Genomic DNA, 288358 nt, shown 5'->3' with positions numbered 1-288358 from the left:
TAAATAAATACAGAGGCTTTTTATTTCAGAGTTCTTAATCATGGATGACAACCACTTTCTAGAAAACCAAGGAACTTCTGGATGCTTCCTACATTCAAAAGCTGCTGTACTTCTGTGTGCAATTCTGCCTACCAAAGATAAAACATGCCTTTTAACTTACTTATCTCCATCCTGGACTCTGTTCTGTGGTCACAGACTGTGATGGTACCCTCTTTTAACGTAAATCTCCATGAGACATGTTTTCAGCAAAATATACATTAGAAAGAAGGAAGGAAGGAAGGAAGGAAGGAAGGAAGGAAGGAAGGAAAAAAGAGGACCCCAATCTCTCAATCATCTGGAGAGCAGGCAGGACTTCCTCAAATGTGAAATATCTATCTATCACAACCCTGGGTTTGGGGCCCCACACCCAAGAAAGACAGTTCAGGGAAGAGAGACAGTTCACGGGATGAAACAGGGTGGGAGGACCATACAACCCAGACCCTGAGTGATCCCATGTTGCTGGAACTCCCCAAAGCAAAAAACACCAGGGGAACCAGAGCCAGTACCCCCACTATGACCCAAAGACATGGTCCTACCTTCATCCATTGATTCAGAAGAGTTTCTCAAGGACCTGCCAGCTCAGATAGAGGCCCCCCAGGGCCACTAGAGCCAGCACTTAGAAAAATCAGATGAAATCCCTTTAAAAAACTAAGACTTCCCCAGCAAGAGCCAGGGCCAATCCACTCTATCTGGGCAGCAACCAATAAAAACAGGCAGTAAGCTCCAAGCAGCCAGCCACTGGTGTATCATCCATCTCATGCCTGTTGTACCCAGCTCCCTTGATTGCCTAATCGGAGCTATCCGTGGTCCTGAACCTCCTTTAACTTGGAGCTGTCCAAGGTCTGTGACTACCCCACATCCCTGTCTCAATGGAGGCTCCAGCTCTGGATCAACCTGAAAGAGGATACAGGCAAATCATCGCAGACCCAGAACCCGCGGTCTTGCGTATCCACGGTCATGCAATTGCCACCCGACTCTGGTATATGCACAAAAAACTGGCAACGAAGGGGTTAAGACTTGTGTATCTGCAGGTTGCGGATGGGCAGAAATGACCTCTGAGGTCATTTCCGCCCACCATTTTAAGTAAGGGAGCCATTTTCATCTCATTTTTGTTTTTTTTTAAACCCCAAAACCCTGATTTTGGTTGCTTTAAAAAATGAAGATTTTCCAGCATTTGGAGAGCATTGCTAGACAGCTGGGGACACACAGAGCAGGGTAGGTCACCCCACCATTTCCCCCACTTTCTCCCCCGGGATACATAGACGATGGTAGGCGAACACGCGCGCCCCATTTCCCTAATTTCTGCCCTTTTTCTTCTCTTTGCACTAGCTAGGGAACCTAACCCCCCCAATTCCCATTGCCCAAATGCCCCGCTATCCACGATTTTGCTATCCACCCACCCCAACGGAACTCCTGTGGATAACAGGGTTCTCCTGTACTGTCACAGGAAGGCTAGTGGGGTCATGGCTCAGATGAGATTGGAACTGGACTTCTGGTCGACTCAGCTACTTTGTTGGTGTGCTCAGGAGTGGGCAAACCTCACAATAAATTGTGGCTGGGAATGATGGAAGTTGTAGTTCAACAACAGCTGGAGGGCTAGATTTGCCCACCTCTGATGTAGCTGCTTTACAAAGTATTTCCCTGTGATCAACACTCACATGGGGGATGCAAGGCAAATGTCTCCCAAGGCTGATTACTTCACAGCAGCCCTGCCCCTTGTCAAGGTTCGCTGCTTAATCAATCTCTGCGAGATCCATCAAACCAACCTGCTCTACATTAGGAGGACACTCGTCACCCAATTGCAAAGCTGTAATTCAGCTGAACTGTCATATCTTAACAGAGACAATAAAATGTAATTGGCTGTTATCAGTGCAAAGGCACCTGTTACTCAAAGCCTGACAGCTGCAGTGAAGATAAGGCTGGTTGCACACTGGGAATTTCTTCCCCAATAGAATATTTAATTGAGCCGCACAGTATGTCCTCCTGTAGAAAAGGAAACTTGCTAACTTGCCTTAGTTGCCTCTCGCTAGAGAACAGCCTATCGCAGCTGCTCACCCATGATGGTTCCCCCAGTTTTGCCCAAGATAGCAAATCCTACACCATGGCCCTCCCAGCACAAACTGGTGTGTTCTGAAAGAGGCAGAAGTGGGGCTTCCGAAAAGGGAGCCTCCATATAGTGAGGCAGACCACTGGTCCATCGAGCTCAGGAGTGGGCAAATTCGAACAACTATTCCCTTCATCTCCAGCCACAATTTATTGTGGCAGGGGATGATGGGAGTTGTAGTTCAACAACAGCTGGAGGGTCAAGTGTGCCCACTACTGATCCAGCTCAATATCATTGTCAGTGACTGGAAGCTCTCCTGGGTTTCAGGCGGGGTCTGAATGCATAATTAACCTTTGAAATTCTCTGCCACAGGATGGACATGGCTTGGGATTATGGGAGTTGTAGTCCAGCAACATCTGGGGGCCCAAGGTTAAGAAACCATGGCTTAGACAAATTCAGGTCAGGTCTATCAATGGCTACACTAACCCCTGCTAACTGAGCAAAGAGGCATCTTTTAAAGTGGTGATTCTCTTAGATTTAGCAGGGGGAGAGCAACTGGCCCTATCCAACCCCAGCACAGCATCCCTCCCATGGCTGTTGCTAGTGTTTGCTTTATATTTCTTTTTAGATTGTGAGCCCTTTGGGAACAGGGGACTATCTTGCTTATGTACTTATTTTTCTATGTAAACTGCTTTGAGAATTTTGTTGAAAAGCGGTATATAAATATTCGTAGTAGTAGTCTGAGGGCTATAAGCCACCTCCAGCGCCAGAGGCAAAATGACTCTAAACACCAAGTGCAGGGGAGCAACAGCAGGAGAGAGGGCATGCCTTCATCTCTTGCCTGTGGGCTTCTCAGAGGCATCTGATGGGACACTGTGTGAAACAGGATGCTGGACTAGAAGGGCCTCCTTGGGCCTGATCCAGCAGGGCTGTTCTTATATCTTTCCCCAGCCCTACCTGGAGATGTCAAGACTTGTACCTGTGACCTTCTGCATGCAAAGCAAGTGCTCTACCAATGAGATACGAACTTCCACCATGTTGGACACATCAACCACTTCAGGTCCATTGGAAAGAGAAGGTGACACTGATTCTCCCTCTCTTTGCCAGTATATGGGAAGTGGCATTATTGCAAGAGAGGGAGTAAGGATCCAGAGATTCTTTGATGAAGCCTGTGCAATGGGTGACAGAGAGCAAAAGCAGGAGTTTATCCAGGCTCCAGTGGGTTGTCATACATGCCTGGTGGCATGCATTCGGTATGGTGGGTGGCCTTATTGAAAGAAATTGATTGGCAGTTGTTTCAGGATAGGCAAAGGAAAGTACTGCATGTGGAACTCACTGCCACAAGATGTGGGGATGATCACTAGCTTCAATGGTTTAAAAGGGGGACCAGACAAATTCAGGGAGAAGGAGGAGAAGCCAACCAATGGCTATTAGTTGTCTGTGCGGAATCCCCATGTACTGAGGCAGTATAGCACTGAAAACCAGTTTTGGGTGGATGGATGAGGGGAACAAAAGCAGGAAAGTGCTGTTGCCTTTAAGTCCTGCCTCCTAGAGGCATCTGGCTATGAAGCAGGACACTGGACTCAATCATATTTGGTCTGACCCAGCAGAGCTCTTTTTATTACATTCCATCTGTACTGATTCATTTCTGGGCCGGGTTCAAAGTCCCGGTTATACCCTTTTAAAGCCTGCCATGATCTGGACTCAGAACATCTCAAAGGACCACCTTATCTCCCACACAAAGCAGTCTGCATGTTGAGACCCTCTGCCAGAGGCCTGCTTCGGGTCCCACCACTTTCTGAGTGCAGCTGGTGCTGACCTGGGACAGGGCATTCTTTGTGGTGGCCTCCCACTAACAGAGCTTCCTTCTTTGGAAATTTGGCTAATGCCTGCACTCTTTATATTTCATCATGGTCCCAAGCAAGCATTTGCCCTCTCTTTAGGGGTCAAATTTTAGCGGTTTCGCTGCCATGCTTTGCTTTGATATTATGATTTTTACGTGTTATTCTTTGATATTGTTTTATTGTTCTAAGTACATAACAGAAGAGCAGCCCATATATCCAGTAAAATACAAAAGCATTTTTAAAATATAGTAAGTATGATATTTTCTACAGGGCTGACATCATGGGAAATGCTCCCAGCAACCACCATAGCATGTTAAAATGTGATTATTCAGGCACTACATCCTCAAGAAAATAATCTGCACTTGTGAAACACTTATCACAGATCAAACACCACAGTCAGCACGGTTGCCAAATGACCAAGGGAGAACCCTGGCCTGTTCTTGCTTCTTTAACAGCAGTCTGATGTGCAGAAGTCCTCTGGAGAAGCATGTCACAGCATGCAGAACATTGTCACCTGCTAGTGTGTGCACATTAAGTGCCTGTTAAAGGCACAGCTACAGCAGCCAGTTGAGAAGTTGGCAACCTGAATGCCCAGATATCACTGTTGCAAACCGGAATCTGTCTGATGCATATTGCTTTTACGGGCAGCTCCTTCTCATCCTGAACAAACAGAAATGCTGCCTTCCTTTTATCATCCTCATGGGGCTCTCAAGACCGCTTGGCTTGAGGGATGTCCATAATGAGCAACAGTAAAAGTTAATTATACTTCCTTGTGCTTACCCTTTAGCTTCCACTAAAGCCCCCGTAAATCAAGCAGAGGCAATCTGCATCTAATAAACTTCATAGGTGTAAAAACAACAGCCATGTAGAGTCAGGCATGTTTCAATACCATCCAAAGCAACGTATAAGAGAAGCAGGATGGGTCCTGAGCAAGAGACGTTTCTTTGGGGGGTCTTTCTGACCACAGGGTAGCAGTATCTCAATTATGGCAGGGGAAAGTAGATACCACTGGTCTTGCGCGAGGATATCAATCCTATCACTGCAGAAGATTTGACAGCCTACCCATAAATATTAGTGCTTATGTTCTTGGCATACCACAAGTGCCTTAAGAACTAGAGGATGAGGTCATTCACACAGTCAAAAATGGGGTTCTACTTGGGTTTGGGAGCTGTGTGTGCTCCCAATTTTCGGTTGTGTGGAAGCAAGATAAGAGGAAAACCTGGGTAGCTTTTCCTCCTACTTGGCTTCCAAACAGTCACTTCTACCCAGGTTTTCCTCTTACCTTGCTTCCACACCACCAAAAATTGGAAGCACACACAGCTCCCAAACCCAAGTCGAACAAAGTTTTTGATTGTGTGAATGACCTCGATGAACAGCTATTGAATATCCACCGTAGGGATACATGGCTCATGATCGTGCTGAACCTGTACCATTGTCTTTGGGTACCAAGAACAACAGTTCATCGGAACATAGGAAGCTGCCCTATACCTAGTCAGAACATTGGTCCATACTGACTGGCAACAAGTCTCCAAAATTTCAGGCAGGAGTCTGCCTGGAGATGCCAGGAGTGAACCTGGGACTTTCATGCAGATGCTCTTCCATTGAGCTATGGCTCCATCCCCGAAGGCAGGGTTTCTTAACCTTGGGTCCCCATATGTGGTTGGACTACAACTCCCATCATCTCCAGCCACAAAGGCCATGGCTGAGGATGATGCAGGGGAGTTGCAGCAGGAGAGAGGGCATACCCTCAACTCCTGCCTGTGGCTTCCAGCAGCATCTGGTGGACCACTGTGTGAAACAGGATGCTGGACTGGATGGGCCTTGGGCCTAATCCAGCAGGGCTGTTCTTATGCTCACGTGCAGTCACCCACCCAAATGCAAACCAAGGCAGATCTTGCTTAGCAAAGGGAACAGTTCCTACTTGCTACCACAAGACCAGCTCTCCTCCCCAAATGTAAGACATCATCTTATTACACTGTATTTTGAATGCAGGAAGGCACCAGTTCAGCATAACCATATTAATTAGGTTTTTCTTGGCAGACCCCCTTACATACTCCTGACTTCAGCTAAAGAAAATGAAGTTAGGAATGCCCTTCCTCCCTTTAAAAAAACACAATTCCAAGCAGAACATAATTACAGCTCACAGCATTGCTCTTTTTATGCACTGAAGTGTAATTACTTTTTCGTCATCCCCGATTCACTGTCAATTCAAGCTCAGCCCACGTAGAACAGCTACGTTTCCTAATTACCCACTGCGATGGCAAAAGTCTCCAATTTGCTCCTGAGAAATCAAGGTCATTAACCCAACTCATTATCTGACGCAAAACTGATATGGATGGAAATTCCACCAGTATGCCCAGGATTTGATGGGCAACAGATGGAAGGAAAAGGTTACTGTAGCCCAGACTGAAAGTATGAATAGAGTGGGTTACATTTTATTCTGCTAATTAAAGACGAAAATCTTGTCAGTGCTTATTCAAGGAAGCACTCGTGCTGAAAGTGGCTGCTGAGGATTTCATGAGTTTGGTTTTAGTTAATAAGAGGAAACGGAGTCTTAACGAGATGCTAATATTACGGGTCCACTCCGCAGGCCAAAGTCAAAGAGTTTTGGGCTCAGAACAGCCATCATATATGTGGAAGGAAAAGGCAGGTCCTGATGGTCTTGGGAGAGGAGAGTTGGTCTTGTGGTAGCAAGCATGACTTGTGCCCATAGCTAAGCAGGGTCTGCCCTGGTTGCATATGAATGGGAGACTTGATGTGTGAGCACTGCAAGATATTCCCCTCAGGGGATGAAGCCGCTGTGGGAAGAGCAGAAGGTTTCAAGTTCCCTCCCTGGCATTATCTCCAAGATAGGACAAGATTTATTTATTTTTTTATAGGACAAGATTTTTTTATTGAACCAACAAACTACCAAAGCATACAGTACGTTGCCAAAGCACAGTTATATACCAAGTGGTTGTTTGTACATGATCTGTCTACAAAGATTTACACACAAGGATTTGGAAAACCATAAGGTTCTGAAGTATATGCAGGTAGTACTGTAACTCGGGGGTGGGGGATTTCAAGGCACATCATCGGGGGTGTTATGTCCGACGTCCATTTCCACAATTTGTCCCATTGCTGTTTAGAAGAGATACTCTTGTATTTTTGCACATAACCATACAAACTTTTCCAGAAGAGATTTACTGTCTCATCTGCGTGAACCTCTTGGTCACGTCTTCCCTCCCTATTCCTATGCAGGAGCATTGCATAAATGACATACAGGTTTACTAACTTGATTACGAGAAGGGGAACGTTCCAATTCCCTAGTATGAGGGCACCCGTTCCGTCCAAGATAGGGCTGAGAGAGATTCCTGCCTGCAACCCTGGAGAAGCCGCTGCTAGTCTGTGAAAACAATGCCGAGCTAGATAGACCAATGGTCTGACTCAGTATATGGCAGTTGCCTATGTTCCTATGATGGGATACTTTGCATTCACCCAGATGACTCCTGTCCCAGCAAACACTGAGCAGGGTCACAGCCACAGGGAAGGAACATAGTGGAGAAGAGACTCCCTAAACTGGCCCTTGCTAACTGGGTAAAGAGGCACCAGTCCAAGTGGTGGCTCTCTCATATTAAGCAGAGGGAGAACAATGGCCCACGTTCACCCCAGCCGCAGATGATGAGCAATCTTCCCCAGAACCTCTGGTAGTCCCAGAAATGAACCAAGTTATTTCTCCCCATTTTTTTAAAGCCTTCAGGTCCTCATCTGTGTCAATCTGAGGCTCAGCAAAGCAGCCTCCTAACAAATCAAGGGAGAAAGGGAAGGAGCTCCGTTGAGCCCCGTTGCAAACCCTTCTCCACAGGTGGAGCTGCAATCATTCAAGGAAGCCACCTAGCCCTATGGAGCTGAATACTGCTCTTGGCAAGATCAACAACAGCAAGAGGCTCAAGACCCACCGAGGAAGTTGCCTTCTACCAGGTCAGAGCATTGGGCCATCGAGCTCAACGTTGTCATGCTCTACCACGACGGTCTACACTGCTAGATATTCAGAGCAATAAGAGGGGCTGACATGATACACAGTTTTCTGGCCAGTCATACAGCACTCCTACTATTGGAAGCAAAGGAAAGAAGCAAAGCAAGGATGCCCAGAAGTGGTTTAAAATCATTCTGCCGCAGCCCCATTGCTACTCCATTGGAGCTGCCTCTGAAGTAGCACATCAGCCCAGTAGGTCTTTACAGTCATAAGAACATAAGAACAACCCTGCTGGATCAGTCCAGCATTAGATATCTAGTCTTATCTAGTCCAGCATCTCTCCTGTTGTTACTCCCTGCAACTGGTATTTAGAAGCATCTTGCCTCTGAGGCTGGAGGTGGTCTATAGCCATCAGACTAGTAGCCATCGATAGATCTGTCTTCCATGAATTGGCCTAAGCCCCTTTTAAAGCCTCCAAGCTAGTGGCCATTACTCTACAGTCAATGGAGACCGTGCAATATGTGCATCAAGTTAGCCACTATAATATAATATAAATTAAATTAATAAATTAATTTATTATTAATTATTAATTATTATTATTATTTCTTGTTTACACAGTCAGACAGGTGTTATTGACTGGTTTGTTTTATCCAGACATCGAGTCCTTCCCAAGGACCTGGGATGGCTGAATTTTATTGTCAATTGTTATAGATATCGTCGCAGAATATAGGCTGTTCCCAGTAAAGTTGCTTTTTGTAATTGGCTGATGGTGATTTCTGTGGCCCCTATGGTGTTGAGGTGCTCTTCAAGGTCTTTTGGAACTGCACCCAGGGCGCCAATTACCACTGGGATTATTATTTGGGTCTTTTTCTGCCACAGCCTTTCAATTTCAATTTGTAGATCTTTGTATTTGGTGATTTTTTCTATTTCTTTTTCTTCTATTCTGCTATCCCCTGGTATTGCTATGTCGATTATTTTCACTTGTTTTTCTTTCTTCTCGACTACAGTTATATCTGGTGTATTGTGTGGCAGATGTTTGTCTGTTTGTAGTCGGAAGTCCCATAATATTTATTATTATTATTATTATTATTACTACTACTACTACAACAAAAAGCAACTTTACTGGGAACAGCCTATATTCTGCAATGATATCTATAATAATAACAGCAACAATATTGATAATAAAATTCAGCCCTCCCAGGTGCTTGGGAAGGACTCGATGTCTGGATAAAACAAACCAGTCAATAAAACCTGACTGTGTAAACAATAAAATAAATAAAATAATAAATAAAATAATAACTTGTATGTAAAGAAAAAAGGCTTTAACAAACTCATCTGCAAGAGGAGAGTCCAATTTCCTGGGCTTCTTGCTACAATCTTACTTATGACCATCATTTGTAGGGTTGTGTAAAATGTTTTGACATAGAAACGTTTCGACTCAAAATGGGTTGTGTTTCAAGTGTTTTGAGCTTCAAATAAAGGGCCTGTTTTGAGCTTGAAACAAAACAACCCATTTCAATTTGAAATGTTTTGATGTTTCGAGCACCATTTTGGAGGCCTGTTTTTCCCTTGCTGATTGGTTTATGGCACTGGCTTCAAATTGGCTTGTGATCTTCTTGCTTCTTGGTTGGCCTTTTATACAAATCAAGTGTCATGGGCAACTGTGCCCCATTGGCTGGGGGGGGAGGGGGAACACAAAAGGAGGGCAGTTCAAAATGCATTCAAAGGGACTGGGAGGCAGAGAAAGCCACTATACTGTGCCGCTCTTGAAACAGGCGGAGCCACCATTAAGCAAAGAGGTTCCAAGAATCCGGGCCATCGCCAATCAGGGGTCACACCTCATGCCCCAGCCATGCCTCTTGTATCTGATGTCAGATGCAGGGGACATAGCTTTGCTTGCAAACGGAGCTGTGCAGCTCCATTCGCAAGCAAAATCCCCAGCCAGCACCACGTTCAAAGTGTGGCTCTCTATGCCTAAAAGGCAGGGCGAGTTGCTCCCGGCCACGCTGCGAATACAGCACTGGCTGGGGGTTTTACTCGCAAACAGGGCTGTGTTTCTGGCGTGGAGAGTGTCCAGCCACACTGCAAACATGGCATTGGCTGAGGGATTTTGCTTTTAAATGGGGCCACACAGCCATGTTTGCAAGCAAGCCCCACCCCCTGCATCTGATGTCAGATGCAGAGGCAGGGCTTGGCATCTGACCCCAGACACATGGGGCAGGGCTAGGAGGCCACAGCAGTGGGCTGGACCTGGGCCGCTGCTGGCCTCTCTCCACCCATCTCTTAAAGAGAGAGGGAGAGAAAAGGAGGAAGGAATCAAGGAAGGTTTGGTTTTGTGGTTTTCTTTTCTCAGCACTGAGTACAATATGCTGTGTATAACTATCTGCTTTTGCTAGATCTCAGATTGAAAAAGGCAGAACTTGGGTGCCTGCCTTCCTTGAGTTGTGGTTTGTTTTGTTTGTGAGATTGTGCTGTGTCAAGAAATGGACAGTGGCAGCTCTCTCACTCTTGCTCTTGCTCTCTGTAATATTTTATGTTGATTGCTGTGATGACGTTTGTGCCTGGCCTTGAAACTAACTTGTGCTTCACTCACTGCTGTGGTCTGCTCTGCAATCTTCATTGCAGGGTGTACTGAGAGAAAATGTAGCTGAAATTGCTCTAGTTGAGCTTATGGCTATGCTTGCTGCTAAGGGTGCTGCTGTGCCAGCTGTTGCATTGCTAGGAACTGAAGTAACATAAGGAGTGATAATTGTGTGTGGAGAGAAACTTGCCAATGATGTTACTGAAGCTCAGGCACTGTGGCTGGCAGTGGATTCTGGGTCAGATATTCTTTTTTGGCCATTTTTTGGACTGTGTTTGAAATGTGTGTTCTGTGTTGGGAGGGACAGATTCCCTTATACTTGTGCTTCTGAAGTGTTTTTCAAGGCAGGGTTGTAAAATGCATTGCAAACTGCAGTATAATATAGTCAGGTTAAACAGTCTCACCAGAAATACAGAGCGAGAAGCCCAAATTCCAAAGTCACAATCTCTCCGACAAAAGCTCCAAGCTGATTTGACGTGTTGTTTCCAGCAGTTTGTTCAAGGCACAGGTTGCCCGATTTATAGTCAGCAGCCACGTGCACTTAGTCAACACTGCACCCCCGCCAGCTGCCATAGATTCAATTCGGCTCCTGCTGTCTTCTTGCCAGTCGACGACTCCTCCGTAATTCCCTCACCTGCTGCTGACGTTTTTCCCATCTGTGTCCTCGAGGAGATAGTGGCCGTTCAAACTCTGGCTCAGATCCTGACCCTTCTCTCCAATGATCACCCAGCCCCGCTGGCCCCTCCTGCGCCAAACACTCACCTTGGCCTGTCTCAATTACCTCCCCAGTCACATCACCAGCCTACTCCTCCTCAGGTGCCTCCCCACCACTCTTCTCCAATGTCCTTGAGTAGGGGCATGACAATGTGTAACCTTTCCCCAAAACCTCCACTGGATTTATAACAGATTTTTCTTTCCCCAAACCCCACACAGGATCCTATGGGGGGTTGGGGAAAAGGCTAAAATTTGTTTAAAATTGCCTGCTTGTCCATTTCTTTTCTAGGTTGGTTGGGTGGTACATAGCACCCATCATGCCCTACTATCCAACCCACTTTGATGTCCGTAGAAGCTATCCATGGGGGACAATGGAGTGTTTCGAGTTTCCCCATTGTTCCCTACAGCCAAAGCACTAGAAACGTTTTGAATTTGTTCCATCATGGTTCAGTCACTATTTTGACAAAACATTTTGGCTACCTGTGTTTTGTTTCAAGCTCAAAACAAAATGCAAAATCCGTTTTTTACACATCCCTAATCATTTGCAACATCACTCTTCTCTTTCCACAGGTTCTCTTCCTACAACAAGCTTTGTACTGGTTTCCTTTCTTTGCTTTACTTCCTTAAAATGCCTTAAATGCTCTGGCTCCTCACTGTTTTCAGCGGGTCATAATGAGCCACAAGGCAATCATTACCCATCCATTCCTTGTTACTTCCTCTCACACCGGCTTTCCAGGACCATATACTAAGCCTCCTCAATGTAACAATAAAAAGCAGAGCGGGGGTGGGGGGGTCATGTTTGATTGCTCTCTGCTACCAGATTAGAACTGACACTGACAATCAACAGATGTGCGCCCCAATCGACAGAGTCTATCTTCAGTTCAAAATGGATGAGATTGAGATAGGTGTTCAGGAAACCCATATTAACCCATTAGGAAGCATCTACCATATATACTAATCATGAACTCTGGTGGTGGAGTGCTTATCAGACTGGAAGCAAAATGGGACCACCCAAAGATAAGGAGCTGGTTTCCTTGACCAGCAAGGAATAAATGGTCCTGGTCTAATAGCAATAAAACTGTATTTGAGTTGATTTAAAGACCTATATTCTTTCTTATCCTTGCTCAAAGCCTAGCAAGGCACCAACAGTCACATGAAAGATCAATGCTTTCCCAGTCATGCCAAAAACATCTGCTGGTGTTCTTTTTTATTTAAGATTTGTATCAGTGCTGCCATGACTGAACGCCAAAGGCACTGTTATTCCACTCTATAAATTCCACATTCCATTAACTAATTTGCAACCACAAGATGTGATGGCGGCCGCTAGGAAAGGGATAAGGCCAATTCATTTCTACCAGTGGTATAAGAATATATCTTTGCCATTATATGCATTTATGTATTGACTTGTGGATGACAGGCAGCGGTTATGTTCCAGACAAAAAACACCATGGGCACTCAATTTCTCCAATTTACCAATCTCCAATTACCCTAAACCTAACCCTCTGATGTAGTCTATTCATCACAAAAATACAGGGAGGAGAACTGGTCTTGTTGAAGAGAGCATGAATGGTACTCTTTGCTAAACAGGGTCCAACCTGGTTTGCATTTGGATGGGTAACTACATGCAAGCATTGTCTGTTTGTAAGATAGTCCCTTTAAGAGATGGGGCTGAAGCTCAGTAGCAGAGCATCTACTTTGCACTAGGAATGTGCACAAAATACGGTTCGGATGCCGAATCACCGCACATCCCTTTAGCACAGAGGGATTACACATCCCCTTTTAACACGGAGGAGAGAAAGTCCATACTGGCTCCTCCACCACTTGCTAGTCATTTGCATGGTCAGCAACCATGCATATGGCTGCGCGCATGTGTGGAAGCCATGTTCATGCCAGCATCACACAGGGGCAGCTGTGGGAGAGTGCTGCCTGCATGTGATGATAGCTGGGGGTAGGGCTGCTGCGATTAAGGAAGTAGTGAGCAGCAGAGGAGCAGGTATGGACCTGCTCTCCTCCATGTTAAAGGGGATGTGTAATCCCTCTGTGTTAAAAGGGATGTGCTGTGGTTCGGTGTCTGAATCACATTTCTTGCACATCCCTACTTTGCACACAGAAGGTACCAGATTCAATCCATGGCATCTCCAGGTAGGGCTGAAAGAGACTCCTGCCTGAAACTCTGGAGAGCCACTGCCAGTCAGTATAGATAGTACTGTGCTAGATGGGCTAATGATCACTCTGACTTGGTATAAGGCAGCTTCCTTTATTCTTAAGAACGGAGAAGCTAAACGGCATTAGCTTCAGATAAGCCAATGCAGTGGCCCTTGCTGTCTACTAAAGTAAAGGTAAAGTGTGCCATTGAGTCAGTGTCGACTCCTGACGACCACAGATACGAAGAATATTTATATACCACTCTTCAACCAAAGTTCACAAAGTGGTTTATATAGAAAAATATATGATACATAAATAAGATGGCCCCCTGTCCCCAAAGGGCTCACAATCTATACCTCCTACTTCCACAGCCAGGTGTCTCACCTCTCCTGCTGCTGCAGCCAGGTGGAACGGCAAATTGGAGCTAAATGGAAATATCATGCTGAGAGGCAGAGTGCCTCTGAATACCACTTTTATGTCGTGTCTGTGAGCATCCCAAGAGCATCAGGCAGCCTACAGTTCGAAACAGAAGGCTGGACTAGATGGAACTTTTGGTCTACCCCAACAAGGGTGTTCTTACGTTTTTCTGTTATTCACGCACACTGGCTTTACTCTGGCTATTTCCTGAGATCAGAGGGCTGCAAAATGGCTGTGACAGAGCCCAGACTTTAATTCTGATCTCCGGAGAGATCCACTCGGATGCCTCCACCACCAGACATCCATCTCTCCTCTCTGCAAGGACAATGTGTGTGTGGGGGGGGCAGGAATGAGGCTGTTTACTCAATGGCAAAGCAATTACTTGTGTACAGAAGAGGTTGAAACAAAGGAAAGAAAATTGCACTCAGGTTCATTTTGAAACACACACACACACCCCCGAGGACTCCTCTCTGACAAACCTGCTAAACGGTCTTCTGCTGTTTTCTTTGTCCACAGCAATGAGAAAGAAACAGGGGGGAAATGAGTGTGAAGGGGGAAAGAACAGGAATTAGACACACATCAAAGACCGTCACAGCAGTCATACAGACAAAATGAGATTTGGGGAGGGGCAATGAAACGGAATGATTTGGGGCAAAGGACACTATTCGGAGCTGGCACCCTACCCCCAAACCTGAGTTTGTTCCATCTCAGACTCTGCAAAGGGTCCGATTCTGAAAAATGCTGAGCCCACCAGACCACACTGATCATGTTTCTATTATCTGCCAGAATGTTTGTCTTCCATTTTCAGCTGTGATTGTTGCACCGTACACGGAGCAGCTGCTGTATGTGAAATGCTACTGTGATTAAAGAGTGAGTAGGAGAGCTAATTGCCTATTTTTGTTGGGTCACAGGAGGAGGAAGGTGGTGTTGATATTTGGAAAGGGCAAAGATGGAGCAGGACTGAGGAGGCGACCACAGAAACACTGGAAAGGCATTCTAGTTCATGATCCAGTGACGATAGTTGGTACCACCTGGGGAGAATGAACGCTCACTGTGATTTGGGACAGGGTTTACACCCCTAGGGATGGAAAATAGGTGATTCTATTGAAATACTTTCAACTTTCAGTGTGTTATCATGCTTTTGTTGTTGTGACCATCAGGACTCCATCAGCCTAATCTGCAATGTTGTTTTAAAAGCTTTAAAAAGTTTTAAAAACACAAAAGCTGCTATATAATTTATCAGTGTTGGCAGAGGAATGGCAATGAAAACAGGCAGGAATGTCCTCCAAAGATTACTCCATGAAGAGGGTACGGCAATTTGTTCATTGTTACCCACAACCCTAATACTTTCCTCTGTGCAAAAATGACTGCAGTTTTAGCCCAACCATTTGGGGGTGGAGATAAAGAAGAGGTGATAACACAGAGAAAGATGTAAGTGCAACAAGGCTATCATCTATTTTCCATCTCTAGTGGAAACAGAAATGAGCATTCAGCCCCTGAGATGGTGCAGATGCCTAAAATGTGTGGGCCTGGCCCACAGCCTATTCCACGGAGAAACTGGAATTCTAACCTTAGTGCCACCCCTACAAGTGAACACAATATACATCTAAAAGAGCAATTATCTCTCCTCCCTCCGTGCCAGTATTTTTGCTAGATCTGATGCTATTATAGAACAACCAGGCCCGCCTACTGCCCTTTTGTCTTCACAGGCCTTACACACATAGCGCTGGGATGCACAGTCAAGCCCGTAGGTGGTCGGATTGCCTTAGGAGGCAGAGCTACCATATTGTTTTGCTAGACCCATCAAGGAACACTTGCACCTGCCTGCTCTTAATTTAGCCCAGTCTCCGTGAAAGGAAATGAGCCTCTTGAAATAGACATGAATTAACATGGAAATCGGTGCTAATTGCCATTAACTACGGTGCCTCGCCACCAAAAATGAATAGTAAATCTATGCAAGGGTTGCTAGATGCTTTTGACTAGAAAGATGGGAAATATTTCTCACCCTGCAGCAAGATATAGGAGCCACCTAATGGCACAGCAGGGAAGTGACTTGATTAGCAAGCCAGAGGTTGCCATTTTGAAACCCCGCTGGTATGTTTCCCAAACTATGGGAAACACCTATATCAGGCAGCAGCGATATAGAAAGATGCTGAAAGGCATCGAAGCTCTTCCCATGATCAGTGAGAAGAGCTTCTGGAGGGTCTGCAGGCAGACTGGGCTCAGCCTGCCTTCCCCGCAGACAAGCAGCCCCCAAGCCCTGGGTGGCTGGATTGGCTGCCCACATGACTGCTGGCTCCATCACAGAGGTGGTGGAGGCTATGAGGATAGAGGGGCACACAGCCCCCAGAAGTTCCAGGATGCCCCGCACGGGTGCACAGGGCATCCCGGAGAGACCCTCGGGACCAGGAGACTTGTTTCAGCATCCCAGCAGGGATCTCCTCGTGTGTTGCCACGGCACAGCAGCACACAGCCAGAAAACCCGGGTTAGTGGAGCAAGTGCTCCGCTAATCTCGGTTAAGGGCAGGGCTTCTTTGGCAGGCTAGCTGTCAGAGAACCACGGGGCTTGCCCACAAGCCCCGTGGTTCTCACGATGGGGGGAAACCGGGATGGGCTCCCCTGTTTTCCCCCATTGTGAGAATAGCCTCAACATCTCATACTGCATGGGAGGAGACAATGGAAAACCCCTCCTGTATTCTACCAAAGACAACCACAGGGCTCTGTGGTCGCCAAGAGTCGACACTGACTCAACGGCACACTTTACCTTTAGCGAGATATAAATCTAGCAGGGCCCTCTGATTTTGCCTCTAATTTTGTTTTAGTTGAAACTGAATGACAACTCCAACTGGAGAAGCTATATGGCACAATCGAGTTGGATTTTCTCCCTCTCTCACCATGCTAGAACCAGGGGTCATCCCAAGAACCTGATTGTCATGAAATTTAGGAAAGACAAAAGGAAGTCCTTTTTCACACAGCATATCATTAATCTACGGAATACTCTGCCATGGGATGTGGTGGTGGCCACTGGTTTGTATGGCTTTAAAAGGCGCTTAGAAAAATTCATGGAGGGCAGGTCTATTAATGGCTACTAGTCTTGATGGCTATCCAGGCGCAGAGGCAGAATGCTTCTGAGTATCAGTTACAGGGGAGCAACAGCAGGAGAGAGGGCATACCTTCATCTTCTGCTTCTGGGATCCCGGAGGCACTGCTGTAAGCAAACAGGATGATGGGCCAGAGGTCTTGGACCTGATCCAGCAAAACTCTTCTTGTTCTGCCACATTTGTCCAGTAGGAAAATGACACATTCCAGAGAGGTAGCCATGCTGAATGTGTTGTAACCAAGAGCCTTGTTTAACTTACAGATAAACCACATTTATTCTGTGGAATAAGCTTTAATGGGCCAGAATCCACTTCATAATAAGCAAAGTCAGGAAATATTTGCAGAATAGCTGAATATTCAGAAAAGAACATGGAGTGGGGAACAAATTTGTTGATCTGTATATCCATGCAGTTATTCACACACATACAAAGTAAATTTCCTTTCTGTACCATGCATTCAAGAGGGTCCGCACCCAGGTTTAACCTTACCATGAATGTGTGTACCATCATTCACACAATAACATGTACATATGTACCAACACCTGAACGCACATACAACATAATATCTAGATAGGACTTCTGACGTGAATATTCTAGAGTCAGTGTGGGAAAATGGCTAGCATTTTGGTCAAGGGCCAGGCAGACCTGGGTGCACAGGCAGTCATTTGTGTCACTCATTGACTTTGTGCCAGATAATGAGGCTACTCACACGCACAGAGGAAACCAGGCTAAGGGAGCCCAGCCTGTTTCCCCCCATGTTTGTGAACCACCGGGAGCCGCCCAGTTCCCGGCAGTTAGCCCGCTTAATTGCCCCCCACCCCACGAGGTTAGTGGAGCGGGCGCTCCACTATCCCCGCATAATTGATTGTGAGACCAATGGTCTGACTCAGTATATGGCAGCTACCTATGTTCCCCCTCCCTGGAGCCAGTTGGTGTGGCAAAATATAATTTTGGTGACCTTTCCAGGGTTGCACAATAAAGTGGCCCCAAAAGCACAGAAGTTGGTTGTGCATGTTCTACGATGAAAACCACAAACACTTCAAGCAAACTCCATGGGGAAAACCAAAACCAGCATGGGTTTGCAGACATCATGAGATGAACAGGACATCTTACAGGTCTTATCACACTTCAGAGACAAAAAATGAGTACCACCCTATACGGGACATGCTGCTGGATCTGTGATCGGATCCTCTGGTGTTTCTGTTCTTAGTTAAAAGCAGCCATGGGGAGTCCCAATTTTAATTGGAATAATGGCATGAGAGGAAGAAGGATCTAACCTTCTTTCATGCAGTTTCCCCAGATGAATTCACCCCTTGCTGAAGCTACTTCCCTGCACCCAAGAAAATCAAGGTGCATGCATGTTTTCTACAGTGAGGCAAAAAGGAGCTTTGGGAGTAATACAGATCAGGGAAATAGCACAGGGGAGGGTTAAATCCCCCAAAGGCTACTGCTCAATCAAAATCAATGTCCCCTATGATAGCTTGTAACTAGAGACAGGGAAGTCAGGAGATCCAGAGATGATCTTTAATGCCTCTTGTGTTTTGGCCCTAGACAAACTAAAAATGAAAGGATGCATAGTATATAGAAAAAATTAAAAGAACTCAGCTCTTTCAACTGTCAGCCCAGTTTAAGCCACAAGTCTCTATCACCTCACAGTCTCTTTCCCCACACCCGTTTCCTTCTTTTAGCTCTTCTACTGAAGCAGAATCTCTTTGTTCTGGTCTACGAAGGCCTAACCCAACAGCTAAAGTACGTCTTGCATTAATATTTGATCAGCAGACAGCACTTCCATAATAAGAATGTTTTCCTTTGGACCTCTCCTCTGATGAAACCCATCTATAAAATTCTTGCTGCCGCTGGCAAATATCGCTGCAGCATTTATCACCCCACAAGGCGGTTCACATGAATAAAACCTTCCATTACGGCTCATGCCCGGCTGCAGAGATAAGAAGCCGTCCGTCTCCCCTCCTTTCTCCCCATTTTTTATAAAGGATACACTGAGCACACATCGTGTGTCTTTGCTCAACAGTGAGTTCTATTAACAAGGAGGAAGGAGAATTACATCAAGTCCATAAAGGGCTGCAGCGGGCATATAATTACGGCTCTTTCAGAAAGCGTTTCAGATCTGCATTTTCTTCTGCAGGTTTAAAATACCAAGAGACGTGGATGTGACAGCAACTACATCTTTGGCTTTGATAATGCTATTACACACACAAACACCTTTCCTGTTCTGTAAACTGTTAAATTCAAGGTTTGTGATGGGGATGACACAAATCTTTTACACCTGCACTGTTTTCAAGGATCTTCTAACATGCTGCTCCGATTAATGCAGATAGTGACACCTATTCTACGCATCTGTTTGCCTTTAAAGTTCTTTATAAAGTTGTCAGCTAGTCTTAACTCATCCGGGCTGGAAGTCTGGAGGCAAGCCAAGAAGCAGGCAAGCAAGGAGGGATGATCTGAGAGTGAAGTCAAAGCCTGAGCACCAAGTTACCTAGGATGAGGAGCCCAATTGGCTCCCTTTGTCACCTGATACCTGCTCAACTAGTAGCTGCAGTACTACCCTCTGGCCACTCCCAGTGGTGGCACTGAAGGACAGCAGATAACAACTAGCTGCTCCCTCTTTTGGCAAGTTGCTATGGTGGTAGAGAGAATGAGCTTGGAATGGGGCCCTAGCTCAGTGATAGAGCATCTGTGTTGCATGCAGAAGGTCCCAGGTTCAATCCCTGGCGTTTCCAGGTAGGTCTTGGAAAGACTCTTGTGTGCAACCCTGGAGAGCCACTGCCAATCAGTGTAGAGAATGGCCTTGTTCACACAATCATTCGAATCTAGGCTTAATGTGGATTACCAACATTTGTGTAAACCCATGCCAAGGCTGGAATCTTGGACTATAAGCCACCTTGGCATGGGTTTACACAATCACGGCAGTGTTGGTAACCCACATTAAACTTAGATCTGAACAACTGTGTAAACCAGGCCACTACTAAGCTAGCTGGACCAATGGTCCGACTCAGTACAAGGCAACTTCCTACATTCCTATGAGATGCCGGAGTCCCACAGTGATAGTTCTCCCATCTGAGGCCTCTGGCATCTTCCAAGGATGTCATGGCAAGGAGTGCCTTACACACTTCAAAATCCCAGCTCTCAAAATAGAACCGGGGTGTACAACTCAAATGCCCTGGTGGGCTGGAACCAAGCATGACTTGATGTACATGGGCTGAGGTCAAATTTCAGCACATTAATTATTACATTGAAATTAATTATTTAAAATATTAATGAAAGTGAGGAACAGAGGGTTGGAGTCTGAGGAAAGGTGAGGGGAAAGAGGGGTGGGGACAGTGGGCTCCATCCCAGAGGCAGGTGACATCTGGTCTCAAGCAGCCAACTACATTATTATGCTGCTGCTGCTGCTGCTGCTGCTGCTGCTGCTGCTGCTGCTGCTGCTGCTGCTGCTGCTGCTGCTGAACAGCAAGACAAGAGCTCTTAATGGTGTCTGCTATTGCGGCAAAATACTCCTACCTGTAAAGGTAAAGTTGTGCCATCAAGTCGGTGTGGACTCCTGGCAACCACAGAGGCCTGTGGTTGTGTTTGGTAGAATACAGGAGGGGTTTACCATTGCCATCTCCCACGCAGTATGAGATGATGCCTTTCAGCATCTTCCTCTATCACTGCTGATCGATATAGGTGGGGAACACACCATTGGGGATTCGAACCAGCAACCTCTTGCTCCCTAGGCAAGTTACTTCCCTCCTGCACCATTAGGTGGCTGCTACTCCTACCTGAGGGCCAGCAAAAAAGTTTCTGTGGGCCACATCTGGCCCCTGGGCCTTATGTTGCACAGGCCTGAAATAGACCCACAAGAATTTATGAGGTGAATGGGAAAAGCTACAATTGAACACGGTCAGAGATGCTCAAGTCTACTGAAATCAGTGGCTGACACCCTAAATTTACTTGAGGAAGACCCACTGAAATTAAAAGGACAAGTTAGGCATGCCTTACTTGTCCTCTTAATTTCAATGGGACTTTCTCAATTTAGTCAGGCTGTCAGCCAATAAGTTTAGCTATGCCTACACTGCGTTGGAGTATGCTCAGTTTGGTTCCAAGAAGACTCCAAATAATGATGAAGGAATTAAAAGCAGCTTGGATTTCATTTGTGGAGGCATGAGGGAGGCATGTGTTTCATAATAATTAAAAGGACACAACAGTGTTTTTATGTTTCCTTTTCCTAGAGATAGTGGTAAGAAATTTTAAGATGTACATAGTTGTATAGACATCCCTACTCTACTCTTTGGCTGTTTAAAAATAAGATAAAGGAAATGTATCATGTTGAAACAAAGTGAAGTCTGTGACTCCCAGTTCACATTACTCTACTGATGAACAGGTAAGTCCTAGACCAAACAGTCTCCCAGGCAAGGAATATTTTTAGTGCCCTTCTCTAATTTTTGAATTCCTTATGTTTATTGCATCTGAAGCTAGCAGGGATGTGCACACAATTTTCTCAAATCGATTCAGTTTTGGGTGAATTAAAATCGATTCGAGTGAATTTTGTGCACATCCAGAGAAGCTAGTTTTATAACTTTGATACACAATCTGCATGCACGGTTTATCCTTGTCATAGATGATAAATATATGTGTGGAATTGCAAACACATATTCACTCATTCATTCCTGCCATGTACAGACTGCATTCTCACAATCATGGCAAACCTGGTTAAAGAGTTAACCAGGGTTGCTCAGACCAGAGGAACTGGTGAGAATGCTGATCATCAGAATGCTGAGAATGCAATTTCCTGGGCAATGCTGATCATACCATTGTGGTTAAGCCACATTTAACCAAGATAGAGAACCAGGATCAGTGGTTAAAGCATTAGCTTATGACCAGGAAGACAAGAGTGCAAATCCTCATTCAGCAACGAAACTCACGGGGTGACTCTGGGCCAGTCACTTATCTTTCAGTTTAACCTACCTCACAGAGTTGTTATGAGGATAAACATAATTATGTATACTGCTCTGGGCTCCTCTGAGGAAGACTGGGATATAAACACACACATACAAATAAAAGCATGAAAATTTCTTATTTTTGAAGGTGCTTTGCATCCCCCTCAAAGCCCAACATCCCAGGTGGTCCCATGGGTCTCCTACCCCTCAATTTGGCCATAGGAACATAGGAAGCTGCCTTATTCTGAGTTGGACAAGTTGGCCCATCTAACTCAATACTGTCTCTACACTGACTGGCAGCAGCTCCCTAAGGATTCAAGCAGGATTCTTTTCCAGCCCTACTTGGAAATGCCAGGGATAGAACCTGGGACCTTCTACATGCAAAGCAGATGCTCTCCCACTGAGCTACGGACCCATCCCCGCTAAACTATATATTTATTTCACAAAGACGGTCCATGCGTGGATGAAGGGGGATGCGTTGTGGAATTCTTGTGAGAGCCGCGGAACTCTCACAAGGAACTGTCGCAGAGAGGCAGGGGGAAAAGCAAACTGGCCCAGAAGGTTGTGGTGCGGGTGGCGAGGGGGTTAGGGTTAGGAGGAAGTGGATGGCTGATAGGCGAAGCGGCCGCCAGGCTGAGGAGGAGGAGGTGGCAGGCCCTGGCCTGGCCTCTGGAAGGAGGGGGAAGAAAGTGCGGGGGGGGGGAGAAGCGCTGCCGGTGACTGGGGACAGAAAGGAGAGGAGGCGGGTGGCAGAACCACGCCACGCCCGGCAGGGAAGGAAAGCGCTGCTGGGCTGGCAGGCGGGGAGGGAAAGGCGAGAACAGGCAGGGAGCCACGCCGTGCCTGGCAGGGAAGGAAAGGGCTGCCAGAGGGCGGGGAATGAAAGGTGAGAGGAGGCAAGTGGCAGCAGGGGAAGGAAAGCGTGGCGACAAACTAGCAGTGCAGATGCTATGCACAGAGTCTGCTAGTGCATATAAAACCACCCAGACATGGAAGTTTTGGGCAGTATGCAAATTTGAAATAAAATAAATAAAGATAAATTTCTCCAGTGTGAGTAGCCCAAATGAATGCCTGAACCAAATAAAGGAATCACCACTCTCTAGAGTTTATTTATTTTTTAATAGAAAATCTGGTTTAAAAGCAATTTAGTGCAGCTTTCTGTGACTTCTAGTAAGTCATAAAAACGAGCCAGTTTATTTATGACCCTTGATTTCCGCTAGTCCTCACTGCTTTATATGTGTTCTTCGGTAAAGTGTGACTATTAGGGAATGAAGCTAAGTAGTGTATAAACTATGTTCAAAAAAACCCTACTTTATCTTCTGGGCATTCTTCATCCATTACCGAAGTAATTTCACATCAAAATATGGTGAATAATGGGTTCTCCCAAGATGACATTTTTAAATGAAATTTGTCACATAACTGGGAGGGAGAAGTAATTGTTTACACTCCATCCAAGAAATACATCAAAAGAGCAGAGAGTTGCAAAAGAGGAAGTGGCCTCTACAACAGGTAACATTTGTCAAGCAGTAAATGCATCAGCTGGCAACACATCTGTCCTGTTCTACCAGGGCTGAAAAGCTCCGGGGTGCTGCTAAGCGGGGCTTGAATGGGGCCAAGCTTAAATGGGAGGTGTTCTACAGGAGAGCAAGTCACGATTCCAGGTAACGGGGCAAGATCAAGCTTTGCTGCACCCAGCTCCTAGGTACGTTGCTTCAACAGCAGAAAAAACTTGTCAGAACTGTGCCATAGGCCAAGGGTTCCCAGGAGCATTTCAAGCAACTTTCTTTGTTGTGGAAGTGCAGCATTAGTCTGGATGTCAGCCACAGTGTATAGCAATGCTGTAGCAACATTGGCGGTGGCCCATATTCAAATATGAGGGGAGGGTTACAACCACTGCCCACAATTGTCACTACCACAGATGAATTGCTGCTAGCTAAGGTGAGAGGCTGCATGACTATTAAAGAGCGTGTCTTTGATGTAGTCATGCCAGGTGATGGCATTATACTGCACAGCAGCCGGCTTGCTTCCCTTTGTCAGCCATGGTAGCTGCAGTGGTTAGTGGGGCCACAGCAGCCAGTGGCAGGAAGGAAGGAGGGAATGGGGGCAGCACCAGAGGTGGCAAATCTCAAGGTGGGAAGAGGAGCCACACCCAGGGGTGCAGTGGAGGGGGGATGAGCAGGGACAGAGCACCAGTACTTCTCACCTCAGCTTCTCTGGTTGTTGGGGTGGGCATGGACATGGCGGCCATGGGGGCTGTCATGGAGACAGCATGTCCTTTTTGAATTTGCAACTACATCACTGGCCACAGCCCGTGCTTCTCGCAAATGGCTGTACAATGATAGATCTGCTGCTGGTGTTTGGGATTATACTCTTAAGTGGCACGGTGGGGAAATGATGGTTTCTAACATCAACTAACAAGCAGAAGGTTGCCGGTTTGAATCCCATCTGCTATTATATTAGGCAGCAGCGATATAGGAAGATGCTGAAAGGCAGCATCTCATACTGCACGGGAGGAGGCAATGGTAAACCTCTCCTGAATTCTACCAAAGAAAACCACAGGGCTCTGTGGGCGCCAGGAGTTGAAATCAACTTGACAGCACACTTTACTTTTATATTAATTGTAATCATGTTGTCATGTCGTTCTTCCAAAATCATGAGGACCAGCGAGCAGTCCTAAAATTAAAATTATAAAACAGCCAGTCCAATAATCACACAAGACATAGAAAGCACATGGTGGATCCCTGCCCATGAAACAATTCTTTCCCCAAAAAAAATTTGAGATCTTTTTGCTGCACTGACTGAAGCTCCTTGAACAGCTTTTAAAAACATTTGCATGGCTTTGCTTCCATTCACATCATATCACAGAGCTCATCTGTGGGTAAACAAAAGCCTTCCAGTCACACATGATAGGTCTTTTTTGGACTCTCTTTTACACTAAAACCCTTAATTGCTTGTTAAAAGAACACGTAACTATTTTACAAGGCATCCACAGCCATGTAATTTCCCGGTAATGACTGCACAACAATGGAAGAACCATGCAACCTGTACATCACAGGACTATTATCTAGCACTCGGAGTTTAATATGATGGTCTGCTGTGCATACTTCAAATTGATTGGCTCATGAGGTAATTCAGGCACTTTTCACCACACATTAATAGTAATCATTCCTAAAGCACTCTTTGCATACTTGACAATCATCACTGCACTCATTTTCAAAAATGAAATTTCGATTCAAGGTGCTGGCTTTGACCTACAGAGCCATAAACACTCTGCAACAGAAGCAGGCTGGAGTCAGTCTTATGTGGCTTATGTTGTTTGCACTTTAGGAGAATCCCTGGTGTCCACTGGCAGCAACCACTCAAAGCCTTTGTGTGCCTAAAGCAGGGTACCAAATGCAACCCACTTTTTCCTCTCCTCCTCCCACTTTAAAAAAAGCTGGGGGAAGAAAAATATATTGCCACCTCATTTGAGCCCCAATAATCTGCCACCTGAAGTGACTGCCTCACTTTCCCTCATGGAAGGGCTGCCCCTCTCTAGGGATGTGCGAACAGGTTCAATGTTCAAGAAGTTCAACGTCGAACCTGTTGGTTCAAAGGTTTGGGGTCAAACCGAACCATCCCTTGTTCTGTCCGACCCCAGACCGAACACCCCCTGACTGTTAGGGAGGGGGATCCTGAAGGGTTTTTTTTTTTAATTACCTTATTCCCCCCCAGGGGTGTCCCTGGAGGAGGCGGGGGTGCAGAGGTTCCCCCTCCCCCCCCGGCTCTCTTTATGGCCCCCTCCAACCGATTCAGTCAGCTCTTTGGCCGGTTTCCAGCCTTCTCCCCTCGGCACGGCGGCCATTTTGGAGGCCGCGAGGCTGCGCAGACTGAGTTGGGGGGGGTTTCAAGGGGGTGCCGGACTGAACTGGCCCCGTCAGGTTCGAGTCCGATCTGGACTCGAACATCCCTACCCCTCTCCACTGGTGTGTTTTAAACATACTGCGCATACTCAGGATCACATAGCAGTTAATGTATAACTGCTGATAAGACCAGGGGTTCTCAACCTTGGGTACCCAGGTGTTGTTGGACTTCAACTCCCATAATCCCCAACCAAAGGCCTTTGGGGCTGGTGATTATGGGAGTTGAAGTCCTTTAGCATCTGGGGACCCAACATTGAGAATTCTGGGATTAGGCTACAGCAGAGCCGCAAAAACCTCAGCTATTGTTTCACTACAAATTCCTGATTATTGGCCACTGTGGCTTGGGATTATGGGAGCTGTAGTCCAATAACAACTGGAGGGTCAAAGTTTTGCAGCCCTAGCCTACTGCAATGTGCTCTATATGGGGATGCCCTTGAAAAGTGTCTGGAGTAAAAGGAGTGTGGAGAAGCCATCTAAGAAAATTGTCAGTTTCTTCTTGGGAGGAGCCTTGAAATTCCCCTTTGAATTTCAGTTTCTTCTTGGAAAAATGGTGAAATTATCTTTCAGATTTCACTTTGGAGAAATTTCAGTTCCAACCTCATGAAACCCCAGCAGGGGCAAAATGATGCAGCCTGGTTGCTTTGGCTTACATTCTGCCCAGAGCTCCACCAATTCAATAGCAAGGCACATGTGTGCTGATTCCTTGTAGTCCAACAGCCCATCCTTAAAGCTAGCAAAGATGAAGAGACTCCATGGCTACTAAAGATTGTATCTTCACTGTACCAATGTCTCTCCCATCATGTATGATCAGAGGAAAGACAAGGGAGAGGGGAAAGGAAGGGGGAGGATATGGGTGTCTGAGGAAGAAAAGGGGCAGCTGAATCATATTTCAGAGCCTTGGATTGCTTCAGAAAGTATTCAGAACTTCTCAGTTTTTGAGGTAGAATTTATTATTGATGTAGTAACTTGCCTAGGGAGTAAGAGGTTGCTGTTTCACATCCCCACTGGTATGTTTTCCAGACTATGGGAAACACCTATATCGGGCAGCAGCAATATAGGAAGATGAAAGGCATCATCTCATACTGCACGACAGATGGCAAGGGTAAACCTCTCTATATTCTACCAAAGAAAACCACATGGAGTTGACACCGACTTGACAGCACAACTTTATATTTCCATCCCACTCTTCCTCCAAGGAGCTCAGAGTGGCATACATGGTTTATCCTCACAACTAGCCTGCAAGGTAGGTTTGGCCAAGAGAGAAGTGACTGGCCCAGAGAGACCCTGTGAGTTTCATAGATGAATTGGGATTTGAACCGGGGTCTTCCTGGTCAGTCACCTTAAGTGGCGCAGTGTGGAAATGCTTGACTAACAAGCAGAAGGTTGCTGGTTCGAATCCCCACTGGTACTATATCGGGCAGCAGTGATACAGGAAGATGCTGAAAGACATCATCTCATACAGTGTGGGGAAGGCAATGGTAAACCCCTCCTGTATTCTACCAAAGACAACAACAGGGCTCTGTGGGCACCAGGAGTCGAAATCGACTTGACGGCACACTTTACCTTCACCTCCCTGGTCCCTAGCCCAACACTCTAACCACTTCCCCCACAATGAACTCCAAATACTTCCAAGTTAATCCAAAGTAAACAGAGGAGCCTGCCCATCTCCAATGATTGCTCACAGTTCCTCTGCATACTGTCTACCCATATGTTTCTGGGGAAAATACAAAGTGCTGGTTATTATCTTTAAAACCCTGAATGGCTTGGATATGGACTACCTTAGAGAGTGCCTTCTTCTGTATGAGCCCCATCACATCTTGAGGTCATCTGGAGAGGTCTGTCTCCAGTTACCTGGAGTACGTCTGATGACGACTTGGAACCGGGCCTTCTCTGTAGCTGCTCCTGGCCTATGGAATGCACTCCTGGCAGATATCCGCAGTTTAGGCTCGCTGTTGGCCTTTAAGAGAGCCCTAAAGACTTACTTATTTGGCCTGGCCTTCCAGGATTTTAGATTTTTTTTTTAAGTGTTAAAAATTTTGTTTGCTGTATGTTTGACATGGCTAAAAGAATGGATAACATTGAGAAATCCTAGAGTTCTTGATCTGGAGGGATTTGACAGAAGGTTTGGATGGCATGCTTACCTATGGTATGAAAAAAGTAAAGTACATAAAGATTTTTTGAACCAATATGTAAGGAGGAGTTTAATGAGGGTATGGTTAAAATATAAAAATTGGTTAGAACCAAAAACTCCGTTATGGATATCTCCGATTGAAGCTTTATCACGTAAAGAAGTAAATATGCAGGTGTCTGGGGGTATTTATAGAGATCTGTTGCATTTTCATGGAAAGGATTGTAAGTTAAAAACTTTAAATGAAATACAAAATGTGGTAAGAGATTGGTTTCAGTACTATCAGTTAAATGAGATTTATAAGAAAGACCTTAAAGTTGGATTTGAGGATCAGATTTCGAATTTTGAGAAGGAACTATGTCAAGATGATGAAAAAATAATTTCTAAAATGTATAAATTGTTATTTTTAGAGGAGACAAGAGAGGAATTGGTTAAAACAACTATGATAAAGTGGGCTCAAGATGTTGGACATAATATAGAAATGGCAGCCTGGGAAAAGTTATGGAAGAATGATTTAAAATTCACTGCTTGTTATACTTTGAAGGAAAATTATTATAAAATGACGTACAGATGGTATTTGACACCAAAAAAAACTGGCATTAATGTATAAAAATGTTTCAAACAAATGTTGGAAGTGTGGGGATTCTGAAGGTACTTTTTTCACATGTGGTGAACTTGTGGGAAGGCTAAGGCCTATTGGGACATGATATATAATGAATTAAAGAAAATATTTAAAGTGACATTTCCTAAGAAGCCAGAATCCTTCCTGCTAGGAATAACACAAGGAGAAATTTCTGCAAATAACTTAACTTTTTTCCTGTATGCTTCTACAGCAGCTAGAATAACATATGCAGAGAAATGGAAGACTAATGAATTTCCTTCAAAAGAAGATTGGCTGATAAAAACTTTGGAATATGCAGAGATGGCAAAACTTACAACACTGATAAAAGATCAAAGCTTAGAACGTTTCAGGGAAGATTGGAAACCTTTTTTGTTGTACTTAAAGAATTATTTTCCTAATATGGATCTTACAGCTGGATTTGAAGTTTGAAATGCAGGTTGGGTAGACTAATGGTTTTTTCTTTTTTCTTTAAGCTTTAAATTTGTGTTTTTTAATTAATATTATAATAAGGTAAACTTTATAGTTTTTATTTCATGAAAAGAGGTGCGTGGGAAGTCCAGTTATGTTTATTATGGATGTTATGATTATTGTTAAAAATTAATAAAAATTAAATTTCAAAAAAAAAGTGTTAAAAATTGTGTTTAAAATTGTGTTAAGTAATATGTTTTAAATGATGTTTGTTTTTATGTTTTTTAAACTAGTTGTGCACTGCTCAGAGCCTCTGGATGGGGTGGCTTATAAATGGAAGGAAGGAAGGAAGGAAGGAATAAGATTGGTCAAGGGATTCTGTAGTGGCCATCCCTCCCTCCAAGGTAGGGGCCACTATATCAGACCCATGCGTCCTAGTTAATCAGTCCTGATAGCTCTACATCTGGGCCATGCTATACAATTTCAGAAAGAAACATGATGGCACAGTAGAGCCCCAGAAAATATAAGATTCATGCTTCCATTTCTCTTCCTTTTCAAAATCTATATGAATTAAGTAATGCATGATCATGATTCCGGGGAATGTTAGGCCAGGCAACTAATTTACTGAACTACCCAAGCAATGAAGGATTATTTTATCTAATTAAGATGAAGCACAAGTATTTAAGTCAGAACATTTGCATTAAGCGGGCAATTCTGAATTCTAAATACTGTTGTGTCTGAAGTTATGCATGTTAATCTTCTCCCTGTACGACAATACTCTACTGACACACATTATAAATCACTTCCTTCTGCACAAAGCATGCTGCGCTTTTCCCTAAAACGCTCAATTCTAACAGTGCATTAATAGAATGGGTGCAATCCTCCCCACTGCACATGGCTCTCCAAGCATGCAAGGGATCCCCAACAGCATGCAGCCAAGGGCATAACTATAATTAAAGATGGTGGGCCCTGAGGGTAGGGGCCCCACTGGCTGGGCAAAAGCTCACTCTCCTCTCTACCCCTTCTGCCCCTCTGAAGAAGGCAGAGAAATGTGGGAGAGGCCCATCTTCACTTTTTGTCCCAGGGGCCACTCCAAGCTTACTACACACCAGGGTTGGACTGGTCACACTGAGAGGGTGGTGGAGTGTATGTGGGGAGGGGCCAGGTTTTGAGCAGAATGGGGTAATTAAGGGTGGGAGTTGGGGCACAGGGGTGGGGCGCACCAGGTGGGGCACACCAGGAATATGCCCTGTTGCCCTAAGGGCAGTCTGAGCCTACTTCTCACGACCAATCAGAAGGAGAGGAGGTGGGGCTCTCCGGACAGGGAGAGGAGCCAGGCAGCTGGCATGGGGAGAGCCCAGCGAGCGTAGCAGGGCGCACCAGGCGAGGGTGCACCGGGAAAATGCCCTGCTGCTCGGTGAGCCAGTCCCAGCCTGTTACACACGTGCATGAAGCTAAGTTCATCCAAACTGCTGACCCGCAAATGAATGTGCTGGCCCTGGGCCAGAAGAGCTACAATTAATCCAGGCAATCCAAAGTACCCAGAGAGCTGCCACAACCTTCTTGATAGTCATCTAATGCAGAGGTTTCCAATTTCAGATCCCAGGATGTAACTCCCAGCAACCCCAACCACAATGGATTTTGGCCATCCTGGGGCCGTCACTCCAAGGTCGTGGAGTTCCAGCAAACAGCAAAGGGGAGTTCCCAGTGGCTCCAACTTGTTGGAAGCTGCCTGCTGTCATGGTGGAACTCCCTCCGACAACGCCCGACAGGGAGTACATCAGTCCGACGTGTCTGTCAGACCGACACAACTGCACAGCCCTAGTGCTTGCAGTATGACCAAACTTCTGTCCATGAGATTCAAAGAACAGTGATTTATTCACATATGCAAGTTGCCACTTCACACGCAGTCATCAGGGGAGGAACAGGCACCCGTGAATCAGTCCCCAGGAGTAGAATTTAGCCAAAACTGTTAATAGGTGGAAGAAGAAATCGGGGAAATCGGCACTGAAGCAAAAAACAATGAGGGTGTATCATTGAGTAAGAACTGAATTTGCATACAAACTGCTTTTCACAAAGTATATTTCTATCCACCGATATCCATTTATTCTCAGCCCTTGAGAATATTCAACACTGTCTTTTCTAGGAATCACCCACATGGCCTGTTAAACCTACTCCGATTCCTACTGCTTCAGTACAAGTCGAATTTGATTGTTTGATAGCTACCATACTTAGGCCACGAAACAGCCCTGTCTAAGGTATATTTAACGGTATAAAAATATACCATTAAATACACCTACTTCCCTTTTTGCAATTTTGTAAGAATGGAAATGGCAATATCCAAAGCAAGGCCATTTGTCTTGCAGTGATATTACCAATACTCACCAGTAATATGACAGATTACATCCCAGCACGATCTGCAAAGGCACCAGAGCTGCTGTTGATCATGGGCTTAAGGCTCAGCAGGGACCTTGATGTAAAATCACTTCACTTTAATGATAATACTGGAAAGTCTATTTTATGGGCCATCAACTTGTCCTGGTGTAGGGGAGAACTAATTTGTCTACCAGAAAGGTTTGGGGTGGGGGGCATATGATTAATGGAAATAATATGGGTAATCCACTCAATATCTGATGAAAATACCTATACAAATCCATTGTGAAAGCCTTTTCAGAGACAGGCAGGTGGGAAAGAAATCAAAAGCTCTTCAGGGAGGCTTCCATTTCCATCCTTTGAAGACTGGGTGCAATAATTTAAAAGAATTACAAGCGAAAACAAGTGGCCAACAGAGCTGAAACCCATGGAGCTAATTCCTGATAGTAGCTGTGAGATGGTAATTGAGGAGACAAAGAGAGAAGTGGCTCCAAATTTATAGTGGAGGACAGAATCTATTTCCATTTTCAACTCTGCACAGTGTGGTGCATACGTAAATAATTCCTGTGCAGCAGAGGACAAGGTGAGGGTGGCTGTCTAGGTGCTGAGACCAGCAAGTCAACCTGTTCTGGATGCTTGCATATGTCAGGGAGGATCAGTACGTGACCTGTTGTCACCTACTGGTTCAAAGAGGCATCTTTCTTTGTAACAATATGGCTGCAGGTCTTTCTCGAACTGGCTGGTATACCATATACAGGCTGCTTCACCCCTCAGCTCACTAGTTCAAGACCCACTACGGGACAGAATCTTGATAGCACCATGTATATGTGAAGTTGGGTTGTTGTTTCTCCAATATGCATCACTTTACACTTTATATATGCATACTGTATAAGCACCTATACACTGAATCTCTTACCTGGCGTGTGCTATCTGTCTTATGGCCATATGAACTCTTTGACCAGCTAGCATATCTAATCAATCAATCAATCAATCAATCAAATAAATATATATCCCTTTCAGTACCAGAGGTGAACCCTGAGATGTGTGAAGTAATTATCACCCAGAATTTCCTTCTAGACTCAGCATGTAGACCTTACCAGTGTTCCCTCTAACAGGGATTCCCAGAGGTTGTTGACTACAACTCCCAGAATCCTTAACTGCAATGGCTTTTGCTTGGGGATTCTGGGAGTTGTAGTCAACAACCTCTGGGAATCCTTGCTAGAGCGAACAGTTACTTCTACTTCTGGTACAGTAACCAGAGGAAGCAGCAAAAGTCAAAGAGGAGTGGCCACCTAAGAACAAGGAATGGCAAGAAAGAGCAGTGGCACAACTGTTACTCTAGCAATGGGCCACACTAACTGGGAAGTGCACATGAAGAGGTGAAAGAAGGGTGGAGGCAAGCAACCCCCTAACCATCAAGGCCTAAATCTCATCCACCCCTGAAATGTCTCCTATTTCATTTCTTCCCCTCACCCTCTCCCACTCAAACTTTCAAATTATGCCAGCCTACTAGGAGAATTTTCAGCCCAGCTCTACTAGACTGTAAAGGATTCCCAGGGACTGGATTGATTCCGCCTCTGCAGGCTGGTCATTGGGTTACCACAACAGGAAGGGCTATAAAAACTTCCTGTTGAGGACAAGCCGATGCCCCAACAATGATACTTTTCATTGGTCTTGTCTCCCAGCTTGTTCTCTAATTCTGGATGTCACTACTAACTCCTTGAGGCTATGCACACGGGCAGCCCTACCCAGGTTAGGAAGCCCTCCCTGGGTAGGGCTGTTCATGTGCAGCGATGGGATCGAGGCCGATCCCAGTGCTGCCTCCCCCACAAGCCTGGGTTCTAGGGTTAGGTGGCCCCGATCCACTTTTACTGGCACTCCACTCATCACAGGCAACAACTACCAGATAGGAGAGCTGGTCTTGTGGTAGCAAGCACGACTTGTCCCCTTACTTAGCTAAGCAGGGTACACCCTGGTTGCATATGAATGGGAGACTAGAAGTGTGAGCACTGTAAGATATCCCCCTCAGAGGATGGAGCCACTCTGGGAAGAGCAGCAGGTTTCAAGTTACCTCCCTGGCTTCTCCAAGATAGGGCTGAGAGAGATTCCTACCTGCAACCTTGGAGAAGCCGCTGCCAGTCTGTGAAGACAATCCTGAGCTAGATGGACCTACGGTCTGACTCAGTATATGGCAGCTTCCTATGTTCCTATGTAACAGTTCCAGATAGGGATGTTTACCTACAATTTAAAAAGTTCATCCAGCCATCACCCCTAGATGGGTACTATGATGCAAATCTACATGCATACTCAGATGTGCATCTCCATCTCCTTCAGCTGGTGTGCACAAACCTGAAAATCTACAATAATCCAATTTAGCTGTTGTCCCTCTATCTGTTAATACATTCTCTTTAAGATACATGATCACAGGATTGCATTGGAGGGGAAGCGGACGATACCACAGTAAAGCTTCATTAACAGGAAGCCATGCATTTGGCTTCATTTCAAAGACCAAGTCAATTCCCAGCACAAGAGATTAGCCTCTCTCCTTGCTTTCAGTATTAATTCAGCATTTCTGGGTTTTGTCTTCATTTCACTTCCAATGTCATACTGGGAAATAACACTAGCATTTTGTTTCAAGTGTATCCTTACTAACTCAATAACCCTAATAAACAGAGTTTGTGGGAAAGGTCAGTTTTCAAAGGGTTTTGTTGTTATTTGGTACACAAACATTGAGTGGTGTGTGTATGTATTAAACTTCTATCTATTTTGAGCCTGTCTAGTCAAGCATTTCCTGGCAGATAACTATATTTTATTTCATTATTAGAAGATTTGTGTCCTTCTGTTTCCCCACCCCAATAGAAATGCAAGGTGGCTAGCAACAATATACCCATGAAATTCAGTAAAAAGACAAAAGCAGCCACTAAAATCCTCACAGCAGAATACAGAGATGCATCAGACAGATGATGATACCTGCCAACATCTTCACAATGCAGGGATGCTGCATGAAAAGTACCAACTTGCTGGTATGACAAGCTTCAGACTAAGCTCAGCATCAGTGCTGGTGCAAGAGCATATTTTGAGAGCTTCCCCTTCTCAAAGCCGTCTGCATGTGACCCTCAGGGACATATTTTCAGCTGGCACAGAGGAAGCCATCAAAATTTGCACCTCCCATGTAACTTAGAGAGCTATCTTAGAGAGCGCCTTCTTCTGCATGCTCCCCACAGCACAGTAAGGTCATCTGAGGAGGTTCGTCTCCAGTTACCACCGGTTCGTCTGGTGGCGACTCAAGAGGCAGGCCTTTTCTGTAGCTGCTCCTGGGCTGTGGAATGCACTCCCGGCAGAAATCCGCAATTTGAATTCTTTACTGGCCTTAGGAGAGCCCTCAAAACCTATCTGTTTGGCCTGGCCTTCCAGGGTTTTTAAATAGTTGTAATTGGTTTTAATGTTGTAACCTGGTTTTCAGGGTTTTTTAAATTGTTCTGATTGTTTAATTGCTGTTTTATGATGCTATAATTGTTAACTTTTTTATAATTTTTGTTTTAATTGTTAACTGATTTTAATGATTTTGTTTTAGTTGTAAACCACCCTGAGCCATTTTAGAAGGGCGGTATAAAAATTGAACGAATAAATAAATAAATAACTGCCAGCGCTGTGTTAGCCTTTAAATCCTTAGCAAGCACTGATTAGTCATGTGCACGGACCGGTTCGGAGGCCATTCTAAAGGCCTCCAGACCGGTCCGGACACGGGGAGGTTTTGGTTCAGATAGATTTTGTGGGGGGTTCCAATAAAGACAAGGGGGGCTTTACTTACTGTAAAGTTTACTTACTTAATGGCTTCTTCTTTTGCACACAAAAGGCTTCCTAGAAGCCATTTGCAGCCCAGCTGGCAAAGGGGAAGGGGATGGCAGGGAGTTCTCCTGCCGTCCTCTTGCAATGGGGAGACATTTAGCAAGAAGGGGGCGGCAGGGGTCTTCTTGGGGGCTGCAGGGGGCTTGAAGGGGGCGGCCGCCAGCTGAGTGGGGCTTAGTTTGAAGGGGGCGGCAGGGACTGGGAGCTATCCTGCCGCCCGATTATGTATACAAAAGGAGGAGCCACGCCGCGCCGAGCGGGGATTGAAGCGGGCGGCAGGGAGATATCCTGCCGCCCGATTGCTCAAAAAATACGGTGCCTTTGTAGGGAGGGGTAAGTAAAGCCCCCCTGTCTTTATTGGAACCCTCCACTCCAGTGCAGCTCCGCGGTTCCGTGCACACCCCTAGCACTGGTACTTCTCATCTCGGCATAGTTAGTCAAAATGTCAGCAGATGTTCTCTGTCTGACACATCTCTGTATTTTGCTTTCTTTCAGAGTCCTACGTGGCGATGCCAGGGATTGAACCTGGGACCTTCTGCATGCAAAGCAGATACTCTACCACTCAGCTCTGGAGAGTAGTCAGCACACCCGTATCTTACACTGGTTCAATGTTTTGCAGAGAATAGTACTCTGGATTCCCTGAGCAGGGATGAAATAGTGAGAGGCTGGCTCTCCTATACCAGATCCCCAGGATCTGACCCTGTCGCCTACACAATTTGTACAGAAAATCTTGAACGCACTGGCTGATATCCAAACTAACTCCACTGCAGCCACCTCGCATTCCATACTAAAACTCTGCTGGTGCAAGTGCAGGGAAATCATTTCCCTTTACTTCTGCAGCCGCCTGTGCCACCCAAAAATATGTCCCTGAGCTTCCAGAGCATATTTCTCAATGGCACAGGTGGCTGCAGCAGGAAGGGGAGATCATTTCCCTCCATTTGCACCAGCACAGCTGGAGAGCCCTTTCTCATGATTGTGGGAGAAGGCTTGAGGGTGGGGAAGGCAGCAGAAACGCACCTTCCCCACAGACGATCCAGCTGCCGGGTCTGGGTGGGTCGGGGCACACGGATCATATGCCCAGGCGGTCCACTGGTGCCCCAGGCAGCATGGAGGTGCGGGTGTGGAGACACGTAGTCCCAGCCCCTGGAAACCCCACAATGCACCACATGAGTGTGCAGTGCACTGTGGGAATCCCACCAGTAATGTAAATTTTTTTTTATTTTAATGTGTTTTTATCAATTATGATTTTTATCTTTTTATGAATTTCAAATGTTTATATTTTGTATTATATTTTAATTGTGTACACAATTATGTTATTTTGTATTATTTTTTTTAACTGGGTATTGCCTTGAGATTTTATCTTAGGCAGTACATAAATTCAATCAAGCAATGTCCGAGAGCCCGCTCCTGCACCAGAGTCAACTGGGAGCACATGAGCAGTTAGCCCAAGTTAAGGGCACCCTTGCACCCTTAGCCTCAGCTAACCGGTGGGCTCCGTAGGCGGGTTTGCTGCTGCAGTGCTGGCGGGAGCCACTCAGACCCCACTGGGTCTTACGGGCAGCCAAGCCACAGTCTTGGCTTCTCGTGAGAACAGCCTGGTAGTATCACTGGCCGCTGGCGAGACCTGCTGCAGGAGGGTCAGTGAGGGTGGCGGAATATAACTTCAAATCAAAGCAAACTCACCCACTGCCAGCACCCAGCATCCTACGAGAACCAGTGGCATCCGACCCAGCTTCCAGCAGGGAGGCTGCCCCGCCCCCCACTGGGGTCAGCATGGCAAAACTTGCTGTAACAATCCCTCAAATGGTCCCTTCATGCATGCACAGAGGCCAGCAAAACAGCAGGGTGGGCGGGGGAGGTCTCCCACAGGATGCATCACTGGGAGCTGCTGGTTCCCGTAGAATGCCGGGTACCCGAGGCAGAAGGGTTTGATTTAAAGTTATATTACACCACCACCCCTGTGGTAGGCCTCGCTGGTTGCTACTGCTTAGTATGGAACACCACACTGCTGTACTGGAACTTTGTTAGTCAGGATGTTAACCACTATTTTGAAGCCGGTCTCCTCCCGCCAGGAAATGCCAGGCCACAAAGAGAGCTGTAAACACTAAACTTTAGCATCGGTAGCCAACTCTTTACTGCACAAACCGTGCAACCCTGCTAACTGGGCAAAGAGGCACCTTTTACCGTGGTGATTCTCTTTATTTAGCAGGGGGAGAGTAACTGGCCTTATCCACCCCCAGCACAGTACCTCCAGTGACTGCTACTGGTGTCTATCTTGTTTTTAGAATGTGAGTCCTTTGGGGACAGGGAGCCATCTTATTTCTTTATTATTTCTCTGTGTTAACTGCCCTGAGCCATTTTTGGAAGGGCAGTATAGAAATCGAATAATAAATTAATAATAATAATAATAATAAACCATGCCCATCTGCAGTGGAGAATGGCATGGTGCAGATCAGCACCGCACAGAAAGACTGCCCAGCTCGGGTGTGCAAAGTGTGTTCAGACCTGCAGCTTTGCCCCAAAGCAGGCATACATCCTGATCAGCAGCTCTGGTTCAATGAGCTGCCCCGTAATACTTGGCCTATCACTCTGTGAACAGAATGCTTGAACTGTCAATGAACCACTCCTAGAGGAGCTCAAGCCCTTTGGAAACAAAGCCACTGTTCACAGATGCCCATGTGACAGCTCTGGGAAGCAGGCAGCACGCCTGATGTTTTATCCACACCAGCCAGACACAGCTTAGAGAGTAGCATCTGCCCTGTTACTGCTGAAATGGCAAATGCACACCCACACACTTGCTGCCGTGGCTGGGACTCTTCTGTGCCATACAGCTGTTTCCATAATAAGATTACCTTCCAGGCAGCTTTTCATCTGCACACGGTTATATTGACACTTTCTGTGTTAACACTGAGCACTATGCAACAAGGTCTAAATGGTGCAGAATAAGCCAACTGTTGCACATGGAAATAATTATGACTTGATTTTTCCATTGCAAATGCAGAATCCAATGCCTTTCATGCTCAGGAACATGAGATTCAGCTGGGCCAAGGTTCCCCTTGTCTTTCATTGCAGTCTTTCAATGGATGATTTACTCCAGGCGTTCTCAAACCTGGGTCCTCAAATGTTGTTGGATGACAACTCCCATAATCCCCAGCCATAATGGCAGCCATTGTGGCTGGGGATTATCCAAGTTGTAGTCCAACAACAATTGAAATTTGAGAACCCCTGGTTTACTCAGTTTACCTTTATTCATTTCACACCAAAGGGACTTTGGGGGGGGGTCAAACAGGACTGTGGCAAGGGGGTTAAAGCCCACCTCCCCTCACATTACAGTCCTAATTTGTGGAGGATTGATCCGGCTGCTTTTTACCAAATAAAAACAGGCATGCTAGCCTCCAAAAAAGTAACATCTAGGTTGTTCCTTAGTGTCATCCCACTATACTGGAGATCCCACACTACTGGAGAATTACTGGCTGATCTCAAACATTTCATTTTGAGGCCAGGTACTCAAGAGAGTGGAGGCCATTCAAGTTTTCTTGGATTACACAGATTATCTGGACCCATTTCAATCTAGTGTCAGGTCTGGCTTGGGGGTCACAAACAATGTTTTGGTTGCATTAGTGGAGGTCCTATCTTTCTATGTAAATTGCTTTGGAGACTGTTACATAAGTAGTCATACCACTAGAAGAAAGACCTACACCACCAGGTGGAAAGGAGGAGTGCATGCTTGTTGGTCACATTGGACCTGTTAGAAGTTTTCAATATCATTGGCCATGGTATCTTCTGGGACGCGGCTAGGGGGCATTCTGGTTCCGGTCCTTCCTATAGGGGTGGTTTCAGAAGGTGCCATTGGGAGATTCCTGCTCAGTGCTCTGACTGTTGATGTCAGTCTGAAGTCCCATAGCTATCTACTTTGATCCCCATGCTTTTCAACATCTACACAAAACCACTGGAGAGATTGTCTGAAGATTTGGATGCCATCAACGTGCAGACGACACCCAACTCTGTCTTTATTTTCCACTGTGTACCAAGGAAGTTATTGAGCCAATGTCTGGGAACAGTAATGGACCAGTGGAAGGCAAGCAAACTGAAGCTTAATCCAGACAAGAGAGAGCTGCTCCTGTTCCTTGTCAGAAAAACTGCCCATTAGGGAATAGGGTTTCAGCCAGTGCTGAGACCAGGAAAGCTTGTGGTAGCAAGCATGACCTGTCCCCTTAGCTAAGCAGGGTCCACCCTGGTTGCATATGAATGGGAGACTTGATGTGTGAGCACTGTAAGATATCCTCCTTAGGGGATGGAGCCGCTCTGGGAAGAGCAGAAGGTTCCAAGTTCCCTCCCTGGCTTCTCCAAGATAGGGCTGAGAGAGTTTCCTGCCTGAAACCTTGGTGAAGCTGCTGCTAGTCTGTGTCAACAATACTGAGCTAGATGGACCAATGGTCTGACTCCATATAAGGTAGCTTCCTATGTTCCTAGATGGGGTAGCACTCCTCTTGAAAGATCAGGCCTGTGCTTTGGACCTGGATGCCCAGATCTTAACTGTGGCCAAAAGCACATACCAACTTCAGTTAGTATGTCAACAATCCATGTCCCTGGACAGGCTGGATCTGAGACAGTGAGATTCTAGGGTTTTGCATATACATCTACTACTGAATGTCAGATAGGAGGAAACATAGGTTACAACATATTGTGCATGTATAAGAGAGAGATGCTATTTGTATATTACTTTATGTACTCACATGTTTTGCCTACTTCATGTACATTTCTACAAGAAATAAAGCTACAAGCAGGTGGCCGTAGCTGCAACAAGTGCACACATGTATAAGCTGTGCTTCTCTGAAAGAGGACAGTGATTATTTTGTACAAAAATGCATCCCTCCCTTCCGACACAGAATGTGTGCTTTGCAATGAAATATCTGTAGCCCAGTACAGCAGGTCATAGAAGAAACTCTAGCTGAATTCTAATGGAGGGGAAGTTTATATGGAAGGTGGTGCTGATCCAACCATCTTCACATGCAGCAGCTGGAGCCATGTATGCCTAACCCTGTAGAATAAGCTGCTCAGCTGTTTGGAAGGGGCAGGGCACCAAGTTGGCTAAATCCAGCTCTTTGCACCCTCTTGAACAGATGACTGCAATTCTACAGGGAGGCTATGCTACTGCCCCAGCTGCTGCACCCATCTGGGGAATTCTTCACTTAGCACTTGTTTATGTATATATCCCCCTATCCAATTAATGATACATGCAAGGGAAAATTAGTGCCTGCTTAGTCATAGCAGCCCTATTGGCAAACCTTATTCAGAGCAGCCAGACCTGAGTTCTGCTAGTCACAAGGAAGGCAAGAGGTAGGGATGGTGCCAAAATGTCCGGTACTTCTCCTCCTGGTCTATCAAGTCCTACCTAGCCCACTGCAGGCACTGGAGACAGGCTCTTCGACCCTTGCTAACTGGGTAAAGAGGCACCTTTTAACGTGGTGATTCTCTTTATTTAGCAGGGGGAGAGTAACTGGCCCTATCCACCCCCAGCACAGTACCTCCAGTGACTGTTGCTGGTGTCTATCTTATGTTTCTTTTTAGATTGCATGCCCTTTGGGGACAGGGAGCCATCTTATTTGTTTATTATTTCTCCATGTAAACTACTTTGGAACCTTTTGTTGAAAAGTGGTATATAAATATTTGTTGTCGTTGTCTTAGAGAAGGTGTAGGCAACCTGGACTCTTTGGCTGTTGTTTAACTCCCATCACCATCCCTGGCCAAAATAAATTGTGATTGGGGATGATGGGAGGAGTTGTTCCAACAACAGCTAGAAAGCCAAAGGTTACCTAGAGGAGATCTTAGAAGATCTAGAGCTCTTAGAGGGACTTGAGGGTCTTATTTTGGGGAACCCCCATTCTGGGATTTCTCCAGGCTCTGGGCTGGTCCTGCCTCCTCGAGAACAGATCTGGAGGGACTACTCAGAGCATGGGTCACAACACTACCCTTTTCAAGTATCTCTACTGCTGCTCTAGAACTCAGATCCTATAATCTCTCTCTTGGAATATAAGACACCATTTCTATGGGACTCATCCAATGAATGAGACTTACTCACTTGAGAAGTGACCACTGTGGTTCTCTCTGGGGCAGAGATGGACAACTGTGCTGCAGTAGCAGGGGTTGGCCTTTTTTCTGCTTTTTGCATATGTGCCAATGACTAATTTGAGCACAAGGCTAATCACAGTCAGTGGCACAGAGCCTGGGTGGCTGGCAGCTCTCTCTTTAACCAAGTTTCACGAAGCGTATGAAATGCACTCAGGAGAAGAAACAGGAAAAGGACCAAGAGTAAAATGTCATGTGGAACCAAGCTTGCAGCGCTAAGTGGAGCTCGGATAAATGAATCCGTCAAGAAAATACTCCTGACCCTATAATGCACAGCGCTGGAGTAATTGAAAGGCACCGGCAAGAATGGCAGGAGGTAGAGAGGACATTGGCTCTTTACTTTGAGAGAGCATCAGAGATTGGAAATAAACTGAGCACAGGGGGCACAACGCATAAGGGCTCAGGACCTTTGCCTGGAGGATTTTTAGGGCAGGTTCCCAGAGACAATAGAACTGGCTAATCAATAATCACCACACTTCACACATTTCAACAGTTCAAAGCACTTCAGATATATTGGCTTAGTAATCCATACAGAAGCCTGGAGAGGACAGACAGGATTATCCTCACATTGCAAGCCTGGAGCTGAGATAATGACAGGCTAGTTTAAAAAATGGAGGAGTAGGAGAGACTGCAAGTGGAGACGCCACAATCCACTGCTGATCTGCTAAGGGCCAATCTGGCACCCTCAGGCAAAAGGAACATAGGAAGCTGCCATATACTGAGTCAGACCATCGGTCTATCTAGCTCAGTATTGTCTTCACAGACTGGCAGCAGTTCTCCAGGGTTGCAGGTGGAGACAGTCTCAGCCCTGCCTGGAGATGCCAGGGATTGAACCCGGGACTTTCAGCATGTAAAATATGTGCTCTATTGCCAAACTACAGCCTACCCCGAATAAAAGCTAGTGAAGAAGTGCTGGAAACAAGTATCTTAAGAACTATCCAAGACATTATTGGATATCATATTCCCTGTGGATCCTACCATTGTTCTTTTGGGACATTTGTGAAGAGAAAACACCAAGTAATGGTGAGCTATATGTGAATAGCTGCTCAAAAATTACTTGCAAAAGGATAGAGAACTGCAAAACTAGCATCGATAGAGGCGTGGAAATAGAAGACTCAGGTACTCCAATAATGAAGCAATTCGCTTGTTACAAAACACCTTTGAGAAGAAAGAATCCAGACAATAGATGCTTTCTCAAAGAACCAAAATCTGTTTACCAGATAATGGAATCCGACTATGCTTAGAGGGAATATGGTACAGAAGGTATTAGCCTTGGTTTGATTCTCTAAAAGCTCAACAGAATATTCAGTTTCAAGGATGATTTTTGTCCTTTATCTGCAAATGCTATTCTGTACATCGTTTTAATTAAATTCCTTGATGAAAAAAATGTCAGGAAATTGCTCACGTCTTCTGTTTTTCTTATTCATTGAAATACAGCCATGAGATGTGTCTGAATTTAACCAAAGCCATAGTGGAGGGAAGAGATGTTTAACTGTTTCCATCCAGGTTTGTTTTTCCACTCAGCAGACCCCAGATGCTTTTCTCCCTTCAGGGAAATGGTACAGGGACCCTATCTTTTCCTGCAAACATGAAAAAACAGCTGGGGAGGGCAATTCTGGTTGGAAATAACAGCCCACCAGGAAAGGGCTTAGCATCTTCTCCCTCAGCCAGTGTTCCCTCTAACAGGGATCCCCAGATGTTGTTGACTACAACTCCCAGACTCCCCAGCTGCAATAGCTTTTGCTTGGGGATTATGGGAGTTGTAGTCAACAACGTCTGGGGATCCCTGTTAGAGGGAACACAGACCTCAACCCTTGTTCCAAGCAAGTCTGCAACCCCTCTAGAGGCATTTCAATACAGATATATGTTGGGGGACTACTCATGCATCACCTGTGCCTTATCTTGTGTGGCTCTACCTAGACTATGCCAGCTGCCAATCAAACTCATATAGATTTCACTCATAGTGTACACACAGGCCCCAATCCAGCTGTGGATCTAAGCAATAGCTGTGGCTAGACACATGCAATTTGGACTATTTTCAGATACTCAGCAATTGCAAGATGGAAGGGGGGAAAATGGGGAGTCTTTTGAAATCCGCTCCTGATCAGCATTCTCACCCTTGGAAGAAATGCAGGATACAAACATTTTAAAAAAATGTGGGCATTTCAGTCACAATCCTGATCTCCATAAGAACAGCTCTGCTGGAACAGGCCCTGGGCCTATCTAGCCCAGCATCCTGTTTCACACAGTGACCCACCAGATGCCTCAGAGAAGGCAAATGCTGAGGGTATGCCCTCTCTCCTACTCTTGCTCCCCTGCAACTGGTACTCAGAGGCATCTTGCCTCTGAGCCTGGAGGTGGCCCATAGCCCCCAGACTAGCAGTCATTGATAGAGCTGTCCAATCCCCTTTTCCAGTGTCCAATCCAAGCTAGTACAATAGTGTGTTGTAGGTTCTGTTGAGCTCTATAGTACTTAATGCACATATTCACAATTGTGGCAATCGGTTCTGAAACAGTCATTTCCCCCAGCATGTTTCATTTGAAAATCTGTGCTTCTTTTATATAAAAGAAGCAGCAATAGGGTAAGGGGAGGGGGAGGAAGCATTACAAACAAGCCTCATTGCTGTGTGTTGTAGTGGTTAGAGTGCTGGATTAGGGTGCGGAGACTCCAGTTCAAAATTCCATTCAGCCATGAAGCTCGCTGGGTGACTCTGGGCTTGCTTACCTCTCAGCCTAGCCTATCTCACTGGACTGTTGCAAGAACAAACATAAGCATGTACACCACTCTGGGCTCATTGGAAGAAGAGGAAGATCTAGATGTAAATAAATAAGAAGTTCTCATAGCAGCACCACTAACTTGAAAATGGCAATTTCCCTTACACTTAAAAAGAATACACATTGCAACTTCTGGGTGCCACACATCTGGATTTCTGTAACGCATCATGTCAACCTGCCTCCCAAAAGCTATCATTTTCAGAATTGTATAAGTTACAGCTGGGAACAGTTATGTATACAACGGTGGCCACTGCTCCTGGTATTAGTATGATCATGCCCAACATCCATAAAGCACTTTCAAGTGTTCAGAGCACTCCATGCATACGATCTTGTTCTAATTCTTACAACGACCCTACAAGGCGAGTGTTATTCCAAGATTGCAGCTGGGATGCCGAGATTGAGTGGCTTGCTTAAGACCAGCTAATAAGCTAATGACAAAGATGAGGTTCAAGCCAAGGACTTCCTGATCTATAACTCCACTACTATGCAACATCAGCTCTCTCTCACACAATATACTGATACATAGCCTCTCACTGATGTGCTATTAGTGTATTGGGGCTCATCAGCACAATCTCCATGCCACTGATTACCATGGCTTCACAGGTTTTGCAGACGTGCAGGGTAAGATCCTGAGATCTCAGGACAGCATGCACACAAATTAATTAAATCATGTCTATATGTCTTCATTTGTCTGAATGGATATAGATTGTGAGCCCTTTCGGGGACAGGGATCCATCTTATTTATTTATTATTTCTCTGTGTAAACTGCCCTGAGCCATTTTTGGAAGGGCGGTATAGAAATCAAATAAATAAATAAATAAATAAATAAATAAATAAGGTTTGGTGGAGAGGAAAGCAGAGTGCTAATGTATAAAGATCAAGAATATATTAACAACCATGTCAGAATCTGTAACCATATACTGAACAAGCAACAGCTTTTACAGAACAATTTCTCAACTACCCAAAGCACCATTCGAGACTTCCCACGGAATGAGCAAAACCAATATTCACAATACAACCTTTTTAAAAAAGCAATTAAAAAAGGACACAAGTGGCAGCATCAAGCAGGAGTTCTCGAACTTGGGTCCACATATGTTGTTGGACTACAACTCCCATCATCCTAAGCCACAATGGCAGAAGTATCAGGGGACCATAGGAGTTGTAGTCTGGCAACATCTGAGGGCCCAGGTTTGGGAAACCCTGGCATAAAGAATAGATCAAATAAGGCAAACAATGTGATAGCTAAGCAGGCCTGGCTATTGGCCACTGTGGCTGGGGATTATGGGAGTTGTAGTCCAAAAACAGCTAGGGGGCCCAAGTTAAGCAGGCCTGCCATATACCATAGATCTCATTACACAGCAGGGACCTTCCAGTTGACCAGAAGGGATGTGAGGGGTAGGGGAGACTCAGATGGGACCAGGCAACCCCCAAGGTGAAACAGATCCACATCTTATAGAGTCTTAACCAGCATGTTGAACTGAGCCTTGAAACTTATGAACATCTTGTTGTGCATAAGTTGCCACTACATGAAGGATTTAAAGCAGTCTTCACATGGTGGCTGTTGCCTGCGCATTGGGTCTCAGTAGATGCAAGCAAGCCAAGTAGTGAAAGCAAGGAAACAAACATTGGGTCACCCAAGTATTGTTTCGATCAACAGATTGACACAGGTTTGTGGCTGTATTAAATGCAAAGCTGGTACATACAATGAGAATAATTTTCTCTACCATCTGAACAAGTGGCTAGGAATACAATATATTTTAATACTGTAAGTTGTGAGTCATACACCACATGATCAGCCAATCACCTGTTACCAATATGTTGGAGAGTGGTGACAAAACTGTATTGACACTGGCTACAAGCCAGAGGAGTTCCTTGGGGCTTGCCCTGCAGGGTTTAGATTCCTCCCAATAAGACTGGGATTTTCAACAATATCACACAATTGTGGTGTGTTTTTTTTAAATTACTCCAGGTTTCAAAAGTGGCTTATCAAGTGGCATAGCAACCACTGCTACAACCACTGCTTCCTCTAAGGTGTGCACATGCTCACAAGTTGTTGTTTTTAAATGTCCACTCAGTTAATGTTAGGTCCCGCTCAGGTTGAATCAGGAAGGCCCCACTCTGAATGCAGGTGCGCACACACTGCCTAGATACTGCTGCCCAGAACAAAATCCATTCTGCACAGAGGTGAAAACAATGAGAGGGAACACTGCTGCTAAGTCAGGCAAGTCTCTTGACTGTGGCCAGTGTGGTCCTCAGAGGCCATGTTTGGAGCATTTCAACAGATGAAGCTGCCTAATACTGAGTCACACCATCTAACTGGCCCACCTAGCTCAGTATCACCTGCACTGATGGAGCAGTGGCCTCCAGGGGTCTTTCCCAAACCTAAAGTATCAAAGACTGAACCTGGGGCCTTCTAATGCAAAGAATGTGCTCTACCAAGTGTCCCACCCCCTTTCAACAAATATTGTAATTGTTACAATCAGATGTACTTAAAATTCTATTTAAACCAACTTGCAATTCATATAGCAGCTGTTTTAATTACAATGCACTAGAACTTCCTTTGATCATTGGAAGTATATGTGATGGACTGGATGCCTTTACAACTTTCTCCCTTTCTCTCCTTCTAGCAGCCTGATCCCAAGCATATTATATAGAACTAGCTGATCTGGCACAAAGCATCTCTTCATTTCATCTCCCCACCCCCACCCCCACTTCAGCCCCAATCCGTTCTCCCCCCTTCCAGTCCACTTTCTTTTACCGCCCTCCAGCGGCACTCTCCCTCCTCGCCTGCTGGCCTGGCTGCCTCTTTCCCTCCCCACCCGCCGGCCAGCCTGGCCACTGTCCGCCTGCCCATCCCCACTGCTATCTGGCAGCTGCTTGCGAACTCTCACGAGAGCTGCCACACATGGGATTAGCGAAAGGTACATACGTGTGTGTGTGCGTATGTGTGTGGATAGAGAGAAAGAGAGAGAGCACACGTGCAACGGGTACGTATGCCACTGAAAATGGTTCAACTTATTTTCAAAGAATGCATTTATTTAAACTTGATCATGCAGGTCCATTTGTTATGGCAAACTTCTTAGCAGCTCCATATATTGGTATGATAAAATGGGACTGAGCCTGAGGTGCTGAATGGATAGCTCCCTTTCACTTGAGACGACTAGTCACGCTTCACTTTTTAAAAGATTCAGAAGCCAGAAAACCCAGACGCTTGTTAAACGGGTCTTCATTAAGAAGCAATTGCCTTTCTACCATTTTAGTCTAATTTAGTATATTGACACCTATTGGAGCATGTTTGCCAATATAAGAGAAATAAAGAGGCAACTTTGGATCTCACCAATGTATAATCACCCAAAGGGAAGGGAAGAATGGAGAATGCAAGAATTAGTGCCATCAGACTCAGGGTTTCTTTGGGTAGTAGGGGTGAAAATTCTGTACAAGGCAATTTACATAAATCACTGCGTTCAAACTGGATCCAAGCAATGTGGTGCTCAGAAGTGAGGCTATAGCTCAATGGTAAGATACATGCTTAACATGGACAAGGTCCCAGGTTTGATTCCTGGTAACTCCAGGTAGGGCTGGGAAAGAGCCGTCCAAAATCCTGCAGGGCTGTTGCAGAGACTTCTGAGCCACATGGGCTTAAAGTCTCCAACTCATGATAAGGCAGTTTCAAATGAAAGGATTAGAGTGTTTAGTTGACTTCCCTCTCCAAGAGCAGTGACTGTCATTCAGTTTTACACACAGAAGGTCCCAGGTTCAATCTCTGGCATCTCCTGGTAGGGCTAAGAAGGAACACCACTGGAAACCCTGAAGAGCCACAGTGAGTCAGTATAAGCAACTCCAAATCAGATGGGTCAGTGACAATACTATATAGAAAGCAGTTTCATTAAGACTGCTTTTTCCTAGCAGAGAATCTGGCTTTAAAATAAAATAAAAAGATTTGACTTCTTGATTCTTGGGCTGGATCGGGATTAGGTAATGATGGAAAAGGCCCACCAAGAGTGGAAAGCTCACCAAGAATCACTTCTGTCAAGGTGCATCTTTCCTCTTACCAACAGAAGGGAATTTCCACCGAGTCCTGTGGCCGAGAAGCCACTTCCCTCACTCACAGGTGGAGATCCCGCCTGCTTGCAGTAGTTATTGAGTGACGAGACAAAGGAAGAGGTTCTTAACGCACCCCGGGGTTGAGCTAAGAGATTTACTTATATCCCACCTTTCTTTCCTCATACAACTCAAGGCAGTGGACATGGGATTCCCAGTCTCCCATCCAGACACCGACCAGACCTAACCCTGCTTAACTCCAGCAAGGTGGCTGCATCGTTTGCCTTCAGGCCATACCCCGAGACGAGGATTCCCTTCCTGCCACTTCCAATTCACCCGTTCCAGAGTGATCTTTCTCCACCCACCCACCTCGCTCCAGACAAGGGCTACTTGCAACAGACCAAAAAAAAGCCAGCTACTTGGCAACATCGAGTAGCCGCCTCCCAAAGCCGCGCTGCCTCGGTCTGCCTACCCCAGCGCACCCGCTTCCTTTCCTCCCGCGGAGAAGCCAAGCCAGGCAGCAGGCTGACCCTTCACTCGCCTGCCAGCCCGGAGTGACACACAAGCCGCGGGGAATGTTCGCGGTGAAAGTGACCTCATTTCGCCTTGGGAAGCGGATCCCAATCAACCGACCTTTGATGCCAGCTCCGGTTAGCCACGCGTCAAGGCTCCCGCGGGCGGGGGGGGGAATGGGAGGGGGCACGCGCGCGAGGAAGAGGAGGCAGGGTGGGGAGGAAAGGCGGCGGGTCTCCTCGAGCCTTCCTCAGTCCGCCGGCAGCGCAGGGAGGAAGCGGCGAGAAGAGGGTGGGGTGCGGGGGGGGCATCCATCTGTCTCCGGCTCACACGCCTCGCGGGCGTCTCTCCTTGCCCCAAGGAGATGCGGAGCGCCCTGGATCTGCACTGAGCGGCGAGGCAGCCGAGCAGGAGGGCGGCTGGGAGGCACGCGGGGGCTTACCTTGAGGAGGAAAACAAAGAGCCAGAGGCGGCAGCAGCAGCGGCTCATCGGGGCGCTGCTCCTTCCTCCCCGGGCGAAGTCCCTGGTCATTGGCGGAGAGGGGACCGGCCGGGAGCAGAGCCGCGACGCCGCCCTGATCGCCAGCAGCGCCCGGAGGGGAGCCTCGCTCGCTCGCTCGCTCTGCCTGCAGAGGGATCCGGAAGGTGGGCTTTCAGCGCCGGGCGTCCCAAAACTGCTGCTAACAATGGCGAGCCGGCTTGTCTCGCTGCTGCAGCAGCAGCAGCCGCCTCAGAGGCGCAGCGGCGCAGCCTGCCCGTCTCGCCGGAGACCCATCTTTCCCCTCGCACTCCTCCGGGACGATAGAAGGCGCCGGGCTTCTCCCGTCCTACTCTCCCCTCCTCACCACCCCCTCGATCGCAGCTCCGGTGGATGGTGGCAAGGGCTGGCGGGGGGATCGGCGCTGGCAAGGCGCTTGCCTACTCGCCGCCGCCTTTCCCTCCCGGAGGAGTGGCCGCGTGGTCCTAGTCAGCAAGGCGCCGCCGTCCGCCCTGCCCTGCTGCCGCTCGCGGAATGAATGGGGAGCTTTCATTCCAGACGCGCCAGAGGAAACTGACCAGGAACCGCCTTCCGCCGCCTTGCTCGCTTTCTGCTTGGCGGGCCCCGCCCTTTTATCCCCGCCCACTTTTCGCTCCACCCTCCCCAGACCCTGCTCGCCCGCCACTATCCCCCGCCCCACACACACAGCAGCTTTCGAATGCTCTCGCTAAGCTCCGTGATCTTCACTATTTTTCAATCCGGGGGCCACTTTGGCTAACAACTTTCCACCTGCGGCCATTTCCCAGTCTGCTGACCTCTGCACACATTGCACTTTCCCCAGTGGGAGGAAAAACAGGGCCCTGTCAAGCCTCAGCTTCATCTTGGAAGGTGTGCCTTGACTTCTGGGAAGTGTAGTCCTTCCAGATTTCCAGATGCACCTTCCAAGTTGGCACTGGGGCTTGACAGGGCTCCGTTTCCATAAAAGGAGTCTTACCAGTGCTGGGGAGATCTCACTGTGGGTATGGTCGCCACTGCATTGTGCCAGGGAAGCTGTGTGGAGTTTGGGGCTTCAGCCTAAACTTTGCACAAGCCTAATAAACAATAAGTCAGGGAGACCCACTTAGGGTTGACCGGGCTTTGCAAGGCTCCTGGGCTTTGCAATGAAGAATACTCCCCTAGCTTTTTTGCCAAGTTATTATTCCCAAGATAGAAGAAGCAAGACAGAACAAGCATTGACGCTTTTGAACTTTGGTGCTGGAGAAGACTTTTGAGGATACCATGGACAGCCAGGAAAACAAAGCAATGGATCATAGAAGAAATCAATCCAGAATTTTCACTCCAGGCACAAACTATCATACTTTGGACACATTATGTGAAAACCCAGCTCCCTTGAGAATTCCATAATGCTTGGAAAAGTTGAAGGGAAGAGGAGAATAGGGTGACCAGCAGCAAGATGGATGGACTCATTTACAACAGCAGTGAATGCACCACTGGGAGACCTTCAAGGCCAAGTTGAAGACAGATCATCCTGGAGAGAATCTATCTATGTGGTCACCAAGAGTCAACATCAACTTGACGGCACATAACCAATCAATCAATTATTCCCACCCCGTCCCAATGCAACACCCTTCATTGCAAGGCCCAGGAGCCTTGCAAAGTCTTTATGTCTTCACCCACACAGCTCAAATCCACAAAAGCTTCTGCTACTATATATTCTGCTACTATCTTCTAGGTGCTACAAGACACCTTTGTTGTTTGTGTTGCCACAGCCTCTGGAAATGATCACATCAATCCTTTTACTACTACTACTACTATTTTAAAGATAGCAATAATATATGTGAGTATAATTGAAAAAGCGAAAAGAAGAAAAGAAAGATCCTCTAAACATAACATTAACATTATAAGATACAACCTACCTAGGAAAAAAGAAAGCCGCCAGGGGAGGGGGGAACCAGTTGAAATGGTAACAAGGAATACATGTCAGTTACCCAAAGACGCAGTTCAGAAGTAAATTTGTCTTTCCAGCGCTGTATTATAATCCCTTTGATGACTACCCCCACCAAGTATAAAGAATCAATCATTCTTGATGCAATGCTAGATTCCATATGCTGGGGATGTACCCCAACAAAGCATGAATGTCCTTGACAGTCAATGATAACACCTTATGGATTTCAAGCCAAAATGGTGCAATAATGGACAGGACCAAACCATATGTGTAAGTGTATCCTCATAAGGATTACACCTCTGACATCTAGAAGTCTGCAACCATCCCTTGTTAAACATTCTCTGAGGTGTCCAGTAAGAGTGGAATAAAGCTTTCTACTGTATTAGTCTCATTTTGAGATCCAAAGAAGTATGTTTCGCTGCCTTCTAAGCAACCTGCCATTGATTTAATAAGATCAAGTATTCAAGATCATTGTTCCAAAGATCTCGGATATAATAAATATCAATCATCAATATCAATCATCAATAACTTTAAGCTTCTGATAGAGCAAAGTTATAGGCTTAGGGGCATCCAATAGATGTTCCAGGTCTAATAATAGAAATGGAGTTTCAGAATAATAGAAATGGAGTTTCTGAAATGGAGTTTCAGATGGAGTTTTGGTCCTGATGCAATTGCATCAAGACCAAAGAGCAGTGATAGTAAATGTTTTAGCTGAATAAAATGCCAGCTAGCATTTAAAGATAAATCAAACTCAGCTCTCAATGTGTCAAAAGATCTAAAAGCAGCTTCAGACAAGATCAATTGATCTAGTGTAATGACCTTGTGCAAGGCCCAGTTAGCCCAATAAAAAGATTTACAGGCAATCTTCAAATGGATTCTCCCACAATGTAAGCTTTTCATGCTGGAAAGGATTGAAACCATATCTAGAACCCAAAAATCTCTCTAAGGATATTTCAGATGGGCAGTGGCATCTTAAAGCTTCTGTTACCCAATGCAGGGTGCTCAATTCTACTCCCCCTTTGTGCATGTTCTCCTCCCCCTCCCTCCCCCTTTTTAAAAAGCAGAAGTAGGAGGGAATCCTGCCACCTTGCTGGTACCCCCAATAGTCTGCTGCCTGAAGTGACTGACTCACCTTGCCTCATGAAAGGGCCGCCCCTGCAGATGGGGAGGAGGACCAAGGTGTTGAGCCATATATCTTCACATGAAAGATGTTGTGATGGGATGGGGGTTACTCTATGCTTTCCTGGGATTTACCCTCTGTAGAGAGATTGCTCTGAGTTTAGGAGCACACCACTCCTTCAAGGGAGGCTGCCAGCAGTTGAAGACTGATCTATAGCCACTGACCAGGCTTAGGTGCGGCTTCAACAACCTAGAACTGTTTGGCTCGGGACTTACAGGCACTGTATAGCCGGAGTCCACACAACCCACCTCTAGACAATAATATATTAATATAAAAACAACTCATCAGTAGTGCATGACCTTACAAGGCACACCGGGCACCCTCCAGAACCTTTTAAATCAGATTGAAGCCACTTCTTAAGTATATGAAATTGATTAAGAAATAAGGGTTGCACACACAATAAGGAATTTGGGGAAATAGGGGCAATTGGCAGACAGGAATTCAAAAGAAAATATAAAAACATTAACTAACTAGCACTCTGTTTTACCTTAGTCTAGCAGTAGGCAGATCCTTGGCTGAGAGAGTATTAATCTCTGCAGCTTCTCCCTCTCTGGACATTAGTAGCAGCTAAGGTGACATGGTGCCTGGTTATTGTAGTGCCTGGTTACCCATGACTGTAAAGGTAAAGTGTCCCATCCAGTCAGTTTTGACTCCTGGTGACCACAGAGCCCTGTGGTTTTCTTTTGGTAGAATACAGGAGGGGTTTACCATTGCCATCTCCCATGCAGTACGAGAGGATGCCTTTCAGCATCTTCCTATATCACTGCTGCCCAATATAGGTGTTTCCCATAGTCTGGGACACATACCAGTGGGGATTCAAACTGGCAACTTCATGCTTGCTAGGCTGGTGACCAAATGATGGGCTTCTTGGCACCTAGTTTATAGTGATTAAAGAGAGGCAAGGCTTAACCATTCTTCCAGAGATAGACAGTTCTGGGATCCAGTGAAAAGAGCCAGAGCATCTCTGAGGTAATGCTGGCCTTAGACCAATCCAGGGTAGAGGATTTCCTTCCAAACTGGAGGTTCCTCCTCCTTAATGGGTCTGAACTTACATGTCTCAAGGCAGATCTGGTTTGAACTAATCACCTATTGTGGAAAAGGGTTCAAGACTCTAGCTTAATGGCTCTGTCCCTTCAATGAGGAAAGCCAGGATTGATTCAGTAACAAAAGGGAGGAATGTTCCCCATTCAGAGCACTCAGGGTGGAGTGAAGTATCAGGCACACTTGAGCTAAGATCAGAGGTGCCCTTAGGTAATTTTGGAGCATGGACCTAAAAGCCTTTGGAGGCCCACCCCCACCACCTGCTGCAAGTTAAGCATCATCCCAGCCAGTGTGGTGTAGTAGTTAGAGTGCTGGACTAGGACCAGGGAGACCCGAGTTCAAATCCCCATTCAGCCATGAGACTTGCTGGGTGACTCTGGGCCAGTCCCTTCTCTCTCAGCCTAACCTACTTCACAGGGTTGTTGTGAGGAGAAACTCAAGTATGCAGTACACTGCTCTGGGCTCCTTGGAGGAAGAGCAGGATATAAATGTAAATATAATAATAATAATTAATAATAATAATTAATAACCCCCCCTCTCACACACACACACCCCATGACACACACAGCATTGTTAACACATGGGTTCTTGGGGGCACGAACAGCAAGTGGATTCACAGGAATGTAAGACTATAAAACAGGTCTATTTGTGCCAATATGCATTAGTAGACACATTTCAACATGCAACTTTACATATTCCCATCCCACAAATTTCTTTCCCCACTGCCCCCTCTGTTTCTAAAGCAGAGGCCATGCTCAGCTGCCCAGCGCAGATCACAGCCATGTTCAGCTGCCCGGTGCAGTGCGGGCCAGCGGCACAGCACAGTGTGGCAACCTTCCCTCCCAGGACAAACGATAGAGGATTTGGAGGGCCCCAGGAGGTGTGGAGGCCCTGGACTTCAGCCCCAAAGTCCAGCAGCAAGAGCGCCTCTCTGGCTAAGAAGGAGATCTCTGTTTCATCACAGATATGCTTGAAGCTGCTCTTCGAAGGAAAGCAGAAAAGGGTGAATCGCCTAGGTCTGCTGGGAGGGAATTCTATATTATTTATTTATTATTTACATGTATATCCCGCTCTTCTTCTGAAGTGCTCAGAGTGGTGTACATGGTTATTTTTATCCTCACAACTCTGTGAGGAAGGTTAGGCCGAGAGATACAGGACTGGCCCAGAGTCACCCAGTGAGTTTCATGGTTGAATGGGGATTTGAACTCGGGTCTTCCTGGTCCTAGTCCAACACTCTAACCACTATGCTATGTGTAGAATATATGCTGCCAATATGTTTCTGGGGGAAGTACAAAGTGCTGGTTATTACCTTTAAAGCCCTGAATGGCTAAGGTTCTGCTCACCTGAGAGACAGGGGTATAGCAAGGTTGGAGTGGGCCCAAAGACAAGATTTTAAAATGGGCCCCCCCGACTGAAGCTCAGCTCATGAAGTAAAGAAATCTTAAATGAGGCTGAATAGTGGTAACAAAAAGCGCGCGCACACACACACACACACACCCTATGTGCCACAATAGAACATCATCCTAACTTATTTTTTAAAATGTTTTGTAAATTGTGGATGATGCAAGTCATTTAATGCTACTAGAGAAAGACATGCAGTTCTGGTAGCTCCAGGTCTTAACACTCACATCAATTCCAGAGGATGAATACAACTGAAGGAAGCCCGGGCGGGTGTGATGGTGGGGAAGTAAGTCATGTGACTTGCCTCGGGGGGGGGGGCAAGGCAGTAGGCCCCCAGACAACTGTCTCCCCTTACCCTATTATAGTTACGCCCCTGCTGAGAGAGTTCCTTTTTCTACATGATCCCCACTTCTTATTAAAACCATCAGGAGGGGTCCATCTTCGGGTGCCACCAGTTCATCTGGTGACGACCTAGGATCAAGCCTTCTCAGTTGTCACCCCTAGGTTGTGGAACATGCTCCCCATGGATATAAGAGGATTATCTTTCTTGGAAGTGTTCAATCAGGAGAGCTTTAAAGACTCATCTTTTTAGCCTGGCTTTAAATGATATCTAGTTTTAATTTCAATGAGTTTTAAACTGGTTTAAATGTTGTTGTTGTTTTTAATTTTAATTGTTTTATTATGTATTTTAAATTTTATTTTAATGTCAACTGCCCTGAGCCACTTTAGGAAGGGTGGTATACACACTGAATGAATGAATGAATGAATGGTAAAGAGCAGCAAGGGAAAATGCATGGAATCATTTCCAGGAGCTGGAGACCGTCACTTAGCTAAGGGTGGTAGAACAGAAGAAGCACAGATCACTGGTAGGTATATATAAGGTCATGAAGGTAGAGTGGTGAAGAGTGGTGGTTGTGTGGACAGGACTGTGGATAGGAAGCCAGTGGAAATGTCAGAGCTGAACCACAGAAAGCCATCAAGCCCGAATCAAGAAAGACTGTCAACCACACCCTGATCAAACATTTTCAAGACAGGATAACAAAGTGAAACAGGACGTTTTTATTTTGCTTACTGGTGAGGAAGTCCAGTGGCCAGGCTAGGTGGGAAGAGTCACTCCAGTACCCGGTACCCTTTCATTGGTCAGGGAAAGGCCCAACTTTGGACCAAGACCAGTGGCAGCTCAAGAACACCTCGAGGCTGAGGCAAGGTGCCAATTGCTGCCCCTCCTTTTATCCCCAGTGGTGGCAGCAGCAATAGCTGCCACTTGATTCCATGTGCACAGTTGTGCATGGACACACACCCCACAACCACCTCCTCTTTTGCAGAAGCAATCGCCAACTACTGCATGATACACAGCACTTGCTTTATACAGCATCTCCAGTGCCCTTTTCTCATTTCCTGTTTTGCACTTCCTCTCCCCTTCTCATTACCAGGCCAGCAGCAAATGAGGCATGAGGCAGCAGCAGGGAGGAAGAGGAGGAGGGCTGATTGTGGGGATGGTAGAAGGTGATGCAGTGCTGGCATCTTGTCATCCTGCTAGCATAACATAAGAACAGCCCTGCTGGATCAGGCCCAAGGCCTATCTAGTCCAACATCCTGTTTCCCACAGTGGCCCACCAGATGCCTCTGAGAAGCCTACAGCAAGAGGTGAGGGCATGCCCTCTATCCTGCTGTTGCTCCCCTGCAACTGGTATTTGGAGGTAACTTGCCTCTGAGACCTGAGAAACCCATAGCCACCAACTAGTAGCCATTGATAGACCTGTCCTCCATGAATCTGTCTAAGCCCCTTTTAAAGCCATCCAAGCTAATGGCCATCAGCACATCCAGTGGCAGAGAATTGCCTAGATTAATTATGCACTGTGTGAAAAAGTACTTCTTTTTGTAGTTCCTAAATTTCCTGGCCATCGGTTTCATGAGATGTCCCCTGGTTCTAGTGTTGTGAGAGAGAGAGAATTTATTTCCCTCAACAATTTGCCACCTGAGATGACTGCCTCGCCTCACCTTATGAAATGAACCCTCACCTCACCCAAGACAGCTGTCGGGTTCCTGGTTCTAAAAGCCCTGATAGCTCCTGATTATAGGGATTTAGGGGTGGGGGGGACCACATGGGATGAGTGGTAAGAAGGATGGTTGATTTTGGCAATTTTTAACTAGAGAAGGGTTCTGAAGTGTGATAACAGAAGGCCAGAGGGGATAAGGCTGCAGTAGTCAAGATGGGAGATGATCCAAGTGCAAGCTACAAGGGAATTGGTTCACCTCACTGACTTCACCTGTATGACAAAGTACCGAGGTGGAGGAAATGTGGATCCAGTAACCAAAAATGGTTTCCTTCATGTTTGTTTTTGTTATCCTTGTAACAGTAGCAGATAAAAGCCTTTTGAGACAGATGCATGATTTTAAGGCGGGTAATGTTCCCTTTAATCTGATTATGCCTCTTAAAGTCTGATCATATCTCTGCATGAAGGAAATTTCACTTGCACAGAATTACAGTGGCTGCAGGTTGGCTTCCTTATCGTAGTCTGCAGGTGTGCATTTGTGGTGGATTTGCCCTGTGGAGAGAGCAGGTTTGCTGCAACAACCCAAAGCCTCTTCTGAAAAACTAAACAAAAAGAGGGATGATGCTACAGTCTCAGCTATGATTGCATCCCTGTTTGCCCTTCCAGTATATATTTATTATTTATTTATTTATTCAATTTCTATACCGCCCTTCTAAAAATGGCTCAGGGCAGTTTACACAGAGAAATAATAAAGAAATAAGAAGGCTCCCTGTCCCCGAAAGGGCTCACAATCTAAAAAGAAACATAAGATAAACACCAGCAACCGTCACTGGAGGTACTGTGCTGGGGGTGGATAGGGCCAGTTACTTTCCCCCTGCTCAATAAAGAGAATCACCACGTTAAAAGGTGCCTCTTTGCCAAGTTAGCAGGGGTATATATTCTAGCCTCTCTGAAAAGCCTGCATTTCCTGTTTTAAATAGTGTCTGAATCAGGAAATCTGAGGGCTCAGATTCCAGATCTTGAGCCTACTCTCAGAAAGAGCATTGAAGCTAGGGCTGCCAGCATTTCATTGCCAAAATGTGTGTGTGTGCGTGAGAGAGAGAGAGAGAGAGAGAGAGAGAGAGAGAGAGAGAGAGAGAGAGAAGCTGCTCACTGCTGTGTAGCTAGCACAGAGGACCAAGCTGCTAATCCGGTCTCCAGTACCAAAATATGGGAGAAATGCTGTCCCTATAGGGACCAACATTTCATCCCTGAAATGAAGGACGGACGTCCCACATAAAGCAGGACAGTTGGCAACCCTAACTGAAGCTGCCTTCTGCCCTTCACCTTCCATAATATTCCGTCTCAATATTGATTTGTGTGGCTTCTGCTGACACAATTGTCCTGTCTGTAACAAAAAAAAACACAAGGCAAGGTGCTGCTGTCCCTTGGTTCTGTACATGTGGATTAAAAAAAATTATTAGCCATATTTATATACTGCTTTTCAACCAAAAAATGTTCTCAGTGCGGTTTACTTTCCTTAATAGTCCCAGCACAGCACCCCTCCAGTGGCTGTTGCTGGTATCTTCATGGTGTTTCTTTTTAGATGGTGACCCCTTTTGGGACAGGGAACCTTCTTATGGATATCGATCCAAGGAACAAGAATCGAACCTTACAGATTCAAGGAACAAGAAGGTTCCCTGTCCCCAAAGGGTTCACCATCTAAAAAGAAACACCGTGTAGACACTAGCAACAGCCACTGGAGGGATACTGGGCTGGGGCTATATAGGGACGGCTACAGTGTTTTCCTCCTGCCAAATACAAGAAAGCTACCAAGTCTCTTTGCCCAGTTAGCAAGGGATGCACATTTACATGCTTTACCAACCCCAAGATGGCAGCAACATATCCCGAACCCATGGAAAGAACTACCATAGGTAATGAAGGCAGTTATTGGCAGCAGTGGAAGGAAGCAAAGAACAAATTAGGAGGAGACGGGTCTTGTGGGAGCAGCATGAATTGTCCCCTTTGCTAAGCAGGGTCTACCCTGGTTTGCATATGAATGGGAGAGTGTGAGTACTGTATGATATTCCCCTTTGGTGATGGGGCCACCAGGGGCGGATTAAGCTCTTTGCCGCCCGTAGGCAACCGAAGATTGCTGCCCCAGGGGCAAGGGGGGAGTTTAATTAAATTAATATTTAAATTAAAACTGACGCTGCGCAGGAGCGTGGCGGCGCAAGCTCCTCATGAACCTGCCCACCTCCCAAATTCTGATGGTGGCGGGCGGGTGCATGCCATGTGGGACGCAAAGAGGCAATGGGCAGCAGAGAGAGCAGGCAGGCAGTGTGGCAGCCATAGACAATCAAGTAGAGAGGGTGGTGATAGGTCCTACCCCAAGCCCACCCACCTCCCAAATGAGAGTGATCGCCCTATTTCGGGCCTTTCTGTGCATGCCCTATTGCTGCCTTGCTGCCTGCCTGCCTGCTCTCTCCGCTGCCCATTTTATTTTATTTATTTATTTTAATTTTATTTTTACATTTTATATCCCACTCTTCCTCCAAGGAGCCCAGAGCGGCGTACGACATACTTGAGTTTCTCCTCACAACAACCCTGTGAAGTAGGTTAGGCAGAGAGAGAAATGACTGGCCCAGAGTCACCCAGCAAGTCTCATGGCTGAATGGGACTGGAACTTGGAGTCTCCCCGGTCCTAGTCCAGCACTCTAACCACTACACCATGCTGGCTCTTCCCCTTTGCATCCCACATGGCAGGCACCCACCGCGGCCATGCTGTGCTGTCAAGTGAAAAAAAGGAAACACACACACATAAAATGTATATATAATATTTCCTTTTAAAAATGCTGCCAGCGGGGTGGGTATTTGCTGCGGTAGGCAGCCACCTCCACTGCCTCTCCCATAATCCGCCATTGAGGGCCACTCTAAGAAGAGCATCTGCCTCCTTGCATGCAGAAGGTTCCAAGTTCCCTCCCTGGCATCTCCAAGATAGAGTTGGGAGAGACTCCTGCCTGCAGCCTTGGAGAAGCCACTGCCACCAGTCTGTGTAGACAATCCTGAGCTAGATGGACCAAGGGTCTCACTCGGTAGGAGGCAGCTTTCTATGTTCCTAACAGCGATGCACATGTGACATTCCTCAATTGTGTCAAAGAAAATGAAATCAGCCTGCTTTTGCTGAGTTCCATGTGTTCATCAGAGCTCTACAGAACGGCCAGTCTTATTTTATCTAGAATGCATTAAGAAGATAGACTACTTTTTATACTTCCTATCATTCACCAAGTAATACAGTTATGGGAGACATAAGGGAAATGGTGTTGGGACAGCATATTAATCAACAGAATGGATTAAACCTTGAAGCATGGGCCACTAAAGATTGTCAGTGGAACCCCAATGTGCCACAATCACATTCCAATGACAAGTCACCTTGAAATCTGCATCCCCACCCTCACCCCCGCCGTGATTAGGAAGTGAAGTGAAATTTAGCGGTCCTTGCAGTTGCTTTGGGATCTCAGGGCAGTCGTTCTGCAGTCCTTACTCTACTAAAATTCTATATCGTTTGAGACAATTCAAGGTGAGCTTATCTATTAGTTTGATTGCATCCTTCCCCATCTTTGATTGTATCCTTCCCCATGCTATTTTCTTAAGGACAGATAATGGCAAGGAATTGGAGTTTATCTCTCGAATGCACCCTTGTGACTCAGTTGATCCAGCATGTGACACATTTATATCTGTTCAGAGACCCTAAAGCACAGTGATGGACTGCATGTCCGTTGGTAGGAACATAGGAAGCTGCCATATACTGAGTCAGACCATTGGTCCATCTAGCTCAGTATTGTCGACACAGACTGGCAGCAGCTTCTCCAAGGTTGCAGGCAGACATCTCTCTCAGCCCTATCTTGGAGATGCCAGGGAGGGAACTTGGAACCTTCTGCTCTTCCCAGAGCGGCTTCATCCCCTGAGGAGAATATCTTGCAGTGCTCACACATCAAGTCTCCCATTCACATGCAACCAAGGTGGAAACTGCTTAGCTAAGGGGACAAGTCATGTTTGTTACCACAAGGTCAGCTCTCCACATGCAAGGCACATGCAAGGATCACCCCTGCCCCACACCTGAGCAGGTGATCAATCATCACTATTGACAGTGCTGATTTCTTACTTACAGGTGGATGCAGAATAAGGTTCCTGCCTTCAGTTTGTTGTTTTTTTAACATTTTATATCCTGCTCTTCCTCCAAGGATCCCAGAGCAGTGTACTGCATACTTAGGCTTTCCTCACAACAACCCTGTGAAGTAGGTTAGGCTGAGAGAGAAATGACTGGCCCAGAGTCACCCAGAAAGTCTCATGGCTGAATGGGGATTTGAACTCGGGTCTCCCCGGTCCTAGTCCAGCACTCTAACCACTACACCACGCTGGCTCTCATTTCTCCAAACAGATAAATATCATCACTATAAGAACATGAATGGCTACCAAATTCTAGGAAATCATTTTAGCAACAGATTTTGGGGTCTGGCCAGGTGGAACTCACAGGGTTTCTTAACCTTGGGACCCCGATGTTGTTAGACTACAAATCCCGTCATCCTCAGCCACAAAGGCCATGTCTGGAGATGATAGGAGTTGTGGTCCAACAACATCTGAGGGCCCAAGGTTAAGAAACCCTGCTGTAGTGGATTCCACCTTGATCCAGGATGAGTCCCACCCCCACCTGATGTCCAAAAGCCTCCAGCCCTTGCTAATGATGTCACTGAAGCACTTTGAGTCTGAGACGCCTCTGTGTTGGAGGCGGAGTTCCAGTGCATCGACCTTTTGCACCAACTATTCTAATGACCACCAGGGGCACTGGGAGTAGAGATAGTGAGTAAGGGTCTCCCTAGCTGTTCTATTTGTCTCTACCCTATGACTCCTGTCCTGATTGGACTCCTCAGGTATTGGACTCCTTTCCTCTTAAAGAGCAGATGGAAACATCTCTCTCCTCCTACCTATTCATTATGTAGTTCTTTAGATTAGGGATTAGGTCTTTCCGATCCAAAGTGTACTTCACCAATAAATCTACTTAGTATTTAGTTCTACAAGAATCTCCATGTGTCTTCTCTAAGTAGCTGCAACAGCTAAACGCTGCATTCTACTCTGTAACTCGAGTGGGTAGCTTCTCTAGTGCTCTGCTAATTAATCTGGGGGTAAAAATTACAACCCCCAATGCTCTGAACTGGCTGCAGTTAGCTCAGCATGACCAGATGTGGCTTTGCTCCACCTGCAAAGTCATCCAGGAGCAGTTCAGGCTTGTTTTGGACAATAATGTGGTCCTGTGCATATGTGGGAGCATCCAGGATTGCACTGCTGCTCAGGAGGACTATAGCCTCCATGGCCCCATGTAACTTTAGATCCACAGCAGACTGCCAGTTCTTAGAGCTGGTGCATAGGCAGGGTGAATTGCCCTGTCCCTTCTTTAGGAAAGGCTCTGTTACTTAAAGGTCCTGATTTCTCAAGCGCTGGCTACAGAGACACTGTGAAGGGCAGGGAAGGCTCCACTACAATCAACAGGTCCTCAGGGGACTCCTCCGAGTCAGAGGATGAAGGCAGGGCTGTGTCCTATGGTCAAGGTAGGGGTGTTGGCTTGGGTTCCCATAGTTCTGTTGAGGCAATCCCAGTGGCCTAGGCTCATCCAAGATCTAAATCTTAGGTTGTTCCCACCTTGTTTCAGACTGTGGACTTTCTACTTCAGGGTTTCTTTAACCTTGGGCCCCCAGATGTTGTTGGACTACAACTCCCATCATCCCCAGACATGGCCTCTGTGGCTGGGGATTCTGGGAGTTGTAGTCCAACATCTGGGGGCCCAAGGTTAAGAAATTCTGTTCTACTTCATTCTAAATTGGGGAAGGTGTCCTGGATCTGGTGTCATTACACTTATGGGGCAATTGCCAGGGCAGTTCTTCAGTGGGGTCTAGTTACCTGTTCAGGTGGGCAGGGTTACTGGCTCTGGCATTTAGTTCTGGTGCTTTCACATCCACCACAGACTGTTCCTCTCTGAACTTTGCTGCTGGCTCAGGTGGGCTATGTGGTTCCTCTGTCTTCTGCCTCATCCAGCATCCAGACTAGTGAGTTGTGACTAAGCACCGTTGACCTCAGTGAAATAGGTTAATCACGACAAGTCCCATTAATGTCAATGGGTGTCCTCTGAATCCATGAACATTCCACTCCATTGTTATGAGTTACATTGGGGTAGTTTTTGCCCCCTTGTTCATCTTCAGATCTTTATGAAACCATGTATCTACAAGTTGCCCCAAGTCTGCTGGGACCTGCCTCTCACCTGTAGGTGCTCCAGTTACACATCCATAAGGTTCATAAGATTTCCAGCTCTTTCAGAAATAATATCGATGGCACTAGCTTGAGTGTTTGTTTTAACATTTACATAGTTTCAGATAGGTTTGTGTAATGAGTAGAGGAATGCTCAGAGCTCATAATGCAGACGTATCATGCCCTTAATTTATGTAAGAATAAAGATCTTATTATTTAATTTTAATTTAATTACATGTAACACAGGAAATACAAAAGAATGATTGTACTGCTGAAAGTACTGCTGAATGAATTATACTGCTAGCTTAACTTAGTAAGTATAGAAAGATCTATTTTAGAGTTCTTTTTGTTGTTGTTGTTGTTATAACAAGAGGCTGATTTTTCCAGAGATCGGTTGTTTATATCCTGTAACAGGCATGTTGACAGCTCTTTAGATTTTGTATCTTTCATAAGAAGAATGAATGGCAGCTCTTGAGTAGACAACCTACTGAGCTCAAGATACTCATATTATTCTTATCATGCTTGGAAAAACACTGAGAGACCTATCAGGGTCTCTTGACTTTTTCAAGAATTCAGAAAGTTGACTTTTCAGCTTTCTTCTGACCTTTACAAATACATTTTCCTGATGTAAGAATTGTTTTCTTGTATACTCCCATACACTGCTGCTGCTGCTGCTGAATTTTATCGCCTGGTAAGAGTGTAATCCTGATCCACTGAAATAAATTGGAGTTTTGTTATTTATTTCAGTAGCTTGCACTCTTAAGGACCAGTCCACTGGGATGTTCGATGGTTGTGCTTTGCATTGCTCCCCAATCATTCCAGTGGAGCTTGTGCAGGAGAACTCCTCAGCAGAAAGTACCTTAATGTGCACAGTGTTTCGTACTAGCTGTCCACATGACAATCCCATGTAGTCGTCATTATTTTTTCCATTTTAGTGATGAGGATCTGCTGAGAAATTAAGAAATCTACATGCCAAACTATGGTGTGGTTGAGACAGGACTTAAACTTAAGGTCTTTTTCTATAACCCCTGCTAACTTGGCAAAGAGGCACCTTTCAACGTGGTGATTCTCTTTATTTAGCGGGGGAGAGTAACTGGCCCTATCCACCACCACCACCCAGCACAGTACCTCCAGTGACTGCTGCTGGTGTCTGTTTTATGTTTCTTTTTAGATTGTGAGCCCTTTGGGGACAGAGATCTGTCTTATTTATTTATTATTTCTCTGTGTAAACTGCCTTGAGCCATTTTTGGAAGGGCGGTATAGAAATCAAATAAATAAATATATGATTAGAGGGTCCCTTGCCAGTGTTTCCTTCCTCTAACAGGGATTCCCAGATGTTGTGGACTACAACTCCCATAATCCCCTAGCAAAAGCTATTGTAGCTAGGGATTCTGGGAGTTGTAGTCAACAACATTGGGGAATCCCTGTTAGAGGGAACACTGGCCCCTTCCTTCTGTCCGTCCTTCTCCTTCTCCATATCAAAGCTACAGCAAGGCAGTAAGGTACACCACACCCTCAACTCTTTTTACAAGCACAAGTCTCTCAGGGAAATAGTTACTGTAAACAAGCAAGCAAGGGATGGAACATCCACTTCAGCTCTGAGAAAACTTTAAACAATGGAACCAATCTAGTCTGCTCTTCCCAAACTCAATAGGAAATTGCTGCATCCAGAAACTAGATTCTGCAATCCATTCTTTCTGCTGCAGACTCCAAAGACTTGGGTGCATTGAGAAGATGGTGACACATCTCCTTGCTCAGAGCTCTGGAAGCCTTCTAGACTAGCTCTGCCTGGGGGACCTCCCTTCCTGCTCTGAAGCCTTAAGGCAGGACTGCAAAACTTTGACCCTCCTGCAGAGGTTGGATTACAGCTCCCATCATCTTTGACGACTGGCCACTGTGTCTGAGGATGATGGGAACAATAGTCCAATAACAGCTGGAGGGCTGAAATTGTACAGCCCGGCCTTGAAGCAGAGTGCTAGAATGAATTGTGGCTCTGTCAGGAGGGGATGCCATTTCTGAATGCTCACTCCCACATAGGAAAAGAAAAAAAACTCCCCACAAATAGAAAACTAAGCCATCAGGGAGACCGTTCTAGGCCAGCTATGCTGGCTTTCTTGTTGCATGCAGTGCTTTTTAAAAGAGTGAGCATGGGGGTGGGTGGGGGCGGAATGTGATTTCCTCACCACCATCACCTCCATCAGCAGCCTGAAATGATGCAATCCATCCTAGCATCTTGGCACACTACTACCTCATTTAGAGCATCTGCTGCTTGCATGCAGAAGGTTCCAAGTTCCCTCCCTGGCATCTCCAGATAGGGCTGAGAGAAACTTCTGCCTGTGACCTTAGAGAAGCCACTGCCAGTCTGTGTAGACAGTACTGAGCTAGATGGACCAATGGTCTGACTCAGTATAAGGCAGCTTCCAGTAAGGATGTGCAAATTGGCTTGAGGTCGAGCTGGTTCACCATTGAACTGGGCTGGCTTGAGGGTTCACCCCCGAGCCAGACCAGGCCCGGTTCGGCTTGACTTTGAGCCAATCCCCCTGGGCCAGCTCAGAGCCAGTTCGGGGTTTGAAAAGTTTTTTTTTTATTTATTAAACTTGCCGCCAGGCGTGGGGTAATTTTACCACCTCCCAGGAGTGCTCCTGCAGCCATGGGTGCATGTGTGTATCCTCACATGGACGATTTGCGTGCCCACCTGGGGCCCGGCAGTGAGTTTTTAAACAAATATTTTTGAAAAACCTTTTGAACCCCGGACTGGCTCAAACCCGAGCCAAACTGGGAGGGGGTTTGGGTGTGCACAAAACTGAACATGGCTGGTCCGGTTCGAGTCCAGTCTGGACTCAAACCGAACCGGGCAAGCCGGTTTTGTGCACACCCCTAGCTTCCAGTGCTGTACATGTAGAGCAGGCTATAGAAAGACCCTTAAACAGAGAGCTAGCCTCAGGCCTGGTAAAAGTAAAAAAAAAAAAAAAAGTGAAAATCCCAACACGTCCCATGGAGCTTAATTAGCAAGAAGAAGCAGAGGAGTAAAGAAGATGGTTTTTAATTCTTGTGAGGCGCTGACCCTTTGCTCAACCCTTCAGGATTACCTCGTACTTGCTCTTTATCTCCCATAGCGTCCCATTTGTATTGCTCAAGCGTGCCTGTGTGAGGTCTTTCGCCCCACCCTCAGTCACTGATGATATATCACACAGTCAAATACTACTGTTGCAGTTGTGCAGCATGGGAACTCCCTGCCAGGGTACTACTGGCGTGGCATTTTGAACTCAGGTTCCAATCCGCAAGTACAAAATAACACTTGAGCCAAGAAGGTGGCCTCCAGGAGGCCATGAACTCAGTAGGCAGCAGTGTCCCTTCTAAAAGGGATTCCCAGATGTTGTTGACTGCAACTCCCATAATCCCCAGCCAAAGACCATTGCAGTTGGGGATGCTGGGAGTTGTCGTGAACAACATCTGGAAATCCCTCTCAGAGGGAACAGGGATAGGCAGCTTTAAATGGGCTACTGTCTCTCAGCTTCGGCCATCAGAGGAGGAGAGCTGGTCTTGCAGTCGCAAGCATGAATTACCCTTTTTGCTAAGCAGGGCCCACCCTGATTTGCATTTGAATGGGAGTACATATGTGAGCACTGAAAGATATTCCCCTTAGGGGCTGCTCTGGGAAGAGCATATACGTGCTTGCATGCAAAAGGTTCCAAGTTCCCTCCCTGGCATCTCCAAGATAGGGCTGAGAGAGACTCCTGCCTGAAACCTTGGAGAAGCCGCTGCCAGTCTGTGTAGACAATGCTGAGCTAGATGGACCAATGGTCTGACTTGGTATAAGGCAGTTTTCTATGTTTACCTATATTGGGCAGCAGCAATATTGGAAGATGCTGAAAGGCATCATCTCATACTGTGTGGGAGACAACAATGGTAAACCCCTCCTGTATCCTACCAAAGAAAACCACAGGGCTCCATGGTCGCCAGGAGTCGACAGCAACTTGATGGCGTAACTTTATCTACCTTTATCTTCGTCCCAACCACTGTATAAAGATAGAATTGACCTACCTTACAGGGCTGTTAAAAGATTACTGTGATCGTACACGTGAGATGGTCTCTGAACTCCTAAAGTACTTTGTGAACACAAGGCAGTAATTGCAGGAAGATGAAGACCCTATTCAGATGCACGGGGAAATAAGAAGTAAGGCTGTGCAAAAGATACTCCAGTGCTGATTAACTGGTCTCACCATCACACCACGCCATACCACCCCCAGTACTGTGAAGAAACAGCAGCTTCCCGTGCGGCCATCTCCACACAGTTTGTCAATTTCCTGGTGCAGTGGGAGCCTCTTCTAATGGAATCGGAGGCGGCATGAAATGGAAGGTGCGTGAGGCTGACAGGAAGGCATGCGGGCATATTTGAGAAGGGTACTTTCTCCTAGCCACCTAATGGCACAGTGGAGAACTGACTTGACTAGCAAGCCAGAGGTTGCCAGTTTGAATCCCCGCTGGTATGTTTCCTAGACTATGGAAAATACCTATATCAGGCAGCAGCGATACAGGAAGATGCAGAGAGGCATCATCTCATACTGCGCGGGAAGAGGCAATGGTAAACCACACCTGTTTTCTACGAAAGAAAACCACAGTGCTCTGTGATCACCAGGAGCCGACACTGACTCCACGGCACACTTTCCTTTACTTGCTCCCAGAGAGGAGAGCTGGTCTTGTGGTAGCAAACATGACTTGTCCCCTTAGTTAAGCAGGGTCTGCCTTGGTTGCATATGAATGGGAGACTTGATGTGTGAGCACTGCAAGATATTCCCCTCAGGGGATGAAGCCACTCTGGGAAGAGCAGAAGGTTTCAAGTTCCTTCCCTGGCTTCTCCAAGATAGGGCTGAGAGAGACTCCTGCCTGCAACCTTGGAGAAGCCGCTGCCAATCTGTGAAGACAATACTGAGCTAGATAGACCAATGGTCTGACTCAGTATATGGCAGATTCCTATGTTCCAGTTGTGCCTTATACAACTGGTCTGTCACAGAAATTGTTTGTTAAAAAAAAAGAAAAAGAAACCATGATGCTATATAACTATTAGACACATCCTTCCTCCAATGAGCTCAAGGTGGCATACATGCGCGTACGCATGCACACGCACACACACACATATGCATGCATGCGCACCCCTTTTAGCCTCACAGTCAGCTTGTGACCTAGGTCACAAGGTTAGATGACCTAGGTTAGATGGAAGGAGAGTGATCTGACTAGGATAGTACATCTCTGTCCACCACACAGTACAGCCCTGCCCACCACACCATGAGGAGTGTGACTGAACACATCCCAACATGATTTCCCTACCAACCAATGCAAAGCGCCATCCTATGTGGAGTAGTGGCTGGTCATTGGCAGTATTAAAATTTCATTCATTCATTATGTGGCAGGGCGGTTCTTTTGTACCTTATGTAGAATCCAGAGGAAAGAGCTGTGGCATGCAAGGACAAGGCAGTGGAGTGGAATCAGGGATATTAATGGTTTAATTAAATAGATACTGTATTATTTACAGAGAGGCCAGTGCAGACTGCTTTTCAGTGCTCTTCTTGCTGCTGTTTGTTTGCCCCACCTCTCCTCCAGGACTGGGATACAAGTAATTAAAGCCCCATTCAAAAGCTGGTCTGGATCAAGGAATGGATTAACCAAATACACCACACCTCTCACACAACTGAGACATTTCATTCAAGTACTACTGGAATTGTGCAAGAGGGACAGATCAGACGAACTGCCTTCTCACACCAATACGAAGCTGAAGCACATGAACACCAACATCCCTCGTTGCACGGTACATGGGGCTGATCAACATTTGGTCCAAATCGGCCCACATTCACCCAAGAAGCTTTGCCGCTCAGCCGGGATGTGAACCAAGGCCTCTGTGGTCTAAGGCCAACACTGTAAACCAGGAAACTCAGACTGGGGCCCTCCAGCTGTTTTTGGACTACAGCTCGGGGATCACTCACAGTGGCCAGTAGCCAGGGATGCTGGGAGTGGTCAGCCATTATCTGCAGGATGGCCACAGTTTGGAGACGGAGACTCGTGCTTGAAACAGTGCACCATACTGGCGACCATTTCAGATCCTGGGTTCACTTTTACTCCAGGTTCGGCCCATAGCATAAAGAGCTCCGACAGCAGAACTGGGAAAGATCTTCGTCTCTGGCCACATTCGCACATAACACGAAACCGGAGGTGAAGGGGCCTCTGGTTTCAATTTCTGTATGTCCAAATGCAGGCAACTGCAGTTTCGCCCTAAAACGAACCTGCAGTTTCCCTCCCTGGACTCCAATTTGTACCTTCAGTTTGTAGTGAGTTTTGCCATCTGTCCCTCCGGTTCTGCGGCTCCAGAATTAGATTCAAGCATAGCAAGGAAACTCCTCCCTCACTCCAGCTGCTCTTGACTGACGGCGCTTTCCTTCAATCAAGAAGGAAGCTGGGCAGCCAGTTCCCCCTCCTCTCTGCAGTCTTGCTCTCTGTGTCGTCCAAATTTGGATGGGAGAGTGGGGGTAGGGGAGGAGTGGAATGGGGAGGGGCGTGTTATGTGCAAATGCAGCCTCTGTCTGAGACCATGGACAGCAGCCATCAGTCACAACAGTTAGTACTAGATTGGAGATGGACCGATGATCTGACTCAGTACCAGGTAACTTCATGTGTGCTGCTTATATGTAGCTCAGTGGTTTGGGCAGCTTCATACATCATGTCAAATCTGAGATTGGGCAGAGCAGTCGGATCCCCGAAAGCACATCTGTGCCCGACTTCCAGTGTCAGGAAGGACGTGCCGATATTGGCAGATTCGTAGAACACACCCAGTCTTGGCATCTACTTGCAGTATGGAACCTGACATTTGCCGCTCACTTCAGATGTTAATTAGAGATGTCGGGACCTTAGTTACATCTAGGGACCCAAGCTTGAGAATGCCTGCAATAACTGGGCAGATGCACCAAGCTGGCAGATGGACCATCAAGCGCCATTGAGGGAGCTTAGGAATATAGGAAGCTGCCTTCTACTGAGTCAGACCATTGGTCCATCTAACTCAGTATTGTCTACCCAGACTGGCAACAGTTTCTCCAAGGCAGCAAGAAGGAGTCTCTCTCAGCACTCTCTCGGAGATGCCAGGGAGGGAACTTGGAACCTTCTGCATGCAAGCAGGCAGGCACTCTTCCCAGAGCGGCCCCATCTCCTAAGGGGAATATCTTCCAGTGCTCACACATGTAGTCTCCCATTCAAAAGCAAACCAGTGTGGACCCTGCTTAGCAAAGGGGACAATTCATGCTTGCTACCACAAGACCAGCTCTCTCCATCTTGATAAGAAGGTCTCTACTTAATAAAAGTTAGCAAATTACTGCAAACACGTGGCTGACTTCCTTATGTTTCCTTTCTGGTCTGTGTTTCAAAAGGTATTAAATACATTATGCAGTTGTGAAATTAATCTCTCATCTGAAATGGGCCTTTAAAAAAAAACAACCACCCCCCCAAACCATTCTTTGTGGCATTTCTGGGATAATTAAAAATATTCAAAAAGCTTTACAAAGCATGAAATTGCCTTCAATTTCTCTTTGCATACCATGGCACCATGTAGTTGGCTAAGGATAAGTCTGAGTAAGAACAGGCTGCTAGTTACCGCCATTCAAGCAGATGCCTACAGAACCACTCAAGTGTGTACTCCAAAACACCAGCTGAAATCTGAAGGTGTTCAGCAATTGTCAGAGGGATATGATGCTTTTGAATTAGACAGCTTTGACATGTTTCTGTCAGCTCATAATTGTGCTAGGCAGGAAGGAGATCAATACTGCAGCATGTATCAAAATGACGTTACGGGAGCCTCAGAAGAAACACACACATACGCGCGCGCGCACGCACACACACACACACACGCAGAGAGCAAAAATTAAACACAAAGCTTTTCGTGAACTACATATGGAAACAGCACTTGTCAAAGTAAACGACTGGCTGAAATCTTCCCAGGATCAGGAAATTTGCAGTTCTTTAGTAGATGTGGGCTACAAAAAATTAAAGAGAAAAGCCCAGTTCACATGTATTTTCAACACTGTATATCAGTATGTAGACAGTGGCTGACACACAGAGCATGGAAGTGTTGGTGCAGTGAAGGGAGCAGATAAGCAACACTTGCAGAATAATTTCACCAGTGCACCAGAGAAGGGATAATTTTTGACAACTTCCCTTTCCCCAGGAAGTGGCTGTGCAGCCCTTAGGGACATATTTTGGGGTGGCACAGAGGGTCCCTGGGGAAGGAGAGGTTGTCAAAAACCATCCCTTCACCAGTGCACTGGTGCAATTAGTCTGCAATGTTGTTGGTCTGCAACTCTCACTGCTTTAATGCTTCCTGCTCTGTGTGTCAGCCATTGTACGCAAGGGCAGAACTGCGTGCACATACAGTTACTCTGATAATGCATGTACAGTAGTACATTTTCTGTCTGTACCCTGCACTTAAGAGGGGCTGGTACACTTTTAAAATGAATGCGTGTGTCATTTAAAAACATGTACATGTGCACTCAAAAGGGATTCAATGAATTATGCAGCTATGAAATTAATCTCTCATCTGAAATGACCCTCAGCAACAACCACAAACAATTTTGTGGCATTTCAAGGCACCTTAAAGAGGCAACTTTCTCTAATATTTAGCAGGGGAAGACCAACTGTACCTATCCAAAACCAACACAGTGTTTTTGAGTGGCTGTTGCTGATATCTGCCTTGTGAGCGGATGTGTATTGTTGCCAGGGGGTGGGGTGAGGGTTAGAGTGTGAGCCCTTTAAAGGGTGCCATCAAGTCGATTTCAACTCCTGGCGCCCACAGAGCCCTGTGGTTGTCTTTGGTAGAGTACAGGAGGGGTTTACCATTGCTTCCTCCCGCGCAGTTTGAGATGATGCCTTTCAGCATCTTTCTATATCACTGCTGCCTGATATAGTACCAGCAGGGATCTGAACCGGCAACCTTCTGCTTGTTAGTCAAGCATTTTCCCTCTGCAGCGCTTAAGGTGTGTGAGCCCTTTAGGGACAGGGTATCATCTTATTTATTTTTCCATGTAAACCACTTTGTGAACTTTGAAAAGCAGTATATAAATATTGGTAATAATAATACTAATAATAATTCTGAGATAATTAAAAATATTCAACAGGCTTTACAAGGCATGAAATTTCCTCCCATTCCCTTCCCCTTTGTATACAATGGAAACATGTTGTTGACATTTACAAATGTACAACTGTCATAGCTCCTACCAGAGCCAGAGGGTGGGGGGCAGAGTTCACTGGGGTGAATCCTTGACTGCAAGGGATTCACAGTAGGCTGCCACCACCATCCACTTTATTTTAATGTGGGACAAACCACTCCTTCCACATAAGATTCCTGCGGGAGGTTAAAGTGGCAAAAGCTTCCCCAGAAGGGCTGAGCCGTCCTAGGCCTCCCAAGGCGTATGACTAAGGCAGACCCAAAATGAAGAGTAGCACACTTCAGCAACAAGGATTTATTATAGCAATAACAATAGCACTTACATTTATATACTGCTCTATAGCTGGAAGCTCTCTAAGCGGTTTACAATGATTTAGCATATTGCCCCCCAACATTCTGGGTACTCATTTTACCGACCTCGGAAGGATGGAAGGCTGAGTCAACCTTGAGCCCCTGGTCAGGATCGATCTTGTAACCTTCTGGTTACAGGGCGGCAGTTTTACCACTGCGCCACCAGGGGCGCAGTGGTAAAACCTTTCTTTTATTAAATTAAAAGGAAACTTTCCTTTTATTAAATTAAAAGGAAAAGGTATGCAATAAGAACAATTATCTTTTCATAAAGCAGATTGTAAGAGAGTTTTCATTAACCTGGCAACTCAAATTCAGCAATACAATGAAAGAAAATAACTTCCCTCACATGTCTAACTGAACTCACTCCTGTGACAGAACAAAGGAAAGAAAAAGCTTTCTCTTCTCCTATTGGTGGTTGTGAGTGTGGTTTCCACCCAGTCCTCTGGACTGGTCCTTTTGTTTTGATTTTCCAAGGCTTTCCCCCTTATTAGGAAAGGTCCACCACCCTCCCAGCAGTTGCTCTAAATGCGGGCTAGTCCTTCCTCAAAGCCTTCCCTCACTACAACAATGGTATGTCTGAGTAGGGCTAAAAAATTTCTTACAATAGGCATTTTAGGCTGCCTGGGCTAGGTTCTCACCAAAGTGGCATGGACACTATTTCCATGTGTCTGTTCTCCTTTTCCAGTAACATGTGCAATGGGGAAACCTATAGGAGGGGTGGCTGACAAGGCTATTCTTGGGCAGGGCAGGGCAGGGCCAGGCCTGCCAGTACCTGTACTGAGAATGCAGACCTGATGGATGATGCAGCCTCTAGTTCAGGGTCCCCTTTAGTCTAGCCCTCTCCCTCCCATGCCAGTTTTGTATGGGGGGGGGTGTTGTTTATTTATTATTATTTATTTATTTAAAATAGTTATACCCCACCCCTCCAGTGCACTACTGCTCGGGGAGGCTCACTACAAAAAGATAGACACAGATACAATAAAAGTAATAAAATTAACTAATTTTTTAAAGTCAGATTAAAAACCACAATTATTAAGTTCAAATTAAAATGGAAAATTATAAAAAGCTAAAGAAGCTAAAGAACCTACCAGATATAACAAAACAATAATGGAGTATTTAAAAGCCCCCTTAAAAAGGTGTGTTTTGAGATTTAAAAAAAAAACACTGAGGGAGGGAGCATGGCGAAGGTCTTCAGGAAGGGCATTCCAAAGCCAAGGGGCCACAACCGAAAAGGCCCCGTCTCTAGTCCCTGCCAACCGGATCTCTGTGAGTGGTGGGGTCATGAGCAGGGCCTGTTTGTATGAAGAAACACTCAGACATGTGAACCTCTACCTGGAGTCTGGAATGTTATAGGCCACACACAGATTTACCACCTGAGAGTTAGAAATCAAAGAATATGGGTTTCCCCACAGTGTCATATCCATGTGGGCATAGGGATCAAAGTTTAGTTGTCCTGCCAGTTCCTTCCAGGCATGATGGGCTGCTTGGAAGGTTATTACGCAAATTTACATAGTGATGGATTCATCTCTTGCACTGAAGGATCTGCATGTGGTGTTGGGGTATATCACAACCGACTGGGGACTAAAATCCAGTTCTAAACAATGGCTATGGAGGAGCTTACTGTACTGGCAGCTACAAGATTAATATTGTATTTTACAAACATCTTCGTAAAATACAAAATGTCAAAAAAACCACCCATTAAATTAAAAAAGAGAGAAAGAAATCAAAGAATATATTTGGGGGTTAAAGCTTGCAAACACTGCCACCTCTTGTTAGGTTAATAGAATAACTCTTGCTCAGTGGGGGTGAGACCCTCCCCATTTAAGAATTGGCTTGCTGGATCAGATCAAAATCTGTGTGGCTTAGCATTCTGCTGCCAGCAGTGGCTAGACAGATGCTTCTAAGAAGCTGCAAATGGTATGTGAAGGCAATGCCATTCACAATTGCTTTTGTTCAGGATCTGGTATTTGGAGGCAGTGTCTCCCAGAGCTCACTTTTAGCCATTTTCTATTAGATGGACTCTCATTCTTCTTCCAGTATAGCAAAGGTTCTAGCACATGTTAAGAGGGCTGTTCTCATGACCCTAAACAGAATTTGAGGAGTGCCCAGCCAGAGTAGGGGAGCCATGTGCTCTCCTGATCTGTGGAACATAGGAAGCTGCCTTATACTGAGTCAGGCCATTGGTCTATCTAGCTCAGTATTGTCTACACAGACTGTCAGCAGCTTCTCCAAGGTTGCAGGCAGGAGTCTGTCTCAGCCCTATCTGGAGATGCCAGGGAGGGAACTTGGAACCTTCTGCATGCAAGCATGCAGGTGTTCTTCCCAGAGCGGACCCATCCCCTAAGGGGAATGTCTTCCAGTGCTCACAAATGGAGTCTCCCATTCAAATGCAAACCAAGGTAGACCTTGCTTAGCAAAGAGGGCAATTCAAGCTTGCTACCACATGAACAGCTCCTGTGTTTGCAATTAACAAGGTAGGAGGAGGAGAGAGTGAACATGTGGGAGCTAGGTAGGACAGGCGCACGGCCAACCCAAGTTCTGTGTCCAGCATTTTGTACTCCACCCAGAGCCTTTGGATGGATAGGGTGGTATAGAAATGTAACAAATAAATAAATACAATTTTATCAAGGCTGAGCAAAAGGCCATCCTACCTCCCACATGATCACTCTCCCAGCTTTGGATAGTAAAGGGGAGAGTACTTGGTTCTCCTGAAATCATTACCAATCTTGCTGAATGACCTGTACAGTTTTGATGTCTACTGGTCACTGTTGCAAGGGTTCTCCTTCTTGGGTCCCCAGATGTTGGGTCTGTACTCCCACAGAATAACTCCAGACAGACACAGAGCTCTCAACAAAGCACTGAGCAACAGACACACTTGTAGAGATAGCAGATACCACACAACAGCTTGGCAGATTCAACGTACTCCAGCAGAGGGAAACCTATCTGCAGATTCACACAGTTCAAACATATCTCCCAGTGTCCTCAGTGGCCAAAAGCCATTGTGGCTGGGGAAGATGGGAGTTGTAGTCCAACAACAGCTGGGGACCCAAGTTTGAGAACCCCTCTGCTAATGGGAAAGCAAGCTGTATGATAATTCCCAGGCCTCCTATTAGTAGAGTAAATTAAAATAAAAACAAATACCTTTTTCATGAGAGTCACATTGCAGTGGGAACCTCAATCAGCTTAAGGAAAGCCCCTCAGAAAGAGGATATCTGGTTGCATTCAATCAGTCATAGAGAGTGGAAACCTGACTAGGATTCCCTCTGGAGGCTTTACAGCTTAAAAGGTAACTTGGTGCTAAATGCATACATGGCAATTGTTTCCAGTGACAGGAAGGAAAGGAAAGGAAAGATGGTGCTGTCAAGTCAGTCTTGACTCCTAACAATCATATTCCATGTGATTTTCTTGGTAGAATACAGGAGTGGTTTACCGGTGCCTCCTCCTGCACAGTCTGAGATGGTCCTTTCAGCACCTCCCTATATCACTGCTGCCCAATATAGGAGGACAGGAGGATAGCCTGTAATGACCTGCCTTGAACAACTGCCCAACAGCTGCAAAAACCACTTCTTTCAGAGGGGAAGGGAGAGCCAACAGACAGGAAAGGAGAGCAGTCACAAAAATTGCCAGAAGTCAACACTGGGAATTCCACAGGATCAGGGGTGAACATGAATCATGGTCAGTCACAACAAACAGGTCCAGATTTCCAGGTCAAGGTTGCTCATGATAAAGGATAGTCACCACAGATGTTGTTTCCAGCACAGACCCAGCTTTCAGGCTGCTCTAAATAGGCAGTGTGCTGAGAGTCCCGCCCATCACTGCAGCTGAGCCTTGTCAGGCAGATGCAGCCAGGTCAGAGCTGGAACACCTGTTCCTTCTGGCCAGCCTCTCCGACCTACGGCGTTCCTCCCTCTGAGCCTGAACTCTGGCCAAACATCGCTGTCAGGGAACTGGAGCAGGCACCTCGACTTCAGCGGCCTTATCAGGAGGAGGGAGGGAAGCAGGCAGAGGGGCCTGAAGGCCTGTCAGCTCTGGCTCTACTGAGTCAACCAGAGTTTCAACCTGCTCACCCTGCTCTGGGTCTTCAGCTCCACGATCCCCATGGGAGTCATCACACAACCTGGCCATTTATTTATTTTTAAGCCTGAGGGGTATTTTACAAAATCTCACTCAAATGATTAGTACCTGATGAGATTTTTTGTAACAAGGGGAATCATTTCATATTTTAGTTGGGAGGGATCAAAGAGTTTTAGTTGGATGGGGAGCAAGGTTCACAAGGCCTGCTCTTGGATTTTTTTCAGGATTCAGGCTTTCTTCAGATGTTAGTATTTTGTGGAGGGCCAATATGTGCAGGGGGGAGTGCAAACGAGAGAATGCTGGCTAGCCACACCCCTCTGCTTCTGTGCTCTCTGCTCACATCCCCTGAATATCCCCATACTCAGCACTTGTCTGCTAACCTGGATAGCAATAGTTTCCCTTCAGGATCAGAGGGGGCATGCCCCTGAACACCTGGTGCAAGGGAACACCAACAGGTGGGGGTGGTTACCTCTTTTCCCTTCTTGCGAGCTTCCCTGATGTACCTGGTTGGCCATTGTGTGAAGTTGGCCATCTGAGGCTCTTTACCTTGGAAAAGAGGCGACTAAGGGGAGACGTGATAGCGGTGTATAAAATTATGCACGGAGTGGAGAGGTTGGAAAGATAAATTTTTCTCCCGCTCTCACAACACTAGAACCAGGGGTCACCCCATGAAACTGAAGGTTGGGAAATTTAGGACCTGCAAGAGGAATTACTTTTTCACACGGTATATAATTAATCTATGGAATTCTTTGCCATGGGATGTGGTGATGGCCACCAGCTTGGATGGCTTTCAAAGGGGCTTAGACAGATTTATGATGGACAGGTCTATCAATGACTACTAGTCTGGTGGCTGTGGGCCACCTCCATCCTCAGAGGCATGATGCCTCTCAATACCAGTTGCAGGGGAGCAACAGCAGGAGAGAGGGCATGCACATACCTGATCCAGCAGGTCTGTTCTTATGTTCTTAGGATGTAGGATGCTAGACTGGGTGGGCCTTGGCTTAATCCAGCAGGGCTTTTCTTTTGTTCTTAAGGCAGGTACTGAACACTGCTGGTGCTCCAAATTCATCAGTAATAATTAGAAATCTTCCAGATTCATTGGTAATTATTCAAAATCTTTTGTATTTCATGGATGATCCCTGCAATGTCCAGAATATGAGCAAGGAGCTGCCATCAAATTTCGCCCAAAGAGAAAACTGACATGAATTTGAAGGACCTCAATAAAGCCTCTGCTAAGGAAGCAGGGGTGTGCACGGAACCAATTCTGGTAGTTCAGTTCGAATTTGAACTGAATTTGAATCAGACTGCTGGAACGCAAGCCAGTTGAAGTCAAACCGGGCTGGTTCTATTCAAACCAGGTTTGACTAGAACTAGTTCCACACACCCCATAAGGAAGTTTTAAAAAGAGAATACAAAAAAGAAGAGTGAAATTTCCCAGTAGGCATTTCACACATGTATGGTAGTCCATTTGGCGAATGATGTTTCCGGTGCTGAAACTCCATGAATGCAATGGACTTCTCTGAAGCATCAAGAAATCCTAGAAAGCTTCATAAATCCATTTTTAATTGGACTGCCTGATGCAAACAATATGCTTCGCCAAGACGGGCCGCTTCTTACTACAGAGAATGTGTGTTAAAAGTAATCCTCTTTAAAAGATTTCTCCATGAAACAGATGCCATGAGCAAAGCAGAGTAGAAACATTAAGATGCACTCTGGATGCTCTTCTTGTCCCTCAGAAACTGCAATCAGTCTGTCTAGACACAGCATTTACAGTATGATGATGAAACTTGCAGGGGTAGGACCCACAAAACAGCTGCTGCAGGGTCAAAACTACACATTGCTTTAAAATTACACCTCACTTTAAGCACGCACTTGAGCCTTCTGTGCGTCTTTAGGCCAATGGGAACTTCTTCATGTGCAGGGACCTAATCTGGATTGAGACTGTGGTGGGGGCAAAGAGTTAAAGCCCGCCCGCCGCATGTTGTGGACCTGATCCAGAGTAAGGGGCTGTGTGAGCTATTTTCATTTTTTTAAATCAATTTTTTATTGAAACACTTCAACCGATATTCATTCCAGTTCGTGCAAATCAACAGTTCAATACAAATCAGTATAACATAGATATAATATGATCCAACAAAACCATATAGATATTAGGAGACCACTAATAGAAGTTAAACTGCTTTTTTAAACATATCAAAATGCTCATAGCTTCCATGCTTCATGAACAAAGTCAGAATTGCCTCGGTTACACTCTAAATAAACAATATATATTTTTCCAGATATGATAGAATTGTGATTATTTTCTCTGGTTTTTCATTATCTTTAGCTTATCTGAATGTTTTTCTAAAATTGCCCATGACCATACTTTATTGCACCATCTCTCCACATTTAGGTTATCTAGTAGTTTCCATTGCTGTGCCACAATTGCTTTGGCAGCCAGGATTAGGAAAAGAACTAATTCTTTATCTTCAACTTTGGTATTATTAGCTATTTTCATTTTTAAAACCAGCATGGAGAGCTCAATCTATGCACTGAAAGTTGTGAAATGAGAAATGCTCCTTGCCAGATTGTGGTGACAGACACCAGCCTGGATGGCCTTAAAAGAGGCTTAGACAAATTCACAGAGGACAGGTTTATCAGTGGCCACAGATGCACCTACGTAATTTTGGAACGTGGATTCCAGGGGCGGAGCCACCATTGGGCAAAAGGGTTCAAAGAACCCAAGCCACCAATTTGCGAAAAGCTGCCGAGAGAGCCCCGCCCTGTGTGGCTCAAGCTCCATAGGAGCCCACAGCGAACTCCCCCCTCCCACGCCCGGGCCACCGAGAGCCCGGGCAAACTTTCTGCCAAGTATTTCAGGCAGCTGCGACTGCCTAATAGAACATTTTCCCCTTCCTCTCCCTCTCTGGAGGGAGAGAAAGGGGAAAACGTCCTATTAGGCAGCTGATCCTGCCTGAAATGACACGCCAAGAGCTCATTCGGGCTCTCGGCAGCCCAGGCCACGCCCCCTCGCACATGACAAAGTCACATGACAAGGGGGCCTGGCCTGGGCTGCCGAGAGCCTGAATGAGCTCTTGGCATGTCAGGCAGGGTTGGCTGCAGGGGCGTAACTACCATTAGGCAAGGGGAGGCAGTCGTCTTGGGGCCCCACTGCCTCGAGGGGCCCCCCAGAGGCACATCATATGACTCCCCACCCATCCATGTTGCACCCCCTATGAATTATGTTGAGTCTCTTGGAGATCGGCAGGAGCAGAGAGTAAAAAAACTAGATTGTGAAGTGTGTTTGTGTGTGTATATCAGCGAGGGGCCCATTTTAAAATCTTGTCTCTGGGCCCCCTCCAACCTTGCTACGCCCCTGGTTGGCTGCCTAATAGGACGTTTCCCCCTCTCTCTCCCTCCAGAGAGGGAGAGGAAGGGGAAAACGTTCTATTAGGCAGTCGGCACTGCCTGAAATCCTTAGCAGAGAGTTGGCCCGGGCTTGGCAGCCCGGGCGTGGGTGCGGGGAGTTTGCTCTGGGCTCCTATGGCGCCCAAGCCACGCCTCGTGCGCATGACGCATATCGGAAGGGGCTGCCGAGCGGGGCTGGACACAGGCTACTGCTCGGCTGGCTTCGCGCCTGGTGGATTCCTTGAGGGCACAAACAGCAACTGAACTCACATGAATGTAAGAATATAAAACAGGCATATTTGTGGAAATATGCATTAGCAGAAACACTCAACACACAACTTCACAAATTCCCATCCCCCTTATTTCTTTCCCCACTGCCCCTTCTTGTCTCTAAAGCAGAGGTCACACTTGGCCGCCCAACACAGGCCACAGTCATGCTCGGCCGCCTGGCACAGTGCAGGCTGGCAGCACGGTGACCACACCACCCAGGACAGACTAAAGAGGATTGGGCGGGGGGGGGCAAGGAGTGTGGAGGCCCTGGGCTTCTGTTATATTTTGACCAAATTACAAGAGGCTAGAGCACAGTAATCAGCTACTGCCAAAGGCTCTTGATTTTATGTATGGGACAACATTTTAGTTTTTGTTTCAGTTTTTCTCTTTTTACTGAGTAGATTCTGTTTCTATTGCTGTTTGATCTAAGATCATAAATAAACAACTAACTAACTAACTAACTCTGAGGGCTATAGGCCAGCTCCAGCCTCAGAGGCAAGATGCCTCTAAATACCACTTACATAGGGAGCAACAGCAGGCGAGAGGGCATGCCTGCATTTCTTCCCTGTGGGTTTCTCAGAGGCATCTGGTGGGCCACTGTGAGAAACAGGATGCTGGACTAGATGAGCCTTGGGCCTGATCCAGCAGGGCTCTTCTTATGTTCTTATGGGCCAGACCATTGGCCCATCTAGCTCGGTACTGTCCACACTGACTGGTAGCAGCTTTCTAAAGCTTCAGGCAGAGATCGTTCCCAGCCCTACCTGGAGATACATGCCTAGGACTGAACCTCGGACCTAATGCATGCAAAGCAGATGGCCTACCACTGGGCATGTTCCAAGATGTCAGTGGAACATGCTGCCCCAAGCATGCCCTCTGCCTTCACCCTCTAGGGCAGGGGTAGGCAACCTTGTCTGTCCAGCTGCTATTCAACAGTAGTTGGACAGCCTAGATTGCCTGCTTCTGCTCTAGGAGGTGCTATTTCTTTTACTACTAGTGCTGCTGTTTTGTGAACTGTCTTTTATGGTTGTATTGTTGTGTGTGTTCTTATGTTATTATTGTTTTAAGATTTCTATTGAATTTTATTGTTTTAGGGTTTTTTAAATTGGAAACTGCCTTGAGATATTTTATGAAAAGTGGTATATGACTGTAACCATAAATGAATGCAATAAAATAAAAATATGTCAGGGATCCTGCCCGCTGAACTACAAATCCCATCATTCCCAGCTACAATTTATTTTGGCTGGGGATGATATGAGTTGTAGTTCAACCTCACCTGGAGTACCACAGGTTGGGAACCCCAGTCCTAGCACAGGGGTTCCCAACCAAGTCCCCAGCTATTGCTGGAATACAACTTACTTTAGCTATTGTAGCTGGGGCTAATGGGAGTTGTAGTCCAACAACATCTGGGTACCCAAGACAGGGCGGACCCTTGGGCTGGCAGGATAGGGACTACGAGTTTGTTCCTGTGACCAAATGGGGTGAGGGGAGCTGGAAGGAAGGCAGTGTTGGAATGTTATTTGCAATTTGCTTTAGCAGCCAAAAAGCAAGATTAGCTTGAATAGTACTTAGCTAACTAGCCTACATGCCCTATAAAATGGCGTTTGCTGTTGTTAGTAGATCCCCCCACGCTCTGAAGGTATTTGATGACGGCAATGGCCAAAAGAATGTCCCAAAGGGGAGGGGGAGAGAAACCAAGGCCACAAGCCAGATGTAAATGGAAAAATACAACGCTTGGAAGCAAATCAGGACCTTTAGAGTTAAAGTAACATGTTGACTTGTATACAATGCACAGGTGTGAGAGCTATTTACTGCTGACTATATAAAGATGGATAGGCTGCCAGAGCAGGCGGGTAGCCGCACCCAGAGCTTTTGCTAGCAATAAATAAAGTGTTGTTGGAAACTCTGATTCCGGTGTCCGGTGGGGAAAATACCTAACCGAGAGACTAACGTGAAGGAGAATCTCTCCCTTCTAAAAGCAGGATCCTACCTTCCTGCTCCGAGATGACCAAAGCCTGTTCATAGCTCTGACACAGCATGAGCCATCTCCATAGCTGAGAAAGTGGGGGAAGCCAAGGTGGGTCCTCCAAGATCCTGCAGTGCACCTCATGAGCAGTGGAGAGGCAGCCCTCAGTGCAGAAACTGTGCTCCTCTCCCTGGGCTCACAAGCCTCAAAGCTTTATGGTAAACATGGCCGCCCAAGAACAGTTTAAAACAGGTGGTGGCACAAATGACCAGAACATGATGAATATGATGAATATTTATTTACCACTTTTCAACAAGGGTTCCCAAAGTGGTTTACATAGATATATATAAATATTTAAAATGGCTCCCTGTCCCCAAAGGGCTCACAATCTAAAAAAAGAAACATAAGATAGACACCAGCAATAGTCACTGGAGGCTCTGTTTCCCTCCTACCCAGGCTCAGAGCTACTGGGTTGGGAGGACGCCCAAGGCCCCAGATGACCAGAAAGGAGATTCTCACGATCAGCCAAAAGTGGGCTAGGGGAGCCTAGCCCGGTTTTGGGTGAGCATGAGAACCCTTGGGCTCACAGGCAAGCCCGGTTTCCTAAAAGTGGGTAACTCGCTTAGGTAGCCCTCCCCTTAGATGAGGTTAGCGGAGCGAGCGCTCCGCTAACCCTGTCTATTTGATCGTGTATTGCCGCAGCACGACTCCATGCCATGGCAACACACGAGGAGACCCCTGCTGGGAGGCTGAAACAATCCTCCTGGCCATGGGGGTCTCTCCAGGATGCGCCATGCACTCATGCGGGGCATCCTGGAACTTCCGGGGGCTGTGTGGCTCCTGATCCCCGCAGCCCCTGCCGACTCCGTGACGGAGCCGGCAGTCATGTGGGTGGCCGATTTGGCCGCCCAGGGCTGCCGGCGCTCTCGTCTGCGGGGAGAGCGGGCTAAGCCCTCTCTCCCCGCAAACCCCATTCAGGCGAGTCTCACTGATTGTGAAACTCGCCTCAGTGAGTCCTGGGTTAACCCTCTCCTACCCAGGAATCTCTGAACAACTTTCATATCTAGCTGAACTGCTCATAAAGATGCAGCAAAACAGTGATTGCCACTTTTAAGTGCTTTTTGCAAAGTGATCTGGGTGGCTGATTCCAACCCCTATAATACAGAGTAGTCCCCTGGAACAAGGAACACAAGAGGGTCATCCATTTCATTTACTGATATCTGGATTGTACGGCAGCCAACATTCCCAAAATCAATCATGGTGCCAGAGAAAACTTCTTGGAAGCATGCCTGAGTCAACTGTGTGACTCTTGCTTTTTTAAAAAAATCATACTACCTGGCAACTGGCTGATTTACCCAAATGGCCTGAATTCCATTAGGGCTGATTCATACAAGCATAATCACTCTGTATCCCATCATTCATCACGGATGGGAATGTTCCAGGAAAAAGCTGTCTTTGGACAGGGTGCTGGCAATTACCAATTTTCTTCAAATATTTACCAGAAAGATATGAGAAGCAAAAAAGGATGAGCCTGGTGCTATAACAGAATCTTCAGGTACGGTGATGATCTCTACAGGCTCAGGAGAGGCTTGTTTCTTCCCCCCTCCCCTCATTCTCAGGGTGTATGCAGGTAGCTCAGCAAGGCATTATGGGAGATATCTAGGCATTCGTCCTTCCTGGATCTTGGCCTGTGTGAGGAGAGGTCCCATCCCGGAGTGATAGTTGGTGCTGTTGTTACACTCCCAAAGGGAGTCTCTTCCTTGAGATCACAAAAGACCCCTAAAGACAGCAGACAGCAGTTTTAATACAGTGACTGACATCCAGGCTAAATAAAAACATTTCTGATATGCAACATAGGAAGGCAAACCTTTCTTTCTGCAGTTCACTGTGCATCATAAAAATAAGTCCCTGAGGATTGTGGGACCCTCAGGGACATTTTTTTTTTTTAGGCCCAGAGGGCTGCAGAAGGAAAGAAGGATTGGCAAATATTGACTGTTGAGTGTGTGGAACATTTTTGGTGCACTAAGTGTTAGGATGTCAGCCACTATCTGTCTTTTTCTGTCCCAATAACATCAATTTTACTGTATTATATAACTTACAGTATAACTTGTATAGCTGCTTTGGCGATCTTTCAGACTGAAAGAAAGGATAGAAATCCTCTAAGTACTTAAATATATTTCAGCGTGTGATGCAACACAGATCTCCATCTTAGCTCAAGCATGGGGGCATTCCTCCCTTTCGTTACTGAATGAGGACAATCCTTGCTTTTGTCATTGAAAGGACAGAGCCATTAAGCTAGAGTTTTGAACCTTTTTTCACAATAAGTGACCCGCTCAAACTAGACCTGCCTTGCGACATATAAGTTCAGACTCATTAAGGAGGAGGAACCTCCAGTTTGGAGGCAAAACCTCTACCCTGGATTGGCCTAAGACCAGCGTTACCTCAGAGATGTGTTCGCTCTTTCCATTGGATCCCAGAGCTGTCTGTCTCTGGAAGACAGGTAAGGCCTTCCCGCTCTTTAATCACTATAAAATAGGGGCCAAGAACTGCACCATTTGGTCACCAGTACAGTCATGAGTAACCAGACACCACAGTAATTAGGCACCATGTTACTAGCTGATACTAGTGTCCAAAAAGGGAGAAGCTGTTCAGATCAATGCTTTCTCAGACAAGAACCTGCTGCTAGACTAAGGTAAAAACACAGTGCTAGTTAGTTAGTTAATGTTTTTGTTTTGTTGTTGTTGTTGTTGTTTTAATTCCTGTGTGCCGTTCTTTATTCCCAATTGCCCCTATTTTCCCCAGTTCCTTATTCTGCATGCAACCCTTATTCCTTAATCAATTTCATATATGTAGAAGTCGCTTCAGTCTGGTTTAGAAAGTTCTGGAGGGTAAGTAGCTTCCCCATCTGCCTCATTAGGCCATGCATTACTGATGAGCTGTTTTTAGATGAATATATTGTTGCCTAGAGCCAGGTTTTGTGGACTGTACAATGCCTCTTAAGTCCCAAGCCAGACAGTTCTAGATTGTTGAAGGCAGGCCTAATGCTTGCCAGTGGCTTTAGATCAGTCTTCAATTGGTGTAGCCTCCCTAGAAGGAGCAGCTGTGGGGAGGCGTTCCACGGTTGAACTGCTCAATGAAACAAACTACAGAAAATGGTCCTTCAGAGTGAAGATGTTGCTGAATACTGTTGGACCATCTTGTGTTCCGGAGGAACAAAGGCCAACAGAGAATGAAGAGAAGGCAGTGGGTACATCAGGAGGGAGATATAGGACCTTACTGAGCCTTCTGGGGAACACTTTCCCTGCAAACATTGTGTCATGCTAGTAACAATTGGCCTCTGATTGATTAACACATAAATACAAATTTCAAAAAATATATATTAAAAATATTATGGGGTGGAGAGCCATCTTGTGGCAGTGAGCATGAAATGTCCCCTTTGTTAAGCAGGGTCCACCCTGGTTTGCATTTGGATGAGTGACTACATGTGAGCCCTGTAAGATATTCCCTCTAGGAAACGGGGCCGTAACTTACTGGTAGAGCATTTGCTTGCCTGCAGAAGGTCCCAGGTTCAATCCAGGTAGGGCTAGGAAATACCTACCTGAAACCTTGGAGAGTCACTGCCAGTCCGTGTAAATACTGAACTGAATAGGCCGATGGTCTGACTCTGTATACAGCAGTTTCCTATGTTGCTGTGTTTCTATTGTTTGATTGGGTAATGGCTTTGAAGCAAATATGGTCTGCTGGTTTTAAATGAAACAAAACAAAACAAGAGCTTCTTTTGAACTAGAGCAACACACAATTTAATGTATGGATTTCACAGCCACAAGATGTAGTGATGGACAGCAGCGTAGATCCATCCATCCATCCATCCATCCATCCATCCATTTGACTTGAAAGGGGATTAGACACTGGGACAGTGGTGGCCAGTGAGGACAGCACTGGTGGCGGGGCAGTGAGAGGTATCTTAAAAAAACGTTGCTGTCTCTACTAGCTGCACCTGGAAGCCACCAGGAGCAGCAGTGCCCTGCCCGGCATCCCACATGTGCCTGCCCCGCCTACTGCACTCACCTGACCCCTAAGCATGCGTGGCAGGCATTTGCATGTGTTGCTGACTATGCAAATGGCCACGATGCATGTGCAGGGGCCAGATGAGTGCAGTAGGCAGGGCAGCCATGGCAGGATGCTGAGTGGGCACCTCTGCTCCCGGCAGCTTCCAGGTGCCGCTGGTATAGAAGGTAATGCTTTTTGAGCAGGCTGCCATTGCACTGGAATATTAGTAACATGGAAACTCGGGGTTCAGAAATTCATGAGGGGGAGCAGTAGGGGAAGGCTGCCTTCACCCCTGGCTTGTTGGCTTCCTGGAGGCATCTAACTGGCCATTGTGGAACTGACATAAAGTGAAATTTGAAAGAGATTTCCAGGGTTGCTCACATGGATAAATATTGGAGACTATCCCCATAGATCCCAGGATGCTGGGTCAGATGGTTTCCCCATATCCCAGGATGCTGGGCCAGAGGAATCTTTTGCCTGATCCAGCAAGGCTCTTTGTGAATCATGCATGATTAAAAAGCAAGGACGGAGGCCCCAGCAGAGACTAACTGTTAAATGGCAGCTGAGTCAGAGGCAGGGGTGTAGCTATAATTGAGCGGATGGGTTCAAAGAACCCAGGTCCCCCAGCTCCTGAGGGCCCCCCCAGCTCCACCCATGCCTATTTCCTTCATTATCTCCCTCACTCCAAGGGGCCGCTGGGGAGGAACTGAACACGGGCCCCCTCTCCCCTAGCTATGTCCCTGGTTGGAGGGCTCCCCCCCCCAACAACTCATTCAAGAGCTGGCTACACTTGCCTTACCCAGTGAAGCACCATGTGAACAGCCTTTGTATATTCTAATGAGAAGGTTCTCAAACATGGGTCTCCAGATGTTGTTGGACTGTAACACACAGCTTGAGGTGGTTTTGATGAAAGGCGGTATAGAAACTTAATCAATCAATCCTTCCTCAGCCACAATTGGCTATTGTGGCCAGGGATGGTGTGAGTTGCAGTCCAACATCTGGGACCCAAATTTGTGCTGAAGCTGGACTCGAGCAGCATCAGCTCTCAGCTGCAATACCTCCTAATGGACTCTTGGGGCTTTAGAAGCACAGATAGAGAGCACAGGACTCCCCACCCCCTTGTTCTCCCAGAGTTAGTCTCTCAGTAGTCTTTCCCAGAGATAGTGGTTTGCTAGTCTCGGGCCACATTCACACGTAACTGCTGTTGAATAGGCCTGCAGTTCCACGGACATTATGTCCAAATGCAGGTAACCTGGGTTACGTGCAGCAACGAAACCGAGGGTTCCGATTCGGGACTCTATGTGGAACCCTCAGGTTGCAATGAGTTTCATCACTGCCATCCGAGGTTCCAGGCAGCCTGTGGTATGTCCAAATTCAGAACTTCAGGCTGCTTCCTCTGGAACTGGAGTTGAGGAAGGAAGCTCCTCCCTCAACTCCGGAATGATTGGCTGGTAGGACTGTCCTTCAATAAAGAAGGAAGTCTGCACAGTCACTCCCCCTCCTCACAGAGAGACTATTCTCCAGAACATCCAAATTCGGATGGAAGAGCGGATGGTGGAACTGCGGGTCAATTGGACCCCGCGGTTCCACGTTACATGCAAATATGGCCTCTCTCTCTCTCTTCATCCATAAACTCAGCTAGAATAGGCTGCAGGCTTTTCTATTTTATTTGTTGCTTCTAATAAATCCTTGTTTCTTCAAACGTCAACAACTGTCTCCAGATCTCCTGCTTGACTTAGTTCTCACTATACTGGTTTTACTCTGCGAATGGGGGTTGAATTGCCATCCTCCCCTACAGTTCAGGAACCCCTGTTCTAGCTGTATGCTATTGACTTGGGTTCTCAAACAGAAACAAACTGAATGCCCGAGAACTGAAGGAGCAAACTTCGTTGGTTTCCAAATGGAGTTTTATGATGGCTCCTTTCTGAGCTTTTCTCAACAAAAGTGGCCTGTAGGTGGCGCTGTCAAACTACATTCACAGCAAGCAGCTGGCATCAAAGATATTTCAGCGGAAGCGCATGAACACAATTTGTCTTTTCAAAGCGCACCTTTGCAACTCTCGCATTTCACTTGAGTGAGTTTATTTTTGGGGTGAATGTCACATTGGATATTCAGCAGCATTGGCAGTTTGGGTAAGAGGCATTCTTTCTGAAGGATACAGAAGAGAGAGCCGTCTGTCGGGAAATGGTAATGTCTTGTTTTCTTTCAGAAGTTGGACCTCAAGGCATGCTTCTTTTGATGGTTTCTGTTACATACCCATAGTGGCAGCAGTCAAGTCAGGCATGACAAATTCATTTCTCATGCAAAGATGCACCATGGCCCAAATAATTCCTGGAGTCTGGAAACATTAAAGAGATGGCTGAAATATTTATAAAGGTTGTCAGTCAATTAAAGATATTTAGGTGGCAGTTCTCACCTGGATGTAACCTCCACAGAATACAATGGGACTCATTTTTGAGTAAACATGCATGGGATTGCACTGTTAATCAGTAATTATAGAAAAATCCCAATTAACCAAACCTTGATGCAGGTGTTGTTATGAGGAGAGTTCAGGAAGCATGAGATAACTTAGAATTTAACAAACAAAAGCAACCAGCCATTGTCTCAAACAAAGGCCATCCATATTTATGGCTGGGTTGAGTGTTTATGATGAATAGGATCATTTGTTTTTTGGGAAATGGTAGTGCCCTACTTTTCTTTCGGCAATTGGGCATCAAGGCATACCAGAATGGACTGACCAAAAATGTTGCCCTATAGGGATCATGGAATAGGTTATATCTATTGCTGAATGTTGTGAGTTTATTGTATGACTATATGTGTGCATGAGCACATACAGTGATTAGCCAATTAACATATTCAGTGCATAAATTCCAGCCCGATTCTGGAGTGTTCCAGGAACATCCACACAAATACAGTAATTTTATATGGGGGTTAAGATACCAAAAGCTTAAATGCAAACCCCTCCCCGCTCACACACAAAAGTGTGAAATGGCTGGTGAGAAAACAGGAGTATTAGACATCTTTCCTTCTCAGAAGAACAAGGGGTTATGTAACTGTCTTGAAGGAGTATTCTTCAAGCTGAGAACTTTCCTGCTTTTTAAAAAGCCCTAATTCCACCTTTCTCCAATGCTTTTTAACCTTCTTCCTTGCCACTAAGTTCTGCCTCAATTCTGAGCTCACTGATCTGACTCTGCAAACATTCCACTCGAGTTACAATAGGACAATTTGAGGAGGAGGGTTCAACAACAATGACCCTGAAGACCTTGAAACCTAGGCAAGGCTTGTTTCAGACAGGACATTTCCTGAACCCTTCCTGTTGCAGAGAGAACCAAGTTTAAAAAGCTGGTGGCAAAACAGCATGCCGCCAAAGGAGGCAACAGTATGTAGAGGTCCAAATTCAAGTAGATCCTGACAGTAGGGTTGCCATATTCTGATCCTCCAAATCTGGGCACCCTATTTTGCAGATTATGTAACTTGGCCTGGAAATAATTTGCATATTATTTGCATACCCCTGCTAACTTGGCAAAGAGGCACCTTTTAACATGGTGATTCTCTTTATTTAGCAGGGGGAGAGTAACTGGCCCTATCCACCCCCAGCACAGTTCTTTCAGTGACTGTTGCTGGTGTCTATCTTATGTTTCTTTTTAGATTGTGAGCCCTTTGGGGACAGGGAGCCATTTTATTTATCTTGTTTATTTGTTATTTCTCTGTGTAAACCGCCCTGAGCCATTTTTGGAAGGGCGGTATAGAAATAGAATAAATAAATAAATAAATATTATGCAAATTAGCAGCTGCACTTTCTAGTTGACTTGTATTTGCTCTAGATATCTACCACTGATAGTTGGGGAATATATGTTTGCCTGACCATTTTCCTTGACATATTAACAGCAGCAATAACAACAAACAAACAAACAAACAGCACAGCTTTTCAGTTAAGGCTGCAATTTTGTACACAGTTATTTGAGAGAAGATCTGATTGAAACCAATGGTGCTTACTTCTAAGTAGGCATGCATAGAATGTAAAGCCAAAGTCCTTAAACATTACAATACACAGCCTGGTAGGCAGGCAGTGATTTACATAAAAAGTTATCCTCTCAACCAGTGTTCCCTGTAAGAGGGATTCCCAGATGTTGTTGACTACAACTTCTAGAATCCCTAGCCAAAGGCCATTGTAGCTGGGAATGCTGAGAGTTGTAGTCTGGGAATCTCTCTTACAGGGAACACTGCTCTCAACTGCCCAGTAAAGATCCCAATAAAGATCCCCTGCTGATTTAAAAAACAAAACCAAAACCAAAGGCAACATTCCTCAGGGGATTGCTGTACTTGTGAACCTCTTCCAGCTAGCCTCCTGTACTTTACCTGCCTTAATCCAAGTCCAGCATTTGAGCAGAGGTCATGCCAGGCCTCTCAGAGGCCAATTGCGCAGGTGCGGTGGCCTCCAAAATGGCCACCACGCCTAGGAGGAAGGCCCAAACAAGCCAACAAGCCTGCCAAATGGGCCAGTTCGGGCTGCATTGAGGCCGGCGGGGGGAGGTTGAACTTCCGTGGACCATCCCACCCACCGCCACTTCCAACAACTCCCCTGGAGGGGGTAAGCAATATAATTTTTTTTAAAGGTCCACGAACCCCCAAACAGTCGGGGTAGTTCGGTTCGACCCCTGGACCGTCGAACCGAACCTGTTCGACGTCGAGCTGGTTTGCACATCCCTAGTTTGCTGTGAGGAAAGGCCTTTCTGACCCCCCACCCTGAAACCACCTGACTGCTGAATAGCACTACAGTTGAAGTAATGTATTCTCCTAAGACCTTCTACCACTGTCCCCTGCTAACTTGGCAAAGAGGCACCTTTTGATGTGGTGATTCTCTTTATTTAGCAGAGGGAGAGTAACTGGCCCTATTCACACACCCCCAGCACAGTACCTCCAGTGACTGCTGCTGGTGTCTGTTTTATGTTTCTTTTTAGATTGTGAGCCCTTTGGGGATAGGGATGCATCTTATTTATTTATTATTTCTCTGTGTAAACTGCCCTGAGCCATTTTTGGAAGGACGGTTTAGAAATTGAATAAATAAAAATAATAAATAATAAATAACATGGGCTCTACTTGTTTCAAATAAGCCAAGATGTATAACTGACTTCAAACCTTGCCTCTGAGTACCAGTTGCAGGGGAGTAACAGCAGGAGGGAGGGCACGCCCTCAACTCCTGCCTGTGGCTTCCAGCAGCATCTGGTGGGCCACTGTGTGAAACAGGGTGCTGGACTAGATGGGCCTTGAGCCTGATCCAGCAGGGCTGTTCTTCTGTTCTTGGTTTCAGATCTCAGCATATTTGAAGGAAGTAGGTGAGAACAAACTGAGATTGGGTGGCTCAGACATCAAGGCTAAGCTTGGTTTAATTTAAACTAGATAGGAAGTAGATCATGTGGGATAGGTGGAGGGAGGGCTCCTGAGGCTCAGTGACATTGCACAGAACCACCTTTTACTGAGGTTCCACGTGTCATCTGAACTGGCTCACATTAAAATAAGCAACAGATTGAACATGGGCACAAACTTTTAAGGTCTGGGGGGGACGACACCTAGAAATGTTTCTGCATGGGGGTGGGGGTCAAGAAGAATTTATGACATACAGTTGCAGCAAGAGCTGGTGTTGTGTGGCGGACAGCATTGTGGGATTAGATTGGAGTCCAACTCCATTTAACCGGGAACACTATTTAAGGGAGGAGAGCTGGTCTTGTGGTAGCAAGCATGAATTTGCTAAGCAGGGTCTGCCCTGGTTTGCATTTGGATGGGAGACTGCATGTGTGAGCACTGTAAGATATTCCCCTTTGGGGATGGGGCTGCTCTGGGAAGAGCATTTGCATGCAGAAGGTTCCAAGTATTCTCTCTGACATCTCCAAGACAGGGCTGAGAGAGATTCCTGCCTGCAACCCTGGAGAAGCCACTGCCAGTCTGTGTAGATAATACTGAGCTAGATGGACCAAGGGTCTGACTTGGTAGCAGGTGGTTTCCTGTGTTCCTATGGCACCTGTATTCTTGAACCAAGGACTCCAGTAATGAGAGAGAGGACCCTTACTTGCTATACCACTATGGTAACTTGCCAGAGGAGAAAGTTGCTGGCCTGTTCTCTACTATACCTCAGCACTACCACCGTGGATGACCAAAGAGCAATATTACAGCTACTGTCCCTCAAGCAGTCAGGTGATACTTGCTTGTCCCATTTTCTGGTGATTCAGCTTGACTGGTTTCCAACTCAGCAGCCTCCTTGGTTGGCACCATTTTGCCTCTTGTCCCCCTTCCAGCCATATACTGGGTGACCATAGACCATTCATCGTCACAGAGCTATTACGAGAATAGAATGGGACAAAAACCAAGGGAACATAAAAGAAAGACCCACTGAGCACCTGCAGCTCCAGGATATTCCTTTCCTTACCTTAAAGAGCCATATACCAGGGTTGCTTAGGGAATCCACGCACTCGGTTCTGAGTCGTCATGTGTCGAATAATCAAGGAACGAGACACCAAAGTACCTGTGATTGTGTGTACAGCCCTCATTCTGTCTATTCTTTACTTTTGAATACTGCGTCATAGTTTGAAATTGCTGAATGCCTATTAAAGTGAAGTATCATCTGAAGCAATTTGTGAGCAATTATGTGTCAAAACTGTCTGTGTTTTTAATTCACTACAGAATACTTTCTTTTTTTAAAAAAAAACACCACCACCAACCTTTTAAACGACCCTGTTCAGTATTTTAAAATAGACATTGCTTTGGACAAAACATATTTCCAACTCACTGCTATTGCTCAGAGTTTATTTTTAATTTAGGGTCTTTCTTGGGGCAGAGGGCAGCCTGTGGAGATGTTGGGTTAGTTGCTCATGGAGTCCACATGCGGCTTGCTTCAATGTAGACCTGAAAAGTAGGGGTGAGTCAAAGATGAATAGGACTCAGATTTGTGTTATGATCTGGTCACTTTCCATGCAGGTGAAGGCTGTAGACCAAAACTGAAACAAACAGAAATCCAGCAGGTACAGAGGACAAAAACGTCATAATTAGAGCAAGGTCATCTAAAGGTGTCTTGATCAATTAGCTTTTCATCAGGGAACTGTCTTTAAAGAAGACATAGGAGATTATAGGTTTACATAGGAACATAGGAAGCTGCCATATACTGAGTCAGACCATTGGTCTATCTAGCTCAGTATTGTAATGTCTTCACAGACTGGCAGCGGCTTCTCCAAGGTTGCAGGCAGGAATCTCTCTCAGCCCTGTCTTGGAGATGTTGTCAGGGACGGAACTTGAAACCTTCTGCTCTTCCCAGAGCGGCTCCATCCCCTGAGGGGAATATCTTGCAGTGCTCACATGTGGTCTCCCATTCATATGCAACCAGGGTGGATCCTGCTTAGCTAAGGGGATAAGTCATGTTTGCTACCACAAGACCAGCTCTCCTCTTTACACAACTGTTATCTGGGTAGGACAAGCTTTCTACCCAGCCTTGGGAACTGTGTGCACCCCCAGTTTTTCATTGGGGCGGAGCTGGAATAGAGCAGATGAGTTCAAAGAGCCCACCGTGCACTGCATTGGGAGCCATGGAGTGTCTGGAGGAGTCCCCCAAACTCCCTTGGCCGGGGCTCCTGCCACTGCTGCCTCCCTCGGTGGCTAGCCCGGCTCTGCACCTCCTCTTTCCAACAACCGGGAGCCCTGCTTGGTGAAACAGAAAGAGGCGCTCCCAGCCAGGCTGGGAACCTAGGATTGGCTGAAAGGCCCTGCTAATCGGGCTGAAGGATTCCATTTCCAAGTCTGGCCATGCCCCTTGCATCAAGGTCAGACGCAGGGGGCATGGTTAGGGTGCCTGTGTGCCTACTTAAAACAAAGGAGGGGCCACTGCAGGGTTTTTGTTGGAAGTGAAGGACTTTGCGCTGTCTCTTGTCTCAAAAAGACAGTGGGGGACAGACTAGTGAGTCAGAGGGCTAGAGGGTCAAGACATTGGTCATCCCTTCTCTACTGCTCTGACACTATTCCTTTGGAATGTAGATTGCTAATCTCATGGTGACTTCCTTCCTCTCTCTCTTCCCTTCCTGTCCTTCTACCTTGCAACATGGCAAGCCTCTCTGCCTGCACCATGTGTGCAGAGAAGATGCAGAATCCATCCGCATCCAGCTAGATAGATAGATTAGAGATCCTAACTCCTCACTTTCCTATCTAGAATGGAGTTATATTGATTTGAAACTATGAATTGGCTCCAAGTTACTTTACTCTCAGCATACACGCATGCCTAAGTAAATTCCGCTGTGTTGTGCCTCTGTGCACTCTGCTATAATGAAAAAGGGATTCTCTTACCACAGAGAATTCCCAACAGTTTGCACCCTGGCCGCTGGCAGCTTCCTACACCCTTGGTAGCACAGGAGAGTGTGGGGCAGGCAACTGACAGTCCCAGGAAACCCACGATCCACCCCGGGCATTTGCACCCACACCTTCAGTCATAGCTAGCTGGCTGGCTAGCTGGCTATTGATTGACTGATCGTTCAGTTTTTATACCGCCTTTCGTAATGCATCTCAAGCCGGTTTACAAAAGTTAATACAAAATAAAACTCCATAAAAGTTACATTTAAAACCTTAAAATCAGTGAAACGGTAAGAACCATAAAACATTTTTTTTAAAAATCACCACTAAAAAGACAAACAGAAACAGGATTGCTGAGAGTCCTGGCAGCCCCTAAGGGGTAAGTTTTAGGCGGTATAAAAATAGGATAGATAGATAGATAGATAGATAGATAGATAGATAGATAGATAGATAGATGCCTGAACAAATAAAAGGGTCTTTAAAAACATAACACAAATAGCATAAAGGATCTGAAATAAGGAATACAAAACACAATCTAGCAGATCCAATAAACATAACAAAACAAGGAATAAATATAAATATAAACTATATTGGAACTAATGAACTCATTTGAACATGATAATATAAATGTCCCAGCGGCCCCTGGGGATCCTGCCCCTTTGTCGTGAGGCCTCAGAGTTTAGGAGGGGAGGGGGTTGGCTCTCACCCGGTTCCTCCTCCTCCTCCTGGCTCAGGGGTCACCATGGTCTGGTCTCTGGCCCTTCCAGAGCTCTCCACTCTCCCAACACACACCTCCTCATCACAGGCAACTCGCTCCCTAAATAGCCCTTGGCAGGTGAGGCAGCCGCCACCTTGCTTTATTAGCCTTGTCTCCCACTGGGTATGTACAGCTGGGTCTCCCTTCCCCAATCTCCCTTCTCCCTCCTGGCCCCGCCCCTCACTCCCTGTCTCACCTCTGACATCATTGAGAGGCGACTCCCTTTCTCTCGATGCCGGTGGAGGTCCAGTGGAGGTCCGTCTGGAGCCGGCTGTCCTCCCAGCTCCCTGGTCGGTCGTCCCGCTGAGCGTACCCGGCCCCAAATATCGTGTCTCAGCGTGGTGTCCTCCTTTGCGTCTGTGCCTTGGCTGGAGCCAGTAAGTCTGGCAGCACTTCCCGCAGGGACATGAGCCGGACAATAAATAAATAATATAGGGAAGAATACTAACAAAACATAAAATGAACAGAACAACAATGAACCAAATGGGAGAACTCTATAGTCTGTAATAAATGTGAAATGTACTAACAGAACTGGATGTAAAGACAACAGCACCCTGGTGCAGATGCTGTTTCGAGATCCTTCCTCAAGTATTTTTAACAGTTAATATGTTCTCCTATATATGTCCATAAGATCTTCATTGGAATTTCAGAACTTCAATGTTGTACAGTCTTCTTCATAGGGGGCTATAGGTCTCCTCCTATGATGCAACACACATTCTGAAAACTATACATACATTCACTCATATATATATCAAATCAGTAACATCATCACGATCTTCTCACATTAGATCAGATGGATTTCTCATGCTTCTTAAGACACGAATGCTCATACTGATAAACCTCAAAAGTATTATTGAATGTCCCTGAATGGCTAATGCTGAGTAATATGATTCACCTGTCTACAATTTATAGTTTTAAATTTTTTAATACTGGGTTTTAAATGTTTTTAATGTTCTAAATGATTTTAATTCTTAATTGATTTGATGTTTTAAATTATTTTAATAGTAAACTGCCCAGAGATGCATGTTTTGGGCAGTATAGAAATATTTTAAACAAACAGACAGACAAATACAAACCAGCAATTATAAAACATCTTGTAACAAAGTGGCAACTCCAATCAAATATCCATAAGATAAAATACTCTTACAAAATAGCTGAATCTAAGAAAGGTTCTTCCCCCTAAAGATAACTGAGCAACGCCCCCTACGAAGTGAGCAAAGAGGCACCTTTTAAAAGTGGTGATTCTCTTTCTTTAGCAGGGGGAGAGCAACTGGCCCTATCCATCCCCAGCACAACATCCTTCCAGTGGCTGTTAGTGGCTGTCTTATGTTTCTTTTTTCAATTGTGAGCCCTTTGGGGACAGGGAGCTGTTTTATATATTTATATCTATGTAAACTGCTTTTGGAACTTTTGTTGAAAAGTTGTATATAAATATTCTTTGTTTTCATATTCCCTTGGATATTTTGGAGAACTGAATATAGGGTTGTTCATTGCACAAGTGAAAATCTTCCACTGAGTTTCTTTTCACTGCCAGTTGGCCCACAGCTGGAGGCACAACCACTGAATCCATTCTTGAAGAAACTTAATGAAGTTCATTTACGGTCAATGCTGACAGCACAAACAGCAAATGCATAAAGAATTCATGGTACATCTGGAGGAATCATTTGTGTCCCAGCTGATAAAGGTCGCACTAGGATTTTCCAGCTACACTTTATTGCCTTTCACAATGGATTTATTTACACAAGTTATATTGCATAGTAAAAGCTCATGCTCAATACATGGAAAAAGAAAATGACATTATCAACATCACCTAGGGATCACAACCCATATGGCTCTGTTTGATAGCTGATATGAGATGGTATTGGATCGTACCTAACATGATAAGTGTCAGCTCAGTTGTCAGACACAGTGCCCTGGTTCACATCATCATACAAATCTAGGTTTAATGTGGTTACTGACATTAACATGACTGTGAGCCCTACCTGACGAAATGAAGAGCCATGGAAGCTTCTAACCAAGCTCCCAAAAACAAGCAGAGAAATTCTCTCCACAGATTACTCTCCTTTGGTCCCTACTTCTGCCATTCGCCTAACCCGCATCTGTTTCTCAGTGGCTCTGTGCTGAATCTCTTGCAACAAGCTGAGAATAAAGCCTGGGAGCCGGTTCAAATGCAATGCAATGGCATATTCAGCCAACTACGCACCTTGGTTCCAAAGCTTAGTTTGTTTGGCCAAACTGAACCTCGGGTTAATTTGAGAGGTACACTCAGATGGAAGAGCACAGAGGGGATTCTCACATTTAACCAAGGATTCACGTTGTGTCTGAAACAGCCCTTTGTGGACTCACACCAAGGTGGGAATCTCAGGTTCATCTTTGGTCACAAACCACCTTGGTTTGCGTTCACACAATCATGCCAGTAACCAACATTAAACCTAGATTTGAATGATTGTGTAAACCAGGCCAGAATCTGATTTCAATGACAACAGGCCAGCACACACAATGAGGCTGTTCTCACGAGCAGCCAAGAGCAGGCTAGGGTAGCTGAGCCCAGGCTTGGCTGCCCGTGGGAACCACCAGAAGCTGACCAGATCCCGGTGGCACCTCGGCAGCAAACCCACCTAGGGAGCCTACCTCTTAAACAAGGTGAAGGGAGTGAACACTCCCTTCACCAGGTTTACCTGGCTGTGTGTCAATGGCACTGAAACATCAGTGCTCCCCTCATTGCTGCAGGGATTCTCACAATGCACTGGTAGAGCATCTGGGCACACGATCCGCGTGCCAGCACCAACAGGATGACCGTCTGTGGGTGAGGCAAGCTTTCCAAGGCTCCCTCCCCAGCCACTCTCATGTTTGATCGTGATCAAGGCCCCAGTCATTTGGATTTAGGTTTAATGTGGGTTAGCAACATTAGCATGATTGTGTGAACCCATGCGACGGTGGGAATCTCAGGCCATAAACCACCTTGGCATGGGTTCACATAATCATGGCAGTGTTTTAAACCCACATTATCCCTAGATTCAAACCCCTGTGTGAACCAGTCTGTTACCCAAGACTTAGCAAACCAGTATTAAATTGATAGTTGACATATGATGGTATTTTAACAGTAAATGATAGATGTCATGAAACAGAATTTGATATCCAACGTTACTTGACAAGTTGACAGCCAATAAGATTTCATTCAGATGTTTTGATTCAAAATCAGAACATTCCAGAGACACCAAAGTCCTGTTCAAGCATTATGAAAGTGCTGACACTGTACACACCACCCCTGTGCCGACATGTCCTTTAAGCCTCCCTCACTTTCCCCAATGGCAGCATTGTTTGAAGAGACAAGCACTGTACTCACGGAGAGATTCTCCCTGCGATTAGAAAGATGGGACATCAGTGTTCTTGGCCAGATCCCATAATCATGAAGAGTGGGAGGCAAGAATATCAGTGCAGGGACGTGGTTTGGACATTGTTTTCTTGGTGGTGCTGTACTTGGGTACAATGTCCACAAACAGAAGAATACCCAAACAGAGCTCAGATCATTCTGTTTTAAACATGAACATACAATTTCCCATTTGAACTTTGGATTCAAATTCCAAATGGTGGGTTTTTGTGTTGGTAAAGGCTAAGGAAAAGTCAACCCTGCTAACTTGGCAAAGAGGCACCTTTTAACGTGGTGATTCTCTTTATTTAGCAGGGGGAGAGTAACTGGCCCTCTCCACCCCCAGCACAGTATCTCCAGTGACTGTTGCTGGTGTTTGTCTTGTGTTTCTTTTTAGATTATGAGCCCTTTGGGGACAGGGATCGATCTTATTTATTTGTTATTTCTCTGTGTAAACTGCCCTGAGCCATTTTTGGAAGGGCGGTATAGAAATCGAATAAATAAATAAATAAATAAATAAATAATAAGGCAGTGCATAGGCCGAATAAATGGCCCGATCCGATAATGATCCAGGCCGTTCTTTCATTGTGCACTTGCTGCAAGGAATTATTTGGATCACATTGGGCAGATAATTGGTAAATTATCACGGCAGCCCAGAAGGAAGTCAATTATGTCATTCACACGACCATGAGGGGCGGGGCTGGGGGAGGGGAGGCAGGAACCTACCTGCCTTCCCCCAGATGACCAGTTACGCATCAGGGCTCTGCCGCCCATGCACCCATAAGAGTAAGGACATGCAGAGGTCCATTGTGCAGGCGCAGCAGCCTCCAAAATGGCCACCCTGCCGGGGGGAAAGGCCCAAACAGGCTGAAGAACGGGCCGGTTTACGATGGAAGGGTGGTTGGGGTGGAATCTCTGCGGAACACACATCCACACACCTGCTGCCACCTTGGAGACACCCCCGCCCCCGCTGGAGGGAGTAAGTTAAAAAAAATCGAAACATTAAAACGAAAACAAAAAACCTCACGATCCCCCCGCCCCAAACGGTCCGGGAGGGGGGTTCAGTCCAAGGTCAGACCGAACAGGGGAAGGTTTGGTTTGATCCTGAACTGTCGAACCTGTTTGCACATCCCTAGTCAGGGCTACCCAAGGGAGAAGCAGCAGGATCAGGAACAAGCCTGGAGCCCCAGATGACCAGCCCTGCCTTGGCTAGCCCTGGGCTCATTTTCTTCAGAGAAGCCACCTCTTCATTAAAAGGTAAGTCCCCCTATACCAGGACTGCACAACTCAAATGCCCTAGTGGGCCGGAACCATGCACAGCTTGGCTTGCAGGGGCCAAGGTCAATTTCTAGCACATTATTACATTCAAATTAAAACTATTATTGATTACTTGTGGATTTATTCCCCCTGTCAATGGACTCATAGTTTTAACCAAGGATTTTGATTAAGTGCCGTCAAGTCAGTGTCGACCCTTAGCAATCCCAAAGATAGATTCTCTTCAGGATGATAACCAAGGATAGTGGCCAGAAAATGGGTCCTGTCCCTGCTCAGTGGGGCGCCTGGAGTGCATGTCAGCCCCAAACAAATGCCAAGTCCTCTCCTCTCCCTAAATTGTTGTTGCTTTCAGGCTGCAATCCTAGGCATGCTTACATGGGAGTAAGCCTCACTGGGTATACCATGGAACATATTTCTAAGAAAACATGCATAGAATGGTACTAGAAGGCAGTTTCCACCTCTAGTGTTGCTGCAGGATACCTGGGGGCCAATAAAATAGTCCTTGAGGGCCAAATCCAGCCCCCGGGCCTTATGTTGTGCAGGCCTGCCCTATACTATCTGATACAATGTTGATGCAATTCAGTATTGTATCTAATCATCTATCTCTGACAACTTTTAAAAGGTCTTTAAAGATGCATCTGTTCACCCAGGTCTTTAATTAACTATTGTTTTATTGTTTTAACATTTGTTTTAAATATTGTTTTAAAACGTTAAATTGTTGTAATGTGTTCACTTTTTCTGTTGTCATTTATTTTGTTTCAACTAATGTTTTAACCTTTTCTGTTGTCATTTATTCTGCTTTGTTGTAAACTGCCCAGAGACTTAAGTTTTGGGCAGTATAAAAATATGTCAAATAAATAAAACAAATACATGAAATCTACCAATACTAGAGACATATTTATTGGAATAGTTTCCAATGAAAAATGCCCCAGTAGGGCTTGTATCACTGCAGACCCAATTATCAGTCTGATGTACTGCACAGCCTTAGTAATGACATCCCAGTAAAGACACCATTAAACTCCTTGGGACCTGTTTTAGAGTCTATATGGGCTGTCGAAACACATGGGAATGCAGCAAAAATGAGTCTTCATCAAGGAATTCAATATAAGAGGAAGGTAGTGCAATGTTCTGGCAGCCTAATGGCAGAGTGGGGAAATAACTTGAAGAGTGAGCAAGAGGTTGCCAGTTCAAATCCCCGCTGGTATGTTCCCCAGACTATGGGAGTAACACCTATATTGGGCAGCAGCGATATAGAATATAAGAACATAAGAACCTCCCTGCTGGATCAGGCCCAAGGCCCATCTAGTCCAGCATCCTGTTTCACACACTGGCCCACCAGATGCCTCTGGGGAACCCACAGGGAGGAGCTGAGGGCATGCCCTCTCTCCTGCTCTTGCTCCCCTGCAACTGGTACTCAGAGGCATCCTGCCTTGGAGGCTGGTGGTGGCCTTTAGCCCTCCAACTAGTAGCTGATGATAGGCCTCTCCTCCAGGAAGTTATCCAAACCCCTCTTAAAGCCATCCAGGTTGTTGGCTGTCACCACATCTTGTGGCAGAGAATTCCACAAGCTGATTATGCGTTATGTGAGAAAATACTTTCGTTTGCTGGTCCTAGATTTCCTGGCAATCAATTTCATGGGATGACCCCTGGTTCTAGTGTTATGTGAGAGGGAGAAGAATTTCTCTCGATCCACTTTCTCCACACCATGCATGATTTTATAGACCTATATCATGTCTCCCCGCAGTCATCTTTTTTTCTAAACTAAATAGCCCCAGGTGTTGTAGTCTTGCCTCATAAGGAAGATGGTCTAGGCCCCTGATCATCTTGGTTGCCCTCTTCTGCACCTTTTCCAGTTCAACAATGTCCTTTTTTAGATGTGGTGACCATAATTGTACACAGTACTCTAGGTGTGGCCTCACCATTGTACTGCATGGGAGATGGCAATGGTAAACTCCTCCTGTATTCTACCAAAGACATCCACAGGGCTCTGTGGTTTCCGGGAGTTGGCACTGACTCAATGGCGGAACTTTACCTTTAGTGCATACTGGGAAATTTAAAAAAACAAATTCATATAGCAAAAGTATTTTTACTTGAATGGGCACAGAAGACAACTTTCTAGAGCTATTTCACATTTTCTGTCCAATTCAGAACAAAGGAATGTTACAATGACAGATGAAACAGCTTGGTTATAGGTTGTACTCCACAGATCAGGGAAGAAGCAACTCCTGGAGATGAATAGGAGCATTATCAGGCTGGTGTTGTCAATGGGAATGTTCCCATTCCTCAGCTGATAACAAAATAAGTAGGCTTTGTGGGGGAAAGTTATTATTTAAAATAAATGTGCTGCTTAACCACGGGCAGTAGCTTTAATGCTGCAAGTGCTGGCAGAACTGATGGGAACTCTTGCAGCTTGCTTCCAGTCTTTTATCCCCATATGCGGAGCTAGGCTTTATCATGTGATCACCGGGCCCACCAGCATCTCACAGAAGAAAATATGGACCATCTTGTGTTCTTGTAAGATTTCTGTTCCCACACCAAAGTTCTCTGCATGAGCAAGCATCCCCATGACCCATTGCTCAAAGCCTTCCTCAGCTTATTGTGGGTGGGCCACCAGCCCACTGATTATGGAAATGGGTGTGATCACTATTAGGGCATTGCCTTTGCCTTAGGCCATTGCCCTAAGCATGAAGAAAGGGGGTGAGAGGGTGATTGATACACCAGGAGGATGGTGACTCAATCTGAAAAGATGTGTGACTCACCTGCAGCTAATGCCCCACACACTGTCTCTCTAAGTACAACTGAAACTGCCTCTAGCCCAGGGTTTCTTAACCTTGGGTCCCCAGATGTTGTCGGACTACAATGCCCATCATCCCCAGACATGGCTTTTGTGGCTGAGGATGATGGGAGTTGTAGTCCAACAACATCTGGGGGCCCAAGGTTAAGAAACCCTGCCCTAGCCAGCCAGAAAAACTCTAGAAAAGACTGCCCCACATACCAGGCAGTATACAGGCGGACTTTGTCACACACAATCCCGACATTCACGGTTTCGCATATCCGTGGCTGGACAATGGAGACCTGACATCGGTATACATGAGTGCAAAAAGTGTTAAAATTCACATAATTCCTAGATGACTGGAAATGTCTGAGGTCATTTCTGGCCACCATTTTGTTCAAAGAAGCCATTTGGAGGCTCCTGGTTTAAAAATATATATATATACCCTTGATTTTTTGTGGAAAATCGGTGGAATTCAGAGTTTGAGGGGGCATTGTTGAACTCCTGGAGAGCATAACACAGCACTTGATTTCACTTATTTCTGCCTTTTCTTGAATTTTTTGTCCTTTTTCTGCCTTCCAGGAAGCTACACCTCCCCACCGCATTGCCATCGACTAAAGGTCTTATCCGCAGTTTTGTTATCCATGAAAATTGGCGGGAACTGAACCCCCGCTGATAACGAGGTCCACCTGTATAAATATGACTGATAAATAAGTGAGGTAGCTTAAATCAGGGGACAGACCCATTATTAACAAAGGTTGCCCCTCTGGCCCCGGAGGGCCTGCCACTCGCCTTCCACCCCCTGACTTTCTGTTATTGATTGATCAACTGATGGATTGATTAAGTGCCATCAAGTCAGTGTTGACTCTTAGCAACCATATAGATAGATTATCTCCAGGATTATCTGTCTTCAACTTGGCCTTTAAAGTCTTTCAGTGGTGTATTCACTGCTGTCGTAAACGAGTCCATCCACCTTGCGGCTGGTCGTCCTCTTCTTCTCTTGCCTTCAACTTTCCCCAGCATTATGGACTTCTCAAAGGAGCTGGGTCTTCACATAATGTGTCCAAAGTATGATAGTTTGAGCCTGGTCATTTGTGCCTGGAGTGAAAATTCTGGATTGATTTCTTCTATGTTCCATTTGTTTGTTTTCCTGGCTGTCCTTTGTACCCTCAAAAGTCTTCTCCAGCACCAAAGTTCAAAAGCATCAATACTTTTTCTATCTTGCTACTTCAAAGTCCAGCTTTCGCGGCCATAGAGTGTCATGGGAAAAACCATTGTCTGAACTATTCTAATCTTTGTAGGTATAGATACATCACGGCGTCTAAATATCCTTTCCAAGGCCTTCATTGCAACCCTATCAAGTGCTAGCCTGTGGCGTATTTCTTGACTGCTTCATCCTTTACTGTTGACGGTCTATCCTAAAAGGCATAAGCTATCCACCACTTCAATGTCTTTATTATCAGTTCTGAGGCAGGTTGCTGTACCCGTTGTCATTAGTTTAGTCTTCTTTACATTTAGTCGTAGTCCCATATTTTCACTGTGCTCCTTGACTTTCATTACTAGAGCTTGCAGATCATCTGCATTCAGAGTGGTGTCATCAGCATAGCCCAGGTTAATGATGTTTCTTACTCCAACTTTAAAACCACGCTCATCTTCTTCCAATCCAGCTTCTCTCAGTATATGTTCAGCATATAAATTGAATAAATAAGGAATAGAATAAACTTTATTATGACCATAGACCAGACAATATTGCAAAAAAAACATTACATAAGACGAGTGTGTAATACAAACAATATAGCAAAACGTGGCCACATTGAAAGTGATCTCTTTGCAAAAGTTATATAACAAAAACTCTAAATAAAATTCATCAGTGTGACCTGGAAATTTCCCCAAAAGAAGAGAAATTAGTTTTGAACAAGCATCGCTATAAAATTTACAGTAGAAAATAACATGAGGGGTAGTTTCTATGGCACCCATTCCACAGGGGCAAAACCTTAAGTTAAACGGAATTCCTTTATATCTACCATCCCTGACAGCCGTCAGAAGGGTGTTTAGGCGGACATGAGTAAATGGACGCCTACATTTAGGGATATGAATATTATTTAAATATGCTGCCAGTTTGGAATTAAAAAATTGTTTCTCCAAATAGATACCCCTCCTTGGACAAGCTGTATCCACTTGTAATTCTGTATCGGCAATACGCTGCTTAATAACCTGCCAGGCCTGATCATGTCCTAATCTAAGAATTTCCTCATGGGAGAACCCAAATTGAAGAAGTTTATTTTAAACCAAGGTCTTCCACTTATGATTAAAACCCTCAGTCATAACCAAGGAAGCCAGGCCTACGTTGGCAAAAACCAGTTTTAACCAAAACTTTATAATACAGGTCCAGTAGAAAGTAGACAGCCTTGTCTTACTCCTTTGCCGATCTGGAACCCGCCTGTTTCACCACGTTCTGTCTGGACTGCGGCTTCCTGTCCCCTGTATAGGTTTCTCGAGAGAACAATGAGATGTTCTGGGACACCCGTTTTCCTAAGGATGTTCCACAACTTGACATGGATGGTCGACGCAATCGAAGGCTTTTCTGTAGTCAATGAAGCACTTTCTATAGGTGCCATCAAATGATGCCACCCCCCTGTGTCTGAAACCTGCGCCCTGCAGGTGGCGCCATAGAGCTTCCCTTGAAGGCTACGCGCTCGCCCGCCCGGCTGTTATCAACAAGGGAAGCCGCGTTGAGCTTGTTTTGGAGCTCTCTCGGCACAAGCTCCGATTCCCCGCTGTATTCTGCAGCAGCAGCAGCAGCCTTTTCTCTTTGCCGCTAGTTTCTCTACGTGGGGGGAGAGGAAGGAGGACCGAGGACGTAACTCCAGGCAGCCTCCGATCATGGCTTCGTTTCGCTCGCATCTCTGATCCAGGAGCAAGGCGGTGATCGCCCTCGCGGACCTCCAGATTTGGGGAGCACAGTCCAATTCCTGCGCTCAGCCGGCCGAGAGGTGAGGTGAGAGAGCGGGCTTGCTCGCAGAAACCCTCTGGATGCGGACCGGGCTTGCTTGTTTGGGAGCGCGCCTTTGCGAGGTCAGGGCGATCGCAGCTGCGGCAGAGAGTCCAGCCACGAGCTTTGCAGATGCCTTGATGTGGGGGGCGGCGGCCTGGGGCGGGGGGAGCGGTGGATCCGGCATGCGGCATGGGTGTCTTCCCCCCACCTTGCCTCGATTGCAAAGAAGAGAGCAGAAAAGAGGAGCCCTCTTGGATCCCCTTGGTGGGAAGAAGAATCCAGAGACTAGAGCCGCTTTCCGGGCTTCCCTGTGCCTACAAAAAGCGGGGGGGGGGAGAGAGAAAAGCGGGAAAGGTGCGTTTGTGAGTATGTGTGTTGAATAGTTACACTCCAGGGTGGAACAGGCTTAGGAAACAGGCCCGAGAAGTCTTTATGTGTATATTGCAGGGGTGCTCAAACTTGGGTCCTCACATGTTGTTGGACTACAAGGCCCATCATCCACAGCCTCCATGGTCCTGTGGCTGTGGTTTATGGGACTTGTAGTCTGACAGCATCTGGGGAACCCAAGTTTGAGAACCCCTGTGCTGCGGCAAAGAGTCTTGGGGCACCTTAACAACTATCAAGTTGATCATGGCGTGAACTTTATTTGATGCCACAAAAAGTCTGTTAGTCTTCTCTTAATTTCCAGGCGGAGGAAGGGATCAGGCCCACCTGTTGCTTGCAATATTTAATGTCGAGCCTGCTTAAAGCAGAGGCACCTGGGTTCTTTAGGACACCTGCCACCATAAGCTTGGAAACCGGTTCCCCAGTCACACACGTGTAAGAGCTGTGTCTAACAAGCAGGCACTTTGCATATGCTCAGACGTGCTTGCCTTCATTCAGAGGTTTCACTTTGTTTTCACAGCTGAAGCCCCCGCATTATAATTTAATTATAAATTAAATTATATATTTATAAGTATAAATTATAATTAGGTTGTGGGTGGTAGCTTAAGTTATTCTTATTTAACATATTTTATATATTGCTTTTCAATTAAAAAAATCTCAGTGGAGGACTCAGTCTAAAAGAAAACGTGTGCGTACACAAACATGCACACACACACAGCAACAGCCACTAGATCTTCACTATCTTTCAAGCGGGGGCCACTTCTCCCCCCCCCCAATCTCTGTGCTTTCCCAAATGCTGGCAGGGCCCTATAAGTCAGAACCCTCTCTGAAGAATTGCCCATTTAGCCTGCTAACTTTGTTTTTTATCTAGAGAGATGTGTTTGGATCTAAGACTGCTTCTGGCTGTATCACCAGATTAATGAAAACTTCGAGTCAGTTAATCATGCAGAACTCCAAGCCCTTTTAGAACCATTTTATCATACTTTTAGCTGTCTAAACTTCTTTGGGAACCCTTTTTGCTGAAAAGTGGTATATAAACATTTTAATAGTGATCATGAGGAAAGATGAGTTTTCATTGATTTGATCCTATGGGTGTGGAAAGGGGCTATCTCTCTTAAGGAGCTGCATTTCACCTTCAGTTTTTATAAGTTGTGCCTTTGGGTTGGTGTTGACTCTTGGCAAACACAGAGCCCTGTGGTTGTCTTTGGCAGAATACAGGAGGGGTTTACCATTGCCAGTATGAGATGATGCCTTTCAGCATCTTCCTGTATTGCTGCTACCTAATATAAGTGTTTCACATAGTCTGGGAAACATATCAGCGGGGGTTCGAACCGGCAACCTCTTTCTCTCCAGGCAAGTTACTTCCCTGCTGCGCCATTAGTTAAAAAAAAGATTTTGCATGATTAATTGGGTCACCTTTGTCAGTGATCAAAAGTTTTAAAACTGATTAAACAAATCTATGAATTGATTAAACATTACAACCCTGTGTAGAAGTCATAGTGTCTCATTGGAAAGTTCTCCACTATCAAATGTAGGTGGTTTGAGGATCAGCTGTGGTGACCTCAGTGGTGCAGTAAAGGCACTCTGCACGTGTTTGGGGAGCACCATCCTCCCTTATCTTTATGTCACATGCTCCAGGTTGAGCCTTGCTACCCTTTGCTAAGCAGGGCCCCCTGTGGTTTGCATTTGAATGAGAGCCTACATGTGTGAACAATGTAAGTTATTCCTCTTAGGGGATGAGGCCGCTCTGGGAAGAGAACCTGCATGCTTGCCTCCCCAGCATCTTCCCTCCCCAGCATCTCCAAGTTCCCTCCCTGGCATCTCCAAGATAAGTCTGAGAGAGAGACTCCTGCCTGCAACCTTAGAGAAGCCACTGACAGTCTGTGTAGACTGTACTGAGCTAGATGGACCAATGGTCTGACTCAGCAGAACGCAGCTTCCAATGTTCCTATTGAAAATGAAGGTCCATTAGGCAGAATTCTGGCTCAAAGAGAATTCTCAAAGTACAAATTAAAAGTGAAACTTAAAAAAAAAAAGAAATAAAGTGCTCTCTGTGCAGCACCAGATTAAGACATGGTTGCTGAGGCCCTAAGCCATGCCAAGCTTAGGAGGCCCCATAGCATTACAAAGTGGGCTGGAAGCCCCACCCAGGTGCGTGACTCACCCACCCCCTCCTCACGGCATCATTGACGGTTATAGCAGCATTCATCTGGAGAGGCAGACGCTGCCTGTAACCGTGATGGTGGACCTTCATCTCTAGACTGAGCTCCGGTCTAACAAAACTTTGATATATTTTACAGATATTTCTGCCCAGATTTATAAACTCAATATGATAGACAATAGTGTAGCCTTTTAGTCATATTTTTGTCTTGTCAGAATGATAGGGAGGCTATTCTCACGATCGGCCAAAATCGGGCTAAGGGAGTCTAGCCCAATTTTGGCAGAATGTGAGAACAGGCCTTCTCCATTGCTGCCCCGAGGCTTTGGAACACACTTCCTTCTGAAATAAGAGCCTCCCCATCTCTTACAACTTTTAAAAGGGCAGTCAAGATGCATCTGTTCACCCAGGCTTTTAATTAGATACTGTTTTGTGTTTTAATTGTGTCTTAATAGGTCTAACTTTTAAATTTTAATTGTTAAAAATGTTTTAATCTTTTATTGGCTGTTTTTATTGTTTTGTAAACCACCCAAAGAACTTGCAGTTGGGGCGGTATAGAAATAAATAAATAATTTGCTGATCAATGGACTGAATAAAGACGATTGATTGATTAACTGGATAAATAAATAAATAACCACCGGGCTCGCCTGCGAGCCCGGTTTCTCCAAAGCGGGTAACCTGCTAACTTACCCCTCCCCTTAGATGAAGTTAGCAGAGCAAGCACTCGGCTAACCCCATCTTTTTGATCGTATATTGCCGCGGCAACACATGGGGAGACCCCCACCGTGAGGCTGAAACAAGCCTCCCGGCCCTGGGGGTCTTTCCAGGATGCCCCGTGCACTTCCGGCCCCCGATCCCCGCAGCCCCCGCCGGCTCCATGGCGGACCCGGCAGTTGTGTGGGCGGCCAATCTGGCCACCCAGGGCTGCAGCCTGGATTGTCTGCATGGAGACCAGGCCAAGCCCGCTTTCCCCATTGACCTCATTTTGGTGAGTCTCACTGATCGTGAGACTCGCCTCAATGTATGTTAGAGCAGGGATTCTCAACGTTGGGTCCCCAGATGTTATTGGACTTCAACTCCCATAATCCCCAACCAAAGGCCACAGGGGCTGGGGATTATGGGAGTTGAAGTCCCGTAGCATCTGGGGACCCAACGTTGAGAATCCCTGTGTTAGAGTCTTCCCCCCACCCTCCTTTATTTTTTAATCAGTTACTGTATGTAAACCTTGGAATTTAGTCCTTTTTTTTGTATTCAGAGGCCCCTCATGATGCAAGGCCCTAAGCTGTCGCCTGCTTTGCTTGTGCCTAAATCCAGCCCTGGTGGAGGGTCAGGCACTAGCTCCTCCCCGATCCTGTTTTTTCCTCCCTCCTGTGCTCAGCTTAATACAAGACTTCCTGGTTTGTTCAGCCATTAACTGAATGGGGCTGGACTTGGACACCTCAAAGATCCCTTCCAACGTTTTGATTCTTTCCTGGTTTGCAGCCCTGGTTTGTAGGGAGCAGGCAAACCACAGCATGGCACCTTCTATTTAAAATCACCATGTACAGCACTCTGAGCTCCTCAGAGGAAGAGCAGGATATAAGTATAAAAACAAACAAACAAACAAACAAACAAATAAAAATCTCACATGATCTGAAAATTAGGCTGCCCGCAAGCTCTTAGGGGGAGAGCTGATCTTGAGGTCACAAGCATGAATTGTCCCCTTTGCTAAGCAGGGTCCACCCCAGTTTGCATTTGAATGGGAGACCATGTGTGAGCCACTGTGAGATATTCCCCTTAGGGGATGGGACCACTCTGGGAAGAGCATCAGCAAGCTTGCATGCCAAAGTTCCCAAGTTCCCTCCCTGGCATCTTCAAGATAGGTCTGAGAGAGACTCCTGCCTGCAACCTTGCAGAAGCCGCTGCCAATCTGTGTAGACTATACTGAGCTAGATGGACCACAGGTCTGACTCGGTAAAGAGTGCTTCCTGTGTTCCTGTGTATTTTACTGCTTTTAAACCACAAGGAATATCTCAAGCCTTGGTTAGCAGCTAGCTTGCCAGAGATACACTCTCTGAGAAGGGAGTGAGTGGCAGGCCAAATCTCCCCCCGCCCAAAACACACCAATAGTTTGCTACCAAATTCCATTACTAAAGATATTTCTATGTACCTATGTTTGCTTTTGTAGAGCTACCTAATGGCGCAGTGGGGAAGTAACCTGCCTAGAGAGCAGGAGGCTGTTGGTTTGAATCCTCACTGTTGTGTTTCCCAGAATATGGGAAACTCCTATATCAGGCAGCAGCGATAGGGAAGGTGCTGAAAGGCATCTTCTCACACTGCATGGGAGATGGCAACTGTAAATTCTCCTGTATTCCACTAAAGACAATTGTAGGGCTCTGTGGTCACCAGGAGTCGACACCGACTCAATGGCACAACATTTCCTTTTTATGTTTGTTTTACTATAGTTCTATTCTGCTTTTCAGCCATCATGATGCTCAAAGCAGTTTGCGCTAGTAAAATCAGATGCAGAAGAGGATAATACTGCCCCAACAATGACTGAGCTGGGATGAACTAGAAGGTGTGGTTGATGGTATCATACAGTGGTATCTTGGAGCTCCTGTCTCTGCTAGTCTGAAAAGCAGTGGTGGCAAGGGAACATTTGGAAAGCAGATGGCCTTCAAGGTCCTTTCCCCAAACCACCAGATGTTCCTCTGCCACTGCTGCTCTGAGTAGGTTCTATCAAAGGCTCCAGGTCCTTAGAGAACTCTCCAAAGCAATTAGAAGCACTGGGGAAACAGCAGGGCTCTCTAGCTTTTACGGGGTTCCCCATTTCAAATGAATAGTGTTCCAGCCCTGCTAGAACTCAAAGAGTCAGTTTTAGGAACGTAGGAAGCTGCTTTTTATCAAGCTAGACCATTGGGCTCTCTACTTCAGTATTGTCTGCACTGACTCCAAGGTTGCAGGCAGAAGTTTCTCCCAGCCCTACCTAGAGATGCCAGGGAGTAAATCTGATACCTCCTGCATGCAAGCAGATGCTCTGGCCCCATCCCTTAAGGGGGGATATCTTACAGCAGACAGTGCTCATATGTCGTCACCCATCCAGATGCAAACCAGGGCTGACCCTGCTTAGCAAAGAGGATAAGTCATGCTTGAGACCAGTTGTCCTCCCCGAACCCAGCCCTCTTCCCTATCTCTGTTGCTGTGCTCCTCTGTGGGGGGCCCTGTGGGTGGGTGGGTTCCTGGGTGCTTCTCCCTTATCCTCCTTTCCAGACACCCCTGGGGAATAGTGATGATAAAGTCCTCTGCTTCTCCTGTGGGTGCTGTGGCCCCACCAGGTCCACAGCAGGGGCTACAAGGAACTCGGGCTCCCTCCTGAAAAACGCTTCCAGGCTTATGCTCAGGAGCCAGATGTTTTCCATCTCTGTCAGGGAGGGCCTTTTCCCTTGGACTGCTGTGAAGCTGTTTTGGCCCCTGACTCTGCTCCTCTGTTGCTCATCTACACCCTTCCTTTGCCTTTGAAGTTGGCCCTTGGAAGGACAGGATTATCTCAGCGGCTTGCCAACCTGCTGCCTGGGATGGGATGGGTTGGGGGTGAAAACAAACAAAACACAGAATCGACTTCTTCATTATCCTGGAGATCTCTGGTATCCTAGCTGCATAAAAAAACCAACAGAGTAAGCTGCATTACACCGAGTCAGACCATGGCTTCATCTAGCACAATATTATCTACTCTGACTGGCAGCAGCTTTCCAAAGTTTCAAGCAGAAGCCTTTCCCAGCCCTACCTTGAGATGCTGCCAGGGATTGAACCTTCGGCATGCAAAGCCAATGCTCTGCCACTGAGCTTCAGCCCCGTCAAATAGGCACAGAAGCCAGGAGAGGAAATAGATGTGTACGTGTGTTTGTTTATGTTGGGCTTTTAAACACAGCTTTGCAGGGATGGATGGAAGTTCATGTTTCATTTATTTAAACATAGAAACGCTGGGCTCCATGGAATAGGATATTCATCTCTAAATACATCACACAGTGGGGTAATATCTCTTACGAGATCAACTCTAGGTCATGCGAAGAGCTGCAAGTTTTTGAGTTTCACACAAGTAGTTAGAGATGTCTCCTGCTTTGTGAGGATTGGGGTCCTCTGCTTCCTTGGTAAGCCTAAGATTGCCGGCATCTTTTCTGCTCTCTCCTTGCAAAGATATCGGAAGCATTCTGATTCCCCTGGCTTTTGGCCAGGAATATAAAAGGGATTAAAGGCCCACAAATTGCAACTGTCGGAGAGAGCATCTTCTGAGCATTCTTGATGGCTGCTCTCCAGCTATGGAAATCTGGGGTCCTGCAGAGTTGGAGCTTTATCGGGGGGGGGCGTGTTGGCGGGGGTGGTGGTGGTACAGGATGTTTCAAATGAGGTTGTTCTTTGGTGACTCGTGATAAGCAGGGTGTTATTTTTATTTTCACATTTATAACCTGCCTTTCAGCCTGCCAGGGCTTATGTTTACCGGTCTCATAAACAGCCTTGAGCTAATAGGATAGAGTAGGTAATCGCTTTGTAATTAAAAAGAGATCCAGCGGCTCTGTGGATCTCTTTAATAACTGTCACAAGCCAACACAGTATTAACTTTGCTTAATGGATATCAGTGGGCTTAATTCTGTGATGGATCATGGCTATAACTTGTTTATTTATTTAAGAAATTTGTGCAGTTCACATGTCCAGCCTTAACTGCGACCTGTTTTTGCTGGAGTGTGCCACACTTTTATTTATTTATTATTTGGTAGTTGCCATCACATAACCTCAATCCCCAGATGCTGAAATGCTAAAAACTAAGCAGTGATCTCTCTCTCTCTCCCTCCCTCTCTCTCTCAATTTCTCTCTTTGCGGGGAGGGAGGGGGGTGACAATTCATTGCTTACAAGTACTTATGGTTTTTTAAAAATATATTGTATTGTATTAAATATATTTTTAAATATTTATTGTATATTGTACTGATGAACTTTAAGTTGTTGTACAAAAACCTCACTGAAAATGTGTTTTAAATGTTTATACAAATGTCTTTATTCTGTGCTTAAAAAACATTCATTTAAATAAATTGTCTGATTCAGTTCCCACTATGCCAGATGGTACAGTGCAGCTCCCAAATGTTTCTGTCCACCTAGAACATAAGAAGAGCCCTGCTGGATCAGGCCCAAGGAGGCCCATCTAGTCCAGCATTGTGTTTCCCACGGTGGCCCACCAGACGCCTCGGGGGAGCCCACAGGCCAGAGGGATGTGCATGCCCTCTCTCCTGCTGCTGTGGCTCCTCTGCAACTGGGATTGAGAGGCATCCTGCCTCTGAGGCTGGAGGTGGCCCACAGCCACCAGACATAAGAACTTCACTGGCCATGCTGGAAAGTCCCTGCATTGTAGAGACCAGCAGGGGCTAACCCAGTGTTGACTCTGGACCATCTGGCTGGTGTGAGGCATGTGGGGATCTGGGGCTGCTTCTCCACCACCACTACTACCACGAAATGTGTGGCTTCGCACTCTGATCAATAAACGGTGTTATGGTCCACTGAAACACAAGGGGGAGATTTTGAAATGTGTGCCTGTTGACTGGCAAAGTCACTTGCTCAACGGGGAAGACTCTGTTGCTGCCTCCCCAACGCCCTTGCTTTGAGGAAAGGACAACTAGTCTGGCCCTGCTGTCGATTATTCTAGCCATAAGTGTGCTGGTGGAAGGCGCTCAGCACTGCTAGAACTGCAAGCAAGCATTGCGTGGGTGAGAAGACGTAATCTGGGCCAGGACCCAGCTCAGCCTCTGTTAGGAACATAGGAAGCTGCCATAGACCGAGTCAGACCATAGGTCCAGCTAGCTCAGTATTGTCTACACAGACTGGCAGCGGCTTCTCCAAGGTGGTGGTTGTTATTATTATTAATTTATTTGATTTCTATACCGCTTTTCCAAAAATGGCTCAGGGCGGTTTACACAAAGAAACAATAAATAAATAAGATGATTTCCTGTCCCCAAAGGGCTCTCAATCTAAAATAAATGTAAGATAGATACCAGCAACAGTCACTGGAGGGATGCTGTGCTGGGGGTGGAGAGGGCCAGTTACTCTCCCCCGCCAAATAAAGAGAATCACCACATTAAAAAGTGCCTCTCTGCCAAGTTATCAGGGGTTGCAGGCAGGAGTCTCTCTCCGATCTGGCCACTCAGGGCTTCCGGCGTGATCGTCTGCGTGAGACTGATCATGAGACTCGCCTCAGTGTGTTCTACCCAGGTATGGGAGCTGTGTGTACTCCCAATTTTTGGTTGTGTGAAAGCAAGGAAGGAGGAAAACCTGGGAAGAAGTGGTTGTGTGCAAGCAAAGTAGGAGGAAATGCTACCCAGGTTTTCTTCCTACCTTGCTTCCACACAACCAAAAATTAGGAACAAACACAAATCTCAAACCTAAGCAGAACACAGTTTTTGATTGTGTGAATGACCTCTGCATTTAAGCATGCCTTGCAAAGCTGGGACCTCCAAAATTGACACAAGTCCTCAGTTTTAACACAAGGCCCTCATTTTGTCAGCTACCCGTTACCACAATCTAGATATCCCCAAGAGCTCTGATGACTCTGATGAACACCCACTCATTTCCATGGTATAAATATAACTAAAGTTGCACACACAGAGGAATGCTGTGTGAAGATTTCAGCAGACACTGAACTCCGGACTAGGCTGTGTGCCTGTTTATAGTTATATTTATAATTTGCCTTTCACAAAAGCATGCCGCAAGACAGTGTACACGAAAAACAGAAACATTAAAAAGCCATAAAACAATTGTTAAAACAAAAGCAAACAATAGTAACAACAATTAAATGCAATCAGGCAGAGAGAGCAGCACAATCTCCTAGGAGCCAAAAGCACAACCTCCTATGAACCAAAAGCACAACTTCCTAGGAGCCAAAAGCTCGGTCAAACAAAATGGTATAAACACAGCATGACTTGCTTCCTAAAAGCACAACTTCCTAGGAGAATACAGCACAACTTCCTAGGGACCAAAAGCTTGGGAAAACAAAATAGTGTTTATCTAATTCCTGAAGGCAATAAGAGAGGATAATGAATACACAACTCCAGGAAAGGTGTTCCAGAGTCTGGGGGCAACAACTGAGAAGGCCTTGTCCTGTGCACGTGCCAGCCAAGCCTCTTTAAACATTGACACATAGACCAGGCTCTGCCCCCACCCCATGAGTTTGTTAGGCAGCAAGCATGACTTTGTCCCCTTAGCTAAGCAGGGTCTGCCCTGGTTACATATGAATGGGAGACCAAAAGTGTGAGCACAGCAAGATATTCCCCTCAGGGGATGGGGCCATTCTGGGAAGAGCATCTAGGTCCCAAGTTCCCTCCCTGGCAGCATCTTCAAGATCTTCATATGACTGCCGGTTCCGTCACAGAGCTGGCAGGGGCTGCGAGGATTGGGGGCTGCGCGGCCCCCAGAACTTCCAGGATGATGATGAGGAGGAGGGATGATGATGATTATTATATTTATATCCTGCTCTTCCTCCAAGGATCCCAGAGTGGTGTACTACATACTTGAGTTTCTCTTTCACAACAACCCTGTGAAGTAGGTTAGGCTGAGAGAGAAGTGACTGGCCCAGAGTCACCCAGCAAATCTCATGGCTGAATGGGGATTTGAACTCGGGTCTCCCCGGTCCTAGTCCAGCACTCTAACCACTACACCATGCTGGCTGGGATGATGCTTAACTTGCAGCAGGTAGTGGGGGTGGGCACAAGCACATGGAGCATCCTGGAGAGACCCCCAGGGCCGGGAGGCAGGGGTCTCCTTATGTGTTGCTGCGATGTGGAGCTGTGGCGTGGCAATGCATGATCAAATAGACGGGGTTAGCGGAGCGCCCACGCTGCTAACCTTGTCTAAGGGGAGGGCTACCTAAGCAGGTTACCCGTTTTGAGGGAACCAGGCTCACAGGGTGGTTCTCACGCTTGCCCAAAAGCAGGCTGGGCTCCCTTAGCCCGCTTCTGGCCAATGGTTAGAATCTCCTCAGTTTTTGATTGTGTTGAATGGCCTCAGTGTGTGTGTGTGTGTGTGTGTGTGTGTGTGTGAGAGAGAGAGAGAGAGAGAGAGAGAGAGAGAGAGAGAGAGAGTTATTGTTACTTCCTTCTGAAGGTTGGAAGGAAAGAAATGTCAGGTAATTGTTGCTTTGCTTTTCCTCATGGTTCTCAGAAGCAAATATTGAATGCTTTTCTGAGGCCTGTTTGTGAGGAGGGAGAGTGAAGAGCTTAGCAACCATTCACTTGATCTCTGAGCATTTCTGGATAAATAAAAACTCTTCCACCAAGAAGAAGCGCAGAAGCGGGCGAAATAACCTTTTGTATCTTAAGACATACGATTTTATGTGAAGTGTTATCAGATTCCTACTGCATTCTATTTCTAGTTGGGATGCAGGTTTCATAAAGGGCTTCCGGATGCAGAATTTTGCTTAAAGAAAATGTCAAGAGAGGTGTGTTTCAAATTAGTGTGACTTTTAAAGTAATTCCTGCTGAGTAATAAAGGGGGTGGGTGTAAACAGCAGGGAGCCAGGTCTCTGCAAAGGCGTTAATGGGCTTTTGTGAATTTTTCTTGCATTCAGAAACCTATAAAAACGTATCCGGAGTTAGTACTCAAGGCCAATGAGGAGTAACAATAGTGGAAGCCATTCTGATGAGGTTTAAAAAAATGTAATAATGGGACAATTATGTAAACAGTATTATGAGATGAATACTGATTCTTAATGTTGAAGGTTGTTGATTCTAGTTTTTAGCAAAATCTTCAGGGCGGCAGCGTTCCTGCGTGCTGCCCCTGCCCCCTTGTTGTTGGCAAAATGCGGAAGTAACTCCCGTGCATGTGCCCGCCGACGTGTAAGCCACCAACGTGTGCACGCCGCGCATGTCACAGTGATGTGCATGACATGCGCGGCGGCGGGCGCATGCGCAGGAGTTACTTCCTCATTTGGCAAACAACAAGGGACAGGGGCAGCAGGGAGGACCACTGCCACCCTGAAGATTTTGCTAAACACTGGAGCGCCAGAGGGGGGAAAGCAGCAGGAGGGGTAAGTACAACCCACCCACCCTTAAAGCAACACACACACCCAGCATCGGATCATGCCTCCGCAGTCCGTGCACATCTCTAAGGCCCAGGGGCCCCCCATTAACCCTAAGTGCAGCTCCCTGACTCATTGACAGTGAGAAACGGCAATAGGGTTTGCGGGGAGGAAGCCCTGAAGAGCTTACCTTCGGGCGCATATGAATGTACTGCCCTCAGCCCTTTTGGAAAAAAAGATTTGATAAGGGATTGCCAGATTCTGGCTTATGCCCTTATGGTGCCGGCCTCCCTGAAACGGTTTCGCATGTGTTGTTATATTGCTCTCTTTACTGTGATACCAGGAAAGAATTTATATTCCCTTTGTTAGTGCAATTTCCAGGAAGAGCCGACCCCTTCTGTTTTAACTTCTGCCTTGAGGACCAGAATAATGAGGCCACTAAAGTGGTGGCGAAATTCTTTTATGTTGCTATCAGATTAAGATCTTGTTTAAGGTCTAATTCATAGGAGCTTACTGTCTTATTCTGCTTTATTATGTTTACTATGTATAATAACTTGTTTTAATGCTTTTTTATGTCTTTTGCATGGCCTGTGGCTGTAATAGAATTGATTGATTGAAGAGCTTACCTCCGCACAGGCTATCATTCCGCTCTCCCTGGGCAGGCAGATCGCCCGCCCAGACTAGCACCGGCTGCTGCCAGCAGCTCCAAGGGTCGGGGTGCCGGGGTGCTTCACCCCATGTCACCCACCCCCCGGAGTTCCAATAATCCACAGTGCGAGCGTGGGGTTTATTATGGGGATCCTCCCTCCCCTCCCCGAATCTGCCAGCCATGGCTGCTTGCAGTTACAGCTGACACACAATCGGAAAAACAGGGTTAGGAGAGTGCTCACTCTCCTAACCTTGTTTAGAAGGGAGGCTTCATAGGCGGGGTTGCCGCTGTGGGCCCGATCCTGGCGGTTCACATGTGTGTGCAAAACCAGGCTGGGCTCCCTTAGCCGGGTTTGCACGTGCGTGTGAATAGCCTAATTGTTTGTTGAGCTTGTGTGAAGCTTCAGCCAAAGCTAAGTACTCTTCATCATCTCCCTCGCACCATACGAAGACTCCCATCCTCACTGTATAGTTCCGTGCTTTGCCCAGCACTGGGGTTCTCCTTCAAGGGGAATGGAGCCCTCTTGAGCCCCTGCTCCATCTTGGAAGGCATGCATGGAATGCTGGGAAACAGGAGAGTAACTACTATTGAATAAGGGAAGACAAGTATCCCTGGGCCGCTGAGGGAGGGAGGCCCGCTGGACAGCCTGCTCTTTGCTTTCCCCTTCATGCCTGTCTGAAGGGCACATCTTCACTTTTTGTTCCAGGGTCTACTCTGAGCTTGCTACACCCCTGCTGGAATTAGTGTAGCTTTCAAAGTGCTTTCCCACAGACCTCTGAAAAGAGGGTTCTGTGACTTCCGTCTCTTACATGGCCCTCCCAGCACTGAGAAAGAGCAATATTGTGTAGAGGTCAGTACAGTAGGAAATGGCTCTTTCTTTGAAAGGATTTTTTGGTGTGGTGGTGTGTGTGTGTGTGTGTGTGTGTGTGTGTGTGTGTGTGTGTGTGTGTTTGGCCACAGTGGCCCCTACTTTGAAAATAATGATGATCGCTGGATTAGATTCTTAACCCATGACAGCCATATTAGCTCTGCTCAACTCTAAAATAAGTGGAAACACCGGCGAAGAGTTTTTTTTAAAACTCTGTCTTTCCCAATGGATACAGCTATGGAGCCTTTGACACCTCCCCTTATTATGCGCCCACCTCACATTAGTTCTGATCAGACTTTATGTTGTAACTGTGTTCAGATGTCTGTACACACATACATGTTTTTGTGTAAATGATTGCACCTGTACTCATTTTAAAATTCAACTTGCAGGTTATGGATAAGAAGTGTACTACTGTAGATGCATTGGATGTAAGCTGTGAATAACTATAGCCCTATTCAGACATTGCATTATACCTGTGCACTGATGTCTGTCTGTACACTCATGTGTTTAGAATCCAAGGGAAAGAGTTGTGGTAGGCAAGGACAAGGCAGTGGAATGGAATTAGGAATATTAATAGTTTAATGAAATAGATATTCAGGTCATTCACACAATCAAAAACTGTTTTCTACCCAGGTTTGGGAGTTGTGTATGTTCCCAATTTTCAGTTGTGTGGAAGCAAGGAAGGAGGAGAACCTGCGCAGAAGTGATTGTGTGGAAGCAAGGTGGAGGAAAACCTGGGTAGCTTTTCCTCCTACCTTGCTTCCGCACAATCACTTCTACCCAGGTTTTCCTCTTACCTTGCTTCCACACAACCAAAAATTGGGAGCACACACAGTTCCAAAACCTGGGTAGAACACAGTCTTTGATTGTGTGAATTACCTCATTATGTACAAAGAGGCAAATATAGACTGCTTTTCTGTGCTTTTGCTGCTGGCTGTTTGTTAGCCCTGCCTCTGCTCCAGGACTGGAATACAAGTAACTAAAGCCCCATTCAAAAACTGGCCTGGATCAAGGAACGGATTAACCCAAAACACCACGATGTGTTTGTATGGATAACTGGCCTAATCTTGGGGATTAGGAAGGATTCTTGCCTAGACTTCCCCTTGATATACAGATCTTCTGGGTGCAGGGAGCCTTGGACACGAGGGATGCAACCATTATGTACTTCTCCCACCTGCATTCTGAAGAAAGAGGGTGCTGTAACACATGATTCTCTTGAACATATAAATATTTCTAGTAGCAGTAAAAGCTATATTTTTCTTATATTTCTTTTAACAAAAGGTTTCAAAGGAGTTTACATAGAACAGGGGTTTCCAACCTGTGGTACTCCAGTTGTTACTGAACTACAATTCCCATAATCCCCAGCAGCAGTTTATTGTGGCTGGGGATTGTGGGAGTTGTGGTTCATCAACATCTGGAGTACCACACAGGTTGGGAACCCCTGACATAGAATAGTAAAATAAACACGATAGTTTCCTGTCCCCAAAGGGCTCACAATCTGAAAACCACCACCACCACCACCACACACACAAGGTAGACACCATCAACAACAACCACTGGAGGGATGCTATGCTGGGTCTGGTCCTGCTCTCCTCCCCCTTGTCCAAATGGAGTGACCTATCCCTGTATCTTTGGAAATTAGACTGGTTCTATGTTGCTAGACTCATAACTGACAGCAGTGTCTTACATAAAGAGGCTATTCCCACGATTGCCCAAAAGCGGGCTAAGGGATCCCAGCCCACTTTTGGGTGATCTTGTGCTGCAGTGGGAGCCATGCGGTTCTCGAAAGCTAGCCACGATAAATCCCCCTCCACTTAAATGAGGCTAATGGAGTGATCACTCCGTTAACCTTGTTTTTGTGCTCGTGTGTCGCCGCAGCGCCACACAAGTAGACCCCCAAACAGGAGGTTGCAAGCAGCCTCCCAGGCTTGGGGGTTTCTCCAGGTCTCTCCAGGATGCCCTGATCCCCAGAGCCCCCGCCAGCTCCATGATGGAGCCGGCAGCCATGTGGGCAGCCAATCCGGCCACCCAGCTACGAGCAGCTGCTCATCTGCGGGGAGAGTGGGCTAAGCCCACTCTCCCCGCAGTTCCCCGTCAGGTGCTTCGCACGTGTCATGTGAAGCACCTCAATGTATTTTTATGTATCCTAGGCTGGCCTGGGACCAGGTTACCTGGGACAGCACTTTCTCCAGCATGATCCCCACCGCACATTAAAGTCATCGAGTTAGGTCTGTCTCTGGCTGCCGCCAGCTCTCCTGGTGATGACGTGGGAAATGGCCTTTTCTGTAGCTGCTCCTGAGCTCTGGAATGCACTCTCTATAGATCGTTTAAACCGATTGTGTAAACACATCTTTTTAGCCTGACCTTTAGTTATTTTAAAATAGTTTTAAACTGTTTTAATTTTGTTTTTAATGTGTTATTTATTTTGTTTTTATCGGTTTTTATTTATGTGAACTGCCTAGAGCCATCTGGGTGAGGCCGTATACAAATTTAATAAATAAATGAATTCTATGGTAGGATGAATAAGAATGTTATACCCCTGATCTGTCTCTCTAAAGCTTTCCAGCGACTGAGATCTCCTCTGTACCATCTCCAGCAATCCATCCATCTATTTATCCATCCATCCTTTATTATGGTCAGTGACCAGAAAACAAAATAAACAAAAACCAAGATGAAGCAATATGACACCGACAATAAACTAGAACATTAACTAAAGCAATTTGACCAACTCTTGACAAATTTTACAGCTTATAAAACAAAATTTAGCGACACTTAAAGAAATTAAACCATTCTGGTCGGATAGTAAATATTGAAGGTAAAAGTAATCTGGATAACCTGGAAAATTAACTTAAAAAGGAATAATAAAACTAATTCAAATATGCTTATAGAAAGGACAGTATAAATTATTATTATTATTATTATTATTATGCATTTATATCCCGCTCTTCCTCCAAGGAGCCCAGAGTGGTGTACTACATACTTAGGTTTCTCCTCACAACAACCCTGTGAAGTAGGTTAGGCTGAGAGAGAAGTGACTGGCCCAGAGTCACCCAGCTAGTATCATGGCTGAATGGGATATGAAAAGGATATATATGAAAAGGATATGAGCTGTTGATTCAATGGCACCCGCTCCGCAAGGGCAGAGCTGAGTTTCATACGGTATTTTCTTATACTTTCCTGCTAATATTGCTGTAGGAAGCATTAAGCTAAAGCTCTTCTAAATTTTGACACCAGTATCTGAATTAAATATCTTTCTGGCCTTAAAATGTAAGATTGTTTGCTCAAAAATACGTCTCTTGGAAGGAGATATTGAGCTAATCAACCTTCTGTATCCATCACCTGTAGTCTGAGTGTTCTCTTACTCTGCTCGAAGAACAGAGTAAGAGCTTCCTGGGAGAATTCGTAATAATATAATTTCTGTTGGTCAGATCTTTTCCACTTCGGAACAAAATTACCAGCTAACGTCAATGGGGCTAATCCTACTGGGTGGAAAGGCAACCTTAGCCAGTAAGCGGAAATACACAGCCATAGTTCTTTCTCCACCTTAATTACCCTGGCTTCTTGGCGGACAGCCACATTAAGTACACACTATGCAACTTGAAAAATATGTATTAAAATTTCAGATTATATGACCTCCAGTGGGGCAACATTTTCGTAGGGCCCAAGTTAGTTAGTTAGTTAGGTTTTTAAAATCATTTTTTAATACTACCTGATATGTAAATCTCTACCTGATATGTAAATCTCCTGATATGTAAATCTCTGATATTAACAAATCCCTACATTAAAATCACAGGTAAAAATACATAAAACACGATAAAAACAATATAAAACAAATTATTAAAATTATTATTAACATTCTAATTAAAAGCTTGTGAGAAGAGGAAAGTCTTGAGGGTCTTGTTGAAAACAAACAGAGAAGGAGATGCTCTTCTTTCAGCAGGGAGCATATTCCAAAGCCCTGGGGCAGCCACAGAGAAAGCCTGGTCCTGAGTCGCCACCAGATGAGCTGGTGGCAACCATAACCGGACCTCTCCATATAAAAGTTGAGCTCCATATAAAAGCTGTGCACAAGCTTTGGCTAAAAATAGCTTTAGAGCCGCTGGAATAAATAATGCACCTGTAGAGTAATAAAAAGATTGTTTGGTTGAGGCCAATTTCTGAGTGTTCTGTGAAACATAATCCAAGTGGGTACTCTGCCTACCAGAGGCTTGGAAGACGAAGACTTTAGTCTTTGTATAATTAATCTCTAAAGCTTCCTCGTTGCAATATGAGGAAAGAGAGCATAATGCGTGTTTTAAGCCAATCAATGTCTAAGACAACAAGATTGCATCATCTGCATAAAATAATATTGTGATATGTTTATTTACTCACTCATCCTCTTTGGTGGGATTTTTATCATAGACCCTGCTTGGAAATCGCAATGACGTGGTGAAGCCGAAGAAAGGACCTAGAAATCCATCTTTTACTCCACTTTGGGCAAACCAGTGAAATTTCCACCAGACTCATTTTTCCTCACCATGGCTAAGAGTGCAGAAGTGAAGCTGGCCATCTTTGGTCGAGCTGGAGTAGGGAAATCGGGTATGTCTGTTTTCTCCATTCTGTTTCATTGTTCCTTGCTTTTGCTTACTGTGTTATTGTTTTAAAAAGTGTTTTGCAGGCAAAGAATGATCCTATGTATGCTAGTAGCTAAATCCACAAGTGAAGGAAACCTGCAAAACTTTCAAGGCTTTTATGTCTTTATGCATTTCCTAGCAGGGGGTCACAATTTCACTGGTGGCCTACAGCTAGGATTAGCACTGACATTTGCAGAAATGAAAATAGAAGCAAATGTCCACGTTCCTCCCAAAGTGAAACCTCTGAGAATGTTTGAGGGAAGCCAAACGAGTTTTTATAAGAAGTGGAATTTTCCAGGAGGTTTCTACACACCCCTAAAACTGGTCCTGGAAGGGTGTAATCTGCAAACCATTTAGACTTATTCACAGTAGTCAGTTTCTTTTAAAAATGTGTTAGAACTCAAGCTGCCTTCTGATCCAGAAATCTCATCCTACATCCTAAATTGTGTGCTGTGTACTAGTTAGGATTGCTTGAACTGAGCCATAATACAAGAACAGTTCTTTCTGGACTACACCACTTCTGACTGCAGGTGTGGGAGTGCACTCTGAATGTTCCACCTTATGTAAAACAAGCAAACAAAAAATCCCTCCAGAATTGCTCTCCTAACATGCATGTTTTCTGTGTGCAGGGATTTGGTTTTATACAGTGAATCATTCGAACATATGATTTCCCACCTGCAGTTTGAAGTGGTACGCTCCACCCAGAGCTATACCATTCTTGATTCTATAGCTTCACTCTGTGTTCCAGTGACATGTGTTGAAACTCCAAGTGTTAAGTTAGCTGAAGGGCAAGGACATAAATCTAGGAGCAGGTCAAGCAAGCTAGGGGCACCTGAAGACCACCTGGAATTTCCTGCTTGCATACAGTTAGTCATGTGCATGCACATCATGTGTAAGATCAAGGTGTCCACATGCACTTGCAAATGTTTGACACTTACTAAAACATTTTTTTCCTGTCAGTGTAATGATGATCACATTAATCACAGCTCAAATGTACAAAATGTCCTTGGACCTTTTGCTTCATAAAGACAAGACACTTCATGGAGGAAGGGGAAGTAAGATGGAAGGAAGAATCTGTTTGGCTAAGCCAGGGGAACACGTGTTGCTTTAAGGAGGCACTTGAATGCAAAAGGATGTCAGTTGGAAGGACTTTCCAAGAAGTTCCAGTGGAAAAGTAGGTAGGGAATAGGGAGGTCAACTTTAGACTGAATCAGAAGCCTGGTACCCAGATTCATGTGGCCATTTTGGCTGGGGGTGATGGGGGTTGTAGTTCAACAACATCTGGGGACCCAAGCTTGGGAGTGCTCCTCCAAATGGTGTATGGCTATGGCCATGTGGGTTTGAATCATCATACATAGAATACCCACAAGCACAAGCTTTTTGAATGATGTTGCTTGCAAAATCTGTGGAAACACTGCAATTTACAATGCCCAAGGATCCAAAGCTGGCTCCTTTGCAGATCTGGGAACCAGATAAGCTGTTGTATGGACATAAGGTTTTGCTCTTTTTAAAAATCAGCTAAAATGGTACTGTTTTGGAAGAGGTCACTTTCACCTTCTTACAGAGAAAAGGTTAGTAAAACTTGGGGAACTCTTATAATGGCCAAATTCACTTCTCAGATTTGTTCAAAGAGAAATCCTGAGAGCTCTGGTAACTTTTTCTGCCTAGTTTCTTTTTTCTTCTCTGGAAACACTTGAAATGAAGAGGAAGAAAATTATGTCTTTTCAAAATGAATGTGTTTCATTGCACTAAATTTTGGTAAAGGTTTCTGATTCTTTTTCTCTGTTTCACTTTTGTTTTGATGAGTATCTGTATGCCATTAAATGTAATGTGTGTTTTTTCTCTGAATAATAATTTTTTTAAAAACCCAGGCTATGCCAGAACAAGGCAGACTAGTATCAAGCTGCTCTGTCGAGTGGTTTTGTGTTATCTTAGAATTCTAGCAGTATTCTAAATAAATAAAATGACACATCTGATGATGGGGTCAGCATGACTTTTGGGAATGACCTAGCTTTGCGGCAATTTCTTTCACTCACAGCATTATTGTTTTGGACCTGGGGCGTTAGAGAAAAGAACTGCCAGCATCTTGCAAACCGATGATCTCCCTTATGGGCTTCATTAAAAAAACACCCATACATCTTGACATTTAGTAATTTGCCTGTTTAGGCCTGGATCTGTAACAATAAGTATTGTACAAATCCAAAAACATCGAAGAGGAGGGACAGTGGGCAAAGCAATCATTGTTAAGGAATATCATAGAAGGTAAATAACTGAATCTGAATTAGCACATTCTGAATTAGTAGCATACTCCAAGAACTGTATTAGAGTTCTGCATAAATTATCTCAGTACAACAGCCCTATAAGGCAGGCCAGCATGCCCCCTTATTGCAAATGAAGTGGCTGATAAATTAATGGCTTGCTTAAGGCAACCTAGTGAGTTGCTGTTCTGTTATATTTAATCCCATCTTTTATTTAAGAAGCTCGGGGCACTGCATAGAGGGGCAGCCCTTCCATGAGGCAAAGTGAGGCGGTTGCTTCAGGCATTAGTTTATTGGGGCACTAGCATGACAAGATGCCCTCCTGCCCACCCCACAATAAAATGGGGGAAATAGGGGAGGAGGGGTGCTTACAAGGTGGGAAGCATGTGGTCATGAGTTGCCACTGCCTATATAGCTCCTCCTTCTTTTTACAATCACAGCAACCCTTGGAGGTAGGTTAGGCTGAGAGAGAGCAACTGGCCCAAGGTTGCCCAGTAAGCTTTTCCGTATTAAATTTGAAGCTGCTTTCTGCATTGGTCCATCATGATCAGTATTTTCTACACTGATGGTCAACAGCTCTTCAGGGTTTCAGACAAGGGGTCTTTTCCAGCTGAACCTGGAGCTGCCAGGGGTTGAATCTGGGACCTTCAGGGTGCAATGTAGGGAATGTGGCCTCTTCCCTTGTTCTAGACTGCTGGAGCCAGTTTCCAGTGCAAAGTTGGAAAATGCTATAACACGTGTCTGATCATTGGTTCCAGCCTCAGACCTAGCTGCCTCCTAGAGCAGGGGTTCCCAGCCTGTGGTACTCCAGATGTTGCTGAACTACAACTCCCTTTATCTCAAGCTACAGTTTATTCTGATGATGTTAGTTCAGCAACATCTGGTATAGCAGGGAACCCTTGTCCTAGAGCATGTGATAGTTCAAATAACACATGTGTATGCAAGGAACATTTGGGGTGATATCCTCCTGACAGAGTTCTTTTTGATACAAGTAACACCTCCAGACATGTCAATGAATTGTAAATCATTAATATACAGGCAAACCCCGTTACTCACGGGGGTTCCGTTCCTCGCCTACTACCATGAGCAATGAAACCACGAGTGACAAGGCATTATGCCTTTGGGGAAAGGGGGATTATGTTCCATAATGGACCCAAAAGATGGGGAAAATTCCAAAAAGCCAAAGGGAAAAACATGAACATAATTAAAACTGTTTACTGTACTGTGCTCAGGAATGCCCCCACCATCTGTGAAATGCCCTCAAAATGCCCCCAAACCCACAAAAATAGTGGGGAAGTGGGGGTTTTGGGGAGCCACAAAATGGCTCCTCCAGACAAAATGGTGGCCGGAAGTGACCTCCGGGGTCACTTCCGACCCTCTAGGAACCGCGGATATGTGGGTTTGAATCCTTTCGTATCCACGGATAATGAAACTGAGTGTTAATTAGACACCTGCGAATACACAAACCCACAGATATAGTCTGCGAGAAATGAGGTTTGCCTGTATTGTGAATCATTTAATGTGATGGATATTTGTGTATGGTCACAACTGAGAGGTTGACATCCAGACTAATGCAGTGCTTGAACCTCAGAGTAGGGATGACTTTCTCTGATCTTCCCTTCCCTAGGAAGCCCACTGTGCCTCCCAAAAATAGTCCAAGTGCCTAGTCAGCACAGGATGTGGCTGCAGCATCCCTGCTAGATGCCTGTCTGAAGCCATTGTCTGAAGCCATTGTCTGAAGACCTCTAGAGATGTTTTAAATGATTTTAATTGTAAACCACCCAGAGACTCAAGTTTTGGGCAGTATAGAAATATTTTAAATAAAATAAAATAATAAAATAAAAATAGATCCCTAAGGGTTGCATGACCCTCAAGGACCTATTTTCTGGAAACACTGGGGGCTTCAGGGGAAAGGGGAGATCTGAGAAGAACACCCCTCCCCTGCAGTTCCAGGGATGTGTTTGCCTGGATGTCAGCCAGTGCCGTTCATTTACAAACCCGGCTTTGTTGTTCCATTTCATTTGTATTTATTTATTCCATATATACATCATGATAGAAACATTGGGGAGATTCTCATGACCTAGCCCTTCTCACGGAGATCCTAGCCCGATTTTTGTTGGTCGTAGGAACCAGCGGGCTCACAGCCAAGCCCGATGGTTCTTGAGCGGGTAACCCGCTCAAGAACCCCTGGTAAAAAGCAGGTTTGCGGAGCGAGCGCTCCAGCAAACCTGCTTTTTAGGCTCGTGAGTAGCTGCGTTGCAGCTTCGTGCCACTCCTACTCATGAGTTGACCCCCGGCCGGGAGGCGAAAAACCGCCTCCCGGCTCCGGGGGTCTCCCCAATATGCCCTGCACGCTCACACGGGGCATACTGGGGCTTGCGGGGGCCGTGCGGCCCCTTCTCCCCCCACCAGCTCCGTCTCGGAGCTGACCATTGTGTGGGCGGCCGATCCGGCCACCCAGGGCTCCCTGCCCGCTCGTCTGCGGGGAGAGCGGGCTTAGCACCAGTAAAAACCGGGTGTCACTGATCGTGAGACCTGGTCCAATGTCTCTTTTCCCGCTCACAATTCGGTGTTTTTGTGTTTGCCTGTGAAGTCCTTTCTGGTTTTGCAATGGTTGATGTACTGCCTGCAAACTTCCTTTCTAATACTGGCCAGACAGCTGGAAGCCCATGCCAAACACTGGAAGCTGAAATATTAGCCAAGAGCCTGGAGTAGGCTTGATGCACAATAGAAAGAAGACCAATGTGGTTGCAGCAGTAAATGAGGCAATTGTGATTGCCAGATGTCCATGCTAGAGCTGAATCACTCACTGGCTTTGCTCTTCTTTGTTTCATCCTCCCTTTTTCTGACCCCCCAGCCAGACAATAGGCTGAAACCTTCATGGACACAAGAACCCATGAAGCTCTCACAGGAGAGCTGGTCTTGTGGTGGGAAGCATGAATTGTCCCCTTTGCTAAGCAAGGTCTGCCCTGGTTGCTTTTGAATGGGAGACTGCATGTGTGAGTGCAGGAAGAGATTCCCCTGAGGGGATGGGGCCGCTCTGGGAAGAGCACCTGCATGCTTAGGGCAGGGCAGACCCTGCTTAGCAAAGGGGACAATTCATGCTTGCTATCACAGAACCAGCTCTCCTGGTCAGGAGAGAGTTGTGGCCGTGGAGGTGGCACCCATGTTTGCAGGGCTCTGGCCCTTGCCACCCGCTGTACCCCTCCCCAAACATGCACCTGAGGTGACCACCTCACCCTGCCTCCTGCGTCCCTGGCTACAGCATCACAGCACAGGATCCTAAAACAATTTCCTTCCATGATTCCTCTTCCAGTGCTTGGACAAAACTGTTTTGAAGGATGTAGCTAGGTTTGCTATTTCTGAGGCAGGGGGGACTTATGTAAGATGGAGCAAGACATCATTTCTGACACTTTGCCCCAGCAACGTGGATGCCATTGGAAAAGGTAAGTTCATGGACATCAGGGTCAGGGCTATAGTGAGATCTAAGCAGATATTCCCTTGGAGGGTGTGTTCAGTAAGGTTTCCTTTCTATTTCCAGCATCATGATTAAAGGCTAAAGCTAAAAACAGACTGCATGAACCAGTCTTGTGACGCCTCAAAGAAAAAACAGAGAGAAGCAGATCTGCTGCGTGGCCATGCTGAATGTCCTTAGGCAGCTTTGTTTAGATTTGCCTAAAGGATTACAATGGCAGGTACTGGCCAGCATTGTTCCCTCTAACAGATATTCCCAGATGTTGTTGACTACAACTCCCACGATCCCCAAGCAAAAGCCACTGCAGCTGGGGATCCTGGGAGTTGTAGTCAACAACATTTGGGAATCCCTGTTAGAGGGAACACTGCTGGCCAGTGCTTCTCTTGCTAGAGGATTATATTGAGAAAGGAATAAGAGCTGGTCTGTAACCCTTCTTTGTTTCTAAGGCCGACCCTAGGGTTTTTGGTGCCCCAGGCAAAGTATGACTTTGAGTCCAGTCAAGAAATGTGGCGGCCTGCACATGCCTGTTGCCCAGGAGGGCTGCATGTGCACAAGGGTAAGCTCCTCCTCCTCCTCCTCTGCAGCCCTCAAGCCCTGAGCCACCCCGTAACTTGCTCCCTCAGCCCCTTGCACTCCCACCTACCATACCTTTGGACACTCAAGACGCCGACACGGGAAACTTCAAGGGCCCTGGCACACCTCTTGAGACCTGTGGAAAGGAGGTGAACACCAGGAGGCTGGGCTGAGGCTCTGCTGGGCACATGGCTCACTTGTGCCTGAATGCTGAGGGAGCAGCCGAGGGTGGACAGACGGTGTGCATGGGGCTGCCTTCAACAGGCTGCAGACTCACCGTGGCCCAGTCTGGGCCCCACCAGGCACCACTGCCATCTTCATCTCCTCCTGCTCCTGCTCCTCCTCTTCCTGCTGCTCCTCCTCCCTAGTCTCCTCTGCCGCCTCCTCCTCCACTGGTTCCACCAGCTCATCAGTGAAGGGGCTTGACAGGGGTGGCTTCTGCAACAGGTGCCCCCGTGGGATGGGGTCTCTCCTCGATGGCTTCCCAAGTCCAGGCCACGGTGCTTCTGTACTGGTTCTCTCAGTGAGGCCAGGCATGGTCTTCATACATCTCCCGCTCACAATCCACCCTGGCCTCTCTCGTGTGCTGTCCTGGGGCAGCTGATGTGTCAGTGCAGCAGTGCCAGCACCCTTTAAACCTTGGTGCTCTAGGCCTGCTTTTCCACACAAGTGCCCCTCTTTCACAGCCCCCTTTTGCTCCTGCATTAGAAACTGGGGGAAAGGTATATATTGGCCAAGGGCATCCAGTTACTTATCTTGAATGCAGCATCTGATTGTTGATGTAGTGGGGAAACTCATGAATTGCAAATTGGCCTAAAAGGACCTGTAAATGAACTGGGCTTCCATAACACAGGACTTCAGGAGCCGAGGGGCAAAGGTGATTGGTGATGGGAGGAGTGAGAAGGCTGTGTGAGTTGAGTTTATGCAGTGAGATAATTGAGTTCATTAATTAATTAAAACACACGTATTACAGTGCTTGGGAGGAAATTGGGTGCACACGGCATTAGTCACTCACTAGTGACATCATGTGGGTGCAGTGTTGCTGTTTGTTCCTTGCTTTGCAAGCAAGCACAGCCCATCTCTTAAATAATCTCTTAATTAATGAGGTTTTCCTTTTGGTGGAAGGTAATGGTCAACAGAGGGTGTTAGGCTGTGTTCTGGTAATTGCTGTATTGAAAGAGAGCTGGTCTTGTGGTAGCAAGCCTGAATTGTCCCCTTTGCTAAGCAGGGTCCACCCTGGTTTGCATTTGAATGGGAGACTGCATGTGAGCACTGTAAGATATTCCCCTTAGGGAATAGCGCTGCTCTGGGAAAAGCATCTGCATCTGGAGATGCCAGAGAGGGAACTTGGAACCTTCTGCACATGCATCCCTCTCTGGTATCTCCAGAGATGGCTGGGAGAAACTCCTGCCTGCAACCTTGGAGAAGCTGCTTCCCGTCTGGGTTGACAATCCTGAGCTAGATGGACCAATGGTCTGACTTGGTATATGGCAGCTTCCTTTGGCTCTCTTTGGGTACTGAGTAATATTTTCACCCTCCTTCAACTCCCTTAATTCACTTGGCTGTATCTTAATGCAGTTCTTGGCGACCTCTTTTCATAGCATTGTATATCCACTGTATGGCAGCAGAATAGCTTTCTTTGATTTACTCACTGGACCATTTCCTAAGGTTCAAAAACAAATTTATGGCTGATAAATTCTGTTGAAAGTGGATTTTGACTTGAAACAAGCTTGTTAAGGGCTGTTAGATGTTGCTGGGCCCAGAACTAGAAACTACAGCTGCCTGATATGGTAAGCCACCCAGACGACAAGTTAGAGAATCTCATAGGGCATGGATTCTCAGCTTTGGGTCTCCAGATGTTGTTAGACTACAACTCCAATCATCCACAGCCACAGTGGCCTTTGCAGCTAGGTTAATGGGAGTTGTAGTCCAACAACCTCTGGGGACCCAAGCTGGAGTAGCCCTGTCACAGGCAATAAAGAATTCCTGAGTGACTCCACTCATTTGAGTTGACCATTCTATCTCCTCAGTCGGAAGAGCTATCAAGGCTTCAGAATGTAGGAAGCTGCCTTATACTGAATCAGACCATTGGTTCATCTAGGTCAGTATTTTCTACGCTGACTGGCCGTAGCTTTCCAAGATTGCAGGCAGGAGTCTTTCCTGGAGATGCCAGGGGTTGAATCGGAGACCTTCAGCATGCAAAGCAGATGTTCTACCACTGAGCTACGGCCCCATCCATCTTCAGCTTCCTCTTCAGGCTGGGTTTTTGCTTGATAGTCTTTCATTGTTTGTTTGTTTATCATAATTCTATACCGCCTGATATTTAAATCTCTAGGCGGTCTACAAACCCCACATTAAAATCACAGGTTAATATACATAAAACACAATAAAAGCAATATAACACAAATTATTAAAATTCTCTTGCAAGAACAGGAAAGTCTTGAGGGTCTTCCTGAAAACAAATAGAGAAAGATATGCTCTCATTTCAGCAGGGAGCATATTCCAAAGCCCTGGAGCAGCCACAGAGAAAGCCCAGTCCTAAGTCACCACCAGACAAGGTCCATAACTGGACCTCTCCAGAGGCGTTGACCCTTGACTTGGCTTTGACCCTTGACTTGACTTTGACTCCCTGTTGCTCAGCTCCAATGATAACCACTTGCCTGATTGCCTGTGTCACAAAGGGGTTGCCTCCAGCTGACCAATCAGGGAAGCAGGGCAGGGTGCAGATCACCTACTAAGCATTTAAGAAGTCCCCTCTCAAAGTTCTTTTCTGACTCCCAGAGTATATTTCTCTTTCTTCCCAAACATCTTTCCTCTCCTTGCCAAAAACCTAAGTGAGGCGTTGCTCCTCAAGCTCTCCCTCTGCCTGCACCCTGGCAGGGAAGCTTTACAGGTCCTTTCTTTCTTTTTGACCACAAATGATCTTACGCTAGCAAATGGGCTAGTTAAATGACTTCTGTTTAAGGCTGGACTCTGAGAGAGCAGTTCCAGGAAGCCAAAACAATCTTCTGAAACTACTGACAGACTTTAATAGAATCTGTCAAATTTGGACCAGATCTGGAGGCAGGAGCAGTCATTTCACTTTGGTCCAATATGCATTGTGTGAACAGGCCTACCACCAAACAGCACGGGCTTAACACAGCCTGGTTGCCACATGAGGAAGTTCTTAACACTTCCTGAACAGTGGATGCCCGCAAATTGGCTGTCTAGAATGTGAGAGGTTTAAAATCATGAGTCACTTTTGCAAACCTAGACTGGAACTTCTTTCTTCCTTTGCTAAAAAAGAACTGTTTGTTCAGCTGCTGGATTCCCACTAAATGCCATCTTCAGGACTCTAATCTGCTCTGAGTATAACGGATGGCAGCACTTAAAAATTGCAATCTTATTCTGCTTTGCCTCCTTTCTGTCTAGAATTTGCTAAACATTTACTTCATCCTTGGCCATTAGGGGAGTTGTAGTCCAAAAACCGCAGGGCGGCCAAAGTTGAGCAGGCTTGGTCTACATGCAGGGAGCTTCTTCTTTTCTCATGGAAGAGCATTCAAACATGCAATTCCCGCACTTTCAGTGTGATGTGATATAGTCCCAACAAGGTCATGATCACAGGATTATTCTGAATAAGTGACTGACATCCTGCTCGCTCGTGCACACAGTAGCTCAAGAGGGCTCTTGCGCAGACACAAGAATTGAGCAAACCCAGTTATTATTATTATTATTATTATTATTTATTAATCATAATCATCATCGCAGTTGTGTGATGGACAGCATCCATTATTTCCAGTGGTTGTCCATTGTGCAATTGTGTTTGCACAATGCTTGCGTTTATGCTAGAGCACTCTTGTGCAGTGGTGTATGTTTCATTAAAAGACATGTTTCATTAAAAGGTTAATAGAGCCCTTTTTCATGATCCATGAGAAAGGGCTTGAAGTCTCAGGGGAGGAAGCCTAAAAAAGCTTACCTTCCCTGCAGACTATCCTCGCTATTGGTCTGGGCGTGGAGATCGCACGCCCAGACATGCAGCTGCCTCCTTGGGCAGTGTAGAGGTTCGTGGGTTGGGATGCGTTGCCCTTGCCCCCGGAACTCCCATAATGCACCACGTAAATACATGGTGCATTATGGGGATTTCCCTGATGCTGGCCGGGAAACCCGCAGTCTCCCAGTCCCGGCTGCAAGCAGCCAGAGCTGGCAGATGATCCAAAAAATGTGGTTCTCATGCGCAGTCAAGACTGGGCTTGGTTTTACTTGCTTCATGGGAACAGCCTCAGAATGTTGTGTAGTATGTCAACCAGCGTGTGTGTGTGTGAACTTATACTTCCAATGGTTGAAATAATGGACTGCCATTTTGGCATGCATTGATGTTGAGCTGCCTGAGAGATGCAAGCACAGATTTGGAATTGGTTGCCACTGTATTTGGCTTGCCAGCTAAATGAGATGATATGTGTCCATATAGCCTAATCCGGAGGCAGCTTTGCAAGCCTGGTTTGAAAGGGCAGCAGCCTGTCCACTTACATGGCTCTCATCTCTGTGTTTGCAAAGGGGATACATTAATAGGGAAAGGTTTGAATAAATAGGCCTTTGCAAAATGCAACCCAGAAGCTTTGTTGAGAATTTATAGGCTTGCTCTTCAGCAGGAGAGAGTTTATGGGACATGCTGCTTCATTTTCACATCATTGTGGTATGTGTGGATTCATATGGTTTGTGGCCTCATTAGGAACATAGGAAGCTGCCTTCCACTGAGTCAGACCGTTGCTCTATCTAGCTCAGTATTGTCTACACAGGCTGGCAGCAGCTTTTCCAAGGTTGCAGCTCTCCTTCTCATTGTTAGATGCAACCATAATTGTCGGGGCAAAAGGGACATCTAGAGTGGGACCCCAAGGCAGAGACAAGGCTGCATGACGTCCACCCTCCTGCTGTTTTTGGAATGCATTTTTCATCATCCCCATCCACAGTGATCAATAGTCAAGGATTATGGGAGCTGTAGTCCTGTATCTGCAGGAGGACCATAGTTTTGCAGTCCTGAGCTGCTGCCACCAGTTGCCCTGTATGATCCAGACACAGCGGCTGACATCCTGACTAATGAAGCATTTGTGCAACACAGTTGTGCTAGCGCAAGAAGATTGTGTAGCTGCACGAAAAAGGAGAGATTGCAGAACTCCCCCCACCTGCATAAATGGGGGGAGAGCATTGATTTATGGACAATACATACATTGCTCATATTATCCTATATTCCAGATGAAAAGCTAAAATTAATCTGCAGGATGAGAAAGGGCTTTCATGACCATTGGGCATTAAGAATCTGACTTCCAAGTCCACATTTAATCATGTAATTTAAATAATTACTTTAGTTATTTAATTAAAGTAATTAAAATGATGTGACTAAATACCCATGACTATACTGGAGCTCAGTAATGCCTTTGATGTGCTACTCATTTTGCTCCAGTGATGCAGTGAGTGGATAAAACTTCCAGTCCATAATTTGCTAGGTTGAAAGGTGACCTCTCTGTTCTTGGTAGCAGTCCATGTCAATATCATCCTGCATAAAGAGTATTCTTCCTTTCCCACTCTTTTGGATGTGCTTTTAGCCTGTTTGAATAAGACGGTTTATAGTAAATTATCATTCTTGAATTCATTTAAATATCTCTATATACTTTTAAAAAACAATCTCAACTAGATACCATATTTCCCACAGTTGCTGTGGTTTTCTTCCTAAATGCGTTCCCCCCGTAGGTGTGGTCTGTAATGTAAATTTACACTTAAGTGCCTGAAAATTTACAATACAATTTACAATAAATTTACAATTTACAATGCATTGTAAATTCACAATACAACTCAATTATTGTATGGATTTCAGTTTATTTTATTACATGTATGTCCTGCCTTTCTTTCATGGTGGAATTCAAAGTGGCATATATGGGGATTCCCAGGTGGTCTCTCATCTGGGCACTGACCAAACCCTGGCCTGCTTAGCTTCTGCAAGGTGGCTGTATCATGTTTGGCAGGTGACAATGTATTGAAAACAGAACACATCAACAAACATAAAACCGGGATGGTCAACAGGGGCATTGGGGAGGGAAGCATACACACTCCCAGATTTAAGGCCAGATTAATGTGGAGCAGCAGGCGAGTTTATATGTATATATTCCGCCCCACCCCTGGAAAAATCCCTGACCACCAAAATTTTAGTTGCGTAATCATTAAAAAGTAATAAACCAATGTTATCTTGGAGAAGCCGCTGCCAGTTTGTGTAGACAATACTGAGCTAGATGGGGCAGTGGTACTCACAGCAGTTCTCATGAGTAGCCAAGCGTGGACTTGGCTGCCTTTGTCCGGTCTTGGCTGCTCGTGAGAATAGCATCATACCCTACACGGTAGGGGCCCTCCATACCTCCAAGACCACCTGGTTCGATATGTCCCTTGCCGGGTGCTGAGATCAGCCACAAGGAATGCCTTGGTGATCCCGGGCCCTAGGGATATTAAACTGCAATCAGTGAGAGCCAGAGCCTTCTCAGTGGTGGCCCCGACTCTATGGAACAGTCTCCCGGATAATATCAGAGTTCTTCCTGATCTGTTGGCCTTTCCTAAGGCGTGTAAGTCTGAAATGTTCTGCTGGGTGTTCGGTCGCTGAGATAGCTGGTCGTAGGGTGCTCTTGTAATCCATGGTTATTATGTCATGTGGAATGAGTATTGTATGGGGTTGTGTTTTATGAGTCTATGTAAGATAGATTTGTATGAAGTTGTGGTGTTGTGTATATTATTGCTTGTAAGCCACCCTATGGGAGTAGGGCGACATATAAATCTAAATAAATAAATAAATAAATATTTTGATGTTCACTATAAGTACTCACTATAAGGCAGCTTCCTATGTTCCTATGCAGGAGCAAAAAGTGAGGTGAGGCTTGCACAAAGCTTCCTTTCAACTTCGAAGAACTGCATATTTCTGCACGAACGTATATTTCTGCCACAAGCTTCTGCTGTTTCATATCCACCACTTCCTTTATTACTCCAGCATGGGAAGGGAATCAGTGACCTATGAGAGCACTGGGAGATTTCGTTCTCTTTCAAAACCAGGCCTGATGTTTTCAACACATTTTTGCTTTTCTGTCCTCCGACTACTGTGGAACATTTCTGGAAATCCACAGGGCTGCTGAGCTCACTCTCCGTACGCTAACAATTCACTCTTCAAGCTGCACACATGTTTTACTGGATCTCTCCCCGTCCTCTGGGCTTCATATTTCTTATGTTAATAGCGGTTTGAACTGCGTGTCTAGAATACAGAATAGTGACACTAACTTTTTACTATCAACTTGCCAGACTTGCTGCTCCAGGAAAAATATGATGCTGTTCTCACGAGTGGCCCAGGCTTGGCTACCCTTGAGAACTGCCGGAAGGCATGTGGCTCCCAGCAGCACCTTGGTGGCAAACCCGGCTAAAGGGGCAAGTGCTCCCTTAATCCCATCTACCTGACTGTGTGTCAGCGCTGGCTGCTTTCAGCCAGCGCTGCAACACTGGTGGTCACCTACCCCATTGCTGGGGGGATCCGCACAATGCACTTATGTGGTGCATTGTGGGATTTCCAGGGGCCAGGACAATGAATTCTGGCCTCAGAGTGATCTGCCCTGCTCCACGCTGCATGGAGCAAGGCGGATCATGTGGGAGCACATAGTGTGCTCCCACCAGGAAAACAACAGTCATCTGGGGGGTGGGGAGGCAAGGCTTGAGAAACCTTCCACCTACCCACCCAACCATGGTGCGCAGTGACACATGAGTAGACCCCAGACCGCGAGGCTGCAAGCAGCCTCCTGGGCTTAGGGGTCTCCCCAGGATGCCCCGCGCACTCACGCGGGGCATCCTAGAACTTCTGGGGGCCATGTGGCCTCCGATCCCCACAGCCCCCGCCAGCTCCGTGATGGAGCTGGCAGTCGTGTGGGCAGCCGATCTGGCCACCCAGGGCTGCCTTGTGATCGTCTGTGGAGAGAATGGGCTAAGCCCGCTCTCCCTGCAAACCCCCTTACGGCTCTTCACACTAGTCGTGTGAAGAGCCTCCTCATCTAGTCCAACATGGCTTTACAACAGTGACCATTCTGGTATCTCTTGGCAGATCGTGGAGACATCCAGGTACACATGCTGCTTTCTCTGAGGGACAAGTAGCAGCCTTTGGGGAGGGAATTTGCCTTGGAAAATAGCACAAGGGCAGAGATTATGCCATCCTCCCTTCCCATCATGTGTGAACACGGCAGGGGCATGAATAAAGGACTCAGGGCTGGCCCATCACATCTATGTTGGCTCTTACTCCTGTAACTCCAAAAACCTTGGTTTGCATCACCTGAGTAGCTGGCTTAACACTATTCTCCAGCATTCTCCATTTACAAGGGACAGCCCCTGTTTTCTAGTACCTCTCCCGGGGCGCTTTCCAGATTCCACACTAAAATGCGGTAAAATGCTTTGGTTTGGCAGGATCGTTTTGAAAACATAAATAGCTTGCACAACCCTCCTATGACAGGAAAATACACCTACTTATTTGTGACATACATGCAACATTGTAGGGCTAAAACGCAAGGATAAAATCTGAAAGGAGGCAGTGGAAATGTGAATGGCACCTTGCTGACAGAGCAGGGATGACAATGTCAAAACACAGTCAGTACAGAAGCACACTTAATGGGCAGTAGTGACACTGTTGTTTTGTGTAATCTAGAAAGTGCCCTGGTAAAATCACTGTCCCAATTTTGTCCCCTTTTTTGCATTTTGGGGAATGCCTTGTTAAAGTGTGGCTCTTGTGGGTCTCACATAGATTTAAATGCATGCACATGAACACTAAGGCGCAAAGCCATGAATAGCCTGATGTTTCACACACTGCTGGAGTTGTGTGGTTCATTCATTCATTCATTCATTCATTCATCACACTTTTATACCCCCCTGAACTTGCATCTCTGGGCGATTCACAATGATATAAAACAGTTAAAAACACATATAAAACACATAAAAACAAATAAAAACTAACAATTTAGAAATTTGTCACAAAATTAAAACCTATAAATTATCCAGAAGCTGAAAAAGCCTGAGTAAAAAGATGGGATTTTAAAATATATTGGTAACATACTTTTCTATCTTTACCAAATGAACCAATGCCCTCTCAACGTTCAAGTCATCTCAGGACAGGACAGGCTGCTACAGAGTCAGTGAATGCATCCTATAGGAGTTAGTGAAGAACCTTTCACAATGGACAGCATCCTGTCTAGTAGTTCCAAGAATGGAAGATTATCTGCTTGCGCAAGGGGCAACTTTCACCAGTCCCACTCTGCAGCTTTCTGAAAATGTGTCCCTGAAGTTTAGAGAAACCTCAAGACACTAGAATATTTTTAAAATTTATTTAATGTATTTTAATACCAGCCAAAACCTGCGTCTCTGGGCGGTTTACAATAAAACAACACAAATGACAACAGAAAAAGTTGAAATGTTGCACCAATTTAAAATTTTAAAACAATGTCGAAAACTATTAAAAGAGTATTTAATTAAAAGCCTGGGTGAACAGATGTGATTATAAGGACTTCTAAAAAGTTGCCAGAGATGGGGAGGCTCTTATTTCAGCAGGGGATTTATTCCAAAGCTTTGGGGTGGCAGCAGAGAAAGTCCGTCCCAGAGTAGCCACTAGACGAGCTGGTGGCAACTGCAGACAAACCTCTCCAGATGATCTCACTGAGCGGTGGGGTTCATGGCAAAGAACGTTGATGTTGGCAGCAGCCCATGTGTAATGTTTTCAACAGGCTGCTGCCACCACCCGCCCCCTTCTCACTGCTGCTGCCCACCTGCCACGGGCCTCCACTGTGGCAAGCCACTGCCACCTGCTCACCTCCGCCATCACCTCCCATTATCCCAGGGTGATGCACCATAATGAGAGGCCAGTAGGGGGCAGTGACAGCAGAGAGTGGAGGGACTGCCGTGGAGGCCAGCAGCAGGTGAGCACGGCACCCCCTCACCCAGCCTGGTGGCCTGTGTGCAGAGCACCCAGGCGCTCAATTATAGATCCACCCCTGGCTCAAGAACAGATTGGAGGGGAGGTTCCAAAGAGCAGCAGCGGGAAAGGAGGATTGGCTAGAATTATCCCTCCCCCCTTGCATGAGCTGAACATCATCCACTTATGGAACTGCTGGTTCATGGTGCTGCCCAGTGTGTAAGAATGGAGGGGGTGTGGCTCATACAAACAAGAGATGCCGCAAGCATGCCTCTGTTTCCGTCGCTGAAATGTCGGAGGGTTTGCTTAACATAAAGCGGTAGAGCGAAGGCCTTGAACTGGAGTTAGTGTTTTGCTTTGACCTCTGTAGTAGGTTCCCTCAGGACCTTGTGGCTTGCAGGGGTGGGGGGAATGCAGGACTTCATCTTTGTTCCACACGGTGATAAATGTATCCCTCAAAGCCCATGGATCTACTGCCCTTGAAATGCTTATTGTACTAAGTGTAACTGCAGATGTGGTTTGTACTCATATATAATCCTTCTGTGTTTCTTTTTCTTTTTCTTTTTTAAAAAAAACCCTCATAAGCACATACTGTTTTTAAAAATAGCTAAAGCTGGAGTCCAGCACGCATCAGTTTAGAGAGATCTATAATCTTGAAAATAGCCTTGCTGACTGCAGAGCACAGCTGGGGAAATGGAAATGGGCAGGAACTGTCAAGATCCTGGTTATGCAGCATGCCGGGTTTAAACGCTTGGTGCCTGGATTTTCTTAAGCACTCGTGCATAAAATGGATGAAATTGTGGTTGGAGGACTGTGGAGAACTCAAGGCTAAGGAAAGCGTGTTACACACACACAGTGGGATGTGAATTAAGCAGATAATGAAACCTTGTCCTCTGGAAATGATATTATGAGTTTTTCCTTCCTCCAGTTACCATCGGTTGGTGTATGTGATGCTTCCTGTTAGGGTTGGCAATCTCAGACCCCTGGTTTGACCTGTTTCTGTCCTGCCTTCCTCTTCGCGAGGCCTCAGCAGGGAACAGGGAGGAGAGCTGGTCTTATGGTAGCAAGCATGAATTGTCCTCTTTGCTAGCAAGGTCTGCCCTGTTTGCGTTTGAGTGAATGGAGGACTACACGTGAGCACAGTAAGACATTCCCCTTATAGGGAATGGGGCTACTCTGAGAAGAGCATCTGCATCTGCTTGCTTGCATGCAGAAGGTTCCAAGTTCCCTCCCTGGCATCTCCAAGATAGGGCTGAGAGAGACTCCAGCCTGCAGCCTTGGAGAAGTCGCTGCCAGTTTGTGTAGACAATACTGAGCTATGTGGACCAATGGTCTGACTCCTATGTTCCTGTGACAGAGGATGCAGGGGAGCAGGGAGGTTCTCTTCATCTAGTCCCCCGTCTCCCCTAACCTGCAGTTTGCTTGGCTCCTTCCCTTCCCTCTGTGATGTCTGGCGAGCCTTCCAGGACTCCAGTGTTCACCACACCATCCATTGCCATCTTATCATTGTCTGGCCTGGCTTTTCACAAGAGTCTAAAATCCCATCTTGTGAGATTTTGAGCTCTCACAAGACCCCAGCTGGTCCTCTCACTCCCTGGCCTCCCTTGACTTGCCAAGCAGCCACTTGGGCCAGCCCCAACTCTCCCAACCTTCTGGCTCCTGGCTAGCTCCCTCAGGTGCTCTCACTCCCCTCTGCCCTGCCTGTGCTCGCCCCGGGACCAGTGTAACCATCACAGGACTCTGACAGTGTACAGGGCTGCACAATTATCCAACCCCTCCAGTTGTTGTTGGACTACAACTCCCATCTTCCATGACTGTTGGCCACTGTGGCTGGGAATGATGGAAGCTGTAGTCCAACAACAGCTGGAAGGCCAACGTAGTGCAGCCCTGGTGTAGACACAACTTCTTCCATTTCCTCATTTCATATATTGGTTGAGCCAGGAGATGGTGACTGCAGGGTTTATTCTGACATGCAGGCTGGACACATTTAGTACTGCACACACACACAAAATGGGGGCAGTGGAAACAAAGGCTGGCATCTGACTTCGAAGTGCTTGTGGAAGTGCTTGTGTCATGACAGCCCCATGACGAGGCTTTTCTCATGGAGTTATTACCTATAATTCCCCCGACAGCTTGGCCTCAGGGTACTTAAGAGAGCACCTGCTCTGTCATGAACCCTCCTGCCTATTAAGATCATCTTGGGTGGTCCGGTTATGGCTACCGCCAGCTTGTTTGGTGGCTACTCGGGACCGGGCCTTTTCTATGGCTTTCCTGGAATGTACTCTCTGTTAAAATAAGAGCATCTCCTGTTAGAGATGAACTTCCAGTGCATCGACCTTTTGCACCAACTGTCCTAATGACCACTAGGGGCATTGGGAGTAGAGACAGTGAGTCAGGGTCTCCCTATCTGTCCCTACTCTATGACCCCTGAACTGACTCTGCAGCACTTCCTGTGCTGAGTCACAATCCTCCCTTTCCTCCTAGAGAGCAGATGGAAACATCTCTCTCTCTCCACTACGTAGTCCTTTAGATTAGATATAGGTCTTTCCTGTCTAAGTGTATTTAACCAATACATGTTTCGTGTTTAGTCACACAAGGATCTCCATGTGTTTTCTCTAAATAGCTGCAATATCCAAACCATCCTCTGCTACCTACTCTATAACTGGAGTGTGTGCTCATTGTGTACTCATTCCTTAGTGCTCTGCTGTTTTACCTGTTGTGGGTAAAAATCAACAACCTCTAACATTTCCATCTCTGGTTGCTTTTAGAAGGACCCTCAAGACACACCTGTTTTCTCTGGCTTTTAACTGAAACTAATTTTAAACTGTTTAATTATTTTTATCCCATGAACTTGTTTTAACTTTTTTTTAGGTGAAATTGTTTTTTAATGGTTTTTACTCTGATTTATATTGGTTGTGTTTTAAATTGTGTATACCGCCTAGCGATACACATGTCAGGCAGTATCTAAATATGATAAACTAACAAACAAATGAATAAGAAGTGGCGAGGAGTGTGATTTATCCAAACCTCTCCATGCATACAATTCAAGTATCTTTAAATTGTGTAGATCAAAAGGTATCATCATTTTTTGAGCTGTATAATTGTGTTATATAAAAAGCCATAAAAGTGTGAGCACTGTAAGATATTCCCCTTAGGGGATGGACCTGCTCTGGGAAGAGCATCTAGGCTCCAAGTTCCTTCCCTGACATCTCCAAGATAGGGCTGAGAGAGATTCCTGCCTGCAACCTTGGAGAAGCCGCTGCCACTCTGTGTAGACAATCCTGAGCTAGATGGACCTATGGTCTGACTCAGTATATGGCAGCTTCCTATGTTCCTATGTAAGAAGACCTTGCTGCTCAGGCAAAACCAAAATCTCACCCCAAACGGGAAGCTCTGACTCAGTATATGGCAGCTTCCTATGTTCCGTATACAGCATATCACATTTAGATGGTGAGTGAGGGGAGATTCAGATGATCATGCACCTCCTGATGTGATCATGAGGCTGCAGAACAGCATGTGAAGAAGAAGAGCAGGACATACCGGCTCACGGCCTCATCATGTAGTGGGAGGGACCAGTCAGAGCTGTCATCTGAATTCTCAGGTGGCTTACTCATGGCTTATTGACTCTCAGTCTAACCTGCCTTCCAGGATCACTGTGAGGCTAAAACACCATTCTCAGTTCATTACAGGATCTTGCATTACAGCAAGATGCAAGTATAACATTTTTTTAAAAAAGTACAGATAGAAGCTAGCACAGGCTTATAAATTAACATTTATTAGTCATGCATTTTAAAAAAACCTGTCTGTGAGATATTTTGGTACCCATTGAACCACTAAGGCCCAGTTTAGGCGTAATGATCTAGATCTATTCCCCTCCCTAGCACAGATTCTCCCCTCACTTCCATTTTCAGCTAACCCTGGTGCACGATTACATCTGCACCATGGTTAACTCTAAACTATGCCTTGCAACCATGGTTGGAAATGGGTTTGCAAACGTGTTTGCACTAACTGTGAATTGCAAAAAAAATCAGTGCAGATGGAATGCTGCATCATGGTTAGCTTAGCTCTAAAAATGGAAGAGGGGATGAACTGGAATACAAAAGGGAAGGAAGGGGGAGGGGGAAAGGGGTGCAAGTGTCCACAGGGTATTCCTGCTTTCCTAAATGTAGTTAGGAGGTCAGGCACTTAATGTCTGTATTGAGCCTAAGAATGAGCAACTCTTTTTGCATATAAAAGACTGTTCCAAATGTTACCTCCTCTTTGTGTTTGGGGGTGACAGCTGGTAATGAGAAAAGTTGGTTCCTGCTTTTGTTAAGAAGTTACAGACCCCAAGAGCATGAAGTGTTTGAGAATCATTTCTCTGTACTTCTGGCAAGGAGTCGTGAGATTGCTCAGTTTTTGTAATGATCTGTTAACACAGAAGGTACTTTTCAGCAACATCTATAAATAAATGTGTGTTGCAGCTTTGCAGGGTGACATTATAATCCATTAGCACAGACCTTTTAAGACATTTATTGTAGTATGCTTGAGTCACTTGCAGTGTTTTGCTTGGGGTTGGGGGGTTGGGTGCTGTCCTTTAGCCTCACGCTGTGGTCCTGAAATGTGAAAAAGACCTCCTTTCATGTGAGACAAAAGGCATGTGTGACTTTCATGGCTGTTTCAGAGTCAACTGTTTGACATTTCAGATGACATATTGAGACACTGAACAAAGGAGCTTTTGGTATAGGTGGTTTTCTGACACCTTGGATGACCCAATCGGTTTCCTTTCAGGCATCTTGCTTCGGATGGAAGCATTTGTCAACATTTTGTGCCGATAGTTAAAGCATTCTGAACTAGCATTGCTTTGTGTTTTCGTCGTTCTTTCAGACAGGCTGATGGAGTCACCCATTGCCTGCTGCTGCCTTTACTCAAATCTTTGTCTTGTAGGGTGAGAGGCCAGGATTGATCAGGAGGAGGTTTTTTAAAAATAGTATTCAGTGTCGGCCAGCTGATGTCATGCATAGCAAGAGCTGAGATAGTAATGCAGAATCTACTCTGCTGCCAACATTAGATAGAGGAAAACACAGAGTTGTTTGGTTTAAAAACCAAATCTATGCTAGAGTAGATATGCAGCTCTTCCCTCATCCCTCGGGGTGGTTTTGCCCTTAGTCTACTGAGTTCGAAAGACGGTAGAAGCACAGCACAGCCCAGGCAAGCAGGGAGGTCCATATAGGTCTCTGTGTTATAGCCAAGCTTCTTGCTCTAGTCCAGGAGTCCCCAGTAGGATTTGTTGGACTACAATTCCCATCATCCCTGGTCTTTGACCACAATGGTTGGGGATGATCAGAGTTGTAGTTAAGAACATGTGGAAACCCAAGGTTGGGAACTTCTGTTCTCGTCTATTAAACTCTTATTATATATTCCTGTTGTGCTTTGCTTTACACCGGAGTCAGACCTCTGGTCTAACTAACTCAGGAGCTCTTCTCACAATTGGTGAGAAGGGCTCCGGGGAGGTCTATGGTGAGAGCGGGTTTCACTTACCATCCCCACAGACAATTGGCCTCCCTTCCCTGAGCGGGCAGTTCACCCACCAGAGATGACCGGCAGCTCATCTGGCAACTCCAGGGGTTAGAGTTCTGGGACATGCCGCCACACATCGCTCCGCCCCCTGGAACACCGATAATGCACCGCTCCCCGGAGCTCTGATACTGCACCACACAAGTGGTGTATGAATGAATACACCACACAAGTGTATGTGAATGAATACACCACAAGTGTATGTGAATACAAGTGTATGTGAATACAAGTGTATGTGAATGAATACACCACAATGAATGAATGAATGAATGAATGAATGCACCACACAAGTGTGCAGTGCATTATAGGAATTCCCCCCTCCCCTCCCCGGTTTCCCCACAGTGTGGCAGTCATGGCTACAAGCAGCTGTGGCTGCCACATGAGCAAAAAAAAAAAGCCTAACAGAGTGCTCGCTCCCTCAACCTCATTTAAGACGGTGGCTAAAGAGGCTGTGTAGCCATCAAGTTTGGTTTACACACACATGCAAAACCTGGCTGGGCTCCCTTAGCCCGGTTTTGCATGGGTGTGTGAATAGCCTTTCAGTATAGTCCACACTGACTGACGGCGACTTCTTGAAGATTTCAGGCAAACGTCTCTCCCAACCCAACCTGGAGATGTCAGGGAGTAAGCTTTGGACTTTCTGCATGCAGATGCTCTTCCACTGAGCTCTGACCCTATCCCCTAAGGCAGGTGGGGAACCTTGGCCCTCCAGCTGTTTTTGAACTGCAACTCCCAGCATCCCCAGCCATTGTGGCTGGGGATGCTGGGAGTTGTAGTTCAAAAACAGCTGGAGGGCCAAGGTTCCCCACCCCTGCCCTAAGGGGAAGATCTTACAGCGGATAGTTCTCACATGTAGCTGCCCATCCAAATGCAAACCAAGGCACATACCCTGCTAGCAAAGGAGACAATACATACTTGCTACCACAAGACCAGGTGGCCACCATGATATCCATGCTGCAGCAGGCTGGCCAATCATGGAGGAATGTGAGACTCTGAAGCAGAAGAATCCTGTTTAGATTAAGAGACTATAAATGTCAGTATTTAAATATGATTCAAGACTAGAGTCTGGTTCTTACATATATTATGAATAAGTGTTCAGTGTCTAGTTGAAATCTGCATTTTTTGAGTTGGTGGTGAAGGTGGCTCATTGAATCTCTTTCTTTCTGGATTTTTCTCATTGCAGGTTGGTGTATGTGTGGTATAACATTTGACGTGTATCATGTAAAAGTCAATGGTTTTGTATTTCAATCAATCAATCAATCAATCAATCAATCAATCAATGATGTCGAGAAAAGGTGATTCCTGAAAGAGACTTGCTGCTTTAGTGGAGAGAGTTTATTGGGTTGAAAATTTGAGTAAATTTTTTGTAAAGCCAGAGCAAACCACACTATTCTCTTTGTGGCCTTAAGCCTCCAGTTATTTTATTTATTTGTTTAATGTGCATATTTGTGTACTTGCCCAACATCTATATCTCTGGGCAGTTTACAAAATATACCAAAATTTAAAACAGAAATGACAATTAAAACATTAAAATAACTAAAACCATTTAAAAAAATTCTCTAAGGTTATAAACTTCAAAACTATTTAACCAAAGACTTGATTAAACAGGTATGTCTGTAATTACTATTCTTAAGATGGAAATATTCCTCACAATGAAGATGCACACACATTACTGAGTATAATGTGGGGCCGTTAACTTGTATGATGCCGGGAAAATTAGATTATTTTTTTCCATGCATTCTTGTGTACTGAATGAGAGCTATTTGCAGGGAAAGCTGTCATGACAAAGTAAAGGTCCCAACTTAAGCTAAACCCTGCTTCCCCGCAGACCCACCCAGTGTTATTGGACCCAGAACAATATTATTGTTCACCACCTAGAGTCTTTGGAGGAGGCGGTATACAATAGATTTTTATAAATGAATGAATGAATGAATTATACACAGGCAACTGCCCATCACACCCATATTTTCCTGCCTTTTTCATGTTTCCTCCAAAGTTACCATGCAACTCAGTACGCTTTAGTGGCATTCAGTTAACTCTAGCATAATAAGCTTCAGTGACTCTCAGGCAGAAGACATGAGAGGAGGCAAAACAGGGCCCAATTTGCTCAACATTCCTCACATGTTTCTGTGTAGCCTTCATGCACAGGGAAGCACTGGAGTTTGAAAAGATCCGGAGCCCTTTGTGGGCTTCAGGAACTGCCTGGGCTGGAGCAGAGAGCCTTGGGTACCACAACTATCAAAGAAATAAAAGGTTCTCAAACTCTAGACTGGCCCTGCCCACCCAGTTGGCAATTGGATCCCTGTGAGCAACAGGAAGGACTATAAAGAGCTTCCTGTTTGGGGTGAGATTTTGGTTTTGCCCGAGCAGCAAGGTCTTCTTACATAGGAACATAGGAAGCTGCCATATACTGAGTCAGACCATAGGTCCATCTAGCTCAGGATTGTCTACACAGAGTGGCAGCGGCTTCTCCAAGGTTGCAGGCAGGAATCTCTCTCAGCCCTATCTTGGACGTGCTGCCAGGGAGGGAACTTGGAATCTAGATGCTCTTCCCAGAGCAGGTCCATCCCCTAAGGGGAATATCTTACAGTGTTCACACTTCTAGTCTCCCATTCATATGCAACCAGGGCAGACCCTGCTTAGCTAAGGGGACAAGTCATGCTTGCTACCACAAGACCGGCTCTCCTGACTCTGGTGTGTCCCTGTTTGTTGTTTCTGGCTTGACTCATCAGTTCCTGCTTTGATCCTTACTCCTGGCTTGCATCTCAATACTTACTCCTGGCTTGGCGCCTTCATTCTGACCTCTGTCTCCTGTCCTCACTCCTAACTTGCAAATTGGCTGTTGGCTCAATTCCTCGGTTCTGACTCCAGACCTCACTCCTGACTCCTAGCTTGCTTCTTGCTTCTGACTTTTGGCTTGACTCTGTGGTCCTAGCTTTTAGCGTGTCTCCTGGCCCTGATTTCTGACTCTCCTATGGTTGCTGTCCATGACCCAGGTCAGACAGCGTGCTTGTTTTTGTCAAGATAAAAAGCTAAAAACAAATCAGAATCCTTGAACACGTCTTATCGCCAGTGGCAGCCAAAGTAATACCTTTCTCATTCAAGACATATGGAAAACCTTTTGTGATCTTACAGTCAAAATCTTCTCAGGGAGGGAGCAAATAATTATTTTTGGCTTGCTCTCTGCATTGCAAAGTTTAAATGTTTCCAGCAATATTTCCACACAACGTTGAAACTGACAGATAACTGGAAAGCAGAGCCCATGTACATTAAATTCATGGGGTCCAGGACCATCCCATCCATGTGGGAGGTCCATAGAAGAACATTTTGAGGGGAAAGGAAATGAGTAACGTACCCAGCAGGCTTTTGGGAGGGGGGGGGAATAGCTCAAATAACAGAATTCCAGCTTTGCATCTGAGCTACATTAAGGTTAAAAATGCCAACATGTCTAATAAAACCATATCTAATAAAACCATGTTTAGAGCTGTGTCATGTATACACTGCATAAAACCAAAAATAAGGAATTAATGGGGCGTAGGGGAAGGCTTTTATTGGTTGAAGCAAGTGCTAGACAGGAGGCATTAGGGCAACAAGCCAGTTCCACAACACTGTGCATTTTATCAGCCGCTGAAGTCTGGTCAGCCACTGATAAGATGCGCAGACTTCAGTGGTTGACATGTGCAGTGTTACAAAACCATAGTCCTGCGCCCCCAGGCTGCAGACTCCTAAAGTGATCCTGACCCTCTTAAGAATGGGCAGCAGCACAACTGGCACTACTGCAGTTTTCCCCATTGTTGTTGTGTTGCTGTCCATTCTTAGCAGTGGGCCTGCCATTGGAGTCAGCAGCAGCCTCGGGGCGTAGCATTATGGCTCTGTAATGCTGCACAACATGTCAGCCAGTGTGCTCAAACCCACTGAAGTATCTCTGTGCTAGACTGTGTCCTGATCTACTTGTCTTTTATACTTTTGCTCTTAATAAGGCAAAGAGAAGAGATTAGCCTCATTCGCACGTAACGGGAAACCGGAGTTTAAGGGGCCAGAGGTTGCCTGTATGTCCAAATGCGTGAAACTCCAGTCCTGCACAGAGAGTGACCAGAGGTTTTGCTCTCCAAACTCCAGTTTGAATCCTCAGGTTGTAGTGAGTTTCGGTGCTCCTATCCAAGGTTAACAGCCTCCTGCAGTACGTCTGAATGTGGAACTGCAGGCTGGGATGCCTGAAGCCAGAGTTGAAGGAGGAAGCTCCTCCCTCTCTGCAGCTGAGATTGACTGTGTGGGCTGGGGAGTGGAACTGCAAGTCCATTGTTGCGAATGTAGCCATTTTCTCTTGCTCTTCTCTGCATCCTTGGCTGGGCCATGCTGATGTTGCTGGAATCATAACGACGTTCCTTTATCAGAGTGTCACTTCATTTGGATTTTCCCCCAATCGGACAAGATTGCACAAGGGTCTCATGTGAAGCATGAAGATATCCAGTTGACGTCTGCTGGGGCAGACCAACCTTAGCCAGTTTCACAGTGCTACAAATAGGCCTGCAGTGGAACTGCCGTGCTAGAAATGCCATGTAGATGTGGGTCAGTTGCTCTTGGTCACTAAATTGCATGCCATGTGGTGTTGAGGCACTCTAAGATTTTCTTCAGTATTCCTTAGTCATAATGTCTCTAGGAAAGAATCTCTTAGAGTTGTGCTAGAAAACAGTCAGTTCATTAGAAGCATATCTCCAAAACGTTTTCCCCCCTTGGTGAAATTAGTTGGATTTAATTGCATGCAGAAAACTATTTACTGTCGGAGAAAGTTTCTAAAATCACAACACATAGGTTGTCATTATATTTTTGTCACATCTCATTATATTTTTGGGCATATTCCTGTTCTGTGACCCTGTCTTGTAAAAAATACAATCCTCTTTCAGAAGAAGGAAGATATCAAAGCTAAATTCTGCTTACAGGAGAGCAGTAAACATGCATCACAGTTAATGATTACTGCTTTTCTGGCATTTTTATGTAGAATATTGACAATTAAAAGCGGTAGGGGGCCTTATGCAATCCTTTTGCAAGATGCTAGTTCTGAATGAGCCACCTAATGGTGCAGCGGTGAAGTAACTTGCCAAGGGAGCAAGAGGTTGCTGGTTCGAATCCCCACTGGTATGTGTCCCAGACTATGGGAAACACCTATATTGGGCAGCAGCGATATAGGAAGATACTGAAAGGCATCATCCCACACTGCATGGGAGGAGGCAATGGTAAACCCCTCCTGTATTCTACCAAAGACAACCACATGACTCTGTGGTTGCCAGGAGTCGACACCAACTTGACGGCACAACTTCCTGTAGTTCTGAATGATCAGGCCAAGGGTACTTTGCAGAGAGATGTGTTCCATTCATTTAATAACTTGGATATATTGGTTATCTCAGGACAGGACACCAAGGAAATCTTTTCCAGTATGAAAATCTATAGCTGCAATGATTCAAGGGTGCATTGTTGTTTGCCCTTTGGATAAAGAGAGCTCCATGCCTCCTGTCTTTTTCATGTTATAGAATGGATGGGGAAATGCCACTTTTGTCAGAATAAACCCCAGTGTTCAGTATTATTTAGACATACTCAGATCTATGAAAGCCAGAAGAGCTCAGAAGAACATTATCAGAGGCCTCTAAAACGTAGCTCGCCAAGGTTCAGTAAGCCTGGAGCAGGGGGACAGGAACATAGAGTTCCTGCCAGAAAATTCGGAACTTTGGTTTTAAACTGGGATGAAAACAGGATGGAATTGCACTCGCGCTAAAAGATCAGGTTCACAGGTTTGGGATGGTATTAGATCTTACTCTTACTTAATTGAATATTATTCAAGTAATTGAAGTAATACTCTTTCTTGCTTGAGTCTAAGTAATACTTATACTTAATACTTATACTTAAACCAAGCCGGCCACTTGGTAAAGGAGGGAGGAGCCTGCTTGGGACCTTACCAGGGAGGGTGAGCAGTGGCGAGCAGTGGTGCCAGCAGCCACGCCAGCTGGGTAAGCAGCTTTTTACCTCTCTCACCACCCCCGCCCAGCTGCCCCTTACCATGCTGAATCAGTTTGCCTGACCTGGGCCTGGTTCAATTCGTTCACAGACCGAAATGCCCCCGGTTTGGTCTGTGATCAAACCTCCGAACTAGCTCCGGTTCAAGGCAAATCAGTTCAGCACGAACCATTCATGCATACTCCTAATGTGGGGCATATTTGTACCTGCAACTCACACACCAGCATTGTGAAATGGTAGATCCTAGTATCTAGGACATACAGATCATATGATAAGATCATGTGATATACAGATAAGTTCCAAGTTTTGTGCTCTGCTAACACAGATTGATATTAGGCCTGTTCACACAACCATTACACATCAGTGTAGGGGCTGTGTTACCCTGTTTTGCATTATCGTGAGAACCCACACACATACCATGAACCCAAGTTGCTCGAAGCAGGGTAACCCTTCTTTTGTGCCCTGCTATTAACCAAGGTAGGAGGAGAGGAGAGCTCTCCTCCCTTGCCTTTCTGGGCATGTGATCAACTTATCATTTCTGTCCAGTCATTGGGACCCAGGAAACATGGAAACAGTAGATAGCTGTGGCTATGGGGGCTGCCATCCATGGATGTGCCACTCTGCAAAACACCCTTTATGATCCTGTAGCTGGAGCAGTTTCAGCAGGACTGGGCCTGAACTGGGCCTGGTTCAGTGCCTCCTGCTCCTTCACGGCTAATCAGAGGGCGGCTGCTGATGTCATGAGGCTCTCCAATCCGCTGGCAGCACAAAGTATGCTGGGAAAGCTTGCTAGGCCTTCAGAGGACTTTCTGTGCTTGCAGCTCCCGATTTCACCTCACCTGGATTTCATTTCACCGGGCTTAATTGAGTGTCCTGAGTTTGCCGACCCAAACAGAGGCCCTGATTGTGTGCTGCTACTGGGGTAGGGGCTCTCTAACCCTCCAACCCATTCCCAAATGGTTGTGTGAACAGGCCTAACATTTTACTACACAGATTTAGGATGCACACATTTTCTGTGATCCCTGTTCATTTCCTCTGATCCCTGTAGGGGGATGCACAGGCTGGAAGCCAGATGGGTGATATGTGAAGGCTGCATTTCTCGACATGTTGCCATTATGCGGGAACAAGAGGAACAGGGAATATATGCACAACCTTTCTTTACAACAAAATACTCTCCAGAGCTGCTCCTCATTAAGTAAATAAAAGCTACATTGTTATTGATTTCCTTCTCTATTTTGCTTGCTTCAAGGACATCTCTTCAGCCAATGGCAGAGAACTTGAACTAGGGACTCCAGTAGCAGAGTTCAGAAGCATTTTTTTCTGCACCAGGGTTTCCCTTCCTTGGGTCCCAGATGGTATTGGACTACAACTCCTATGATCTCCTGCTACAGTGGCCAAATGATGATGGGAGTTGTAGCCCAACGGCATTTGGGAACCCTTACTCTTCACCATTAAAACAGTGTACAGAGGGAAGGGTTGGCTCACCTCAGCCTTTCTGCACCACAGTACCCCTCTGACAGCCACAGAAAGGGAAAATGCAGCCATGCAGCCCAGGAAGAATCAGGTGACCGGGGGGCGGGGCAATAGATTCCTGATGGCCCTATATGTCTAGGCTTGGCTCTCACTTTAAGCATCTCATCTATATTAACACCACCACCACTAGGTAAAGGTAAAGTGTGCCGTTGAGTCCGTGTGAATACAGGAGGGGTTTACCGTTGCCTTCTGTGCAGTATGATGCCTTTCAGCACCTTCCTATATCGCTGCTGCCTGATTTAGGTGTTTCCCATAGTCTGGGAAACATACCAGCGGGGATTTAAATCGGCAACTTCATGCTTGCTAGGCAAGTCATTTCCCCACTATGCCGCCACCACTACCCCTAATACAAATATTAATACCACACTTTCAGCAAAAGTCTCAAAGTGGGTTACAGGGAAAGTAAACAATATGGTTCCTTGTCCCCAAACGGCTCACAATCTAAAAAGGAACATGATGTAGACACCAGAAACAACAACAGGAGGGATGCTGGTCTGGACTTGGTTTGGGACATCTGCTCTCTTCCTGCTAAACAGAAGAGAGTCGCCACATTAAAAGGTGCCTTTTTGCCCAGTTAGCAGGCGTGAGAGAAGGTTCTAATAGACTCTTCTTGAGAAGGAGTGATCCTTCAACTAGATCCCCCCCTTCCCTGTCCACCTTCAATCATGTCATGTGCATTTGGCCCTTTGGAGGAGCATCTGCCTGCTCTGAAACATGACCATTGGCCTGTTTTGACCACACAGGGGTGGCTGTCCGACCGCCCCAGGCCCCGCTCTTTTAACCCCTTATTAAAATTAACTGGAAGGGGCCTCACACTGGCTGATTTGCCCCAGGCCCTCACCCTGCCAAAGCTCTTTAAGGACAGCCCTGCACCAATATCCATGCAATTGTTGGAACATTCGCAGAACAGCATGTTTGCTCAAGAGCTCAGCTTTGGGGTTTTGCACAGCTATGTGGCCTCCTTGCGGGTGCACAGTTGTGTTGCACGTGTGCAACATTAGTCTGGATGTTAGCTACTGTTTACCTTAGTCCAGAGCTGCACAGTTTTGGCCCTCCTGCAGATATTGACCTACAACTCCCATAATCCCTAATTACTGGCCACCATGGCTGGGGATTATGGGAGTTGTGTTCAAACACACACACCAGGAGGGCTGAAGTTGTGCAGCCCTGTCTTAGACGCTGCTGGGCTCTGACAGTATGGCTTGTGGCAATTCATCTGTATCTTTAAAAAACTGCAGGAGAAGTGTCCCGAACTGGGTAAAGGGAAGAATGTCTGAGACCTCAGTCTACAAACACTGGAAGAAATCAATCAGTCATCAGTCAGAGAAAGAATTAATTGTAATCCCACACTGAAATGTTTCAATATATTTAACAATAACAGCAGGTCCCCCCCCAAAAAAAAGACTGATGGAGAGTGCTCTCAGTTTGATTTGTCAAACAATGTGCTTAAAAGGAAAATTGCTGAGCAAAAGCTACATTATTATTGTTTTCCTTCTCTATTTTGCTTGCTTCAAGGACATTGCATGAAGAAACAGACTAAACAGCTGCAAGCACACAATAGGAACACGATCTTTCTGCCTCCTTTGCTTGAGCAGCACTCCAGTAGTTTAAGGCACCTCTAGCTCTCATTTGACCAGGTTTGCTTACTTCTGTAGCATACATCCACCATATTTTTAAGGATGGGTTAGCTTCCCCCAGCTCAAATGGCACTGGCTCAAAATAAACTGAGCTATTACCCCCCAAAATTAAGGAACATAGCTTGGCTTATTGCTGAGCAAGTTTGGGCCCATTTTCAAGCCAATCCCTACCTCCATCCATGAAGAATCCAAAGAAATTACAATGAAAGGATATTGCGGATTAAAATCCAAGAATCTGCAGGTTATAATGCTCATTTTGTATTTGAGGCGAGCATTATGAAGTCTTCAAGGTTAATATTTGTGAGCCAGAGAAACTAGGGTCTCAGCAGCATCCATGCATATGTTGCTTGTTCTGAGAACATCTGAGATTCACAGGAAGGGCACATCCAACTTTGTGGACTCTTGGTCTGACAATATGGGAACTGGTGTGTAAAATGGGTTGGAGGATTGTGTGTTGCAGTTGCTTAGCTGCTTACTCTCAGGATTAGTGCTGTTTATGTTCACGGCAAAATGATTTGAGAATCACCAGCCAAATAAATATTCACTGTTCATTATATATGTAATATATATTTCACAGGTGTCCTGGTTAAAAAGTTAATTAGAATTAGTGAGCCCAGCAAAGCTGATTGTGTGAACCCGGAATTTCGGGGCAATTCTGGTCAAACCACTGCAGTTAACCAATATTTAACCAGGACAGATAACTAGTAGACTGTTCTCACAGGCAGCCTAACCCAGGCTAGGGCGGCCTAGCATGGGTTAGGCTTTCCGAGCCCACCCACCTAACCCCGCTTTGGAGCTTGGCCTTTAGCCTTAGCCTTCACTCTTAACCTCGGTGCCAGGATCATGTGTGTGTGTGTGCTCAGGTTGCAAAACGATCCGGCCGCCCAGGGCTCCTTAGCCCGCTCTCCCCGCTTAGCTGCACAAACCGGATCGCACTGATGGTGAGACCCGGCTCATTGTGTGGTGTATTGTGGGATCCTGGCGCTGCCTCCCCGCAAGCCTGGGTTTTGTACCCAGGCTTTTACCTGGGTTAAATGGTGCAAGTGTGCCCTTTACCCCAAGAATGGGGTTGAGAGTATGCTCAGGCTTCATGTACAGAGATGGGCACCTTGAACGCCTGTCTCATGTGGGTATCTCCCAGTGCACTGCGCTTGTCACATGGTGCATTGTGGGATATCTAGACAGAGGCCAGGATGCATCGGCCCAGCCTCCGGAGGTCTGTGCTGCTCGGAGAAGCGAGGATCATCTGGGAGCACACGCTGCACTCCCAGCAGCATTTTCATGCTGCTCTGGAGGGAAGGCGAGATGGACCCTGCCTTCGCCTAGCCATGTCAATAGCCTTGTGTGTTACTCTGTGTGATGACAACCCACAAGTCTCACTTTGAAGGTGCTATAATGTTTGCCAACCATGTTTTAAGTCCTGCCATCCTGGTGGACCAGAAATGACTTGGGATAGATTTTGACTGCCCCCCCCCCCCCCCGCACTTAATATAAACGAGTTCATAGAGGCCAACTTGATTTTCACATGGCAACGAAGCCACACAAAAGAGGTTGGGAACAGAGTTAACAGTTCCTACTGGCTCAATTCAGACATCACAGTATGTTTCAGTTAAAGGTTAACTTATATTAAGAGAGTTGGTGTAGCATAGTGGCTAAGAGGCTGAGCTGTAAATCGATTTTCCTGGTTTGAATCTTGCCTCTGCTGTGGTTTCACTCGGTGGCCTTTGGCAAGCTATTCCCTCTTAGCCTTAACTTTTCAGATCTGCAGTATGGAAATAGTAATACTTACCCTACAGCAGAGATCCTCAAACCTGAGTCACCAGATGCTGTTGGACTACAACTCCTATCATCCCCAGCCACAATGGCCTGTAGTCCAACAAGATCTGGGATCCAAATTTGGGAGCCCCAACCTTCCAGGGCTCTCGTATGGATTATGCCAAGATAGCAACACTTTTTGCATACTCAAAAAGTGCTATACAAATGATAAGTATTGCTTATTTTATTTATTTTATTTTATTATTTATTTTTACATTTATAACCCGCTTTTCCTCCGAGGAGCTCAGAGCAGTGTACATGGTTATGTTTATCCTCACAACAGCCCTATGAAGTAGGTTAGGCTGAGAGATACATGACTTGCCTAGACTCACCCATTGAGTTTCATGGTTGAATGGAGATTCAAACTCAGGTCTTCCCAGTCCTAGTCCAGTACTCTAAACACTATGCTATGCTTACCTTATAGGGTTGCTGTAAGGGTTAAGACAAAAGAATTAATTAAAAGAATGTGTGCTCATCCCTCCCATCTACGTACACATGCCTACTTCATTTGTATGCAGAGGCTAGATGCAACATCTGAACCCACCAATCTCAGCATATCCTAACCTACTTGCTTCAGGAAATCATTTCAGATCTCAGGTTCCCTGAAGCAAGTAAGTTTGGATATGCTGAGATTGGTGGTTTTGGATGTTGCAACCAGTCTCCGCATAGCCTAAACCAGGGATTCTCAACATTGGGTCCCCAGATGTTATTGGACGTCAACTCCCATAATCCCCAACCAAAGGCCACTGGGGCTGGGGATTATGGGAGTTGAAGTCCAATAACATCTGGGGACCCAACCTACAAAGGAAGTAGGCATGTGCAGACGGAGCGTGGGTGCACTCCTGGCATTGAGGAAGCTTACATGAATCGTTGGTTCTGTGTTAATTGTGAACCCATCGTTAGTGTGATGCCTGAAATGACAAACCATATAATAGGGCTATTCACATGATCATCAAAATGAAGATAGGAGGCAGCAAATCCAGCTATTAATGCTTATGAGAACCCACGCAAACCCTTCCAACCCAGCTCGTTCAAATGTGGGTAGCACAGATGTTGTACCTCATTCTTCACTGAGGTAGGAGGGAACCAAGAGCTGTCCTGCCTTGTTGTGTTGGTCATGTGGGTGCCTTTGCCATTTCTAGGAGTCCCCGGGAGTGAGTGGCCATGTTTGTAATAGACAGCTGTGACTAGAGGGGCTGCCATCTGTATATGTCCACTTCTACACAGCATACTCTATGGTCCTTTGCTTGCAGTGCCTTCAGAAGGTCTGGGCCCAACTCCAGCCCCTTCATGGCCTAACAGAGGATAGCTGATGGGTGATGAGGTTTTCTAGTCTCCAGGCAGTGCAGTGCATGCATTCAGTGAAGCTTCTCTCAATCCTTGGAGGACCTAGTATGCTTCCAGCTTGCGGCTGCCATAGTTGTCTGAGTGCTGAGTTTGCAGACTCCAACAAAGGTTCTGCTCATCTGTGGGAAACAGGGTAGGAGCTCTTCCCCTCTGCAAATGATCATGTGAAAGGCCTTCATGGCTTCTGATTGTCTGCCTCACCAGATCAGAAAGTGGGTCTGCAAACAGTGGCTTGTGCTTTGATGTCTTGCTGAACTGACAAGCCGCAGCCACAGCTGTTAGTCCACCTCTGGTGGCCCCTCAGCTAAAGATAAAGAGGTCATTCATACAATCAAAAACTGAGGCTGTTCTCACAACCAGCCTAACCTAGCCTGGGGCAGCCCAGGCAGGGATAGGCTGGTCGTGAGAAGCGGTGGGATGCTCACAGATCCCTCCGCTCCTTGCCCACCTAACCCTCTTAATTAACTGGTCTGTTAGCCGATGTTAAGGGTGCATTCACACCCTTAACCTGGCTAACAGGTATTGTCTATCCCTTCTGGCTGAATTCGCTCAAGGAGACACAGAGACGGGTGTATACAGCACCCGTCTGACATGGAAAGCCCCAATGCAACGTGTGCGTTGTGCACATTGTGGGATGCCCGGAGGCCAGAACAACAAATTCCAGCCCCAGATCCCTCCACCCTACTCCGTGCAGCTGAGGAGGGCTGCCTGTATGGGCACTCGGGAGTCACACCGAAGACGACCTGCTTGGTCATCTGGGGGAAGGTGAGTTGAAAGCAGCCTTCCCCCCACGCCCTCCCCACCTGTGGTGATCATGAGAATTGCCCCAAGGTGTTCTACGCAGGTTTGGGAGCTGTGTATGCTCCCAATTTTTGGTTGTGTGGAAGCAAGGTTAGAGGATAACATGGGCGGAAGTGACTGTGTGGAAGCAAGGTAGGAGTAGCTTTTCCTCCTACCTTGCTTCCACACAATCACTTCTACCCAGGTTTTCTTCTTACCTTTCTTCCACAAAACTGAAAATTGGGAGCACACACAGCTCCCAAACCCAGGTTGAACACAGTTTATGAGGCGAGTCTCATGATCAGCGAGACTCGCCAGGAAGAGGTTTGCGGGGAGAACGGGCTTAGCCCGCTCTCCCCACAGACGAGCAGGCGGGAAGCCCTGGGCGGTCGAATCGGCCGCCCACACGACTGCCAGCTCCGTTATGGAGCCGGCAGGGGCTGTGGGGATCGGGGGCCATGTGGCCCTCAGAAGTTCCAGGATGCCCCGTGCAAGTACGTGGGACATCCTGGAGAGACCCCTGAGCCTAGGAGGCTGCTTGGGTCTCCTCATGTGTTGCCGCAGCACGGAGCCACGCCGTGGCAACACACAATCAAAAGACCTGGGTTAGCGGAGCGCTCGCCGTGTGGGCTAGGCTCCCTAAGACCGCTTTTGGGTGGTCGTGAGAATTGCCTCTTTGTTGAGTGAATGACGTCCATGCATTTAGAGGCTCAAACCGTTTTTTCACTTCTAAACTGTGGCTTGTCCGAACTATGTTTTGGCATGATGCTGAACTAAGAGTCCCAACCTGCAGGAAACGATGTTATAAATAGAATACTACTGTAATCTGAAAAATAATTCTAAAGCAAACGTGTGGACTACAATAACAAAGCTACCAGTTTCAGCTCTGCTGGTGGCCCTTCACTCTCTCAACTCCTGACGTCAGGAAGGTTGGAGCAAATTATACGGTAGCTTAGATTAATCTTCACAGCAATCAAGTCCAATTTGTAGCTCCTGGTCTTCTGTTAAGAACAGCAAAGGTTATTCTTGGTGGCGAGGTCATGCTTTAGTTATGAAAACCAGACCAGCAGGGTTCTGCATTTAGTGTTCCCTCTCCAAGGCCCAAATACTTCTTGTTAGCAAATGATCGCCATGATGCAGGACTGAAGGCAATGAGAGAAAGGGAGGGTCCTCCCACCTCACATAAGATCCTGGTTTCTCCCACCCTCTTCCTCCGGGATCCTGACAAGCTCAGGTTAGGTGAGTTTATAGCAGAATGAGGTGGGAGAACACGGGGATGGTATAACGGACTGTCCCACTTCAGGCTGCCGGTGGACCATACCAAACTTGACTGCTTTCCCATATAAAAGCCCCCTGGAAATAGAAACTTAGCAGATCAGGGATAAAGGTCCAAGCCCAGTCCTTTGTCAACCATGTTGGTGTTCTTACAGGGATTTGTTAATGCAGGGGAGCTTTCAGAACTGTGATCCGCCCCCCCCCCCCCCGCAGCCTGGCATGGCACAGTCCATTCTGCCAGCTCAGCATTCTTCTACTCCATTGTGCCACACATATATATTTACAATTTTTTTAACAAAAATCAAGCAGCTTGTGGGATAAACTCTTGCAGGTGACTCCCTTCTTGCCATTGCTTGTCTTGTGCATGCATGTCAGTCAAGCACCTATGCATGACATCACACACAGTGGGTGTGGCCACTATAGGCAAGGCAGGCCCCTCTGCCACTCCCATTTAGCACCTTCATTCAGGTGCTGTTTGGGTGCGTTCTTTCTTTACCCGAGTGAGGCAGAGAAAGAAGTACCCAGTAAGTGTTTGAACAAAGCCTCGAGTGGGAGCAGCAGAGGAGTAACGTGGCCACTACTTCTCCTGCTAGTGGCCGTGAGTGGAGGGGAGAGCGGATGGATGAGTCCAGCAGCCCCTGGAGGGAGTGAGCGGGGGTGTGTGTGAGAGAGCCTTTGACAACCCCTGGAGATAATGGGGGGTGAGCCTCTGGAAGTCCTCAGAAGTGCTCAGAGAGGCAGCAGCCTTAGCATGCCCTTCCCCCATTCTCTATAGTAGCCACACCCCTGGAACCAGGGTACATAGGAACATCGGAAACTGCCGTATACTGAGTCAGACCATGGGTCCATCTCAGTATTGTCTACACAGTCTGGCAGCGGGAATCTGGGACTTTCTGCATGCAAGCACGCAGATGCTCTTCCCAGAGCAGCCTTCTGCTCTCCCCAGAGCGGCTTCATCCCCTGAGGGGAATATCTTACAGTGCTCACATGTGGTCTCCCTTTCAAATGCAACCAGGGTGGATCCTGCTTACCTGGGGGACAAGACATGCTTGCTACCACAAGACCAGCTCTCCTCTCTAAACTAAAACTAAAGGGCCACCTTTCCCCATATAAACTTGCCCACCTAATAAAAGATTCCATGGAGGTCTTTCAGTGGGGTCCCCCAACTTCAGTGGTGAGGTGGTGGGTGACTCATGAAAGAGTCTTCTCAGCCATGGGACCTTCTGAAATGTTCTCCCCAGAGAAGCTCATTTAGTATTGCATTTGAGATCTTTTTTAAGTGCCAGGTGAAGACGTTTTTGTTCATCCGTGGATTTGTTTTAAGATTTTACATCCTACCTTTCCTGAGATTTTTGTTGGTTGACTTATTTTGAAATAAAACCAAGGTGGTAAACTAAAATACAAAATAACAGTTTTCTAGATTAATAATAACTGCCTCAAGAGAGGGCTGGTAAGTGCCAGCACCTGGCGAAATAGAACCAAGTACCCTTACATCCTGAAGCTGCTACATCTCAGCTTTTCTCCAAGACCCTGGAGGTGCCCCTGCCTTCTAATGCACACTGTCACATTTCAGTGCTCCTGCAGGCTCTGATTGGCTTTTAGCCAGGCCTTCTCATTGGCCGGAAGACCTATATAAATTTCTGGAATCTGGCCACACCTCAGCCCTGGCTGTGACCTCGTATCCATTCACAAGATAACTTCACAGTGTGGTTTCTGCTGAGGAGGCAAATAGCTTGAGTGTTGAAAACCCACATGCTTTAGGCCAACATCAGGGTAACATAACTTTTGAGTTGAAATGAATGAGAACATGGGGAAACAAGGGGGTTATTTAGATGCTCAGTTCTCATTCACTGTGTATCCCTTAGAAACAGAATAACATTTTAACTGGCAAATACTCAAAGTCCAAATCCCATAAAAAATAAACAAGAATATTAATGCACTAAGAACTGAGCCTTCTCTATGGAACATTTTCTACTTAGCAAGATTACTCAGTAGGTTTCCAACTAACTGCCAATGCTTATTAGTATCAACAACATGTGTTCAGAGACCCTTGCTATCGAGAAGCGAATCAACATATCAAAAGACGTTTTCTCCTCTAGTGGAGAATGCCCTCAAGTATGCCAGGGGAAGAAATATTTTGCCCTAATTTGCTTCCCTAATATCAGGGATGTGGAGAAACTGAGTGAATTCTCTGACATTTCTCCTTGGGAAGAACCCTGGAATTTTCCTTCAGATTTCACTTTGGATAAATTTTGGGTTCAACCCTGCCAAAGGTATGAAAAAGGAAATTAGGGGTGTGCACAAAACCAGAAAACCTGGTTCAGTTCGAATAGAATCGGACTTGAACTGAACCAGGTCTAGTTCTGTGCACACTAGAACTGGGCCTGGTCTGGCGCAAGTCCAAACCGGTTAGGGCCCGGTTCAGGGTGGGCTTACCACCATTGTGGGGCATTTTTTCCATACACACACACACACACACAAATACACACACACACATATATATATATATATACCGAACCGGCCTGCACCAAACATGGCATATTTTTGTGGTGGAGTTGGACACGCTCCCTGTGGGTGGAGTTAATCCAAGCAGCCTCCCCACATTTTCTCTGCCTTGCTTGCAGATAGCAAAAATGGTGGGGAGAGGCTGTTCAGCATTTTGATAGGTTGCTTTCCACTTTTGGTAAGAGCAGTGCTTATTGCCGCTGCCTCATTCTCCCCCTCCTCCTTCCACTTCTCCTTCTCCTCTTTCCTCCTCCTCCTCCTCCATCTCCATTAAAAAACACTTCACACTGTGCCTCTGCAGGTGACAGCAGCAGTGCTGGAAGTGCTGGAAATCTTCTGGTAGCTGGCTCAGTCCAACCACCTTCATATCCCCTGGAATGCCTCAAGAAAAAGACAGTAGGCTCATTCACACGATGATTACTAGAGTTGGAGAAGCTTCTTCCTGCCGGTACCTCTGACCTTCTTTTTCACTCGCAAACCTCCTACCCTTGTTTGGGAGCTGCATGCACTCCTGTTTTCTGCCTGTGTGTGAGTTAAAAACAAGGTGGGAGGTGCTGGCAGTGATCATGTGCTAAGCCGTTGGGTTGCAGGGCTCTCTCCTGCCCAGCAGCTGTACCCAGGTCTTTAACGAGGTAGGAGGGAAAGCCCTCCAGCCCAGCTGCTGCTTGGCACATGATCACTGTCGGCACCTCCCACCTTGATTAACTCACAGACAACCAGAAAATGGGAGCATGTGCAGCTCCCAAACGAGGGCAAGAGGCTTCTCCTACCCTAATACTAACCGTGTGACCAAGCCTACTACATCATGATGTCATCCCACATCACACACCCACCCCACATGATATACCAAGGCTGGTCGCACAAGCAGCCCTACCAGGACTTGTGCAGCCCTCCCAGGGTTCAGCTGCTTGTGTGAAGCACCAGGATCAGGGCCAGTCTTGGCACTGCACCAACGGCTAGCCTGGGTTTTTGCCCCGGGCTATTACCGAGGTAAAAGGGTGCGAGCATGCCCTTCCTACCTGGGATCCCAGTTGAGTGTATGTTCAGGCTGCCTGCAACCCAAGCAGACACAGAGCTGGGTGCCTGGAGCACCTGGCTTGCAGGGAAATCCCCCCCCAAGGCACCGTGCAAGGAGTGTGATACATTGAGGCTATTCACACGAGTGTGCATAACTGGGCGAACCACTGGGATTGCTCCCAGTACCAGAGGCTACATGGTGGCAAACCCGCCCAGGTAGCCTCCTTCTAAAATGAGGTTAAGGGAGTGAGTGCGCCTTTAACTTCATTTTGTTGATCGTGTGTCAGCTGTGGCTGCTTGCAGCTAGAGCTGGTACACTCGGAGTGTGGGGATTCCAGTAATTTATTTATTTATTTTTATTTTTTACATTTTATATTCCGCTCTTCCTCCAAGGAGCCCAGAGCGGTGTACTACCTCCTTAGGTTTCTCCTCACAACAACCCTGTGAAGTAGGTTAGGCCGAGAGAGAAGTGACTGGCCCAGAGTCACCCAGCTAGTATTGTGGCTGAATGGGGATTTGAACTCGGGTCTCCCCGGTCCTAGTCCAGCACTCTAACCACTACACCACGCTGGCTCACTACACTGCACACTTGCGTGGTGCATTATTGGGACTCCTGGGGGCGCGGTGACATGTGGAGAGGAGAGCTGGTCTTGTGGTAGCAAGCATGACTTGTCCCCATAGCTAAGCAGGGTCTGCCCTGGTTGTATCTGAATGGGAGACTTGATGTGTGAGCACTGCAAGATATTCCCCTCAGGGGATGAAGCCACTCTGGGAAGAGCAGAAGGTTCCAAGTCCCTCCCTGGCTTCTCCAAGAGAGGGCTGAGAGAGATTCCTGCCTGCAGCCTTGGAGAAGCTGCTGCCAGTCTGTGAAGACAATACTGAGCTAGACAGACCAATGGTCTGACTCGGTATATGGCAGCTTCCTAGGTTCCTATGTGGAGGCATGCCCCAGAGCTGTCGGGCGAGCCCAGGGACTGCCAGCCAATCGTCTGCGGGGAAGGTGAGCTTAACCCTCTTTCCCCACAGACAGCCCACAAGATCTTCTCACTGATTGTGAGAAGAGCTCCATTGGGTGATTTCCCCACAAACGAGAGAAGACCTGAGCCGTTTCAGAAGGGCGGTATAAAAATCGAATGAATGAATGAATAAGACCTGGAGGCTGCTTTGGGTTTCCTCGGCCTTCACATGGCTGCGCGGCTCCCAGCAGCACCCATTGTGTGGGCATGCGAGCCTCATGGCCCAGAACAGCTCCAGGAAGGTAAGAATGCTCCTGCCGTCCCCCAGCTCTCCCCAGTCCAAGCATTATGGTTGTGCAAATGACCTTTCTATCTTTTGAAAGGGCTTTTTAGCGGGAAAATAGTTACTAGAAGGACCCGGCCACCAGGAAGATTTCCAGTGCTTCCAGCGCTGCTGCAGCCATCCCCGCATAAAAGTTTTTGTTTGTTTTTGAACATTGTTATTGGACTGCTCATCATTGCTTGCTCAACCACTTCTGGGATCATACACTCTGGGATTCCACACCATTCAATTTCTCATTTTTCGGGTAGCTTCTCTCCATTTTCTCATTTAGTTTTAATGCACTGATAGAGGAGAAGGAGGACATTCCCTTGCAAGTGCTCATTCACAGGCCTGACCAACTGGGTTTTTTTTTGTGGTGGGGAGAGATACTGTGCTTGCTATGGAAGAGTTTTGGAGGTCCCTGATCTACCGAACTGCTAACAAAAGAAGGTTTTTAGAGTTTATTCTTATATCAAAAGTGGAAGGAACAAGGTCAGACTCATACATCGCCTTTTCTCTTTGGGTTATGACAAGGTTTGATGTGAAATTCAACTTTGGTTATTTTAACAGAAAACCACTGACCCGCTTGGCTTCATTTTAGATCATTTTTATAGCTGAACCAAATAAGCAAAACTTGCAAAGATGATAGTTTCGAAAAGGGACCCTTTGTCTTAGAATGGGCCATAGTGGCCAACAAGCCACTTTCTAGGAGTCGAATGAAGCGTTACTGTGCTTATCTCTTCTATCTGCTCAATATAATTTCGCAAGAGTTGGGTTGTTGTTTTTTCTGGAGATGTCATACCACGATAGTAGAGATCATTGTTTCCACATTATCTGTCCTGTTACTGTTTAAACAAACTTGATTATCTTGTAAAGCTTGTTTCAACAATGCCCAGACATTAAAAGAAGCAAGCAAATTAGACCCGCCAAGGGGAATCTGGTTTAATTCCACGGAAATGTCAAAGCCAAAGACACAGAGGCTGGGAGAATTTCAAATACCCCTTGCTAATCTTTCATTGAAATTGGCAAGGACGTATTGACCGCCACTTCGGTCCATCCCATTTTATGAGTGCTGCGTGCATCACATGCAGGAAATATTTTAAGTCACAGAAATAAACTTCCCTAGAGGGGGTCGGAAAGCCTGCTTGGTATTGCTTTTGAGAAGGTCAGTTAAGCCTATTTCATTCTGGCAAACATCTGGAGGTGCTTATACACACACCACACGCTTCAGATTTAACTGGAATTGCTGCTGCCATTTAATTGTTACGGTTTATTCTAGAGATTTTATAGTTATCCCATTTTAAAGCACTTCACTGGACTTTTTAATTGGAGCTGGATGTGTCATTAGTATAAATTGCAGCCAATAGATTAGAGACGGCTGTAGCTCAGTGATAGAGCACCTGTTTTGCATGCAAAAGCTATTAAATTCTAATCCCTGGCATCTCCAGGTAGGGCTAGGAAAGACTCCTGTCTGAAACCCTGGAAAGCTGCTGCCAGTCAGTGGGGCCAGCTCAGACGAACACAGCCCCCACCAGTCCCCTACACACATTCAGCTGGATTTTTGCAGCATGTATAGAGGCGTGATTCGGATGATTGCCCCTTACGCACAAGAAAAGGATGTGCCAAGAACACAGCGGCGCCTCATTGAGTGACACTGGGGTGAGCATGTTCTTGGTGCAGCCCCGACGATAATGCATGGAGGGAGCCTGTGGGGGCCCTGTTCATCTGAACCAGCCCCATATAGACAGTACTTTACTGAGCTGGATGGATCAATTGTTTGACTCAGTGAAGCTTTCCTCACAACCAGCCTACCCCTGCCTGGGCTCCTCCAAGTAGGGTTAGGCTGGTTGTGAGAAGCGGTAGGATCCTCGCGGGTCCCTCTGCTCCCCTCCTGCCTAACCCCCTTAATAAACCTGGCTTTTAGCCGAGGTTAAGGGTTCTCTTGCACGCTTTATCCTCCTCCGTGCAGCCCAAGGAATCACAGAGATGGGCACATCGAGCGCCCGTCGGAAGGGGGAAATCCCCGATGTCACGCGTGCCGTGCGTTGTATTGACGGATGCCTGGAGGCCGGGACAACGAGTTCTGGCCCCAGATCTCTCCACCCTGCTCTGTATTTCACGGAGCTGCACGGAGCAGGACTGTCTGTGTGGGCTCACGGGGGGTGCACTGAAGCTGACCTGCTGGGTTGTCTGAAGGGAAGTGAAAAACAGCCTTCCTCCCGCCCCTTCTCCACCTGCCCCGGTGATCATGAGGATCACCCCAGTATAAGTCAGCTTCAGAGGTACAAAATATCTAATGTTCCTATTCACTGTGTATATTTATATATATACCTCAGTGCAACTAACTGAGTTAGTGAGGTCATTCACACAAGCGGAAACTGTGTTCTAACCTGGTTTGGGAGCTGTGTGTGCTCCCAATTTTTGGTTGTATGGAAGCAACGTAGGAGGAAAACCTGGGGAGATGTGACTGTGTGCAAGCAAGATAGGAGGGAAACCTGGGTAGCTTTTCCTCCTACTTTCCTTCACACAGTTACTTCTACCCAGGTTTTCCTCTTACTTGCTTCCACACAACTGAGAATTGGGAGCACACACTGCTCCCAAACCTGGTTAGAACAGTTTTTGCTTGTGTGAATGACCTCAGAATTTGAATGTGTGGCATACAGCTTTAAATCCCTGTTCAGCCCTGAAGCCTTTTCTGTGACCCTGAGCAAGACACTGAGGTAATTCACACAATCAAAAACTGTTTGACCGGGGTTTGAGAGCTGTGTGTGCTCCCAGTTTTTGTTTGTAGCAAGGTAAGAGGAGAACCTGAGTAGAAGTGACTGTGTGGAAGCAAGGTAGGAGGAAAAGCTACCCAGGTTTTCCTCCTACCTTGCTTCCACACAATCACTTCTGTCCAGGTTTTCCTCCTATCTTGTTTCCACAGAACTGAAAATCAGGAGCACACACAGCTCCCAAACCCAGGTAGAACACAGTTTTTGATTGTGTGAATGACCTCAATGGCTAACATACAGAGCAAGGATGCACTGGTGTAGTGAGAGAGCAACCCAACAGAACTTTCCAACTAACTTTACCAGTGCAGCAGGGAAGGGGCAATATTTGACACTCTCCCTTTACCGAGGAAGCCCTCTGTGCCATCTAGAAATATGCTCCTAAGGGCTGCACAGACTTCAGGGACATATTTTCAGTTGGCGCTGTATGGGGCTATTCTCACGAGCAGCAAAAATCAGGCTAGGAGAGCCTAGCCCGGTTTTTGCTGCTCTTGTAAACCACTGGGCTTGCAGACAAGCCCGGTGGCTTACAAGCAGCTAGCCTGCTTTTGTAGCCCTCCCCTAAGCCTGGGTTTGCGGAGCGAGCACTCCACAAACCCAGGCTTCCCGATTGTGAGTAGCCACGGCGTGGCTCTGCGCCGTGGCTGCTCGCGAGTAGACCCCTGGAGGAGAGGCGAAAAGCCGCCTCCCCGCTCTGGGGGTCTCCCCAGTATGCCCTGCATGCTTGTGCAGGGCATACTGGAGCTTCCGGGGGCTGTGCAGCCCCCAAGCTCCCTAGCCCCCAGCAGCTCTGTCACGGAGCCGGCAATCATGTGGGTGGCCGATCCGGCTGCTCAGGGCTCCCTCCCTGATTGTGAGTGGGTAGAGCAGGCTTAGCCCACTCTCCCCGCTCTGCTGCAGAAACCGGGTCTCACTGATCATGAGACCTGGCTCATTGTTAGCCAATGGCTCAGCCTAACCCATTGTGGCTGGGGATGATGAGAGTTGCAGTCCAACAAAATCTGGGAACCCAATTTTGAGAAACCACCCCGGCAGTGCTTAACTTCTAAAAGGAGAGGTGCCACCATCAAGCATGCCTGGGGAATCCTATACTCTGTGTGGCCTGGTAGTAGGTACTGGTGGCTTACTTCAGAGGCATGAACCTGACATCTGAGAATGTGTCCCTTTTGGCTAAACCTCAGAGAGTCTGGCTCAAATTAAGTCCTGTTCCCAGGGTTGATGCAAAGATAAAAAGTAGATGCTGGCCTGCCATTTCACCTGTGTGGGATTCAGAAGAAAGCAATCTAAATCAATACAATGAATGAATGCTGCCAGCTTAACGTTATCAAGTCTTTGCCCAGAGTCTCTAGCCTCACAGAAGGTAAAGGAAGAGGGTGGAGAGCAGGACCAGTCGAAGCGGGAGTGTGGGAGGCACTTCCAGGGGTGTTTGGAGTCTCAGAACATGTACTGATTATACTGATGGTCGTTTTTGCTATTTATTAACCACTCAAACAAGCGATTGACGAAAACTGGGCAGGCTTTGTGTGACTCTGGCTAACTTCCCCCATTTTAATAACACAAGGAAGCTCTTCTCATGATCAGTGAGAAGAGCTTCCTCGAGGTCTGCGGGGAGAGCGGGTTTGCTCGACCCTCCCCACAGACGATCCCTTGCTCTGCGCTGGGCGGGTGGATCGCCTGCCCAAACGAGCACCGGCTCTCCTGCAGGCTGCCCGTGCCTCGTCTCGTTTCGCTGCGCCCGGCAGCTCTGGGAGTCACATACATGTGGAGCCCCGCCCTCTGAGCCCCAGTAATGCACCATGAGAGTGAGCGATGCATTACTGGAAGCCCCCTTACCCCTGAGTGTGTTTGCCACAACTGCAAGCAGCCACGGCAGACACACGATCATTTAATCCAGAACCTGGGTTGAGCGGCGGGCTGCCTAATAGGGCTTGCCGCTGCACTGCCACACTTCTCACGAGCAGCAACAACCGGGCTGGGCTTCCCTGGCCCGGATTTTTCTGCTCGTGAGAATAGCTTCAAGGTGGATCAGACCACAAATCCATCTACTCCAGCAACCCTTTGATCGACTGAGATTTGGTCGGTTGGCACTAGAGACAGAGCCTTTTGGGTTGTGTCCCCTTGGCTCTGGAATGTCCTGGCAGAAGAGGTCCGCTGTGTTCCCTCCCTCAGAGTTGTTTTATTTTAAAAAACACCGCAGTTTAAAGAGGCTTTTTAATGTATTTTACTGAGGCTTTTATCTGATGGGTTTTTAATAAAATTTCATTTTAATTGGGTCTGTTTTAGTTGAACTTCTATTAATTTTATACTGTTTAGTGCTTTATCTACCTATTATTTTGTTTAATTTTATATTGTTTTATTGCTTTCTCTGTTTTATTGTTTACGATTGTTGTTTTTAATTGTTTTGTTTTTATTGTTTTACTATTGTTGTAAGCTGCTCCAAGTAGTATTGCATTGGAGGGGACGGGATATCAATATTTTAAATAAGTATCCTGGGCACAGCAGTAGCTGACCAGAAGCTTCCAGAAAAACCACAAGCATGCCATGAAGGCAACATTCCCCCCCCCCATTGTTTCCTCCCTTTCCTTGACAGCTGGTATTCAGTAGCATATTGCCTATAGTACAGAAGTTCAGAACAGAAAGCCCATATAAGTCCTATCTAGACACTGAGGCTGTTCTCACGAGCAGCCTAGCCTGTGCTAGGTTAAGGGAGTGAGTGCTCCTTTAACTCGGCTGTGCCAGGATCGTGTATTGAGGAGACACAGAAATGGGTGTCTTGAGCACCTGTCTGATGGGGGCATTCCCCAAGGCACAGCACTCATCGGGCAGTGCCCTGTGGGATAGCCAAAGCCAGGGAAATGAATCTCAGCCTCTGTTGAACCGTATTGCCAGGAGTAGCATGGATAGTGATCCGTGCTGATCCCGGCAGCACGGATTGTATGGGCATGCAGCTCGCATGCCAAATATACAAACATCAGTTGTCTGGGGGAAGGTAGGTTGAACTTTGCCTCCCCCCCCCCGCCTGCCCTCCCTGTCCCTTTATTGGCCGTGTGAACGGCCTCATTATGCTGTTCCTGGGTTCAGATGTCTGTACACACATATATGTTTTTTGGTGTGAATCACTATATCTGCATTCATGTTAAAAGTGGACTTGGGAACAGGTCCCCTCAAATACAGGGAACAGATAGGAAGGAATCTGACGCAGATTGCACTTATGTTCATCATACTGTGTGTCTAGGGCTATAGTGTGGAGGTTCCAGATAGTCATAATGGCCAATAAGGTTCTATGTAGCCTTCATGACTAATTTTAATTGTTAACTAGTTTTAATTGTTTTTATTTTGTTGTAAACTGCCCTGAGCCATTTTTGGAAGGGCTGGAGGGAACATAAATCAAATAAATAAAATAAAATAAAATAAATAATAGCCAAGATGTTTTAATAACGCTGACCAAATACTAATCTGGAGCTGGCTCCCAAAGCAATTTTGCCAGGCCCCCAAGGGTACTAACAAATATTAATCAGTGAGTGATTTTTAGAAATTGCTTCTTCTCTGTGATGGAAAGAAGCAGTGAGCCCAGGGGTGTAGCAAAGTTGGAGTGGGCCCAGAGACAAGATTTTAAAATTCCCCCCCTCACTGAAACTCAGCTCATGAAGTAAAGGAATCTTAATGAGGCTGAATAGTGGTAAGCAAAAAGTAAAATCCCCCCCCTCTCTCTCTCTATATATACATACACACACACACACACACACACCTATGTGCCACAATAGAACATCAATAGTACCCAGAATGTTGGGGGCAATATGCTAAATCATTGTAAACCGCTTAGAGAGCTCCGGCTATAGAGCGGTATATAAATGTAAGTGCTATTGCTATTGCTATTGCTATCCTAAATTATTTTTTTAAAGGTTTTGTAAATTGCAGATGATGCAAGTCATTTACTGGTACTAGAGAAAGACATGTTGTTCTGGTAGCTCCAGGTCTTAACACTCACATCAATTTTGAATACAACTGAAGGAAGCCCAGACGGGTGTGTAGCTGGGGGAGTCAGTCATGTAACTTTCCTCTGCCCCCTGCAAGGCAGTGGGCCCCCAGACAACTGTCTTCCCTTGCCCTATTATAGTTACGCCCCTGAGTGAGCCTGCACACACACACACCATGGGAAGTTAGAGGAACACTGTCAGTCTTCCTTTTGAGAAGATCTTTCATCCCCATCCCAGCACTCTGTTATTTCATTCAGCCAACTGTTATAGAGTCTGACCATCCATGAGGAAGTCAGATTGCTTTGGCCCCTGAACCTACTGTCTAAAGCAGGGGTGGGCAAACTTGGCTCTCCAACCAGGGGCATAGTGACCGTTGAGCAAGGGCTGACAATTGTCCCCAGGCCACAAGGGTCTGTGGAGCCCTCAAGGCTCCCCCTCACCTCAGCCAGCTAGGAGCGCAAGGCATGCCCCTCTCCCCTCCAGCCAGTGTGAAATGCTGGCTGGGAAGGGATGGACTCTCCCCTGTGTCTGACATCAGACACAAGGGGGCAGGGCAGTGCCAAAAACGGGGCTGTGACAGCCCTGGCAGAGCTTTATTTCCTCTGCCAGTGGTTGGTGGAATCACTGAAAAGGAGCTCCATTTCAGTGTTCCCACCAACCAATGGCAGGGGAAATGAAACTGCCGGAGTTGTCACAGCCCTGTTCACGGCACCCACCCCTTGGAGAAGCCGCTGGAGAAGCCACTGCCAGTCTGTGAAGAGAATACTGAGCTAGATAGACCAATGGTCTGACTCAGGATATGACAGCTTCCTATGTTCCCTCTTTGTGTCTGATGTTAGACACATGGGGCATGGCTTGGGGCACACACATGCTTTGCTCACATGAAGAAACACCAAGTGGGGAACTGCTGGTTGGACTTCATCCCCTGGCCCACGCAAGCTCCCTATACCCCTGCCTCCAACTGTTGTTGAACTACAGCTCCCATCTTCCCCAGCCACAAAAACAGTGGCTGGGGATGATAGGAGTTGTATTTCAACAACAACTGGAAGGCCAACTTTACCCACCCCTGGTCTAAAGAAAAAAGTGGCCCACAAAATACTGGAGCTGACCATCCTTTAGCCAGCAGTTCTTTTAGGAGATGGATTGTCTAAATTCTAAGGTCTCGTCTTTTCGGCAACTTTTTAATAAACTGCCACATCTAACAGGCCAATCAAAAATCCTGGCTACTCATTTTGTTCTGTGCTCCAGCTTTTATCTTTTTGGGAGAGCAGCAAATGATTTTATTCAACATTTTGCTGTAGGAAATTAAAAAGCAAAGAGTCACCTCCATCTTCTCCAAGTGCTCTTTCTGTCTTGTATTTTCAGCCATCACACAACCACCTTATAAATGTTTCAGCAAGAATGAGTTATACCAAGCAGCTTGTGCCACATGCTCCGATTTGTCATGTTAATGAGGCCAAACTGGAAGTCCTTGGGAAATGGGAACACTGTGGGGAGGGAAAATCTGGGTCAGGAATGGTTTATGCAAGAGAAGAAAAAGCTAACGAGACTGAATCTGCATATGTGGACAGGATGGCGTGATAACATCGTATATCTTTTAATAGGTTTGGACAGCATGCAAATGCAGCACTGCTTGAAAAATATTCCTGAAGGAGATTCCCCACTAAATGAGTGTGAGTGAATCCCAGCCAGGCCTGGATTTAGGAGCAGGCAGCACAGTTGACTGGTTGGGGGATGCCAGACATTTCTGTTATTTTCAAACTTTAAACTTCTGTACGATTATAGGTTACAAACCTGGTTTTTATTTGTTTTTATATGACATAAATAAAGGTAGACAGATCTATGCATGCACATTTATTATATATATAATATTCTATCTATCTATCTATCTATCTATCTATCTATCTATCTATCTATCTATCTATCTAACAGGGATAAACCATGCAGGCAAGTCATGGATCAAAGCGGTTATAAATGCATTTAAAAATCAAGGATTTGCAAGTTGAACAAGCTCAAAAGGTACCCATGATGCTTCTGACCTCTGGGCATTATTTGGTCTAGAGCCGCCCCTAGATCCACCATCGCCAGGGATAAAAGCTCCACCAAAGTCCCAGAAAGACAAAAGAAGAAGTTGCCCTAAGATGAAAGCAGGTAGAGCAGGGATTCTCATGGCTTTTGGACATTTTGGCTGAGAATGATGGGAAGTGTCATCCACCAACGTTTGCATTCCCAAGGTTGAGAACCCCCAAGACAGACAATCAGAGTTAGGATGTGCAAAAATTCCAACTGAATTGATTTAAATGCAAATCAAATTTGAATCGGTTCAAGTAGAAACTGCTTGCACAGAAAGAGATTCATTTGAAAAGTTGTGAATTTGGGCAAATTCTGATCAAATCATATCTGAGCAAATTTGATTTGAGTCCAGGCAAATTCAAATCAATTAGAACAAATCTCATTCTGTGCAAGCAATTTTGAGTCAAAGCGATTTAAATTTCTATCAAATTCCAATCAATTTGACTCAAAACTGCTTGCACAGAATGGGATTCTTTCTAATTGATTCAAATTTGCCTGAACTCGAATTCAGTTCAGTTGAATTTTCTGTACATCCCTACAACAGAGGAACAAGGAACTGAACTGGGGCAGGGGCAGAATCCATTCCTAAGTTGTTCCAATATCAGTTTTTCCCTCCCATGTGATTTTTCCTTTCTGATTATCCGACTATCCTGCCAAGTGCAAATTGGCATGTCACTGTCTGCATGAACGGATCATTCCTCAGCTACAACCAGCTCGCTTGTGCTAGATCCTCACTGGGGCTGATCCTAACTATGGCAGAGACAGAATTCACGTTTAGATAGATGTGCTGAAACTGAGGGAGGGGCGTGTTGAAGACATTGTGTGTGTGGGTGGGGGGTGAAACTCACCAGCTACACAGTGCTTCTTCAAGAGGCCATTGGCTGGTACTTGCTAGGAGAACACATTTTTTTCTCTCCCCAGCAGCCCCTATCAGAGCAACACTACATCATCATTTGGCATCATTCTAGGGGCTTCTGGGTAAAAATAAATAAATAAATAGTGCCCCCTAGAGGGCAACTACTCAGAGGAGCAATGCATGGCAGTAGAGTTTTGCTCCATCCCACTCTGAATGTCACCTTCCATTCACATACAACCCAACCACCCAGCAGTTTCGAGGTGCAAAATTTCCACTGAGAACCTTCCCCAAAGCCCTACACCTTCCTAGCATTGTCTATAGAGCAGTGAGAAAAGGACTTGAGTGACCCATGAAAATGGAAAGGGAGATATATGTTGATATGACTGGAGTTCAGAGGAACTTTGTAACTGAATGGAGGTACATAGGAACATAGGAAACTGCCATATACTGAGTCAGACCATTGGTCTATCTAGCTCAGTATTGTCTTCACAGACTGGCAGCGGCTTCTCCAAGGTTGCGGGCAGGAATCTCTCTCAGCCCTATCTTGGAGAAGCCAGGGAGGGAACTTGAAACCTTCTGCTCTTCCCAGAGCGGTGTCATTCCCTGAGGGGAATATCTTGCAGTGCTCACATATCAAGTCTCCCATTCAGATGCAACCAGGGCAGACCCAGCTTAGCTATGGGGACAAGTCATGCTTGATACTTGCTAGGTAGTTTCTCATTCTGTCCAGAGAACGTCATAATGCACAGCGTCGAGCCAATCACATGCATCTTGTGTATTCCTTTGCATGCAAGTTGACTTCAGAGGCCTGGCATCTAAAATGAATGAGTAAAATAAACATTTTACAGTTCTTACCTGAGGATAACAAGCAGGTAAAATGTTACAAGCTCCAAGAATTATGCGACAATCCATTCAGGAGATGAAGCATTACCAATTACAGCTTGCCCATTCAAGAGATTACTGCATTTTAAGAATCTTGAAAAAACACTAAAATGAAGGCTTTTAGTGAGTAATGGGACATAGACTGTGCATTATACACTCTCGGTAGTCAAACAATGGAGTGTCTGAGGATATCTGCTTTTTGCAAACTTGCATTTTAATATTCATGTGCTGTCAGAAGGTGTCATTTTGCTCGCCAGTATTTAAATGACAAAAAAGTGAGGTGCAAATGGAATTTCAGAAGACTAACTGTAACTTGGAGTGTATTGTTTATCTTGAGTTTTGTTAAGAGGTCTGCATGATTTATAATCTCTAGGGATGTGCACGAAACCACTCTGGGGCAGTTCTGTTCAAATTTGAACTGAATTTAAATTGAACCACAGGTCCGCAAACCGGTTCATTAGAACTGGCCGGTGGTTTGGTTCCTGTGCTTGGACTGTGTCAAACCAGTTTGGCCCTTTTTGAGATTCTTGCAAAGGGGGACCCAGTAAGGATTCTCTTTTAGAAGCATTGGGGATTCCTGGACAGTGAAAGGGAGTTGAAAAGGTGGGGGGAGCAGGCGGGAGGTCACCTTAACCATGGGGAGGTTCCTCGGTGCTGCCAGTGGGCCGATGTCAGCTCCCCAAGGCCCCCCCAGTACTCCCTCTCATCAGCACAGGCAAACTGGGGCCCAATTTGGGGCCCCACACATGCGGGGAGCCCCAAACGTGGCTACAGTGGCGCCTTGGGGAGCTGCTGCCACCCCACCACCAATGAGCCACCCCAAGTAAGGTGACCTCCTGCCCACCCTCACATGCCCTTTAAAAACCCCTTTCTCTTCTTGGGATCCCCAATGCTTGTAAAGGGGAATCCTTACTAGATTCCCCTTTACAAGCATCTGAACTGGTTGAACTGGGCCAAACCAATTCAATCCAAACCAAACTTGTGGGTGGGGGGGGAGCCTGGTTTGAGCTTGAACCAGATGAACCAGGCTGGTTCAAGGCGAAACAGGTTCTATTTGAACTGGTTCTGCACACCCATAATAATCTCCTGAAAGGCTCCCAAAATTTGGCCCTGTTCAAGCTTGGATTGTGTGTGGAAGGCAGGTAAGCTCCAAACCTCCGAAGGCAGCGCAAGCCCGAACAGAGCTCTGCATACCCAGATGAGCAGCTGGCCCTCCCCACTTTGGTTGTGTGAACGACCTTAATACATTCCCAACATTAACCATTTTTTTCACACCAGGATGTATATTTTGTTGCAGATCCATACTCACTCCCCGTATTTCCCATCTTGTTTCTTCCGTCTCTGGCTTGTCATTCATATCCTTCAGTGTCTCTCCTGAATGCGGCTCTAACTTAGGCAAATAAGGAATGCCAGCTAAAAGTGATGAGAGACTGAAATGATTTATGATACATGCCAGGAATAAATGAATCCGCCCCCCTTTCCCCCTCCATATTCTTGTATTATCTCTGAGACAGAAGAGTGATAAGAATGAAGCAATAAATTGGTCCCCCATCCCAATGATGATAGATCTTTTGGACTCATTGAGCAGTGGGATGGGTACTGTCAGACAGGTGATTAATATCCCTTCAGATCGATCAAATCAGCTGAACGAACCCGTTCCAAGAATTCCTCATTAGAACACCATCGTCCCTGGCTTCAGCAGACACCAATATATACTTTTACAGGTTTCTTTTTCAACTTCTCCCACTGTAAATTGCCTCACTTGACGACAGTTCAGACTAGTGCATCCATGTCTAGTTCAATAATAAAGGAAGCCTTTGGGAAGTCTTCATTAGTGTTGACATGCCATGCTGACTGAGTCATTTAAAAACACCTACATTGCCAGAGATCACACCAGAGTAATATCCTCCCAGACTCCACTCTTTTTGTTTTCTTTTTACTCAGGCTTTTTAGAAAACACAGCGAGCCCTTTCTCACGATGGATGAGAAATTGGATGAGAAAGGGCTCGAGGAAGAGCGGGCAGGAAGGCTACTTGCACAGTCTCCCAACCCATCAGCAGATGGTAAAAATAAGGGGGGGGGGCTAGGCTTGGTGGGTTTGCCACCCAGGCGCCGCCAGGATCAGACGCGATCCTGGCGGTTCTCGCACGCATGAGAACAGCCTCCGTCTCTCATCAGATATGGAGCGGGCGGCCTGTTCCTCTGAGCTGTTGCATTACTGCAACAGCTGAAGGGTTACATGAAGACATAATTGGTGTTCTTCCATTAGGCTCCCCTAGGGCTGCTGCATTTATCGGAGAGAATTGCTGGACACATCAAAATGGGGTGGGGTGGGTGGGTGTTATGCAAATTTACCACAACCCCTTTTTTAACCCGGATTGAAAAAAGGGTTCATCAGTGGAGCTTGACCACTCTTTCGTGCATTTCCCCCTATAATGTTCCTTGCAGAGGAAGGGGTTTAAAGCATGAGCCAGCGTTGTGTAGTGGTTTGAGTGCTGGACTAGGACCGAGGGGACCCGAGTTCAAATCCCCATTCAGCCAAGATACTAGCTGGGTGACTCTGAGCCAGTCACTTCTCTCTCAGCCTAACCTGCTTCACAAAGTTGTTGTGAGGAGAAACTTAAGTATGTAGTACACCGCTCTAGGCTCCTTGGAGGAAGAGCGGGATATAAATGCAAATAATAGTAATAATAATAATAATAATAATATTTCTTGTTTACACAGTCAGACAGGTGATATTGACTGGTTTGTTTTATCTACACATTGAGTCCTTCCCAAGGACCTGGGATGCCAGAATTTTATTGTCAATTGCACCTAGGGCGCCAGTTACCACTGGGATTACTTTGGTCTTTTTTCTGCCACAGCCTTTCAATTTCGATTTGTAGATCTTTGTATTTTGTTATTTTTTCTATTTCTTTTTCTTCTATTCTGCTATCACCTGGTATTGCTATGTCGATTATTTTAACTTTTCTTTCTTTCTTCTCAACTACAATTATATCTGCTGTATTGTGTGGCAGATGTTTGTCTGTTTGTAGTCGGAAGTCCCATAATATTTTTACATCTTCATTTTCTAAAACTTTTTTAATTTTATGGTCCCACCAATTTTTGGCTACAGGTAGCTTGTATTTTTGCAGATGTTCCAGTGTATCATCCCTGCTACCTTGTCATGCCTTTGTTTGCAGTCAGTCTGTGCAATCTTTTTACAACAGCTGATTAGGTGGTCCACTGTTTCATCTGCTTCTTTACAAAGGCGGCACTTGCTGTTTGTTGTGGATTTTCTGACTTTGGCTCTTATTGCATTTGTTCTTAGTGCCTGTTCTTGTGCAGCCAGTATTAAACCCTCTGTTTCTTTCTTTAAGTTGCCATTCTTAAGCCATTGCCAGGTCTTGGTGATGTTTGATTTTCCACTTATATTGTGCAAATATTGACCATGCAGGGGCTTATTTTTCCATTTTTCTGCTCGGTTCTTGACTTGTTCTTTCTTGTAGGCCTGCTTTGTTTCATTGGTGTTGAATAGTTTCTCATTATTGACCATTTGAAGTGCATCTTCTTCACTGTCCTTTATTTATTCTTCAAGACCTCTTTTCTCCTCCTCTGCTGTTTGATGGACTTGCAGCATTCCTCTTCCACCTGAGCTGCAAGGAAGGTATAGCCTATATACATCACTGCGGGGGTGCAGAGCATGATTAATGGTCATTATTTTCCTGGTCTTACGATCCAGCGTCTCTAGCTCTGCCTGGGTCCAGTCTATTATTCCTGCATTGTATCTGATAACAGATATAGCCCAGGTGTTTATGGCTTGTATGGTGTTCCCACCATTGAGATTGGACTTGAGGATTTTTCTAACTCTTCTGATGTATTCACTTCCCATTTTTCTTTTAACTTCAGTGTGTGCGATGTTATCTGCCTGGAGAATGCCCAAGTATTTGTAAGGTTCTTTCTCTTCCAGGTTCTTGATCTTGCTTCCATTGGGCAGTTTTATTCCTTCTGTTTTTCTTATTTTTCCTCTGTTAATTATTAATGCAGCACACTTGTCTAGTCCAAACTCCATTGCTATATCGCTACTGAATATACGGACAGTGTTTAGCAGTGATTCGATTTCTGACTGGGACTTTCCATACAACTTCAGATCGTCCATGTACAGCAGATGGTTGATTTTACTTGATGTTTTAGATGTTTGGTATATGAAGCCTGTTTTGTTTAGTATTTGTGAAAGTGGGATCATGGCGATTACAAACAACAGAGGGTATAGTGAGTCCCCTTGGAAAATACCTCCTCTAATGCTAACCTGTCCAAGTGTCTTGCCATTGATTGCTAACTGTGTATTCCACGTGCTCATTGCTTTTAAAAATAAATATCTGAATGTTTTTTGCTGACGCCAGTTGTTTCTAAACATTTTAGTATCCATGTGTGAGGCAAAGAGTCGAAGGCCTTCTTGTAGTCAATCCATGCAACACTTAGATTTGTTTTCTTCTCTTGCAATTTTCTAAAATTATTTTGTCAATTAGCAGCTGGTCTTTTGTTCCTCTGGTGTTCGGGCAATTTCCTTTCTGTTCAACTGGAAGCTTTTCGTTAGTTAATAAGTGTTGCATCTCTTCATCTGCTATTATTCCAGTTAATAATTTGAATATGGTTGGCAGGCAGGTTATCGATATATAATTGCTTGGAACTGCACCTTTTGCTGGGTCTTTCATTATGAGATGAGTTTTCCCAGTTGTTAGCCATTGTTCAATATCACCTCCTTGCAACATGTGATCGAACTGTTTTGATAGTTTTTTATGAAGGCTTGTTAGATGTTTAAGCCAAAAGCCATGCAATTGATCGTCGCCTGGTGCAGTCCAATTTTTAATTTTCTTTGCTCTTTCACTTATTAATTCTGGTGTTATTATTAGATCTTGCATTCGTTGGTTACATTTTTCGACCTCTTTCACCCAGCCTGCTTTTTTATTATAATCTATTGGATTGTCCCATAATTTCCCCCAGAATTGCACTGTTTCTTCTTTATTTGGTGTTTCTCGGTTTCTTGCAGTTTCTCTGTCTATGCTTTGGTAGAAACGTCTCTGATTCGACTGGAATTGGAGATTCTGCCTGTGTTGTGTAATTCTGGCTTCGTATTATGATGATGATGATTATTATTATTATTATTATTTCACCTCAATAAAAATGCTTAAATATGTGAAATAAAAGTAATGACAGCAACACAAGTGCAGGTGAGAAATGAAAATCGTCTGTATTGAGTGTTTACTTTAATTATCGAGTGTTTACTTTAGTAACTGTTTATAAAACGAATTTTGTTTAAGTACCGTTGGGCTCGGAATGTTGTTATTGCTTCTATACTTGGTCTCCCCTACTTCTGTCTTCAGCATTATTTACCCTCTTTACCTGAATCCAAGACTAGATCCCGTTCCCCTGCCAAGTCTTTTGATTTTCACAATTGGACAGAGCCCTAAATTCAGAGTCCTCTTCCTCTTGGGTAAATACAGGTATAACCCAAATTTAACCTGTATTTGTTCAGGGGGTCATCTTAAATTCAGAGTCATTTTCTATTCGAGTAAATGCAGTATTTTGATTTGTCGCCATGCAGAAAAGCACTAAAGAAAAGGGAGCCCTCTGTCCATATGCTTCACAGCTAAACCCAGAGACCCACACTATCGCCCTCTCTAACTCTAGATGAACCAGAAAGGAAGAGGAGGGGTTTACTGAGAAAGTCATATAGAGAGAGCCAGCCTAGCCTCTTGGTAGTACTGGTGGAACATAGGAAATGGTCATATACTGAGTCAGACCATAGGTCCATCTAGCTCAGTATTGTCTACACAGACTGGCAGTGGCTTCTCCAAGGTTGCAGGCAGGAATATATGTATAATTGTTTATATTTATATCCTGCTTTTTCTCCAAGGAGCTCAGAGCAGTGTACATGGTTATGTTTATCCTCACAACAGCCCTGTGAGGTAGGTTAGGCTGAGAGATACATGACTGGCTCAGAGTCACCCAGTGAGTTTCGTGGTTGAATAGGGATTCAAACTCGGGTCTTCCCAGTCCTAGTCCAACACTCTAACCACTATGCTTTCTCAGTCCTATCTTGGAGATGCCAGGGAGGGAACTTGGAACCTCAGATGCTCTTCCCAAAGTGGCTCCACCCCCTGAGGGGAATGTCTTACAGGGCTCACACACATCAAGTCTCCCATTCATATGCAACCAGGATGGACCCTGCTTAGCTAAGGGGACAAGTTATGCTTGCTACCACAAGACCAGCTCTCCTCTCCCCATGTTTGAATTGCTTTATTTTTTAATCTGAAGTGGAATGGATGTATTAAGAATCCTCTATTACTTTTCTTCTTTTTTTTGGAATTTCTAGATTTTGTGAGGAGCTCTTTGTATGCACAGTTTCCCTCAACTTCCAACTGTTTCTGTTAATGTATGTCTCCCTCCCTTCTTTACAGATGCACACATGCATATCGATGGGGAAACCAACAAAAAGCCTTGTTTGATGTGCTTGCATATTTGGTGGCAGAAACAAATGAATTGTGGCTGAAGGTGATCTGTTGTCTTGGCCTAAAAGCGTACATCTTTATAGTACTACTACATCTCTCAGTGGCTTTTGATACTCTTAAGCACGAGTTCCCAACTGCGGGTGCCCAGATGTTGTTGGACTACAACTCCCATCATTCTGAGCCACAAGCTATTGTGGCTGAGCATCTGGGCATCCAAGGTTGGGGACCCCTGCCCTTAAGCATCATAGGTTTCTGAGTTGGATATGAGCTTTTGTGACAGTTCTGGAGATTGCTTCAGGTTAGTTTCAGAATGTGCTAGCTAGCAGATGCCAGAGCTGTACAAAAATTTGGCTTCCAAGCAGCTTCAGTTTGTATCTCTACAGCAGGGCTGCAAAACATTAGCCCTCCTGCTGTTGTTGGGCTACAGCTACCATACACCCTGGCTATTGGCCACTGTGGCGGTGTTTTTGTAGTTCAAAAGTGCAGCCCTGCTCTGCAGGGGAAGCCCTGGGAAGGACTACATTTCACTCCCTGCATACCTTACCATGCTCATTTCAAGATATCTCTGGGGCTTCCACAGCTCCAAATGCTCTCCCTAGAGTTGCACAGAGGACCTCTGTGTGCAGAGATAAGCACTGCAAGTTGCTGCCTCCTCGCTAGGCCAGAGATGCGGGTGATTCAACTTCAAAATCAAACCTTTTTACAGCCCTAATAGATGCCTTTTAATCGTAGGAATGATCCCGTGGGAATATAAGACTCCATCTTGTCACAAATGCAACTTTAATGTCTACTTATAATATCAAAGACCTAGTTCAGGTGTTTTCCTGCAGCAAGGATTCCGCCACTGATAAAAAATATGCAGCTGCCTTTTACTCTGAGACAGACCACTGGGCCATCTAGCTTAGTACTGGCTACACAGACTGGCAGCATTTCTTCAGAATTTCAGACAGGGGTCGTTCCTGCCCGACTTGAAGATGCCAGCGATTGAACCTGAGACCTTCTGCGTGCAAAGCAGATGTTCTTCCACTGAGCTGTAGCCCTTACTCCATAAGTTGGAGTAGCCTGCATCACATTTTTTATATGTGATGGGAGCACTCTATGTGGATGCCTCTACACTAGAGGTGACAATCAGGCAGTCCTTTCCCCTCAGAACCAGCTGGTTATTCACAAGGTGGAAAGGATGTGGCTGGCTAGTTCTCCACCCCAGGATCTTTAGCTCAAGGATGCCTCCAAATCAGGCCTGTATGAAACCACTACGTAAGATCTTGTGAAGATGTGGATTGCAGTGCCATCACTGCACCTTGCTTATCCTTGTTAGAGGAAATGTCTCAGAGGAGTAGCCTTTATTATGATCAGTGTGTGTTTTTGCTTCCAGAATAAGCATCACAGCATGCTTCTTCCTACTTTGTGGCAATCTTGTTTGGTTTACTTATTCTAAACTTTTCATGCACCACACTCTCCGGTATGTTCTTTAAGGGTGTGGCTGTTTTGGAGTTGGCTACGTTTTGCTTTTGTGGTCTTGAGAAGTCAGAAGGAAAACCACAAGCTTTGAAAAGAAATGCTACACTAACAAAATAAGGTCTTAGAAGACTGAAGGTTGTTTTTTTAAAAAACAAAAGTTTAATGTCTACAATATCTTAGGGTGCGTTTTTGTTTCCCAGTACTCAGGCATTTTCCAGTTTTTGTGTATTTTTTCACTTGAAAAACATATTATAACTGCACAGTCAATTATCATGAAATAATAGCTCCTCATTCTCTGGCCTGTTTAGCTTTATTCTCTGGCCTGTTTAGAGGGGTTGAAGCAAAAAAGAGGGGCTCTTGTGCTGCACTTTTGATATGTGATCTTGCAAACAGTAGTATAAGATTTACTCTGAATTCCATACAGTTACTACTACTAGTAGTAATCTAATGTCTTTGTCCTGTGCATGTGAGTTTGTACGTATAACCCCTATTCTGATGCAAGTGAAATCTAGGAAGGAACACAGGTAAATCTTTTGTGATGAAAGAGAATAAATTGTGGGGTATGTATAAGTCTAACTGACACAATTCATCAGGAATTATGCTTGTGCTACAAACCACCGAGAATATTGGTTGACGTCCAAACACTACACTTGTGCAACAAAGTTGTGCTAGTGCAAGAGAACTGCAGAACTGCATGAAATTGCAGGGATGTTTGGAGCTGAACTCTTGCACAAGAGTTCCTGAAGGAAGATATTTCACAGCAGGAGGTGTGCCACCCTGTTGCACAAGCACAAACATGTTTGCACTAGCATAGCAATAAGTAGGGACTCAAGCGCCTGACTTAGGCCATTCGTTTAGTACAACTTTCTTGCATTAGCACAAGATGATTGCTGAAGTGCAGCACTGGTCTGGATGCCCGCCACTGTGCCCAGAAGTTATATGCCCTGTAACTTGCAGTATTTCACCCCTCTTAATCCCGTGGTACAGCCTGCTGTCTAGGAAAGGCCCTGGCTCCCAGTCTCAGCTTTGGATGTGCACCCCCTAATGATGCACTCCTAGATGGCTTGGGTGACTGCATGTAAGCACTCTCTGCTGTAAGATATTGCCCTTGGGTGGCGCTGTTTTTCAGTAGGAGAGCCTCGGCTTTGCATGGAGAAGGTCTTCTGCTGCCACAGTAGATAATATTGAGTGAGATGGACTAGTGGCCTGACTCACTATAAGACAGCTTCCTCTGTTCCCATGTGGGACATATTTTTAAAAAGCACAACAGATTTTGTGATTTAAATTTTGTATTTAAATATGCTGTATTCCTATTCCCCCCTTCCACTTACTCTTGAAGGTGTGTATCCAACAGTGTGCCTTTGGGATTTGCAGAAACACTTTGCCCTCTCTCCCACCCCCGCTGTATGCATAAATGGCACCTCTGAGCAAGGGTTGGGTAGCCTTCTGATGACCACATTTGTTGCGATTCAAAGTGCAATTCCAACCTGAGTAGAAATGCACCCACTCATGCCAATAATAAGGCAAGGCTTTCTTGGTAAAGAAAAGAAGAAATGAATTTCTCATCAGCACCAGCATGCTCCAGGGTTGAAATTAAAAATAGCACCTCCTTTTTGTTACTCACCAGTTATGCTTTGCCTGCCTATGGTACTAGGAGCTATTTCAGTGCTTGAAAGCAGGTTGCTACTATTGAGGTAGCAACAAAAGGGTGCTGAGTTGCAAATAAATCAGGGGAGGCTTCTGATTTGATGTTTATTTATTTTATTTATTTTGGCCCCTGTTTGCATCACCATTCCTTCAAAGCTATTTGCCATCATTAGGTGGATCACTGATCCTGTTAGAGGAAGAAAATGAACATAGGATGCTGCTGCCTATTGAGTGAGACCACTGGTCCATCTTGCTCAATCTTCTCTTCTCTGACTGGCAGAGGCTCTCCAGATTTTCAAGCGAGACACTTTCCCAGCCCGACTTCAGGATGCTAAAAATTGAACCTTGGGACTTCTACAGTCTGAACTGTAAAACAGAGACACCTTTAGCTGGAATACATATGGAAGTTTGAGTTAACCCCTTCCACTGTGATGAACCCCTTCACTGGCAAGAGGAGCGTCCTGTACATATGGCATAATCATAATCATAACAACAACAACCTTGGGCATCAATAAAATTACAATAAAATTATAACACATCAGCTACAGAAGGCCACACTACTCGAGACAGCATGATTACTACAACAACATCTTTAATGTTTCTTTCATTATCCTAGACCCTTGAAAAGGGCCTGATAATTAAAGTACTAAATCCAGTCAATAACATCTGGTAGACTGTGTGTAAATGTAATAATTAATTAATTAATAACAATTAATTATTATTTATCATTATAATAATAAATAATAATTAAAATTATTTATTTTAATTATTCAATTATTTAATTAATAAGTATATTAAATTAATTATTTAATTAAATTATTTAATTATTAGTGAAATGAATAATAAAAATATTTATAATAATAAGGTGAGATGTAACTTTAATAAATCTATACCAGATCGGTCGTCGCCTGGGTCAACAAGGACCGTGCCAGGTGCTGGAGTCCCTGGACATCTGGTGACAACTGGGCTACAGGACTCAGGATCTTCAATTGAGCAACCAGGGCTGGAAACTGCAGGTTTACTGGAAGAAACGTCACTTAACCAGAAAATATACACGAAACACACCAACAAGGAAATAATGATTTGCTATTACAAGTGTAGTCCAACTAGAAGAGGTTATTTAAAAAGAATGTACCAGATTTGGAAAGAGAAGCATCCAGATACGGAAATAACAGAACAAAGGCTAGCAGACCAGAGAAGATTCATAATAAGAAATAAAGTATTCACAGGAGTTGAGCTGGAAGAACTGCAAAGAGCAACACAGGCTCAAGATATGGAAGAAGAATTACCACCAACTGAAGCAGTTGCTCAGGCGCAGGTGGAGGAGGTGTTGGAAATAGAGGATGACACTGTTGCTGAACTGTTGCAAATTCAAAACCAGGCAACCTCCCCTTTGCCTTCATCTCAAAAACCTGAATGTCATTTAACAGAAAAGCAACAAGAACTAAAGCAAAAAATAACTGAGCACATGAACCAAACAACCACCAGGGTTCGACTTCCAGCTCTAAAAACAGTTGCCAAAAAACAACTTGCTCAGGTATTAAAAGATGTCAATGCTGCAATTGCAGAAATAACAACCAAGAATTTGCAAGAAACAAACCAACTAATGTACATTGCAGCAACAATAACAACACAAGAGCTCGCATATAAGATCAGTGGACCTGTCAAAAAAGAAAGCAGTACATCACCTAAATGGAAGATTAGATTAGAAAATAAAATCTCCAGGCTTAGATCAGATGCTAGTAAATTGAAAGATATGAAAGACAAGAAGCTGAAGAATGAAAACACCAAACAGTATCTGATCCAAAAATACCACCTAGATTCAAGGAGAATTAGAGAAGTCCTAGAAATAATAAAGCAGCAAATAACAGTAGTGTCAAAGAAGATTAGCAGATATGAAGCCAGAATTACACAACACAGGCAGAATCTCCAATTCCAGTCAAATCAGAAACGTTTCTACCAAAGCATAGAAGGAGAAACTGCAAGAAACGTAGAAACACCAAATAAAGAAGAAACAGTGCAATTCTGGCGGAAATTATAGGACAATCCAATAGATTATAATAAAAAGAAGGCTGGGTAAAAGAGGTCAAAAAATGTAACGAACAAATGCAAGATCTAATAAAAACACCAGAATTAATAAGTGAAAGAGCAAAGAAAATTAAAAATTGGACTGCACCAGGTGACGATCAACTGTATGGCTTTTGGCTTAAACACCTAACAAGCCTTCACAGGCGCGTAACAACGATCGGGCAAGGGGAGACAGTTGTCTGGGGGCCCCACTGCCTGGAGGGGCCCCCCAGAGGCACCTCACGTGACTCCCCATTGCCCCCTGCCCAGCCCCAAGGCTCCTCAGCCACTTGCCCTGTTCACCGTCTCTCCAGCTTGTTCTCCTGGCCGGCAATCGAGGCAGCAGACAAGCTGCAAAGAGCTCCTTTTCACCCACCTCTCAGCTGATCGGCGGGTGGGCGGGGCTTCCACGGAGGTCTGGTGTAGGCCTCTGTGAAGCCTGAACTCGAGTAGGGCCCAAGCCAGCCAGGAAGGAGGAGGCAGCCAGAGAGGCCTCCACTGTTTTCTGCAGTAGAAGACCCCCTGCTGCCAGGTAGAGTGTGAACTCCTTTTTGTGGTTACCTTCCCCACCCACCCCACCCGGATATATAGGCATCTGCTTGCCATAGGGCTTTGATATGGGGGGGAGGGACTGAGAAGTCTCTGAATATTTATTTTTAAACAGCTTGGAAAATTTGCTGGCTTAAAAAGTCCTATAAGTGGCTTGTTTCATGGCAGAAAATTACAAAAACTTCTGGAAGAAACAGTATTATATTTATTTTATTCATTCATTCATTCATTCATTTATAAATGCACTTATGTTCAAGTTGTTTTGCAACCCAGAAGGTCTGAGTGAGAACTGTGAAGCATGCCTTCTGCTTTTGTTTTATTTTATTTTTCTTGTGTGTGAACTGCTCCCCAATAACTTGCAGGGACTTCAGGGTCAATCTGGCCAACATGTGAATGCAGCACCTCCATTCCAGAGGAGATGTGTCTTAAAGGGCTTTAAAAGCCTCCTGTGAAAAACCTCCTGTAATCAAACTTGACTGAATTTGTTCAGAATTCTGAGAAAACAAACATAGGCTCACCCTGCATGGTTGAAAGTCTCCTTGGCTAATCTGCAGCGAGGGGCCCATTTTAATCATTCATCTTTCTAGTGTGTTCTAGGCATTAAAAGTAGAACAAATGTATAGTACTCAATGTATATCACTATATATTGTGACGTGTGCGTGTGTGTATTCAGTGAAATGTATTTCCAGGCAGCATACTTATTTTGGAATATCAGACTTAAATCCTTGGGGGCCTGGGGTGTGCGGAGGCCCTGGACTTTGAGTGGGGGGGGGGGCATTTTAAAATCTTGTCTCTGGGCCCATTCCAACCTTGCTACGCCCCTGAGCCTTCATAAACAACTATCAAAACAATTCAATCACATTTTGCAAGGAGGTGATATTGAACAATGGTTAACAACTGGTAAAACTCATCTCATCATGAAAGACCTAGCAAAAGGTGCAGTTCCAAGCAATTATAGACCGATAACCTGCCTGCCAACCATATTCAAATTATTAACTGGAATAATAGCAGATGATGTCATGCAACACTTATTAACTAATAAGCAGCTTCCAGCTTAACAGAAAGGAAACTGCCCGAACACCAGAGGCACAAAAGACCAGCTGCTGATTGACAAAATGATTTTAGAAAATTGCAAGAGAAGAAAAACCAATCTAAGTGTTGCATGGATCGACTACAAGAAGGCCTTCGACTCATTGTCTCATACATGGATACTAGAATGTTTAGAAACAACTGGTGTCAGCAAAAACATTCAGATATTTATTTTAAAAAAGCAATGAGCATGTGGAGTACACAGTTAACAATCAATGGCGAGACACTGGGACAGGTTAGCATTAGAAGAGGTATTTTCCAAGGGGACTCACTATCCCCTCTGTTGTTTGTAATCACCATGACCCCACTTTCACAAATACTAAACAAAACAGGCAGGGCCAGATAAAGGGCAACTGATGCCCTAAGAACAGCCCAACAATTGTGCCCCCCCTCACCCCCCTCCATTGCTTCACTGACAAGACATTAAAACTCAAGCAAATTATTTTCTTATACCTTAAATTTTATTTAAATTTTAAAAAGTTTGCTTCTAGATTTTTTAAGGTAAAACAAAACAGTTCCACTGCCTATAATTTCTTATAAATAGCCGCAACATAAGGAATGATTGAGAAAAATATTTCATCTTCTTTTACGATCATCTTTTATGTTAAGTTTTATCAATATTTTGTACTGCTCCTTATAGTAATATTTCTCAAATCAATGACTTTTTACTTCAGATACATAGTTTAGTAGTTTCTCGAAACTTTAGTCACTCACCAAGCCAAAGAAAAGGGTTTTTTAACAATACAGAGTAAAGCTGAACACGGCAGATAAAAACCAATTATGGCAGTGAAATGCAAGGTGGCAAAAGAAATGCAAGATGACAGTAAGGGAGGCAAAAAGAGAATTAGAGGAACATTTAGCTAAACGTATCAAGGAGAATAACAAGAACTTCTTTAAATACATCAGAAGCAGGAAACCTGCCAGGGAGGCGGTTGGACCATTATTAAGGAGAATATGGAGGTTGCAGAGAAGCTCAATGAGTTCTTTGTGTCCATCTTCACGACAGAGGATACAGAGCATATACCTGTTCCTGAACCAGACTTTTCAGGGATGGAGGCCAAAGAACTGAGTCAGATAGAAGTGAAAAGAGATGATGTTCTAAACTGTCTGGAAAAACTGAAAACTAACAAATCGCCAGGGCCAGATGGCATCCATCCAAGAGTCCTCAAAGAACTCAAATATGAAATTGCCGACCTTCTTGCCAAAATATGTAACTTATCCCAGCAATCAGGCTCTGTACTGGAGGACTGGAAAGTAGCAAATGTAACACCGATTTTCAAAAAGGGATCCAGGAGCGATACAGGAAATTACAGGCCAGTTAGCTTAACGTCCATTCCAGGCAAACTGATGAAAAGCATCCTCAAGGATAAAATTATAAAGCAAATAGAAGAACAGGCCCTGCTGGGGGGAAACCAGCATGGCTTCTGCAAAGGTAAATCTTGCCTCACAAATATTTTGGAGTACTTTGAGAGTGTCAACAAGTGTGCGGATCAAGGTTATCCAGTTGACATAGTATGCCTGGACTTCCAAAAAGCTTTTGACAAAGTTCCTCATCAAAGACTCCTGAGGAAACTTAGCGGTCATAGGATGAGGGGACAAGTACATGTGTAGATTGCAAACTGGTTGAAAGTCAAGAAACAGAGGGTAAGGATAAATGGAGAGTTGTTACAATGAAGGAAAGTAAGAAGTGGGGTCCCCCAGGGATCTGTACTGGGACCGGTGCTTATCAATTTATTCATAAATGATCTAGAAGTTGGGGTAAGCAGCTTGGGAGCCCAATTTGCAGATGATACCAAACTCTTTCAGGTAGTGAAATCCAAAACGGATTGTGAGGAGCTCCAAAAGAATTTCTCCAAACTGGGGGAGTGGGCGACAAAATGGCAAATGTGGTTCAATGTTGGCAAGTATAAAGTGGTGCACATTGGGACGAAAAACCCCAACTTCAAGTATACACTGATAGGATCCGAGCTGTCGGTGATGGACCAGGAGAGGGATCGTGGGGTCATGGTGGACAGCTCGTTGAAAGTGTCGACTCAATGTGCAGCAGCTGAGAAGAAGGCCAATTCCATGCTAGGGATAATTAAGAAGGGGATTGAAAACGAAACGGCTAATATTATAATACCCTTATACAAAACTATGGTGCAGCCACACCTGGAGTCCTGCGGTTAATTCTGGTCACCACATCTAAAAAAGGACATTGTAGAACTGGAAAAGGTGCAGAAGAGGGCAACCAAGATGATCAGGGGCCTAGAGCACCTTCCTTATGAGGCAAGGCTACAACACCTGGGGCTTTTTAGTTTAGAAAAAAAATGACTGCGGGGAGACATGATAGAGGTCTATAAAATCATGAATGGAGTAGACAAAGTGGATAGAGAGAAAATCTTCTCCCTCTCACATAACACTAGAACCAGGGGTCATCCCATGAAATTGATTGCCAGGAAATCTAGGACCAACAAACGGAAGTACTTTTTCACACAGCGCATAATCAACTTGTAGAATTCTCTGCCACAAGATGTGGTGACAGCCAACAATCTGAATGGCTTTAAGAGGGGTTTGGATAACTTCATGGAGGAGAGGTCTATCATCGGCTATTAGTCGGAGGGCTGTAGGCCACCTCCAGCCCCAAAGGCAGGATGCCTCTGAGCACCAGTTGCAGGGGAATAACAGCAGGAGAGAGGGCATGCCCTCAACTCCTGCCTATGGCTCCCAGCGGCATCTGGTGGGCCACTGTGTGAAACAGGATGCTGGACTAGATGGGCCTTGGGCCTGATCCAGCAGGGCTGTTCTTATATTCAGTGAAAGAATTAAAGGCATGTTAAGTAGGGCTAAAACTCTGTGGTGCCCCACTGCCCTTGATGCCCTAAGCACGTGCTTGTTTTGCCTTATGGTTAATCCAGGGATGAAAACAGGCCTCAGATACCAAACATCTAAAACATAAAGTAAAATAAACCATCTGCTCTACATGGAAGATTTGAAGTTGTATACACTGTCTGTATATTCAGTAGCAATATAGCAATGGAGTTTGGACTAGACAAATGTGCTGCATTAATAATTAACAGAGGAAAAATAAGAAAAACAGAAGGAATAGAACTGCCCAATGGAAGCAACATCAAGAACCTGGAAGAGAAAGAACATTACAAATACTTGGGCATCCTCCGGGCTGATAGCATCGTACACACTGAGGTTAAAAGAAAAATGGGAAGTGAATACATCAGGAGAAAAATCCTAAAGTTCAAACTCAATGGTGGGAACACCATACAAGCCATAAACACCTGGGCTATACCTATTATTAGATACACTGCAGGAATAATAGACTGGACCCAGGCAGAGCTAGAGACGCTGGATCGTAAGACCAGGAAAATAATGACCATCAATCATGCTCTGCACCTCCGAAGTGATGTAGATAGGCTATACCTCCCTCGCAGTTCAGGTGGAAGATGAATGCTGCAAGTCCATCAAACAGTAGAGGAGGAGAAAAGAGGCCTTGAAGAATATATCAAGGACAATGAAGAAGATGTACTTAAAATGGTCAATAATGAGAAACTATTCAACACCAATGAAACAAAGCAGGCCTACAAGAAAGAACAAGTAAAAAATTGAGCAGAAAAATGGAAAAATAAGCCCCTGCATGGTCAATATTTGCACAATATAACTGGAAAATCAAACATCACCAAGACCTGGCAGTGGCTTAAGAATGGCAACTTAAAGAAAGAAACAGAGGGTTTAATATTGGCTGCACAAGAACAAGCACTAAGAACAAATGCAATAAGAGCCAAAGTCGAAAAATCTACAACAAACAGCAAGTGCCGCCTTTGTAAAGAAGCAGATGAAACAGTGGACCACCTAATCAGCTGTTGTCAAAAGATCGCACAGACTGACTACAAACAAAGACATGACAAGGTAGCAGAGATGAAACACAGGAACATCTGCAAAAAATACAAGCTACCTGTAGCCAATAATTGATGGGACCATAAAATTGAAAAAGTTTTAGAAAATGAAGTTGCAAATATATCATGGGACTTTCAACTACAAACAGACAAACATCTGCCACAAAATACACCAGATATAACTGTAGTCAAGAAGAAAGAAAAACAGGTCAAAATAATTGGCATAACAATACCAGGTGATAGCAGAATAGAAGAAAAAGAAATATAAAAAATCACCAAATACAAAGATCTACAAATTGAAAGGCTGTGGCAGAAGAAGACCAAAATAATCCCAGTAGTAATTGGTGCCCTAGGTGCAATTCCAAAACAACTTGAAGAGCACCTCAACACCATCGGGGCCACAGAAATCAGCATCAGCCAATTACAAAAAACAACTTTACTGGGAACAGCCTATATTTTGCGACGATATCTATAATAACAACAACAATATTGATAATAAAATTCTGGCATCCCAGGTCCTTGGGAAGGACTCGATGTCTGGATAAAACAAACCAGTCAATAACACCTGTCTGACTGTGTAAACAAGAAATAATCATAAATAAATAATTAAAAATAATAATAATAAAACTTCATTTGTTAGCCACCCCATAAGAAATTGTTCTTTGGGTGTCTCACAACAGAAGATTAAAACATGCAATAAAAACACATAACACATTAAATCATAACAGACAATAAAGGTGAAAAGAAAATACAAAATACAATAGAAAACAACTTAAAATTAAATTAGTTAAAAATCAGATCAGATCTGAAAAGCAAAAATTAAAAGGCCTGGATGAACAAAAAGGTCTTTACCTGAGCATACTAAAGCTCCTGCTTCTAAAAGAATATCTCCGAATCAGGATAATATTCTTTGTTGGCTGGGAAGGAGTCCAGAGTTTTGCAGTTGTTTGCATAAGGTCGCTGTATTAAAATAATAATAATAATAATAATAATAATAATAAATAATAAAGCACACACAGAGAAACAGCAAAAAAAAAACCCTGTTAACTGGGCAAAGAGGCACCTTTTAACGTGGTGATTCTCTTTATTTAGCAGGGGGAGAGTAACTGGCCCTATCCAGCCCCAGCACAGTACTTCCAGTGACCGTTGCTGGCATGTGTCCTATGTTTCTTTTTAGAATGTGAGCCCTTTGAGGACAGGGAGCCATCTTATTTGTTTTATTTGTTTTATTTCTCTTTGTAAACCACCCTGAGCCATTTTTGGAAGGGTGGTATAGAAATTGAATTAATAATAATAATAATAATAATAATAATAATAATAATTATTATTATTATTATTATTATTATTATTATTATTATTATTATTATTATTATTTATTTATTTATTCTGAACAGAATATTCTGACTTTTCAGTCAAGATTGCTTCCCAAACCAGCTTACAACTAAAATGCACTCATATGAACAATTATAAAAGTGGTATGTCCTCTGACTCCTGGCAGTTAATGCCATCATCAAGTTCTGGGCTCTTCCCTTTGGATGTAGAAACTGACATGGAGTCAGGTGAAGTCCATGGTGGTGCAGGTATTAGCCCACAGAAGCCGCCCTCTGTTGATCTGCAGGGCTTTCATGTCATGCAGGCAGGTGCTAGGCTTTTCCCTCCAGGGTGCTTTCCAGATCACACAGTGTTCAGCAGTAAAATGTTTCGGATTGGCAGGATCATTTTGGAAACATAAATAGCTTGTGGAACCCTCCTACATTGGGAAAATACAGCTTCTATTTTTGGCGACGCACATGCAACACTGCAGGACTAAAATGCAAGGATAAAATCCGGAAGAAGGCATTGGAAATGTGAACGGCACCTTGCTGACAGTGCAGGGACTGTGATGTTGAAACAGTAGTGACATTGTGTTGTAGCATGTAATCTGGAAAATGCCCAGGTGGACTCAGGGGCTGGCAGATCATAAAGATGCTGGCTCACAGAAACTGTTTCAGTAATAAATCATCCGTGTGGAATTGCCTTCAGGCAGGGACTGTCAGACCTGGGTCTCCAGATGTTGTTGGACTACAACTCCCATCATCCTCAGCCAGTCCCAGTAGTACTACAGCAGGGATTCTCCAACAACTCTCGTCATCCACAGCTAATCCTATTACAGCAGGGACTCTCAAACCTGGATCCTCAGGTGTTGTTGGACTACAATTCCCATCATCCTCAGCCACAATGGCCTTTGGTTGAAGAATTGGTTGAGAATGCAACTATTTTTTAATTGGTTAGCTTGCAGCTTAAGTTTAAAAAAACAACCTATGGATTGCCACAGCCCTACATTTAAGTGATTAAACTGATTATACAACCACCAAAACTGAAGCAGAAATGAGGGTTTAGTCCTCTGCAGTCAAAAGCACTATAAAAATAGACTTAGTTTTAGGTTTTAACGTTTATAGAGGACAGAATTTAACAACCGGCATCATATATTCATGGAATGAGGGGGATAGGAGACTCTTGTGGGCTTCCATATTCAACTGCCTGTGGCAGAATTTTGGTACCTTCATAAAGGAAACTTGGATAAGAACTGAACAGAATCTTTGAGGATTTTTCTCTACACTATTTTTGACTTTCCCTATCTTCTGCAGATTGGCAGAGTTGTGTATATTATTTTAAGCATTTCCCACCCACTCCTTTTTGGATCACATGCCTCTGACAAACAAATTAAGGTCTGTCGAGTCGAACTTGCTGTCGCACTCCGGGACTGTAAGCCTAGGTAGCCATTCCTGCTCCCACACTGGCTTCCAGCAAAGTGCCTGGGAAGGGCTGAGAATATTATGTTTCCCATGCAAACTGGCAATGAGACCCACACTGAATGGCAGGCAATGAGCTGCTCTCAAAGGCATGCGTCTGCAGAAGATACTAGAACACAGGATGGGAGGAGAGCTGGTCTTGCAGTTGAAGAACAGGAATTGTCCCTTTTGCTAAGCAGCCCCCCCCAGTTTGCATTTGGATGGGTGGCTACAAGTGAGAACTGTTGGCTGTAAGATATTCCCATTAGGGGATGGGGCTACAGATTAGTGGTGGAGCATTTACTTGCATGGAGAAGGTTCCAGGTTCACTCCCTGGCATCTCCAGGTAGGTCTGGGAGAGACTCCTGCCTGAAACTTTGGAGAGCTGTATTGTGTAGACAATACTGAGCTAGATGGACCAATCATCTGACTTGGTATAAGGCAGCTTCCTATGTTCCTATATCCCAATGCCCTTACCACCCTCCCTTTATTGCTTGGGGGAGCTCCTCATCTGACTGTACATATGCTCCAAGCACTTCTTTAAAGAAGTATCTAAAGAAGTATTTGAACGGGCATGATCTTGCTGCATCCTCTTCCTAAGTGTGTGGGAGGGGCAATATTGTCTGAATAGGCCCACTGTGGAAGGAAATCTGGGATAAGAACATAAGAACAGCCCTGCTGGATCAGGCCTAAGGTCTACCTAGTCCAGCAGCAGCAGCTGCCTCTGAGAAGCCCTCAGGCAGGAGGTCAGGGCATGCCCTCTCTCCTGCTGTTGCTCCCCTACCACTAGTAATTAGAGGCATCTTACCTCTGAGGCTGGAGGTGGCCTATAGTCGCCAGACTAGTAGCCATTGCTAGACCTGTCTTCTGTGACTTTGTCTAAGCCCCTTTTAAAGCCATCCATGCTAGGGGCCATCACCACATGCCATTACAGAGAATTCCATAGATTAATTATGTGCTGTGGTACTTCTTTTTGTTGGTCCTAAAATTCCCGGCCTTCAGTTTCATTGGATGACCCCTGATTCTAGTGCTGAGAGGAAGGGGGGAAATTCCTCTCTGTCCACTCTCTACTCCATGCATAATTTTATACACTTCTGTCATATCTCCCCGTAGTTGCCTTTTTTCCAAACTAAAAAGCCCCAGATGCTGTAGCCTTTCCTCATAAGGAAGGTGCTCCAGGCCCCTGGTTATCTTGGTTGCCCTCTTCTCCGCCTTTTCCAGTTCTACAATATCCTTCTTAAGATACGGTGACCAGTACTGCACTCAGTATTCCAAATGTGGCTGCACCATAGATTTGTATAAGGGCATTATAATATTAGCATTTTTATTTTCAATCCCCTTCCCAGTGATCCCTAGCACAAAAATGGCCTTTTCCACAACTGTCGCGCACAATGTCAACACTTTCAATGAGTTATTCACCATGACCCCAAGATCTCTCTCCTGGTCAGTCACCAACAGCCCAGATCCCATCAGTATATATGTGAAGTTGAGGTTTTTTGCCCCAATATGCAACACTTTACACTTGCTTTCATTGAACCACATTTGCCATTTTGTCACCCACTTTCCCAGTTTGGCGAGATCCTTTTGGAGCTCCTCACAACCTGTTGTGGATTTCACTACCCTAAGTAGTTCACTACCCTTAATAGTAATAAAGTCAATATGTGCTTAATTGACTACAGAAAAGCCTTCGATTGCGTTGACCATGTCAAGTTGTGGAATATCCTTAGGAAAATGGGCATCCCAGAACATCTCATTGTTCTCATGAGAAACCTACACACAGGACAGGAAGCCACAGTCCAGACGGAACATGGTGAAACAGACTGGTTCCAGATTGGCAAAGGAGTAAGACAAGGCTGTGTACTTTCTCCTTATTTATTCAATTTATATGCTGAACATATACTGAGGGAAGCTGGATTGGAAGAAGATGAGCGTGGTTTTAAAGTTGGAGGAAGAAACATCAATAACCTGCACTACGCTGATGACACCACTCTGATAGCTGAGAATGAGGATGATCTGCAAGCTCTAGTAATGAAAGTCACAGTGAAAAAATAGGACTACAAATAAATGTAAGGAAGACTAAACTAATGATAACGGGTACAGCAACCAGCCTCAGAATTGATAATGAAGACTATTGAAGTGGTGGATAGCTTCTACCTTTTAGGATCAACCATCAACAGTAAAGGATCCAGCAGTCAAGAAATACGCCACAGACTAGCACTTGGTAGGGTTGCAATGAAGGTCTTGGAAAGGATATTTAGATGCCATGACGTGTCTACACCTACAAAGATTAGAATCATTTGGACAATGGTTTTCCCCATAACACTCTATGGATGCGAAAGCTGGACTTTGAAGAAGAAAGATAAAACAAGCATTGACACTTTTGAACTTTGGTGCTGGAGAAGACTTTTGAGGACACCATGGACAGCCAGGAAAACAAACAAATGGATCCTAGAACAAATCAATTCAAAATTTTCACTTGAGGCACAAATGACCAGGCTCAAACTATCATACTTTGGATGCATTATGCGAAGACCCAGCTCCCTTGAGAAGTCTGTAATGCTGGGGAAAGTTGAAGGAAAGAGAAGAAGAGGATGACCAGCAGCAAGGTGGAATTACAACAGCAATGAATGCACCATTGAGAGACCTTAAAGGCCAAGTTGAAGACAGATCATCCTGGGGAGCATCTATCCATGTGGTCGCTAAGCGTTGACACCGACTTGACGGCACTTAATCAATCAATCAATCAAATAGTTTAGTGTCATTTGCTAATTTGGCTACTTGGATTTCTAGATCATTTCTGAACAAGTTAAAAAGCACTGGTCGCAGTACAGATCCCTCGATTGTGAAAACTGTCCATTTATTCCTACCCTCTGTTTCCTGTCCTTCATCCAGTTACCGATCCACACATGCATTTGTCCCCTTGTCTCATGACTGCTAAGTTTACTCAAGAGCCTTTGGTGAGAAGCTCTGTCAAAAGCTTTTTTGGAACTCCAAGTATACAATGTCAACCAGATCACCTCTATCCATGTGCCTGTTGACGCTCTCAAAGATCTCCAAAAGGTTAGTGAGGCATATAATTGGTGACAATGTCCCACTGAGAGGTGCTGAGGAAAGATGTAACTTTCATATGTATCAGAGGCCTAACAGCTGGGGGTGATAAGCTTTTGATAAGAACATTATTTTTAACGCTGATTCTAGCGTGTGTGTTTGAAGCTGTGGCGTGTAGCGCTGTTGAGGAACTGTTGAAAGCGGAAGTGTATCTGCGGGTGTTATTGCTGACTGCGCTATAGGCAATAAGAGAGTGACGAAACAGCAGAGGGCTTTCACCATAAACCTGTAAAGCATGATAATAATTTGTCAGTCCGTGAGGTATGTGTCCTAAGGTAACCTAATGTATGGTGGTGCAGTGATGTATGAAGTGGCAGCAGGAAATTGCCTATGGTAATACTGGTTGCCATAATGAGAACATTTCTCAGCATAGTCCCATTGAAATTAAAAGGACAAGTTTGACTAATTTCCCTCATCATGTCAGCCACTATACTTATGGATACTCAGCTAGCACTACTATGCTAGCATTGTTTTCTTTCCTTATTAGGAAAGGGAAGTGATGTTGATGGTGGTGTGATTCTCAAGGGATTTACCTGAAGGTTGAAAACAAATTAAAAGTGAGGGCCTTTATTTTTTTTATCAGCATCTCATATATATATATATATATATATATATATATATATATATATATATATACACACACACACACACACACACACATATATATATACATACATACTGTGTGTGTGTGTGTGTGTGTGTGTGTGTGTGTGAATTAACCATAAATTTATACAATTCCTTTTGATTAACAGCATCCTTCTGATATAGCCACCTAATGATGCAGCAGGGAAATGACTTCCCTAGGGAGCAAAAGGTTGACAGTTCGAATCCTCTCTGGGATGTTTCCCAGACTATGGGAAACTCATATATTGGGTAGCAGCGATATAGGAAGGTGCTAAAAGGCACCATCTCACACTGTGCAGGAGATGGCAATGGTGAACCCCACCTGTCCTGTATTCTACCAAAGATAACCACAGAGCTCTATGGTCGGCAGGAGTCGACACTGACTTGAGGGCACAACTTTACCTTTATCCTTCTGATAGCCAGCAAATGCTTGTATGGAGCTCCGTTTGCATCTTTAAAATCTCTCTCTCTCTCTCTCTCTCTCTCTCTCTCTGTCATAGATAGATAGATGTACATTTTTAACAGTTCCTCATACTCTAGAGAGACCATAGCCTGATCTACACATTCCGCTAAGAAGGCAGAGTCCTTGAGGTGATAGAACGGATTGGACCATTTTAGGCTACAGGTGGCAGATTCCATTAAAAAAAAAATTCCCTTGTGTCAGAAACTGTCTGTAAGGAGAAAACCAGAAAGGAATGTGCTGGGTTAGAACCTCTCTTTGAGTTGTGTTAGAGTTTGTTTGTTTTTAAACATACAGGGAGGTATTTTACATGGGAAGGGACATTAAAAAATGGCACGCCCATGCACGTGATTAACAGCACCCTTCTGGGATCCAGAAAATACTTTTCTGGGGAGTTCACACACACACACACACACACACACACACACACACACACACACACACACACACCACATTGAGTCTGAGTGGTATGGTCCACTCTACCACCTCAGGATTCCGCCTCTTCATTCTGCTGTATACATAGACTGGGCCCAAGAAACAGAATCCAGAAGGGCTGTGCAAATGAATGAGTGGGGCAGTGCAGATTGGGGCAGGCAGTTCTCAGTTACTCAACTCTCCAGGGTCAAGAAGCAGATTTAGCTCGCAACCCAGTGGTGTCTCAAAGTGTACTCTTTCCTTTTCGTCTCTGTAGGTGAACTGTTGCTGTTTATTCCACTGGAAGACAGTAACATGCTGTACTTTCCAGATGGCACCTTGAAATTGCTTCACTACGTCTAGGCTTGCTGTCCATTGTATGATCTGGGCTTTGACTCTGTCTTGCATACGGGAACAGCAGGGTGCTGCTTGCATAGCCGCAACCTGTTTCGGATCTTATCTTGACGTTTCAGGCTTAACACGTTGTATGTGTGTCGTGGAAAAAGTTTCTCTTGAGTTTTGAGAAGGCTTGCTGAGATTACTCAGAAGTAAGTGATTTCATTCAATGGGCTTCCTCCTAAGTAAGGATTGCAGCTGTAGAAGTGTGGCTTGCTTCTAGAGTGAGGTGTGTGTGTCAATCACCAATTCTTTTTTTAAAAAAAACCTTGCATGAGTCCACTGCCCTTGCACAAATTCACCTAGAGGGGAGGGGGTAAACAGAGGCAAGCGAAAGCTGTCAGTCACCCACCCCCTCCTCTTCTCCCTCAGGGAAGTGCCCCGTGTGTAGATGCAAGAGCAGGGATTGTGTCCTCTCCTCCTCCTTTTTCTCTCCCCCCCTCAAAGCCTCAGTGCAGGAGGAAGTGGTGTAAAATCCAAAGCAGCTAACTCTAACTGGCTTCAAAACTTTAGAGCTTGCTGTCAGGTTTTACTCCACTTCCTCCCACACAGTCTAGAAAGCACCCTGAGGATGCTTTTGCCCTGATGCCACTGGTCAAAACCTGGGGTGTGCTGTGCATTTCCATAAAGCAATGCATTATACCCGCCATGAGGTCCTTAAAATGCAGAATCCCTCCTTCCATGTACCTCATATGGACAAGCAGTTTGCTTCTCAATATAAATAAAACCATTCTCGATAGAACTCAGCTCATTAGAAAGTCTGGTGTAAACAGCCAAAGCTCACAATTATGTGTGCAATTTGAATTAGTAGTCAGGCCTTGCATAAAACACAACCAAAGGCATTAAATATTTAAGTACTGGCGATTATCAAGCAGGGCCTGGAAATAAATGTAATTTTTGGATGCGTCGTGCCATAATTAAAGCCTCATAAACTTCCAACAATCAATTATTATTTTATTAAGGAACAGCAGCCATCTCACAACATCTAAATTGAATGTGTATTTTGGTCCCTGAACTCACAGACTGGTCCAAAATAGATGCATTTGTAATAACAAAATCTTTCATTCCCTCCAGGCATTTATAGTTTATACAATGTAGCATTTATAGGCACTCACTCATGGCAACCACCACCACCAACAACAGCAACAACAAATATTAATATACCACTTTTCAACAAAAGTTTCCAGAGCGGTTTACATAGAGAAATAATAAATAGATAAATAAGATGGATCCCTGTCCCCAAAGGGGTCACAATCTAAAAAGAAACACAAAATAGACACCAGCAACAGTCACTGGAAGTACTGTGCTGGGGGTGGATAAGGCCAGTTACCAGTGTTCTCTCTAAGGTGTGCGCATGCTCACATGGTTTTTGATGTCCGCTCAGCTAATTTTAGATTCCACTCAGGTTGAATCAGGAAGGCACCATTCTGAATCCAGGTGCACACACAGTGCCTTGATACTGCCACCCCGAACAAAACTCATTCTGTACAGAGATGAAAAAAATTAGAACACTGCCAGTTACTCTCCCCCACTAAATAAAGAGAATCACAGTTTAAAAGGTGCCTCTTTGCCCAGTTAGCTAAGAGGGCATCCATGCTTACCATTCAGCAGAGTCTTTGCAAACACCTGTTTCTAAAGCTTTGCATACACCAATTTTTTGCTGAATCAGGGTAGTAAGAGGCATATAAAGGCCACTTTGCACGTGGTTTACAAACAAACCATGTATGGGACTTTGCTACCACAAGATGTGGTGATGGCCACCAGTGGCTTTAAGGGTGAATAAGATCAGCCTATCAATGGCTATATCCAGCTGGCCATTTTGGAAGGCAGGATGTGGCACTTAATGGACCTTTTGGCCTCATCCAGCAGGACCCTGCTTGCCTGCAACCTTGCAGAAGCCGCTGCCAGCCTGTGTAGGGAATACTGAGCTAGAAGGACCAATGGTCTGACTCGGGATATAAGGCCGCTGCCTACGTTCCTGTAAGAAGTCACCGAGTATCTTCAGTATGATTCCATGCTTTCAAACACTGAGCTACAAAAATGAGTTGTTGACATTTGCTTCTTTTTTAATGAAAGAGATTCTATGGGTTTCTCAGCTGCTGTCAGATTCTGCCAAATTTCATGCTCCTAAGTACAAATGTGTGGCAGATTATTGGCCTTTCTGATGGACTACGTTGGCCATCAGCAATTCAATTATTCTTTCATTTTTGCTCATTAAGAATACCTGGCAGCTGTTTAGCCAGAGTATTAAACCTGAAGTGTTTCTGTAATTTGCTGTCTCCTTGGAGATCCGTGCCCATTATTGTTGTTTTAAAATCTTTGCAAAGACATTCATGCAATGCTCCTCTGCAGATTTGCCAAGGTTTACAGCCATATAGGAAAACACATGTAATATCACTCCTAATATGTTTCCTGTGGAAGATGCGAAGTTTACAGCTGCTTCAATAAACACCTTCATCACTGAATGTTGAAGCAGAAATGTTTGAATTGAGCAGCCTGCTTTGGCAGCGAAATATGTGCAGAGAACAGAAAGGGAATGCTTAGGTTCTAACCAGGACGCTCCAGTGGCATTTGAGCTTGACTAACCCCACGTTTTCTTGACATTCATTTCACTTCTGGTTTTAACCAAAAATATGTATGTGTTGCCATACTTCTGGATTGCTATCAGAAACTAAGGCAAGAAAATAAGGTTCTGCACACAACCTCACGGGCTGGGGGCGGGGAGGGCTGGCGAGGGCCTCCCTGCACATGAACTCCCTCCCCAGTTTGCTGCGCCAGTCACCATGGCACACGAGCAGCACCGTGGAGAGCAGCAGAAGAGGGAGCCGGAGGAGGAAGTCCTCCAGCATCGCTCAAGACACTGTGCCAGAACTGCGGTACATTGAGGGATCCTCCCTCCGCCGGGCACTCTTCTCGCCTGGCTCAGTGTATGCTTGGGCGGCATGCAGCCTGAGCATACACATGACCCCGGTGCCAGGGTTAAGAGCATGCTTGTGCCCTTAAACCAGGCTAAAGGCCGAGATTAAAAGTAGGTTAGGCGGGGCAGGAGTGCCAGGATAGGGAGCAACCCCTGTGCTCCACATGAGCAGCCTAATGGAGAGGAGAGCTGGTCTTGTGGTAGCAAGCATGACTTGTCCCCATAGCTAAGCAGGGTGTGCCCTGGTTGCATATGAATGGGAGACTTGATGTGTGAGCACTGCAAGATATTCCCCTCAGGGGATGAAGCCGCTCTGGGAAGAGCAGAAGGTTCCAAGTTCCCTCCCTGGCTTCTCCAAGATAGGGCTGAGAGAGATTCCTGCCTGCAACCTCGGTGAGGCCGCTGCCAGTCTGTGAAGACAATACTGAGCTAGATGGACCAATGGTCTGACTCAGTATATGGCAGTTTCCTATGTTCCTATGTTCCTAACCCAGTCTGGACTGCCCTAGCCTGGGTTAGGCTGCTCATGAGAACAAGCTCAATATATCAATGCACTCACATCTCATCATTCCTCAGAGGAGCTCAAGGAGTGGTGAACATTAGGTGGTCTAGTTCTTTTTCTAAAGCGGAGCCAAAAGGTCTCATTTGAGGAACTTTGGCTTGGATGAGGAGGCGAATGCAAGGCCAAAACTGTCCTTCAGCTTACCTTTTTCACCACCACCACCACCACCACCACCACCACCACCACCTTCTTTACCACAGCAGTGGCCCTCCCCATGTCCATGGACTGACAGCCGCCTTTTCTTTTCCCACAAGCTCTGCAGAATGGTGATACATTATTAATATGTAGCATAGTTCTCAGGGACTTCTTGCGGGGGAAATGGCAGCCACAACCCCCAGCCACCAGAAGGAATGCCACTGCTCATGAGTTTTGTCTCTACCTCCAATTTTGCACCCTCCCCAAAATGCCAAATTCCCCATCCCCCTGTACATGCAGACACCTGTACACATGTACAATGTAATGTCTGTATTGGGCTAATGGGGGCCATTATGAATGGTGGCAGGATCGTCATGCTAACGTGCCATGACATTCCCTCATAAATAATAGGTCCACTGCAGCCTGTACTTAACTCTAATTGAGCAGTTCGCCTGCTGAAACAAATTGCTCTGCCCTCAGCACTGACATTTGGAAATGAATGGAATGTTTCCCATATGTTTTTTTTTTTTAAAAGGCGATCTTTAGAGCAGCTGTTTGCCAGGCAGCCACCTCATATGACATAACTCTGAGCCAGATATTTTTGGATCCTTTTTTGAGCAAACCAAGGCAAGAGAGAAACAAAGACCATTGCAAAGTTCCAGCACTCCGTGCACTTCCAAGACACCCAGCAAAAGAAAGGGAGAGCTGCAACATCCGCACTACATATTAAGCTAGAAGAGAGCTCCTGTCATAATCAGCCTTAGGGCAGGTTCACACGTAGTGTCAAACCGGAGGTTGGCAGAGCAACCAGAGCCCTGGGAATGTGGCAGTATAGTTTTTCCTTGAAACTGTCTACAGTGCTCATATAACCTATTTTCTGTACTGAGCTGGAGAAGAAGCTCAGGGCCACAATGCTTTCCATGTAATTCATGTCAGATGTTCTCCTTGTATTTGGGGCGTGTATTTTAAGCTGCTAAGATTTGTTTATGTAAACCAGGAAATACAACATACAGCACTCATTCTCATGATCAGCAAGAACAAAGTAGGGGGTAGCAAGCCCTGCCTTTTCTGCTCACGAGGACTCATGGGAGGCCCTGCAAATCAGCCCACTCAAATGTGTGTAGCCTGGCCTTTTCACCTAGATTTTTACCAAGATAGAATGAAAATAGCAGCTATTCTCCTGTGGAGTTTGAACGTGTGTTGCAATCACTGTGTTAAACTTTTTTCCTACAGACATTTTGGTCATAGAGTCCTGAGGCTAGAGGGGCCAGACAGGGAAGATCTGCTGTACCTCACAAGCCTTGGGACTCTGTGACAAAGATCTCAGTCGCCAGCAGACCCAGCTTAGTTTTCCCTTCCCGGAACACCTGGATCCTCGGTCTGTGGGAGGAGTCAACAGAAACATGTGGAGCCTCTGCTTGTTTATTGGGACCCAGCTGTGGGCTCTTCCCTCCCCCAAACCACCCCCAGATGATCATGTGTATGATATTTCTACATAAAAGCTCTAAATGACTAGGATCTGGGATACCTTCTACTATGTGTCCCCCTCTCCACAAATTGAACTCAACTGGAGAGATGCTGTTTCCCTATCTACAGTGAAGTAATCCTTTACTAGGAGCAGAGCTTTTGGAGAAGTAGCACACTCACATGCTCTCTAGAGGGAGATCTACCAAACCTGCTCCATTGAAAAGTGGTTAGTGAAAACCTTTCTGTTCCACCACATTTTCTAAATTTCTTGGCTGCTATTCCTAGTAGAGCTGCTATTTCGCTTTTAAGAATTTGTACTGTGGTTGAACTGATTAATGTTAATGTCAATTTTGTTATGATTTAATTATTTTGCTGTAGGCTGATTTGAGGGCCTTTGTGTTAGAAACGTTATCATATCAGTATTAAAACTAAATAAATAGCTTCTCCATGTGCATAGTCATAAGGATGTGGTCCTCCTGGCTATCTGGGATTTTCCCACAGCCTCTATCCTCATGCAGAATACCAGGCCATATCCCAAGCTCAACACAAGGGGATTGCATGTTGCTCCTGGGTATGTAGCATCCTGTTCTGTGCTCTGCTTATTCTGTCCTCTGTCTAAATGAAGCCACTTTATATGGAGACACACCACTGGTCAGACTACTCAGTATTGTCTACTCAGGAAGGAACTCTCCAGAGTTTCAGGCAAGGGTCTTCCTTAGCCCTGCCAGACAATGCTAGGACATGAACTTGGGGCCTTCTGCAGGTAAAACACATGGAGGATGTTCATACAACTGAAAACTGGGTAGGACAAATGTCCTACTCAGGTTTGGGAGCTGTGCATGGTCCCAGTTTTTAGTTGTGTGGGAGCAAACAACTAGGTAGGAAGCGGGAGAGGTTATTGTGTGGGAGACAGGAGCTGGGTAGGACAGCTTTTCCTCTTACCTTGTCAAATCCTGGGTAAGAAAGTTGGGTAGGATGGCGCTATTGTACCCAGCTCCTGTCTCCCACACAATAACCTATCCCTCCTCCTACCTAGTTGTTTTCTTATCCTATCCACACAATAACTTATCCCTCCTCCTACCTAGTTGTTTGCTTATCCTACCCAGTTTCCAGTTGTGTGAACAGCCTTGTGCTCTACTACTGAGCTGCAGCCCAGTCACCATCCCATTAGAGCACAGGATTGGATACTGAGGTCATTCACACAATCAAAAACTGTTCTACCCAGGTTTTGGAGCTGTGTATGCTCCCAATTTCAGTTGTGTGGATTCAAGATAAGAGGAAAACCTAGGTAGAAGTTATTGTGTGGAGGCAAGACAGGAGGAAAAGCTACCCAGGTTTTCCTCTTACCTTGCTTCCACACAATCACTTCTACCCAGGTTTTTCTCCCTCCTTACTTCCACACAACTAAGGATGTTCACGTATTGTGATTCAACACATGATTCAGAACACACCCCCAGAGGAGAGTGCTGCTCTCTACTCCTCCACCTGCCTGCCACTTCCTACTCCTCCACCACTCACTGCCAGTTCCTGAATCGGCAGCACTCCTCCCAGCTATCTACGTGCACCAGCGGCACCCTCTCTCAGCTGCCCTCGCACAATGCCAGCACACACATGGCTGCTGCACATGGGCAGAGGCCATTGCATGCCAGCATTGCATGAGGGCACCTGGGGGAGAGAGCCACCAGCATGTGTAGATAGCTGGGTGGAGTGCCATCCATTCAGGCAAGTGTCAAAAGAGCTGTTGTGCACCTGCTCTCCACTGGGGCTGGGGATGTGTTCCGAATCACATGTCAAATTGCAATTCGCGCACATCCCTACACGCAGTTGAAAATTAGGAGCATTTTTCCAAACCCGGACAGAACACAGTTTTTGATTGTCTGAATGACCTCTTGATCTTCTTACGCTGTGTTCTTTGTTCCTGTGTTTCAGAGGTCTGAACATGCATGACCTGCAGCTTGTCAAGTGTTTGAATAAAATGATTTATTTACTTAGGATTACAGTGGCCTGTTACTACATGGTTGTGCAATCGTAACAAATTTTTGTTGCTAAACTGGTTTGCAAATTTGGGCTTGCACTGGTTCTTAAGGTTAGAAATCCAGGAAGAAAACATGACTTTCAGAAACAGAACTGCAGAAGCTCAGATCCCAGCAATCAAGGCTGCAGCGCCTCCTAATAGCTTACTGTTCAGAACAAAGTGTTTTCGACAATTTGATTTTGTAACAAAAAGATCTGCATTCATGTACAGCACCAGATAATAGGATTGCTCTGCTTCATTTCACACCGGCAATTTTTATAAATATCAGTACGATATACAGTAAGGTGATTATGTAAATGAACTCTAATATCTTGAAAATGCTTTTTCTGAGCATATTGGTAGATGGTATCTACCAAGCTTAATTATGCATGGGGGCACAGCTTATGCTATAGAGCAGTAGCCCTTTGGAGGCTATACAGCCTAAAGGAAAGCTTACTTGGATTGTGTGCAGAGTTTATATTTGTGCTAGTAATTTTAGCAGGGGTGTGGGTGGGTGTGTGTATGCTCTTGTGCACATGTATGCACATGTTTGTACTAGGGATGCACATAAACTGAGGTTCATGCACAGGTTCGATGCTGCCGGGGGATGAGGAGGGGGGAAGTGAGCAGGACCTTTACAAAAAGGGTAGGGCAGGTCCTTACCTGCTTTCTGCCACCCCTGTAGCCTCATACTGTGGCAGAGCTCCCCACAAGAACCCCTGGCACGCACATGGCCTCCACACATTTACGGACCCTATTCGTGTGGTCAGCATGGTGTTGCTGACTAGGCACATGGCCTCCGCGCATGCGCAGAGGCCATGTGCGTGCCAGCGCCATGCTCAGGTTCTTGGGAGGGAGCACCGCCGCAACAGGAAGCTGCATGGGGCAGCAGAGAGCAGTTAAGGACCTGCTCTACACCTTTTCAAAAGTCCCACTCACCGCTCCCCACCCCCGGTGGTGCCAAACCAGTTTGGACTTCGCCCGAACTGGTTCAGTGCTGAACCCGTCCACAAAACTTGGCTTGTGCACATCCCTAGCTTGCCCACAGTAACTTGGCCAAGTTGATGATTTGGCCAACTTGACCAGTCTCTTGGAGAAGAAGAACCACTGAAGTTGGTGGGGAGAAAGAACCACTGAAGTTTCTCCAAGTTCTTCGAGAAAAAGAACCATTGGGAGAATCAGTCCTCGCCAATTTAAAAATGCCCTCTCCAGTGACAAGTGGAGTTGTGGACTCCTAGTCGTACAAAAGCTATTATCATAGCTAACAGCAGTAGAACTGAGATGTGGTCCTGTATGGAATATAGCTACAGGTGTTTTGGTGCTACTATCAGTTGATCAGTTGATCATTTAGACACTTTTAAAATCCACACTGTTGTCACTGTTGCAACTTAATCAGATGCCCACAAACTAATGCATTTTTCCAGTTCTAATATTACTGCCACATTAATAAGGGAGACTGTATTTTTAAAACAAAAAAATGGGTAAAGAATAGAACCCTAGTCTCAGAATATGCTCAGACCAATGGACAGGGGGGCCCATCTGTGAATTCTTCTGGGCATGATATGTAATGATTTTCAGTGCAATATTAGAGTCACAACCCGTTTTGGTAGATAGCAATGGGAAATATTCAATGGGAGGTGGATTATTAATGGTTCTCTTTGGAGGTTCCTGTGGGATAACCAGGGGTGATGAGTCATGCTTAGTGAGACAGCTAAGATCGCTGTAACTCTTAGATGTTTCCCAGATCCGTTAAGTGCTTATCAGGGAAGCAATAAGTTAAAGAAAGCAGAAAGAGATAGCATCATATGCACCTCTAGTTGTGGGTAAAAAATTGCCTTATATCAAGACATGCCATCTGTACTGCCAGGTAATGGGCAAACCTCCCTCTGCTCCATTCAGCATTGAATCAGCTATTAGAAAGCCATATTGAAGAGTGTGGTGGGTGGAGAGATGGGGTATTTATTTTTTAGAGTTCAAAATGTGCATTTAATGTTGGCTTCATCTTATTTTCTACTGCCCTGCAAAACGTCATTTTTAAAAATCCAAGTCCTTGTCATTAATCACACATCAGACAAAACCGTGCAAACCTTATTTATTTTTTACTTTATTTGGGACGTTTTTAAAATGCTGCTCTTAAAGTAAGAAGCTCTGTCAGCCAGAGCAACTAACATTGCTATCATTTTTACCACCGCAGTAAATTCAGTGAGCAGCATCCAGACGAAGTTAGTCATGATTAAGCCCCCTTGAAATTAATTGGACTTAAGCTGGAGATGACTAACTTGTTTTGTTAGTTTCAGTGGTGCCTTGTCATGACTGATTCGTCTGGATATTGCTTGATAACATTTGAAAAATACCTTTAAAATAGTTGCAGCAGCAGAAATTTAAAAGTCAGTTCAAATACGATTGAAGTCACTGTTGAAAAAGCCTGGGCAAATTAAAAGGTCTTAAGAACATAGGAAGCTGACATATACCGAGTCAAATCATTGGTACATCTAGTTCAGTATTGTCTACACAGACAGGCAGCAGCTTCTTCAAGACTGCAGGCAGGAATCTCTCTCAGCCCTTTCTTGGAGATGCCAGGAGGGAACTTGGAACCTTCTGCATGCAAGCATGAAGGTACTTTCCCCAGACCAGCTCCATCCCCTAAGGGGAATATCTTACAGTGCTCACACATGTAGTCTCCCATTCAAATGCAGACCAGTACAGACCCTGCTTAGCAAAGGGGACAAATTCATGTTTGCTATCACATGACCAGCTCTCTTTCCATAGACCATGGTTCCCAACATAAGAAGAGCCTTGCTGGATTAGCCCAAGGCTTATCTAGGCCAGCATCCTTTTTTCCACAGTGGCCACCAGATGCCTCTGGGAAGCCCACAAGCCAGAGCTAAAGGCATGCTGCTGCTTCTGCTGTTGCTCTCTGGCAACTAGTATTCAGAACCATCCTGCCTCTGAATCTGGAGGTAGCCTATAGTCAAAAAGACTAGCATCCATTGATAGACCTTTCCTCCATGGATTTGTCAAAACCCCTTTTAAAGCCACCCAAGCTGGTGGTCATCACTAGCTGCAAGTCAAAAAATCTATGACAAAAGAACAATTCATATTTTCAGTGAGGAGAAAAGTCAGGGTAAGGTTCAATTTCTGCCTTATTCGAGCCCTGTCACAGACTTCTCCAAAGAACCCTAGAAAACTAGAATTCCCACAACATTTTCTGAGATTTTTGTTGTAAGTGATCCTTTGCCCACTTGCAGAACTAGAGTTCCCAGAGGGCACCAAGGAAGCAACTCCCAATAACTAAACCCAGCATCTTTCTGTTGTTTTTTTAAAGGGATAAATTAAACCTAGAGAAATACTGAAGGAAACCAGGAAAGTTCTGATAAGGCTAGTGAAGTTCTTTGTCAGGACTTCTTACATCCTTAATTTTGGTTTCTGCTTTGTATATTTTGTTTGCGTTTAAACTGTTCCACAGTTACAATGGCAGTGTACACACACACAGAGTGTTTTCCTTGACATGAATTCCCATCATGCTTTGCTGATGGTTACCTTCTGATCCACTCTTTACAAGGAAGATTGTCCCCAATATGAAGAAACCCACAGCGGCCTTGAGGCAGACGGAAGGTGAGCAATGTACTCACTTGCGAAGAAAATTACTTGACGGCACAACGGCAGTCAAAGCAAGTTCTCATTCCCGGAGCGTTCTGTCACAGACAATGCCCTTGACGCTGCAATAACTGCCAGTACTGTTTGCACTTCCAGACAGAATAAAAGACCACACACTGGCCTCAAGGATCAGATTAGAATTCAAACAACAAGACAATTATTTTGCTTTCATGATGTTTATAACTGACAGCAGAATGCACAGTTGCCTCACGCTGGAGCAAAATGGAAATGCTTCTCTTTTTTGTACTGGCAGAACAAATAACCGTCGAAGTCCTTTTAGAATGCATCTAACTACCACCCATGGCAGAAATGGCTGGGATCGCTCTTCTGTGGTGGGGGAAATGGGTGCATGTATCCATCCTCCACCCCTTGCATAAGGCATTGTGTGGACTGGATACTCCACATTTAGGCCTGTATGCATGCAAGCCCAATTCTCATGATCTTTCTCCCTCAGTAGAGAAAGAAGAGTCGAACAAGACCTAACCGCACCCAGAACTATGCACGGGGAGCTATGCTTGGGGAGTGCCTGGCTGGCCCACACAATACCATATACCCACAGTGGAGAGCAGTGTTCCCTCTAACAGGGAGTCCCAGATGTTGTTGGCTACAATTCCCATAATTCCCAGCCAAAGGCCATTGCAGCTGGGGACGCTGGGAGTTGTAGTGAGCAACATCTGGAAATCCCTGTTAGAGGGAACTGTGGTGGAGAGGAGCATGTACACATGCCATTTCCACCATAGAGTGATGATTCTTGACCAGGGTGTGAACTGACCCTGTATCTTATTTATTTTATTTCTCTGACATATTTTTATACCGCCCAAAGCTTACAACTCTGGGCGGTCTTCACCTTTCCCCATGTGTACTGCTCTTACTTGTTTCTAAAGACACAGGTTGACATCCTGACAAAATTACTCCATTTTGTCCTATTGAAATTAAGTAGTCCTTTAGAGTAACTCCTTCATAATACTATTGAGTAACTTAGGCTGGGCGTCAGTCACCGTCCCTCTAACCCAGGCCTGCTCAACTTCGGCCCTCCTGCAGATGTTGGCCTACAATTCCCATAATTCCTGGCTATTGGCTGCTGTGGCTGAGAATTATGGGAGTTGTAGTCCAAAAATAGCTGGGGGGACTAAGTTGAGCAGGCCTGCTCTAACCGAATGGAGCTTTCCCAGACAGCAGGCTTTACTGTGGGATTAAGAGAGGTAAAGTCCTGCGAGTTGTGGATATTTTGAATTTGCCTAAAAAAACCGATGCAAAAAGTGGATTTTGAAAATCCTGGACATAAAGTGCTCCCCAATAGCTCGCAGGGACTTCGACTTAAAGCTGGACGATATGTGAACGCACTCTTGCCCTTCTGTGGTTAAGCAAAGTAAAATTGCTGCCTGGGAACTCTCCTGGCTCAAAAGTCAATGCCAATTCATGGTGAGTTCGTTGCATATCAAAGCTGGTTGTGTGGCTTTTTCTTTCCCCCCTGCCAAATTGCCACAGTGGTTTTCAATGCTCTGTCCAACACGTGTGTCCTGCTGTCTTTCTTCCAATGAACTCTGGGTAGCATATGTGGGCAGAGGTAAAAGCTGCTTTATCCTCACAACAACAATAAGATGAGAGCTGGTCTTGTGGCAGCAAGCATGACTTGTCCCCTTAGCTAAGCAGGGTCTGCCCTGGTTGCATATGAAAGGGAGACTAGAAGTGTGAGCACTAGAAGATATTCCCCTCAGGGGATGGAGCTGCTCTGGGAAGAGCAGAAGGTTCCAAGTTCCCTCCCTGGCTTCTCCAAGATAGGGCTGAGAGAGATTCCTTCCTGCAACCTTGCCATTCTGTGTAGAGACAATACTGAGCTAGAGAGACCAATGGTCTGACTCAGTATATGGCAGCTTCCTATGTTTCTAACCCTTTGAAGTAATTTGGCTGAGAGGTAGGTCCTGGCCCATTAGTTATCCACAGAGAGCTCCATGGCTGACCTTTGAGCCTAGGTCTCTTTAGATCAGGTCTGCTCAACATTGGCCCCCCAGCTGTTTTTGAACTGATTGGTTGATTGATTAAGTGCCATCGAGTTGGTGTTGACTCTTAGCGACCACATAGATAGATTCTCTCCAGGACGATCTGTCTTCAACTTGGCCTTTAAGGTCTCTCAGTGGTACATTCATTGCTGTTGTAATTGAGTCCTTCCACCTTGCTAACATCTGCACAAGGGCCAAGGTTGAGCAGCCCTGGTCTAGATTCAACGCTCTAGTCTAACCACTGCACTACGCCATCACACTGGCTCAGTAAGAGGAATAACTTTTACCGCTCACTCCCATCCTGGACTAAAAATCAGCCAGGCTCCACAAAGGAGCTATTCGGTGACCCCTTTCCCAGCCAGGCAGCTGGTTTTCATTTGAATTCCATTTAGTTCCTTCTGTTTTATACACTCTGTGTGTGACTTCCAGCCCCATTATCATACTTTTATGAAAAGCTTTAAATATTTTAAACCTCTAAAGACCGGAGTGAGAAACAAGCTATACAGACAGTGTCCTCGAACTCTTTAAATGGAGGCTGTGATGGCCTTCCCCCCGCCCTTTGGGATTTGGCTGGCTGCCTGCTACAAATGAGGTCAGGCAAGACGAATGAGTCACTGGTGAAGAAGAATTATTAACTGGTTATAAATATTACCAGCAACAGAAACCCATCATTTTGCTCAACTGTTTAGAAACTTCCAAATGTATCCCTCATCCAAGGTTGAATTCAATACACACACAAGGACCAAGCAGTCCCTCAGGGCTTGTTCACGGTTGAAGCTCACACTGAAATCTGTCATGAATTTCTGTATTTTCTACTGTTTGAACTACAAATAGCTTGGCATTAATGTGGTGGCTGCTATCTGCCCTTTCTTGGCACCTGGGAGGCTTCCATCCATCTGGGATGCATAAAATGCCTGCCACTATTTCTTACATATTTGTTTTAAAAAGTGTGTCCCATCTTTCAGTCCCAATGGATCCCCAAGGTGGCTCACAGCAAAGTTTAAAATAAAATAAAATGGTAATAATTACAAAACCTAAAATACAAAATAGCTTTAGAAAGTAAATAGCACGGGCTGACATCCAGACTAAGAACGTGTCAGTGCTCTGTGAGATATGCTGCTGTTGTTGATGGGTTCAGCTAATGCAGCACCAGCAAATTTTGATGACCACCCCTTCCCCAGGAGCCTTCTGTGCCACCTGATAAAGTGTCCCTGAGGGTTGCACAGCCCTCAAAGACATATTTTTGGGTGGCACAGAATGCTTCTGGAGCAAGGGGAGATCATCTGAATCCCTCCCCTGCAACCCGACAAGTGCCAGTGCTCTCAGTGCTAACATCTCCAGCCAAAGGCCATTGCAGTGGGGGATGCTGGGAGTTGTCATCAACATCTGGGATTCCTTGTTGCAGGGAACACTGGTGCTTAGCTGTGCCTGCCTGCTGGGGAGATGAGATGCAAATGGCAGCAGAATCAATACCCTGACACCCAGGCCAAGGGCCAGTTAGTGTCATTGGGAGGAATATATAGCTAGGCCTGCTCTATGCTGGCCCTCTTTCTTGGGTAACTCAACAGCTGCACACCCACCAACTGTTCAGTGTTGGAAGAAACCCTGGAGTGATAGTCAGTACAGATCTAGTGGATGAATCAGGTGCAGGCATGGAGCCAGACCGCCAGCGGCCCATGTCTGGCCATGGCAGTGGCTCCACTCACCCCGCACCCTGCATCTGACTTCAGACGCGGGGGGTGGGGCATGGTCTGGCTCCCGAACAGAGCCACACGGCTCCGTTTGGGAGTTTGAGTCTGGCCAGCACTGCATTCGCAGCGTGGTGCTGCACTGTGAATGCAGCATTGGCCATCCAGCTCCCAAACATGACCGCAAGGGACCGTTTGGGAGCTAGGTTGGGGCCGGCACTGCCACAAAAGCACTGGGTTGGGGCCGGCACTGCCACGAAAGCAGCGGCCATTTAACCTCCGAATGGGGACCATGCGGCCCCCGCTCAGGAGTTAAACCAGCACCCCCACATCTGACGTCAGACACTGGGGGCGTGTCGGGGACACGAGGCACGGCCCCTGATTGGCGGTGGCCTGGGTTCTTTGAACCCGTTTGCCCAATGGTGGCTCCGCCCCTGATCAGGTGATCCGGAAGTGAAAAGGAAGCTGTCTTTTACTGAGTCAGACCATTGTCTATCTAGCTCAGTACTGTCTATATGGACTGGCAGCAGTTCTCCGGGGTCTCAGATGAAGCCTTTCCCAGCCCTACCTGGAGATGCCAAGGATTGAACCTGGGACCTCCTCCATGCAGAGCAGATGCTCTACCACTGAGCTACAGCCCCATCTCTCATGGGAGATTCAAACAATTCCCTATTCCTTATGTGCAGCTGAGTGGCCAGTCACTAAGAAAAAACAGCTGGCTGTTCTTCCGTACCTGTTGAACTCTGCCTGCATGTCCTGCTGGATCCTGCAACATGCCTGATGTCAGGCATCTCCTTGTTAATTGATGCAATATAGGAAACAGCTCTTTGTGCTCATCAGGAGAGTTGCATATGTGTTAAAATAGAATCAGTGCACTTGTGAGCAAATCCATTTTTGTGGCCAAAAAATCACTACAAGTTAGGAACATAGGAAGCTGCCATATACCGAGTCAGACCATAGGTCCATCTAGCTCAGTATTGTCTACCCAGACTGGCAGCGGCCTTTCCAAGGTTGCAGGCAGGAATCTCTCTCAGCCCTATCTCGGAGAAGCCAGGGAGGGAACTTGGGAACTTCTGTTCTTCCTAGAGTGGCTCCATCCCCTGAGGGGAATATCCTACAGTGCTCACTCATCAAGTCTCCCATTCATATGCAACTGGGATGGACCCTGCTTAGCTAAGGGGACAAGTCATGCTTGCTACCACAAGACCAGCTCTCCTCTCTGGAAAGTTACTTTTCCACAAAATGAGCTTCTCTGCTTCCTGTTGCTTGGGTTGATTTTTCTTTTTTGGTTTAGCTGTCATGGTCTTGGAAGCTGCTGAGAACTATTTGTTGTTACACAACTGGGAGTGTAGTCCCCTTTAGGAGAACTGTCCTGCTGGCTAAGATTTTCCTCCCATCATTTCATGCACGGTTTTCCTAACTTGCATTGCCAAGGACCTGCTAAATGCCTTGCTACGGACAGATAAATTCCAGGTTATGTCAATATCTGGGGATTGCAATAAAACGTCATCTTATTGCTAGTGCTAAAACAGATATAGTGTCATGCGATATATTATGCTAGAGCTCCTTATTTAGGACCAATGTGGTGACTAAAAGAAATATTATATTAATATTATAGAGAATTTGAACTAAAGAAGGCAATTGTATAATAGTAAATCTCTCTATATCAGAGGTTTTCAAACACGAGCCCACAGAAGTTGTTGGATTACAGGGGTTGTTGTCCCACTATGTATGGGGACCCAGGGATATAATGGAAAACAGCTCATTTGGACCAACACATCTGTTGCATGTGTTGACTAGTAGTGATGGACGAAGTCAAATTGATTTAGAATAACTTGTTAATTATGAGCTTTCTTGGGGAGCATGCAGAAAAAATAGTCTGTTTTCTGGGAGATCTTACACACATGCATTGATGGTGCTGTGCCCATGCGTCATATATAATTGGACCCTATAAACTGTAATGCCAGCACTAGCTGTGGTGGGGAAATTTTAAACCAACACTAAAAATAAAAAAAACACCACTCAGAAATAAGAGAGGGGCTTTAATTTTGACAGGTCATACTAATCACATAGAAGAGGGTTTCTTAACCTTGGGCCCCCAGAGGTTGTTGGACTACAACTCCCATCATCCTCAGACATGGCCTTTGTGGCTGAGGATGATGGGAGTTGTAGTCCAAAACAATCTGTGGGCTCAAGATTAAGAAGCCCTGACATAGAACGTTTGCAAGAAACTATCAACAAATAGAAAGAAAATACCAAACAAAAAATCTGCTGACAAAGTCATGTCATTCACAGCCAATCCAGAGTTTCATCCAATGTGAGGAATTATTTTAAAAAGCACTCCTGTGCATGCACCTACAGAGCAGCTAGCTTTGGGCACTTTATGTACTACTCACATGCAGAATTTTTTGTTTCTCTGAGTGGGAAAAGAGCTTCTAGGGAAATGATGCTCAGCTTGCAATACAGATGAGCATTATCAGCTGGACAAAAGTTAAATAATTTTGACTAAATAAAAGTCAATAAATTGTGGTCAGGGTTGATGGAAACTGTGATTCAACAACAGCTAGAGAGTCAAGGTTGCCTGCCCCTGGTCTATAGCGTAGACTGGGGTGGACATTAATTAGATAGCTAAGGTGATACCGGTAGCCTCCCATCATATCTGAAGTAGTTCTCTGGGCTTTGGGGCCTGTTTCTCCCTTCCTTGCAAATCTGATTGGCTGGGTGAATAAAGTCATGGCTACACCATTTTTAATCTCTCACACACACTTTTGGTGCTCACAGTTGCTTTGACTTCCTCTCCCATTAATTTATCTCCAGTTTCTTCCCCCACAAATTAATGCCTCTTGCTCTCTTCTCCCACAGCAAACCTCTCTTGTAATTCAGGGGGATTGATGCTAACATCCTGTATATTGTAGATGTAAATCTTTGTACTGGCTGCCATTTTGTGATTGGCTTTGCCTCTCAAGCTGCCATTTTGTGACTGCCTCCCCCTCTCCAAGTTGATAGTTTGTGCTGGTAGGTCACAAGACAGTGGCAGGAGGGGAGTCGCTTTTGGAAGTCTGTCACTTCTGGTGTAAACCGGGACTGTGCATGTCAGTAGAAGTCGGAATCCCACTTGGGAATTCCCAGCCCCTACCACAAGAAGGCAGTCCCACATGGGGCACCTGTCCCAGGTACGAGGATGGTGGTGGTCATCTCTTTAAAAGCCTCCCAGCACTGATGCGGGGAAAGATGGATGGCTGCACAAATTCTTGGGAGCATCCAAGGGGTGAGCAGGGAGTGACGAAGGGAAAGCTGGACACTCGTGCAGGGTGGCTGGGAACTGCAGGGATGCCTGGGGGAAGTAGTTCCTCCTGAGAACCTGGCATTCCTGCACTTTCCTGTTGGCCAGCGCAAATGCCCCGCTTTCCCTTCATCACTCCTCCCTCCCCCGGATGCTCCTAAGAATCACTGCAGTTGCCCAGCTTTCTCCACGTCAGTGCTGGGCAGCTTTGAAAGGGCCACGACCCTCTTACCTGGGGCAGCTGCCTTGTGAGGGGCCGCCTCCTTGCCTTGGGGGCCGGGAATTCCCCAGCGGAATTCCGACTTTTACAGACATGCCCAGAGCTAGATAGGACCAAAGTGAGAGCCTCACTCACTTTCCTGGAACTGTCTGTGGATGGCAGGATCGTTAGACGGATCTCCACTCCTACATCCAGGCCCACCTCTGGCAAGAAAAAGTAGACATTGCATTGCACAGAAACATTTCATGCCAGGTACAGTGAATTTGATTCAGACAATATTTTGAGTAGCTTAATAAAATCTATTGTACTGGGTACTTGTGCATGTCTCTCAGTTTTCCCTCAGTTCTTCTTCTGTAATATTATTCTACAAGTCATCAACATTTTACTAGTCCTTTCCTCCGCCACACATCCCCACCACATACACACTAAAACACATACTGCTCACCAGGGAACTGTGTTCTTAGTGTGATACTTCTACAGCACAAAAGATGTTCAAAAATAAGCACTTGGTTTGTTATGTACAATTCCCCCTTGGGTATATCCTCCAAATAAATGTGTGACTCATTCATTCTCTGTCATGCTTAACCACAAATATCAAATAAGAACGGTTGTTTGAGGGCAGGCCACAGTAATGTGTGAGTCAGAAGCAGTCTTCTGTGGATAGGAAATCAAGAGGCAGATGCTTCTACCAAAGATGAAAATGAATGAATGAAAATGAATTGCAACAGGGTTCCTGAGGAAAGGTACTAAATATCGCTTTGCCCGTGGCCCTGGTGGGAGCTGTAGAATCCAAGGGAAAGCGTTGTGGTGTGCAAGGCAGTGTAGTGGAATCAGGAATATTAGTAGGTTAATGATATAGATGTCAAGGCTTTCCACACAAGCAGTGTGGAGAGCTGAAGAGGGTTCTGTGGGGAGAAAGGGCTTGACCCACTCTTCCCGCAGACGAGCAGGCAGCTCACCCTAAGCAGCTGGATCAGCCTCCCACACGATTACTGGCTCCATCACAGAGCCTATTGGGGCAGTGGGGATCGGGGGGCCTCCTGGCCCACAGAAGTCCCAGCATGCGTGGGGCATTCTGGGGAGCCCCCCCCCCGACACCAGGAAGCTTGTTGTAGCCTCCCGGTCTGGGGGCTACCCATGATGATCAAACAAACGGGTTTAGCGGAGCGTGTGCTCTGCTAACCTCATTTAAGGGCAGCTCCCGGCAGTTCACACATGCAGTGGAAACCTAGCTGGGCTCCCTTAGCCTGGCTTCCACCACTCGTGAGAACAGCCTCATTGAGGTCATTCACACAATCAAAAACTGTGTTCTACCCGAGTTTGGGAGCTGTGTGTGCTCCCAAATTTTCGGTTGTGTGGAAGCAAGGTAAGAGGAAAAGTGGGCTGAAATGATTGTGTGGAAGCAAGGTAGGAGGAAAAGCTAACCAGGTTTTCCTCCTACCTTGTTTCCACACAATCACTCCTACCCAGGTTTTCCTCCTACCTTGCACCCACACAACTGAAAATTGGGACCACACAAGCTCCCAAACCTAGTTAGAACATAGTGGGGCTATTCTGACGATCAGCAAAAATCGGGCTAGTCTCCGCTAGCCCGATTTTTGCTGATTGTCAGAACCAATGGGCTCACAGCAAAGCCCAGTGGTTCTGGAGCGGCTAACCCGCTCCTGTGCCCGCCCCTTAGCCCGGGTTTGCGGAGTGAGCATTCTGCAAACCTGGGCTATCTGCTCGTGAGCAGACGCAACGGTAGACCCCTGATCAGGAGGTGAAAAGCTGCCTTCCAGCTCGGGGGTCTCCCCAGTATGCCCTGCGCGCTTGCAGCCACGTGGCCCCCGAGCTCCCCAGCCCCTGCCGGCTCCGTCTCGGAGCCTGCAATCATGTGGGCAGCTGATCCGGCCGCCCAGGGCTCCCTCCCCACTTGTGAGCAGGGAGAGTGGGCTTAGCCCTCTCTTCCCACTCACAGCCCCAAACCAGCTCTCATGGATCCTGGTCCAGTGAGGCTGTTCCTGCGATCAGGAGAAATTGGGCTAGGGGAGCCAGCCCAATTTCTCCTGATCGTGAGAACAACCAGCCTCGCAGGCGAGCCCAGAGGCCTCCAGGCGGTTAACCCATCAAAGTAACCCCCCCTTTAAATCGGGTTTGCGTAGCGAGCGCTCCACAAACCCAGTTTTTAAAATTGTGAGTAGCTGCGGCGCGGCTCCGCGCCGCACCATGACTACTCACAAGTAGACCCCTGACCGGGATGCTGAAAAGCAGCCTCCCGGCTCGGGGGTCTCCCCAGCATGCCCTGTGCACTTGCGCAGGCCATGCTGGCACTTCCGGGGGCCACGTGACCCCCGTACTCCCCAGCCCCGGCCGGCTCTGGACTGTCTGCTCGTCTGCGGGGAGAGCAGGCTAAGCCCGCTCTCCCTGCAAACCCCCTAGAGGCTCTTCACACTGATCATGTGAAGAGCCTCAGTTTCCGATTGTGTGAATGACCTCACTGTATTCAGGTCAGTATTGTCAACTCTGACCTGCAGCAGCTGTCCAAGGTCTCAGGCAGCGGTGATTCCCAGCCCTACTAAGTAAGATCCAATTAACCAGAGATACCAAGGTCTGTCCCTGGGATTTGGTTCGTGCATGCAGTGCATGTGTTCTCCCATTGATGGCCCCTCAGTATTGGGTCAATGCAGTGCTGTTATATGTGGAGGCGAGTCTCGCAATCAGTGAGACCTGCCTTAAGAGGGTTTGTGGGGAGAGCGGGCTTAGCCCGGTCTCCCTGCAGATGATCCCCGGACAGCCCTGGGCAGCTGGATCGGCCCACACAACTGCCGGCTCCGCAGGGATTGGGGCCCACGCAGCCCCCAGAAGTTCCAGGATGCCCTGCACGAGTGTGCGGGGCATCCTGGAGAGACCCCCGAGCTGGGATGGCTGCTTGCAGCCTCCCAGTTGGGGGTCTCCTTGTGTGTTGCTGCAGCGCAGAGCCATGCCGCAGGCAATACATGATTGAAACACCAAGGTTAACGGAGCACTCACTCCATTCACCTCAGCTAAGGGGAGGGGGAATTACCGGGGTTTGCTGCCGGGAGCCACCGTTGCAGGACACAATCGGCAAAAAGCAGGCTAGGCTCCCTTAGCTCGCTTTTTGCCGATCATGAGAATCGCCTCGTGGTGTGTGGTGCTCCTGAGGCTTTAGGTACTATGAAAAATAAAACCAGGCCTTGCTAAATGGGCATTTTACACTGACGTTCATGACTGGTCCAGGGGCATAGCAAGTTGGATTTGCCCTGGGACAAAATGTGAAGATGGGCCCCTGCCCAAGGAGCATGAGGGAGAGAGCAAAGAGCAAGCTGCCACCCAGCCAATGGCCCCACTTCCCTCAAGGGACCAAGGACATTTTCCACCCCTGTTCAATTGTAGCTATATCCCTGGACTGAACCCAAACCCACGTCTGATCCCGAGCCTCTATTCCGGGTTTTGTCCATGTTATCTGTACTTTCTCCCATTATTTCTACTCAACCCATTTGGTCTGATCTGGAAAAGGCATGTTGGCCCTTCCCCTGCTGCTGAACGCGTTCACAACTTTAATACTGGTGGAGCCATTTTGCCAGCCCTGGGGAAAGGTTGGCACATTGTGGTTGCTTGGCAACGGGAGGAAGTGTGCAGCAACCACTTCCAGGTTGACACTGAAAAATGGCTTGTGTGGCGCTGCATGTGAGCAATGACAGAAGATGCCAAATTGGTGGTTAACTGCTTTGACTGTTTGCCTGATTCAGATGGCCTCAACAACTAGGGATGTGCACAGACCGCGGAGGCGTGGTCCAACGCTGGGGGGGTGTCGCTTTGACGGCAGGGGGTTGTACTTACCCCTCCCACAGCTTTCCCCCCTCCAGCGCTCCCATTTTTTAGTGAAATTTTCAGAGCGGCAGCATTCCTCCCTGCCACCCCTGCCCCCTTGTTGCCTGCAAAAAGCGGAAGTAATTTCCACGCATGCGCGCGCCGATGACACATGCTCGCATGTGGTGCAGCGTGTGTGACTTGTGCGGCATGCGTGTGTCAGCGGCGCGCGCATGCATGGAAGCTACTTCCGCTTTTCACAGGCAACAAGGGGGCATGGGCAGCAGGGAGGAACGCTGCCACCCCAAAAATTTCACTAAAAAATGGAGCGCCGGAGGGGGGAAAGCAACGGGAGGGGTAAGTACAACCCCTCCCCACCCTTAAAGTGACACACACACACCCCGGCGTTGGACTGCCGGACCGGGCCACTTGCGAACCGGTTCTCAGGCCTCTAACATGGCCTGCGGACTGGTTCATGCACATCCCTATCATCAATTTAAAAGTACACTGATTCTGTGCATGCGGATGTATACATGTGCATCCTATTGCCTGTGGCAGACATTTTAGCCATTTTAAGACCCTTAAATAAGCTATGAATGGCACTGTAAGCTTTGCTCAGAAGGCAAGAAAACAGCAAGAAAGAGGAATGAGATGATTCACACTTTGATGTGATCTTTGGATTTCTTTAGTCAACTGAAGAGTTATTCCCAGTCAAAATAAAATGTGATGTCACCATCTTGCTTGTATAATTTTTCTGATTTGACAAAGCTGCCGTATACTGAGTCATACCATTGATCCACCTAGCACAATACTGTCTATACTACACTAGTCAGAGACACTGACTGACAGCTGTGTCTCCTACCTGGAGATCGCAGGGACTGAACCTGGGACCTTCTGCATGCAACGCAGATGCTCTTCCACTGAGCTTCGGCCCCATCCCAACATCCAAGTTAACCACAGCTCACCACTTCGGTTAACTGTGATTGAAAGTGATTCTCCAGCAATGCCTATAGAAGGGAGTAGGTATGAGTTCAAGATGTTAGGCAAGTCCATGACATGACCACAAATGGAAGAACTGACATCACCAAACTAATGACAAGAACTTTGAGAGTGTGCGTTCATTATGGATGCAGCTGTGACATAATAAGAGTCCTGATGGATTAGACCAAAGGTCTATCTAATCTAGCATCCTGCTTCCCAAAATTACCAGCCAGATATCTCCAGGAAGCCCACAAACAGAACATGAAGGCCATATCCCTCTCTCATGATTGCTACTCAGCAATAGATATTGTTCAATGCCATTCTGTCTTTAGAACATGAAGGTCCTAATAAGTGTTCCCTCTAACAGAGATTCCCAGATGTTGTTGACTACAACTTCCAGAATCCCCAGCTGCAATGGCTTCTGCTTGGGGATTCTGGGAGATGTAGTCAACAACATCTGGGAATCCCTGTTAGAGGGAACACTGGTCCTAATTAGGCATAATAGTTAATAGCTATTCATAAACCTACCCTTTCTCACAACACTAGAACCAGGGATCATCCCTTGAAACTGATGGCCAGGAAATTTAGGATCTGGGGTCCCTGTGTGTTCTCACACAGCGCATAATTAATGGAATTCTCTGCCATTGGACATAGTAACCAAATAGCTTACCTAGTAGGGATGTGAAAATTGATTCGGGTACAAATTGATTTGTACTCGAATCTAGCTGATTCGGGTGATTCGGAGACAAAACAAATCACCCCTGTGGTCCATTGGCTAGATTTGAGTACAAATCGAATCACGCCTGATTCGATTCAAATCGATTTGATTCCTAATAATTCCCCAAGATTCCCAGCTTTCAATTTTTTAAAAAAGCTAAGCTCTAGCCCTTGTAGAAGCTTTAGCCCTTGTAGCAAATTAGATTTTCAATACAAACCATGAATCCACTCTCATTTGCTACCAGAGAATCTACACTCAGAACACCTCAGAAACAACAGAACCCTGTACCCCATGGGTTAGAAACCCATGGGGGTGGCTGGCACCCTATGTGCACTACACTGCCACTCACTCTGGGCCACCCCAGCATCCCCCAAGTGCAGTTATGAGGCTGCTGAAACCTCCATTACACCTTATGGGGGAAAAACTTAAAGACACGTAAAATTCAACAAATCACCAAAAATCAGCCCTCTGCCCAAATCCTTTGAAAAATTTCTGGTAGCTTCCTTGCCCCCCTTGGGCACTACCACCAACCCCACACTGCTCTAGGCCACCCCTTTCCCCCCGATGTGAAGCGATACACCTCCATTATACCTTATGGGGGGAAACCTTAAAGATCTGTAAACTTCAACAATTCACCAAAAATCAGCCCTTTGCCCAATCCCTCTGCAATTTAGGTGGTAGCCTCAACCCAGTAGGCACTACCACCCCACCCCACTCATTTGGCCCTGGGACCCGGTTTTTTCATCTGAATCTATTCTGATTCGGATTAATTTGGATCCGAATCTAATCTGGGGTGATTCAGATGGGTCAGATTCTGACCCAAAAACAAATAGGGGGTGTTTCGATTTGGATCAGAATTGAAACACCGAAAATCCGAATTTCACACCCCTATTACCTAGTTACTAGGACCGAATAATCCTAGTAACTAGGAATAAATGTGGCTATTTATTGAGTCATTATTCATTTATTGAGTCATCAGTCATTTATTGAGTCATTTGGAGAACTCTTTTGATGCCACTTATTTTAATTCCAGTTTTCTAGTGGCTAGTATAACACTGAGCAGACCATTTTAACTTTATAATTGTTCGTTTCAGTTTAAATTCTTAATAATTTTGTAGATTTGTTTTCTTATTCAATCTCATTGTATCACTTTCCCTTATTTTCCCTTATTTTATATTAGATTAGCAGTAACTCATAGGAACTTTATTTTGTCATAACATCTACTTTCTTTAGTCTGGGACTATTACTTCTGTGATCCAATTATCCTGCCTTTAATTTCATCCTAATTTGTAACTTGTATGCTTTAAAATTTCATTAAATTTGTGAAACAGCTAAACTGGTCTGATTTATGACTGAAAGTGAATCAAGAAAACATAAAGCTTGAGATAGTGGGCATATACTCTAAACCAGGGATTCTCAGTATTGGGTCCCCAGATGTTATTGGACCAACTCCCATAATCCTCAACCAAAGGCCACTGGCGCTGGGGATTATGGGAGTTGAAGTCCAATAATGTCTGGGGACCCAACGTTGAGAATCCCTGATCTAAACCAATGGTTCCCAATCGGGGAGTCTCCAGATGTTGCTCAACTACAACTCCCATCAGCCCCAGCTACAATTTATTGTGGCTGTGGATGATGGAAGCTGTAGTTCAGCAAGATCTGGAGGCTCCCAGTTTGGGAACACCTGCCAAGGATCCCCAGTCTTGGGACCCCAGGTGTTGTTGGACTACAACTCCCATCATCCCCTATGGCTGTAAGCTATTGTGGCTGGGCATGATGAGACTTGTAATACAACATCATCTGGGAACTCTTAAATTGAAAACCCCTGCTCTAAACCTAGACCAGGAGGTTATTGGCACCCCTGCAACAGGGTACTTATATGCTCTCAAACAAATAGAAATTATGGGCCAAATTAAGCCAAAAGATCTATTTAAGGAAACACTATGATTTAATCATCTCTGTCTGTAACTGAAGAAAAATCAGTACCTATCTCTCTCTGGATCCAGAAAAAGAAAATACCAGAGCTTGAGCGTTGTTTTCTTTTAGGATTGACAATAACCCAGAAGCGATTTCAAGAAATGTATTATATGTAACAGTGCTTCATCCTCATTGTTATTACTTATCATCTGGCATTTTCTATATGCTGAAATGGATCCAGCTTTTACATGCTGTTGTTTTCATTTTAAGAAACAAATACCATTGTATTTTGCAGAGTGAAGTCAAGAATTTGCAAGGCAGTCTTAGCCTCCATTGCAAATGCATGGGATTACTAAATCAAAGTGGTGACTTGGAAGGAATTTGAAATGATGAATAGCCAAGTGAAATGCAGTCAGCTCACCATTTTGACCCTGCCTGTTTGGGGGAAAATATAAGTTCCTTTGGAAGGATTCAGTACAGCCAAGTTTAATATGCTGGTATAGAAAAGGAAATGTATCTTTCTCTGATATAGAGTTAATCTTTGGCTTGAACATAGAAAGAAGGTCACACAGCATCAAGTTATTCAAAAGGACTGAAATACTTAATACTTTAGGTTTTTCAAAAGGGCTGAAATATTTTATAGCCTGAAATATTTGTGGTTTGATTCATGGTGTGGATGAAGAATCTCAAACTCTGCAAGAACCAAACCCTCTTGGGTGGGGGGAAAAATGGTACTCCCAAGTGGTAACTATTTTATGTAACATACTCCAGTTCACATACTGTCTGTATAAGCATGAACTTGTTTTTATATTTAGATCTACTTTGGCCTTTTTGTGTGTGTTGTCCCTGGCGTATCTTCCAAAATACCATTATTCTGAGAACTGAAGAACTATTACACACTGGTAAAATGGTTAGGTCCATTACTAATTAGGACAGTTGGCATTTGATCAATCAGATGCATACATTTGGGAAGTAATCTCCAATATTAGGTACAAATTCCAGACACACCAGGAGTCTGCACACACAGAGCCACCGTCACATTTCATGCAGCGTTGTGGGTGATTTACAGTGGGAGCTGTCTTCTCTTTTATTTATGTCGCTCTGTAAAGTGCCACATACCAGCTCTGTTCAGGCGAGGTGAGGCTAGTGAGCAAAAGCTCTGGGACAAGGTTCATATGTATGTAGCACCCTCTTTATAGCCCTGTTCCGGCCTTATGAAAATGGATGCCGTGTACTTGGGTACAGGAGGAAAGGAACATGCAGGCTAGCGAAGTCCCCCTGATGCACTCTGGGTTTGGTTATATGTCCCCTGTCCTCTCCAAGTTTAGTACTTGTCTGCAGAGCTAAACCTTTGAACCAAAGGAATGTCCTTTTCACATATGTGGCCACCTCCAGCCTCAGAGGCAAGGTGCCTCTGTGTCCAGCGGGATCGCCTGCCAGCCTTACCGGGGCAGCCGCAGGAATGTCTTCCAGGGCCAACAGAGCTCTGGAGGTGTGCAGCAGTCTGGGGGGTGGAGCCTCCCGGTGCAAGCAAGTGAAAAGCTAGCTGTTGTGATAGTCAGGCTTGAGGGAGGACTAGACCTCAGTTAGAAAAAAACTGATTGGAGGGTGGGTCTCTCCAAATAAGGAAGAAAGCCTGGGAGAATCAAATCCCTGTGGCCCAATCTAGAGTGAGGGACAGGGTTTACTGGTCAACAGCCTATAGAGGAGTAGGGGAAGGGTGAGTTCATTTCTTCGCTGGAGGCCTCTGAGTGAGGTCTGATCAGCAACCACTGTAAAGAAAGGGGAGACTAACAGCCTTGGGATGGGAATCAACTGGGAGTTCCTTACCTGGAAGTAAGTAGGAAGGATAGGGATCAATTTAGCTAGATGCATCAGGAAATTTATTTTTGTTTAGGTGCTTGGATCTGACTGCGTGGTTCTTGTAGTTTTAGGGGAATGGTTTTACTTGCCTGGAAGCAGTGATTGTTGATGCCTCTATAGTTTTAGATCATCCAATTATTAATACATTCTTCTTGTTATTATAGAGTGGCACTCCTTATTGGGTCCTGCCCTAGGCAGACATTCCTGAAGGCCTGCTCAAGCCTTTCTGTAGGGAGGGATTTTCCACTTTACTCTCCCAGAACATTCCCTTGGAAGGGTGAATCTTCTCATATAAAAAAGTGGGATACCTCACAGCTAGAGGTAGGGTTTTGTATCCCCACCCCCTTTGCTCATTACACTAGCACATCAGGGAGTTCTAGCTCACCCCCATTTCCTATTGTGTTCATTTTCTTCTTGCAGTGGATTTTTTAAACAAAAGAGAAGTCATAAGAGAAGTCAAAAGAGAAGTCTGCACCTGTGGTCTAAAGTGGTATAGACCATTCTGCCACCTCAGATCTACATCTACCACAGTGTGGCTTCCATCAGACCTAAATGTGCCCCACTGACTGTTTATTGGGCCTCTGTGAAGCTTTGGACAAAGCTTAATGCTCTGCACAGTCACCCTAGCACCATGCAGAGCCGACCATCCTAACCGTGTGGTACTGGGGGCTTCTTTAAGGCAACAGAACCTTCTTGAGCCCTTACCCCATCTTGGAAGGTGTGCACAGAGTGCTGAGAAGTGTAGCCCTTCCCAGAGTTTTCTTCAAAGAGCTCTTCATAGGTTCCATTTCTCTTAAAGGGTCCTCTCAGTCCTGAAAAAAGCACAGTATTCTCTGGAGGTCAGCACAGTGGGAAATGGATCTCACTTTAAAGGCTTTTTGCCAGAGTGACCTCCTTGGAAAATAGTGAAGATCATTGATCCACCATCTCATTTCCACATCAGTTGGTTGCATGTCTGCCTGCAGACCAGGCTTTCAAGAGTATTTGGGGAACAGCACTGCTTTCTTGCAGCAAACACTGAAGCACTTCTGGGGTTCTGGAGAGGTGGCCCAGTGTGAAAAGAGAGCGCTTGCCTCTTAAAGAGATACATACTGCTAGGAGCGTTGGTCATTTCAAGAAAATCCTGATGACTGTGACAGGCGAGTGAGAAAAACAGTGCAGCTGCACAGGATCCCTTTTAAATTTCCAGACTGCTGGGAAATCTCATTAATTTCTCATGTGTTGATTCAACACAGCTGCCTTTCACAAGGTGCTACTGATGTAAATTATTCAGCTGTTCCACCCATGCAGACTCTGGTTTCCAACAGTCCTATACCTGCACCTGTCAACCGACTCATTCCCAGGTGACCCATTGGTATCATCGGAGACTGGAATTGAGGCAGGGTGGATGCAAGTGTGTTTGCTTACATATTATTGTCAGTAGCTAGTAGGGTTGGCCTGAAATGCACCCTCTGTTTCCTTGCCCCATTCATGGGTGGTGAAATGGCGGGGGCATTTGAACAGTTGCTTGTGGGCACTTCTCCCTGCAGCCATCATGTTTTCCCAGAAGCACCCTCACTCTCTCAGGATGTAACATAGGAAGCTGCCTTATACCGAGTCAGACATTGGTCCATCATCTACCTCAGTATTAACTACAGCAGAACCGCAGCCCTCCTGCAAATGTGGGCCTACACCTCCCATCTCCCCTGACTATTGCCAACTGTGGCTGGGGATTATGGGAGTTGTAGTCCAGCAACGGGAAAAGTTGAAGGAAAGGAAAGAAGAGGACGACCAGCAGCAAGGTGGGTGGACTCGATTACGACAGCAATGAATGCACCAGTGAGAGACCGGAAAGACCAAGTTGAAGACAGATCATCCTGGAGAGACTCTATCTATGTGGTCGCTAAGAGTCAACACTGACTTGACGACACTTAGTCAATCAATCAGTCAGTCCAGCAACAGCTGGAGGAGCAAAGTTGTGCAGCCCTGGTGACTCTGGCAGTGGCTTTCCAGGGTTTCTGGCAGGCGTCTTTCCCAGCCCTGCCCAGAGATGCCAGAGATTGAACATGGAACCTTCTGCATGCAAAGCAGATGCTCTACCACTGAACTACAGCCCAATCCAGTAGCATTGTTTTATTTATTTAGAATATTAATTACCGCTTTTCAACCTCAAGAAGTTCTCAAAGTAGTTTGCACAGCAAAAGGAATGAGAAGGTGGTTCCATGACCCAAAAGGGGCTCACAATCTAAAAAGAATGGCTCAGCAAACAGCCATTGTGAGGCATGCTATGCAGGGATAAACAGGGACAGGTGCTAAGCTCGGGACTTCTCAGGAGAAAGGTTTGTGCAAGTCTGGACCAGTTCTATCAGTATGGAGTGGACCAGCCCTGTGGATCAATCCTACCAGAACTTAAATGGCTCAGACTGCAGGTGGCAGAATGTGTGTTTAAATGATTCTCTATGGAAAACCAAACAGAAGCCAAACATCCCACACTGAGTCAATTAGAGCATTGGGTACTAGCCTAGCTGTTCCCCAGTGTGCTGGTTTTCTGTCTGTAGAAGTTGCCATAGAGAAACATTCAAATATGCAATCGCTCATCTGCATTCTGGAGTAGTACAGTCTAGGGGAAGAGGTATACTTGGGCAGATGTGTTCAAAGAACCCGAGCCACCTAACTCCTGAAAGCCGAAGCTCCAACCTGGCCTCATTCCCAGCTGGCTTCATTGTTGGCTGGGTTTCTGTTGTTTTGCTCAGAGCAAGGGAGAGAACCAAGAAAATTCCTAGCCAACATCAAAGCCAGCCAGAAAATAAGCTCCAGAGGGCCGTGCTGGCCTTTCCAAGTGCTGGCTATGCCCCCTGTGTGAGGCGTCACATGCAGGGGGCGTGGCCAGCACCTGGAAGGGCCAGCACTGCTCTCCTGAGTTCATTTCCCTGCCAAGAACAAAACGGACTCAGCCTGCTTCATTGTCAGCAATGAAATGAACTCAGGAGGGCTGCTCTGGCCCTTCCGGGTGCTGGCCACACCCCCTGCATATGACATCACATGCAGGGGGCATGGCTGGCATGTGCGAGGGGCTGCCAGGGAGAGGGGCAAAGATGAACCCACTCTCCCCTAACTACGTGCCTGGTCTGACATCACACATCTCCTTTGGCATGTAGATCGCTTCAAGGACATGCTTGAACCACCTTCATCATCCCTGAAACTGTAGGAACCTTTGGCCACCTTACTCTCCTCCTCCTCTGCTTGTGTATAACTTGGTTTTGCTTTTCGGCGTGATGGATTGTGCCTTCTAGAATTATATTGGACAAGAACTATTATTGTTTGAAAAGAGAAAAATCAAGTTTGGGGAAAGTGGTACTATATCGAAACCCAACATAACCTTTTCATTTGCCAGGCAAAACATGCTTAGTTTTATTTGATGCAAACAAAACATCATTTATATGATGCAAACAAAACAAAACTGACAGAGGTTTCCCTGGTGTACAGCGGCTCATGCTGAGTCAAATGTTCTTTGCTGAGAAGATTTTACTTGAAGCTTTGTGGGGGGTGAAATGGGGGCCAGTATTGAAAATGGAGTATAGGAAGCCGCCTTATACCAGATCAGCCCCCTGGTCCATTTAGCGCAGGATTGTCTACACTGACTCGTAGTGGCTTCTCCAAGGTTTCAGGCAGGAGTCTTTCCCAGCCCTACCTCAAAATGTCTGAGATGGAACCTGGGACCTTATGCATGCAAAGCTATGGCCCCATCCCCAGATCTGGGGTCAGATCAGCCCCAAAGAGTTGCTCCGAAGGCAGTAGCAGTGTATCTTGCCATCCTGTTAGCATCCCAGTAATTCATCACCTGAGATGGCTGCCTCACCTCGCCTCATGGAAGAACCGTCCCTGCACCCACCAAAAAGTCACTCAGGCTTCTTCTTCGGGTACACAATTAGTGCCTTGACAAGAGGAAGCTCTCCCTCCTTCTCTCTTCCTGCAGCTGAAGCACCAGCACCAGTGCTGCTGTGTCATTGATGTAAGCATTGAAAGGGGAGAGGGGATGGGGGCAAATTCAGACTGGCTTGGAAAAATAAGCCAAGCAACTTCCAAATTATATGAAAATATCTTATTTTCCTAACCGATTCAACACGATCTGGGCCGACATTGCTCATCTCTATTTTTATTGTTCTTCTGAAATCCATCCAAATTTTCAGAACAGAGCTCAGAATCTCATAACATCATTTATTCTGGTAATTCATCAATTTTGTTTCTGATTTCACCCCAAAAATTGCAGAAGAGTGCAATGAAATACGATCAAAAATGTAACGTATACTTGGCTAGGTGACATGAAAAATGAACACGTTTTCTTCTGGCCACAGAAGGAGAAAATATGCTAATGAGCTCACAATTTGCTTTTGCATGTGGATTTTTCCTGATTTTTTTAAAAAATTAACACACACACACCACAAAACCCCATGCAGCTGCAAAGTTGCTGATTACATGGAAAAATCCTCTGTGCAGCCAGCTCTTTTGAATGAAGCAGAGTGTGGGGAAGCATCTGGGAAAACAGATATCATGAATTATAAAATGACATTTTAAAATTAAAATACATTCTGGAGAAGGGAAGAGCAGAACGTGGGAGGGAGAAAAGAGTATATGGAAATATTCCCTATTTTTTTCAGCTGACTGTTCCAATGTTAAAATCATAAGAACTGTCTTGCAGGATCAGACGATTATTCCTCTTAGTACAGTATTCTGTTTCCATTGCTGAATAGCAATATGTCCTGTGAAAAACACTATTAGGACATGATTGATAACAGTAGTAGTAGTATAGTGCCTAAGTCAGGGATTCTCAGTTTTAGATCCCCAGGTGTTGTTGGACAACTCCCATCATTCTCAGCTGCGGCGGCCTTGTGTCTGGGGATGATGGGAGCTGTAGTCCAAAAACATCTAGGGACCCAAGGCTGAGAACCCCTGCACTAAGAAATTTAAGTTAAGATCCAAGTCCCTGGCAGAGTGGGCACCAAAAGACAAAACATCTGAGAATTTTCAAAGAAAAAGAAGTGAGTTTCTATAAGACAAGTGACATTTCTCGGGGGGATTTTGTACACCCTTAGTTCAAGTTTTTATTTTGTTTTCTCTATTTGATTATTTTTATTTCGCCTTCTTACTTCCAAAAGGAAAAAGCTCAAGGCGGTTTACATCACTAAAACCAATTACACAGTAAAAAGAAATGATCGCTAATTCAAAATAAAAACAAATTAACCCTCCAAAACTTGGGGTGGGGGGGCAGACAAAACAGAAAAGAGTCAACAAGCAAATGCCATCACTGAGTACCAGATTATCAAAAGCTTGCTGGAAAAGTAACATTTGTTTCCAAAGGGAGTTTCACATTTCAGGTGCTAACACAGAAAAGGCCCCTTTGAGCATTCCCACACCTTCTACCAGTCATTCATCTGCAACAGAGGATTGGTAATACTGGCTTACCTTGAGGACTTGAAAGAGTACAAAAAAAATGTATGTGAAACACTTTGAACTTGGCGAAGTGCTATATAAATGCTGTTAGCTGAATACAAAAAACAAATTACCCCTGCTAACTGGGCAAAGAGGCACCTTTTACCGTGGTGATTCTCTTTATTTAGCAGGGGGAGAGTAACTGGCCCTATCCACCCCCAGCACAGTACTTCCAGTGACTGTTGCTGGTGTGTGTCTTATGTTTCTTTTTAGAATGTGAGCCCTTTGGGGACAGGGAGCCATCTTATTTGTTTGTTATTTCTCTTTGTAAACCGCCCCGAGCCATTTTTGGAAGGGCGGTATAGAAATCAAATTATTATTATTATCATTATTATTATTATTATTATTATTACTACTACTACTACTACTACTACTACTACTACACTGGAACATCTGCAAAAAATACAAGCTACCTGTAGCCAAAAATTGGTGGGACCATAAAATTGAAAAAGTTGAAGAAAATGAAGATGTAAAAATATTATGGGACTTCCGACTACAAACAGACAAACATCTGCCACACAATACACCAGATATCACTGTAGTCGAGAAGAAAGAAAAACAAGTGAAAATAATCGACACAGCAATACCAGGGGATAGCAGAATAGAAGAAAAAGAAATAGAAAAAATCACCAAATACAAAGATCTACAAATTGAAATTAAAAGGCTGTGGCAGAAAAAGACCAAAATAACCCCAGTGGTAATTGGCACCCTGGGTGCAGTTCCAAAAGACCTTGAAGAGCACCTCAACACCATAGGGGCCACAGAAATCACCATCAGCCAATTACAAAAAGCAGCGTTACTGGGAACAGACTATATTCTGCGACGATATCTAACAAAAGCAACAACATTGACAATAAAATTCTGGCATCCCAGGTCCTTGGGAAGGACTCGATGTCTGGATAAAACAAACCAGTCAATAACACCTGTCTGACTGTGTAAAATAATAATAATAATAATAATAATAATAATAATAATAATAATAATAATAATACAAAGATCTATAAATTGAAATTGAAAGGCTGTGGCAGAAAAAGACCAAAATAATCCCAGTGGTAATTGGCGCCCTGGGTGCAGTTCCAAAAGACCTTGAAGAGCACCTCAACACCATAGGGGCCACAGAAATCACCATCAGCCAATTACAAAAAGCAGCTTTACTGGGAACAGCCTATATTCTGTGACGATATCTATAACAATTGACAATAAAATTCAGCCACCCCAGGTCCTTGGGAAAGACTCGATGTCTGGATAAAACAAACCAGTCAATAACACCTGTCTGACTGTGTAAACAAGAAATAATAATAAAAATTGGAAAAACTTTTTTAATTTCAGAAGGGTCAGAGGTGAGTGCAAAGCTCCCTGGACTTTCTCTTGCAGTTCAGTTATAAGCCACGGAGCTCAGCTGGCCCATCTCTTTGACTGGCAGCAGCTCTCTGAAGTCTCATTCTGCATCTGACCTTGCCTGACATTACAGAGACTCATCCAGACATTTTTTCTTCAGTTCCCTGCAAATGTTTTAAACATGTAAGCATGAGAAATATAACGTGGAGTGAACTTTAACTGTATAGATAGGCAGTTTTGACTCATGGTGCAAATTGGGCTAGGAGGAACTCACCGAATTGTGAAAAAAGAATGACAGCAGGTACTGAGTGGGAGCAGTTTAGATGGTGGGAGTTGTAATTCAACAACATCTGGGGACCCAAGAAAACCAGGGACATAGCAATCCTGAGACCAAAGTCAAGATGGGACAAACATCTGGGACAAAAGTCAAGATGGTTCCTCTCCATCTTCTCCTCCCCATCACTTTTATCTTCGCTGCAGAAGCAGCACAAGGATATGATGAGACTCAAAACATTCTCGGTACACTCTTTCTCCCACTCCTATGCAAAGAAGATCACACACTCCCCATGCATGCAGACACTTTCATACACACAACTGCACATGTGTATTTCCCAGTTCAGAAATGGATTTTTTTTTAAAAATGAATATACCTACTGCCTACATATATACCTCATGGGGAGGGCTCATATTTTTTGCAGCCGAGATAAGTCCTTCGATCAGGAACCAACCATGTGCCTGTGAGTGGGAAGGGGAGAGTGAAAAGTGAGCTGCCGCCCAGGCATTCCCAGACCTCTGTTGTGGGTAATTACTTAGATAGCAGAGAATTTCAGGAGCTAACTCACTTCCATTGCAGCAGAAGTGAACAGGGTCTCTCTCAGGGGCAACAGCTTGTAAATGATCAGCATGGAGATTCATGTAAGGTTAAACTAATCTACTTTATTCAGAAGTCTACAATGATAGGAAAGACCTTTATAAAGACTTATGATAGGAAAGACCATGTGGACCTTGGCCACATGGTGATCAGAGTGACCAAGAGAAGCATGGTGCTCAGAAAGAAAACTAGAAGCATGAGGAGGAGGAGGAGAAGAAGAAAGGCACTCCCAGGAAGTTCCTGAGTACATTCTATCAATTGAGGGGTCATAGAGGCAGAGATAAACAGGAAAGAGAAGGAGACTCTGTCTCTACAATTGATGCCCCTTAGGGTTATCGATAACCCATTAGGGTTATCGGTGCAAAAGGTCAGTGACATCGAGCTGGATCTCCAGCAGTGCCCCACCACCACCACTTCAGGGCCCACCCCCCACCCCCTTCAGGGACCAGCCCACCCCCACCCCCGTTCTGTTATAGCTACATCACTGTTGGAAATCCCTGAGCTGGTGTGTGATGGAATGTTGGGAGCCATATATAATTCCCACACACATACTTCCTTCTGCTACTGAGCATTCAGGTTTGCATGCATTTGAATGTTGCTCTGAAATCTGGCCTGGTCTCTGTCCTGCTTCTCCAACTCTTCTTCCATGTCAGGCTGCGTCCAGCAGCTCTTCTGATTTCTTCGGTGTGCCGTGCGTTGTTGATCTTTAGAAACGGCAGCTAATTCACCAGCCCCACCACCCACCCACATCGCTAGCTAATTCTAGCTGAGGGAAGGCAGACGCCAGACAGTTACGTTCCTCCAGCAAATATTATTAACAAGGAAGAGGCTGATGGCCACAGACATTATGTTCTGCCGGCAGCACGTCCATCTTCTAATTCTTCTTAAGAAGCTTTTAGTGATAAAGAGCAAGTACTGTACTAAAAAAAAGTCAATCCGGGCACAAAGGGGTGACTTTCTGATGCAGAAAGATGGCTTTGCATAACATCAAATGCTATATATCATCACGGACTCAGTGAATAGTCTTGGGGTTCCTAATGCAGCAACCTTGATGGAGCTAAGCAGGTGTGGTCCTGATCAGTCCTGGGAGCCCCATGTCAGAATGGCAAACAAGTGTAATAAAAAGGTTTAAATGTGATACACCTTGAATGTTGACTTTTTAAAATTGGAAATCCTGATTCCATCCATCCTCAGTACTCTAAGATGTACCCGTCTTCTTCCACTTTCACTGTTAGGAACTGAGGCAGAAATTGGCTTTTGCCATAGGAAGCTGCCTTATGCAGAGTCAGACCCATTGGTCCATCTAGCTCAGCATTGTCTATAATGACGGGCAGCAGCTCTTCAGGGTTTGAGACAGTAGTCTTTCCCAGCCCTACCTGGAGAGTGAACCTGGGACCTTCTGGCCAATTCCAAGGCTACCTACTGCACGCATGAGCGACGTGATTAAACTAAGATTTGAATCTAGCACACGGTTCCTATAGCAAAGGTGAAGAGCCTGCCTTCCATGGGGAAGGGGCTGTAGCTCGGTGCTAGAGCATCTGCTTTGCTTGCAGAAAGGCCCAGGTTCAATCCCTGACATCTCCAGAGAGGACTGGGAAAGACCCCTGGCTCAGACTTTAGAAAGCTACTGCTTTCTAGACAACACTGAGCTAGCTGGATCGATGGTCTGACTTGGTATAAGGCAAATCTGTATGTTAGGATGAAAGCAGGTGAACTCTTCACAGCCAGAAGCATTTCCAGGTCTAGAGTCCATATCAATCTTTTTAAAGTGTTTGCAGAGCTGTGAACTGGGTTCTGAGCAGTGTGTATTGACAACCCTTTTACCACCGCCACCATGTTCAGTTGTGATACATTTTTTTTTTTTAGAAGTCACCAGCCATGGGGAACAAGCACCCGCAGAAATAATTCAGCTTTGAAAATCAGTATCCCAGACCATGGACAAATCTACCATTTAGGACTTTGGCTTGTTATACTGTAGTTCTGAGATTGTCAGTCGCTGCCTTCAGTTACAAACCTTGGATAGTTCCAGGTAGATATATTTTGCTCACAGTTGCAGTGTGGCATGAGGTGAGTAGTCTCAAAGCTGCATCGACTGTAGTTCTTGTGTGTTTTGAGGAGGCAGTTTGGAACAAAAGGAGTGGTGGAATATAGAATGCTCATTGCTTTGGTGCTATAAACATTAGATCACTTTCTAGATGAACCCAGATCCTTCAAAAACAAAGGCAGATGTTATTAAATCAGCCTGCAATTCTGGGACACTGTACTTCTTTGATGGTTGACCACATTTCAGTCTGAATTCTATTATGGATAGGATTTCACAGCTACCCTAACCTAAATATTTTACTATTTATGCACATATCTACAAGCCTGCAGTTGTAACCCACCAGAGGGAAGAAACAACAACCATAGTAATACAGAAGGCTCTCTTTTTTCGTGTGGGTTCTCTTCCCGCCTATTTCTGTGGATAACAAAACTGCCAGTAAAGAGACCTTCCTTAACTCTATAGGGATTGGGGGGGGTTTAGGTTCCTAAGGACACTGAAGTGTGCTGGAAATCACAAGAAAAAGTGGGGGAGCAGAAATAAGCACAGTAACTTGCATTCCAGTTCTCTAGCAATGCCCCCTAAACCCCCCAGATTCCCCAATTTTCAGCTGGTTTTCTTTGTTGGGGAGAAAAGAGCAACAAAATTGATTTGTGCTACAAAATGGCAGCTGGAAATAATCTGGCCACTCAAGAACCATAGATAGGCCAAAAAAAAAAAAAAAAAGCCCTATTTTCACCCCATGGATAAAGAAATCAAGTCCCTATGTCCCTGCCGCAGATATGTGAAACTGTGGGTGGAGAACCTGCAGATATTGAGGGTCTCCTGTAGTAGTGATGATGATGATGATGATGATGATGATGATGATAGAGGAATTATATGTCATTATAGTGGAATATAATCTGTCATTTCATGTGTCCCTGAACAGTGAGGTGTTCAGTAGCTGTTCCTGTAGAGCGTGTATATTTCTTCCTGAAATATCTTTAAAAGATAAAAGCCATGTCCCTTTGGGAATGTTGTCCCCTCTAACAAGTGAAAAAGAGATTGTGTGAGCTTGTGTTGTGGAGTTTTTACTTTGCTGGGACCAATCCAAGAGCTGTTATTTAATGGAGTGGTGGGTTGGGCTGTGTGGGTGACAATAAAATATGTTTACTATAGCCATATATTTTACAGACAGCAGATTTCTCACATGCTAGGTGATAAACACTCAGTAGGAAGGAACAGATGTCTTGATTATAAACAGGAACAAACAAATGGAAGAAACAGGGAATCTAGACAAAATGCACATTACCTTGTAGAATAAGACATTAACTTTGTACATAATGTGTTAAAATGCCTATCAATATTAATTTGTGATGTGCAGAGCTACTCATAGTAGCAGTAGCTGTAGTAGTCGCCTTGTACAATGCTTTCTTGATCTTCCTTTCCTTGACCATCTCTTTCTTTTCTTGCATTATTAAGATGTCTAGTTATGTGGGCCCTCCCACACTGAGTCTTTACATCAGAGTGGGCATTAGGTACCTCGGAAGTTACTGGTAGCTCCCTGCTTATCTGAGGCAGCTCCCCAGGTGTATGAGCTTGGAACATAGGAAGTTGCCTTATACAGAGTCAGACCATTCATCTAGCTCAGTATTGGCAGGAGTCTCTCCCAGCCCTGCCTGGAGATGCCAGAGAGTGAATCTGGGACTTTCTGCATGCAAGCATGAACATACTCTTCCACTAAACTAAGGGCCAATCCCCCAGGGGAATATTTTACAGCACTCATATGTAGTCTCCCCTCCAACTGCAAACCAAAGCAGACCCTGCTTAGCAAAGGGGACAATTCATGCTTGCTACCACAAAGCCCGAGGAGAAGCTTGCTTCTTTCTCTCTTCCTTTCCATCCAATGTCCCGAATCTGACAAGTGGAAACCAGACGCAACATTTTTAAATGAGTGATCAAGATTGTTTTTACCTTATCTCCCTTTAATTTTTCTCCAGCCCCCCACCCCCACAAAGCGGCCTCTCCTGTCCTGTAGCAAAATTCTCCTGGAATTCAGGGGGTTTGATTTTAAAATTTCTTACTCTGATGTAGATTTTTGTACAAGCTGCCATTTTGTGACTGGCTCTGCCTCCTGAAGCCACCATTTTGTGGCAGACTCTGCTTCCCCAAGTTACTGTTTTGTCCCATTAGCTCCCAAGGCCCTGGCAAAGGAAAAAAGAAAAAGCTTTATGTCTGCCCAGATCTGCTTTGCATAACCACAGAGATTGGGCCTGGGGCCTTACCTATGTAAAACAAACACTTTGCCACAGTTCTTTGGGCCCTCCCTGAATTTATCTGATTGTGAACATCTTAGAAGAAACCAGAAGACTAATTAATGCAACCAGGGAGCTGGGAGGAGACTTATCACTATGTCATCCCAATGCCTCTTTTAGCTGCCACACCACTGGCAGATGAACCACATTCAGTTTGGTCCCTTTCCTTAGTAATAGTTAGATCCCATGTTGCTAGGCAATGTTTGGGGGGGGCACTGTTTTTCCTGGCTTTCCACAGGCCCCATAAGGACAGCAGTGGTGGTGGAAAGAGGGCTTAATGTTATGTCCACACAGCGTCTCTCTTGGTCCACCATGACACAAGTTCCTTCATGTGAAATGTATTATTGTAATTTGTTGTAAGCCAGCTTGGGGATCATTTGGTCAAAGGGCAGGATAGAAATTTTTATAATAAACAAATAAAACCAGTCAGAGGTTAAATTTTGAGGTGAAATGTCACCACAGAGTAACTGTCCTCCTTGATTTTAATTATTCAGAAGTTGTCTTAGAAAAAACTCCCACATGGTAGGGATGTGCAAATCGATTCACCCATGAACCGATTTGGGTAGAATCAGGGGTGATTTGATTATTCTACCCCAAATCAAATCACCCTGAAAACAAAGGGCCAGATTCAGGGTAGAATAGAATCACCCTTGATTCAACCTGAATCGATTTGGGTGCCATTTTTAGGCTCGTTTTGCTGTGAAAACAGGCCTCAAAATGATATTTCATTCTAGGGAGAGCTGGTTTACCAATTGGGATCAGCGGGGAGATCAGCTCTCTGAGGTGGGCTGCTGCATTAAGTCTGGAGCAGAGGGTTGATCTGCCCGCCAATTCCAATTGGTAGACTCTGGACTTACCATGTCAGTCCACCTCAGAAAACTGGCCTACCTGGGTAGACCAGCTCTCTGAGGCAGGCTGATGTGCTGTCTGGAGTGGAGGGTTGGTCTACCCACAGATCCCAATTGATAGACCAGCTCTCCTGGTTTTCTGGATCAATTGGGATCGGTGGGTAGACCAAACCTCCATTCTGGATTTATCATGTCAGCCCACCTCGGAGAGCTGGTTTACCTACTGATCCCAATTGATAGACTATCTCTCCCCTGAAATATGCACCATTTTGAGGCCCGTTTTCCCAGCAAAATGGGCCACAAAATGGCACCCAAATCAATTCGGGTTGACTTGGGGTGATTCCTCAAAGCAGATGGCCAAGTGCAATTCGATTCAACCTTGAATTGAATTGCAGATATTGATTCGTACACCCCTACCACATGGTAAGAGTATAAGTAACCACATTCTTTAAAATGCTGAAAACATCTCAGGACACCTGTATTGTTAAAAATTACTATACAGTGGCTGACATAATGCACAAGGATACATCAGCATAGTAACATTGCATGCATACAAATTGCACAACTGCATAAATTGTGCAAATGATGTTACATAAAGGTAAGTCAATTATTTCCAACAGACTTACTCATGTGTACCATCATTTGTGCAGCTTATGTATATGCAACATTACTGGGCTGATGTACCTTTGCACAGAATGTCAGCCAGTTTCATAAGACTGTTTTGCCACGTGAATATTGTGCAAGAACATGTTTCTTCCACGTTTAAAAAAAAATGGTTGTGCAAATTGTTCCAGAAAAGACACATATCCAACACATGTTTGGGGACCTGCATCCAGATCTCCACGAGGCAAGGAAGTGTGAGAGGAAATGATGCAACCAGGCAACTGGAAGCAGCTGGTTTCCAAAACCCTTTTAGACATATCTTCCGTGCACACTGTTAAGCGATATATAGTAAAATTTGCCAAGTTTCCCATTTGGAGATCAGAGGAATGAAAAGGCTGTGATGCCAAAGCCAGAACAAAATCTTGAACTCACTTTCTGTCCCTCTTATTGCAAGTCTGCCTTATCTTAATGCTGTCTAGACACAGATTGAGCCCTGAGTGCTACAGAAACCACAGAATGTTTGATGCGAACAGAACTCTCATGTCAAGAGTGTTTACCTGAACTTCTCCAGACTTCCGATCCATTCAGCAAAGCAGATGGTCTCACAGGAGTTTACAGCTCATCCCTCTGACAGATGGACAGTTTATACAAGAAAAAACATACTTATTAGGGATTGTTGGTTCTGTTTTTTATTCTAGCTAAAAACAGGAAGCAAGATGTGCGGGGGGGGGGAGCCAACACACAATGGTGAACCGTTGTCATATTTGAGTAAAGCTTTGAAGTCAACCTCCTTTTGGTACAACTTGTGTCCAGTCTTGTACCAGACATGGATGGGACTCAAGTGAATATTGGGGAAATCTACTGGGGAAAACAGTGGGGGTGCTCTTGAAATTCTCTTCTGCCAAATATCTCCCCAGATTTTGGAGTTCCAAATTATTTGATTATTATAGGCTGGTTCAGATTATCGTTGCTTGACTGGCCATTCAATACACAATGAGAAGTGATTGTACACGCTTCTCACCCAGCCAGCCATTGTGTCATTCCCACATAGTCATCATAAATATCTGATCACACCCAGTCACATTGTTAAAATATTACTTGCATGCAATATTCTAACCATGTTACCTGCGCACAATTTGGATGTTCCACCTCCCACATAATGAAATTTTTACTCTGTCATTGTTATTCAATGAAAAAAAGCATTTCTAGAGGAAATGCTGAAACTACAGACTGCCATCCTCTAAAACAAGTGAGCTTTTATGGTTAATAATTTCACCTTCTGTTTCTTCTATTTGTTTCCCATAGCTCTCGTTGTGCGGTTTCTGACCAAACGGTTCATATGGGAGTACGATCCTACTCTTGGTGAGTTGTGTTCTAAACCCTTTGGTTGCGGAATGCTACAGTGCATGCTAGAGAGGCAATATATAGTACTTAAGTCCACTGTAGTGCAGTTGGAGCATAGCTCAGTTCAGAGCACACACTCTGTAGGTATGCATGTAAAAGGTCCCAGGTTGAATGCTAAGCTTTTCCAGCTAAACCCAATTAGCAAAGAGCAAAAAAGGACAACTAAGATGAGCAGGGGGCTGGAGCACCATCCTTACAATGAAAGTTTGGGTGGGGGGACATTTTAGTTTAGAAAAAAGGTAAGTGGGAACATGATGAGGCTTATAAAATTATGCATAGTGTGGGGAAAGAGGATAGATGCCTCTTTGCTAAGTGGACAAAGATGCAGCTTTCAAAGTTGTGATTCTCTTTATGTTCAGTTGGGGGAAAGCAATTGGCCCTATTCAGTGTTCCCTCTAACTGGAATTGCCAGATGTTGTTGACTACAACTCCCATAATGCCCAGTGAAAGGCCATTACAGCTGGGAATTCTGGGAGTTGTAGTGCACAATGTCTGGGAATCCCTGTTAGCGGGAACACTGGCCCTATTCAACCCCAGCACAGCATCTCTCCAGTGGCTATTGCTGGAGTCTTCCTTGTGCTTCTTTTTAGACTGTGAGCCCTTTGGGGACAGGGAACCATTTTCTCCCTATTACTGTATTTACCCTAACCGAAGATGCCTCTGAATTTAAGATGACCCTTTAAATCAGGCCTGCTCTACTTTGGCCCCCCAGCTGTTTTGGGACTACAGTTCCCATAATCCCCAGCCACAGTGGCCGGAGTTGTAGACCAACATCTGCAGGAGGGCCAAAGTTGAGTAGGCCTGCTGTAAATAGTAGAGTAGATACTTGATTTCTAGTATCAAAATACCTAGTCTTCAATTCCAGTAAATACTGTATTATTTTTCTATGTAAACCACTTTGAAAACTTTTTTTGTTGAAAAGCAGTATATTACTAATAATAATAATAATAATAATAATAATAATAAATTGAGAGAGAGAGAGAGAGAGGGAGAGAGAGAGAGAGAGAGAGAAGTTTTCCACCTTTTCTCGTCATATTAAAACTTGGGGTAATCCAGTGATCTTGACTGGCAAGAGCTTCAGGACAGACAGGGGAAGGTATTTCTTCACACAGCACATAGAATCATAGAGCCTTAGGGTTGGAAGAGACCTTGGAGGTCTTCAACCTCCTGCTCAGTGCAGGAAACTGCTACAGCATCCCTGACCACTACGTGTCCAGCCTTTGTTTCAAAACCTCCTGCAAAGGGGAGCCGCCAAGTGCTCAAAGAAGATTGTTCCACTGCCCAACAGCTTATTCATGTATGGAATTTGCTGCCACAAGTTGTGGCAATGGCCACTGTCTTAGATGGCTTTAAAAGGGAATTCGTGGAGGAGAGGTCAATGCCTATAAATCCTGATAGCTCTGTGTGAGACCTTTGAGCTCAGAAGCAGCAATGACAGTTGCTACAGGGGCCAGCAGAGGGAGGGATATTGCCTGTTTATGGGCTTCCTGGAGGTATCCAGCTGGTCAACATGGAATACAAGATGCTAAACTTGATGGTCCCTCGGTCTGCTCAAACAGGGCTCATTTTATGTCCTTCATGGGGAAGAGCATTGCCTGAAACCTCGGAGAGCTGCAATACAGGTATCTTGAGTTCTTTCCAGGCTAGCTACTCAACAGCAGCAAAATGCCTCCATTCAGGCAAGTCACATTTGAAATGTAAACAGCAGGGGGAGCAGTCTCATGGAAAGTAACAACCCAAAAACCAGCAACTATTTTACGTCGGATATACGACATCCTAGCTCTGTATCACAGTGATTAAGTTTGAAACAAGGCATTGGAAATGTGAACGGCACCCCACTGTCCGCATAGGGACTGCGGTGTCACAACGCAGGAAGTGTGGAAGCACACTTCTGAGTTCCGATGTGACCCTGTCGCAGAGACTAATCTGGAAATCGCTCAGGCTGCAGTACTTTGCATAGCTGATTGCCCCTCCTCAAGAATAGCAGAAGTAGCCTAACACTGAGTGAACAAACACTCAAAAGTTGGCTTCATTTGCCTAATATATTGAAGAATTCAGCTTTCGTTGACAGAATTTGAGTCAGTTTGGCACGGGGTTTTGCTTATTTTTTTTAAGAGCAGAAAATGCACATCCCTGTCCAAGGGTCACCACACCAGTAGTGCACTTAAGTTGACAGGGTAATAAAAACCTCCATGACTGTTCTTCTGGTCAGCCAAGCCGCACTCAAGTAAAGTACTCTCCCCTGCTAGGGCACTAGCCAATAGGACTTTAATCTGGCTCAACTTCCAACAAGGCAATTATTGTTAGATTCACAGTATAATGCCAATTAAATTCATGAAACTTTTCCAAACGTGTGGAGAACTGGCATTTTGAAAATTCTTGCCCTTTCTTGGAGGTTCACATGCTCCAAGCTGCTCTTAAACCCAAATGATCTGTCCCTCTGGTTGTGGTCTACTTCAAAATGACTAGTGCTGCAGACCATTCAAACAGAGGCAGAATTTGTCTTGCCGTTTTTCTGGCAAATCGTTTTGACTCTTAACATATGGCATGGAAGTCACATACTCCTCAGGCCAAGTACAATTTAACTGATCTGTGAATAGCTCCCAGCTTCACTAAAAATAAGCCTGTGTTAAAGCAAGTAAATGGCTCTTTTGCAAACTAAGCTATTCATTTTTAACTACATGTTTTAGGTCTCTTCTCTTTTTCTGTGTTCTAAATGATCCCTTGTGGCCTTTGGTTTGTTACAATGACAGCTCTCCTGAGTTATGGCAAGCCGTGAGATACATGCAATGGGCATTAATTGTGGTCTTGAAGAAATGCTTGGGCTCTCACCAACACCGATTGCTTGGACATTTTATTTCCTTCCAAAACCGCTGGGAAATAAGCCAGGTTGGCTTTTGAACATGGGGTGGTTTCTAAAATCATACATAGCAGTGTGTCAATGTGCAGTAAGTATGGAGTCCCTTACAATCATAGTTTGCTCAAAGAAATATCGCTGTGGAATTTCAAAAGTGGGCTACGCTGATATCCTGGTCCAGGCTGAGCCATAGTCTCAGCATCAATCAGGAATTCAGCAGACCTTGGAGAGCTCCAGGGCAACAGGTCAGGAGTCAGGACCTTGGCCAGAGCCAATCAGAAAATTGCCTGAGTTTGGAAGTGCTTGCTCTGTGGACGCTGGGGGGCCTTTATTATGACAAGTAGGTTCTTGAAGGATGACATCAGGACTTGGTGGGAGTCCTGGTTCAGGTCCCGTGGGTTCACTTGCTGTGAGGGGTCTTAGTGCTAATTGAACAAAGATGCACCTTATAAAGTGGCAATTCCCTCATATTTAGTGCAGCGGGGGGCAGGAATAACTCCCAGTCCATCCCCAGAGCAGTGTTTTTCCAATGGCTGTTGCTGGTGTCTACCTCATGTTTCTTTTAGATTGTGGCCTCTTTGGGGTCAAGGAACTATCTTATGTATTATTTATTTATTTTATATGTAAACCGCTTTTAGAACATTTGTTGAAAGGCAGGGTATAAATATTCATAGTCGTAGACTTAGGGGCAAGAGGATTACACAGGGAGTCATCAATGCCTCCCGTTCTGTCTGTTTCCCTGGACTTCCCACCTCATTCTCATCTCTGACAATTTTTAAAAATATTTAAAAACCCATCTTTTTACTCAAGCCTTTTCAGCTTCTTAAGAATGTATAGGTTTTAATTTTGTGATTGAGTTTTAAATTGTTAGTTTTAAATTGTTAGTTTTTTCAATTGTTTTTATGTGGTTTTATATGTATTTTAACTGTTTTATCATTGTGAACCGCCCAGAGACACATGTGTGGGGCGGTATAAAAGTGTAATAAATAAATAAATAAATAAATAAAATAATAAATAAATTCCCTACCTAAGGGTGACAGGATGTGGAATCGTGACAATTGCTCGGTGAACTCAAATCTAGATGTTGGTTGTGGGGTTCAGTAGGAGCAGATGTATGTCAGTGCCACAAGCTTCTGACTTTGTTTTAAAGACAACGAGCTGTCTGCTAGATGTGTCCCTATCTCTTCCCTGCTGAGACACTGAGGCTATTCTCACGACCGCTGGAAAGCGGGCTAAAGGAGCCCAGCCCACTTTCCAGCGGTTGTGGGAACAACTGGGCGAGCCCAGTTGCTAGCCCGCCTAAATACCCCTCCTCTTAAACAAGGTTAGCAAAGCGAGCGCTCCGCTAACCCCGTTTTTGTGATCATGAGTTGCCGCAGCGCGGCAGTGACTTGCGAAGAGGCCCCTGACCAGAGGCTGCAGCAAGCCTCCTGGTGTTAGAAGGGCTTCCCAGAATGCCCCACATTCAGAAGGGAGAACTCATTCCCAAATCATGATGCAAGAAACCAGGGCAGGGCTACAGATGAGAGCATTCCCTTTATTGTTCCTTTGGTTTGTTCTGACCTGAGTTCCACTCCTCCAGAATTCCAGTTTAACTGGGAGAATTGTTGACATATTAGAGAGCTCACAGAGCCCATTGGATATCTTTGGGCCCAATGAAGAATCTGGGGTCTTTCACCGGAATTCTGAAATATGACCAAAATGATCCTCCAGATTTGGTGGCCACACATGGCTTTAATCCAGTGCATTGTTGCATGGGATAGAGTCAGCATATTCAGATAGTGAAATGTACCTTATACACACTGAATGCACATCAGTGTTTTCCTGCTTTCAAAACTATTGTCTTCTCCTGCTGTGAGAGTGTGTGAACTCCCTTGGAATTAAATGGAATGTTATTCTGCCTCCTATTGACTAAATTGACTCAGAGTGAACAGCACAAATGTGCCGTGTGTGTGTGTGTGTGTGTGTGTGTGTGTGTGTGTGTATGTGAAAGAGAGAGAGAGAGAGAATGAGAGTCACCATTTGTGCTCATCATGGTTATAAAGTGTTAGAAGGAAGGTTCTTGTTCTGAGAGGATTGCAATCTAAAAGAGAAACAACAGAGGAAAGGGAATTGGGTATATACCCCCTTATATAGGAAGGAAGTTTTGACATCTGCGTAAAGCATAAGCCCTATTCACTCTTCACACATACAATCTGTGTAGAGTGCACACAGTTACAGATTTGTACACAGTCACAGATTTGTACCGTTATGCACACATGATGTCCAACACATGTACAGCAGTTCACTTCCTGTCTGTACTCTGCATTTGAGGGACCTGGATCCAGGTTCACTTTTAAAATGAACACATTTAGAGTCATTCACACAAAAATATGTGCATGTGTTCAGACACCTGAACACATGTATAACATAATATGTCAATAGGGTTATATACCGGTTGGCCTCCATGGGAAACAGTGGCAGCACCGGGGGGGGGAAGAGAGGAGTGGGAAAGAAGGGGTAAAGTATATTTATGGATAGGCAAGCTGTGCCCTACATATTAGATTTCTGAAACAGAAATGGGGGCAGGTGGGGGCAAACTACTTGTCTGGGGGGTGCTTGCCTCCCAATTCTGGAGATACTCTTCCTGGGAAAATGCAGAATATCTTTGGGGGGCGGTGGAGGAAGGTTGCATTGCATTGCTGTTGGAAGAATGTTGACACTGTCTTCTTTATCAGAATGTTGAGTGTCCCCTGTTTAATCATCACACATTGATACTGGTTTTTAGTTTTTCAAAGCTAAATAACATTATAACCCATGTCATTCTCACTGCTACCATGACAGGCTTCAAAGATACTATTTTCAGTTGTTGTTTTTTTAAAAAAAAAACCAGCGGGGGAGAATATTCAAGTAACTTTACTTCATACACATTTAATATTTCTTCTGTTCCCCACCCCTGCCACGCCATTCTCTCCTTTGGCGTAGGGAATTGGTGTGGCATATATTATGGAAATTACCTATGAAAGCATCCATTTTTGTTCCTTATGTATCAGCAAGGAAGCAGATGGGCATTGCCTCAGGCTTCCTAAGAACCAAGTTTACAGTGCCAGATACTAAAATGCATGATGAGCGCTCAGAGGGAGAGAAGCAGAACCAGGTGAAGCAGCTTGAAGCAAATCTGAGACGCGCAGATTGAGTGGGCTACGCCATTTTTTTCATGTCAGCCTTGAGACGTAGCCTTCCTTGTTGCAGAAATAAAGCTTGGCCTGTCAGATAGCTTTTTCCATACATGCTGTATTCCCATATGCCACGCGGAACTGAATAATACAAGACCATGCACAGCAATAGGAGGAGCTGGAGGGGTGCCTGGATAGATATAAATGGAGAGGGGCACACCTTTTCCTATTTGTTTGCTTCTACTCTTCTTTTTCTCTGTAATATCCAGTGGATGATCTTAAAAACACACAGTGGTGGTTTAAAATTCCATCAACTTACATCTTCCTATTACTTTTTCCTCCCTTCTCTCCTGATCCTTTGCTGTTCTCTCCACAGTCAAAATTAAGACTGTATGTAAACTGCAAAACCGGCTGGCCTGGTTTGGTTCAAGTCTGAACCGGACCCGAACCAGACACATGACCCGGTCATGCAGAAGTCCATTGGGCATGCATGGTGGCCTCCAAAATGGCCACCACAACAGAGGTTAGGCCCAGAACAGACCAAAGACTGCCCAAAATGGGTGATTTGGGCAGTAATGGAGGCTGGCGGGGAGTTGGGGAACCTCCAGAGACACCCCCTCCCCCATCGACACAGAGAAGCCCCCCCCCCGTAGGAGGTAGGTTGGTTAAAAAAAATTTTTTTAACTTTGAACCCCCTGAACAGGTTGTGGGGTTGGGCTCAATGCCAAACCGAATGGTGGGGGGAGGGGGTCATTCGGTTCCGAACCTGTTTGCACATCCCTACTTATGTTACTCTTTAAAGCACAGTAACTGACATACTCAGCAGAGTAACATAGATTGTTCAGCATGGCCCACAGTTTTGCAGAACAGACCTGTTCTTCTCTGCCTCAAAATTGTGCAATTGCAGTTGTGTGGAGCGACGCCCATCATGGTGCAACTGCATTTGCACAGTCTTCAGTTGGTGGGGAGCAAGGCTGTTCTGCAACACAGCAAGCGTTGTTTTGGACACATGCCAAGGGCATGAGCAGTATATTCAGCTTGCAGATAGCTCTAGTCAGCTTGCATGTAGCTCCACGGCGGAGGACCGCCTGCAGGCGGCTGCCAAAGCCAGCCGCCAAAGGGGGCCGGACTTTGGTGCCAGGCCTTCAGGATGGGACTGGGGTCGGGGGGGGGAGTTATACTAAGGCAGAGTTGGCGGTTGGGGTTAAAATTTGTTAGTCCTCCTTTTATTGGGTTGTGCCAGGCCCTTTATTGTCATGAGTTTGGGTTCTCTTATGCAGGGTGATGCAGGGGGGCACAGCTTTGGGGCAATTAATAATAATAATAATAATAATTATTATTATTTGATTTCTATACCATCCTTCCAAAAATGGCTCAGGGTGGTTTACACAGAGAAATAACAAATAAATAAGATGGATCCCTGTCCCCAAAGGGCTCACAATCTAAAATGAAACATAAGATAGACACCAGCAACAGTCACTGGAGGTTCTGTGCTGGGGGTGGATAGGGCCAGTTACTCTCCCCCTGCTAAATAAAGAGAATCACCACGGTAAAAGGTGCCTCTTTGCCCAGTTAGCAGGGGATCTGTTGTGGTGGGGAATAGAAGAAGAGTTGGCTTTGGCAAGCATGCAGATGCTCTTCCCAGAGCAGCCCCATCCCTAAAGGGAAATATCTTGCACTGCTACCACATGTAGTCTCCCATTCAAATGCAAACCAGGACAGAACCTGCTTAGCAAAGGGGGCAATTCATGCTTGCTACCACAAGACCAGCTCATGAAACTTAGAGCTCTAGCCTCTTCTTTCATGCGCTCATGGCACAAACCAGCACAGGGAAGCTGCCTCAAGCTGCTTTCTGTTTTCCTTCCTTTATATTTTCGTTTCCTTTATACAGGCTGCTTCTCCAGTATAAGGACTTTGTGTATCTGGCTGTTTTGGAGATAATTAATTTTCAGGGAGGAAAGCACATGGCTGAGCCAATATGCTGTGGCTTGTTGTATGTTTTTAGATTTTGTTTATTTAAAATGAAAATTAAACTAAATTAGCTGGTAGCTCAAGTGTGAATCTAAATATTTAAAGTGTGAGTTTACTGTATTTCAGAGTGATGGCTTTTGAGCCAGTTAGGGGAAACAATATGGCAGAAGAGACAGTGGGATACAAATCAAAGCCATCGGAGTGATCATGGTGAAAGGTCCACAACTCTGCCAGTGGCCAGTGAGGAGAGGAGGGGAGTAGGAGAGGAGGGCAAGTCAGGTCCACCAGCTCTGTTGGTTGTGACAGGATGGCCACATGAAGCTGAGTCAGTTACCACTGATCCATCCAGCCCAAGAATGTCTACACTGACTGCAGTGGCTCTCCAGGTTTTCAGACAGGAGAATTTCCCAGCCATATCTAGGGATGCTGAGAACTGAACCTGAGACCTTCTATATACAAAGCAAGAGCTCTTCTCTCATCTCCATCTGGTATGAAACCACCTTCTACTGAGTCAGACCACTGGTCCATCTAGCTTAGTACTGGACAGCAGGGCGTGGGGGCAGCAGAAGGCAGCAGTGGGTGAGCAAAGGACTTTTTCTGTCCCTTTCCCTGCTTCTTTACACTTTCACTGTTTTGCAGGATCCCCCTTGTTCTGATAAAACTTCAGCAGTGCATGGCGCTTCGGCCCATATTGCTGCTTCAGTGCTCATCCAAATGTTGCTCCTTCTCCGAGGATGTTCACACAGGATGTTACATTTATTTTAATGCTGGAATTGGTTGATTTGATCTGAGACACCGTTGGGAAGTCCTGTGTAATGAATGAATAGGAATGCGCTGTGCTTTCCTGCAGATTCCATTAATTTCAAACAGTGCTTAAACAGGGAAACTTCCTGGTGGAATATCCTCACTCACTCCACTCGTTCTCCCCTCGGCCAGCCCTTTCCTCCACCTTCTTGGTCCCCTATCCTTGCACCAGCACACTGGCCCCAACTGTCATTTCTCACCCCTTGGAACCCTCCAAGTGTGCAAGTGCTGCACAAGCCCCCTCCCCAATTTTAGGGAGAGGTAGGACTTTGCTCTCCCGCCCCAGATTTTCCTGAAAATTTAATTTCCTGCAGGATCCTCCCTTTTCCCACCAATACCAAGCAGTGAGGGAGCACCAGAGCAGCAGGAACAGGTTGTGGGCAAGGAGGCCTGGACTAGCTGTGCACCTGTCCAGCAGGAGCTGCATTTGCAGGGCTTGACTGAGGAGCTGTCCCCTTAGACGTGTTGCACCAGCTGCTAGCAGGAGGAGCTCAACGGGTGTCTATTATAATGGAGCTCACTGCTCCAGCTCTTCCTGAATCTCAGCTCAGTCCTGATCCAAAGGAAACATGTGGGCTTGCTCCCTCCTCCCGAGTAGAGCTGAAGGAGAGCTATAGGCCTTGACCTGCCAGATAAGTGCTATGAAGTTCTGGGCGTGGGCTCATCATCACTGCTGCTCTTGAAGCTCTAGGACAGGCATCCCCAAACTGCGGCCCTCCAGATGGTGCTGAACTACCACCATACCCAGCCACAATAAATTGTGGCTAGGAATGCTGGGAATTGTAGTTCAGCAACATCTGGAGGGCCACAGTTTGGGGATGCCTGCTCTAGGACAATGGAGTGGGGTCTAGTGTTAGGATTCTGACAATTATGGAGAATTGTTGACAAGGTGTTGGATATGGCAGCCTCCTCAAGCTATGGGATCCCTCAGGTGGTCACTTGGGGAATGCATGATCCCAGGATCCCAGTCTATGCTGGGGGCCACAGTAGGTTCCTGTTCCTCCTCCTCTAAGGAGTCTCATCAGCTTTGGGGTCTGGGCAGAGGTGGGTTCTGGGATAGTCCTACCTAGAGACAAACCCTTGCCCTGTTCTGTCCTTTTTAGTATCAGTGCATGCACAGACAGTACACTCAGGTTTCTAGTATAGGAAGTGACTAGATAGATAGATAGATAGATAGATAGATAGATAGATAGATAGATAGATAGATAGATAGATAGATATCTCTTAAGCTCCTCCAGATCTACATTCTTTCCTTCCGACTATGACTTCCACTCTGGAAATGCTTCATTTCCAGGAATGCTTCATTTCTCAGCTGCGAGGAAGGACTTCAGACAATGTTTCTCAAACTAGGTTACTGTGTCATTCAGTTCATTGCTCTGGTCCCCCACCCCCCAGTCACTCTGGCAGAGGAGTCTATGCAACAGAATACATTGTACCATAGAAGTTGTGTTTGGGTTTTTATGGAGGAGGCTGCACCAGTGAGAATAAATGTGCAGGTTATAGTACCGTTCCTTCGGCAAGCTGGGGTTGGGTAGAGTGTTCTGCTTGTTAAGATGAAGTCACTTGATCAGTTGCTGATTACCAGATGTTTATAGGCCCCGTCACTCCTCTACCCGCTCCCATTTCAGGAACGTAGAGAACATGCCACTCTGGTAATTCTTCAATAAATAAATCATAAATAAAGAGGCCATTTCTTTGTGTTTCCATTTGAGACCGGGAGATGGAGGGAAATTGAATTCAGCAAGTTTTGCAAAGAGACAATAGTAAAATGTCTCTCTGTTCTGTAATTCTATTGCTAACATCAAGGCTGTGCTTGGTAGTTAGCTTGGATGGGTCTTTAGTCAGTAGCCTTGGTTTCTTCAGCAGTGATGATGCTATCAATCTCATGGTGAGCCGAGTGACAGACCAACTCCTGGGTTGGAGAGGTTCCAAGTAATTAGTTGCATGAGTGTTCCATTAGATGGTGCTGTCCCTCTGAGGTGTGAATTCTCATTCTATCATAGCAAATGAGATTTTTTCCAATTAAACAACAACTCTCATGACCCCACTTTCACTTTTTCACACTCTCAATTACTATGAATATGAGGAAGTAATCAATTTAGCACACTTCACCTTATGAAGACAAACCTCAGAAATTCACCGAAATTCACCCCTCTGCCCAATCACTCTGAAATTGGGGACGGGTGGTAGCCTCCACCCATTAGGCACTATCTACCAGCCCACCCTACTCCTTTGGGGCAGATCCACTTTCTGCCCCCAATCTGCCCCAAGACACCAAAACTTCCCAAAATATTCCCAAAAAATCAACCCTCTGCCCAATCCCCCTGAAATTGGGGTGGTAGCCTCCACCCATTAGGCACTACCACCCCACCCCACTCTTTTGGGGCAGATCCACTTTCTGCCCCCAAACGGCCCCAAAGTCACTAAAACTTCAAAAATTCTCAAAAAATCAGCCCTTTGTCCAATCCCCCTGAAATTGGGGTGGTAGCCTCCACCCATTAGGCACTACCACCCCACCCCACTATTCTGCCCCAGGCCCCACTTTCTGCCCCAATCTTCCCCAATCTGCCCCAAAGACATGAAAACTTCAGAAATTTCCCAAAAATCAGCCCTTTGCCCGATCCCCCTGAAATTGGGGTGGTAGCCTGCACCCATTAGGCACTACCACCCCACCCCACTCTTTTTGCCCAGATCCCATGCTATGCCCCCGAACTGCCCCAAAGTCACTAAAACTTCAAAAAATCCCCCCAAATCAACCATGAATCGAATCACCCGAATTTTTCAGGCCTGAAATTCGGGTGATTCGGCTCGGGCCTGAAAAATATCGGGGGACATCGGGGGTGATTCGGTTCGGCCCTGAATCACCCGAAATTGCTCATTTCGGGCACAGATCGTTCTGTGCCCGAAATTTTTTGCACATCCCTACAATACAATATCACTTTCACCCAAGATCTGCTGTTCAAATTTTGAACCTGAAATTTCAGATCTGAAACACAAAGTTAGAATTTTGAAAATACAGTTTCCCTCAAAATTCCACAAACTATCAAATGCTAAATACCACTGCATATCAACTATCAAACACGATCAAATATTGACAGAGGTGCAGATCCCACCCTAAGTATTTGAGGAGTTCTCCCCCCCAGCGTACTTTTATGTCCCCCCCCAAACATATTTTCCCTCAAGTGTCTTTCCTCTCCCCCCAAAAACATATAACACCTGAGGAGGTGATGAGGTGTTCCTCAAGTTTTTCCTCTTTCTGCACCCCTGAATATTGAAATCAAATACACTAGGTATCAAATACTGGTATCAACTGTTTTTTGAATTTTGGTCTTTTGTGGGGGGGCAGAAATATCCAGGGAATAGTCAACATCATCATTCACAGAGGAGACCAGTTGTCTGACTCACTATACAGCAACAGCTGCTTATGTAACTTTGTACCCTAATTTTTTGCTTTGGAGTTTTAATCTCTTTTTCTCATGGTTCTTCTAAGAGTCTACCTATCGCCATCAAGCCACCATTGACGATGAAGTTGTTTCCATGGAAATACTAGACACAGCCGGGCAGGTGAGTAAGAATTCTATTGATCCCTACAACAGAACCCTTGCACCAGGAAAATAGGATTCATGCCAAGGGAAAGCGCCCAGGCATTTGTGTACAAATATATTAGAACTCGCTGTTCAAGAGGCAAAGGGGCAGCGGTCACAGAGCAATAGGCAAAATGGGAGAAAAAGCAAAGGAACTTCATTTTGTTCTCCTTATTTGTAGTTGAATTGCTTTTCTCTTGGGACCAGGAGACACAGGCCCATTTCTTGAGACAAAAAGGACAAGTGGAAAGGCTTGACAACTTCCTGCTGGGGAGGGGCTTCCAGCATACACTTGGAGATGGTGACTGGGACCCCTCCCTGAGATTGGCCTGTGTAGGCCAAAAGGACTGTCGCCATAGTCAAGGCAGACTGATAAAGTCCCTTCTCTGGGATCCAGCAACAGAGTTTTGCTTGCTGTGCCTTGGAAGCAGAAGAGCTATGGGTCCAATTGAAAGTGCTGGTTTTGACCTTTAAAGCCCTTAATGGTTTGGGCCTGGGATATCTGAAGAGCTGCATGCTCCCGAGGGTTTCCACCCACTTGACAAGATCATCAGAGGGGGCTCTGCTACGCATGCCGATGGTGAGGGAGGCTTGGCTGTCGAGCACATGGGACAGGGCCTTCTCAGTCATTGCCCCCAGGTTTTGGAATACTCTTTTGGCATCCACTTCTCAATCCCCAACACAGTTTTTTTAAGAAAACAAGCAAAAATGTGGCTCCTCACAGATGTGAAAGAACTGTGTTTTGCTGTTGTTGCTCTGTGTTTTGTGTGTTACTGTTTTATTTTACCTAGGTTTTTAAACTTTTAAATAGAGATATATAATTTTTCATATTTAAATGTAATATTTGTAATTAATTGTGTATTTTAATTGTGCATTGTTTTAATTATACTGTAAACCACTTTGGGATTATTTTAATGAAAGCGGTATAGAAATTATAAACAAACAAACAAACAAACAAATGGAGGGCTAAGCTGAGCTGAGCTAGAGAGAGAGAAAGAGAGCACTGAGGCTTTCTAGTCCTTCCAACATTCTATAATATCCATGAACAGCGTCTTTTCAGTACAGTTGGAGTCTCTTTTACATATAGAGCCGGGTCTCATGATCAGTGAGACCCGGTTTGGGGCGGTGAGTGGGGAGGGAGCCCTGGGCGGCCGGATTAGCCACCCACATGATTGCCGGCTCCGTGACGGAGCTGATGGGGGCTGGGGGGATCGGGGGCCAATTGGCCCCCGCAAGCTCCAGCATGCCCTGCGCGAGCACACAGGGCATGCTGGCAAGACCTCTGGAGCCGAGAGGCAGCTTCTCACCTCCCCTCTGGGGGTCTCCTCAAGAGTAGCCATGGCTAATCACGAACAGAAAGCCTGGGTTTGTGGAGCACTCACTCTGCAAACCCAGGCTTTCGGGAGGGATACCAAAGCGGGTGACCCGCCTGCGAGCCCAGTGATTTACACGATCAACAAAAGTCAGGCTAGGCTCTCCTAGCCCAATTTTTGTTGATCGTGAGAATAGCCCCATACTTTTGTATTCAGTACAAGACTCATTTAATGCCTGCTGCAGCTTTTGAAATAGAGCAGGCTAACCTAACTGTGCAATCCTATGCATCTTTAGTCAGAAGTAAGTCCCACTGTGTTTAGTCGGGATTACTCCCAGGTAAGTATGCAGGACAGCATGTTAGGGTGCTGTAAATGGGCCTGAAATTTTACCCAAAAAACTCCCAGATTTCAGAACTGGTCCTAAATGTTTTTATTATTGGCTTAGATACAGCGCAGCATGCCATGCATGGAAAGGGGATGCATGTGCCCTAGGTCCTTCTAATCCAAACCATGTCCTTGCTGCTAGGGAGTTCACAGAGACTTCATGACTCTTAAGAACTGTGTCACTGCTGTAGCAACACTGCTCCAATTATTTCCAATGGGAGCAGCATCACTGTAGCACTGACACTTCTTAGGGGTCATGGAAGCTCTTTGAGCTTTCTAGCAGAGAGGATGTAGTTTGGACAAGCACAGTGAACGTGTGCGTGAATCCCCCTTCCATGGGCAGCACAGTACTCTTTAATTCTATTAACCCGAGTGAGGAACAGGGAGGGTGGGCAGGTGGGCTGTGCTGTACTTATCTCTCCCCCAGATGATCTCCTTGCCCGCCTGGGTAGGGGACACACAAGCGGTGCTCCCAGAAACTGTGTGGCTTGCCACAGGCCAGGACAATGCATTTCGGCCTCCGAGAATCCCACAATGCATTGGGAGGTTCCCCCTGTCAGACAAGAGCTCTAGGCAACCATCTCTGTATCTGCTTGGGCTGAAAGCAGCCCAGTCAAACACACAACCCTGTCGCCGGAGTTCAGGGCGTGCTTGCACCCTTAACCTCGGCTAGGAGCCAGGGCAAAAAGCAAAGTTAGGCTGGGCGGGAGCACCAACATTGGAAGTGATCTCTACACTCCACGCAAGCAGCCTAACCCAGGCTGGGCTGCCCTAGCCTGCATTAGGCTGCTTGTAAGAACAGCCTTTTTGTGTAAGCCAATGTCTTGTTCATTTGGAAATAGTATCTCATGTTCACATTGGAAAACATCATAAAGCTATTGAATGTTTTGTCACAAAAGAATGCAGATTAATGATGGCTTCTGCTGCCGAGTTAGTGCTTGTTTTTCTTTAGTGCCTGACCCTGGAGACCTTCCTGACTTTTTAATGGGTCATAAGCAGTATCAATAACATGATGCTACTAAGTCAGAATAGAGACCTTTGCAGGCAAAATACAACCACTCCCAAACAGCTATTTGTGTTTGTTTACGGCCAACATTCTTCCAGCATTTCTCATTTTCAAACAGGAAGATGCCATTCAGAAGGAAGGACACGTTCGATGGGGCGAGGGCTTTGTGCTGGTCTACGACATCACGGACCGTGGGAGCTTTGAAGAAGTCCTACCACTTAAGAACTTGCTGGATGAAGTTAAAAAACCCAAGAATGTTACTTTGATCCTAGTTGGGAACAAAGCGGACCTAGACCATTCCAGGCAGGTCAGCACCGAAGAAGGGGAAAAGCTGGCCACAGAACTTGCTTGTGCATTTTACGAGTGCTCTGCGTGTACAGGAGAAGGCAATATCATGGAGGCCTTTTATGAGCTCTGCCGGGAAGTGCGACGCCGGAAGATGGTCCAAGGCAAGACCCGGAGACGGAGTTCCACCACCCATGTCAAGCAGGCGATTAACAAGATGCTCACCAAGATCAGCAGCTAAAATTATTACAGTCCCCACCCCAAGATGCAGAGCAGGTTAATCTTGAGTTGAAAGGGGTCACTAGATCAGATTGTAGTCAATCAACAGGATAGTCAAAACGTTGGCTGCTTTGTTTTGTTTAACCACCACATTATTCTTCCCAAAATTAAGAGAAGCAAAGCAAGCTTTAAGAATGGTAGCATGTGCTACCAGGTTGGGTCGTCTTCAAATTAAATCATATTTTTTTCAGAATCAATTCACAGGGTAGCTCAAGAGATGCGGAATGTGTCAGAATGTCTCTCATTGGTTCTTCACCTCCACCCTAGCATGTTCACAAGTCACTACTATATGCTGACTTCTCTGTGGCTAATAAGTAATGAATCTGCAGCCCAGTTCCTCACTGGGTGAACAGAGGGCTCTTTATCACTGGTTATTTTGCACAGTTTACATATGCTCACTTGACAAGCCACTCATCTGTAATGCCCAACCACAGAGCAAGAAGAATACCAATTGTCTAGGGATATGCAAATGGATTTGAATTCAAATTGATTCAGCTCGGATCTGGGTGATTCGAGTGAGTCAAATTTGAATCGAATTAGATTCAAAATCAAATCAAGTTTTTAAAATTAGATTTGAATTCTACTTGAGGGCCATTTGGTGCCTTTTAAAAATCATTCAGGCCCTCTAGTTGGTTAAAAATGGCACTTAAATGGGCTTGAATTGATTTGAATTCGAAACAAGTTTTAGAAATTTGATTTGAATTTGATTCAAATCGAATTGAAAATTTTGATTTGTGCACATCCCTAGACTATAGTGGTTAAATTCTCCATGGACATGGGAGACAACAAGATTACCAGCTGGCTGCCTGTTCATTGTGCTAAGTTTGCCACTTGATGAATGGCCACCTGTATTTACCTATAGATAGTTTTCAAAGCTAGTGTCCTCAGCAGGAAGCCAGCCAAATATGATGAAGCAATCTATGAATGACAGGTTCTGTACCTTTCACAACACTATATTAATGCATGATTAATTAAAAAATAGACTTTGAAACTTTCCGTGAACCATTTTTTAACGCCTACATTTTAGTAGGATGTCTCCTAAATAAACCAAGCTGTTGGAAGCTCTTCAGTAAACTGGTAGCACCTCTGTGGTTGCTGCTGTGGCCACACTGCAGTTGAACAGGAAATAACGTTTAATTCTTTCCTAAAGACTTGGCTTTGTTCTTGCTCTGTTCCTAGCTGGTGCATCTGTTTATTTTTTAAAAATTGAAAAGAAGGAGCTCAAAACAAACCTCAGGTTTTGGAGAAGACACAGCTGGTATTTGTGAATCTTGACTCATCTTCATGATTAGTGTTTAGTAAAGACTGTTTACTTGTAGCACGCTATTGTTTGTTTTAATCAAAGGCAACATTTTTGTAATGTATGGGTTGATTATTAGCCATGATTTCTGTGTGGGTGGGTTTTGATTCAGTGTAAGGGACTGGAATACATGAGTGTTGGAGGTTGCTTATGACCAATAATTCTGTAATTGGTGATAGCATTGGAAAACTCCTACCTGTGTTATGACATGGGAGTCCACCTTGTTAAAGGCAAATCAAAGCAGCACTTGAATATGGTTTTTTAAATAATTCTGAGCTGGCTTTTTGGCCATTGGAAGTGGCCAGCCCACATTTTTAAAAGTCATAATATATTTGATTTAAATACCTAAAGCATAACTCCTCCTCTCCCTCCAGTTCCCTATCAAAGGGTCCATATATTACTGTGTGGGAACAATTTCCTTGAGGTTGAACATAGGAAGCTGCCTTATACTGAGTCACACCGTTGGTTTAGCTAGCACAGTACTGTCTGTACTGAGTGACAGCAGTTCTCCATGGCTTTCCATGGGGGGGTCTTCCCCAGCTCTGCTGCAAGGTTTAATGAGCATCCAGGGGGAGGGGGACAAGAGGAGGCAGGCCCCCCCCCTGGATTGAGCCAGCTCCCTTTGAATTCAATATGGCATACTCCCAGGGTGGGGGTATTGGATTGCTGGCTTTGCCCTACACACACACAACCCAAAAAACTCCTGCAGGTGCCCCCACTAGGTTCTAAAAGACCAGTGATCTGTGCCCACAGGTCTTGACCCAAGTTCCAACTTCCACCACCACCCCGCCACATTAGTATTTATTGAGTGCCAGCAAGGCCCCTGCACTTTCTTGCACCTCATCCATAACCCCTGCTCAATTGGTTGTTTTGTTTTCCCCTTTTTGCAGTGGCAAACCCACTGCATGATACTCATTTTGTTTCGGTGTCCTTCCCTCCTCCTCCTCTGCCACCTCTTCCACCTCCTCCTTCGTCCAGCAGCATGTGTTACTGCTGAGCACAAATTCCAGGGTGACTGGGGCACCAAAAAGAGACCCCAGCAACAGCAACTCTGCCTCCCCCTTCCAGATCATCAAGAGAGCCCACAGGTTGCTGGGACCATGATTCCAACAGAGAGACCCCACAGGACTGCCAGGGCCTCAGCACCCAAGAAAGCCCACGGCCAGGACCCCAACAACTGCACCTCTTCTTTCCAAGTGTGTGCACACTGTGGTGGGAAGGGCGAGAACACAATGCCTTCTCCCCATTCCCTCTTTTACGCCCAGAGCGGAAGAGGAACTGCAGAGAAGGCACTCCGTCCATATCTCCCCCTTTTTATTACTGTGCAGACTTGGGAGGAGGAGGCCAGGAGATGGATGGAAGAGGTCGTGCCAGGGATCGCCAGCTAGGTTGGAATTAAAATCCGAGCCCAGCATGTGCACCCAGCTACCACCTCCTCCATACACAAAACAAGGTTGGTTGGGTGGGGTGTGTGGCAGGGAACCAGGGCACCCAGAAAAACATTTGGGGGGTGTGTGTGTATAGTTCTCTTTTTGGAAGTGTTAGCTTGGAAGAGAGATTTCTTTATCTACTCCAGCTGCAGTGGAAGTGCACAGGTAAGGAGAGCACTGCTAATTAATATTGTCTGGAGACATGGAGTTAAAGTTCTAAATAAAGTAGTTTATTTAGGAAATCCACCAGGGAGATAGCTAAGGCCTGCATGCCTTTCTGCTAGCCACATACAGGAAGAGGGGAAGGGAGAAGAAGGATGTCTCTCTCAGGTGAGAGAATGAAACCTATGTCCTATCAGTCTAACAAAGAGGAATCAGAGTAGAGGAAGCAGGATAGAGAAAGGAATGCCCTTATTGGCTGTCTCTACCCCTAAAGCCCCTAGCGGCCAATAGGGTTGCTGGTGCTAAGAGTCGACGCCATGCAGGATCTGCACCTCCAGCTGGAAGGCACCCTGAAATTCCTCTTCCAAGCTTCAATATCTCTTTGGAGATCACCCTGAAATCCTCTTCCCACTTCACTTTTTCAAAATTTCGGCACCATTCTCCATTATGAGGCAGGATTTCTTCTGCCTCACGCCCTTTCCTCAGAGTCAAACCCTGAATAACGCTCTAGCCGCTCTCATAGTTGGGTTCAGTAACAAGTCTGACTGCTTCTATTTATAACATTTAGTCAAGATTTCCAGAAGTCATTTCATACCATTCTAGATTTTTCTAATAAACTGAAGAGATTAATTATATTCCCTTTGACCTAGTGGGCCAATTGTCAAGCTGTTACGACTGTGGCCTTTCTTATAATGCAGCCATGCTTACAGCTCAGCATCCTGCTTTCAAAAGGTGCTGAGGCATATATCAAAGCATTCCTCTCAGAAGTCTTAATTTCAGAGGCTCCACAACTGTGTCAAAAGGAGCCAATATAACAGGCCCCTATCGCAACCCGATTTGCAGCAACAGACAGGAGCACATTTAAATGGTTCTTACTTGGCATGGATTTATTTTTCCTTCCTTAAGATGGCAACAGCAATTTCTTTTCTTGGTTGGGTTCTTTGCTCCTAAATACATTTCTTATTTGTTCCCCAAGATTTTTTAATCCTGTGGTTTTCAGGGAACCCTCTTCATAGTATGCTGTCTGGTATAGAGCCCTGTATACTGCAAAGGATTCTGGGGCATATTCTAGAATGCTGCGTATGCAGCTCAGGTGGGTCAGTTGCCACAGAGCCTCACTATCACCCTGCAATAATAAAATATGCACCCTACAAGACACCCGACACTGGCTGACATACAAAGCAAGGATGACCTGTGCAGTGGGGGGCGTGGCAATTGTTGATGCCCTCCTGTCCCCCAGGAAGCCTTCAGTGCTACCCAAAAATATGTCCCCAAGGGCTGCACAGTTCCCAGGGACATATTTTTTGGTGGTACAGAGGGCTTCCTGGGGAAGGGGAGGGCATAAAAAATAGTTCCTTCCCTCACTAGACAGGTGCAATTAGTTGGGAAGTTCTGTTAGGCTGTTCTCTCACTGGACTGGTGCATTCTTTCTCTGTATGTCAGCCATTGTCCTGAGACTGCACATTGCAATGGAAGACCAGTAAGTGTAAGCAAGCTATCTTTCAGGGCTGCTTGTCTGCCTTTTTTCATCTTCTCATTAAAAGATCAGGTTCTGAGCATTCACAGGCCTCTCTGGGAAACCGCCTGAAAACCAGTGAATCAGAGAATATGGGCAGGATCCAGATCAAGTGAGTCATTACTAGTTCCCATTGAAATTAAGCAGTAATGACTAACATGTCTCATCTATTTCAATGGTGCTTTGTCATGACTAACTTCACCTGGATCCTGCCCTATGTTTAAACATGTCAGGTCACCATTTCCAAATAAAAGAACTGAGGATTGCCACCCCAAGAAGCTGAAATGATGCATTTGCATGAGGCTATGGGGAGTGATCTGGTGTGCCTGTTGAGTGATTCCAACCCCCCCATAAGCCCCATGTACCCTGAACATAGCCTTTGCTAGTCCTTCTCCCAGTGTCATGGCAGAGGAGGGTCACCAGGCCATCTTCCCAAACCACAGAATGGCCTGGGCTGTCTGCATAATCTAAAGTTTGAGGTTCTTCTGCTCTATAGCATACCCATTTGGGTGGGGATGGAGATGTAGTTCAGTGGTAGAACATCTGTTTTGCATGCAGATGGTCCTAGGTTCCATCGCTGGCATCTCCAGAGAGGACTAGGAAAGACTCCTGTCTGAAACCCTGAAAAGTTGCTGCTGGTCGACATAGAAAATATGAGCTAGATGCACTAATGGTCTGACTCAATAGAAGGTATCTTCCTATGTACTTAATTAGAAAGGTGGGAGGGAGCACTTAATCCTTGCCACACCTGCTGATTCTCCCTTTTGTGGAAGGGACATCACTCAGTGGAAGAGTATCTGCTTTGCATCAGCTCATGGCCCCCCCAATCTGGGCACACATGCACAAGTCTATTTAGAAGGATCCCCAACATCACACCTGCCCCAAGCCCCATAAATTCTGTGGGCAGCCCTGCCAGGTTTGATTTTTGGCACCTCCAGAGAGGACTCCTGTCTGAAACCCTGGAGGGCCACTGCCAGCCAGAGTAGACAGTATGAGCTAGGTGGACCAATGGTTTGATTCAGTATAACGCATCTTCCAATGTACTGATGTACCTAGGGTGGGATTTGTCCTGAATTTCTAGTTGTGGTCAGAACACCTGTTTGCCATGAGGATGCCTTTGGAAAAAATGACCTCCTTTTGGCAATTAATCCTCTCCTCACTGTAATGTTTGAAAGCACTAACCATGTAGATTGGGATCATCACTTTGGGTGTCCTATGCCCTTTCCCATAGCTTCCCACACCTTGTCATTGCTCCAATTTCTCTGCTTGTGATTTCCACCAAATGTTTTTTGGAAGGCCCGTAGTCTGCATAACTGCCATCTGATTAGCATGTGCATGCCTTGCCCCACCAATCCAAAGCAGTGGGAGGAGTTTTGTCATTAAAAGCTATGGATAAAGGCAGTCCTGGGTCAGTCATAAATTAGCCAATAGGGCATGCAGCTAGCTTCTGGAGGCCTTGGTAAACTGCCCTCCATGGGTCCCTCCTACCTGAGACGGCATCAAGAAGCTGCTCCACCATCACATGAAGGTGGTGATGGATGTCAGGGTTGTGGGAGTTGTAGTCCAACATCTGCAGGATGGCCAAAGTTGAGCTGCCCTGATTTAAGGCTTGCCTCCTTTCTGAGATGCTAGCTTTGACAGTCATGGTGGCACAGGGGTGTTCTCCACAAAGCAGGTGTGTATTTGAGGTAGTTGGAGACTAAAATAGTCCATGCTCATTGTTTGAATCAGTTCCCAGTAAATAAAAATCAATCACCTTTTCAATGATTTGGCATTGCACAAATTGTGGAAGGCAGCCAAAGAAGGAAAATGGCTTTGAACGCCGGTTTTTCCCCTCTATCAATTATTGTTCCCAGCTCTCGTTTTTCTTTTTCCTTGGGTTGTGTTTTTTGTTTGTTTGTTTGTTTTTTGTTTTGGAGTTTTTTTTAGGTGGGCGGGTGCAGGGTTGGATGGGATTGTCTTCAACATTCATTTGTTATGGTCCTTTGTATTGATGGAGAAAAGATGCAGAAGATTTCTGCCAGATGGTGATGGAGGCTTTGGTTATGATTGGTTTAGGTTTGTTGTTTTTTTAATGGCTCGAGCTATTCATGTATCTTTCAAAAAAGGAAAGGCGTTTGTAAAATATAGAGGCTTTAACTGAACAATATTTCTTGGCAGCTTGGCATTGCTGACTTTATTTTCCTTGAAAATGTTAATCTATAATTAAAAAAAAAGTGTCATTTTAAAAGCTCTGGACTTTTGGATGCTCTTTCCACCGTCTGTGCCAGAATTTAAATGAAAACATCTCAATCACTTTCTGTGTCACAGAGCCAAATTATAAGGACCCTAATCGAGCTATAGTTAGTCATGATTAGGTCCCACTGAAACCCGGGGGGGCGGGGTGGATTGAAGACTAAGGTCACAGTGACATGCAACATCTGGAAAGCACGTAATGGCCTCTCTACTGTTTTTTCAAATTTTTTCACATCTGAAGAGTGGATGAAATCTTATAAGGCCAAGATGTCAGGGATGGGGGTTAACCTTGCACCTTTCCTCAATGAAAATCCCCCCAAGCTGTCTGTCTCTCTGTCTCTGTCTCTGTCTCTCTCTCTCTCTCTCTCTCTCTCTCTCTCTCTCTCAATCCGTAGACCACCCCAAACCTCCGACTCTGAGTGGTTTACAACATAAAACAAATTAAAACAAAAATGAAGACCTTAAAACAATTTAAAATCACAGTCAAGTTATAAAGTTGGGTGAAAAAAATAAGTATTTGAAGACTCTTTTTAAAGTTGTCAGAGATGGGGAGGCTCTTATTTCAGCAGGGAGCACATTCTCAAGGTGGCAACAGAGATGGCCTGACCCTGTGTAGCCACCAGTTGAGCTGGTGGTAACTGCAGACGAACCTCTCCACGTGATCTCATTGGGCGCTGGGACTCATGGCGAAGGTGAGATTCTCTTAAATACCCAGGTCCTAAGCTGTTTAGGGCTTTTTAGGTTATAACCAGCACCTTGTATTTTGCCCAGAAACTTATTGATAGCCAGTGTAGTTCTTTTAGAAAAGGAGTAATATGGTCTCTCCGAGATGACCCAGAGACCAACCTGGCTGCTGCATTCTGTCCCAATTGCAGTTTTCGGACTACATACAAAGGCAGCCCCATTGAGAAAAGTGTGCAGGTACATATAGATATATATAGAGAGAGATTCACATATATCTTAATTTACCCACCTGACTAAATTGGATGGGAGGGCTGTACTCTGCACGCCAACACCTACTGAGGCCCATTTGTCAAGCATGTGGGGCAGGGCCTTTTCAGTGATTGCCTCCAGGCTGCAGAATTCACTTGCCATTGAGATCCACATGGTTCCCTATCTCCCATCCCTTGGGATGAAATTGAAGACTGTCTTTTTTTATTCAGTCTTTGACCAATGAGTGGTTCCCAGCTCTCTCTTTAGGACATAGCTGTGTTTGTTTTAGTCTCAGGTTATTTTTTTATTGAATTTTTATTAATGTTTTTATCTTGTTAACCACCCTGGGGTCTCAGGTCAAAAGGCGATATAAAAATTTAAATAATAAATATATATATATAATCTGTATGTTTCATCCCTGGGCAAATAGATGCTTCAAGGATGATTTTCACAATGAAAATTATGTGGTGTAAACTATCAGGGACAGATCCAGGTTTCATGGTAGCCCTCAACAAACTGTCCTCCATGGGCTCCCACCCTCCTGCCTGGCCCTCTCTAAGAAATGTGATGGGGCTTGCCTTTGTGGATGGGGTAGAAAGAGGTATTACAGAGCAATTACTTATCCTCTATAAGTAATTGTACAGGAAGCAACTTTAACTGAGGAACAAGAGTTTGATATTTATAACTAACTAAAACATAGGCTATGACAACAATAGACTAACAGTCTCTTATGCAGAGAGAGGGAGAACCTCTCAGTTAGAATGCAGGACACCAAGTGAGAATGAGACAAACTGTGACTCCACTACCACCACCCCAAGCCTGTTCATAGACACATTCCAACACAGACAAGCATGCCCCATGCAAAGAACTGAGACCATGTCCATGGCAAAATCCCAATAAGAGGAAGTGATAACTGAACAGTCCTCTTGGCTGAAAGAGTCACTCCATCACCACTGGCACCAAAACTGTGGCTGCGGAAGCGGTCTCTAGGATTGGCAGTGCACCCTTCAGAGGGCCCTGGGTCCTTGGAAGCTGCCCAAGATGTCAGCACTTGACACCAGCTCTGTAAAGGGTTAAAATAACATCTGGGGGTTGCTATTAAAACATCAAGTGATATCTAGTTCCAATCTCCTGTCATCACATCCAGCTTGGCCCTAACTTTAGCCCCATGGTTTGCAGTAAGACCTATACCTAAAGCATGTTAAGTTAATCATGACTTATCACTTCACATCTATACCTATTTATTAGGAAACTAAATGCCATTTGAATACAATCCCTCGATAGGAACTATACTTAGAATGACAGCTGGTTTCATAGGTCATATACTAGCAAAAAGCCCATTGTTGGAGCTTCCCGCTGGCCACGGGAGGGCCCGATTACTCACCTAGTTGTGGGGCCAAGAAGACGGAGGCTGCTCCACTCCCGGGTACAGTCAAAGCCGGCCAGGACCATCCCTAGCTGCCGGGGAGAGCCAGGAGACCTGAGAACCAACGGATAGTGGGTTGGCCAGCATAACCCAACAGATTGCCCCCTGGTGGCAAAGAGGAGAAGGCAGGGCCTCAACAGCTGGTGAGAGGGCAACAGCAGCAGTGGGGAGGATGGAGGCAGCTAGATTGGAGAGGGCAGAGCCAGGAGAGGGTGATTGGGATTGCCCTGATTGCAGGGCTTTATTTAAGGTTTGGATGGCCAGGGATGAAGAGGTCAGGAGAGATGGGAGTGACTTGGCCCTAAAGACTCCCGGTGTGAGGAGTGGTCTGACCCCTCTCCCTGACGGCTGGTGGAGGAAGAGGGTGACAATCAGCCCCCTCCCCAGCACTTCTGAGGCCACTTCAATAGACTTTGAACAGGAGCAGAGGAACGGAAGCCACTGGAGACTGGAACTGGCCACAGGCAAGTGTGTGACACCTATCATGACAATGGGTGAAATATATGGAAAGTCCGCAGCAGAGGGGTGTGGCCATGGAGATGGGCTTTGCCCCTCGGGAATGTTGTGCACCCAAGTACAGAGTTCTGTGTTTTCCATAGACGTGAATGGCGGGCATTAATTTATTGGGGTGTGTGTGTGTGTGTGTGAGAGAGAGAGAGAGAGAGAGAGAGAGAGAGAGAGAGAGAGAGAGAGAACAGGAACACCACTGAAGTGTGAAGGGTCAGGTTAAACCTGCTCCCGGTAACCCCACTCCTTTAAAAGGCCACACACACACACACACACACACACACACACACACACACACTATAGGCTGATTCTCATGGGCATTAATTGGATAGAACAAACGTCCTACTCAACCTTGGGAGCTGTGCCTGATATTTGATCGTGTGCGAGTAAAAACCTAGGGAGAAGGAGGAGAAATGATCATGTGGGAGCCCCACTCCAGATGGGTTGCAACAACAAGCTTTATCAGTTTATGGTTGTGAGAACAAGCTATACATATTTATTAGAGGTGGCTGATATACTGCACAGTGCTCTGTCTGCCTGCTAAAGGAATGCCCACACAGTGTGCATGAGCACTCTTGTACAAGGCACAAGAATTGTGTAGACACCATTGCACGATGGATGGCCATTGGAAATCACGGGCTTCCATCATACAACTGCATTTGAGGAACTATTGCATCTTGTGCAAGATCACTCTTGAGAGACTGCACACACATTCCGTCGAATTGCATGGTATGTCTGAGATAGATATTCATTCCGATGCCTAGGTTTTCACTATAGAGCAGCCCCTGGGAGGGCATAGGTTACCTAGAGCTGTACACAAAAATTCCAAGAAAGAGTCCTCACAGACCGATCTTCTCTCTTTATCCACAGCAACACACCCACCCCAGAATATAGCTTCTGTCAGTCTAGCCACCTCAGATGTAACTGACTGCCCACCCCCCAATCCCCAGTGATGCTCAGAAAGAGTGTGCTGTGATGCTCCCCAATCTCCCCAAAGGGGAAGCTGCCTCCTCTGGGATTTGGAAGTGGTGTCAGGAACACCACTTCATCCATCAGCCTCGCTTCCGTGGCACTTTCTTTTCCATATAAATGATCCCATTCACATAAAGTACTGTGCTGCAGACAAAGACAGACAGAGTTTGCACTGCAGACAATTCTTCCCTCTTTGCTTTCACACCCCAGGCACTCCTCCATTCATATACCATATGCAAGGTGAATCACTGAACAACTGCTCCAAACAAAAGAAGAGGACAGAAGGACAATGTTGGCCTAGCATGGGAAGATCTTTGGCTAGCTCAACAATACAAATCAGGAGTGTACGTGACACCCCACTGAAGTCAATGCCCAAACACCTATAGGCTTAATAGTTCTGGGTTGCACTCTGTAGTTGCTATCTAGAGGGCATGCACAATGTACATGAGGCTCAGTCAGAAGCCTACAAGATCATCCTTCAAGTGCTGTTACTGTGCATCAGCAAGCTTCATTTGAGGTAATTCCCTGAAGCCACAAGCTTCTCTGCTGTCAAGATAGGAGCATACTGCAAGAAATTCTTCAGGCTGAAGAGCCAGGCCAGAGTCAGAGCATTATAGGACCACCTAGAACCCTATTGCCTGTCTGGACCACCTAACCCCTCCTGATCTGTTAGCTGCAATACCACCCTCTGGCCAGGCACAGTGGTGGTGCTGAAGTGCGGCAGATAATTGCCCAGCAGTGCCCTCGGCTTAGGGGTGGCCCTTTCGTGAGGCAAGGTGGGGCAGCCACCTCAGGTGGCTTATTGTTGGGACACCAGCAGGGTGGCAGGATGCTCCCCCCTCCTATCATCACCACTGCAGCACCACCGTGGGACCAATCTGACCCTTGCAAATGTTACAAGCAGTGCCTTTCCTCACCTAGAGCACTTTCCTTGGGAGGCAAGGCTCCAACATCTTGAGGCCCTAACCCTAACCCTAACCCATCATCCACAACCACAGTGATATGTGGCTGGCAATTATAGGAGTTGTAGTTCGACAACAGCTGAGAGCCAAAGTTACATACCCCTGTTTTAGTATGAGCTGGATGTTTCTTCCCAAAGAGGAAGAAACTTTTGCATCAGCATCATAGACATTTCGAGGCCGAGAAACCTTTTTGGCTCCAAAGCATAATGTATACTGTCAACTTCAATATATTTATCTAGCTTGACTAATTCCTTAATATCACAAGGCAAGATACATGCCATTCCATTGCCGTAACCCCTATTATACACTCATAACTCATTTTGTGTGATGTGGCACACGGATAAGCCAGTTTGCCATTACAGCACTGATGATGATTATTTAGGTGACAACCATTTCGTGGTGTACTAGGACCTAATCTTTGAAGACTAAATAGCTAAGAAATTGAGTGCCCTCCTGGAATCCAAACTTGGACACCATAAACTGGGGGTTGAATTACAACTTCAGCCCTGTGTGACTAGCTGTTAATACTAATATTTGTATTTCCTGTGGGCTTGATGTTCATGTGGTTTATATTTTTCTTAATTGCCTTTCTGGGCAAATCACCAGCAAAATGTAGTCATAACTAGGCATGGTTCGTTATAGACACGTCCCCCCTGCAAGTCCAGAATTGTGTAGTTTCTAACTTGCAGAACGTCAATCCTAATTGGAATGTGGCAGCTTTGCACGTCTAAGAATACCTGATGTCATTCTTATCTAGATTAGTCCAACACAGAGGTTTTCTCGGGCTAATGTTTCCTTTCTGCCTTGGTCCAGAGAACTATGATGCTCCTATGGAGAATGAGCAACCAATGGTCCCACTCCAAAAAGTTTTGCCAGAAAGCAGAATGATTTCATTCTACTCCAGCAAAAGCCTGGTCCAACACTCTAACCACTACACCACACTGGCTGTTCCTGGGAAGAGTGCAAATCACAATGCACTCTGGCCAAGTAGAGAGAAGCCTTCCCACATCAGGGGCAGATGCTTTTTGTGCTTGCTTGAGGTCCCCCAATATGGCAGGAAGATGGTAACATCAGTACCCCCTCAATGTAGAGGCCTCCAGACTAGGCGTGTGCACGAACTGCAGTTCGAGCACTGGTTCATTGCCACAGGGAGAGGAGTGGGAGCTTTAAGGAAGAGAGCAGGTCCTTCCTACTCTCCACTGCCCCATGCAGCTGCCTGCTGGGACAGCACTCGGCCCAAGTACCCCCGCGCAATGCCAGCACACACATGGCACCTGCATATGTATGGACCTGCTCTCCTAATTTTTAAAGTTCCCGCTTACCGCTCTCCTCCCCACGGCACCGAACCGTGCTTGAACCACAGTCCATGCACACGCCTACTCCAGACATTAAAGATGAGCATGATGAAAACCTGGGCCTTCTCTGAGTGCCGGACCCAGGGGAGGTACGTGGGGCCCAGGCTCATGGGAGGACCTTCTCTTTTTTAGGCCCCTCCTTATGGACCACCACCAAGTCCATCATCATCATCATCACTGCCAATCACAACGAGGATAAGTAAACACTGGGATATGAAAGGTGAGTGATGTGGGATCATCCCGTGAAAGTGTTGCACAGTCAAGGAGAAGAAAGCTCCGCCTTTCATTCACATTTTGAAGTCAAAATGATTTTCTGTTCAAGCTTTTCTGTCAGCTTTTCCCTGCTCAAGTGCCAGGTGTGCCCCAAAGCCTGTACCCCGGAGTTTCAAGGCCAAGATGTAAATGCAGCAGATGTTTCCATCAATATGAGACAAATAGGGTTTAACCCATGCCCATTTTCGTCCTGACGCTAGGCTCCAAAACACAGAGGCAACTAACCTGCGTGAATGGTAAGGAGCAAATTGGGGGATGGATGTATTCTCACAATATTAACATATATATGAGATTCCTTAATAGTGAGGTGCATGGCCTTCCTCTGCTTCTCCTTTTTCTAATATCTGAAATAATTACAGAAGATGCAGCCTTACAATATCCACCATGCACTTTGATTTAAATGACAATTCCTCTCCTGTGGTTATTACGGAGTCAGGCACATTATAAAGTTAATAAGCAAAATGCTAGCAGTACAATACTACTGAGAACAAGGAATGGAGGGATGGTGGGGGTGAGAGAAGAAGCCAACATGGAACAGGTTCTAATTCCACCATGATTTTAACTTTCAACAGGTAGTGTGGAATTATAGTTGTTGTTGTTGTTGTTGTTCTTATAAGGCACTTTTGTATCCTACCCATATGCACAATCAGAAACGAGTGACTTAACTGAGACAAATATCCATGAACATAAAGATTACTAGTTGAAAGAGCATTCCTTATTATTATTATTATTATTATTAATATTAATTATTAATTCAATTTCTATACCGCCCTTCCAAAAATGGCTCAGGGCGGTTTACAAAGAGAAATAACAAACAAACAAGATGGTTCCTTGTCCCCAAAGGGCTCACATTCTAAAAAGAAACATAAGATAAGACACCAGCAATAGTCACTGGAGGTACTGTGCTGGGGTGGATAGGGCCAATTACTCTCCCCCTGCTAAATAAAGAGAATCACCACGGTAAGGTGCCTCTTTGCCCAGTTAGCAGGGGGGCCTGTTCACACAACCATGTTCACACAACCATGTGGAGGTGGTTGGAGGGTTAGAGAGTTCCAGCCCCAGGAGCAGCACACAATCAGAACATCTGTTTGGGTCAGCAAACCCAGGAAATACATGATTAGGCCAGGTGAGCTATGCATTGCTGAAATCAGGAGCTGCAAGCATGGAAAGTCCCCCGAAGGCCTAGCAGGCTTTCCCAGCAAGCTTTGTGCTGCCAGTAATCTGGAAAGCCTCATGGCATCAGCAGCTACCCTTTGAGTGGCCATGAAGGAGCAGGAGGCGGACCCAGATCTACTGAAGCAGCTCCACCTACAGGGTCATAGAGTGTGCTATGCAGAGTGGCACATCCATGGACAGCAGCCCCTGTAGCCAAAGTGCTCTGTTGTTCCCAGGCCTGCTGGAGCCTGATGGCTAGGTAGAAAGGGTAAGTAGATCCACACGACCAGAAGAGCAAGGCAGGAAAGCTCTCCTCTCCTTCTACCTTGGTTCAGAACAGGGCACAAAAGCTGGGTTACCCTTGTTCACCCTGGGTTACCCTTGTTTGAGCAACCTGGGTTGGAGAGGTTTTCGTGAGTTCACACAATCATGAAAATCAGGGTAGCCTGCTTTCTACCCTGATTTTGATGATTGTGTGAACAGGCCTATTATGTTACAGCATAATACTATGGGATGGGGCCATAGCTCAGAAGTAGAGCATTTGCTTAGCATGCAAAAGCAGATGCTCTACCTGAAAGTTCAGTTCCCGGCATCTCAAAGTAGGGCTGGGAAAGAAAAATAAAAGTCCTGGAGAGCCACTGCCATTCAGTGCAGACAGTACTGAGCTATATGGGCCAGTAGTCTGACTCAGCAGACAGTAGGGGTGTGCACGGAACCAGAGCAAAAAACAAAAACTTCTGTTCGGTTCAAATTCAAATCAGTTTGAACTGAACTGCATTGTCCCAAATTGGTTCAGTTGAACCAACCAGCTGGTCCGGTCTGTTTGACCGGACTAGTTTGGTGGTTCTGGCGGCCAATATACTTGTAAAGGTGAATCTGGTGAGGGGCTGGAGGACCATTCCTGTCACACCCTCAATCTCAGACAGCGAGGAGGAAGGGGAAGCTCTCAACTTTCCAGCCGATGCAAGAGTGTCTGAGGGGCAGAGCCCGGCCTTCAGTGTTCATGAAACGGCTGTGGTAGATCCAGCTAACGATTCAGAGCAGGCACAACAACCTGAGACAGCAGAAACCGTGACGGACCAATTAGAAGAGGAGCTATGCAAGCAACCTCCACTGACTCCACAACAGAGGAGAATCACAAGACGAAGGACACAGCTAGAGACTGTTAGGAGCAGCAAATGCCTCTTGCAGAGGGCTGATAAGCCTTGAATTCCTGCCAGCTGGGAGCTCTCGGCTTGCACTATAAATTACATCACCAGCTTTCTACTCACTGCTGAAAAGCAACATTTGTCAACCTCTGTGTCGACAGCGTGCAGCCAAGTCTGGTCAAGACCAACTTTCCGAGCCGTATCCGGTTGCAGCAGCTCTGTTTTGTCCCATGATCTTCCCTGGCAGTTGGCCAGACCCTGAAAATTCCAAGGGTAAGGGGTGGCTGGGCAGGGGAGGCAAGAGAGGTAATAAGCTCCTTACCTGGCCAGCGTGGCGGCAGCACCGCCTCTCATTGCTGCCTGCCCGCCCTAGCGGGGCCCCAACTACACCCTCCCTCCATTACCAAGCTGCCGGCTTGGCAGCGGCTTGGTTCTGGCCTTTGTGCATGCACAGACGCCATGCAAGCACAGCGTAGATGCCATGCACGGAGGCCAGAACTGAGCCACCACTGAGCCAGCAGCTTGGTAAAGGAGGGAAGAGCATGCTTGGGCCCACGCCAGGGAGGGCAAGTGCTGGCAAGCAGTGGTGCCAGCTGCTGTGCCAGACAGGTAAGGAGCTTATCACCTCTCTCACTGCCCCCACCTGGCTGCCCCTTACCTGAACCTGAACCAGGCCTGGTTTGGTTCGACCACAGACTGAACCGCCCGTGGTTCAGTCCGTGATCAAACCTCCAAACCAGCTCAGTTCGAGGCCAACCAGTTCAGCAACGAACTGTTCATGCACACCCCTAGCAGACAGCAGCTTCCAGTGTTCCTCCAACAATTCTTAAAACAATTAAACCATGTTCAAATACTTGCAGAACTTTGCTGACTTCTCTGCTCAGGACATAAATGGTTAAAAGACTGGTAAATCTCCGGAGTATTGTTGCTTTCATCAGTTCTTTTGCCTTCCTCTCTCATGCACTCCATTATCCTATTGATCATTTACAAGGAAGTAAACCGATGTTTGTTATGTGCACCATTCCTGAGTGGAAACTAAGAAGTATTGCTCATTCATTGTGCCTTGCAAGTTATACCCAGAATAACATGACCAGTATGTTAACGATGGAACAAAAGAAATCTGCAAAAGATCCCACCTCACATCCCCATATCTCAATCATCTTTTCAATAATGGAGTAGAAGAATGTGGCATGAAGAAGACAGTGGGGCTATTCTTACGATCACAAAAATCAGGCTAGGAAAATCCTAGCCTGATTTTTGTGATCGTAAGAACCACCGGGCTCGCAGCCGAGCCCAGTGGTTCTGGAGCGGCTAACCCGTTCCTGTAGCCCGCCCCTTAGCCCGGGTTTGCGGAGAGAGTGCTCCGCAAACCCAGGCTATCTGCTCATGAATAGCCACGGTGCAGCTCCGTGCCGCAGCTGCTCACAAGTAGACCCCCGGCCGTGAGGCTTAAAAGCAGCCTCCTGCCTCGGGGGTCTCCCCAGTATGCCCTGCGTGCTTGCCGCATGGCCCCCAAACTCCCCAGCACCCACCGGCTCCGTCTCAGAGCCAGCCATCGTGTGGGCAGTCGATCTGGCTGCCCAGGGCTCCCTGCCTGCTCATGAGCAGGGAGAGCGGGCTTAGCCCACTCTTTCCGCTCACCAGACGAAACCGGGTCTCACTGATCATGAGACCCGGTCCAGTATCTGCCCTGTTTCTGGAGCTTGAGAAAGAGAGGACTACAGCAGCAGTCCCTACCTTGGGTCTCCAGATGTTGTTGGACTACAACTCCCATCATCCTTTGGCCATTATGACTGGGGGTGATGGTATATGCACAGAGGTGCACGTAGGTAATTTTGGAGCCTGGACCTAAAGGACTTTGGAGCACCCTGCCCCCCCTGCAAGTTAAACATCATTTTTAACATGTAGGTTCTTGAGGGCACAAATAAACCGCCCAGGATAGACTAAAGAGGATTTAGTCTACATAGGAAGCTGCCATATATTGAGTTAGACCAGTGGTCTATCTAGCTCAGTATTGTCTTCACAGACTGGCAGGGGCTTCTCCAAGGTTGCAGGCAGGAATCTCTCTCAGCCCTATCTTGGAGAAGCCAGGGAGGGAACCTGAAACCTTGCTCCATCCCCTGATGGGAATATTTTACAGTGCTTATACATCAAGTCTCCCATTCATTTGTAACCAGGGCAGACCCTGCTAAGCTAAAGCTTAGCTAAACCCTAGCTAAGGGGACAAGTCATACTTGCTAACACAAGACCAGCTTTCCTGCCCCGGGGGTGTAGAGGCCCTGAACTTTGGCCATGAAGTCCGGGGGTAAGAGCACCTCTGTCATATGCAGTCCAACCACATCCGGGGATCCCGGATCGGGGGCCTCAATCTACAGCCATATTCAGTCCTAATTCAACACCAGTGCTAAATCAACAGTTATTGCAGAAGAAAGTGGGTTTCACCCTCTTGAGTACAAAGTTTCACCATCTGGTAAGGAATATTTAGATAGCAGCAGAGGTTCTATTTGCAATACACAGAAAATCCAGGCATAGAGGGTGGAGGGTATAAAAACCTAATCCATATAAGTGGTACACACACATCACATGGCTGGAAATGCCAATTTCTAAGCAAGAACAGGCAGGACATACACAAAGAGGACATGTAATAACAAAATAGGAGCCAAGGCATTTGTCCTATATGTTTGTTTTACATTACTGGGATACATATTTGAACATATGAGATGCTTTTTCTATGGCCTCTGGCATAGTTCATGCTTTAGCATCATTCTCAGCATTATATTAAAGTTTACCATTTAAAGTTTACCTACTTTAGGGAAGAGGTTTTCTACTGTGGGTCCCCGGATGTTACAATAATCCTGCTTACAATAATCATTAGCTCCAAAACGTGCACAGCATAGATCAAAGGGAACAGATATGCAAGATGTGTCACCATAGGAACTGCTCTGCAAACATGTGTGGGTGGAAACAAAACTGAGATGGCAAGAGTCCCCAATGGCCGTGAATGTCATCATATGCCAGAAATGAACTGAGATCAACACGTCTGCACTAGGAGCAGAGATACTCTGGGATTCACAACAAAGGAGAGCAGAACATCTCATTCCACCATCATTCACCTCAACAGGCAACACTGTTCTCTGTAGAGCCAAGCTTTACTCAGAGCATAGCTGGCAAATGCCACATTCAGGATGAACACAAGGAAGAAATAACCATGATCATTAGCAGAAATTTGATGTTATTATTGTATAGGAGGTGGGTTACTGTTTTAAATTGTTCAAACAGCACTGCAGGGTGCATGTGTACAGTGGCTGTTTGTTCTACCCAGCTCTCTCATATCTGGCTTGGCAAGTAAGGGTCACTTGGAGGGAGGGAATTTGACCCAAGTACTGCTGGTTGCTGATCTAGTCTGCACAGAAATAGGTTTGTAAACAACTCTACAAAATGTATGAGCACATAAGTATTTGTAGTAGCCTTTCTGCTAGTAAAGGGAGAGAGGCTGTGGCTCAGAACAGCCTGCACGGCAGCTCAGCTGCCAATACTTGCATTTTGGGGTTCAGAAATCTTCATCTCAGAGGCTTGTAAAGCTCACCTCACATTTGCATGTAGGAGGATCAGTGACTCAGGACTGGTGCTAGATCAAACATAAAGCATAATTCCGAAAGGGCTTCTGGGGATATAAGAGCACCTCACATTCAAGGTGAGTATTACAGCCCTCTAATTCTTCTCTGGCTCAGATTTTAATCTGAGATACAGAAGCATACCCTTCCTGCTCCATTTCTCAGGGACTACTTGTGCCCAGCATGCTGCTTAGTAGGTAACAGAGAGGGGAGACCAACCAACCAACTGAGCAACCTACCTACCTCCCTTACCACTAGAGCAGCAGCAGCAGCAGCAGCCCCCAGGCAGGTGGAGTGGCAGGGATGGAGAAAGAGGCTTTGAAGGATCAGTGGATGGGAGGGTGGTTTGTGGGGGGAGAAGGAAGGAGCTGGAGACTCAGAGGGTGGGAGTTGGGCTCGGTCCAAATTCAGATTTGCATGAATCCTGATGTGTAGGGATGGAATAGCTTTACTCATTTCCAAGCATATCCGAGACAGACCACGGGGAGTTTGTGCATCTTTAGTCATTTATGGTCCGTATACAGCCTGAAAGAGGAAAACAAAACAAAAACAGCCCAGTCATTTGGAGGCGTCTCTTACTTGTCACAGGCTATCAGGCTAGTGGCTCTTTACAAATCCATTAATGAGGCCTTGGCCAAGGGCCAAACTGGGCACAACAGCAGCAGTTACATTTTAAAAAAAACAAACAGAACTGGCCCAGCCATGTAAAAAGAGGAGGCTGAGGGTCTAATTCTAACAGCAAAAGAGGGATGCAGGTGAAGGGCACTGAACCTTACCTGCCCACACACCACCATCACCCGCAGCTTATCTCAATTATCACCTTACATGCTTTTCACTCAGCTAACATCACTTCCAGTATTGGAGCTCAAATGAAGCACAATGCACACATTATATTCAACACAAGCACAGTCTGTGTACACACACATGCAGATCTGTACGCACGTAAACATTAAGTTCAACTCATGTACTCTTCCTGTCTCTATCAGGCATTTGAAGGGAGCTGTACCAGGTTTGCTTTTTAAATGAATGCATGCACATACAGCCATTCGCACAACCCCTGGACTGCATGGGTTAAGCTAGTTTGTCATATCTGTTGTATTCGTATTGGAGAAGTGTGGGTGCAGCACTTCTCCCCCTTGGTATGCTGTCCTGCTACCACCTAATTGCACAGCAGGGGCAGTTTGTCCCAAGTGCCCCTCAACACACAATTTAATTCCTATATTAATGCATACCTCCCAACATGTCCCTATTTTCCCATTCAGGTGAATGAGAAAATAGGGATATGTTGGCAGGTATGTCAATGTAGTATTCAAAGCGTGTGTCAAAGAGCAGTTCTGGCCAAACTAACCCTCCCTTGGGCAGTCAGATGATGGTATGCCAAGTAGGCGGAGATGCACCCACTCTCCTGCCCTACACATTCAAGAGGGCCAGGGTGGGAATCATCTGAACTGGGCCCTTGCTGTCTTGCCTTGCCAGGCCTTATTATTTGCTTCTGTGGAGGCTGAGCAAGGTTTTTTCTGGATTTTAGGAAGGTTCTTTGTAGCAACGTTTGAGAAACTTCAAACTCAGTTAGAGGAGTTTGTGCATACAAATCCTAGAAGACCTCAAAACATTTCCCTTGAACCGCCTGTCCTAATCTGTTGAAGGATCATTGAACATCCAGAACATTTCCAGCATCTGAATGCAAAAATTCGTTCAGCGTGACTCGCTGTGATTCCAAGGTCATTTTCAAGGGTTACCAAAAGAACCACATAACAGTTATAGCAGATGAGAAGATGCAAAGGGAAAGAGGCAGTCCAAGCAGTGGATACTGAGAGTATTGCATGGGGGGGGGGGTGGTATCATTATTTGCACAAATAATTGGCTTTGAATCTAGCAGGTGATTAGAGTAAAAAATAATTTGTTCTTCTCAGTCAGCAATTCCTAAGCTGTCTGCCAAAGTACTGTAGTGGCAGCTTCCATTCCAGGGCTGATAGCAACTTCGGAGGGTGGGGGGCGGAGTGGTAATTTTTATCAGGACTGAAGTGGAAGGGTGAACTGTTGTCCTACGCAACTGCCTAGGTCCACCTAGTGGACAGGCCGGCCCTGACTCTAGTGATTAATGCTTATTTTTAAAAAAACTTGAACCACCTAATGGCAACCCTGTGGTTGTCTTTGGTAGAATACAGGAGGGGTTTACCATTGCCTCCTCCCACGCAGTATGAGATGATGCCTTTCAGCATCTTCCTATATTGTTCCTGCCTGATATAGGTACCAGTGAGGATTTGAACCAGCAACCTTCTGCTTGTTAGTCAAGCATTTCCCTGCTGCACCACTTAAGGAAGGTGACTGCACAACTTTACTTTACTTTAAAAAACTTGGCCAAATAAATGGCTTTAAAGTCAGCTATGTTTGTAATAGCTTAACATTCTCAGCACTGAACTTCTATATCCATTACATTCCCCTTGTCACTCCACTGACAAAGGCATGTGGCCCTTTGCAACTCGGCATAACACACCCTCTGCCTCAAACCCGTGCCTCTCTGCTCAAATTCATCACGTATCCTTTACAAAAGACACTTCTTTTCCTGCCTCCTTGTCTCTTATGAATGTACGATAATGTTTCATAAGAAAAGTGTGTCTGTCTGGGAGACCAGGCCAAATATATGTTCTAGTACATTCTGTCATCTAACAGCATTAGTATTTATTTACCAGTATTTTTAAACCAGCAGATAGCATTCAGGCTGAGAGAGATGCATCCGGATTCCAGCTGAATCATAAAGCTTACTGAGGAAGGATTGTGGCTGGCTCAGTGGAAGAGCATCTAGTCTGGGTGCAGAAGGTCCCAGCCTCAGTCCCTGACAGCATCTCTGAGCAGGGCTGGGAAATATCCATCTGAAACCCTGGGGAGCCATTGCCAGTCAGAGGAGACAATACTGAGCTAGATGGACCCATGCTATGAACTGGTATAAAGCAGCTTCTTAAGTAACTTGGGCATGTATAAAATTCATACCCTCTCTCTCTTCACGGGCCTTCTCCGATTGGGAGGTTGGAGGCCAGCAAAATCCATAAATCGTGGACCCTAGAGTTGTGGATGATATCTTCTGTGTCCATTTCTAGCCATTCTTTCAGGTCATCCATCCATCCTTTCCTCCTCCTTCCTCTTGATCTTTCTCCTGCTAGCTTTCCTTCTAGCGTTAGCTGTGATATTGAGGTGCTTCACACGACCGGTGTGAAGCTCCGGAGGGGATTCTGCTGGGAGAGCGGGCTTAGCCTGCTTTCCCCACAGACGATCAACAGGTAGCCCTGGGCAGCCAGATCGGCTGCCCACATGACTGCCGGCTCTGTCACGGAACTGGCGAGGGCTGTAGGGATTGGGGGCTGCACGGTCCCCAGAAGATCCAGGATGCCCCGCGCGAGTGCGAGGGACATCCTGGAGAGACCCCCGAGCCCGGGAGGCTGCTTGCAACCTCCCGGTCAGGGGTCTACTCATGTGTCACTGCGCACCATGGCAACACACAAGCAAAAGATGAGGTTAACAGAGCGCTCGCTCCGTTAACTTCGCCTAAGCGGAGGGGTAATTAGGCAGCCTAGCCGCCTTGGGGGCACCGTTCCCACCTGCGAGCCCGGCAGTTCCCACGGTTCCTGGAAAGCGGGCTAATTTCCCTTAGCCCGCTTTCCAGTGATCGTGAGAATAGCTTCAATATATCCACATTACTCCTGTTTGCGTCTCTTGATTGTCTGTATTATTTGTTTGTGCATTTTTGCTTTCCAAAGTACTTCTTCGTTTGTTGTTCTGCTGGTCAATTTAATCTTGAGTATTCTTCTGAGACACAGAAGAATACCCTGTACACATACTGTATACAAATCAAAATAGAGACCCGCTTGGGTTGTATCTACTGTAATTTCATATCAAGGACTACAGTGCAAAACTTCCCCATCTAACATTTGGGTGGAGGGGAAGTGCAGCTTCTTTGCATGCAGAAGGTCCCAGGTTCATGAGTCTTTCACAAGCTTTGCCGTTTTGAATCCCTGCTGTTATGTTTCCCAGACTATGGGAAACACCAATATATTAGGCAGCAGCGATATAGGAAGATGCTGAAAAGCATCATCTCAAACTGCGCAAGAAGAGGCAATGGTAAACCCCTCCTGTATTCTACCAAAGACAACCACTCTGTGGTCGCCAGGTGTCGACACCGACTCAATGGCACATGTTACCTTTACCATCTCGGGATGAATGTTCATCATGGTTTTTGGAAAACGTCTATCCCCCTAGAGATGGGAAATAGGTTGTTGTGTTTTTGCACTTAGAGCTTTCTCTGTGCTATCTCCCCTTCTTTATCCCCGCCCGCAAATGATTAGGATAAAATTACAGTCATTTTTGCCCAGAAGAAAGGGTTTGGTTTAGGTTTTAGGGTTAGGGTTAGGGTTAAGGTTGGGTTGCACAAGGAACAAATTGTTTTACTCTCTCCCTGGAGTATTCTTTGGAGGACATTCCTGCCAATTTTCATGTCAATTCCTAGGGCATCAATAAAATTTCATAGCAGTTTTTGTGTTCTTAAAAGTTTTAAAAGCTTTTAAAACACCATTGCAAGTTTGGCCACTGCAGGCTTGATGGTCAGGACAATAAAAACGTGATAACCCTTTAAAAGCTGAACATACTGCAGTGCTATTGTTGGGGTTTTGTGATTATTTAGCAAAGCACCAAGGAAGCTACCACTCCAGTTACAGAGTGCAGAGTTTAGTTGTTGCAGCTATTTAAAGTAACACGCATGGCGATCACTGTAGAGTCTAAGCTAAATTTATTTTATTTTTATTTATTTTATTTTTTACATTTTATATCCCGTTCTTCCTCCAAGGAGCCCAGAGTGATGCACTACATACTTAAGTTTCTCCTTAAATTGATTTATTGCTGAAACACATTTGGGATAGGAAAAACCTATCCTATCTATAGGCTACACAATGAATAGTTAGGGAGGGAGAGAGATGTTTCCATCTTCTCAACCAAGAGCAACCAAGATGATCAGGGACCTAGAGCACCTTTCTTATGAGACAAGGCTACCACCTAGGGCTATTTAGTTTAGAAAAAAGATGAATGTGGGGAGACATGATGATAGAGGTCTATAAAATCATGCATGGTGTGGAGAAAGTGGATCGAGAGGAATTCTTCTCTCATACACATAACACTAGAACCATGAAATGGATTGCCAGGAAATTTAGGACCAGCAAATGGAGGTACTTTTTCACACAACGCATAATAAACTTGTGGAATTTTCTGCCACAAGATGTGGTGACAGCCAACAACCTGGATGGCTTTAAGAGGGGTTTGGATAACTTCATGGAGGAGAGATCTATCAAGGGCTACTAGTCGGAGGACTATAGGCCACCTCCAGCCTCAAAGGCAGGATGCCTATGAGTACCAGTTGCAGAGGAGTAACAACAGGAAAGAGGGCATGCCCTTAACTCCTGCTTGTGGACTTCCCAGAGGCACCTGGTGGGCCACTGTGTGAAACAGGATGCTGGACTAGATGGGCCTTGGGCCTGATCCAGCAGGGCTGTTCTCATGTTCTTACGTTCTCTCTAAGTGGAAAGGAAGAGGATGGACTCACTACAGGAATTACCTGAGGAGTCAAAGCAGGGGTCATAGAGCAGAGGAAAGCAGGGACAGGTAAGGAGACCCTCACTAGCTACCTCTGCTCCCAATGCCCCCAGTGGTCATTAGGATAGTTGGTGCAAAAGGTCGATGCGCTGGAATGCTACCTCCAGCAGCTATCACTTATTTTCCATCTCTAGGGATGCAGAGCTTGTCAAACATCGCAGTGACTAATCTTCCTCCAAAATGGTACTGACCATCCCAGCTGGCACTTACAGTAAGAGGGTGGGGAGATCAGATAGCAGATGATGGGAAAGTACTTTTACTAGGGAGATGCTGCCAGAGTAAACAACACTGGCCTAAACTGATCAGTTATCTGCCTTGGTAGAAACCAGCTTCATATGTTCACATTGCTGAAAGCTCTCTAGGCCTGCTCAGCTGAGTCCCCCCAGCTGTTTTTGGACTACAACTCCCATAAGCCTCAGCCACAGTGGCCCATAACCAGGGATTATGGGTACTGTAGGCCAACATCTGCAGAAGGGCCAAAGTTGAGCAGCCCTAGCTGTATTCACTGTCCCTGTTTACTGGGGTGATTAAAAAAAAAAATTGCTGCTCCTGTTTTTGCTTTTTGGGAATGCCTTGTTAAAATTTTGCTACGAGTGTTGTTACATTTGCTGTATATCAGTTCCAACCTCCAGTTCCAGGCATAGGGAAATGGAACCAAATATTTAATAGGGCTGCGCAAGTCGGAAGAATCGGAAGCTCATGTCTGAATTCCTGGCTCCCCACCACCACGAGGAGGCAGCTGGTCATGGGGCAATAGCCCCAGCAAGCATGGTGGTGAGGTGGAGGTTCTTTAAATGTTGACCCAGCACTGGCATGGAGAAAGCTGGGTGGTTGCAGAGAATCTTGAGAGCATCCAGGAGGCAGGGAGGCAGGCGAGGCTGGGCACAAGCTTGGAGCATCTGGGAAGCAGCAGCGCAGGGGTGCCTGGGGCCTGTAATTCCTCCCAGAGCTTCTCCCAGAGGAGGGAAGAACCATCCTCTGGCAGTAGGGTTGCCATATTCCGGCTTTCCAAATCCGGGTGCCTAATTTGCATATTATGTAAACTGGCTCGAAAATAATTTTAGAGCAGGATGGTGGCTGCACACTTTGCTCCATGACGCCACTTCTACAAGGGCTAGAGCTTCGCTTTCTTCTTCTTCTTTTAAATGAAAGCTGAAATCCGAGTGAATCTGAGTGGGCTAAATAATCTGGGTGAAATGCTTAAAATCCAGATGAAACCCAGAATTCCGGGGGGCATGGCAACTCTACCTGGCAGGAACAACAGTTTCCCGGCTACCCCGCACTCTTCCCCAGCCTCCCCTGCTTCACTCCCCACCCCACCCACACACCTGGACACGCCTAAGATTCTCCTCGGCCACCCAGCTTTCCCTGCACCAGTGCTGGTTCAGCGTTTGAAGGATCTTCACCATTATACTACCTGCGGCAATTGCCCCATGACCAGCTGCTTTCTCATGGTGGGGGACAGAAATTTCAACATGGGCTTCCGATTCGTCTGACTTGCACAGGCCTATTAAATATTTTGTTCCATATCCATATGCCTGGAATAGGAGGCTAAAACCTCCTTGGGCACCTATTCTTGGGGGTGTGTGTGTATGTATAAACAGTGCCAGAATATAGCATCGTGTGTGTGTGTCCCTCTCCCCCTCTCTCTCCCCCCTCTCTGTGTCATGTTATTGCATCCCTGAAGTACTCCACAGTGGTCTAAGAATGTAGTATGTAATACTGCACCTGCTCCTCAAAGGGCCTGCACATTCTTTGCTCATTGCACCTCAGCCCCCAATAAATTATCTCTTGAATATGAATTGCCTGCCTCCGCATTCATGTCCAAAAGGAAATGGTCTCAGACTGGATTTCCACAGCAACAGATGCATTTTTCCATCTCTGGAGTCTTAAGAGTTTTGCCCCCATAATAGACTGGGAGTTCTCTCCCACTGTATCTCCAAACTAGTGCAGGCTAGTCATTCGCTGGTCATTTCTGCTCATTTGACCTCGCGAGTGAGTAGCCTGTTGGGGTTTATTATAATTATCTTTCCCTTTGGGGAAAGTGCAGAGTAATTTTAGCAGAGTGCTGGGAAAACATCTACTTCAGTTACCATGTGTGGAATTTAGTTGTTGCAGCTATTTAAGGAACATGCATCGAGAGTCTAAATTACTTAACTAGTTTATTGGTGAAATACATAAGGATAGGAAAGACCTAATCCTGTCTAATAGCTACATAATGAATAGGAAGGGAGAGAGAGAGATGTTTCCATCTTCTCTCTAGGAGGAAAGGAAGAGCAGGAAAGGAAGTACCTGAGGAGTCAAAGAAGGGGTCATAGAGGAGAGGCAAGCAGGGACAGGTAAGGAGACCCTCACTAACTATCTCTACTCCCAGTGCCCCTCATGGTCATTAGGATAGTTAGTGCAAAAGGTCAATGTCACTGGAACTCTATTTCCAACACAGCCCGCCCAGCTCAAGTTAAAGCTGGGGGTCTACACATCTTGTAGGGTGGGGCTGGGGGCAGCAAAATCAAACTTCTCCTGGACACCAAAAACCCTAGGACCTGCTGGTGGCATTGCTGGTCCCTACTTTTGATTTCATTCTGCTTGCAAGATTGAGTCCTATTTGTGTTTGTAAACCCCTAGAACTGGCTTCTGCCCACTCTGCATAAACAATTGCAGATACAGCAGTCAATCTTCCCTCTCTCTCCTAAGCAATGCTCTCAGGAGACCAGCATTAATTTCTGAGCTCTCCGCTCTTACCAATTACAGTGGCTTTTCTTCTGCCAAAATGCCTGTCACTGCAAAGATCCAGGATTTGTGAGACGGGGATGGAAAGACATAGCAAAGCCAGCAGTTTATTGCACATTGATTTTGCCAACTGCCTAAACGATTACAAACATAGGAACATAGGAAGCTGCCATATACTGAGTCAGACCATTGGTCTATCTAGCTCAGTATTGTCTACACAGACTGGCAGCGGCTTCTCTAAGGTTGCAGGCAGGAATCTCTCTCAGCCCTGTCTTGGAGATGCTGCCAGGGAGGGAACTTGGAATCTCAGATGCTCTTCACAGAGTGGCTCCATGCCAGACTAGATGGTGCTTCCCACATTTTATTCCAAATTCTATTTTGTTTGTCTGCATTCTATTCCACATTTGGTTACAAAGCACAGAGCGGGTATTTGCATGGATTCAAAATATGGATAACTGTTGATCTTGGGCATGATCCAGTCTCTTCCACACACAACAAGCACAGGCTCCACATAAATCTTGTTCTCTCTCTCTCTCTCTATCTCAAACCTGTCTTGCACCAGGTGCTATGCTGGATATATCACTAGCTATATCCAGCTATGACTGTATGATGCTACCTTTGACTGAGTTGCACTGTCTGTCCATCTAGCTCAGCTCTGTCTGCACCAGGGCCGCATATCTTCAGCTTCCCACTGTTGTTGGACTACAACTCCCATCATCCCAGCCACAGTGGCCAATAGTCAGAAATAACAACAAGAACAGCAACAGACACTTTTATTTTTTTGCCATCCCATAATAAGTTGTTCTCTGAGTGGCTCGCTATAAAACAACAATAGAATTTAAACATACAATTACAACACATAAAACAAGACCCCCCCAAATCACAAAAGAATAGAAAATACAATATGCAGTACAAAGGCATTTGTAAAACTTTTTTAAAAACCTATTTTGAAAGACCTGAGGGAAAAGAAAAGTCTTCACTGGGCATCTAAAAGAACAAAGTGACAATGCCAAGTGAGCCTTACTGGGGAGGCTATTCCATAAATGTGGTGCCACCACTGATAAGGCCCTCTCCCTAATAACTTCCTGATGAGAATTGTAGTCCAACAGCACTTGGAGGGCTGAAATTGTGCAGCTCTGGACTACACTGACTGATAGAGGCTTTCCAGGGTTTCTGGCAGGGGCTTTTCTCAGGGCTGCCTGAAGGTGTCAGGGGTTGAATCTGAGATCTTCTACATGCAAATAGGAGCTTATTGAGCTATGGCCCCACTCCCATCCAGCCACCCAACCATTCGTTCCCAAAATGTGTAATTCACTTTATAGTAGCATAGCTTTCAAATCAACTCACAAGAAAAATCACACTATTAAATGATCAAATGACACAAGTTAAAACAGTATAAGCAAAAACAAAAACAGATTTTGAAGAGTCAGTTTGGGAATAGATAAAATGATAAGGGATAAAATATAGGAGATAAAACAACAGCTAGGGCAGGAGATGCAGAATATAAACAAGCCCACTATTCACTGGATGGCATGAACAAATAAGAAGAACTTCACCTGCACCCAAAATGTAACAGTGAAAGAACCTGGCGGCCTTCTTTGGGCAGGGTATTGCACCAAAAGGGTGCCATCACCAAGGAGGCCCTTTCTCCAGTTACCACCCATTTCACCTCTGAAGGTGGAGACACCAGGAGGACTTCAGATGAGGATGTCGTGATGTTAAGATCTATGTATGGCCATTTCTTACAGGTTGTGAATCCATTCCTTGTCATTAGGACTCAAACATGCCAGCAAAATCTCATGGAAGGATGGAACCTTCGCTCAGTGGTTGAGCATCTGCTTTATATGCAGAAGGTCCCAAGGTTCCATCCCAGGCATCTCCAGGCAGGTCTAGAAAGACTCCTGTCTAGAACCTTGATGAGCCTTTGTCAGAGAGTGTAAATAGTATTGAGCTAGACAGACCAAGAGCCTGGCTGGGTACAAGGCAGCTTCCGATGTTCCATCGCTACATTCTGTTTCCAGCCAGGCAGGATCACTCCAGATGAGCACAGGTGCTACTTGCACTGAGAGCTTGTTCTCTCTTTCCCCTCCAAGTGCTCATAGGCACAGCATAGTTAACAATGGTGTGAGTGGGAAGAGAAGTCCTCTGCTACCAGGGGAAGCACATCTCCTGACATTTATGAAAGCAGTTGGGAAAGAGATGTGTGCTATCTATTGCTAAGAAGAGTGCTGGGGTAGAGAGCACTTCTGACTTGGAGCTATTCTGATATGTTAAGAATGGATTAACCTTTTCCTTTTGCTTGAGGATTAGCAACAGCATCAGTTGGGTTTTATGCTCAGACTGCTTCCAATGCAACTCCCTTGACTTTGTGCTTGGATAAGGCCGTATGAGTATAGAATCTGTTGGACCTAGGGCAATGCCAGATGTCCACCCATGAACACGTTTGAGACAAAAGGGAGGAATTTGAGAGGGGGTGGGTTTTCACAACCCTCTTTATCCACTTACTCTTGTTTGCCGCTCATTCATGCCTGTATCTTTCCCCCCTTTTCCAGCTTTTTCCTTACTTGCAGCTTCTGCTTCATTTAAACAATAACAATTAATTAGACTCTTGAAAGAATCCCAACCAATCAGGGCTCACATAAGCAACATGAAAGTATTGTGGTGGTGGTGGTGGTGGTGGAGGAGGAAGAGGAGGAGGAAGAGCATCTATCATATCAAAAGCAGCTCTGGTGTGGGGCCTAATTTAAACTGAGGCCATGGTGGGGGGAGGAGAAGTTCTAACCAGGGGTAGGCAACCTTGGTTCTCCAGCAGCTGCTGACCTACAACTCCCATAACCCCCTCATTGTGGTTGAGAATCATGGGAATTGTAGTTCAGCAAGGTTGCCTACCCCTGTTCTAACCCTCCCCCTGCGCACACGCACACACATTGCAGCTCTGATCCAAACTGTTCTCCTAAACTGCTATGATCCATAGAGGGGAACATTTACAGGCACAAAAATGTGCCCTAGGTTCTTACCTCCTCAGCTAATAGCAGCTAGTGTGAGGGCAATTTAAATTAGGGAATCGGTGTTGGGGCAAAGGGGTAACCCCTGCACACACTGCAGCCCTGATACAAATCAGTCCACAATTGCTTTCTGAACAAATAAAACCCATCCGGCATTCCAGTCACATCTCCTTAGGCCTACACCACCCTCGTTACAGCACAGCTCTTGAACCAATTAGTTCCCTTGCCTGCTTGATTACACTGCGAATAATCCTACAGTGATTCACCAAATGCATTTTCCACATTCTTAAAATCGGCTTATTTTGTTAGCACTGATGCTCTTCTTTACGGCTGGGATTCAGTACAAAAAGCTCCCTCAGTCATAGGGGAGTTCACAAAGAACATCTACACAAGACC

The 288358-nt window shown here is 45.7% G+C and overlaps 2 protein-coding genes and 1 long non-coding RNA gene across 5 annotated transcripts in view; 1 reads left to right on the top strand and 2 right to left on the bottom strand.

Moving 5' to 3' along the window:
* PTPRO (protein tyrosine phosphatase receptor type O) overlaps positions 1-49569 on the bottom strand; it is a 212254-nt gene extending 162685 nt beyond the window's left edge. Inside the window, exon 1 of the mRNA XM_053257391.1 lies at positions 48957-49569. Coding sequence (XP_053113366.1) covers positions 48957-49046 — 90 coding nt within the window. The 5' untranslated portion in view covers positions 49047-49569. The remainder of the gene's footprint in view (positions 1-48956) is intronic.
* Positions 49570-87781: 38212 nt separating this feature from the next.
* Positions 87782-95361, bottom strand: LOC128328482 (uncharacterized). Its single transcript, XR_008309242.1, has 2 exons — positions 95167-95361; positions 87782-88470 (listed from the first exon to the last, which is right to left on the bottom strand). It is a non-coding gene; the product is annotated as an uncharacterized LOC128328482 (long non-coding RNA).
* A 9981-nt stretch (positions 95362-105342) lies between these two features.
* Positions 105343-264244, top strand: RERG (RAS like estrogen regulated growth inhibitor). Of its 3 annotated transcripts, none has more exons than XM_053257110.1 (5): positions 105343-105628; positions 123123-123299; positions 241866-241922; positions 254242-254315; positions 257157-264244. In XM_053257110.1, exons 2-5 carry the CDS (start codon positions 123239-123241, stop codon positions 257562-257564), a joined length of 600 nt encoding a protein of 199 aa, XP_053113085.1. In that variant the 5' UTR covers positions 105343-105628; positions 123123-123238; the 3' UTR covers positions 257565-264244. The 3 variants fall into 3 exon arrangements, with proteins under 3 accessions (XP_053113085.1, XP_053113086.1, XP_053113087.1); XM_053257111.1 differs by having other exon boundaries at positions 105343-105633; XM_053257112.1 differs by lacking the exon at positions 105343-105628 and adding an exon at positions 112257-112299.
* Positions 264245-288358: the final 24114 nt, after the last annotated feature.

The sequence above is a fragment of the Hemicordylus capensis genome, chromosome 5 (assembly GCF_027244095.1).
Source record: "Hemicordylus capensis ecotype Gifberg chromosome 5, rHemCap1.1.pri, whole genome shotgun sequence".
Taxonomy (NCBI): domain Eukaryota; kingdom Metazoa; phylum Chordata; class Lepidosauria; order Squamata; family Cordylidae; genus Hemicordylus; species Hemicordylus capensis.
The sequence above is the reverse complement of the archived record's forward strand: the minus strand, read 5'-3'. Positions and strand labels throughout refer to the sequence as shown.

What these genes read in the sequence shown, in the direction of transcription:
- RERG (XM_053257110.1), top strand. Translation starts at nt 123,239, where the DNA reads ATGGCTAAGAGTGCAGAAGTGAAGCTGGCCATCTTTGGTCGAGCTGGA. An exon ending in GGAGTACGATCCTACTCTTG is followed by an intron (nt 241,923 to 254,241) that starts GTGAGTTGTGTT and finishes GGTTCTTCTAAG; the next exon opens with AGTCTACCTATCGCCATCAA. An exon ending in TACTAGACACAGCCGGGCAG is followed by an intron (nt 254,316 to 257,156) that starts GTGAGTAAGAAT and finishes ATTTTCAAACAG; the next exon opens with GAAGATGCCATTCAGAAGGA.